The 281,902-nt window shown below is 43.1% G+C and overlaps 18 protein-coding genes, 2 non-coding genes and 1 pseudogene across 54 annotated transcripts; 9 read left to right on the top strand and 12 right to left on the bottom strand.

The window, feature by feature from the left end:
• Positions 1–2,585: 2,585 nt before the first annotated feature.
• LOC118100936 (palmitoyltransferase ZDHHC23-A-like) lies at positions 2,586–4,399 on the top strand. The gene is made up of 2 exons (XM_035146487.2): positions 2,586–2,704; positions 3,400–4,399. The coding sequence occupies exons 1-2, from the start codon at positions 2,586–2,588 to the stop codon at positions 4,067–4,069; spliced, it is 789 nt and encodes a 262-aa protein (XP_035002378.2). The 3' UTR covers positions 4,070–4,399.
• Positions 4,400–4,739: 340 nt separating this feature from the next.
• Positions 4,740–27,483, bottom strand: LOC118101074 (melanopsin-A). Of its 2 annotated transcripts, XM_035146722.2 has the most exons (11): positions 27,219–27,483; positions 19,966–20,102; positions 19,678–19,811; positions 16,835–17,038; positions 14,834–15,005; positions 14,258–14,419; positions 13,300–13,407; positions 12,426–12,594; positions 12,027–12,218; positions 9,148–9,219; positions 4,740–6,983 (listed from the first exon to the last, which is right to left on the bottom strand). In XM_035146722.2, exons 1-11 carry the CDS (start codon positions 27,339–27,341, stop codon positions 6,783–6,785), a joined length of 1,674 nt encoding a protein of 557 aa, XP_035002613.1. In that variant the 5' UTR covers positions 27,342–27,483; the 3' UTR covers positions 4,740–6,782. The 2 variants fall into 2 exon arrangements, with proteins under 2 accessions (XP_035002613.1, XP_035002614.1); XM_035146723.2 differs by lacking the exon at positions 9,148–9,219.
• A 6,268-nt stretch (positions 27,484–33,751) lies between these two features.
• LOC124851224 (GTPase IMAP family member 8-like) lies at positions 33,752–35,090 on the top strand. Its single transcript, XM_047338367.1, has 3 exons — positions 33,752–33,882; positions 33,973–34,656; positions 34,954–35,090. The coding sequence occupies exons 1-3, from the start codon at positions 33,858–33,860 to the stop codon at positions 35,079–35,081; spliced, it is 837 nt and encodes a 278-aa protein (XP_047194323.1). The 5' UTR covers positions 33,752–33,857; the 3' UTR covers positions 35,082–35,090.
• A 78-nt stretch (positions 35,091–35,168) lies between these two features.
• LOC118100935 (GTPase IMAP family member 4) lies at positions 35,169–36,435 on the top strand. Its single transcript, XM_035146486.2, has 3 exons — positions 35,169–35,709; positions 35,965–36,186; positions 36,275–36,435. The coding sequence occupies exons 1-3, from the start codon at positions 35,169–35,171 to the stop codon at positions 36,433–36,435; spliced, it is 924 nt and encodes a 307-aa protein (XP_035002377.2).
• Positions 36,436–44,102: 7,667 nt separating this feature from the next.
• LOC118100934 (homeodomain-interacting protein kinase 3-like) lies at positions 44,103–54,100 on the bottom strand. Its single transcript, XM_047338427.1, has 9 exons — positions 53,959–54,100; positions 46,510–46,703; positions 46,220–46,411; positions 45,946–46,127; positions 45,615–45,738; positions 44,998–45,066; positions 44,727–44,908; positions 44,383–44,616; positions 44,103–44,202 (listed from the first exon to the last, which is right to left on the bottom strand). The coding sequence occupies exons 1-9, from the start codon at positions 54,098–54,100 to the stop codon at positions 44,103–44,105; spliced, it is 1,419 nt and encodes a 472-aa protein (XP_047194383.1).
• Positions 53,638–104,887, bottom strand: LOC118100383 (inactive ubiquitin carboxyl-terminal hydrolase 54). Of its 6 annotated transcripts, XR_004694433.2 has the most exons (21): positions 103,215–104,887; positions 93,368–93,975; positions 85,689–85,781; positions 78,958–79,092; positions 76,739–76,852; positions 76,496–76,578; positions 74,340–74,445; positions 70,749–70,895; positions 68,290–68,439; positions 67,793–67,985; positions 67,390–67,572; positions 66,799–67,018; positions 65,950–66,336; positions 65,560–65,687; positions 65,313–65,465; positions 61,786–61,933; positions 58,860–59,680; positions 58,403–58,530; positions 58,181–58,312; positions 57,820–57,959; positions 53,638–56,014 (listed from the first exon to the last, which is right to left on the bottom strand). XR_004694433.2 is itself a non-coding variant. In XM_035145389.2 (20 exons), exons 2-20 carry the CDS (start codon positions 93,521–93,523, stop codon positions 55,928–55,930), a joined length of 3,564 nt encoding a protein of 1,187 aa, XP_035001280.1. In that variant the 5' UTR covers positions 93,524–93,975; positions 103,143–104,887; the 3' UTR covers positions 53,638–55,927. The 6 variants fall into 6 exon arrangements, 5 of the variants coding, with proteins under 5 accessions (XP_035001280.1, XP_035001279.1, XP_035001282.1 ...); XM_035145389.2 differs by lacking the exon at positions 57,820–57,959 and having other exon boundaries at positions 103,143–104,887; XM_035145388.2 differs by lacking the exon at positions 57,820–57,959.
• Positions 104,888–105,028: 141 nt separating this feature from the next.
• myoz1b (myozenin 1b) lies at positions 105,029–115,733 on the bottom strand. Of its 2 annotated transcripts, none has more exons than XM_035145394.2 (6): positions 115,562–115,733; positions 112,231–112,317; positions 108,475–108,641; positions 108,314–108,383; positions 108,027–108,213; positions 105,029–105,790 (listed from the first exon to the last, which is right to left on the bottom strand). In XM_035145394.2, the coding sequence occupies exons 2-6, from the start codon at positions 112,313–112,315 to the stop codon at positions 105,556–105,558; spliced, it is 744 nt and encodes a 247-aa protein (XP_035001285.1). In that variant the 5' UTR covers positions 112,316–112,317; positions 115,562–115,733; the 3' UTR covers positions 105,029–105,555. The 2 variants fall into 2 exon arrangements, with proteins under 2 accessions (XP_035001285.1, XP_035001286.1); XM_035145395.2 differs by having other exon boundaries at positions 108,314–108,380; positions 115,562–115,732.
• Positions 115,734–118,083: 2,350 nt separating this feature from the next.
• LOC118100172 (synaptopodin 2-like protein) lies at positions 118,084–130,948 on the bottom strand. The gene is made up of 5 exons (XM_035144951.2): positions 130,652–130,948; positions 127,304–127,455; positions 126,904–127,206; positions 125,945–126,333; positions 118,084–121,643 (listed from the first exon to the last, which is right to left on the bottom strand). Exons 1-5 carry the CDS (start codon positions 130,751–130,753, stop codon positions 118,879–118,881), a joined length of 3,711 nt encoding a protein of 1,236 aa, XP_035000842.2. The 5' UTR covers positions 130,754–130,948; the 3' UTR covers positions 118,084–118,878.
• A 1,583-nt stretch (positions 130,949–132,531) lies between these two features.
• Positions 132,532–148,345, top strand: sec24c (SEC24 homolog C, COPII coat complex component). Of its 4 annotated transcripts, XM_035144946.2 has the most exons (25): positions 132,532–132,735; positions 134,463–134,644; positions 135,416–135,496; positions 136,331–136,457; positions 136,594–136,760; positions 136,907–137,641; positions 137,731–137,873; positions 139,170–139,238; positions 140,057–140,165; positions 140,341–140,468; positions 141,247–141,385; positions 141,494–141,609; positions 142,440–142,564; positions 142,887–143,078; positions 143,172–143,265; positions 143,493–143,609; positions 143,726–143,896; positions 144,057–144,153; positions 144,249–144,394; positions 144,723–144,861; positions 145,293–145,411; positions 145,507–145,686; positions 145,786–145,971; positions 146,182–146,271; positions 146,388–148,345. In XM_035144946.2, exons 2-25 carry the CDS (start codon positions 134,485–134,487, stop codon positions 146,526–146,528), a joined length of 3,771 nt encoding a protein of 1,256 aa, XP_035000837.1. In that variant the 5' UTR covers positions 132,532–132,735; positions 134,463–134,484; the 3' UTR covers positions 146,529–148,345. The 4 variants fall into 4 exon arrangements, with proteins under 4 accessions (XP_035000837.1, XP_035000840.1, XP_035000839.1 ...); XM_035144949.2 differs by lacking the exon at positions 135,416–135,496; XM_035144948.2 differs by lacking the exon at positions 139,170–139,238 and having other exon boundaries at positions 132,535–132,735.
• Positions 148,342–154,877, bottom strand: LOC118100173 (NACHT, LRR and PYD domains-containing protein 3). The gene is made up of 10 exons (XM_035144952.2): positions 154,718–154,877; positions 154,466–154,641; positions 153,661–153,801; positions 153,503–153,556; positions 151,620–153,402; positions 150,699–150,860; positions 150,432–150,605; positions 150,118–150,285; positions 149,821–149,867; positions 148,342–149,712 (listed from the first exon to the last, which is right to left on the bottom strand). The coding sequence occupies exons 2-10, from the start codon at positions 154,566–154,568 to the stop codon at positions 149,189–149,191; spliced, it is 3,156 nt and encodes a 1,051-aa protein (XP_035000843.1). The 5' UTR covers positions 154,569–154,641; positions 154,718–154,877; the 3' UTR covers positions 148,342–149,188.
• A 4,356-nt stretch (positions 154,878–159,233) lies between these two features.
• LOC118100174 (calcium/calmodulin-dependent protein kinase type II subunit gamma) lies at positions 159,234–191,651 on the top strand. Of its 17 annotated transcripts, none has more exons than XM_035144954.2 (23): positions 159,234–159,542; positions 162,065–162,159; positions 167,803–167,862; positions 170,134–170,188; positions 170,376–170,441; positions 172,203–172,275; positions 173,476–173,578; positions 174,027–174,110; positions 174,584–174,678; positions 175,284–175,406; positions 175,535–175,618; positions 176,475–176,517; positions 177,318–177,380; positions 180,056–180,096; positions 181,384–181,467; positions 183,334–183,378; positions 183,474–183,528; positions 183,738–183,818; positions 186,015–186,155; positions 187,727–187,802; positions 187,900–187,994; positions 188,542–188,778; positions 188,949–191,651. In XM_035144954.2, exons 1-22 carry the CDS (start codon positions 159,478–159,480, stop codon positions 188,772–188,774), a joined length of 1,860 nt encoding a protein of 619 aa, XP_035000845.1. In that variant the 5' UTR covers positions 159,234–159,477; the 3' UTR covers positions 188,775–188,778; positions 188,949–191,651. The 17 variants fall into 17 exon arrangements, with proteins under 17 accessions (XP_035000845.1, XP_035000847.1, XP_035000848.1 ...); XM_035144955.2 differs by having other exon boundaries at positions 159,235–159,542; positions 183,474–183,519; XM_035144956.2 differs by lacking the exon at positions 177,318–177,380.
• A 4,505-nt stretch (positions 191,652–196,156) lies between these two features.
• LOC118100893 (neurotrypsin) lies at positions 196,157–224,737 on the bottom strand. Its single transcript, XM_035146420.2, has 14 exons — positions 224,459–224,737; positions 219,459–219,501; positions 207,986–208,228; positions 207,029–207,167; positions 206,534–206,712; positions 206,113–206,260; positions 205,581–205,759; positions 205,047–205,188; positions 203,158–203,378; positions 201,400–201,541; positions 201,032–201,310; positions 200,193–200,315; positions 199,812–200,080; positions 196,157–199,633 (listed from the first exon to the last, which is right to left on the bottom strand). Exons 1-14 carry the CDS (start codon positions 224,552–224,554, stop codon positions 199,062–199,064), a joined length of 2,775 nt encoding a protein of 924 aa, XP_035002311.1. The 5' UTR covers positions 224,555–224,737; the 3' UTR covers positions 196,157–199,061.
• On the top strand, positions 210,109–214,361 carry LOC118100894 (annotated as a pseudogene).
• Positions 215,248–218,620, top strand: LOC118100895 (zinc-binding protein A33-like). Its single transcript, XM_035146423.2, has 2 exons — positions 215,248–215,324; positions 216,103–218,620. Exon 2 carries the CDS (start codon positions 216,105–216,107, stop codon positions 217,773–217,775), a length of 1,671 nt encoding a protein of 556 aa, XP_035002314.2. The 5' UTR covers positions 215,248–215,324; positions 216,103–216,104; the 3' UTR covers positions 217,776–218,620.
• A 7,921-nt stretch (positions 224,738–232,658) lies between the features above and the next one.
• LOC118101053 (cerebellar degeneration-related protein 2) lies at positions 232,659–241,287 on the top strand. The gene is made up of 6 exons (XM_035146687.2): positions 232,659–232,954; positions 233,658–233,770; positions 235,781–235,929; positions 236,017–236,184; positions 238,545–238,764; positions 239,000–241,287. The coding sequence occupies exons 1-6, from the start codon at positions 232,873–232,875 to the stop codon at positions 239,609–239,611; spliced, it is 1,344 nt and encodes a 447-aa protein (XP_035002578.1). The 5' UTR covers positions 232,659–232,872; the 3' UTR covers positions 239,612–241,287.
• A 1,066-nt stretch (positions 241,288–242,353) lies between these two features.
• Positions 242,354–254,385, bottom strand: polr3e (polymerase (RNA) III (DNA directed) polypeptide E). 3 transcript variants are annotated; one of them, XM_035145010.2, is made up of 21 exons: positions 254,236–254,385; positions 253,317–253,423; positions 252,369–252,419; positions 252,161–252,238; positions 251,941–252,056; positions 251,145–251,227; positions 250,719–250,826; positions 250,354–250,403; positions 250,136–250,255; positions 249,473–249,558; positions 249,212–249,256; positions 249,013–249,104; positions 248,585–248,705; positions 248,334–248,415; positions 248,164–248,223; positions 247,058–247,215; positions 246,886–246,947; positions 246,332–246,783; positions 244,273–244,350; positions 243,805–243,927; positions 242,354–243,723 (listed from the first exon to the last, which is right to left on the bottom strand). In XM_035145010.2, exons 2-21 carry the CDS (start codon positions 253,353–253,355, stop codon positions 243,667–243,669), a joined length of 2,061 nt encoding a protein of 686 aa, XP_035000901.1. In that variant the 5' UTR covers positions 253,356–253,423; positions 254,236–254,385; the 3' UTR covers positions 242,354–243,666. The 3 variants fall into 3 exon arrangements, with proteins under 3 accessions (XP_035000901.1, XP_035000902.1, XP_035000903.1); XM_035145011.2 differs by having other exon boundaries at positions 254,223–254,377; XM_035145012.2 differs by lacking the exon at positions 254,236–254,385 and adding an exon at positions 254,019–254,158.
• A 176-nt stretch (positions 254,386–254,561) lies between these two features.
• trnal-aag lies at positions 254,562–254,643 on the bottom strand. Its single transcript has one exon. It is a non-coding gene; the product is annotated as a tRNA-Leu (tRNA).
• A 483-nt stretch (positions 254,644–255,126) lies between these two features.
• On the bottom strand, positions 255,127–266,143 carry eef2k (eukaryotic elongation factor 2 kinase). 7 transcript variants are annotated; one of them, XM_035145004.2, is made up of 20 exons: positions 265,956–266,143; positions 265,213–265,499; positions 264,751–264,810; positions 263,463–263,563; positions 261,811–261,871; positions 261,655–261,692; positions 260,724–260,895; positions 260,302–260,451; positions 260,082–260,214; positions 259,851–259,978; positions 259,227–259,434; positions 259,054–259,118; positions 258,704–258,781; positions 258,138–258,194; positions 257,877–257,942; positions 257,158–257,289; positions 256,781–256,969; positions 256,582–256,706; positions 256,252–256,430; positions 255,127–255,703 (listed from the first exon to the last, which is right to left on the bottom strand). In XM_035145004.2, exons 2-20 carry the CDS (start codon positions 265,456–265,458, stop codon positions 255,591–255,593), a joined length of 2,301 nt encoding a protein of 766 aa, XP_035000895.1. In that variant the 5' UTR covers positions 265,459–265,499; positions 265,956–266,143; the 3' UTR covers positions 255,127–255,590. The 7 variants fall into 7 exon arrangements, with proteins under 7 accessions (XP_035000895.1, XP_035000893.1, XP_035000894.1 ...); XM_035145002.2 differs by having other exon boundaries at positions 265,213–265,474; XM_035145003.2 differs by having other exon boundaries at positions 265,213–265,471.
• Positions 266,144–266,988: 845 nt separating this feature from the next.
• trnal-uag lies at positions 266,989–267,070 on the top strand. Its single transcript has one exon. It is a non-coding gene; the product is annotated as a tRNA-Leu (tRNA).
• A 942-nt stretch (positions 267,071–268,012) lies between these two features.
• On the bottom strand, positions 268,013–270,881 carry LOC118100598 (probable low-specificity L-threonine aldolase 2). The gene is made up of 7 exons (XM_035145886.2): positions 270,514–270,881; positions 269,593–269,676; positions 269,419–269,507; positions 269,151–269,336; positions 268,910–269,047; positions 268,591–268,783; positions 268,013–268,491 (listed from the first exon to the last, which is right to left on the bottom strand). The coding sequence occupies exons 1-7, from the start codon at positions 270,812–270,814 to the stop codon at positions 268,187–268,189; spliced, it is 1,296 nt and encodes a 431-aa protein (XP_035001777.1). The 5' UTR covers positions 270,815–270,881; the 3' UTR covers positions 268,013–268,186.
• Positions 270,882–272,123: 1,242 nt separating this feature from the next.
• On the bottom strand, positions 272,124–277,432 carry LOC118100727 (probable low-specificity L-threonine aldolase 2). Its single transcript, XM_035146086.1, has 7 exons — positions 277,114–277,432; positions 275,541–275,624; positions 275,366–275,454; positions 275,085–275,270; positions 273,421–273,558; positions 273,108–273,300; positions 272,124–273,001 (listed from the first exon to the last, which is right to left on the bottom strand). Exons 1-7 carry the CDS (start codon positions 277,364–277,366, stop codon positions 272,694–272,696), a joined length of 1,251 nt encoding a protein of 416 aa, XP_035001977.1. The 5' UTR covers positions 277,367–277,432; the 3' UTR covers positions 272,124–272,693.
• Between the last annotated feature and the right edge of the window lie 4,470 nt (positions 277,433–281,902).

The raw sequence follows: 281,902 nt of genomic DNA, 5'->3' as shown, positions 1-281,902 counted from the left end.
TTCTTGTCACGAGTTAGAGACGAAGATTGGTGGAAATAGTTTTGACCTATTTTTTTGTGTTTGGAATAAGTAGTGTGTTCTCTTTGGCAGCATCTTTGGCAGCATCCCCCCGGTGGCACACTAACAACACTTCAATACAACGCTCAGCCATGTCAACCCCCTGCACACACACAAACCCAGCATGTAGTTAGTGTTGCAACCCTTATAAAATAAAGTGTCACAGCCATTATCTATACACCCACAATGTCTGAATCAGCCTGAGCAGCCGTCGGAGACAGAACGAGATTAAATGGTATCACTACATATCTGTCGAGGCTTCGTAGATTTAGTATTTTTCGCCGGCTCTTAGAATAAAGGAGAGTCTGGTTTGTTGTTCTTACAACAGCCTGAAGGAAAGAGGTCAAACTGTGATCATAGAATCATCTGAGCGTGACTAACCATCCATCCATTATCATACCGCTTAGCCTTTAAAGGTCGTTGGGGGTGGAGCCATTGGTGGAGACTCGTGCTACACTCCAGACAGGTTGCCAGGGCAGACATACAGAGACAAACAACCATTCACTCCCACACTCACACCCAGGGACAAATTAGAGTCTAAAACTACCTGGAGAAAACCCACGCAAACACAGGGACAACAAGCAAACTCCATACAGATCTTGGCCAAACCAGGAATCTAACCGGAAACCTTCTTGCTGCGAGGCAAAAAGTGCCCCTACTGTCAACACTTTTACTGTAAACGTGCTGGAGTGGGTTTTGTTCCCTCCCGTCTGTATAACCCCCCAATAATAATTCCATATTGACTGTTATGAAACATGATAAAGTGGTTTTCTTGATTCAATGTTATTTGCAGCAACAATAAATAACTTCTTATTGTAGCTACTTTGGCTACAAGCTGCCTGGTGATATCTGGCAAATATGACATAGTGATTATTTCAAGTGGTTTGTTAATGGTAATGGTTTTTGTCCATTTGAACTCGATGGCCCCAATATTCAACCAAAAGTTATGTCGTTGACATTGGATGGAGGGAGCGAAGTGACCAAATAAAAACACAGCAACCACAAAAGCTTGTTATCAATGGTAATGTCTGAGTATTTGTCCTCTGGAACAGTTTCAACAAGAGTTTGTTCAGTGATTCTATCTTGGATCGTGGTGTAAATAATAAAGTCTCAAGTTTTTTTGGCACACTTTTATTGTGAGATAAAATCCCTTGTACCTACAAAATCAACAACAGCCGGATGATGTGGCTGTTTTTGAAAAATAAAATAAACTTAAACTTCCTCAGGCAGAGGGTTGCTCAGTGTAAACTGTTGCAATAAGAATGTATTCATATAACAGTCAAGCTTCTTAACACCCACAGCAGCAGCTGTTTTACAATATGTCCTCAATGGTGCTAGAGAATGTACTTGTGCTTAGGACAAGTGGACTGATGAGATCACTTTGTGTCGTGCGTCACAGGCCCATGAACCTATTTATTGTTTTTACTTGAGCTGTTTTACTGTATAATTAGAGCTGATCTACAGCACAATGAAGCTCACGTTTCCCCACTGGCACATCAAATGAATCTGAATGACACAATCACAGTCCTTTCTCTCATCAAAGACACACACCAAGAAAAGCACACACACACACACACGTGAGCGCACACAGTCGGAGCACCTTACCTGCTGAAAATGGTGTGAAGGATTACAAGCATGATTACACACTGGAGATGTCTCACACACACACACACACACACACACACACACACACACACACACACACACACACACACACACACACACACACACACACACACACACACACACACACACACACACACACACACACACACACACACACACACACACACACAGTGAAGGATGGCCAAAGAGCCAGCAGCCTCACTAATGTAATATTACCTCATCCTGGTCTCAGAGACATCGGACAAACTGCACTGGAGCACGTTGTTCACTATAATACAATTCTATCAGACCACAAAGAAATTCAATATTTACTTTGAGGGAAAAACAGAAACACATGTCAGATCTTTAAAATATATATATATTATTATTGAATGAAAACAAGAAAACCTGCCTCCTCTTTTTTTTCCTGTGGAATTACTATGCTTGCTCTGTGAACATATGTGAACACAACCTACTTTGGGAAATAATAAGAACTAGGGCTACATTGTAGCACTAACGGGCCCGAGCACAGGCATTTTGAAGCCTGTTGCGGTTAGAGTGGAGAGAGCGATCAATAGGGCCTCCCACCGTTCGGTGCTCGGGCCCTAATTAGTTGCTTTTAATTGATAAGTGGTTTTATATCATTATAGACAGTAAGATAGATGAAATATTGCTGCCAATTCAGATGTAAAGTAAACCCTCTATAATTACGATAATTGCTCCTATATATATGTTGATGTATATGTATATATGTGCTTTTTTCAAAGTTATAGATCGTGTGTGTGTGTTTGTGTTATAGATTCTGTCAGTACATTTCCATAGATATGTTCCCTGCACTAATATAATAGTTTGTTTTAATGGTGTAGTTCATTTGTGCATCGCTCCAGAGAACAAAGTTGCCCTGTGAACTTCAGGAAGCCATAATGAAATGGGAGAAGTTAAAGCCTCTGGAGCCAGATGATCCCATGTGCTGCTGCGAGTGTGATATCTACCAGTACGGATGCTGCTGTGACTGTGAAGATCTGGACGAGGCCTTTAACAGGTTAGAAGAAGTATGACCTTTAATGAGACACAAAAGGGTCACAAGGTGATTTACAGACATCAAATACAATTTAGATGCAATTCTCAATATCATATTTTAGCCATAATTGTTCCAAAAGCTAAAAAAAGTACTTGTTAGAATAAAACCATGTAAATAACCATGCATGGTGATTATGACAGATGAGTGACAGCATCAGTTGCAGCAGGTCAGTTTACAGCACCACAGGAAACATTGCACATGGGAGATTTTTTGTAAACAAGCTCAGCTAAAATATCCTTTGGGATAATGGGGGTCACATATCTCTGACTCGGTTATTTTGGGCATCAAGGACTCAAAGGTTTTGGAATCCCTGCTTTAGTACAATAAACTTCAGGCCGAGTGAAGGAATGTCCCAGGGCCCCAGATCCTTCTGAGACTTCATGACTTCATGTTGCAACGTATTTAATCATAAATTCATTTTTATTTTATCCATTTATTTATCTTTTTACAGTTTATTTAAAACCAAACACGTGTGACATCACACCAAAGCACAATATTAAAATTATAGGGTCTGACCCTTCTAATAAGAAAACAACATGTGATTTTTCCTCATATCATCTTATTAGTTTGATCAATGAAAGTGTATTAGCATCATTCCTAATTAAGTTTTTTTATTTTCAAGTGTTTGTAACTCTGCCTGAATGTGTGCGCTGCAGGTGGCTGAGACACAAACCCCCTCACAGCAGATGTCACTCTCCTGTTCTCGGGGCCCTGATTGACAACTTGGAGATCTCCATGATCCCGGCCCTGGTGCTGCTGCCTCTGCTGCTCCGGGCCGCAGCGCTGCACCACCTGCTGGGCATCATCATCCTGACAGCTCTGCCCAGCCTGGTCCTCTGGTACTACTACGCCACGCACCGCAAGAGGAGACGCACCCTCTTCTTCCTCACTCTGGCGCTGTTCTCTCTGGCCTACATGTATTACCTCTTCATCACAGAGATTCTACCGCGTGGGGACGTCAGCCATCTGCAGCTGTGCACTGTGACTGCTGGGATGATCCTCACCATCGGATCTCTCATTCACACCAAGAGAGGCCCAGGGTTTCACACCACCTCCTATCACAGCCAGAGTGAGGAGGTTAACAAGGACTCTACACATCTTAATGGATCCATCCAATCAGCGGCCTCCTCCTCCTCTCCTCCTGCCCTGACAGAAAAGTGGAGCAGATGCTCTGTGTGCAAAACAATGCGACCCCCGCAGGCCGGACACTGTCGAACCTGTGAATCCTGCGTCAAGCGTCTGGACCACCACTGTGTCTGGTGGGTTGGATTTGATATTATAACATCTTTATACTTCTTTGAATTGTACATTCACACCACATCATGAAAGTGAATATTGAATTATGACAGATTAGATAACTGCCCTGTAATTACACAACAACGTTCACGTCTTAATTCCCTGCAAACTGTGGTAACAATTTGAGCATGTCTAGGCCCTGAAAAAGCCCCAAAAGGGAAATACAAATCCTTCGAAATACAATAGGGCCTCCCACCGGAGGTGCTCGGGCCCTAACTAGTCACCAAAGCAACGTTGAATCTGAGAGTGAGAGAAAATGCAGATGTTAATGTGTAATGACAGATTACTCTCCCACCCACTTTACTCTCTCCGGTTGAGTTCCACTTCTCACCTCTGCAGGGCGCCACTGTTCCGCAGGGAGGCCTTTCCAAAGCCAAAGAGCATGTAGGGTTATTGCCCATCACATACAACATGTGACAGATGACATGTATCTGACATCAGGACGTTGCAGCTGTTATCTGCTGTGCTGATCGAGTCTGGAGGGATCTTATCCATTCAGGAAACTGAGCCAGTGATTTATGAAAGGACCGTTCAGCTGACACTGATGAACAGATGCTGCATTAGGAGCAGCAATCACCATCATAATGGGTCTGCAGCGCTCATGAATCAATGTCTGCCTGTGACTATACTTTATGTGTGAGGAGCAAGACGACAGTCTGAGTTCGAGGCGAAACCTTTTTGACGGAGAAACAACCAGTCGTTCAGATTTTAACCTTTTTATTTAGAAAAATAAATAAAAACACAAAACATTTTGTACAAAGAAAAAACAAAATCATCATGAAACCATCACTTCATTAAAGCAGAATTTACATTTCATATATATACTGTATACATATACATATTATATTAATTGTTTTTTCATAATGCCCACATTTTTACATTCACTGATGGAGACTGGAGGACAAATGAGCAACAGTAGAAACACTTACTAAGATTTGTAATATCTTTGATTAAATTGTCATTTGACAAACACAAATATGTTCGTGTGTGTCAGATTTGTTTCCACGTGTGAACGGTTGTTACAATCATAGTCAATGATGCAGCAATTCAAGGAGCCTCGAAGGGAGGTACAGTGCCCAGAAGTGGAGAAAAGAAAAGCTTTGCAAACACGATGTGTGAAGTGTTTCTGTACAACTGTGAGCGATGAGATCTGTGATAAGAGCCCTGAAACACACCTTTTGAATACATCGTAAAAATACAGTGAAGTCATTTCACACACTGTCTCCTTTGTATCTAATGGTAGATGTTATATGGCATCAAGAGAAATGTGTAGTTACAGTACTGAGTCCAGTTCTCTGGTGCGGACACACACACACTCACCCTAACACACTCGTGCTCACGCAGTAGTGGCTTGATGGAATGTGGTGTCGTGACACATTTGTGACCTGATCTGTGGAAGTCTGTGTCACCATGCAGGACTGGAAAAATCACTGCTAAAGAGCCGCAGGGAAAATGATATGTATCCTCCCGTGACCTGTTGAGTGTATGTGGGTCGGATTAACCGGTTCAGGAAGTGGCACATCTCACATTAAAGTGGTGTTAGGTGGGTTGTTTGACCACTAGGGGGCAGAGAGACTGAGTCACATACATTTGTTTGTTAGCACGATCACATAAAAACTACTCAACTGATTCACATAACATTTTGTGAAGGGGTGTGACATGACCCAAGGGGCAAATCCAGGATTTTTTCAAACTTCCTTTTTTCATTGCGAGGTAGGGCGCGTTGCAACATTTTGTTGATTCCTAAGAGAATAGTTCATGGATCTTGACACATTACTGATATTTATGTGTGTGAAATTTAGTACAGATCCAAATACAAATCTGGATGTAGTGAATTTAAATGTGGTGTCATAAGGGGACTGTTGGGTCTTGACAGATGTATCAACTCTCTGTGGTCCATTCAAGATTTAATTTAATCCCGTCTGTGGTCTGACTTCTGATCCGGAAGGTGAATTTTCCAATTTTTGCATTTATACGCAAGTGTATCACCCCCTGAAAGAAACATCCATCAATCTGAGCTTTTCCGCAGATTTCCGAGAAGAATTTTTCAACAAATATATACATAAGAAAGACAATCTACATGAGTGGGATGCCTGAATAACACGATCTATCAACTGTTAATTTGTCCACAATTATTTTCACTGGGCTATTCCACAAATATTCAGTTCCTTAAAGAAAAGTATCTGTCTGCATTGTTAGTTGCATATTCAAATATGTTTTTAAAAAATGGCCCAAAAGCGCTGGGTAAAAGGATTTCAGAATTTCTGATGTGTCCAGTTGTCCTCAAAAAACATTCTGTTAATCTATGGGAAGATAACGAAGACTTATATTTTACTTTCAAGAGAAAATGTTGGACAGTGTCTTGTCCTTGTTAAATATAATTTGGTTTCTTCAACTCATCCATAAAAAGAAAAATCTAAATAAAACCCATCCCTAGAGATGAAACTTTCCCATAGTGTTCATTAAGGCTAACTTGTTGCCTCCAGCTCAGAAATAAACCATCTTCAACCATCATGATATGTCGGAAAAAACCAAAACACATAAATCTATGCAAATACGGACCCACATATTTACATTAACAGGGCGTTCATGCTCACATTGCAAAAAAAATTTAAGAGAACATGCTCTGGTTTTATGCCATAACTAGCAAAAACAGCAGAAAAGGTCCCATGATGGGGAAATACTGTTTCACAAACACTCACACATTCAATTACACACTCCCATTGCACTTTTGTCCAACTGTTCATTGCAATACTGTCGTCTCCAGTCGAGCTACGTCAAGGGTCTCATTGACGGCCGGGCTGTACGTTTTGTTCAGTTTGTGGTTGCCATGAAAACCTGGGGGACTGTGCAATATAGACGGGCTGGATATAGAGGTGACGATGACCGATGATGTTGTTTTACAGGGATTCCTTGGCCCCGACGCCGCCATCACGTTATCCAGCTGTGCAGGCAGAGGGAGAGAGAGAGAGGTGTTCAGGTACTGTTACTGAGACTCGACACATGAGTGGATGGTTGGAGGTTTGACGTGAGGAGGCTGAGGGAGAGAATGAAGTTTTATCAAGTTTAGCAGTGAGTCGGCTCAGTGCAGCGCAGGACATGAAATAGATGCAGCCGATCAAAGGCATTGACTGGTTGGATTGATGAATAACCTTTCCACAGTTCTCTTGATGGAGTGAGACTCTATTACTCAGCTCAACCGCTCATCCACCTCCACCCTCAGGATGATAAGCTCCGCACTAGAGGAGCAAAATATTATAGTTTATAGCGTATATATATTTTTTTATAGGATAATTCTTCTATATTTAATCTTAACAAAAAGGTTATTTTAATCCTTGTCCATTTTTTTTGAAAAGCGAAATTACGCAAAAATGCCTAACCATTAAACTTTGTGGGTCAGGGAAGAACCCATTCAATTTCAATGGATTTGGATCAGGGTTTGGATTCAGGAATCACTTTCTTTAACACTGCAAGTTTGCGCATATTTTTTTACATTATTGATTTTCCAGAGAATATTACTTAATAATACTTGTGTGTGCAATTTGGTGCAGCATGATATCATTTAAGGGGACTGTTAGGCCTTGGCAGGGGTATTTTTTCTTATTCATCCTCTTATTTCTTAGTTTGGGGCCTTTCTTTATGTTAAAGGATTATATTGTGTATTCTTGCCGAGAGCCTCATGAGAGAATCAATACCGCCCTCATATCTGTCCATGAAGGCACAGTTAGCTGCTGATTACCTCATCTTAGCATAATGACTGTGCAGAGGTGGAAACAGTCAGCCTGCCACACTCAGTAATCACAGAAATGAATACAAAAGAAAGAATAATGATATAAAGAACTATATAAAAAGCCTCAACTTATAAAACCTGATATCCTTGATGTCTTAGTTTAATGCACACACATCAAAACGGACCATGTAGAGAAATGTTAAATAAAGAAAATCTGGATTTTGGCAATTTTCAGAATCAACATCAAATTGACAAATTTGTTGAGAAAGTAAGACTTTCTTTGACTGGAGGCTTATTTGAACTTGGTAATTAGAACAATTTCCTTTTCTCTAAAACTGTCAGTACGTGAGGCTTTTGTCATGAGGAAGTTGTCGCGTCGATCCCTCCACACTATTGTATTGATGTTGGATTATTCCAGAGGAGCTATCAAAATCACATGGTCGCAGAAGCAGGATTGGATGTGAAAGTAAGAGCGGAGGATGTCAGGTCGAAGCTGCTAAGCTTTTGATTTTCTGGTTTGATTAATATTGATGTCAGAGCAGCAGCACAAGAATGAAACAGGACAGGATGAAAAACACTGTTGGATCAACCTGAATGAACACGGGAAAAATGGAAATACTGAAGAGACATGCCAACCATTTCAAAGTACTTCACACGTACTTTAAAAACTGATTTATCAGCTGTACTATCCCGCCCCATGTTTATTTGTAGTAGAATCAGCAAGGTGAATGGGTGACATGCCTCTTTGTGAATACAACATCTGAGCAAGAAAGGTGGAAAATAATAAGACAAAGAATAAAGCTGCAGCAGTAATTCCTCTTCCTTATTGCTGACAAATCCCTTGAAATGACAAAAAAATAAAATAATTTATACCAATGAAACATATAAGACGACTGTACGGTTCAGATTGACTCTGACTGAGTGAAAAAAAGAAGCCACCTCATTAATCTGTCAGGATAATTACATTTCTTAATTTTCTAAAACACAAAGACTTAATTTAAAGTTAATACATAAGAGTACTATTGCCACATATGACAACGCAATTTGCTAACCAGAGACAATCTGGTTTTAATGAGATCCTTTGTATGTTATAATTATATATTTTATTAGTCACATATCAAATTATCCTATTTAAATACACACATTCTATTATATTCTATTACATTATATTATATACAATTACATTATATTATATACAATTATTTTTGTCACAGCATAGATGTATAAAATAAATCAGATTTTTTTAAGGGTAATACTTTTGTGAGTAGTGAATATTTGCTGTTGCTTTAATTTTTTCATGGGATTTGTCAATTTCCTTGATGTATAAAATTCTACATCTACTGCACAGAGCAGGAGGCAGACATTGGTGGACTCTTACAGTAGCAGGCAGATGACTGGTTGGCTGCAGACTGATGTCCGACATGGAGATGTCCTCAGGCTCTGTCAGAGTCTGAACAGTACGCACATAAACACAGTCATTTAGTGTTGGTCGTTCTCAAAAGAGGTTTTGTTGTATTCGGGCCTTTAGGTCACACGCTTACTAAATAAAGAGTGATTCAAATTGGGATGTGATCATGGACAAAGGAATACCTCTCTTGAAAAGCATTTCATGTTGTTTTCCCATCGTTTCGGAAGACAGTTTCAGTGTCAGTTGGTTCGTTGAGAGTCACATGAGAAGATCAATATTGCTCTTAGATCTATCTGGTAAACATTAAGAAGGAGCCAAGACACTAATAGCTTGACTTAGCAAAAACAGTGGAAATAGTGGATGACAGGGGCGGATCCAGAGGCGGATCCAGAGGCAGGGGACGGGGGACGGGGGACGGGGGCGGGGGCTTTATTCTAGATCTGCCACTGTGGGTACATCTACACTTTGTAAAACAATCCACCGATTTAACTTTTTCCCCTTGTTCCGGGTCTTTATGATAAGCGCTACCTAAAGCTGCTGGCTGTAGCTTCATGTTTAGCATATCTGAGTGTGGTATCGATCCTCTCATCTAACTCTCCGCAGATGAAGATGAGTGTTTTCCAAAATGTCAGTTTCTTTAAATCTAAATGTACAATAAATTATAAGTTCCTCAGATGTAACATAGAGGTTCAAAAATGAGCTTCAGCTGAAAAGTAAAATATAATTTTTGTTTTAAAAAAACTGAAAATCTGTCGAAATCAATACCAAATGGATTGAAACTTTATAGTGAAGTAAAAGGTAAACTAATCACAGTGGAAAATACATAAGTAAAAGTACATTTTGTGTAATTTCTGGATCAAAGTGATATTGTTTGCATGAATACAAGGAGGTAAACTGTGATTACAGATAAAAGTGTATTATAAATATATCCTCTGCTCTGAGATGGAAGCAGATGGAGGTCAGAGACTTCTAGAGAATCTGCCGTCTTCGTCTGCCAACAAGTGCAGCACATTGAACGTTGGTTCATTCCATGCAATCTGTGGATTAAGTCCGAAACTCACAGATTACTGGATTAGTTTTTGGACCCTCTGTAATGGAGTCCTCAATGAACCTGGCCTGCGTGGCAATGCGCTTGTATGTGTGTGTCTGCATATGTGCGTACATGTGGAATGTGAAATAAGATGATTACAGAGAGACGGAAATGCTCCATATACTGTATTGGATGCTCCAAATAAGGTGACCTCTGACTTTTCCTTGGCTTAACATCTTGATGCTTTTTATAGGAATCGCCGTCCACACAAACCATGTTGAAAATTGCAGTTGAGGTTTCAAGAATCCTCACATGGTGTAGCCTGCAGCACTTTCCCTGTTTATCAGTCACTGTTTTAACAAGACTATAATCATTCAAGTCAAACATTTTGGGTCATTTGATTTGCCTGGAACGCAACAAGGAAAACACTCTGGGCCTGCATCCTTTAGAGGCTGCATTTAAGACTCAGCTGTCCCATTTCTTCCAAAATGGCTAAGACCAACCAATCCTAGAGTTTATTGCATACCGGCAATAAAGCTAAAAAGCTGCCTAAACTGCAGAAAAAGCAGCCACTCGAAGTTGCTATGAGGGAGGGAGCATGACTAAGACTTTGAGTAATGAATGGCTCTTGCTTGAAAAGGAATATCAAACAATGCTGTAAGGATTCAATAGCCGTGAACAGGAGGACCAGCTCCTCAGGTCAAGGTGTAAATGAATAGGAAGATGGAATTATAGGTGGTGTCTTGAGTGCAGCTTGGGATACATTTCTCTGTCCAAACATGGTCAGGCCCGAAGACAAACTAAACAGGCCCAACCCAAACCTGACAGGAATTGTGTCTTAGTGTCGGAACCTGACCCGATGACTGACTAAGCTGTATTGAGTTTCTGTTCACAGATGGTTATTCCTTGTTTTCACTGACTACCGACATGACAACACGACTGACCCAAACCCGCTTATTATTTAAACACTTTTATCCAAACCTGGCCCCACTCTGGTCTTGTATCCACACTCTGGTGGTGTTCCAGACCATTTCCTTCATAGATGTTTGACACACGTGGCTTCCCACACTCCTCTTTGAAACCACTTGTCTCTGTCCATAGACATACACATGCATCACTGTCCTCAAAGTCATTAAGGGACTGTGCTGTACCGACAGCAGCTACGTGCATTGGCTCGAAGTTTTCCGGCTACTGAATAGTTGATGTGTAAAATGTAATTATAGGGCTACACTGTCGAAAGAGGAACCACATGGGACTCATAAGGCTGGTGAATTTGTCAAGAGTGAAGACGACATTAAGGAAGTTCAAGAAAGACTCATAAATGTAAACAGAGAGATGACATAGAATCGTGGAATTGCAAAGTCAACAACTTTGTGCAATCAGTGGTTTTTTACAGAGAAGTCGGCAGCGTGACCTCATTAGATTACACGCTGAAGTTACCTTTTCATAACCTTAAGGAGGCTGGATTCTACGAGGGCTCCAATCGACGTGACCTCACATAGTTTCTCGCCACGAGAAACCGAATATAAAGACGACGTCTATTGGCTTTAACAGGACACCAAAACAACATGACCTCACTTCTCGTGTTCGGGGATTTAGATTGGCCTTGACGTAATGACAAAACAGAGGCAGAACCACCATCAAAAACATAGGAAAACTATGGTGAGAAAATTTACTCTGAGCCTTAATTCTCAGTCTGACGACACAAAGAGCATTTAGGTTAGAAATGTATGACTTTCTGACAAAGCTTCAGTTTAATACAAGTCTATCTCAAAGATTTATATGTGAATGTTTGCATAAGCCAGGAATCTATACTCACAGTGATCTGTGAGAGGTGACATATGGCTGGGTCGGTGGGGTTGTGGGCGGCCGTTCTCTCAAACTCTCCTGCGCTGTGACCTCTCACCTTCAACCTCTGGCTCGCATGGCGCACCTGTTTGACATCAGCGGACAACTGACGAGTGACCGTCGTCCGAGAGGAGCAGTCTTCCTCTGTGTCTGAGAAATGGGCCTGAGACAACACACACACAGAAAAAAAATCACACACACACACACACACACACACACACACACACACACACACACACACACACACACACACACACACACACACACACACACACACACACACACAGCAATCAGCAACTCGGATTTCAAATCATTTGTCATGGGAAGTGTAAGACAGACACATACCATATTAGATATGGGGGACACTCACTGATTCGCTCTCGGACTGGGAGGAGTGGCGGGCCTTGCTGGGAGCTTTGCCCTCTGATTGGCTGGTCAGGGTTGAGCGGCGGGTGGACTGGAAGCTGCTGCTTAGACGGTCCCTGCCAGGAAGGCAAAGCAACGCCCCCAGGTAGGGGATGTACCTGCTGAGAGCTGACCTGGCAGAGGGAGAGGCCGAGAGTGGGGGAAGAATTCACACCGATGATCACATCAATTAGACGATAGTGGAGCTAAAAAAGCCAAATTTCGACTTTTAAGTAGAATCCAAAAAAGAGTAATTCAATTCTGTAAGCACAGATGCAAACTGTCCACAAGAACCACAATAAGCGTGACTGCTCATCAGAAAGCATGGAAACTGAGAACCACACTCTGACCTTGTAATGAACCCAGAGAAAACCATCAGCTCTGCCAGCAACTTATATGGGAACAGCAACACCAAGAATTCAACACAAACTCACACAAAAAAATAAAATGTCAGAGCCTGTATCAACCCTGTGGGAAAACAGAGGATCAACAAATAAAACTTTACTGAGCTTCTTCAATATCCGCCTCCTGTTTTTGATTTATATAAAAGCTTTTTTCTTTTTTTCCACAATCAACATTTTATCCCATGTCAATGTTAATGTCTCATTGTTTCTTGTTCATACATCTCGTTTATTTTCTTTATGTCATCTTCACACTCAAAAGTACTGTGTAGTATAGTAAAGTAATTGATTGGTGTTTATGGCATTGGCAATACCCTACTTTATTATGGTTATGGAAAATAAAGGGAACTTGGATTTAAATTACAGTGAGCATGTTTGAATCTCCAGTAACAGCCTGTGAAATGAAACTCAACACGTGTGTGCGTGGGAGCGTCCTACCTGTATTTTGGATGTGTAATAGCGTATATAATGGGGTTGTGGATGGCAGATGCTTTGGCGATCACAGCAGGAACAGAGTTCATGTAGGGAGTCAACATGTCAGCGTACCTGAGAGAGAGAAGGGAGAGCGGAGCAGGGATGGAGGTTGATGAGAGGAAGAAAAATGAGAGGAGGAAATGAAACATATTCATGTGACGAGGGCAGCGGTGGGTGTGTTGCCTTGTGCGAGATTACCAGAGAAGGAGTGGAATGCACAGTCATGCGCACATTCAACATTGGGTTTGTGTTTTTCTCTAAAGATCCCATAACATGTGCACATACAGGAACACAGTCAAATTAAGACTTGTAAAATGTGTAAAATGTCAGACGCTCAATAAGATGTGTGGGTGTGAAGACAGTCGATAAAATTATTAAAAATGTACCAACGATCCTATCAATTAAAAATGACTTTTCACTGGTTTACAAATTATGTCCTGACTCCAAAACTCTGCTTCCAAAAGACAGTCATTACTAAGTCAAAATAGACATTGGTGAATAAATAAAGTAAAATTGCAATACAGACAAATGTAAGGAAATGTAAAAACATATAAAAAACACAAATGGAATCAAAACTACTATATACGATGTGAGAATACATACAGTGAAATGGATTGCACATAAGCCACTGGCTTGCACAGACAGAATTGAACATTGCATGGTTGATTGTCTTTCTGGTGCAGGAAGGAACGACCTGTGACACCTCTCCTTCAGAGACTTAGGGTGGATCAGTCTATCACTGGGAGCTGATCCGTGTCTGGAGGAGAGGAATCGCAGGTCGTTCCTTCCTGCAGCTTATAACCCTTGAGTATCAGCACTACTTTATAATAAAGTTAAGAAACACACACACACACACACACACACACACACACACACACACACACACACACACACACACACACACACACACATACACACCTACCCAGCGAATGCAGTGAGGGCCACACAGGAGTAAGGGGCCCAGGAGATGACAAACAGCAGGATGACGATGAGCGCAATCTTCGCCATCTTCCATTCAGTCTTCATCTTGTTGAACCTCTTCGCTGAGTCTCTGTTTCCCACACAGTTGATCTTTTCTATCGCTCTATCAAACACAGACATGACAATATGAATTGTACTTTTAAATTAATTTTGCCATTGATATATTTTCCCTAAAAAGTAGTTTGTTATTAATTACTGTTTACTATTCATTTTTAAAATCGAGTTCTTTGATTTAGTATTACATACAATTTTTATCATCCCCTAGTGCACATTGCCAGCATCACCTCACAAGGCAGTATTCGTGTTCAGGTGGAAAGACACATCCGTTGAAATCAATAAAAAAGGCCAGACACATCGTTAATCAACAAGACATCAGTATCGACTCACACAAACCAATGTCTCACTCACCTATGTCTTCATCACGCCATGTGGGAGTGCGAGTATTTCAAGGCTCAACACATAAGTCGTATAGGAGCATGACCTTACATAAGCAGCGGGGGTGCGTTCAGGTACTGACCGTGTTGTGTGTCGGATGGCCCTGAAGATGCAGCAGTAGCAGAAGATGATGATGGAGAGAGGGATGAAGAAGACGAAGGTGAAGAGCAGCATCGTGTAGGAGCGGACAGAAGGGGTGAACGTCATGTAGTCCCAGGAGCAGGACGTCATCAGACCCTCCGGGACATAGGCACCTGTGAAAGAACAAATGTACTTAAGTACGCTGTGAAGTTTGTGAATTCTTATTTTTTATGTCTGTTTCTTCATTTTACTATGTCCTGTTTATCACCATCTGAAAGACATTGAAATGTTTTCATTTTTAATATGGACCCATCTGTCTTAACAGCTGTCCTCCAATAGTAGAGTCTCCTTAGAATGACCTGACAGAGCTGAACTGCCCATAGTACTTCATCGACAGTACAAAGGTTAAGCTTGAAGAAAGTAGTCCCAGACATAATCCCCTGTAAATAACTTGGATGACGCATTTTGAAGTTTATAGTCTTGGTAAAGCTATTCTGAGGTCCCTAAAGTACCTACAGACGCTTGTTTGACGAAAAAGGATGTTATTCAAATTCATGCAGTATTCTAGAATACGTAATAACACCAGTCAAGCTTGGGCTTTAATAAATGGGACCTAAGTGGCAAAGTGCAAAATCCATCTGAGGAAGTGGCTGGAGCTCTCTCTGGTTGTTTCTGCTGTGGAAATCATCACTCATAGTGTTTGGTATGCACACCACATCTCACACATATGAAAACACAAAACAATACACTGTCTTCACTTTAACATTATAGAAGACAACAAGCCATACATATACAAACGTAATGATTTTTGAAATATCATATAGCAGCAGGGTTTGAAAAAAACAAAAACAGTGTTATTTCTCCCTTTTCCAGACACGGAAGGAAGCCATATGTCACTTTTATTGCATGTTGTGTTAAGTTGTTGTGGAGGTAGCAGCCCTGAACCCTGCGGGAATTGCTAGTGGAAAACAGCCACTCAAGCAGAGCAGATGCAGGGTGGATGAATTTCGACAAGGGCTGCTGGTATAACACTAACCCTAACCCTGCAGGTATATGTACTTTGTGATTGAATACACTATTCAATATGTTCAACCTTCTAAACTTGTGAATATGGACAAACTGAAAACCTAAGATTAACTTGACTATGCACAAGGATATGACTATATTTATATAATATATTAGCATACAGTTATTATATTATTTTAATAAAATACAGAGACATGGCCTTCCCAATGGCTGAACAATGTTCACAAGGAAATCATAGTAATCCACACATTTTTGAAAATAACGTACAAAACACATGCAAGGAATACACTCATAAATGTATACATTTATATTTATTTGTAATTGTGCCTATTTTTGTACAGTGAGTTTGGCCTCTTGGGGTCAGATTTAAATTGATTTGATTCCGAATTGCCTTTGGAGTGCCCCAGGGCTCTGTACTTGGCTCATTTACTATTCTCTTTCTACAAGCTGCCATTCAGTGATGAACTTTTATGCAGTTGACACTTTCATGTGCATGGGAATTTTCTCCCCAGTTTCAAATACTGACAGTGTTTTGCTGCACTCATTGGTCCCTCCATAATTTAAATCCTGTCCAAACAAGAGTCTGAGTCTTTGACAATGAGGAGTTCCTGTTACTGAGTTTCAACCAATCAGGTAATTCCCATTTGGGAGTACACACTACACGGGAAACCTGAAAAGCTTGTATGGGAGTTAGACTCAATAACCTCTTCAAAGGCTGCAAGGCTGCTATAATGTCAGCTACATGTAAGCATGAGGTGATCTGAGTTATGTTAGCTGATTTTATATTAAATGTATTTGGCATGTTGAGAAAGGGCAAAGTGACATCGATAGTAGTACACCTTTCAGCAGGAATTTGAGAGGGTGACACAAATAAAAACAGTGAGAGAAGTATGACAGAGCTGAACAAATGAAATCCCTCAGAGGCTTCACACTAATCAGACTCGGTTTCCAGGTGTCTGAGTGTAATTGTACTCACTCCAGCCAAAGAAGGGGGGGAGGCTCCAGCCCATGGAGTAGACCCAGGCAACAGCCAAGATGCTAAGGGCTTTCCTGCGAGACATCACCCCCAGAGAGGCCAGAGGCCTGGTGATCACCACATACCGGTCCAGCGCAATCACCATCAGAGTCATCATACTACAGATACCAAACAGCGCTCCGCAGAAGGCATACAACTCACAACCTGTAGAAGGAGGAAGGAAGAAGCAGTGTGGTGTGAAATTGAAGCCAATGCAACACAGATTATCGGATTATAATTTACACCTGCTCTATTTTAGTTCCCATGAGAATCCTGTTGACACTTAATGATGCCTCAGAGTTTTCATCTAATGTCGGTTTTTGCACTTGTGGCTTCCTGTTGCCATCACCTGTATTTGGAGGCTAACCCGCTAGCATTAGATTGGCATGTTGACATGGTAGATGTCAAGATATCTAGAATTATTGTCATCTCAGAGTTGAATTTCTATGATTGAAAACAAAATCAGGCTTTTTTTGTATTCTTGGCTTTGGCACACAGTGACTTACTAGCAAAGACCATTTGAATTGAAAAAGAGAGTAGGTGAGGAAAAAGAGAAAGAAAAAATGGGAGCCTAAACATGTTGGGAGGGTGGGAAGGTAATAAATAGGAGAGAGTAGCCAAAAGGGAGAAAGACAGAGGAAACGGAAAAGGTGGAATAATTAATAGGAGGGAATGGAATGGAAATTAAGTAATTAATGAGGGAAAGGAGACCAAGGGGAAGTATGAGTTGCGGCTTCAAGTGAAATATATAGATAGAATAGATTGAAATAGATTGATGGATGATAGATCGCAAAAAAATATGTGTGTTAACAGGAGGTAGGATGGGAAAAGTGTGGAATCCACAAACAGCATGCAGTATTCATGTCTATTAAATATTGAATGCATATTGAACATATAGTAATGACGCAATTACGTGCTGGGCAAGGTTTTGATTCAGAGTGACTTCTAACATGGCTCTTTTCGGTGCTGTTCTCGATAGAGTCTATTATTACGGTAAATGTATCCATAATGTATGAAAAATCTGACACAGACACACTGTCTAAATGCAAACATTCAATCTTCACTTCATGTGCCGTTGTGCCTCGGGCCCCTGAGTGTATGATTACCATCGACCTGTCACACATCATCGAGCAACAGTGGTAAGTCATCACATCCAAGCACAAGACAAAATTTTAAGTGTGTCGCCTGTGTGAAGAAACTCAAACAAACACCACTCAGGCAATTAAATATTCATCACAATGACTTTGTGTGTGTGTCGTCCTGAGTGCGTGTGTGTTTGGCAGCCCCTTTTTAAAGTTACCAAAACTAATCAAGTCCAGATTGGCTCCCAAGGAACAGCAGATGTTCTCTGGAGATGAAGAACAATAATTTGAAGCCCTGGGGCATTTTTTTTTTAGTGACAGGCAAGTTCAATGCATCGTGGTCAGGTCGAGATCGTGAGTACATGTGAACCATATCAGACATGGCAAGGTTGCTTCATGAAGTCCTGGGATGAATTGTGTTTCTGTTCACCTGGTTTAATTCAAGTTTTCTATCTGTGCATTAAAAACCTGAGCGTAAGTGCAAAAAGTTGGAAAAAAAGACAATAAAGATATCACTTTTATGTTTGGCCGAGGTGGAAATCTATAAAAACAGAATCAACTTAGGGAATACATCATGACGTACATGCGGCACAGCTTTGGTACAGTTGATGTAGTTATGCATTTTATTGTGCATTTTAGTGAGTAAAACTTAAGTTATCCTGCTCAGGTTAGCACAAGGAGAGTAAATCTAAGCACAAGCAGGGGCTTTTTGAGTGTGAGCACATGGTTTTGAGTGAAAGCATTAGCATTAAATCCTGCTCTCAAACTGAAAGACCACGCTCTTGAAAAAAAAAACATTCTTCTTTACAGTTGTGTGCTTCGATATAATTTGGTATTACCAAAAGAGCTATTTAATGTTTTCCATGGCCTCCACCTCCTGAACTACTACAGGTTGTATTTGTGCTGTGGAATAACACATCAAATTTCAGAATGCTCTGATTGCCTGTTTTGTTTTTTTTCGGCACCGAATTTCTTTCCAAACATTTCCCAAGAAGTTCTCTCCAGCTTACTATTGACATCCCCACTGCTAAAACCTGTCATTAAAGAGTGCAGGGGAGTTATGACTTTTATGAATTCTGAAAATTATGATGTATACACACAAATAAAAGGAAAGTCTGAGTTGGCTTTTGCTTCGTGATTTCCATTTATCTCATGTATCTTTGACCTCTTTTATAATGTACATCTCTCTCTCTCTCTTTTTTAAAAGAAAAGAAAGAAATCCAAAAATTTCACAAGGACATTTTTTGAAAGTGAGGACATTTTGGCCGGTCCTCACTTCTTCAAAGGGCTGTTAGAGGGACAAGACTTGGTTTTAGGGTTAGGGTTAGAATTAGGTTTAGGTTGGGGTTAGGATACGGGTTAGGGTTAGGCATTAAGTTTGGATGGTTAGGGTAAGGGCCTAAGGAATACATTATGCCGATGAGTGTCCTCACTAAGACAGAAGTGCAAATGTGTGTGTGTGTGTGTGCAGAATCTTAATTGAACTGCAGGTCACACTCAAAAGGGAAGGGCAGCTATTCAGGTGCCAGTAGAATTCAAAGTGTGCGTGCATAAATGTTAATCACATCTGTGTGTGCAGGCACATGTGAGTGTATGAACTATCATGACTCTCTCTTTAGGATGGTGCATTAGATTAGATGTGCAGCATGTGCTCCTAAAACACAAGTGTAAAATTGTATGTAATGAAGCTTAAATGTCACAGTGGGGACGTGGACGTGTTACCTTTCTTCCCGAAGATCCATCGCTTGTGCATGCTGGTGAGGAAGAAGATGGGCGTCTGGGTGAAACACATGAGGAAGTCTGTGACTGCCAGGTTAATGATAAAGATGTTGGACGGTGTCCGCAAGCTCCGGCTCCTGCACATGCGCGCACACATGCAAACACACACACACACACACACACACACACACACACACACAGCTGTTGAAATAGTGTCATTATTGTTCATGAACTATTGTTACCTTGAGAAAAAGTCTCCTGAAGGATACTAAAGCCTAAAAACCACAGTACCTGCAGAAAGCATATATGACCAGGAAGTTTCCCAGCATGCCTGTGATGCCCACAGCCATGATGACAACACCAATGGTGTAGTGAGCATGGTTTGGGACGTCGACCGTCGGAAACACGTGGCTTGGAACTATGGAGCCCTAGCAAAAGTAAAACAACTAATTAATCATAAAGCAAGGGAAGTCAGGAATTGATAACAGTTTAATCCAAAAGAAAAATACCACAGATCCCATAGTCATTTGATCACTTGGAGCCTGAATGATATTGGAGAAGTCATTGGTTATGGTTGGGATGAAAATGAAATGGACAAATGGAAAATTGAAAAAGAAAGTGGCAAATAAATGATTACTCTTTCAGTATTCATGATAATCAACAGACAGTTAAATTCTATTTAAACCATAAAGGGAGAATAGGAACTGGATATTGAAATAATGAACAAAGCCACAACACCTCATTTACATATCAAATGTCTAAATTAAAATGATGAATACCAAATGTAAAAGGCCAAAGGATAATGAGTATAATTTATATCTTAATAATACTTTTCCATCATACAGGCTATTATTTAATTTTCCTTTTTAATTACACGTCTGTAGTTTAAGCTTTTGCGTTCAAGTATTTATATTTAAACTCTTCTATTCTCCCATTTCAGAATTTTCAATTTCACATGCACATTTTACTTTGGATTTGCTATTTCACAATATCAATTTGTCTTTACAATACTTCCTTTTCTTGTTTTACATTTCATTATGGGCACATTATCCTAAGCATTAAAATATGATAATAGTTTCTGTGCCAGCACCCTTTTTAAATTCCCAATATCACCTTCTAATTTTAACTCTGGGTGAAGCAACATGTAGAGGAAAGAAAATATTTTCAAATCAATTTTACAATTCACCCTGCATGTCTTCTGCCATTAACAGGGCTGCAGATGACAGATAAAGCCACAGCGAACTGATTCATGATGTGTATATTATATGGTGGGTGTACATCTGAAGGTTGTACTTACTGTAAGTACTGTAATAATCTGATGATCTACTGATTTTCAGTTGAACAATCAGGAAGACAATATTTGATTTGAAGTTGAATTTGAAGATTATAGGTGACTTCCGGTGTTCAGTACTCACTCTGCACAGCTCATCCTATTTAAAGAGCTGAGAGAAGATAAACACTCTATTCATTCTTTATGCACCCTTCCCTTTCTTTTTTTGAAGGTCATCAAGAGATCAACATCTATCGACCTCTGTCAGCAACAAAGAACTTCTACAAAGTCCCTGATACAGCTTTCACTGCCTCACAGTATCTGTCACTAACAAGGTCTTTAAAAGTCTTACTTAATAGAACAGTAAAATGAGAGTTACACCATAAAGCAGAGGTTGAAGATTGATTTATATTCTTCACTCACAGAGAGTTGACAAAATGTCATGGTGGAAAATTGCTAAGTTATGAATAGGCTACATCCTTTCCCTTGTGCAAGTACATCCTAAAGAGCTCAGAGTATTTTTCTTAATTATCCTAATAGATCAATTTGCCCCCAAAGTGGAGGATCACTTATGGTTTCTTGCTGTTTTCAGACAGGAACATCAGAAAATGTCAGGACAAATTGGTTCAGACTTTCTCTGGACTTTGTCTTTCACAACAGGTACATTTCCGGCACATTCAAGCAATTGGTGGCGTCTGGGTCTAGCATGCAGGAGCCTGGACATGACACATAAATTCTGCTGCAGGAATCACATCTTGTCAGCCCATATCACCAAAAGCTCTCGAATCTCGTTGTCTTTGTTGACGTCTTTGTCGCCGTCTTCTACGTATTTGACACCTCATTTTCATCCTGTGATATTTGTATTATGCAGAGTTCTGTGCATGTCTGAGAACCGCCTCAGAGTAGAATAAAAGATAGAGCATTGAGCTATCAGGGTCCTCTCCAATGGAACCAGCTCCCAGTTTGGGTTCAGGGGGTATAGGCCAAGACGGCTGGGGGAACTCCCATCATGCACTGAGCACTTATTTCTATGTCTCTGCCCCCCCCTCCCTCCCTTCCATGTATTTATATCATATCACTACATGAGACTAACTTTGTGTTTTCTCTCTCCTCTGAATGCAGAGCTGCAGGATCCAGATCTGACACTACTTGTCAACTGTTATTATTACTCTGTGATTAATCATCAGTATTATTATCTCTACGACTATTATTATTGGTGCTGCTGTTATTATTAATAATATTATTGCGTATATAAGTATCACTTTTAATATTTCCATTATAACAGTCTGACAGTGTTTTAAATATATCAGTTATGCTCCCGGTCTCTCTCTCTCCCTCTCTCTATTATATTGTAAGGTCTCGACCTTGCAATATAAAGTGCATCAAGAGAATATATGTTGAGAATTGGAGCTATATAAATAAAATTGAACTGAATGAATAATTAATTGCAGTGTTTTAATACTGCAGCTTGTCCAGTGTTGCTGAAGTCAAACGTGAAGGCATAAACATCTGTGGAGATTCATGACTCATCATAGCTGCCAACTGATATACTGTAAACTATTTTGCAAAAACATTGCAATGAAAATATATATGTATGTGGAATAGAGGTATAAAGTAGCACAAAATAAAATACTTTGCAGCACCCCAAAGTTGCTATGTCCCAAGTACTCTAAGGCACGTTGTGGAGTTTTTGGCCACAAGTTGTGCTATAAAGCAATGTTTATATAAATAAGGGACTCATTGTGTTTGTCGTAAGCTCCAGTGTGAGCATCCAGGTGTCACTACTCATATTGAGCAGTGGGCTGACAAAGGAGGTGGAGAAAAGACTTAAGAGGAGGTAACCTCGTATGGATATCAACAATGCAGGTTTTAAATGGGAATGGTCTTTGCAAATGTTTTTAAATCCATCGAGGATACACAGTGTGTTGATATGAGTGTGCATTTCCCCCTTGTGACCGCAAAATGTACTGGTGAGGCTTTAAGGACACGTTCCCTAAAAAACATTAAAGAGTCATACATCCAAAATAAGACAAGGTTATTCCTTCTGAATCGATAGGAAAAGATTTTTTGTGTCAAGGAAACACGTTCACTTAACAACATCATTGTGTGTCTAAGAAGCTGCTGCACCTCAGAACGACTCTGGAGGATTCGTGTCAGAAATCCTGACACACTCCTCTGCATTCAATCTTTCCTTTTGTCTCTTACTGTGTTTCTTTCAAACATCAGTGCTTAATAAGACACCCACACACATCTCTTATACTTCAGCCTTTGAGAGGACTCTCGTTGACAGAATGCATTCCCCAGCCTCTTACCCTAACGCATAACTCAATGCCAAACCTTACCCTAACCCATAACCTTATAACTAAGCCTTAATCCTCACTCAGCCCTTTAAATATGTGTCAGAAAGGACCAACAAACAAATCCTCACTCTCCCACAACGTCCTCCAAAGATTTAAAACTCAACCTGGTCCTCACAATGTCCACCAAACAAGCTCAATGCTCACATGCTCAATCTTCCTTGGCCGCCGTCCCAGTGCACAACTAGATGACACACATATACTTTCATTAATCTTGGCGTTCACATCCAAAGTGTGCATGCGTGTCTCTCTGCGTCTGCTTTTCCCTGCATACATGTCTGACATCTGTCTCAGCAGTCCTACTTGATTCCTGCGGAGTCACAAGCTCCCGTCAGTGAGAGGAGGTTATTTCAATAGTACAGTGAGAAGTGATGGAGTGGTTATGTAAGCAAATGAGTGAAAAGGTCGTGGGGATGTTTTGCTAAAAGAGGGGAATGTGTGTGGAATGTAAACGCACGTAGGTCCAGTCGGACGCTGTCATCGGTGATGGTGGTGGATCAAACTCAGGGTCTTCCTCCCTCCTTTGATCCATTTCTCCTCCAGTCGTGTTTCTCTTTTCTCTCCCTGCTGGATCTCTGTCTTACAATAACTCAACCCTGATCCCTGTTTATTCCCTCCTTCACGTCTGTTCCTTAAATCTCTCGATGACTCCTTTCCCTCCTCCTGCTTCCTCTCATCTCGTCTGTCTCCCGGCTTGAGCAGCCCTGGGCCAGATTACTGGCGATCCCACGGCAAGGTGGAAGGAGAGACACTGTGAGCAGTGTGGAACTCTCCTCAATGTGTAGTGCAGTGGAACGTAATGCATTTTAGACATTTTCACCAATTTTCCTGTGAGTAATTCATGGATCTCGATGAAAAAAATCGGACAAAATTAAAGAATTGATATAAATGTGCAGCTTGATTGAATTTAAGGGGACGGGGACAGGGTTGGGCCTTGGCCGAGGTACGTGCTCCACTGAATGCCATTCTAGTTGTAAGAGCCTTTGTTTATAGGCAACATATTAAACGAGTCTGCAACATCCTTGAAAAGTACATGTGGTGACAGCATCATTAAATATCAGTGCAATGGTTTATTTACAGTAGAGAAGTGTATTTTCATTATGAACAGGTCTTTTATCTGAATCAGTAGCCACTCAAATATCATGTTGCTTCATGAGACTCACTGTGACTCAGTGACTGAGCAGTTGCAGTAAAGGGCTGTAGATGATATTTCAGTACCAGATCTATTCTAGTTGGCAGGTTCGCAGGTGTCCACGAATGTCTAGCAACCACACAGGCAGTTTGACCGGACACCTCTGACAAAGATATTTCTGTTCGATGTCTCATTTCATGGCTCGTTGCCCTTTAATACAGTCATGAAATATAAATTCTATTATGTATGATCCCTGACTTAAAATATATTGTGTCTCAGTTGAACCGTCTCTTAATGATAAAGTGATAATGACTTATTGTTTATTTAAATTATGATGTCAAATACAGTTGGTCAATGACAGTTATAATTCATAATTTCAAAACCCAAATAACATAACGGGGTACATTCCAATAATACTTTTTTTTTTATGGCTCGCACAATTAAGACTTTGTGTCCTTAAAACGTACTGTTGTACTGTTTTAGGACTTAATTGACTTAACTTTGATCATGTTCTGTCACAGAATGCTAATGTCAAGTGGAGCATCCTGGGATGTGATCACACAAGCAGCCGCCTTCAGACCGATGAGTACTCATGTGGTTTTCACTCAGGAGTCACCACCATAAAGATGGACGACATGCCTGCTCCCCAAAGCATCTCGATTGCCACCTGGTGGCTGGCAGCAATATAGGTCATAAACCCTGTCTCCTCCATGCTAGCAGATGCATCATGGACCAAAATAAAATGTTAGTTTACGCCAAATACATGTTTTTCCTCAAAGATGGGTTGTTTTAGCACACTGATGTTACTTCAAATGTTAATTTTCCAATAAGTTTGGTTTTTGAATAGTTATTTGATGCTATAAAAAAAGGGTGAAATATCATGATTCATAGCTCATTTTTTTATCTAAATGTGCAAGATGGCAGAGTTCGTACGAAGGAAATTTTGTCTTCATTTGTGGATCGTGGGCCTGTCGCCCCAAAGTCAGCGGGGATCAGCTCAAGCTCCCCCGCAACCCACAAAGGATAAATGGTATAGATAATGGTGGGAAGGACAAGTGGAAGAGGAGACACATCGTCCACCTCTATATTCTAAAGTCTATTTTGACACTATCCTGTGGTGACAAAATGTGTCCCAAACAGAGAGTTAAACACCTGCCACAGGAGTTACTCAAAACCGCCTCTGTGGTAAGTTGCTGCTTCAGTAGACAGACACCATCAGGCACTGAACTGAACATCCGCCCGCTGAGTCTGCCACACTAGCAAGTAGTTAACAGTCTGAGCCGGCAAGCAAAAGACTATCTGCAATTTCAGAGGCCAACTCATTTCTTTATCCGCTAACACACTCTAATCAGTCAGAGAACAGGGGACACACACACACACACACACACACACACACACACACACACACACACACACACAGTCTCTGTCTTGCATTGTATTACTTATTGATATGTCCTTAAATACACACAAAATTACACAAGCAATCACAGAAACATGATTTGTATTCCACAGATGCTCCCCTGCACAAATGTGTGTTCACACGTACACACCTACACTAATGTATTCACAAATTGGACCCACATTTTTTATAATTTACGAAGGATTGTAGATGAGATCAAGGATTAAGTGAGACAGTGGAGGGAAACAAGTGCTCGGGAGTGAAATACAGAAAACCTGGAAAGTTTGTAAATGAAAACCACGCTCGTTCTGCAGTAGAAGATCCCATCTGTCTCAGCAGAAGCTGCCCTCAGGGAAACCGCTTCAGTATCAGCTTTCCCTGCACTCCCACCATAGAGTCCAGACCGCAAAAGCTGGAGAGACTGAAGCCTGGAGGTCTGCACTTCAAAGTCAGCATCCAAACTCAACCATTCACACTTGTTGAACTACATTTGCCATTTAGCGGTTAACCCACGTGTTTCTCAGTGTGCCTTTAAAACAGCTGTTACTCTCTCATAGCATGCACACTGTGTCTCCCTGGACTCCTGGGGGCGAATTTAAAGCAGCCTGTTTATATTTTTCACTTTTTCCTTTACTGGCAGTGCAGAGGTGGATTTATCGCCACACATCTGTACAAAATAATTTCCCCTGGAGGCTGTGCGTAAACGAATCCCACTCTCAGACAAAGAGGGAGAGAGATGAAGTCTGATTCATCCATGACACTTGGTCATGAAAACATTTTGCAGGTGAACACACATCTTAGACTTTCCAGGAGCCAGAAAGTGGGATAACATTGGAATCAACGCCGTTTGGTGCAACACTCGAAAGTCCTCTGAAATGTTGCAGGAAGACTGGGGATGAATTACGTGGAGTCATTAAAAACGATAATTAGGAGCAAAAATGAGAAGAAAATACATGACTGACACAGTTGCGCATCATCACCCAAAACATCTGTGTTTTAAGAGCATTTTATAAATGAACACGCGCTGAGGGAAACATCAGAGGATCGATTCGGTGCTGAATGAACGGAGCGCAGGGGATGCTGCTGTGACTCATTCATTCATGGAGTTAAGATCTCCTCCACACCTCCCTCGTACTGTACTGTTCAGGTTTTATTAAATGATGTGGCGAGGGTACGAAAAACAAAAGCAAAGAGCCGTAGTTCATTCTCCTTTTTTTGCCAGATGTGGCGAGTTGGCACCTCTAGACCCGGATCCTCCCGCGTTTACGCATCGCTGCGGCGCACAGACACGCTCCGGTGAGGGGCATTCCTCCCAGCCTCCACAATAAACCAAACAACAACAACAATGCAAAAGAAGAGGAGGAAGAACGAGGGCAATATACTCACAGTTGTGGCGACTGGGGACAGCTCCACGAGCCGCTGCGGACTGATGGAGCTGATGTTCCAGGGTGCCCGGGTGGTCGGGTCCGATGTAGGGATCCCCGGTCCAATCAGCAGCCTAGAATCCATCACCAGTCCACGGTGGTTGCTGGAAAAAAGGGGGTCCGGTGCGCGAGAGGTGAACGTGAGAGGTGTTGAGTCTGTGTGAGGTGGTGGAGGAGTCCAAGTGGCCAGTTGCTACCGCCTCCCTGCACTCACATCCCACTCTGGAAGGGACAACTGGTTGAATAGCAGCTATGGATGGGAGGGAAGGAAGGGCTCTCTCTCTCTCTCTCTCTCTCTCTCTCTCTCTCTCTCTCTCTCTCTCTCTCTCTCTCTCTCTCTCTCCTGTCTCGTCCAATCCCTAATCTGGGGATGCCTCTGAGTGTCAGTAGGTCTCTCTTTCTGAAATGCATTGATAAAAAAGACCAATTTTTCTTTTAGGAAACCAATGGAGCAGTGCTTGTGCCCATATCAGTGCCAATTGTGCATGACTTCTTCTGGGTTCCCTTCCTAAAGTTGTCTCCTCTGCAGACAGTCAAACATTAATAAGACTGCATAGCAAAGAAGGGTCCTCATAAGAAGGGTTCACCCATGGGTAAGGTTGCCTCTATTATCCATGAACCTACACAACAAAGTATTATCCATTATCTTCTTTTATTTTGTCTTCTTGGAATTAGCGGAATCCCCCATTTTCAGTTCTCGCTTCCTCTGTATTTACACAATGAAACACAACATCTATATCTATTGTGTTGCACAGAGCTGAAAAGGTCAGTGAGAAGGTAAGAATATAGACGAAATAATGGAGGGAGGTATTAATAGAAACAGGAAGACTTGAAGGGAAGTTCTGGCGTTCTTCAACCAGTTGTCTTCTCGTAGTCATGTCCATGATATCTGTGGGTGATGGTAACTTTGTTATTGTCCAAGTTAGCAGACGGGAAGTGGGCCTCTAAAAGAAGGTTCCTGTCATTTTAGCTCTTATCACACTTGTGCAAGATGGCCGCTTTCATATACTGGATATTTTGGCTTCATTTCAGGATAATTGGAGGAGATGGAGACACATTGTGCATCTTTAACAGAATTCTGTGTCAGACTTTGGAGCAAGCATCATTGCTTTCTGTATTCTTTTCCATTTATGAAAACATAAACTAGGTTTAGGGGACTGATATTTATGAGTGTGAAATTTGGTGCAGATCCAAATCAAAATATGGATCTAGTGATTTTGAATTGTTTCATCAGGGGACTGTTCGGCCTTGGCAGAGGTATGTGCCCCACTTGTACTCTACTAGTTTGTGTGTACCAGATTAAAGTAAGTGCAGCTTACACCCACTCCTTTCACCTCTTTGTTTGGTGTCTAACTCTCTCTTGAGTAAAGTATCTTGCTGGTGGGCAGGTAGAGATTTTTCACTGAAAACAGCTGCCTGCTGCAGATAGAAGGATGCTCAGAGAGTTCATACCTCTGCCAAGACTAATGTCCTTTCTTGCCAGTTTAAAGAAAGTGAAAAAAGAAAATCCTGGAGCAGCCTGGTTATCTGGATCCACTCCAAAATGTAATGGTTTCTTCATTGAGTCGGGCCCCACCCCTCCACAAAATTTCATGGAAATCAATTCGGTAGGTTTTGAGTAATCTTCCTGAAGGATAGATGGATAGAAACAGAAACAGGTTGAATTTTAAGATGTTTTATTGCTTATATAAAAAATAAATATGTTTCACTTCCTACAATCAAAATAATGTTTAATTTATTACAGTGGCGTCACAGGACAGAGTCGCAGACAGCACCGATCAGAGGTGATCTCATTTGTGCATAACTTCTTTCTCCATCTCATCATTTCTAGAGAGGGTACAATGAGGTAGCTGAGTTATACAGAGGAAGAGGGAGAGTACCAGGAGCCATCCCAGGAACATGTGTATATGTGATGCTAACTGCTCCTTGGTGAACAATAAAACAGGCCTTTTTTAATCTCCACTGATCCAAGATGGCATTTACCCAAGAGCGCTCTTCACCAAGGACAGACAGAACGACATGAAAGGCTGATGGATCAGGAATAATGGCCGACTGTCAACAGAAGAAGAAGAGGGATGCTGAAGAATTTGAGCGTGACCTTCTTCCAATATGTTTGGTGCGAGGTCTTATGATGCCTCTCTCATTAATAACATCTTCTATCTTTCTCTTTACCCGAGACTTCTCTCCTTTATTTTTTCACACCCATGCAAACCAACTCATGGCCCCATTCTACTGTTTATATAACTCCCTATTCTATAGTCCTCAGTTTTCAACAATAATATGGTCCTAATGCTCTTTAATGCTACACACTGCAGCATAAGCGCCTCCTCAGCGCCTTAAACCCAAACAGGTTTAACCACTTGTGGAATTCCAAGTCATGATATGAGGAAATGCCTGGTGGGAATTTGGTGTTTTTGTCCTGGAGAAAGGATTTGATTGGTTTTGGGAAAGGTGAGTCACAGAATCTTGTGTGCCAGAAGTATCCAGGCTGTTTGCAGGCTTAACCTCAGAGCACCTGAGATTACCAATGCGTCCTGCATGTCAGCACCGTACTAAATCATTACCTAACCCTAACCACGACCAATTCCTGCCTAACACTAACCTGACCTTAGTCACAAATCATATGTTATCTTTAACCCCAACCAGAAATTTTGCCCCATTTGGAGAATTCTTTGGTCCTGACAATGTCAATGTTTATGCTGGAAAACGTCCTAAAGAGGTAACGAATGAGCATGCGCACACACACACACAAACGCATGCATGCATGCACGCACACAGACTTTTCTGAGTTTAGGGTTGCAACATGTTTTAACGTTTAACTTCCATCCTCTTCCCAGCCTCTTCCCTTTTCATTGAACTCTCCAACAAACAAACACATCCTTCCTGCATGGATGTTGTGTATTTAGATTTTAGGTTTACAGCGTGTGTGTGTGTGTGTGTGTGTGTGTGTGTGTGTGTGTGTGTGTGTGTGTGTGTGTGTGTGTGCACTTGCAAGGCAACACGGCCGTCTGGCAGCTGCAAGACCCACCAAATACCTAGTCCCATGATGGGGAATTCTGGGTGATATTAAGAGGATCAGAATCTGGGTCTGGACTTACACAACAGCAGCATTATACAAAACAGCATAACTAATAGAAAAGCCAAGACAATACGACTCTGTGTTGAATGATCCCGTTCAAACTTCCTCCCTCCATCTTACTGATTCCTGTTCAGATTAAACAAGGTTATTCTTCATCCCGGGGTCCGACGGCGTCTGCGCTGCAGCTCAGAGTTGAGAGTTGCGATCATTAGCCTCAAATGACCCAATTTCAGGTCAGGTGCAGACATGTTTGTTTGTTGTATACGTCAATAAACAATGTACCTAGCCAAATCCGTCTATTAAGCAACATTCAGGGAAGGACTCTTGTAACACAGTGAATTGTACATAAACAGGCAGTATAAATATTTGAACTAACATACTAACAGCAAACTGAAGAGGCCAAAGTAGGTATCGTTTAATTCTCTTATGGTAAACCAGCTGCCTTGCTGTAATGGTAGCTCTCTGTGTGTGCATCCAATGGGACATACAGGCAATTCATTCATGAGCAATATATATTTATTTGTTCATTTTCCAAGAAATAACAAGAGCAAACCCTTTCTCCTTGAAAGGATCCCTTGAGCAACGTTTTCCGATGAAGAGGACAGAATGCTCTTTTTTTGTGGATAGGACAACTGCTTGGGGACAGTTTTGAGACGACTTAATCTTTTTTATTAAGAAAAAGACATACGCCAACACAAGTGGACTGAGTCTGTATTTTATTTCACGTAACGGCTGAGGTTAGTGTCATTTCAGACAGGAGACGTAACTGACATTTTGAAAATCTGTCTGGGTTTCGGGACATGGGGTCAGGCCGGACTATGATAGTGTCACAGACTTCCCAGAAACCACATGTGGGGTCAGTTAGGTCACAAGTCACCGCAAATAATGGATTAAGACACGGCAACCAGGCAGAAAGGCTGGAGGGAGCGAGGTAAATCAAACAAGTGAAAGGAAATGTAACTCAATTTGTTTCAGATGTTTTTCTTTACCAAGAAACAAAGATGTATAGACATATTAGCATGCTAATATAATGTTACAATGATTATACTGGAATGCTCATGTTTAGAAGGTATAAGGTTTACCATTTTAACCATCTTAGTCAGCATGTGAATTTATGCTTATATTTGTGTACATGTGTTACTAACATAGACTAGACTAGACATAGTATATAAAGATGCCTCCTCCATGTTAGAGGGAACATGGACTACATCAAAAGTGCAAAAGATGGTTCCTGTAATTTGAGACAGCCACACTGATCTATGTTCAAGTGTCTATGTTTCTGATAAGTTAGGTTTTATTTAGTTATTGGATGCTATTAAAATGGGCTGAGTCAAGCTGTGATTGACAAATACTGACTGTACATATCATGGCAAAAATATATGGTAAATCCAGAAAGGCGTCTGCAGATAATTACATGTGCAGCTACAGTCATGCAGGTGGAGACACTTCCCAGCGTCTCTGCTCTACCTGTAGTCCTGGAAAAACAACTTCAAGATGGGGGATGATGTAAATGCGGAGGCACACAAACATCAGCGTGCAGATGGTCCCAATAGTCGAACAAAGTGAAAACAATAGGAACTTCCCCTGTAAGGCTTCAGGAAGTACAAAGGCAATTCCCATAGGGGGTTTTCTTGTTAGTTTTGTGCAGCCAAACGCAATTTGTTCTCAGCTGTGGACATTTAGTCTCTTCCATACAAGTCAACAAAACACCTATCAAGATGTCAGGGACTCATTAGGCGTCTTATAATACCCTCGGGTGACCTATACACTTTGTTGTATATATTCGGCACTGGACTCTCCTCTTGTCCATTAACCTTTTCTGATGGTGAGATACTCTTTCCTGAAAATTAAGGCAAAAAAACCCCAATACACCCTCATTTGCATATCTCAAGAGTGACACACAGCTGTCAGACAAAGACAAAAGACGACATAAAGAACTGAAATTTCCACATTTATTAACTTGGAGCAAATAGACAAAAGTTAATTCAAATTAAATCGAGTCCCACCAGGATGAACACCGAGTGGTTGAATACAGATGTGATTTTTGCCCCTCAGGTTGATTCAATAATAAATATCCAAATAGAGTAAAAGCATATTTAAAATATTTTTCTTATCTTTAATTACTCATTTGATGCACTAAAGTAAACAAGTTTATACTAAAGTAATAGAAACTTTACTATGAATTGTAAATCTCCAGACTGACTCGTGAGTTGTTGAGCACATGTATTGATTGGACCTTGCACCCACAGCTCCATCCCTCAACCACTACTGCGCAGACTTACTCATTTCTGATAGTGGGGGGAAGTGGAGATGCGTCGTTATTATATTTTACATTTAAAGTTTATGAGCAGCAGCAACAGGCTGCAAGATAGAACCAAGAATGTTTTGACGCAGAAACCAGTCCAGCAGGTCCCAATTTGCAAAGTCATCCCACACGTACACTTGTTTGTGTGTGTGTGTAATAAATATACATCATGGAGGCCCTGAGTTAAATGAGAGTGTTACCTTTTTAAGTATCACCTTTCCTTCTGAGAGGTTAAGTGATGACAACAGCCCTCTGATTACACGTAAAGTGCTGTATGCCCATTTGTGACGGCTCGATTCCAACCATCATTGAGGAGGATTAGATTTCTAATACCACAAGGCGTTGTTTTGACGGTGCTGGATTAACGTGAATAATTCTTAGGACAGATGGAATGGACTAAGAAGGCCTCCTGGTCATGTTGGAAGGATCTACTGTACGTGCCCCCTTTTTCTCTGGCACACTGGTATTAGATGTAACGGCTATTGAATGCAGATCTCCTTCTGCTCACACACTGTTGATCAAGGCAAAACAGCAGAGTATTAATAGTGAATTTAAACTGCAGTTGTTGTTGTTGGTGTGTGTGTGTGTGTGTGTGTGTGTGTGTGTGTGTGTGTGTTGCTATTAATTTGATTATGCAAGCGACTTGGCAGGGGGAGCAGATAGAGCGTGACACTCAAAAGCTGCTTTGGAACCTGGAATGGCACCAGAACAAACCAGTTAAACAACATACATGCGCTAATGTCGGATTTTCTGGAAAACAGCAGCTGACATTCAAATGATTATCTCATGTCCCACACACATGCACAGGACCTCTCGATTTCAACCTCACATGGAAATATGTGTTATTCATGGCCGTCGTTGCAACACAATATGCAGCAGTGTGACAATGAAAACCTAACACAATCAAATCATGACAAAGAATTGATACCAGTAGTAGATTATACGCAAACAATTATATAATTATGTATAAATATGATTTATTTAATCTGAAACTACTACATGCCACAAACTGCTGATACTAATTCTAACCACAAGAAGGAGGAAGGAGCTCACAGGTGAAAATAAACAGGGCGCGGTTTACAGTGTTATCTGATATCTTATACATGGAAATGCTTTTAACCACTGAAGGCAGACAGTGTGAGGTGCAGTCACTGCTCGGCTCGCACAAAGGAAATCAAACCCCTCCGTAGGCATAGTAATTACCTTCTTCAGAAAACATGGAGAAAATTACACCAGCCAAAGGTGAGTCAAATAAAAAAAGTCAATGAATGAGAGATAATTGATCACACTTCCATCTTTGACACCATTCCTGTCTCCCTCTTTTTGTGTCAGAGCTGAACGCTGTTATTTTGGGATCAAAAAGCTCCCACAAATATCTCGTTGGGAACATCATCCTGGGAACAAGTGCGTTTGACGCAACGGATGCGACATTTGATGCTGAGAGGCGAGCGGGAGAGGTATGCGGGAAAAGCGTGACACTGGTAAGTGTCCCCGGGTGGCTGCGAGGATATACACTCTGTGATACGCCAGAACTTGTCCGGACGGAGGCGATTCTCAGCGTCACGCTCTGTCCACCTGAATTGCATGGATTTATCCTGGTGATTAATGTCGAGCAGCCATTCAGAAGGGTACACAAGAAGGCAACCAAGGAGCACTTGGAGCATTTTTTCGGTGAGAAGGTTTGGGATCACACTTTCGTGGTGTTCACCCACAGAGGCGAACTAGGCCACAAGAACATTGAGGATTACATCAGAGAGGAAGGGGCGCCGCTGAAGTCGCTCCTGGAGACCTGTGGTAACAGATACCATGTTCTTGTCGACGAAGGCGCAGACAACAGCGCGAAGGTCAAAGAGCTGTTTGAGAAGATTGACGCCATGGTGGCAGACAACCATTATGAAGTTGAGAGCGCACTGGTGCAAAGTGTGAAGGAGCGCAGGAAGGAAGTGGACGAAAAAGCAGAGAAGTTGTGTCAGCAGTCACAACAACGCAGGCAAACACTCAGAAGTCTCCTGTTAGGTCAGTTTGATTTGTTTTCATAAAGGTCGTAAGATAAAATCTATGCTTCTTGTTTTACTAGTTTTGGCCACAATCTCTATTGTTAATAATAACATTGTAGCAGCTTTGTAATGGCAACCAACCTTTACAAGCAGATGACCTTACACGTTAACAAGATTGGCACTCAGTAGAGCGCATTCCTCCACCAAGATCCAACAGTCCAATGGCCTCCTTGGCAGATCAGTAGAATCCTTACCTCTAGAGGTAAAGATTGTACTTTCATTTCACTAAATTTCTAATAGTTGTCTTCTCACACAGACCCAAAGCCCAACCTGAGGATATTGATGGTCGGCTGGGTGTTTTCCGGGAAGAGTGCCACTGGGAACAGGATTCTGGGAGCTCAAGTGTTTCAGTCTGGTGACCGGACCATGAAAGTCTTAAAGTAAATTGGAGAGGTGGCTGGAAGAGAGGTCCTCATCGTGGACACTCCTGGATGGTGGAAATTCTTCGCAGCTATATTCAACCCCACTGCCATGAAGTCTGAGATCTTAAGCGGCGTGTCACTGTGCTCGCCTGCACCGAATGTCATTTTGCTGGCGGTGCCACTCGACACGTCGTTCACCGAGGAACAAAGGCGAGTCACCGAGGAGAACATGAGGCTGCTCGGACACAGAGTGTGGAGACACGTAATCGTGCTGTTTACTTCCGGGGACGTTCAGGGGAAGAAAACAATCGAGCAGCACATTGAAAGTGAAGGAATGCCGCTCCGCTGGCTCATTGAGAAATGTGGACACAGGTATCACGTGCTGGACAACAGGAGCAGAGCTGATGATCAGGTTACAGAGCTGCTGAAGAGGATGGAGGAGATGGTTGCGGGAAACAGCAGTTTCTACCTGAGTGAGACACATGATGATCCACAAGCTGAGAGAGACGGAGGCGACAGATTTAGTGAGAAAAATGATGAGAACACAGCCAAAGAGATCAGAGAGCATCTCAACATCGAGTGGAATCGCAAGAACTGGGAAAAGTACCGCATCATGAAAGGAAACGAAAGTATGGAGATACCACTAACCTGTAAGCATTAACAGAACATTATTTGCTATCCAAATTAAATTAGACATAATGGCAGAATTTAGTATTATAAATTCTCCTCGCATAGGATACCAAAATGGATGTTAACTTTTTCAATTCAACTTTGAAATGTAAACTTTCCTATGCAGCGCTTTATCCGGGAGTAACTGCATCAAACAATAACGGTATTCAGCATATTCCGACAGAACCTTAAATGATTTCTATCCCTTAACCAGACTGTTGCATTTTTCTCACCAGTTAAAAAAGACACAGAGATGTCTGAGGATCCAGCGAGAGACAAAGGAGCGACAGGGCACCGACATGAAGATGACCAGCCGTCAGTAAAATCCGGCGCTGGTCTAGAAGTTGAAAGTGAAGATGATACATGTTCTGGCTCTCTGAAGAACATGAAGGAATTGCTGGAGAGAGAGTGGAGCAGAAAGGAGGCTTCGATGGAGTTTCACCATGAGCTCTGTGCAGGTGAATGAATAAAAAACCTACCCAAGGCACATATATCTTCCGTTTTGTTCTGTTTTGGACGACATTAACATTTTATTTCCTGCTGTAGACAAGGGAGACGATGAACCGGATACTGATCAGCTGCAGAAATCCAGAGATAAAGTGCTGGCATGGCTGAAAATCCACCATACAACATCAGGGTGCAAGGCAGAGAAAGAGAATAAAGGAACTAACTGGAGGGATGGCAACAAGGAAGAGGAAATCATCTAAAAAGTACTAATGAAATTTAATGATATCACCCCTCACTCAAGGTTACTGTGGTCACACCACTGGATAATACAAGTGGCGATAGATTGTTGTTACCTGAACAGCATAGAATATATTGATTTATAAATGTGCCTCCTGAGGATTGCAGCAAGTATTTCAATAGTATTGCAATGTAGTAGATCATATAACTATATTTTTATTATGTTTTATAATATACCAAAATGTTATAACATACCTAAATTTTATATTACATCGCAAATGGAAGTGTCAAGATTTACTTTGTATCAGAATGATTTAGTGACAGAAGAGGGATTGTGTTATTTATAATATATTTATTTTTATATTTACATGGAGGATGCGTTCCTGTATATAAACTGTATATAGGAGCTGCCATTTTGAACAAGTGATGTCATTAGGCACCAGAGTGGAGCCACAACCCACACACAAGTCAGAACTACCTGAAATTAAATGAAACCATCTTGAGGGGAAATCAAATTTTAAAAATACACGTAAAATGTAATCTTTTTGGTTTGGTCCAAAGTCGCATATTCGCTCACATGGAGGGGGTGAGGTTTATGGCCTATAGCTTCTTTTAAATCAAAGCTTAAAACATATTTACATCATCATATTCCTGGTTTCATTTGTTATTTTTAATATGAATATTTTTAATTTACTTTAATTTAATTGTTTTGTGAAGATATTGTGAATAAAGATTTTACTATTATTATGCTGCAGCCAGAGGGCGATCAAGATACATTGGTCAAAGGTCAAGGTTACTCTGTTGTCCTAAACATGTGTATTTAATCGTAAGGCAATAATTAATATGCTAATTAATTTCAGACAAATGTCAGATTTAATGAGGGTGACATTTTATATACAAAAAGGTCACAGGCCAACTTCACTGTGACATCTTGATGTGCTGCAAAAACACTTTTCTGGACATTATTCAGCACAGTAACTTGGGAACAGAAGGGGAGATTGTGACCATATTTGCTGCAACTTGATTGTTTTTTTGTCATAATGCGTGTGTGTGTGTGTGTGTGTACACTGTTTTGTCTTTAGTGAAATTAAGATACTTTTTCCAATCCTTATTAAACCTATCTCACAAACAGTATATCCGGATGTTGAAGTCCAATGTGGAAATGCTGTGATAAGACGAATAAAGCTGGATCCAATTTTCTGGTGCTGTGTTTCCCATTTTCTCACTTAAACTGGAAGCTACAGTTCAGCTGTGTGGTAGAACTACATTCTACATCTGACTGCTTTGGTTTAAACAAACCCAGGACTAACCATGTGACAGTTGAGCATGAATAATAAAAGACCTGCACCCAACCAATACTGGCACACACAGCCCAGTAAACTGTGGTGGGTGTGCACTAGTGTAACTACTCACATTACAGTTAACAGGTCTTTAATGAATCAAGCTTTTATGACTTATTTGAACTGAAATGAAAATACTATTATTAATATATCCTCAGGTTAGCACTACAAAGATGTCCATACAATCCCTAACTACTTAAAACTGCTAACTGAACTGTTCTGCGTGATGGGGATTATGTTTTATCCACCTCAAAGTTTGGTGTAATAAAACCATTAATATAAAAATACCACAGAACGGTTATAAACGTCCCAGTCGACAGCAGATGTCAGACATGTGGAGAGGAGCATCAGAAGTGGAGTGATGAAGATCTGGAAATGTGTACTTGAATCCTCCTGAGGTCCCTGAACTCATCGGCAGCCCCGGCAGAAGGGATTAGGGGGGAGTGTGGATTACCAGCGGAGAGGCGAGAGGATCTCTCGGTTTTATCAGAATGAACGTTAATCCTGAACTAAACCCTCCACATCTTTGTATTCACAGAGACACGGACAATGACATGAATACGCACACACTCGTAAGTAGTGATGTAGTGTCAGATAGCACAGTGGCATCAGTTTAACACCACTTACTATGGTTTATGTTTATACCCTTACTGGTATATACAGTACAATTGTGTCCTTAAACATCTGTCTCCTACACACTTTAAAAAAACAACAGGTGTGTTTTCAAAGAGACAGGAAGAAAGAAGAGTTTTGCAGTATTGCCACTAAGTCTTTTGAAGAAAAACACACTTTTGCTGTTATCTGTTTGGAGTTTGCATGTTGTCCCCTGTTCTGTGTGGGTTTTCTCCCGCTTCCTCCTACAGTCCAAACACATGCAGATTGGGTTAGGTTAATCAGAGACTCTAAATTATTCATAGTGAGTGTCAATGCACACAGACGTGCAATGAACCACAGATAATCTCTGATACTCCAGCCTCGTATTTGAGAAGGCAAATGTCCGAGTCGATTGCTCCGGACTCTCTCCAGAGTTTTTCCTGCCGGCGCCCTAGTAAAAACTCAATGAACTCTGAATGTCCGAGTGAGGCCATGTGAGGGAACAGCAGGACAACGTCCAGAGAATTCGCAGTAAAGGATTGTGTGAGTGTCGATGACATTTCTTACAGATGCAAAACTGGGGAGAAAAAAATAAATAAAAGAATACAAGAAATACAAGAATATGTCAAGATGTGGAAGAATCTCCTGCTGCATTTCTCATATGTAAAAGGCAGGAAAGTCCTGACCCAGTTGTCCAGACATTTGCCGGAGTTCATCTCTGAAAATGACTTATGTTGGCCCTGCAATACGCTGGCACCTGACTAGAATTTGCCTCCAGCCCCTGTGTGACCCTTAAAAGGATAACAGTATAGATAACGGGTGGATGGCTTCTGGGCCATGCCTCAGGTCACTGCTGACTGTTTAAACCAGTCCATGAACTTTTCCTGACCTTAAGTGCTTTGAGTATCTAAACACAACCTTAAAGAAGGTTATTCATTCTCAACTTGCTTCGGGCAGTTATAGATTATTGTGAAAGAGACGTCTATATAAAGAGGATTTTCATTATTAGTATATGCTTAAACAGCAAACACCCATTCACTAACTGATATAACAATGAAGGCACAACAAAGACTGCCTGAGGTTTTTTCAGTATAACCTGTTTCCATCAATACATCAACCGAATTCCCGGTGCAACATCCCACAAACTGATTTTTCAACATTTTCTCTCTCTAACGTTTATCTAAAGTTTTCAGTTCCCTGCAGGACGGAGCTGGAAGGTTCGTACACGATACAGGAAGGAGGCAAAGACAAAGAAGAAAGGCCTCCTTTTTTTGGTTCAGTCAGATGACAACAGGTCAGATAACAGTATTTCCTCTCAGTGGTGAGTCCGCCCATCTCATTCTCCTGGTCGTAAACCAAAACATGTGAGCCACAGGTCAGGGCAAGTCAGATTTATTATTTAAACCCAAATACCACAAATTAAAGGGGACCTATAATGTTAATTTTAGCTTTGTGTTTCTACTCTGGGACTCCACTGGAGTAAGTTTGCATGATTGACAGTTGGAAAACATTACGCAGCTGTTCAGGTCAGCATCTGATCGAAACAGGCAATATAAGGTCAGACTTCCTGAACCTACTTTCTCCTGATTGGCCAAACAGCAGGAAGTCTCCCGAGGGGCAGCACATTTGATCAGCGCTTCATCCTGGAGACAAAACTGAAAAACTTAGTAAAGTGACCGATTGGAAATGGCAACTTTTCATTTCCATCCCCACATGTCGCAGCCTGAAACTGAGACGGACAACGCTAACGTCTGCAAGAAAAAAAAGATTACAGCAGCAAGTTGTGGAAAATGTCTGCTGCTAACTTTGCTGATAAATGGAGTAATGCTTTGCGAGCTAGTTCAGGCGGCCAACTTGAGCTGCGCTGCTCCAATCAATCTCCACAACCCTCTATAATACACACCCTCCCAAATTGGCCGTCTATTTAAACTGCCAAAATTTCCCATCACACCCTTTGCTTGACCCCGCTGCGTCAGTATCGCTGCCTGAATGTCGATTCACAAAATATGAACTATGTTCTGCTGCTGCAATAAACATTTCCAACACGAGCTGTCTGACTGAAATGTTATTTAACGACACCATAATCCTGCATGGTTATTTGAGTACTGGGGGAACATTAAAGACCTATAATACTATAGTAGATGTAGAAAGATGGCACCAACAGCAGCCCTGCACAGGTGAAGAATGAAGTGTGAACCAAGGCTTTGCCGCTGTCAAATCTATACTTACACAGCAAAACATAAAAACTATTTATTTGCTCCATTAGAAACATGGATTCACATACAAGGGGAGAGATGTAACCCTTTGAATTTGAGCTCTGGAGGGGGAAACCTGATTAAACATGTCAGAATGGGCAGAGCACAGAATATCTGTAGGAAGTTTAATGTTTAAACAACGTGCAGCGTGCAGGAAAGATTTTGTAGAATGCAAGATTGCAATGCCGATGCAGGAGGTGATGACCTGCGTGTCAAGTCATTTTCGACACAGACGGGGAGAGTAGAAGATTGCACGGGCTGCTGCACGGCCGTCTTCATGCTCGTTTCTTTTGTGGAGACGCTAAGCAAGTGGTACGAGGTACTGACTGCAGTGAATGAAACGGCAGACACCACTTAATCACAACATGACGGCTGGTGTGTCTTCATTTGATGCAGTCACTGTAAAAAAAAACATCTGCCTGCCCTGTGCCCTCTTCACATAAAAGGCAAACAGATTAGATTAAAATGGCATCCAGCAGATTAAAACAGCACAGCGGGGGGAGCGATTTTCTGCAGCTGAGATGAACAAGGGCATGTCAAAACTGACAAACTGCAATTTGGGACGATTTCCCTGCATGTGTGCGCTTATAAAAAGAGGAGATTAGGTGAGACGGTCTGAATGAGAGAGAGAGAGAGAAACAGAAATTAATCAGGTTTTGGAAAGGGTAAGGGGTAAAGGCTGTGTGGGAGGGAGGAACGCAGATTTTTTAATTTGGGACAAGAATGAAAGCGGCACAGATAAAAATTACAGAATAAAATGACAACATGTCAAAGGGTACATTGATTCTCCAAAAAGAGGCCATGCTAGATAAGTCCTCCTGCTCCCGACTGACCCTTGAAGTGAAGACTTTTAAGGTAGAGAACAAAGGGAAGGCGTTATGGGTAGGAAGCAAGTTATAATCGCTGCAGCTCTGCTTGGAAAATCCCCTTTTGTGCTGCTCCAGGATCTCCCTGTTAGCCAATCAGATGGCTGATTTTACTGCGTAGAACTGTGGCATCAGTTCAAAATGCCAAAGATAAGACTGGGTTTAGCCAACAGGTGAAAAAGGGAGAGGAGACAATTGGTGAGATAGTGGAGTGGTTCATCTGTATGTAGATCAGGCAGAGGATTCATGTAAACGACACAAACCCCGTTTCATTTGTATGGCGGCTGTTGTACATTAAATGTTTTCAGTGAGTTTCATCAAACACAGTCACTTTGCTTTAGCCCAGTTGATTGTTCTAAGTTGAGTGCACGTGGTCAGTCAGTTTATTCTTACTACTTTCCTCTCAGTGTCCTGTGGTCCACCATCCTCCCAGCAACCTGGCAAAGACTGAACTGCTGCAACACAACTGCTTAAGTAGAGGAGGCTGGATGATTGGACTGCACCATTCTGCTGGAGACAGAGGGGCGTCCTCAGGAGCCACCTTCACCTGTGCCACAGTTGTTAAGAAGAGGATTGTCTTTTCTCCCCTGCAATAATCTATGGACCGGCCAGTATGGACTACATCAGTCAGAGGAGCAGTAAGTATGTTAAGCTCTGTTTATTAATTTTTCTATCACATTTGTTTGGTTTTGTTACCTATCTTAAAGTTTGTAAATACTTTGTGTGAATAAAATGAAACTCCCAGCTCTCCTAGTTTTTATGCTGTTCCTTCACAATCTGGATCACAGGATGCTGCACTGATTTTCTAATGTAAACAGACGCCTTTTAAGCTTTTAAGAAAAAAATCCACATAAAATTGGCCCAGTATGTGACACACACACACACACACACACACACACACACACACACACGAACACACACACACACACACACACACACACACACACACACACACACACACACACACACACACACACACACACACACACACACACACACACACACACACACACACACGAACACACTCAATCTGGATGGCGTTCTGCTGCTCATCCACGTTATGTGCCACAGGGGATAGGGATGAGGACGGTTAGGCTGGTCAGCAGTGATGAATGGCAGCACTAAGGAGGAGAGATAAATCTCTCTTGAGGAATAGGAAATGCAAACCAAGTTATGAGGTGTGAAAGAGTGTCAGTCGCTAAATATAGAGACAGCGTTTTTCAAGAGCACTAAGCCAAACGCAGCGTCATTTTGGATGACTCTGCTGGACACGATTTGCATCGGGCACCATTAGCATTCATTGTAAATGTAGTGAGTAGTGTTTTTTCTTTCTTTCAAGTGTAAAAATACATCCATTAAGAAGCAAAAACGTCCCCCTCTGATTTTCTCCGAGAAGCAGCGAATTCCTCCCTCGGATCACAGCAGAATGCCGACCAGGCTGAGTTCAACTAAATGAACTGTGGCCTTGAATAGGGGAGACGTTGAATGGTAACTGTTCACACATGGAATGGATTTTTGTGAAATGTAAAATATGTACACAGTGGGTTAATGGCTTCAAGGCTTGTAACCTTGACAATAGCGTGCCCTGGGTATGAGGCGACAGGATTGACGAGGGCCGAGCGAGAGAAACTGCATCTGCTGTCATTTACTGTACAGCTAGGAATACATACTTCAGATTAGCAAGTCAGTCTTGTGCGACATGGGTGACAAGGAACGGTTAAGCCACCAGGTCTGGAGGGATGAAGCCGGGAGATATGAGACGGTGCAGGAAAGAGACAGGGAGGATGATTGTAAGGGAGCGTGAACGGAGAGAGAGATGGAGACAAATAGGAAGAGTCTGAGGGAATGAGAGAAAGAATGATTTAAGAGGCAAAGGGTGTCGCACAAACAACTGAGGAATAAATGTGGAGAGGGATTCCTGGAATAAAGCAAAAAGCACACAAAGGTGAAATATTGATTAATAGCCGCACAATCACTACTGTCACCTCTGACCCGCAGTGTTTTCAATTAATATCGATGTGAGAGCTGGACAGGATGGAACAAGAAAGGTGAGTGGGAAATAAGGTGGAAGAAAAAAGTCGGAGATACATAGATGGTACACAAAAGGGATCCATTATGGTTGTAGAGAGTGAATGACCTTGGCAACAAGCATTACTGTGACGGAGGGATTCTTCCATCACACACACACACACACACACACACACACACACACACACACACACACACACACACACACACATACATAAACAAAAGCCACACAATTTCTTATTTGAATATAGAAAATCTCCAAAAGGACAAGGGGCTCACCAACCTCTCTCTACCAGGATGTTAATTTACACATTCAAGGTACACCTCAAAATAAAAATGTTCTCAAAAATAAAACATCATGATTGATAGTTGAGACTGAGTCCTGATTGGTCGGCGCTGCGGAGCACTAACTTTACGGACTTCCACATTTCATATGTTAACTCTTGATTTGACATGTTGATTTGATTTGAACAAATAAGACATACTTTAGTTGTTATGCTGGCGTGTCTCCCTTTTGTTGTGGCCACTTGAGCCGGGTCATGACAGCAGGTCCTAAAAAAAGTCTGACAAAAAAGTTATTTTATAAAACATGATTTTTTTTTATTATTTACAAGTCAATATGGTCTCTTCGTCTTCTGTATTGAGGAGTCATCCTCTTCCCCCGGGACACTTGCCTCAGTCTTCTCTTTGGTGTCGACTCATCTGGGCTGTGATGTCAATCAAAAAACAAAAGTTGAAATCTTATGGATCTTAAAGCAGTGATTTGACATTTTGAAAAATGCACTTGGCTCCAGCTCGTTACTAACTTCTCATTCAACTCTCGGCAAAAAATAAATGTTGAACTGTTCTTCTACAATATGAAATAATCAGATCTTTCAAACACCAACCTGTTGCCACACTCGTCCCTTTTCCTTTTCTTTGTCTTACTGGAGGTGGAGGCCTGTGAGGGAGACGGCTCCTCAGCACTCACACCAGCAGGGCGGTCCTCCTTGGCTGGGTTGACAGCGCTGGTAGAGGTCCCCTCATTGAGGGATGATTGGAGGGTGGTCTGTGCTGCATCTTCCCCACTGGGAGAGCTCTGATCCTGGCAGACGCTCATCATGTCCAAGCAGGACTTCACACTGGATGACCAACCAGTTGCTCAGCCAAACAATTTCATCTACAAATATCTCATATTTGTATGATTACCTGTGAGCACAGAAGAACACAGAGCATCTAAGCACACACTTACTAGGATCTGTTTTTGAATGCGCCCCGAAGGTGGCTCATTGTGATGAATGGATGCTCAAGGATTCCTCGGGGGGTGATTCTCTCAGAGGGATCCACCTTGAGCATCTGTGTCAACAGGCTGATGAAGTTGGCCAGGTCACACTCACCAGCATCGCCACCTTTGCCTGAGGTTCCATCAGACATCTTGGACAGGGTCAGTAAGAAAATCTGAACTCGTCCTCATGTTAGAATTTTAAAAACAAATGTTGAAAGACTCGAAGGATATGTGGTACCGTTATCAGCTCCTCCAGGCGGCTCATCCCTTTGGAGGGTTGATGAGAATTCCGCTGCTCATCCATTGGCTGAAATGAAAGAAAGACAGGTTAAAGTAACGACACAAATATTTAGACAGCTATAAACTTGAGGTATAGACGCTATATCGCCCAAGTTAACATACTATGATAACACAGCTGAGTGAAGGCCAAATAATGTCTTACTATAAATGTCCAATGTTTGGATCCCATCCAGAATGAGGGCCAGAAAAAGTTGATCGTGAACTTTCCAGCCGCCAGTAGCTCTTGGTTAGGCTCTCCGATCGTGTGCAAAATGCTTTCGATCTTTGAGCAGAACACAAGGTAAGAACCGGTTACCTCCAAGTTGGCAAAGCGGTCATTGGTCATCAGGCAATATCGGTAAATATGTTACCCAAACATATGGATGAATTGTCTCTAGTTCAAAAAGAGAGTCATTGTTTGTCACATTGAAAGATCTTGATAAAATACTAGAAATCTGTGACTTTGTACTGGAATTATCTGTCACTGTTCTATCCAGATGTGGATGGAAAAATACAAAAACATCATGACAGATATTGACATGTTTGTTGTGTTTTAAGTAGAAAACATGTACCGACCATATCGTACTTGTCCCAGGCGGAGAACAGCGGCGTGCCCAGAAACATTTCTGCAGCAATGCAGCCGAGAGACCACACATCTATGGCCTCGTTGAATGGAGCTCCCAGCAAGACCTCGGGAGATCTTAGAAGAAGACGAGAAACACAAACATATTACTGAGGTTATAAATACAAACTAAGAACTAAACTCCTCATTACTATCAACATTTTACTGCCAGTTTCTGAGACGGAAACCGGTAAACACCTGACCTGCCAGTGTACAGGGCTTGCTTGATTTAATACAGCAGACAACAGCTGTCAGAGATATACAGATGTGTTGTTGGTTGCTTACCTGTACGACAGGGTCTGGATGGTCGCACCAACACATTCTGCTGGATTGTTCAGGGCTAAGCCAAAGTCGATGACTTTCACCCTCAGCGGCTCAATGAGATGTTCCACCATCATGATATTTTGTGGCTTTAAATCTCCGTGCGTGATCCCTGTGCTCTTGAGAAAGTCCAAGGCTGTGGCAAGCTGAAAGCATGAAAAACAGGTTAATTCAACTCTACTGCAAAGTTCATGTCGTCATGGCAGCGAAAAAAACAAAAAGAGAAAAGATCACAAACCTGCTGCAGAATTGGGCGGATCTGCTTCAAATTCAGAGATCGAGTTGGGCTCATCTTGATGAATTCAAAAAGCTCAACATCCAGCTTCTCAAACTCGAGACAGTAACGTCCCTTATAGGTGAAGGACCCGTTCCACCTCACGATGTTGAACTGGTCTGCGTTGAGCTCTTTAAGTATTCGCAGGTTGGCCTCCTGAATGAGATCGTAGATGTTGGAGGTTTCATGTGATTGAAATGGGCTGTTGAGTTGTTACACAAGTCAAACATGGATGAACAGAAGTTGTACTGTACCTCGATCTTCGCTCCCCGAATTTGCTTCTTGCTTCTGGAGATTTTCAGAGCAATGGTTTCGTTGGTGGTCTCCTTCTTACATTCAGTAACGGTGCCAAAGGCGCCCCTCCCCAGGTACTTCTGCACCTTGTAAGATGTCGTGGGGGAGGAGATGCATTGTCCGAAGCCAAATTCACGTGTCATTCTTCTCCAGCCTGACAGGAGAGTAGAAAGGACAACGTTTAGACACAAAACCACGTCTCACAGAGCCTGACAGCCAGTTCCTATGCACGGAGCAGAACAGTTTATTGACATTTTCAAGCTTATTGAGTCATCTGTCAATTTAATCTTAAAATCCACCAAAAATACCAAAACTACGACTTGAATCCAAGAGAAATGACAGACCTATAAATACTGCTTTCTTCTATTACCACTAATATTACTTGTCTTAAAAAATGAGCAGAGACTACATACTAAGTGAAAAATATATGAAATTACAACTACTTAAAGTGTCAGATGGAAAATAAAACAATCAACTTACCAGAAGGGTAGTTGAGGGTTGAAAAGATCAAAGCATCAAATAAATGTTTGTCTCTGAAAAGAGTCGAGGTTTCGTCAATTTGATGCGACAGGTTAACTAAACCGACTGAAGTAATGAAGTGTAAGTGTGTGTATTTATGCCTAAGATGATGTCTTTGATCTCTCCTTTACATCAAACATTCATGTGTCACATTATTACTTTTGAAGTGACATTCATTATTTGATGTATTCATTTTTTTTTTCGTTCTATGTTTTTAATGTTTTCATTTGATATATATATTTATTTTTTCTAATCTTTATTAACAATCATTGTTACATTAAGGCAATAAGGCTTCAGATAAATTCATCCTTTGCTAAGAGTCTGATAAAACAGATTTTCAGTCAGTCTGGGAGGTCTGCTGAGCAAGTCTTTTTCTCTCTTCATATGATGAGAGCTGCAGCTCTGAAATAAACAGCGCACACACGTTGTTGCCAGTTTATTAGGTACACCTAGGTCAAACTAATGCAGGCTAATACAGCAGTCCTGCATCAAACCCATCCTTCGTGAGGGTTATAGTTGTTGATTAAACTAACTCAGTGAGCTTTTGAGTCACCTTTAAGATAGTTTTATAATTTGTGCTGCAGCTGAGTGGTATTTAATTTATTATTGTTCACCTCATTTATATCAGTGGACGTAATGAGCAGAAAACAGAACCTCCTCAGTGTAATAAAATGAGTCCTGTAGTTACTACATTAACATTACAACCTTATACAGTGGTATTCATTAGCCATGGGTTGGTCATTGTAAAACTCACGAATGTAACAATATCGCACTGAAAAAATAAGATACATAAACACACAAGACTGCCTCTGGTAGTTTCCACTACAGTACAGAACCTTAGTTTGTTACAATAATACACACACACATAGACAAGCATGCACTTAATATGACAGTGCGTCGACTTCCATTCACTGTGGACGGCCTAACCCAAACCTTATCCCTAACCTTGACCTAAGAAGAAAGTATGTTTTGTCTGATTAGGACTGAATTGGTCTCTATGGAGTGTACTGGTCCTCACACACACACACACACACACACACACACACACGCACACACGCACACACGCACACACACACACACACACACACACACACACACACACACACACACACACACACACACACACACACACACACAAGCATTCGTGCAGACATTACATTGACTTAGATTGATTTCCTGAAGACTTACTCAAACCCTAACCTAGAACAGCTTTAGGTCCCCACATCATGAGTAATCTCTGGAACACACACACACACACACACACACACACACACACACACACACACACACACACACACACACACACACACACACACACACACACACACACACACACACAGAGGAAACTGTGCTGCCGAGGGCTGAAATCAAAAGCCGGGATTCTGATAATAATAAGTGCAGTGATTACTGCTTATTTGCATATCTCCCGGCCATTATTCCCCCAACCCAAAAGTGTAGCCCACATTAAATCTCCTCAATCTCTAACTCTGTCAGCAAGCAAGGCTGAGGAAGGGATTTCACAAGGGGAAAAAAACACAACTGGAATCACAGTTGGACTCCTGCGGAAAATGTCATCAAAACCCTGAAAGAGTTTTGACTTTAATGCCGGGTTGATGGACTTGCGTGTGCGTCCGAGCCAACAAGCTTGTTTAACTACATCGCTGGGATTGGCAGAACAGTGTCGGGGAGATATTTTGGCAGAATCTCATCAACTGATTTATCATGGGAGCTTCGTACATATCACAATACACATCCAATTATACTTTTCGACTCATTTCAATTCATGCAGACACTGCTCTCTCTATTAGATGCACTGGTTTGACCAGTAACTGCAGGCAGCTTAAGCTTCCACACAATCTGTGTGCACTAAACAGAGAAGATTGCAATGTGTTGTTATTGCAATAAACACTACCTTGCATAAAATATTCAGTTTTTGTTGATGCTACTGCTGCTAAACTTTACTTTTGAGCAGGGAAGTTACTTGTTGTTGCTTGAAGGCATTGGCCCACTGAGCAGGTTTCAGGTGGACGTGTAACTTGTATGCGTTGACTCGCTAAACAGTGCCTGTGCCGGATGTTTGGTGCTGGTGCAATCATCCCTGTCACACAACAATCACAGTATCAAGCTCGCGACCACAGATGTATGGTTTTACATTTTATTAAAAAATGGACACCACATCTTCACTTCCTCTTACGATCCAGAAATGAAGCCAAAATGTCCTGGATACGAATGCTGCCATCTTGCGCATTTGTAGTCAGGGTCTGCGCAGTAGCAATTGGGTCCTTACGATACAAGCAGTCCACCAATTGTAAGTCAAATCTTCACCCCATTTTCTATAACATCAAATAAGTAATTAAACTCCACTACATTACAACTGCAGTATAACATGTTATAAACCAATTATTAATATAGGATATCATATATTTAATATACTGCTTATAAATGCTGGATTGGGGGACACTCTGGATTCATTGACACCTCTCTTACACTGTGTCACAGAGCTGGGATATTCTACAGGAACTACTTTTCACACTTTCATGACACTGCTGGTGATGTTTTCTTTTCTCTGTTCGCGTGGCGTCAGTGAATGCAACGCCTTCGCAAAACACAAGTGCACCACAACATTGATGAGCGAGGGAGACGGACAAATGAAAAATAAAGTATACGGTGTTGGAACTGAATGAATGAAGTGTTTAATGAATAGATGAATGAACGCGTGAGAATGAATGCCCCACTCTCTGCACCTGCGATAGACTGATGGGTGAGTTGCTATGGTAACAGCAAGTGCCGTGTGTCTGGGATGTACATGAAGTAGCCACATATTTTGCTTCCCTGCCAACAGTCATTCACAGGCACACCAGCTCTGCATGTTTCCAGGTTAAGTGTATTGATTTGTGCGTGAGAGTTGAACTCCTCCAGAACACGTCTGGGGAACGGTGATATGTGGGCGTCTTGGCGAGGAGCGCTGCACGCCACCGATGCACTTTGTAGCCCTGAGTCCTAACTTTGCTGGAACAACTGAACAAAGAGTTGTGAAGTGCGGGGAGGGCGCGTTTCGAGACCAAAATAGAATAATAAATAAAAAAGGGGAAGACGTCTTGCCTGCTTGGGATGCAGCAGAGGGAATTCATGCGGGTAAAAATAACCCCCATGTTTCTATTCCTCTCCGTTATAGACTTCTCCGGCTCCTCTCCCTCCTCCGCCGGTGCACTATTTTTAGCCCACCATGACTCTCCTGCAGGGAGCATGAGCGCCTGTCTGCCATGGTGCCGCACGTGAGGCCTCTGCACGTGTGCCTCCATCGTGCGCCACGACAGGCAGCCCGGGTGTCAGACACGACCTGCACCACCAACACCAGAGGAGAGAAGAGGAGGGAAGGGAAGGGGAAGATAAGGATGAGTATAGTTAGAGATAAAGCTGCTTGGTTGGTATATATAGTTTATTGGAATGCTTGCTATGTCATTAATGAATGTTTCTGAATAACCCATAAGGGATGGGGGAAATAACCAGAGAAAATTAAAACCATTCACTCATTCAGTCAGGAATCCACGAGTTTTTTATGGAAGATCACCTCTGTCGGAAAAAAGGGACGCTATCGAAAAACTAAAACAAAACAAAACATTGAAGGCAAAAAATAAAAACAGTCATTGACACACTATTCAGCTGTGTTTGAAAGGATAAGGTGCTGCCTGTTGCTTGTGACACATGAAGACTGGTAACATTTCCCTGAGCAACACTTGCATTTGGCACTAGTGTATCATCATGGATTGGAAAGTGCAATAAAAAAATGAATTAATGTGTTAATATTTCAATATTATGATCATTGCACCCAGCTTTAAAATGTCCACTCCAATTATTTCCTACGGCCTCGCTGGTCCACTTAAGTGCTTTTTTCTCCAGAATTATGACGTTCTGTAAAAGATCCGCTCGCTATTTCTCCTATTTCTTTGGAACATTAACCAAAAGCGATAGTTTTCTTCTACAGTTTTCAGGCCCAGGCACCATCAGGCACTTCCTGTCTTATTTGTTGTGGTACAATGACTCTGTCCTCTTTGCAGAGAAACGGATCACAGCTTGTTATCTCTGCTTCGTAACTCCAGGAGTCCAGAAGACTCCTACAGGAGCCTGGCTCATCTTCCCCCTGTTTAAGTTTCCTCAGTGCCGGCATGTTTTAATGAATTCTTAAACTGTTGGTGGACACAGGTTGTTCCTCCAGTTGTGTGAATATGTGTGTCTGGATTCTGTTTCGCTATTTGTGCTCATTCTAAATAATGACAAACATCTCTTTAATAGCGTTGTATTTTTCTGCTGTGGGCTTCATCGATTTAAACTTTGCTTCTGCCGTCCTTTGTCGTCTTCTATTGAGTTAAATGTCTGTTACACGCTAAAGCCTACTGCCACTTACCCCTACGCTAACAGTCCAAGTGAAATATAGTTTAGGCTTATCAAATATTTCTTGAGACAGTTATTTCAGCAAATGCCCAATAACAACATTTTATATGTGAAAATTCAAGTGAGAGGACAAACTAGAGGCCAAAATCATCCTGATGATTCTTGTTTCATCAGGAGCAGAAGTGGAAACACTGTGACTTTTAAACTCAGCAGGCAAAATGATGTGACATTTACCCACGGAAACGTGTCATATCTGAAATTAATTCTTTTCCGACTTCTGACATTTTCTCTCCGTTTGTTGTAACACTGTAAAGTGTTTATAGTCTCTTATTTAATCTTGGGTGTTTTTCGGTAAATTGGCCAAAAAGATAAGACAGTGCTATTTTCCATTCCATTTTAAAGCATGGTGAAAATTCCATCAGTGTGAAACTAGCAAATTTTGGTGCCGCTTTGTGCCGGGAGTAAGACAGGGCCTCACTAAATGTTTTTGTTGCTTATTATCTGTTATGTTTGTCTTTGGGCTTTGTGTTTTCCTCCAGCCACATGCTCGTGAGTGTCTGTTTGCGTTTTCCTTGATCCTTGATTTGTTTCAGTCGTGCTGCGGTGACAGACGAAGACGGCGTTGTCAAGAGAGACGTCTCTGCTCTTAGCAGCGTCTCGTTCTCTGAGGAATTATCACTATCCTGTCTCTAATTAGGGATGCTGCTGTAGCATCACCTTCACACAACGTCTCTGTGGACATACATGAAAATCGTCTCCCCATGTCCCCATGTGCAACAACGGCCTACACTGCACGCTTGGCATTTTTAATCCATGCACACTTTTAGCATCATTTTCAGTTTCCAGGTCATCTGCCGCTCTCTGTTGGAATCAGTTGCAGTTTTTGAAAATCTGTCCAACTGATAAACTTGTATTATGATCCCGATGATAAACTTGTATTTTAACAAGCCATTACCCAACATCAGCAAACTTCTGCAGTCTGCTAATCACCAGTTTTTCTCTGCTCGGCTCTGCAGAGGTTCCTTTGTTTCTTTTCTTAGATTTTTAGATTAAAAGTCAAACTTTTAATTGTCACCTTTGACAAAGTCTGTCTGGGTTGTGGCAAAGAGTTAGCAAGTGTTTTTGTGTGTGTGTGTGTTTAACACAGAAACATAAAAGGTCAGTGTTTTTTGTGAATGAGTGGGAGTGAATGAATGGGAGTGAATGAGTGGGAGTGAATGAATGCGCCATGTGACTATCAGGCCGGCGCATCACTGCTCACATCTAGTGGCAGCGGGACACACTGCAGCCTGGTGTGACAGGAGTTAAGAGCAGGATGAGGATAGACGACAACATATTAACAATCAACTTCAATTATAATGTTATTTTGAGCTAGAACAGAATGATGTCAAATTTTCTTTTATGAGCTATGTGTAAATGTGAAAATCACATTACTCATCATATTATGGCATATATGCTGCAGGGATTACACGGTTAAGGATTATCAATCACACCACTCTTCTCTCATTAATTTAATATAAAAATCTAAATCAACGAATGTCAAGTCAAATCAATTTTAAATCTTAATTCCTAGAATGTCTCTAGTTTATTGTCTCACCGCTTCAGGACCTATAAACATGAGTTATTCTAATTTGAAGTATTTTGTCTTGATATTTTGAGTTGATCAACGTATCACATCAGAAAAGCTATCAACATATTAGCACTTCTGATTTTCCTTTGCTTGTAAAATGGGGTTTAGAGGCAGTAATACATTTTTCTGGCATCATACTCTACATAATCTTTAAATACCCCAACTCATGGTAAAAGTCTAATGAAATGAAATTGTCCTTTTGTTTCAAGACAAAAAAGGAACAGCCAGTGAATTATGCTTCCTGGCTGGTTGATATCGATGATTATCACGATAAAAGTTATTTCTTTCAGGTTTAAAGACAGATTTTTGCTCCTGAGTGAAGGTTTTGGTTTTAAATGCCTCTCACGTGCAGAGAACGACAAACGCTTGACAAACAGCAAAACATTTTACAAATCTGAGGTAGAACAATTGTGTGTTATACCGCCTCACTTCGCAAAATGCATATTATATCTATATACAGTGACGATTATTGATATTTTTGACCATCCCTACATGCTTCTCTTCTCCTGATCTTCCCACAAGCGAATGATGACACAGACATGTTACGGTGGTTACGCCCCCTGTGGGAGTGCATTGGTAATAACTTTATTGCAAAAATACAGGTTCCCTCTTTCCCCGAGCAACAACACCCCAGAACTGACACACATAGTCTACACACACCCACAGACAAGAAACCATCATCAGCGGTTACTCTCCACCCTTCTCTGTCTCTGACCATCATGTCAGTCGCAAACAAAACACACTTTCATCCTTTAGTTTACATTCATTCGCTCTCGTGCTCCGTACGGCGCTCTCGCCACGCTTGTTGCTCTCTTTTTGCATTCCATTGGATGAAACGTAGACGTAGATGCAGAACAACAAAGTTCACCAGCAGCATTGAACATGAAGATTCTCGTCCTCCTCTCCAGGCCTCTACCAGAGTCCGTGAGAGCGCCCCCCGTGGGTGGGGTGGGTGTGTCTGCCTCCTGACTGTCTCTGATACAGGATTGTGAGGGAAGGTTGATTTGCATAGCGGACTCATGCGCTACAATTGGCTACATTCTCCCACATCCAGAACCCCCCCCAAATAACAAACAAAATAACATCGACAAAATCAGAAAGGGAAATGAAAAACTGATGTTAAATACGCTCTCTGAGTTAAGTGCCAACCTTTGGTTTAGTTACAACGATCAATCAACATCAGTAAATTCTTGAAGAACTTCACATTGGCTAGTTCTTGAATAGGGACTTTGTTATTTCATATGATATTTAATAGAATAAAGCATAATAATAAATCTACACATGTCAGAATGCTACTTAGTAAAGGGGGGAGTGAATGATATCATACCTGTTCATTACTGTGTAATAAGTGTTCATACAACTGAGGAATGGTTGACATCTCTAAAGAAGATAGCTCACTGGCTGAAAATATACCTCTAATACATACATATCATATAAAGTATATTCATTTTCGACATGTCACTGTCTCAGGCTGAAGATTTTTTTTGAAGACAAGCTTTTTTTCTGAGATCTCAAAAAACTTTCAGTGTTTTCAGTGGGTGAGAGAAATAATAAAGTGTGAATTCATAAGTGCCACTGAAGGTCACCTGAGGCCTTTAAGTAAAACAAACCACATCAATCGTTCTCGCTCAAACAGCCCTCGCAAAGTGCACTTCTTCTGCCAAGTCATCATCTCACAAAGCGCACTTGAGTAGTCTCCTCTTTTCATCGATAAAGCCGAAGAGGACGGGTTTACTAACCTACATCCTCTCGTTCCGTCTCGACTTTTCTCCCCTGCTGGCCTATTTCTGGTGCTACCGTTTCCTGTTCGGAAGGAAGAAAGCGCGCGAAGAATAAAAGAGTGCGAGAGAGGAAAGGAGTAGAGGAAAGAAGCAGAGAGAAAAAGGAAGCGCTTTTCTCGTTTAATCTCCCGGTAGAAACGGGAGAGCTGTCATTAAGATCGGCGAGAGGTTTAAGGGGGGGCGGAAACTCCAGCTAGACACTTGTGAAGTGCACTCCACTCGTATTTGAAATGCAGACATGAGGAAGTACCACTTTAAGTTTATCAATATTCGTTAATTATCATTATCAACATTCCATAAGGTCTTATTAATTAACATACAGGTTTCATACATGAGTTTTTCTGTACATGACTTTTAGTTATTAGAGAGTTCGGTCTCGGGCGGGTTTACTGTGCGCGCACACAGGAAGAAAAAGAACAATAAGACAAACCCTAAAAACAAAAGAGAGAAAAAATATGGCTGCCCATTTGAAACAGACCCAGTTCGGCTACGTGTGCGTCCAACAAGAAATGCCCGTGAAGAAAGAGGAAGAGGCGTGGCTACTTGGTAAGAGCCTCCCCCTGAGCTGAGGGCTCCTGTTGGGATGGAGGGCAAGTCCGCTGAGAGCTCAGGTCCTAGTCAGACCCAGCCGGTGCCCCGCCGACGTCAAACTGACAAGGCTACTTAAAGCGGCGATGCTCGCCAGGTTGCCTGCACTGGGGATCCCTCGGAAAACCCAGGGGGAGACAAGAAAGAACAGTCCCGGGAAGAAAGGGGGAAGCTTGAGGTTGTAGTTGGGGTCAGAGTGACTGCATAGACAGAATAGTAGGTAAAAGTAGGGGAAGGAGGGAGGGAGGGGGCTAAGCAGGGTGCTGCAGGCGCTGAGGGAGGCTGTACGTCAGTGCAGATGTGCATGTGTGCGTGCATGTGTCTGCGTGTGCATGTCGTTAGAGGGAGAAGGGGGAAAGAATGGGATCGCAGCTGAGGTCGATCCTCCTGAGCCAGGTCCGTCAAGGCGAGGCGGTCGATGACCCGAAGCCGCCGCCCCCCCCCGTGTGGAAGTGGACACGCGAGACGTTAGTGAAGCAGAGCGGGACTCTGGTCAGACGACAGCTTGACCCCCGTCAGACACAGCCAGAAACTCCCTGCATTGCTCGACAGCTCCTGGACGAGGCGTGACGGGAGAGGAGAGAATGAAGGAAAGGTCAGATCAACAAGAGGGCACACGATAAATATTCATCAATTTAATTGAAAGGTTGAACAACTAGATATGAAAAACAAATGGATCTGAAATGGACTCCAAATAGTGATTTCATTTACAGGGAGATGTGATGCAGTAAACTGTTGATTTGCTGCAGATAACCACAAATTTAGGTTTAAAGAGGTTTAAAGTTGTTTATTTATTAAAAAGATTCAACCTAATGAATGGGATGTTGTTTTGTATGTGGTGTTTATATTTCTCTTGTCTAGTCTCCTCTCTTCATACATATAATTGTTTAAGTGTATAAAGAAATCATAAACAATCTAAAAATGCTAAAATGCATATATATATATATATATATATATATACATGCACACCTCATCTGGCCCGCCCCCTAACAACGCCAGGTAAAGGAGGTTGACATTTCCCACATGCGCCGACCAATCATAACAGAGTGGGTTAGCTGGCCAATCAGAGTAGACTGGGCTTTATTAAAGAGAGAGGAGCTAAAACCAGGAGTTTCAGACAGAGGCTGAAAAGAGGAGCTGCAGTTATGAACAGTATGATGAAAGTTATGTGTTTTCTAAACATTAGAGCTATGAACATATAAACCCTTTCAAGTAATAACTCAAATTAAACTATTATGTCATAAAATTGTAATATGTCTCCTTTAAAGGGTCGGTGTTTCTAGTTGCTTTGTAATAATATTGTTTTCTAATTTGCTTATTCTAAAGATGGGCATTAGAAATTGGCAGTTGTAACAATGACATTATTGCTTTGCAATTCTCTGTGCATTGTACCAGTCCTTATCAAATATTATATCATATTAACCTTGAGGTGGAAACATCTCAGGCACTTAGCCCCACAAATCTTTTTTTAAATGAAGGCGTAGCTCACAAGCACAGTGAGTGTCAGTTTGATATATTTATATGTATCCTGAAGCTGAAGAGAGCTGTCATGTTCAGTGATTTTCAGTTGTTTTTAAGGGGGAGAAGCAGTGGTTCAGTATGTATTTAACAGTGAATCTCTGCTATAGAGAAGACTGGCACATAACACGTGTAACAACATCTTGTAGAGACGCTTCAGATCGATGCACATTAGCCTCGGTTGACGCAGCGAGGTGAGATTTGTGTATTCTGGAAGTGAAGAGGTGTAAAAACCTGAGCTGACACCTCTGCCTGTCAGACTATTTGTTACCTTTTAAGGTTAACAAAAGAGAGACGTTAATGGAAACTGACAAAACAGGCAGTTCGACAGTTTCTCTGTCATTTGGGCACAAATCCTCCATGTGAATTCAAGTGCACTTGCTCGGATTCTGTTGGTTGCTCTGGTTTAAATTACCCTAAATTCCCAAAAGAAGAATGAAAGATGTCCTTATCTGAGTATGATTTCTATGTCAACTGTGGCATAGCTGCAGTTGGGTTAAAAATGATTACCTCTGGAAATTAAAAAAACATTTGACACATGACAGATTTGCACAGGGATGAAAATGTGGACAGTTTTTACAAATCAGTGCACGCCTGCTATGTGCAAATAGGGGCTTAGCCTACTTTGGAGCCAGATGAGTCTGATACGCCAGAAAATAAAATGCTCACCAGAAACTTGAAATGAAATATCAGGAAAAGACTTTTAGTTTGCTATTCTGACCCGATTTGAACAAACCCATCTGGGACACAAAGTATCTCAACCAAAGAAAGTTTCTCCAGACTTTAGCAGATGGCTGTAGTGTGTGGAGTATATCGTCACATGAGCTTAGCGCGGTGTTTACCTGTAAAGCAGTGGAGGGAGGTGGTCATGAGAAGGTGTTGGTGATGAGGATGATGGAGGAGATGACAGTGGTGAAATAGCAACAGGGACTCAGAAGAGAGGAAGTAAGCAAGGAGAGGCACTGACATCAGTCTGCTTCACCTTCGAGAGAGAAAGAGGAAAAAACGACAGAGGAGATGCAAAGAGCAAGAGGACAGATTGGAAATCGAAAAGCAGGACAACAGGAAGAAACAGGACAAACAGCGTGGGAACAAGAGCACTGGGGAAAGCAATGTGTAAAGTGCAGCGACGGTGTTATCAGGCAGATGTAGTTCAACAGCACTGCCATAGGGAGGCGGCAGAGCAGAGGAGATGACACTCACAAAGCTGCGGGTTGCAGTCAGGCGGCTGCGGCGAGAGGTCACTACAGTGCCGCTGAGGCTGCGTCCCATTTGCCTCAGATTTTCCCCATCATCCGGCTCTGCCCCAAAACGCAGATCCCGCAACATCGTCGGCTGCGGAGGGAGAAAAGCAATATGTCTGACAGATGTTTGAAAACTGATCCAAATGATGGTAAGTGAACATGTGAGGCAACAAGGTGTTACCTTGTTGAGGTAGGTGGGGGGGCTGGTGCAGTCTGCCCCGTACACACTCCTCTCCATGTCTGCGTTGGGGGTCTTAGAGCGAGCCTGTCCTCCCACCCTGGATATGAGCCTCTCTGATGGGCTGCAGCCTGAAAAATGACATGTGCTGTTTGATTGAAGCTTATTGAAAACTTTTACTTGTATTCCCAGTGTTCTTACAGTTACCATTTAGGAGCTTCAAAGATAAAACATCTTGTCGCAGCCAATTTGAGAGCATGATTTATATATTCAATTTGAATTTTAACTTTCGGCCCCTCACATATCTCACTTATTGAGTAAATGATTTTTATGGTTGTACCATTAAGCAAATTAAAAATTGAGTTTGTGTGTGTGTGTGTGTGTGTGTGTGTGTGTGTGTGTGTGTGTGTGTGTGTGTGTGTGTGTGTGTGTGTGTGTGAACGTGCGTCTGTGTGTGTACCTGTCTTTCCGGCCTGCAGACTGGCTTGGTAAAGGGAGTCAAACTCAGACAGCTCAGCCTCTTCGCGGTCACTGTGTTGCCCTGGGGCATGCTGGGAGCTGTAGTGCCCTGGAGAGGACTGGCCACTGTAGCTGTAGTTCTGGCTGGACGCCTGTGGCCTGAATGGAACGCAGCAGTCCGGGGGCGTGCTGTATGGCGTTACCACGGCGTCAGGGCGGTCCAAGCTCCAGGAGGACCAATGGCGCGTGCCGCTGGCGGAGGCGGCTCCGTGCCTCAGCCAGTGCTGAGAGGCGACAGTGGGGGACTGGGGCCGGGGGGGCTGCCACAGCGGCGCGGGAGCTCTCCTTTGCCCAGAGGCTTCCAGAGGGGAGGACGGGGGAGGAGTGGAGGGCAGAGGGGTAGGGGGTGTGTGTGTGGGTTCAAGGTGCGTGGAGTGTGCGGTGTGTGTGGCGTGTGTATCCCAGAGACGCAGAGGAAGCGAGGGCAAAGAGATGGCTAGGTGCTTCCCCAGAGGTCTGACACTCACCCCCCCTGCCTGCAGCAACTCACACAGCCTCACCCCTGTGCCCTCCATCCCATCCTCCTCTTTCTCCCTTCTCCTGCCCACGCATCCGCCGACCTCCTCCTCCTCCCCCCCTTGGCCGGAAGGGGCGCAAGGGTGAGCGATGCTGAGGGTGAACGGGGGTCGAGGGGGAGCAGGTAGCCGATAGGGTGGAGGGGGTGGGTCCGGGCCCAGAGCAGCATCCTGGTTGGGCACTGCCGGGTCCTCTTCCTCCTCCTGATTGGGCGTCAGCAGTACTTGGACCGGGCCAGGCTGTTCACTGGAGAGCACAGAGGACAGGGAGGGTGTCAGTCAGCCGGTGGCACGAAAATAAAGAAGAAGAAAAAATAAATAAAAAACAGACACTGCTCTGACGTCAGGTGAGTTACTGCATCGAGGGAAGGTCACAACAGCATACCAGCATAAACAAGCAGACACACACACACACGCACACGCACTCACTTACACACAAAACAAACAGCCACAAACACACAATGATGCAGCCCTGTGCATGCATCGCTCTGTGCGTGGGATCTCACAGCCATGCTGTTTATGAATCAGCCACAAGCTTAACTTCCTGATCTGAACATATCCGGCTCAAACGACAAAAGATCCCACCGTAATCTGATTTTCAAAAACAGCAATCTGCCCTCTGCTGCACCGAGCACTGGTGCAGTATATCAACACGGAAAATAAATGTGGCACCGACACTACAAAGTCAGTCAGCCTCACCGGGCCACGATATTGCTTTATTGATTTACATACATTGATATGTGGAGGGTATGATATATGTTGAACATTAGCGGATCCTCTCTGTGGAGTCAATCAGCGTGTGGTAAACTATTGTGTGTGCGTGTTGGTATGTGTGAACAGCAAGTCTGTAAATTTGTGTGTGTCTATTTTGATGGGAGTGCGCGCAGACCTGTGTGTGTCTACGCGCGAGCCGGCCCCCATCCCCCACATTAACTCTCCCGTCTCTTTTCAGCCTTAGTAATTACCCAGCAGGCTTTGCAGCAGCGAGCCATAAATCAGAGGCTTGTGTTGATCAATAGAGGAGAGGAGGAAGGTAATAAAAGAGACTCTGAGCTCTACCTCCTCTTCCTTCCCTTTCAGGCCTGATGTTCGCAGTTTGGATTTGCAGTTTATTAATTTTTTAACAAATTTCCCTTCAGTTGAAACTGTTTGGAAACTGAGTCTATGCTTATCACCACTGAGTCAGAACTTCCAATCTAATCTAATCTCTAGATCATCTGCTGGCTCATAGTGCAGCTCCCATACAACTTCTAACAGGAGAATATGTTTTAGATTAGATTGTAAGATTACAATACCAACTTTAATGCACATATGAGATTAACTGATATGCGCAGTGATGCTTCATTGAGAATTTGCAGCTAAAAACCTCAAAGCCAGAGGACTAGACTACACAACAACAGTTTCAAAATACCAGGAAATAGTAAATAAATGTCACAGTCCATCCCCTAAAGTCCAAGTTGACATTAATGCCTGCATTATTGGACAACAAAGTTTTGAATCTTCGAATCTCTGATTAATCAACTGATCAAATACTAATACAAACTAAATCAAATACCAATATCACTGAGTATTTGGTTTCAAAATCTATGAAGTGCTAGAACTCTGCTATAGTTGTTTATCTAGTTATCATCATTATTTAATAAAAAATAAATGTGTTCAATTAACTTGCACTAACTTGCAATCTCACTCTTTTCAAATATAAAATTAACGTGTCACTTCTTGTACATTAAGTCCCCTGCACAACTCACACATACACAACACTCTGCGACACACAAACACAGCAGCAAAAAGCACAGTGACGGACAGCAGCTTCACGGTGCACGGACGGATAGATCAGCAGCACACAACGAGCAGAGGGAAGCCTTGGCGGCCCACACAACTACAAAGAGCGGCACGACAACAATGACGGGGAAGCAGTGAAGCACGAAAAAAAGCAGAGAGCAACACAGCCACTCTCTTATTCTTCTCAGTGGCACTGCAACAAACACACAAACACAGGAGGGTGAGACGTTTCTGTGTATAGTCAAGTGTGCGAGCTTAAGAACACACACACAAACACACACACACACATACACAGACATACAGCAGGATGTGAGGGTGCAGTGCTAGGGGTGACAAAAAAAAAGGGGTTTCTGGGATTTTTGGGCAGCCAGAACTGAAGGCACACACATGAGGGTGTTGAGGTGTATTTTTAGACAGCCAACACCCAGAGGACACACACACACGGGGTCCTGAGGTGGGTTTGAGGACACACACGAACTGAGGGAGGGGGGAGGCGGGAGGATAGGAGTCGGAGGTGAAACTGATACAGGCACCGTTGCGGACACATAAGGTGGGGGACAGTGGTGGTACCTGTGAGGCCCCTGTGGACGGGCCCTTCCTGCCTCCAGTTCCATTTCCTGTTCCTGCCTGCGTTTGATTGGGCCCCCAGTGCTCCTCATGCACGCAGCTACAGCCAATCCGCTATGAGCGTTAGCCTCATGCAGGGGTCTGAGCACAGCTGAAGATGTTAACAACAGAGTGGGAGATAAAAGAAAGGAGAAAAGACAGAGATACACATCGACAGGGTGGGCAGATAGAGAAAGAAAAGAAAGGAGAATGGAACAAGGGATGAGAGAAAAAGAAGATGTAAACAGGTGAAAGAGAAGAGAGAAGCAGAGCAGAAGGAGTGGTTATGAGGGGGCCGGCATGCATTACGCTCCTCTACTGTAAGTTAACATGTGTTTTAAACAGGTGCAGAGTTGAGAAGTGGGAGGATTTGTTTTACAAGAGTCCTCTTTCATCATAACCGTACGACGGTTGGAGGAATAGTTTGGATTAAATCGTTCATAAAAATGTTGGATACGTTTACAAATCAACTGTGAGCGCGGCTAACAGTGAGCTACAGCAAAAATTTACACTTAAATTCCCTTCATGTTTAGATTGTTTTTTGATTGATTGCTTTTATGATTGGGAAGTACATAACTCTAAAGATGAAATTGCACATTTATTCTCTTACAAAATAATGGTTGAAGTCATAAGAAATCGAATTTATCTATCCTCACTGACGCCTATATTTGTTTGATATGATGATTTGTGTTGTGTTAGCAAAACCATACATGACCCGTCTCCACTTCCTCTCACTATATCAAGAAACGAAGCCAAAATATCCTGATTACTAGCACTGCCTTCGTGCTCCAATGACGTGAAACGGAGTCAGAGTCTGTGCGTTAGCGATCGGGGAGTTGAGCCGCAGTTGCTAGGTCCCATCGATTAATGTGGGTCAGTCTCAGCTGTCAATCATGATGTTTCACCCCATTTTTATCCAATTAAAAACAAATATCGAATTAAAATGAAACTAAGACCAACATAAAACAACAGAAACCATCTTTGAGAAAAATCGATTTAACATGTACGTTGACGTTTTAGTTTGGTCCATGTCCCATCCGCTAATATGGAGGAGGCAAGATTTATGACCTATTCTGTAGCCAGCCACCAGGAGGTGATCAAGGCGCTTTGGCATCACTTTAAGGGAGCAGTCATGTCGTCCATCTCTGTATATATAGCTAACTTCACATTTCTATATAAAGGCTAAAAGATATTAGTTAGTCAGTTCTGTCGCTGTACGGTCACAGTGTGTTAAACTCTATCCTGTAGTTTCATCATTTCCCACTTCACAACTCTTGTGTTAATGCATCAACATGTAAATTTGCACTGAGTCAACATTAGAAAAGTGAGGAGCAAAGTTGAGGCTACGTTCATCGAGCTACAGACACCAGACAGGGGGGAAGAAGAAGGGAGAGATCAAAAGATTGGTTTTCGGAGGAAGCTCTCTTTAGTGCGTAGCCTTGTGAACGCACCCTGGATGGTGTTAGTTTGCTGTTAAAAAGATGCAGAAAAGGACAACAAAGGAGCAGCCGTCACCCACCTTGGCTTGTTTTTGCATACTTTTGATTGCGAGAGCCAGAATAACGGTGGGCTGACGGCTGCTCTGTTGTTGTTAGCTGTTACGACCTCTAACACACCGAGGCAGATTGTCTGGAGTCTGCCTGAAACCATTGATACGGACGTGGAAACCCAAGTTCAGTTATGTAATTGTGCCGATAGTGATGCCATCTGCTTTGTTCGCGAGGCGTCCTTTCACTTCATCAAGGTTGTGTGTACTCGCAGGGAGGTGTGTGTGTGTGTGTGTGTGTGTGTCCATGTGTGTGTCAGGTACATGAGGCTGAAAACACTGAGGCACACACAGTAGGACAGACAGGACACAGCCTAATAATCCCTGATAGAGATTTAGTTAGTGCTGAGCTGGAGGGGAAAACCTGCACACCTGCAATTCATACATGGCTCTCTCTCTCTTTTCCTCTCTCTCTCTCTCTCTCTCTCTCTCTCTCTCTCTCTCTCTCTCTCTCTCTCTCTCTCTCTCTCTCTCTCTCTCTCACACACACACACAACTATAGAAACACGCACAACATTTGAGGATGCATGGACCAATGCATGAAAATACACACACACACAAACAATATGGGCAAACATATTGGGAACACACTGTCTTTCAAGCTCAGTGTCAATGTCAGAGTCTCTATGGAGAGAAAGAAGTCTCACATATGTGTGTGCTTCCTGTGAAGAGCATTTAACGTGTGTGCGCACGGATCCCCTGACACAAAGGTTATATCTGAATGTGTAGTTTTGAGTCTTCTAATTCTCCAGCTTCACAAGGATCCAAACATGTTGCAGCATTTAAGTGGAAAGCTTTGCACAGTTTCAAAGTGGGAAACTGTACACACTATACACTCTCTATACCCTCTCTCTCTCCCTCTCACTCTCTATCTCTCTCTCTCTCTCTCTCCCTCTCTCAGAAATATTATGCCAGAAATCAACAAAACTGTGACTAGTTAATTGACTTTAACATGTAAAATTGGCAGAGTGCTCCTTTAAGTGTGACTTCAGTCCAAGTTGCACGTCTGTAGCTATGAAAAACCACATCTCCCTCACACACACACGCACGCACGCACGCACGCACGCACGCACGCACGCACGCACGCACGCACGCACGCACGCACGCACACACACACACACACACACACACACACACAAACATACTGTGAATGAAGAAGAAGACACACAAGAGTACACACACACAGAATCTTTGTGTGAATTAAATTGTCAACTCCCTAGAGTTTTGCCGGGACATCAGAGCTCATAACTTTAGAAAACTCAGATGAGACTGTTAGACACACACACAAGCACACACACTTATTCTGACATAAAACGCTCCTCGATGACACACACAGAAACCCAATATTTACAGCTTAAGTTTAAGTAGCACACGCTGAACTATTAAAACAATACAGACGGAGGGAGACAGATGGAGAGACAGATGAACAGATGGGAGAAAGGACAAAGAGGAGGTCAGACACAGACACAGACACACAAGTCACTGTCACCGCTAAACAACACAACAGGTGATAATGTGACCTTAAAGTTGCACCAGGCGAGATTTTAACAGAGAAACACTTTTGACAAATTGAAGAGTCAGCAGCGATTCTTTTTTATCTGGGTTTTTTACGATGTCGCCTCTGTGCAGCTTTAAATGCAGGTATGTTGTTGACATTCCTCCAGTTCACACAAATTTACAAAAGAAAACATATGCTCTCGCTTCTCACTTGTAAGTATCCAGCTGTGCAGATAGTGATGTTTGGAGCTCGATGAAAGAAAAGGTTCCTGTAAACTGCCGCTAGCAGTTCACAGGTGATGAGAAAATATGTTTTTCATAATTTTTGTGAACCAACTCTACGACTCTTCCTCTTCCCAAAACATCTACACTTTCATGAACTTCTTCCTTCTCCTCCACCACCCGCTCCTACCCTCTGTTTCTCTTTTCATCCTTCTTTCATCCGTACCCTGGTGTTGGAGCTGGTCCAGGTCCATGAATTTGCTGGGTTTGGGGTTGAATCCCATGGCGGCCTCCCGCTCGGCCTCCCTCCGCTTCTGCTGCTCCTGCTGGCGGGCTCTCCTCGCCACCTCCTCCTGCAGCTCGTCCAGCTCGCTGCGCCCTGAGCCGGAACACACAAAGCAGACGTACAGTACAGGAGCTGAACAATATAGGAGGGAATTAAATGCAAATTACATACATGCACAGATACATACCTGTGCTGGTGACTCTACCCCAGCTGGGCGAGGGCAGCTCCTGCAGGATGGCACTGCTGCTCTTTGACTTGGGCACCGAACGCCATGAAGGTCCTGACATTAGCACCCGTTTCTGTTGCCCCACCTCCCTGTGGAGAGAAACAAAAAGAAAACACACAGAGAGAAAGAGACAAAAAGGTTGAGCAGACAGACCAATGTGTGCATTGATTGATTTGTTGTTCTGACCCACTCTTGTTGGACAATTTGTGTTAGTGTCACGCTTGTATTTGATGCTGATAGAGTGAAATTGAACGGAAAAACGAGCGTGACAAAGAAACCAAGAGAGGGAAAGATGATAAATGACAGAGAGACAAAGGTAGAGACAGAAATCGTTATTTGTTCCTTTCATACCTGTCCGGACTGCTGCTGTTCCTCTCGCTGCTCTCGTAGCCACTCTCCATCCTCTGGATCAGACGCGGCTGGTGCTCCACCCCTCTCAGAGGTGGAGGAGCAGGGGGACCCATCGTCCGCCCGCTGGCCAGAGACCTGGGCTGCCCGACCAGCCCAAACCCCACCTCCAACTCCCTGATGTCCCTCCCTTCTACGTCTTGCAGCCCTGGCTGTGTGGGTGGAGCGGGTCCGGCCAAAGGGAGGGAGTCGTGGGGCTCTGGAGGGAGAGAGGGACCAGGCAGCGTGTTGTAGCCCAGAGAGGAGCCTCGCTGGCGGGTGAAGATGCTGTCGATGTTCAGGGCCTCTCTCCTGGGCCTCCAGGTTGGCCTGTAGCGGCCTCCAGAAGAACTAGAGAGGAAGGGACAAAGATGTTACACAGGATGTTACATGATTTCAGGAGAGGTAAGAATACTGTCACATGCCATTAAAATAAAAGTTACATTACTTTTAAAACTCCTGCTGAGTTCTTCATATGTGAAAGAGTTCATGTCTGAAGACGACTTCAGTAAAAACTTAATTCACTCAAGGACAAGACTTTATTTCAGTAGTTGCATCCTATATTACTTAAATTTTCTTGTAAAAGTTATAGTAAAATTATCCAATATTTCACTCTTTTTACCTTGTGACCCTTTGGCGTGCGCCTGACCTCCAGGGTTCACTCAGACTAATTGAGTGTATGTTACATATCTGAGAATAGCTCTAACAGTGATGGTGCATCAATATATGAATCTAATAATGTGCATGTTTACATGGTTTGAATGTGAATTCACAGGCAGGATGTCTGAAGTCAATGTGTTAGTGCTGTAGTACCTGGACTTGCTCTCACTGCTGGTGCTTTCATCCTCCCAGTGGGGGCCGCCTGCCCCACTCTCACAGCCCCCTACTCCTGACGAGGAGGAGGAGGACAGGGGACGAGAGGACGAGGAGGAGGAGGTCAGGGGCCGGCGGGAGGAGAGGAGGAAGACAGCCGTCTCCTTGTACTCCGGCAGGGGAGGAGAGGGAGGGCGGGGAGGACCCTCCACCGCTGACTCTAAACATGGGAGAAGAGGAGGAGGAGAAAAAAAGAGAGAGTAAATCCAATAACAATTTTATTTATCCCACAGGGAATAATTATGTAGGCAGCAGTCCAAGTAAATATGAGAATAGCCACTAACGAGGTGCATAACGAGTCTGCAGTGATGAAGCACGGGGACAAAACACATCGTTTCCGCTGAAATTCTAAAACTGACCTTTGCTTGCTCTTAGTTGTTCCTACAACAAATACTGCAGCTCTGCACTTTCCCTGACTCTGGAAACACTGTGGTCACTTGTGTATTTGCAGTTGTGTTGGAGCTTCAGAAGTGTGGTGATTTGCTGCACTTTGTGAGTCTAGATAACTTTGCTTCTGGACATCAGCATTACCTCTGGCGTCAGCACTGTGTGGTGGTGTGCCAATGTCGTTATTACAGACCACTGTGGTCTGGGATTCACTGGAGAGGTGGCTGCCCGTCGACTGGTGGAGAGATCGGCTGCGGGAGGCGCGGTGACTGGTGCTGTCCGTCGAAGAGTCAGTGCGAGTGTCGCTGGATATGGACGGCTCCCGACCTAAGAGAGAACAAGAGAAAAAGAGAGACGACCTTTTAGTTAATCCTGCATCTCAATATGTTTATTTAAGTTCAGTCTCTGCAGCGTATAGAGGCAGAGGCACAGAGGCCGGATTATAGGGTTGAAGGTCGGAGCTCTAAAGCCGTAACCTTGCATGGCCCCCGAATGACACACACAAAGTAAATCTGATCTGTGGCAGAGTGTGTTATCTTTACTGTACCGGAGTCTTCGCTGTCGTAACCAGCCTTGCTGCTGCAGTGCTGGAGCTCCAGCTGCGGGTTGGAGCTGGTACAGGGGTTGGGGCTCTCCTGCAGTATCACCGGCGTCCCACGGGGGTCAGCGTAGAGCAGCAGCAGGGGCTGATAGTGGCCTTTGATACAGCGAGACACCACGTCCTTCCACTTCGGGCCAATCTGGAGGTGCAGCAGGGGAACACACACTCACATAGACACACACGCTTTGCAGCTTTATGGAACATGCTCAAATATAGTAACACAACAGAAAACCAGATTTAGCTCTGAAACCTGCAGAAAGATTTAAACAGTGGTGGAGATTAAACCTTGAACACAGAACAGACCGTGCAGCACTCAGACTAACATACAGCATAGTTCCAGTTGTCCCTGCTCTCCCGGCCCAGCTGGAGCTGCAGCAGAAACAGTACTGTACAGTGCACCCTCCCCGATGCTGCAGCATGCAGACTCCAAAACTGTGTCTCACCTCTTTGACGTGGGCGTCGTCGAAGTACATCCACTTGCGTATCTTGGTCTGGAAGAAGAAGGTGGAGTAGTGCTTGCCGTAGTAGCACACCATGCCCACCAAATAAAGCTCCGCCTGGCGAGCCCTCTCCTCTGTCACACGGTAGAACAACTACAGAGAGAGAGAGAGAGGAGAGAGAGGAGAGGAGGGGGAGGAGACCGGGAGGGAGGAAGGGAGGGAGGGAGAGATGCAGGGAAGAGAGGGAGAGGTGTGCGGTAGGCGAGGAGATGGAGACAGAGGAGTTAATGTGAATACAGGCACATTTTTGCTCACCTAGTGTATATGCTGTATGCAGTAATCCTTCACATCCTTCCTTCTCACAAACTCTTCACCTTCCCCTGCTTGCACACTGCTCACACTGAACACTGCTGCGTATGTGCTGCAGCTTGTCATGCAGAAATAATCCACACATCTCACACTGATCTCTCAGGTCAGCTGCTGCAGACAGTGCTGATGCTTTTTGCACGTTTTATGCAACTGCCACTGTGATATTGGTGCGGAATTAGGGATGAAACCGGTTTGACAGTAAACCGTGTTAGTTGTACCGCTTCAATCTTGAATTACCGTAGTGGCCGCGGCTATTTTGGTTGATACTGTGACAGCAGGAGAGCTGCTGGTGCTCTGGCCATTTGATTTTTATTGTGTTCATTTAAACCTGCATTATGTGAAGTTTTAATTGTAAAAAAAGGAAAACGCCTGTATCAAGCTAAAACTTGTATCAAGCTAAAACTTCTTCAATGTTAATGTTGTGCATTATATATGGTGCTATATGATTTTTTCTTTATATTATTTTTCTAGATAATATTAATAGTAAATATATTGCTTAAATATAAAATTTGGGAAATGACTTCAGTTTGTGTATCAGAACTTTTAAGCACATTTTATACAATAATGTGAAAACACTGATAACCGTGATAATTGGGATCAAAAAGTTCATACATTTCATCTCTATACTGAAGTGTGTTTCTGACACTTAGTGTTGAGACCCCTTGGGGTGTTTCTGGTACCGTTATTTTGGGGGTCAGGGCCTGAAAAGTTTGGGAACCCCTGCGTTAACATGACCTGATCTATATCTCTTTTTATCCAAACGATCATCTTAACCTACTGGTGGACGACAATCAGACCATCATGTATCAAAAGCTAACAATAACAAATAATCAATATTTCCAAAGCCCAAGTTGACGTTTTAAATTAGCTTCTTTTCTCCAACCAACAGTAAAACACACACAACAGCCATAACAAAAGATAGAAACACAAAGACAAGCCATTATCAATAATAATAAACAAGGAACTTAAACAGCAAATCCTCACATTTAAGGTGCTGGTACAAGTGCGTATTCAGCATTTTTGTCTGATAAATAAAAAGATTTATGCATTAAAATGGTTATTTATTGTGGCAGACTAATTGTTTTAGCGAAACAATGAACTAATCTAAGGAGAGAAAAGACATAAGTGAGAAGCAGGGAAGCAGACAAGAGAAACAGCAGGTGCAGAAGACAAAAGAGAAAGTGACAACAGGACAAACTGCAGATGGATTCACTTTTTCTCATCTAAGAAACCGAATGGAATCAGAAAATTCAGTTTCTCATTCCTCCGATTCTTATCTAACAACGAGCTTCCCCTCACGACAGCGGGATAAAAATCAGAGAAACGTCGGCAGACGGAGACACAAGACAGAAGATATAGGAGAGAACTTGACTAACTACAACACATATTCATATTCACTGATCCATTATTCATAGATATCACTTCAGAATCCGGCTGGAGATGTTACAGTTGCATTAAAATGCATCAATATTAGCAATCGGGGATGGAGCTGCAGTATTGTGGTCCCGCTGAGACACACACAGATGTTTAACCTGATGTTTCACACCATTACTATAGCATCAAATAACTAATTAGAACCAAAGTTACAAGAAGAATGAACACTTGAAAATACATCAGTGTGATACGGACTACCTAAAAACGAGGAGCCCATGTCCCATCCACTAACATGGAGGAGGCAGGGTTTATGGTTTATGCAGCCAGCCAGCCAACATTTACAGTACCGGCCTCGCACCAACTGATGGCATTTCTGAGTGGCCACTGTTCAATTATTTTAATGATTTTATTATTGTCAGTCAATAATTACAGTGTCTGTGAAAGAAATCAGTAAGAGAAGCTTGTAACTGCTCTTCAACAAACAACGAGAAAGTGAACTTTCCTCAGATAGAATAATTATTTTTTGTGATTTTTACATTGTTATAGTTGACATTGGCAGTTACAGTGAGAATAATGGAGTTATCTTATAATCTAGCTGTCTCTTATAATCAAATTTTCCAAATTCTAACAAATTTGTTAGTGTTGTGCATTGTGTTTGTGTATTCGTACCTGCTTGGCTGCTGTGATAATGAGTGTGTGTGTGTGTGAGATCCCCTTACATCTCCCAAACGAAGGCAAGTCCCCAGGCTGTGTATGACGTCCTCCGCCAGGTCAGAGTGGTCTGAATCCCACACCAACCCGATGGACACAATCTCCGGTGAGTTCATCAGCACCCGACGGATACGCAGCACCTCCCCACAGTTACTCTGAGATGGGGGGAGAGAGAGAGAGAGAGAGATAGAGGAGCTTTAGTATAAAAGGAGAGCATGTGATCAAACAGGTTGATTCTTCCTGTGTTAGGGAGCTCAGAGTGTGACAGTGGCGCAAACCATCCCTTTATTTGTCAGGGATGAAAACACACATGCATGAAGATACGTTCACGGATGAGAGAACAGTGGGACAATGAGGGGCAGAGATAAAACGCAGGAGAAAAGAGATGAGGGAGCATAAGAGAGAACGACAGAGGAGGAAGCACTGTGCTGAGTCGTATTTGTCCCTTGGGCCTTCTGCTGAGTTCAGAACCGTGTGTTCTGAATCCTTCCTTTGAGTCATGACCCACCGCAGAGCTGGTACACACACACACACACACACACACACACACACACACACACACACACACACACACACACACACACACACACACACACACACACACTAACACACTAAAGTTAACACACAAGCACACACACGAGCATGCACGCAGTGCTGGCGAAGCGGGCTCGGAAACAGCCTGAGAACACCCTGGCAACCAGACACTTTGCCAAACCGAACACAACAACACACACATATGCACAAACACATACACAGTACTGACACTTTGTGGGCGGCGGGCTGTCTCTCGCTGGCACCAGACATGGCAGGAAGGTATTTTGCCAGGGTCTGCTTCTCAGATCTCAGAAAGGGACGAGAACACGAGCCAGCGAGCGGCAGCCAAACGCACCGAGACACAGGCTATCTGTTCGCTCAGGACGCACTGATGGGACACGTTGTCTCACTGTGCTGTCTCACTGCTGAGAACAGCCGCTGACAACATCATTCATCCGATGAGTTTACAAACAGATTCACTCTGCTTCATAATACAACATTGATCGGTGCGGTCTAATCTCTGGGTTATAAATGCAAAGATTTCTTTTTTCCCCCCCCTTTTTTTTTCTGCTGTGGCGATGCAGACCTTTCCAAGAGAGTGCGAGTTACATAACAGTGCTGCTGGTCAAAGCAAACTGTAGGTTTGCAGAATGCTGATAGTGGCATTCTTCACAGCAAAATGAAACAACTTTAGGAAAATGTTTGCGCTTATGCGTCTGCACGACTCATGCAGAAGCAAAATAAAGAGACAATCTGACGGTGTAAAGACAGCTGAGGAGGCAGAGTGATCATTCAGGACTAATCAACAGTAAAACCAGTGATTATTCAGATATATTTTAACTTGTGCCTTATTTTCGTGGTTTGGACGTCAATTCTTTACCCAAGATATTGTTGCCATCTCGTTACAGCAAAGTCAGATTGGGCAAAAAAACACAAGTGAAGCCAAAGTTGATGCAGTTTTATTGATAATTTTATCAGTCTCCTTTATTTTGAGAACCCTGTGATCTCTTACACGTTCATGTCTGGCAGCTGTGTGGAAATGAGCTGAAAGGCCATTTTCTCACAGTTTGCACGACTCAGATTTAGTGAACAGGCCCCAGGTTATGAAATAAATCAAATTAATTTTCAAGTGCAATTTTGAGTTACTTGTACTAGCAGTGAATACATTGACAGGTTAAATACTGGCTTGTTTATGTTGAATGAATCTTGAATGTAGCATCATCCAATATATTTGACACTACAAGTACACCTTGCTGCTATTACACTTACACCTGAAATCATGACAATTAATGTTAGAACTAGATTTAATCTCTATACATTTTAGATTTAGTCTCTATACATTTTTCGTCCTCTGACCTGCTGCAGTTTCACTATTAAATCGAACATATTTTTGTGACCATCACCACAATATCATTGATCACCACATAATGATCGATTCTTTCCTTAAATTGATTAAATCCTTCTTCACAGCGCCGCGGCGAAAGATTTATTCAGACTCTCCTGACTTGTCTCTCTACCTCTCTTTTGTTCGCTCATGCCGACACGGATGCAGACATTTTAATGCCAGGTGTGAACACACTCACTCAGAGCTGTCCAGTTGGGATCGGATCACAAAAACCACCTGACACCACATGTTTTGTGAGGCCAGAGTGACCTTGACCTTTGACCTCTGACCACCAAAATCTAAGCAGTTCATTCTTGACTCCAAGTGAACATTTGTACCAAATTGGAAGAAAGTCCCTCAAGGTGGTTTTGTGATATCTTGTTAAATCACAGCGGGACAGATGGAAGTACCACCCGTAAACAATATGCCTCCGTCCACTGGGTGTTGCCAGCGCTGAAAATGAGCCAATTTTGGCAGAAAACCTTCTTGTACCGCGGATCCTATTACTTGGGGCAAGATGCTGCCTGGAAAAATCTTCATGGCCTAAATATTTAGATTGGATATACTTGTACATTTTGGTATTGCTTCTTTAAAAGTGCTCGAAGATCAGAAAACTCCATCCACCGTGGCATTATGTAATATATTCAACTTATTAAATTCATTTTCGCTTTTACCGGAGCATATTTCAAGTACCCAAACATCCATTACTTCTCTGACTCTCTCTCCTATCTCCAATCTGGCACCTCCCGTATCTTCCAGCCGCTTCACTCTCGTCCAAATACCACCACTTTGTCTGAGCAAAGCCCAAGGCGGTAATAACAAAAGATCAGCGCCGCGAGTGATGGAAGATAAACAGAGGCAGGTTATGTGACTCCCGCAGGACTGTGACACAATGTCAGCGTTTGGACCGTGAATAAACTAACGGTGTTCATTAGTGTGTTTGCTGTGGTGCTGCTGCTTCTGTGTGGAGAGAGGGGCAGCTGCTTGACTATTCCCACAGAGGAGGGTCTTTGTGCGGACACTTTGGCAGAGAGGGCCGGGGGAGAGGGATCTATTCAGCGGCAGCACTTTCCCATGTGGCAACAACAACAACAACAACACAAACCTCCTGAACAAAGGAGTCACACATGTTCCTCTATCCACCACCTCCCTCTGTCTCTTTCTCCATCACTTCCATCTGTCTTTCTCTTACCATGAACTTTTCTCTTTTTGTATTTTAGTTTGGAAAAAAATTGCCGTCTACACCTTTGCACTTTGTTTTCCTGCTGCAAGGGGACAACGATCAGCATGCTTTACAGCACAGGAGGTCAATGAGGACAACTCGGAATTTTTTTTTTCTGGCAACAGAAAGTGAAAAAAGGAAAAATAGAAAGAAAATGCAAATAAGCTGATGATTATGTAACAGGAAAAAAGAAGGGTTGAAACAAACAGAACATGACGAAACTACCAAACTGGTTATGCTGCAAATTATATTTATAAAATCTGATTTTCAGCATCATTTTTGCATCTTAATATTAGGGGGAGACAAAAGAGCTAAAGCATTTTGGATTGTACAAAATGTATGGACACAAGTTGCTGAATGTCCTCTGAAAATTGAAAAGTGTGTGCATTTGCTGTGTGATTGTCGATTGTTACGTGTGTGTGTGTGTGTGTGTGTGTGTGTGAGTGTGTGTATTCTCACAGGGCAATTGCGCAGGTCTCCCATGTTGCTGGCATTGCGGAGCAGTTCTCCAAACATGTCCGGTGTGGCCTTCTCTCTGCACTCCAGCATCCTCACCGCCTGGTTACTGCAGCATTAGAGACACACACACACACACACACACACACACACACACACACACACACACACACACACACACACACACACACACACACACACACACACACACACACACACACACACACACACACACACACACACACACACACACACACACACACACACACGTTAAATGATTTCTGCCCACAACCATGCAAGAGCTTCTGTGAACAGAACTAAACATTTATTTTAAAGGCAGCTGGATTGTTTCCATTCTTTAAACTTGTTAGATTTTTTGGGGGGGTTTCTCAGCCCATCTTTAGACGCTTCTGATGAACAACACTAAGTACAATTCAACGATTTCTTCGGCAGATGTTCAGCCAGAAATACGACAAGAATTAAAACAATTGTCTTGCAAATTCTGTCTGGCCCTGAGTATTGCTTAGGCAGCCATCCACACACACATTGATGCTGACTCTGAGCCAGGCCCACAGGCTCATCTGCTTTTATTAAGAAAAGGAAATGAAGAAAAATGAAGGCAGGGAAATAAAATGTAAGAACAAATCTAGATTACAGTCCTTCTAAGAAATGTCTAAATCCTCTCTGATCATAATCTTTGACCTCTCTGAAGTGGTTAGGCCACAAGACAAGCAGTAACCGTAGAGGGACATTCTTGTTGTGAACGGTTAAGGAGAAGTTCATAATTGAACCAAATTATTTTTGAGACAATCTCCTCCAGGGAAGTTTAAAGCAGTGATGCTCTGATCCTGAGCTGCGTTTATCCCTTTTTTAGTAGGATTGTCCTCTGAAGGACAAAATCAAATGTGTGTTATTATTATCTGTGAATACAGAATGAGCTTGTCTGCAGTTGGTTACCATGTATGGGATTATGTGTGCAATGAATCAGCATTGTTTTTCCTAGTTAAGTATTCCTTTTAGAATGATTTTTTTTTTAAATATCCAAAGCTCTCCTCCCTCCATCCTCTCCTTTCCCTCTTTTTTAGTTCCATCACATTTCCTTTCCTTTCTTTTTCTCCCCTCCCCTCTCCTCTCCTCCTTTCCGTCTCCTTTCCTTTCCTTTCCTTTCCTTTCCCTCTCATTTCTCCTTTCCTCTCCTCTCCTCTCCTCCTCCATTAGCCTGAAATGAACTGAACCTCTTCACCAACCTCTCTTCCCCAATTTCCGCACCCTCTCATCTTCAGATGCCCGGGCAGAAGAAAGACTCAGAGAGCAGAAAGAGAGCAGCAACAACACACAGCAGAAACATGTTTGTGCCTCTGTTTACTTCTGTATGAAAAAACTTGAACCAGGCATTTGTTTTGTATTTTGTTGTTGCCCTTTGATTATCTTACTCATGTTGACTTAAGCAGATTTGGCATATCACGACTGTAAACAACAGGCTCCACTTAGGGGTAAAAATAGCTTGGCAGTGCTAACAGGCACAAACACGGAGCGGCGGCACCGCTGTGCCCCACAACTACCTTGACACAGTGTGTTTATTTGTACTTTAGCCCCCTCCCTGCCCATTCATCCCTCTCTTTCCTCCTCCACTGTGTTCCGTTTTCCAAAAAGGGATATGGAGTGATATATCCTCTTATTTCCCTCCCGTTCAGTCTTTCCAACCCACTGTTCCACTTATAGATTTATGTCGCCCCCCTGGGTCCACTGAATCAAACAGCTGATTGATTACTTCCCCTGTTCCTTATTTCATTGACTCGGAGAATGTGCGATTTTTTTTATGTAACGGCTCCGAGGATGCGCACATGCCTCTGCTGTGTGTGGATTTAGCAAGCATGTGTGTCTGCAGACTCCCGGACCCTGGAACGACATTATGCACAAGCTCACCTGCTCTAGAACATACACGTGTGTGTGCATAATGTGTGTGTAAGCGCATGTGTCTATGTGTTATTGTGCTCACAGTTCAGTGTTCAGTAGGGATCCGTGCCTGAGAGAAGAGAACACGCTGTACCTTCCTTTACTGCCACCCAGCCTCAGCTTGCTGCCAGATTTACTGCATTGTGTGTGTGCCTGTGGATGTGCGAGTGTGTGTGTGAATGTAGGTGTGTGTCTGGTCTTACCAGAGGGATGTAGTGGAGATGTAATGAACCATCTGAATGAAGGGCAGGGGGTCTGATGTGGCTCCACAGCTGTTACACACACACTGCCAACACAGAGACAACCTCAGAATCATCACAGGACATTGTGTTTTTAAAAAATCTTTGCAAGCGGAAGATTTTTTGGGGTTTTGATGAAAGTTCCATTTTACAGTGAACCATGCATTGGCATCATCGTAGCGACAGAGGGACTGATCCAGCTCCTACCTGTTCAAACAGAGTCATGGCAAACTTCTGGTGTGGTATGCAGTGTTTGGCGGTGCAGATGTCCTCTCGACTCTCCGCGCTGATGTGGAAGTGGATACGCATCAGGAGATTCTCCTGAAAAACACATGAGCACCAATGTGTTGGTATTGTTCTAATCTGCGTCACTGTGGGCTTGAGTCTGTGTGGCATGTGTGTTTGTTTATAGTGTATCATGTACAGTGTGTGTTTGTGTGCTCGATGTGTGTGTTTGATCGTTCCTCTCTGTTGGTGCTCTTGTTAATCTGACCGTGGGAGCAGCATCTATATTTCATAAGAGGCCGACGGATTCCCTGACTGAACACATTTACTACCAATCGATCAGACAGCGGCTCTCAGGTACACACATAAAACACACACAGACACACACACACACACACACACAATGTGGAGGTCTGCAAGGCAGAAAGAAAGAAAGAGGCAGAGGAAGAGACTGAAAGAGAGAGAAAGCAACAGGAAGCGCTTTGAGGAAGGAACACAAGAAAGCATAGAGAGATTTCAAGAGTAGAATCTGTGACTAATGACATTTTATCTCCTTTATTTTCCTCTTCAATTCATTCATTCATTCAATCATTCGTTCATTCATTCATTCAATCATTCATTAGCTATACCACTCATCCTTTGCGGGTCACATGTGGGGCTGAAGCCAATCTCGTCTGACATCGGGCGAGAGGTGGGGCTCACCCCAGACAGGCAGCCAGCCTATCACAGAGCCAACATACCGAGACGAACAACCATTCACGTGGCAACGGGCAATTTAGAGTCTCCATTTAACCTAATCTGCCTTTGTACCGTGGTAGGAAGCTGGAGTGAATGGAAGTGATTCATGTTTGAGAATGATGTGGCAACCCACTGTGACGTCTCCCATCGGTTTGGGAACTGACGTTTTGAAACCTCGAGTTTGGAATTTTATCCAGGGCCATCTTGTTTTATTGAAACTAGACGAAACCATATTTGAAGGAGCATGGGGTGAGTCTGACTGAGAGCTTAACAGCAATGCATGCTCACCTACACCTGCGACCTGCACCCATTGGTACTAGCTGTCAATCACATGGTATCCATGCCCCAATGCATAAGGTGCTTTATCGTCAATTTGACTCTAAATGGGACCATGATTTACAAATTTACAAAATGCTGTATAGAAGACTTGAAACTAGCGATTGAAATAAAGAACTCCTCAGGGAAAAATGTTTACTGACGTTATAAATCAAGTGAAATTCAAGTCATTTTCTCATAGACTTCTACAGTAACTGACTTCTTTTTGCAACCAATGGAGTCGCCCCCCTGCTGGTCAATTGAGATACTCCAGGTGTCAGGAACTTCTACATAGGCTTCACTATCCACATTCAGAGTCCATGTCCATTTTTATTCACAGTCTATGTAGAGAATATGCAAACTCTACACAGAGAACCAGTTCCAACCACCAGGCTTAGCACTGCACCACCTTGATGATAAGGTTTATTTCAAAATAAAACACAGAACATTTGAAAAACACAACACCCTTCGTCTTGAATTGTGGAGATGTTTGAGGAAGTAGATTGCAAATATGATATAATAAAAGAGACTTAACAGTAGGGCTGGGGAATTGATTCTTGTTAATTTTATTATTACTTGGCCAATTTTAAATTTTAATTTCTTTTAGACAATTATTAAGATTATATGCCAAACATTTTTGGTGAGGTCAAAATCAAGGTCTCACATGGTTTATACAGACTCTTGTGGTTCAGCACATCAACTTAGGTATTCATCACAGTTTTAATTCAACTTTACATAAATCATCTTCAACGACAAATTGGATAGTCCGGTTTGTTTGTCACACTGCTCATTACAGTCCCTTGTGGTTAAAATAGGGTCTGCACTTTCTACCAGTTTAAAGGAACAGAGATAACAAGGAATATCCTACAACACACTGCAGTGAGTGTAGAATAGCAGCGAACACCAACTGCGGCCTCACAAGTAGAGTCAAAACAATAACTTTAATAACATAAAACATATTTCTTGAGGCTGCTGTACTGGATATCCCCTGTCCCCTTAAGATTTCTGACTGCAGTAAAGATCTGGGAGTTCCTCAAAAAAGCCTTTAGGCAACTGCTCACCTATCCCATGTGTGTCTGTGTGTGTGTGTGTGTGTGTGTGTGTGTGTGTGTGTGTGTTTGTCTGGCCATGTGATGTCGCAGACTTACGAAGCACTCAGCAGCATCGTCCATGATACCCAGCTGAAAGCGTTGTTCGTCCTGGAAAGTCTTGGCCAGAGCGCTCCGCAGTGCATCTGATGGCAGCACACGCTCACTGCTGAACTGGAACTGAGCAAAGATACTCTGCAGACACACACACACACACACACACACACACACACACACACACACACACACACACACACACACACACATATAGAAATCCATTAATACTTTATTTCGCTGCTACAAATATACACTGTACCATAAATGCTTTTCCTGAAAGACCCATGCATTGTTGCAGTGTGTCCTTGCACACAGGTGTATAGTACATTAAGTGCATTTGTGTGTTTTATTTTTATTCCCACTCAGAGTGAAACAAACCCCTTCGAACACATTTACTCTTTAAATGGGCACCGTGTTCTGTCAACTGACCCATAAAAGAGAACAAGTGGAACTCGTCGTCAGCTTGTCAGGACCAACGCGCCGCACAACAAAACCCCAGACCGGGCTAAAACAAACGCCTTGCAGCACAGCTGGCCTCAATATCAGCCCATATCAATAATAAATGGCATTTGTAGTGCACTTTTCTCCCGACAAAAACAGCTCTCAGAGTGCTTTGTAGCAGTAAAATAGAAGCCGAATCAAACTGTTGCGGGGGGCTCGCAGAGAAAGCTGGGCCACTTAAAGTGTGTTTTGAGGGCAGCGTTCAGTGACCACAGAGGAGGATCGGGTCGTTGGGAGAGGAAGAGTTGTTTACATGCAGGTCCAGACAAGTGCCAGACCAGAGTTATGAGCCCATACACAACCATTCAAAGTTTTTCCGGGAGGTTATGGGTTTGCCTTTGACTTTTGTTTGAAAACAAAAACAAGGAGGTTGTTAAAGAGAGTTTGGCCAAGATTGAACATCTATAAATGTGGTGTTTCAGCTTAAGATCCACTATTAAACTTCTCGGATTGTTTCATTTGAATAAGTGGTCAAAAGGGGTAAAACTATTCACTAGAAGATTTAATTATTACATCAAATATAAGGGACTTTGTTATTCTTCTTTGGAGGGGTCCCTCCCCCAGTGTGGGAAACACTGTCCTCAACTGTGAGGCACAGAATACATTTTTTTTTTATTAATTCTGTCAATAAGTCCTGCAGCGCTTTAGAAATTAGATTTCGATAGCCGCAAGCTAGGCATGTCGTGCATTGACAGCTGCCGGTGCACAGGTGCTTTTCCAAGAACACAACTCAACCAACAAAACAGGAGCACAAGTGGGCCATGGCCCAGTTGATGTGAGTGACTGTGTATATGTGTTTAATCACGGTTGACCAGTTAAAGGTCCAGGCGGGTCAACATTAGATTTGGAGATGATAGCGGGTAACGGGTTAGGTCCAGTACGGAGCTTTGTGGTTGTGGGGGCAGGTGCCAGTTTGCAAAAAATGCACCTGTGCAGGACTCTGCTAAAAATACATATTTGACTTTTTGAAGCTTACAAATTGTATTCATCCATCAGCAAGTTGATACAAAAATATTTGGATGACCTGAGAAAATAGTTTAAACTTGTTTATCGATATCCAGTTTATCCAAATTCTTAGATGGGTACATTTGCTGTTAATGCATCTTTTAATCACAGATGAATGAAGTCGACAATTCAACACTGTACCAAATTTTAAGATTTCTCAGATATTCTCTTGGATACTATCAAACGGCAGCACATTCACTATGTGCACTTCTATCTGCAACAATAATTACTAAACATGTTGTTATAAAAATGACACATTTAATGCACCGTGCAGCCCCAAGGCAGATGCTTTCATTCTAGTTATTATTAATGTCATAAATAGAGGCAGTCGTTGTAGAAACAGTGGCAGTAACTTTAGTTTTAGTAGCAGATAACACGGCCAGTTACTGTGTGGCTCATGTGGGATGAAATTGCATAAATCCAGATGTATCAGTACCTAAATGTAGAGATTTATGTCGGAACATAAGAACTGAAACTAGCGGAGGCAGCGAGACGACAACATTTGACTGGGGCTGAACTGACGGCGTCTTCAGTGGGAGAGATAAAAGCACGGATGCCTTTCTCCAGATTGCCAACGGATAAAAGTGACCTAATTTTTTTGATGGTGAGAATTCTCTGTTGGAGAACAAAACACAAGAAGCAAAACTAAGCAACTATTCTCTGACCGACACTAAAACAGCCCCCCAAAAAACCCCCAGAAATAAACAGGAGTCAGTGTGACGTGTCAGAGCAGCACCTGGTCTTCCGTCCCAGCAGTAATTCAATCACTGATTAGATGGCTGGGCTGCAACCAGCAGGCGCTCTGTGTCCCGAGGACACACACACACACACTGTACCAAATGACAGAAAGATATTCTAACACATGACTCATCTGTTTGGTTCCATTTTAGCTGCTCACAACTGTAGCAAACACGAACATCTCTGATATGTGCCAGCATTCCTGTTTGGTATATTTTTTGTATTGAGTAATGGATGTATTATCTATTTGGAACCTTGATGTGTGATAAACTTGGTTAATTAAAGATTAAACTATTTCAGTGAGAGTCACCGAACAGTTACACCACAGGAATCTAATCAGAAGTTAAAGTGATAATGACACAAAAAGACATTTATGTTTGTCTTGTTAATTTTTATGGAACAAGCAGTGACAGAAAAACAGAACATCTGCAAGTGGAGAAGCAGGTCACGATGCAGGGGTGATTTGAGAAAACTAAATGGATGCTTAATAATGAATTAAATATAGTAACTACAATTTATCATTTCCCAGCATGAAGATATTTCAGTTTTGCCATCAATTGTCAGTGATTTAACATTTAACAGTTAAGGGAGCAAATGTTTGATGCTTAAACGGGCCACTTTAAGTAAATAAGAGTCCAAAAACTTAATTCACTGATCAACCAATAAGTAATTTAATAAACTACTTAGATAATGAATATCTTAAGGTTTGAGAAAGAAAAACTGTGACGTTACCATTTGAGGCTTAAAGAGATTTAGAAAAATCAAGTTTTCTGAGTTTTCTGACTAAACAATTAACAGTATTGAGAATAATAAGGGCAGATGAATAGCTAATTAAAGTAATTAGCACTTTTCTAGTCCCTGTATCCAGTAACTAAACAGACTCAGTTTCAGTCTGTCATTAAAACAATCTAAAACCACAGATTTTTTTAAAGGGTTAAAAAGTTGTGAAATTAGAAAACAAATAAATCATAGAAAATATTAAAACAATAAGCACAAAAACCTGAAACAGGTCAGACGCTGCAATGTGACTGAGCTGAAGGAGAGAGTGAGTTAGACAAAAACCCTGATGGAAAATCACAGCTCACTCACTTCTGGTGTCTGCTGGGATTCACTCATTATTGTAGGACAGTGGTACTGTGGTGAGTCAGTGCTTTAGAAAGAGGCAACTGCAAAATGTGTAGGACACTTCAAACGTTCAATGCCAGAGCAAAATCTTGAAATTGATCATATGTGCGAAACATCCTCAAAAACAGTAGTTCAGTTATTTTCCAACAGTCCTGGCAGCTAAAGCATTATCATAGCTTTTCTGGTCATATTTGTAGATTCAAATGTGTCCCTGTAATGTTGTTAATTTGGTTCAGGTCAACTATGGTCTCAGTTAAATATTGAAAACTTCAACACTGAGTACTATTGCTATTTAATATTATATTTGTAATTAAGATTAAAGAGCTTTTGAAAATAGTTGCTTTTTGTTGGAAAGTGGACATTGTCAGAATCAAGTAATTCATACAATTTGCCTTTCAACCCAAACTTCAGCCTGTGGCTTCTGTGCAATAAAATGATGTCACACTTTCAGAAAATAATACAAATTTTGCCAGACACCATATGCCCAGATCCTCCAAAACCTATTCGGCAAAGCAAATATAAAGTAAACATGCATATTTTGAAGGAGACAGGTTTGAAATATCTGCTGCAGCAACTTCACCTCTTCATACGATTACTAAAAAACATTAACTAAAGCTTTTCTTAACTATAACTTTACCTACAAACTCTACAAAGTTTTACTCCCCAAACACTAAAGTTGACCTGAGTTAACAAACTAATACAAGATCTACCATCAAGGCATTCACTTCACAGATCCAGGATCAGGGCTATTCAGATGGGAGTTGTTCCCTGGTCACAGTTACATAGTTTTTATTTCCCATTTTTATGTTATTGCTTGTCAGAAGTCATATTTTTTCACAGTTTAGAAGTTAAAGCTTGTTGTTGTGATCAAATGGAGTAAAAGTGTTATAAAACAATAGGCTCCAGTCTGTGAGTGAGGCTGAGTGTGTGCAGGCTGAGGGTTGGCAATGGGAAAGGTATAATGCAGTCGTGCTGACGGGGAGCACAGTGTGTGGGTGTGTGTGTGTGTGTGAGAAAGAGAGAAAGAGAGAGAGAGAGAGAGAGAGAGAGAAAGGGAAACAGAGAAAGACGAAAAAGGCAATGTGTGAGCAATAGGGTACGTGTGCGCATGTGTGTGTGTGTGTGCGTGTGTGTGTGCGTGTGCGTGTGCTGTGCGCGTGTGCGTGTGTGTGTGTGCGTGTGTGCGTGTGCGTGTGTGTGTGTGTGTGTGTGTTATGGTGGCTGTGCTGACTGCAGCAATGCGCCAAGGAGAATGGGGGGGGAATATACCCTACAGAGAGTGGGAGGGAGGGAGGGAGGAGGGGAGGAGGAAGGGGGGAGGAGAATAGGAAGGGATGAGGCTGAGTGAGTAAGAGTGAGGTGTGCGTGTGTGTGTGTGTGTGTGTGTGTGTGTGTGTGTGTGTGTGTGTGTGTGTGTGTGTGTGTGTGTGTGTGTGTGTGCGTGTGGTCTAAGTGTGATGAGAAGAGCAATCTACACCAACTACGACATTCATTCATCTTTCTCCTTCCTTCTCCAAATTTGTCCTCTTCTTCTCCCTTCCTACTCTTTACAGCCTTTGTGTGTGTGTCTGTGTGTGTGTCTGTGTGTGTACAGGTATCTGCATCTACGTGTGTGCGAGTGTGTTGCTGTTGAGAGAGATAAAGTGTTGCAGTGATTTCTTGAGGGACAGCCACAGGCAGCCTCTGAACTTAGGTTTACTACAACAGCGGCCTCTTTATCTGCCGCAGATAAACTGGAATCCACACACAATCCCTTCAAAATAAAAGAACCTACAATGATCACTTATCTCTTTGATTCTGGAAAAGGGATGTCTGGAAAAGAAACATGCCATTAAAGTTTCTTTTTTGGCTCGTGTCTCGTCGGGTTATTGAAATACTTAAATCTCTGTTGCTGTGGTAACGACAGCTACGAACAGACTTTAAGAACGTTATGTCTGTTCGTTTTTCTGACTGAGGCCGGGTAATAAAAGCTGAAAATATGAACACTGAACATGGCGAGGGTATCTTTGATTTGTACACCCACGGCTGAGTCATGCAATACGCCCACGAACTTTAGTGTAGGTGTGTGTGTGTGTGTGTGTGTGTGTGTGTGTGTGTGTGTGTGTGTGTGTGTGTGTGTATGTGTGTGTGTGTGTGTGTGTGTATGTGTAGCATCCCAGCATGGCAGAGATTTGTGAGAATATCATGGTGCGCGTGTATAGTGGTGTAACGTGTGCAGCATGCAAGTAAGATTTGTGTGCATGCATAGGTGTGTATTCTTGTGTGTGCACCATTCCAGCGTGGGCTCTGCTAGCTCAGCGCTTTCAGTCAGCCAATTAATTACAGCGAAGCGCTTGAGACAGAACAGCGTGTAGAACGCACACATCGACACTGCTACACACACGTACGCGCACACTACACATTACACACACACACAACTCTTCCCCTTCACTCAGACAAGCATTTGTCATCACTAATGCAACAAATGGCTGAAGCAGAGCTGCATAAGGCTTGTTCATTATGAGGGTTTCATGATGTTACACGTCTTCATCTTCTGTTGGGCAAAAGCAGCAACGGCTGGAACACAACAGTGATTCAACCTGTAACTGTGTTAGAGAAGCTTTTACACTGACTGTTTCCAAGCAGCTCTTTACTGGTAAAAAACTGTTTGATTCATAGTACGTGATGCTTTTCGACATAATGGTGGAAGAAGAGGAATCAACAACAAAGTGTTTAAAAATGAACTAGTATATAGAATAAACGTAGTAATTTTAAGGAAGACTAGAGTTTGGTTAAATGTGGTTTTCAGACATTATGTAGGAAGACCGCAGATAGAGATACGATCCTTGTGTACTATTAGGATGAATATAATTTCGTCAAGTGCTGTTTTCTTTTGCATTATGTTCTTTATGTGTTGAAAAGGTGAATAAATGAGAAGTTGAATTACACAAAAAAAGGACAGAAGGAAAAGGAATAAACATTTTGGAGATGACTTGTGAGTTGATCTAAGTCTTTGAGTGTCATGTTACTCAAGTTACTCAGATGCAGTGGGGTAGATGATACAGTGTCTCCTCATGAAATGTGAGTAAATGTAGAAATTCTACCAAGCAAGAAAGCCTTGTGCAAAACAGTACTTCCGCATAGCACACGGCAAATACCGATCTGTTGGTGTATTAAATAGAGGGAATAAAAAGGACAATAAACGAAGAGGAGTTTGGCACAACCTCCAAAAACTTTAACTCACTCAGCAGCAAATCCAAGACAAACCAGGTCACTGTGCTGTAAGATGGATGAGTAATCTTCGAGAAGTGTGGCAGACTAACACCGGAGTAATGTCCGCAGCTTTAGGTTTTGCAGTTAAGAGGACAAAGTGGGAGCGTCTTTACCTTTAAAGCGCAGAAGATGCACGAGTCCTCCATGCACTTGTGCGTTGTCAGCTGTCGAAAGCTTCGGCGAAAGATGTCGAGATGCCACAGAACCTGGGAGACGAAACACCCACAGAAAAAGACAATAAACCCAAAGGTTCCACATCTGAAATTCACCATTTCCACATTACAATGTGATTTGTATTTAAATCTGAGGTGGGTCGCTGACCTCTTCTATAGACCTTGTTATCAATTTTTGCGTTTATACTGTTTTGCATTTATTTCAACCCAGGTTTTTCATTTAGAACTCCTGTTTCCTCAAACTATTTTTCAGAATAACTTCCCAAAAAAGTTGTATTCCTTTTAAACATAAATACACTATAGTAGCTGCTTATTAAAAAAACTCCTTTAAACCCACAGATGAAACCTCAGCAAAGACTGATGGCATGACAGCTTGGGTGTTTCCCAGGTGAACAGCAGCGACTGACAGAGCAAGTGATGGATGAAGGGAGATGTTATGATGATGAGCCGAGTTTGAAAAACGTTTGAGAACTGCTGAAAACTACTTGAAAAGGTTTACATGCTCCGAAGTTCAGAAAACACATCACTCTCCTCATAATGTCCATTGCTGCAGCTCCTCTTTTCAGCCTCTGTCTGCAACCCTTGGTTTTAGGTCCTGTCTCTTGAAGGCCCCACTCCCTATTAACCCTCTGCAGTGATTGGTCAACAAACAACAAGCTGACAAACAACATCTCGATTTGTAAATGTAGGTCACTTTAACATGAGTCTCATACTTTACAATTAACAAACATTTCACCACAGTTTAAAGCTCTTTTCTATTTTCATAGGTGAGTGATGCGGTGTTACAACCATCGTCTCCTTCCACTCGGCAACCTGCAGTATACAACCAATCAGACAAACAATCAATCAATATTCTCTCACTAAAATCACATGTGTGTCAATTTAATGTGCACCAAAGTATCATATACAAACTCAAGTGGTATATAAAGTGACGATGAGCCCATCGTGACATGATGATCGTGAACCAGGATTCTGGTATTACTATCGCCTCAGCCACATTCAGATACGTGTGGATTGTTTTTAATGTTTATAAGATGAATGATGCTACAATCCTGGTGTCTGCATTAAAGTGAACTATTTAATTTGATGTTTTTTTTTACTTTTGTCCTATAGGTTAGAGTTTCCTGTCCCTTTAAAATTAATTGAGCGATACTCGCTGTCCTAAAAACTGAATCAAATGACTTCCAGTAACGTGAGAGCGTTGCAGAGAATCCACACCCCCCGGCCTGCAGCTCTGTGTGACTTTTGGCCATTTTCAGCTAATTGCTCTTCCCAACATCCAATGTGCTTTCTACTTTGTATATGTACAGCAGCAAAATACAGGCTGAGGTGGATGTTCGGGCAGAAAAGAACCATCACAAACCCCAAAGACACAAGGAAGAACACATGAAAACTAGTGGAGAAGTGGTCTACATGAGGTAGACATCTTTCTGTCCTTCTCTCTCTCCTGTACATAATGAGAGGAAAGAGCTATGAGTAAATTCATTCAGCAAGCTGTAAGATAATATTGACATAACACTGTCCCTTAGGCTTCGGCTGGACTATGCAGCACTTATTCACAGGAACACACACACACACACACACACACACACACACACACACACACACACACACACACACACACACACACACACAACATGCATGTGCAGTTTACAAGCCATATCGCAAGCAGACCACTTTTTACACACAAAAACCCAACATATATGGCAACCTAAGCAATGACTGGTGTGCACTTTGTGTGTGTGTGTGTGTGTGTGTGTGTGTGTGTGTGTGTGTGTGTGTGTGTTAAGGACAGAGTGATAGGTGGAGGATAGAGGGGGTGGAGGATGACAGACTACATGCTGACGCCAGTGTATGCGTTCTATCTCTCCCCCTCCCCTCTCTCTGTTGCCCCTCCTCTCTCTGTAGTTTATTTGGTCGTGATGAATCGGCTCGCTGCACAGCACTGCAGCAGCCACAGGGAGGGCACACTCTCCCCATGCCCATCTCTCTGTATTACCAGGTATCTGTCCGTCTATCTATCTATCTATCTATCTATCCAACTCTTTTCCTCATCCTATAAGTATTTCTCTCCTCTTCTACCATTTTTATCATTTGTTTCTCTCTGTTTTCGTACTTTCTTTCTCTGGCATGGAAGTTGTGGAACAACTGCAGGAGCTTCTTGAAGAAACTAAAGTATAAAAAACTAAAACGACTGAGAAAAAAAGACGGACACATACACAGATCAGAAACTGACGTCATGATCTTGAGTATTTAGGAAGCCACCATCATTACTTCAGTAACAGATTAATGTAATCAAAGACGCTGGTTATTGATTGGTTGTTGTGTCATGGCTGAGGTGGTCCTGTCTCCTTGTTTGTGATGTCAAATAGAGTAAAATTAATGTTAGCATTCTTGTTAAAATTAGCTCTTACTGCCACAGATCGAAACCATTTAACTGGTGAAACACGGGATGGCTTTTATTGTGAAGCAGCCACAGGAAACACCTCAGTAAACTCTGAGTATAAATTGTAACGGCTCAATGAGAGTTTACTGTATTATTACACCTTTCTTGCTGTTTCCATGGTAACGGCAGGCGTCAAAACACCCTGGCCTGACATTTTAAGGATTATAAGGTGTTATACACCTCGCCACTGGAATGAACCACGACATAAAGTGAAATTAAGAACTCTCCCTCCTCTGAGGGACTTTAAAGTCCTGATTAACGGCAACTGCGGCCACAAGTCACAATAATTTAATAATGGTAAAAGGTAAAAGTAGAGAAGAGCCATGAAGTCATTAAACACTAAGACTTAGCCACCAAGAACTACTGCTCACACAGACCATGTAAAGGTGCAGTAAGGATATAATGATTATGAATTCAGCTTTGAATTTGAAAGAGATGGCCTGATGTTCAACCAAAAGAGTTACTGATCAGAGTGACTGAGTGGTCTTGTTTTTAAGTTGCTTGGTGTAGGAGTAGGTTTCCTCCCCCAGGGGACGGCCACACAGTTTCGGAGGAGGATCAAATGTAAGTCAAAATATTACATTAGTTATCAGAATGACATCAGGTAAAACAGACTAGATTTGTGATAAGGTTGAAGAGAAAGTTAAGAGAGATACAGTCGTTTTGGGTGATTTTACTGTTTTACCCATTTTCCCTGAGTCAGAAACGAATAAATGCTGCAGAACAGCTGAACTCAGAAGACCTTGTTGAGTATTTGGTGCAGTACGAAGTGAAATAACAATATAAGGCTACCTTTGCTCAGGTATTAAGTGTGTATGGGATGACACAACATAATCATGGGCCTCCTGAAAATAATCAAGAGACCTAAGGTGAGGTGGGGATGAAGGCCCACAGAGTCAGACTTACATCTCCTCGACTGCAGGATACGTAATTTGTTTTCTTGAAAAACGATCTTGATCGTAATTAGACTTCCTGAACAGGTAAAGTTTAACTCAAATACAGTAAAAGCCTGTTTGTTTTGTTTGTTTCCAAATGCACATATTATAACAGTTTTATTGGATATAATGTTATAAACTCTGTTCCTTATACTTTTCTATTCTTTTCATTGAAGTAAAGGGTCTCACTGACAAAGTAAAATAACATTGACTAGATTTTAATTTATGACTTAATAGTGCACTGAAAGCCAAGATAAGTAGGTTTTTACACGTAATTAAACCTGTTATTTATTACTTATAAACCCTTATTATATAGCTTTGTAATACAGTGATAACGATTAATTTAATATGCATCACAGGATTCATCAAAGAAGATGAAATATTTCATGCTTTAATCATTCAAACATCAAGAGAATTAGAGACACAGACTGACGATGACGTGTTGTGATTTGTGTCTGATCACGGAGGCTACGTGTTTCAACTGATCATCGTCCAACGACTCTTATAAGAACCCTTGACACATTCTGACAAGACAACATTTGTATTAATGTAGAGGCTAAAGGGATCGGATCTATTTAATCTGACAAGCTCTCACTCTCAGTCATGATCTGATCTATATGACTGATGTTACTGTTGGTTGGTTTCTAACCTCTAAGACCACAACTCCTACTGTTCTACTCTTCTGCTACCACACGACACTGTGGCATCTCTGTCCCTGTGAGTGTTGAGTATCAGATGAGGCTGTTTCTGCACTTCTGGCCTCAGTGATCTGTCAGTCAACAGACCCTCTTCATAACAGACAATTTAACTTGTCACCGTTGTTTATGATTACAATAATGATGGCTGTGTTGTATTCAAGTGTCCCCGGTAGCCACGAGTGTGACAGTGAGCCAGCACGCCTTTTTCTACTGTGACATCTCAAATAGCCTCAGTAAAAATAGCCTTTATATTTGCCACTCTTGAAAATGATGAAGCTCAGCGTTTCCTGACCTCCACAACGACCTTCATACCTGCTCCTGATTCTTTTATCAAGCCCTGAGTATTTGTAGAGAGCATTCCGGTTTACTTTTAAACTCCTTGATCTATTGTTGAGTTTTACTTTTGTGTACAAACACAAACATCCTAGGATGATGTTGAGTTCTGCAGGTTTCATGGCCTGCTCCCTGCAAAATCCTGCATTGCAGCTTATCTATACGGTTTATCCTTTGAGGGGTCACTGGAGCAAATCCCAGCTGCCACTGGACGGGGGCACAACCTGGACAGGTCCCTATAGAGCGTCAACATACAACAAACATTCATTCAAACTCCCATTCACATCTACCGTCAAAAGAATTTCCAGTTATCCTAAGGAGTATGTCTTTGGACTGTGGGAGGAATCCAGAAGAAAGACAATGCAGAAACAAGTGGAACATGCAAACGCCACATAGACAGGCCCTGGCCAGCCATCATGTTCCCAACCACTGCACCGCTGTTCCACCCAGGACACACACCTTCAAACAAGCAATGTAAGCAGCAAAAGATCCTGTATTCTTTAACATCTATGGTTGTCTGAAGGAGCTGTTTATGCAGACGATCGCACCGGCAAAGGTACTAACAGGATATTTGGCTAGAACATGTCAATCGTAGTGGGTGACTCATTGTATATGGCTGTGGCCAGGTTAAGACAAAAAATTTGAAATTATATTTGGGCTAAATTTTGGTTTGATCACGTTGCTGTTCATTTTTTAACAGCTCGTGCCAGTAATCGCCGAGAACATCTGGCTCGGACTGGTTTCAGGCACAGGCTTAGTTTAGTTTTCTCTAGGGCTCGGTCGGGTTCGGGCAAAAAAACTGCAGCCCGAGCCACACTCTGCTGCAGAGCCACAGCTGAACACATGTAAATACTGTATAATGAATATTGTTGGGTGTTATTGCACTTAGTATCCGGCCCCAAAAACCACTACCAAAGCATCAAAGTTAGCACTTAACAGTAACGCATGCTTACACACTCATGCTTCAGTATTAATGTCATATATACAAACTCTGACTTTAAGTTATTTACCACACACACACATGCTGCTGCCTGATGACAGAGTACATGTGTTTGTGCTTCATCAAAGCCAGCGGATTCTATAACTCCTTTTTATTTTTACCTGCGTTTACGGTAAAAAAGTTGCTGAGCACGTATATATAAACACTTTTGCTCGCTGCACCTTCCTTTCCTCACATTAAATTACACACAACAACTGCTGCTGACGTTGGCGCCACCCAGCAGCTCCACTGCAGCAGCGGGGGGTTAAGTGCCTTGCTCAGAGGGGCCCTCAGGGGCGAGGAGGCAGGACAGTGTATTTCACTTAATTTTAGTGCGATGTACTATTAGAACATTAATCTTTACAGTGAAGAAACAAGTTTTAAGGCAGTTTTAATAATCAATTATTCATCAGAAAGTTTTCCGCTCCACCAAGGTGAAGATTTGATCCTTTTTGCGTCATTGCAAATGTAATGTCTTAATTTCCATTTTACACTGTTTAGCATTTATACATTTATACACATCACAGACCAAACGAAGAAATGAATCAAGAAAATAAATCATCTTAAGTTGCAGCCCCACTGCTATTAGGAAGAGTCTGTCCTAAACCTGAACTTTGACCTCTAACTTATTATCTCGATAATAGAAGCACACATGAACACATGCACATACACGCACTGAGAGAAACACACTGTGAAACACACTGTGAAACAGCCTCAAAGCATCTCAGTGCTTTAACATTCTCTCAGTTCCTCCTCAGTCTTCTTTGTCCTCTCTCCTTGGTGTGTGCGTACATGTGTATGTCCTTGAATTGGCCCACTTTTCTCTCCTTTTCTCAGACATTCTTCATTTCACAAATAAACTTCATGTCCTTCACTTTGTCTTTTCATGTCTCTCCCTTCTTCTCTCCGTCCCCACCCTCTTTCGCTCCCTGTCTTCATCTCTATCTCCTGCTTTCACAACAAATACACATTTCCCCTCCTTACCTTATTTGCCTCTTTAATTCCACTCTTTCTCCGAGCAATAGCTCTTTCAGTCCTCTCATCAGCTTTTTCATACTGTATACTCCTCATCCCTCTTTCTTCTCTTCTCCTCCTATGGCAACTTTTCCTCCTCTCATCTGCTCTCTTCAACTCCCCCTAAGCTTCTGCCCCATCACCTTCCTCCCTCTCCAGCTTACTCCAACCCCTCTCTCTTCTTTCCTCTCTCTCTCGCTCTCGCTCTCTCTTTTTCAAGCCAGTAGTCAAGAGGCATGTGTGTGTGTGTGTGTGTGTGTGTGGGTACGATTGTGCCAGCTGGAAGTCTTGAGAGGAGTGAAGAGAGTGTGTGTGTGTGTGCGCAGAGAGGAGATGCAGCAGCAGCGGCGCAGTGTAAGCATCTCCACACACAGACTTGGATGTCTACACTGAAGCCAGACCGGCAGCGGTGCCAAAACCCACCGAAACACGCAAACACCCGTTAATATGGTGCTAATCTCATCCCTGTCGCATTCAAGTACTGCAGTGGGAGGGGAGGAGAACTGCGAGTGCACAGATTTGTGTGTTAGCATTGTGCATTTAGTGAAGATAACCAAAAGTATTCCTTATTAGAAAGTAGTGGCTGTTGTTTCAGCCAATCATGCGAAAAACATTCATGACATTTCACAGGAAACTTAATTGAAAACTCATTTTTTAAATGCAGTCTGCACATTTTCTTCACACTGATCTTTTTTCATTGTATTGGCTCTTTACTCTAAAACAGTGGATTTTTAAAGAAAACAATTATGATCAGTTGCATCTTTTATGTAATGATATTTACACCAAGACCAGATCATCAGTCCAGGAACCGTGTGTTTTAGGGAATAGTGTGTATCTGGACGTTATAATGACGTAAAATCAATCATATTGATGTCAATCAACCCTTTTCGGCTTTGACCTGATCTTCAGCAAGTTTGCACTGATACTCATGTGTCCCAAAAGCTTCCAAATACAGTAGATTTGTCACTTATTGCTTAAAAAAAGAATCACTAATAATAAATGCCAGACGTATTTGGAGTCTTTGGACCAGTGGCACACTTTTCTTCAACTGGTTTTGTTGAAACATTTGACATCAGACTGTGGATTGAGGTCAAGTCACTGACTTGGCCTGTCAAGACCACTACACGGTTCTAAATGTGTCCATGAAAAACATGTCACTCTCCAAATACTTTCCGACTGCCCTGAATTTGTGTGCGAGTGTTTATCCGACTGACCTGCAGAGCGCTGTTGAGGAAGCAGCTGTTCTGTCCCGGCTCGTTGCTCAGGCCTTTGCTGGGTGCAATAGAGGTCATGGTTCTCGGGGTCACCAGCCCCTGCGCCGCACCTACTGCTCCGCCGCCCGACGCAAAATAGTTCCTCTTCCACGACATCCCTACCTGGACGCCCCCGTTTCCAAGGTGAGGCGGGGAAGGGGCGGGGCAGCAGACCAAGCGCCGGCCTCTATGTCACACCCATGAGAGAGAACGAGGGAGAATGAGAGAAAAGCGGAGGCGAAGGAAATGGAGGGAGGAAGACGAAGGAGGTGGCGGCGGTGGATCAAGGAGATGTGGTGTGTCTTGAACGGGGATTTGGCACCCATACACCCCTCCCCCTCTCCAGCCGTGTTTTCACTTTAAAATCTGTCCACTTGCTGGCGCCAGCAGTCGGCTTTTTTTAAATTTTTTTTTAGCTCCTTGGATTTAGCGGTTCGTGTTTGAGGACATGAGAGCGTGTCCAAGGCGTCCTTGGGCAGGTTCTGTCAGATATTGATGAGATGTTGATGAAGCAGCACTGTTGCTCCCATGTGGAGACTCCTTCAATACTTTCTTCTCGTTTACTTTGCCTGTAAGACACAAACACCAAGCTGTTAGGACTCATCTGCACCTTTAACAGATTTACACCACACATCATAATTTTTAACGTGAAACAGCTTTAGTCAGTGTTTTTAACAGATGTCATCTTTGGGTCTATTTGTTTTGGATAGGAGCAGACCTCAGCACATCATTAGATCCCTGTAAAAACCTCCTGAAACTAAATATCGGAGACACAAGCTAAGCTAGCAACAGCTCTGATATGTCCACTGAACAGCGAAGGAGGAAAACAACGTCACCGAACCTTTTGCATTGTTTTGATTGAGCTGCAAAAGTTACATATTGTGCATTTAAACACTTGAACACTAAACACTAAAATTGAACACTAATTTTGACCTGCTTACCATACTGCGCAAAGTTCCCCAAGTAGCTTTAACATTCTTAGCAATGCAATTGAAAACTGGAGTTAAAGTTTGACACCATCTTTTGCGCTAAAAGATTTACCCACTGCTGCTGAGAGTACTATCTCGCTCTGATCGATGACGACATACTAAAGATTCTTCCGCTATATACAATTTTTTTGCCTATAAAGCTGGTTGGGTGTTAGCTAGCTAACACTGCTAAACTAGCTAAATTCAGTTGTATGTAGCAGATGGGAAACAATGAGGATTGCAGCAACTGACTTTTAAAGTGTTATAAAAGTTATAGCACCAAAGTAGCAATTTGTAAGCTAACTTTACAGCTCTACAGTTTTAAAATTGTTTAGCCCATCGTTTTGGTTCTAATACACATTTTCCACACAGTCTAGTCTCACTAGCCCTTGATTACACTAACAAACCCCACTGTTCACACAGTTAGCAAAACAGTTAGCAGCTATAGCCGGTAAACACAGTTGAAAAGAGCCGCTAAAGAGCTAATGTTGCAGAATGTCTTCAAAAGCTAAATGTTTACTCACCGCCCCAGTGTCATTGATTAATGCAGCTTTTACTGTTTGATTGCTTTTGCACTTTGAATTATATTTCATCTGGTATCATCTTATTCGTCAGGGTAACATTACATCAGTGCTATGGCACAGGGACGGCTAGCAGAAATCTGTTGTGTCATTTTATAATCGGTACTTAGGGACTTTATCTGGAGCTTATGCTGGTTCAGCATCGCTATGGACAGTTTCAGAACAAGTGTGTGTGTGTGTGTGTGTGTGTGTGTGTGTGAGAGAGCGCAATGAAAAAGAAGAGAGGCAGTCGGTGTGTGTTTGCCACAGTATGGGTGCGTGGGTGTGTGTACATGAAGTTGCATAACACCATAGGGCAGAAACGAACAAATCCGCAGTGCCTCCCTCCGTCCTCCCTGCCCTCCTTCCCCTATAGCTTACCCACTTTTGGCAAAGCTCCCTCGCCTGGTTGTCAGGTTGCGTTGCCGCCAAAGCATCCCCCCCCACCCCGAAAGGCGCAGGGATGCTGCGGCGAGCAGGCAAGCCGCGTGGGCTGTTGCCACGGCGATGGACGCATGGATCTGGGGTGCGTGGTGAGGTGATATGGGCGTGGGATGGAGGTAGAGGGGTCATCGAGACAAATGAAGTGCATCAGAGCAAATATGGAAGGTAACATTATACTGTGAGACAGCAACTTTGCAATGTCAGTTCATCCACTTGTCACATGGCCTATCTATCTGTCTGTCTATCTGTCTGTCTGTCTGTCTGTCTGTCTGTCTATCTGTCTGTCTGTCTGTCTGTCTGTCTGTCTGTCTGTCTGTCTGTCTGTCTGTCTGTCTGTCTGTCTGTCTGTCTGTCTGTCTGTCTGTCTGTCTATCTATCTATCTACATTAAAAAAACAGAAACATTCAATACATTCATCCATAAACAAACAAATCCAAATTGCCAGAGGACTTATAAAAAGATTTGGCTGGCATGCCCTGTATGTGTGTGTGCTTGTGTGTGTGTCTCCTGCTGAGCCTGTGTAGAGTGTGTGATCACACATCCTCTCTGACTGCATCCTACAGCCACACACAACTGAGATTGCTCTGGCAAGCCCTAGCACAAGCGCTGTTTATGTGGTCTGTAAGTGTGCGTTTGTGTTTGTGTGGATGTGTGTGTGTGTGTGTGTGTGTGTGTGTGTGTGTGTGTGTGTGTGTGTGTGTGCGTGTGTGTCCCCACATCTTCGGCTAGTTACCATGGAAATAGGCCAAGCAGCAGGCACGCGGGGAAAAGCCGAACCATGTGATTTAACAGAGAAACACACTGTGCTGCACTGGTTGTGATACAACACACACACACACACACACACACACACACACACACACACACACACACACACACACACACACACAGACACACACAGACACACACTCCACACAGAGACACACGCACTGGCACACACAAGGCTGGCAAGTGATGATGATGTGTATTGATGGTGGAGAGTTCCTGGAAGCCAGAGTGAGTCAAGGCACAAGTCAGTCAAACTCCCTGACCCTGCCCTGGCAGGCATAAGGAGACCGGGACCTGTGGTCGCAGCCCAGACCACACATGGGAGACATTTCCACGTACGATGTCAAGGTGAGGATAATAGTGGTGCATCCAGACACACAGTGTGCTTGGTGAGTATGTGTGTGTGTGTGTGTGTGCCTGTGTGTGTATAGTCTGTGTTATGTGGCTCCATCTTCTAACCCTGTGGAAATCAGACCCAGTTTGACTTTGAAATGTCATGAAGAAATATGGAAAAAAATGAGGTCCTGACTTCTTCAGTGGTCAGGATGGAGATGTACGGTTATATTAAAATGTTGGACCAAGTGCAGATTAGACTCAATGTGCAACTACTACTTCAACTACTGATACTATACAAGTACTAATAGTATTCTAACTTCTATATATCTGATACCATTTCTTCTTCTGTGTCTAATCTTGCAACTGCCACCATCAGTGGTCTTTCAAGGGGCCCCAGGCAAAAAGGACCTGGTGGGCCCAACACAATTTTGGTTGCAAGGCCCCTGGCCACCATGACATTTACTCATAGACTTCAAATAAAGATGGACGAAATGACAGCTCTCAAAAGTGAAGCCCAAAGCATCTTGTCATAAGTCATTAAGTCATAAAGTCATAAACCCCACCTCCTCCATGTTACTGGATGGGACATGGGCCAAACTAAACAGTTCATGTCTAAGAAATTCGTATACGGGACATTTTGACTTCATTTCCGGACAGATAAGGGATCCATCTTTATCTACAGTATATGTATTTACGACACACAATACTACATTAATTAGTTTTACTCCTTTCTCTTGTTTCTTCACTTGCTTTCCCTTTCCTCTGTCATCTCTTAGCCTCCTTCTATCTGCCTCACTCCAACCTAATGATGGTGTTTTCTCCACCTACCTCACTTCCTTATATTTCCCGGTCGTTGTATCATTTCTCACACGGCCCTTCCACTATGGAACCCACAGCTCTCCTCTTGCCCTCTGTCCTTTCCCTTACTCTTTCCTCTCCTTCCTTCCTCTTTTATTCCTCAACATTTCCTGAGCTCATCAAGTGACATGCAGAACTTCAGAGGACTGTGGGAACTTATCCGATGACAGAATCTGGAGGATGGCTCAGCGCCTATTTGATCCAGGGCGCACTGTGACACCTCTCTGCTCCACATTGCTGCGATTAATGTAAACATGCTGCAAAAACATCCCTCCACATCCATCTGCCGCGCCATCAGATCAACATTTGGGAGGAGTGGCACGACATATGACACACGGATCAAGCTTTCTTTCCACTTTCCTCTCCTAATCTGACTTCCATTGCTTGCTGTTGTTTACTCTCCTCCTCCCTCTGTCATTCCTTTCCATCTCTCTGTGCTTTGGAAAGATCATGAGACTTGCGTTTCGATGATAAATCATTACGTAAATTTGAGGTCATTTATTTCTTGGGATTTGGATTTATCATGAGGCTGTTTAGCTGGTTATGCAAAAAAAGCTTAATGGAAATAATGAAATTCCCAAGTCTCTCTACTATGTCTTTTTTATACCCCCTAAACAGAGAATATTTCAATGAAGACTAAAATTGACTCAATAAGTATACTGAAATACCAATATTTGTCTACAACAGTGGGTCCCAAGCTTGTGACCCATTTCATGAAGCCATTTGTTCTTTCATCCACAAATGTTGCATATGTCTATTAGTTGTTAACAGCTACACCAAAGAATAATGCTCGACTTGGATGGATTTAAGAGGCTTAAATATGTTAAACTATTCATTGCATCATATAAAAAGAGCAGTGATAAGAGCGATTATGGACTAAAGTATATGGACACTAAAAAAAAACATCCAAGCATTACACCAATCTGTCATTGTTCAACATCTCATTCAAAAAATAGTAATATGCTGCCATAACAGCCTCCACACTTATAGTTTCTGTTTTTGTGGAACCTGGCTGCAGGGATACTTGACCACAAGTGCATTACTCTAGTCACTGATGTGAGGTGAATTGTTGGCTCGCAACCATCTCAAATGTTTTCTACGGGGTCGAAGTCAGGGCTCTGTGTCGGCGGCTCCACATCTTTCTCACAAACTGGGAAAACCATCTCCTAATAAACCTCACTTCCTGCACAGGGGTATTGCCATGTTGAAACAAGGGCCTCAGTCAAACTTTTGCAGCAAAGTCTGAAGTACACTATTGTCTCTAAACAATCTCCCAGACAGGTCTATTCAGTAGCTTTTCTGGACCTTTTCATCACATCACACAGTGTCCCTCAGCAGATGGAGTTGCCATATTGTCATTGATCCATATATGTTGAAATTTCCATTTAGCTGAGCTTTTTGAAGATTAGGACTTCAAGGCTGGAAACTTTGGCGGAACAATCCTACCACACGGTGCATTAGTCACTGGGCTTCATCATGTGCTTTTCAGCCAACATGATGAGAAACGCCTTTAAATGCTTGAAATGATGATTGGGTGATACAGTGAAATATTCCAGAGACGCTGCTAGATGGACCTTGTGGGCAAATTGTTCAACCGACCGCAGTTTCCAACGAGTACATCTGAGGTCATTGTCCCAAATCATTCTACCTTGTAAAGATCCGATATGCTTGACTGATTGAGTTGCTTGTGCCAACTGTGACGTCGGCACAATGCCTCCCTCATACTTAGGCTCGAGGTCTTTTGCTAATTGTTAGGTGTCACGGCTGAAATAAATACAAACACACTGTCAGAAAACGGCAAAGAAGAAGAAGAAAGACAAGTCAAGAGAGTTGGAGGACCAGCCAAAACAAAATCCCAGTGGAAATGACATCATTGCTGGCTCACGCTGCTACGCTCAAGGACAGGAATTGCGAGCATAACCTAAGCTTTACTTTACATTTGCCTTGATTAGAACTGCGTTGAGGCTTAAAGTCCCAACATATGGAAAAATGTCTCCGCATACTTTTGACTTTAAAGTCCAATATGTGTAACATCTATCTAGAATGTGACCCCATCCAAAGGTCAAGTGTATGACTATAATCCTTAAACAAAAATCTGCATCTTGTTGAAATATTGTCTGTTTTTCCATTTTTATCCTTCCATTTATTACACTCAGCTGTGTGGAAAACATTTGACCTCAGAGGCGGATGGGAATACAAATGCTGTTGATGACACTGTTTTGGACTTTGGATTTACTGTCACTGTTTCTCTCTCTCTCTCTCTCTCTCTCTCTCTCTCTCTCTCTCTGGCTGCTGCTGGTTGGTGTGGCTTGGTGACAGTGACACCGGTGTCAAGCAAGCAGAACAAAGAGCTGATGCTGTCCCTGAGGACAATAGCCTGTCTCATACACTGTCTCCCTCCCACTCAAGCAAACCTAAAGACAAGAAGGGTGTTTATATATCACTTTAAAGGAAAGGGGTCTTGGTCTTTACTCTCACAACCCCTGCCCTCCTCCCTCCATCCCATTCACTACTTTTTTGCTCACTGTCTCTCACTCTCAGGGGTCCACTGACCTCCACCTTCAATTCTCATTCACTCTCTCCACCTTTTCCCCCGGTTTATCTCTGATTCTTCACATGCATGTGCCCATAACATGCACACAAACACACACACGCAGTGGCTTTCCTGTAACTGGGTTATGTGTAACTTCAAATAGCCCTAGTTGACAATGGGGAGAGCCCAGAGTTCATCCTTCCCTCTGTGCATCACGTTATCCCCCCTCAATCTCTGTGAAGTTTTATATTATATATGTGCGTGTGTGTGTGTGTGGTTGTGTGTCTACTGTGAGTGTGAACTTTGTGAACATACAGTAGACCCACGTGCAGCTGCATGTGTGAGCATATTACCAAGACTGAGACTTTTTTCTTTTTTTGCAAGAGTCAAGGTCATTTTCCTGCTCAGACTCTGTAACATTCAAGTAAACGTATGAGAACTCACACATAGTCACATGCACGCAGACCAAGACACAAACACACGTGCACACTATAACCTAGATGCAACCCATTATCACTGTGGCACACGTGCACTACCCAATCCTATTAGTAGAAAATATAGAGAGGGGTGAATATTTGCTTAATATTTAGGCAATTATATAACCATCCATATTTACAATGCACGGTGGGAATAATGTGAGGTTTTTAAAGTTTAGGTTAGGAGGAGGGGAGGAGAGGAGAGGAAAGGAAAGGAAAGACAACTAGGAGGAGAAAGGAGAGGAACAGGATGAGAGGAGAACAAGGGAATGGGGAAGAAGAAGGAGGGGAGAAATAAGTGGGACATTAGGTTGAATAACCAGCCACACGTCAAAGATAGAAAAAGAGAGACTCCAGCGGATGATAAAGGTCAAAGGAGACATACAGTGTGAGCGTGCCTTTCTTTTCCTCTCCTCCTTCTTCATCCTCGGGGATGACTTAATCTGCTCTTCCTTATACCTCAACCCTCACATAATCCCACACATGTGGACCCAACCACATCAAGGACACTTTAACGGAAATGTCAGCGATAGACGAAGCCCCTGGGAAGCTGAGACACAAGCTGGGCTCAGTCACACATGAGAAAGAAATACTCTGAGGATTTAAACCAATTAAATTGGGGGAATTTAAGGGAATTACATATGCTCTCAATTGTTTCAACACATGGCTGTTTGTCTGCAAATACGCGCGAGAAGTCGAGGAGACCTTGAAAATCGAGCAGCACTTGGCAACACGTGGAGGATGATGGTGGTTGTGGATTATGGTGGTGCTGTTTCCATAAATCAACATGAAAGGCTATAGCAGTTTTCAGACATGAACTTCGGGAAATGTCCGGAGAATTGGTTTGGGATATTATTCGGGGTTTACCTTTTACATATGAAGAACGCAGCAGGAGAATGTACGATTCTGACACGGAGAAGTTCCAGGGAATATCCCAGGCAACTGACTCGGACATGTGCGTTCTCACATAAAGCCCCTCAGGATAATTTCAGGAGAATATGCAGAGTTCAGTGCATGTCTGAAAGCAGCTTATGAAAGATGTTAAATACAAACAACAGTCAGGGAACTGATAAGAAAAAAAGGAAATATATTCAAGACCCAAAGTCAAATGATGTTTATGTCACGTGTCTCTTCGCCCGTTCACCAGAGCGACACACAACATCACATAAGGCATCCTGATTGGTTTGATCATTTAGATAACGCCGGTGGAAACACCCCTGAGGAGAGTTATCCGGAGAGGGACGAGGGAAGCCAGGCTTTTCTTTTTTGGCAGTGTGGACCGAGGCTGAGAATGAGCTATTTTGTAGATAAAGGTAATGAGAGTTTATAGCTTCCGGGAAAATCCCGCTCCTCCTACAGAATGAAAGGTTACACGGCCTGGGACGAGACTGTAAGAGGAGGCTACAGCGACGGCTCGTAAATATGTGGATACAGCTGTGAATACAAGGACATGTAATGTTAAATAAAGAGCTGAAATTGGCTCTGACCTGGTGTTTTTAAGCTAAAACAAGATGAGACGGTAATGTGCAGACAGCAGATTAACACACACATTGTGCATACACCCTTAACAACTGTATTTCATCTCCAAAAACTGCAAGTGATGATAAGTGCAACTTAAAAGTCATGGCAACATTTCAACTCAGCTGGGAGGGTGTGTGTGTGTTTGTACTTTTTTTTTCTTAAGGACCTTTTTCTCAGCATAAACACTAAAGCTTGTCAGTACCAGTAGACCTCATGGGGATGATGGGATCAGTGCAAACAAAGATAGCAGTTCAAACTTTCTATATAAACATCTTTGTGTGTTCCAGTGTGTGTGTGTGTGTGTGTGTGTGTGTGTGTGTGTGTGTGTGTGTGTGTGTGTGTGTGTTTGATTTGTATTTACTGACATAGGACATTTAACCCTATAATAAAGGTTAATCCTTTATCATAGGGTTAAGCCTTGGTTTTAGGGTAAACCCAGGCTAAGTTTAATAAGGTTAACTTTAGGCTTAAGGAGTTGCTGTAAGTCAATGCACTATCCTCACAAGTAGCCGAACACAAATGTGTGTGTTTCACAAGTATTGTAAGTACGTAGTTGTAAGTACGTGTGCGCGCAGCAGAGGACCATAAGCCCCGCCATACTGTCCAGGCGGGCGGGTGACGTCTGGGGCCCGGTGAGGGGCCAGAGTGATCAATCACGCGGATTGAAACCGCAACGTTAAATCAATGGCGGCCCCCGGGAGCGATGACAGCCGAGCGTGGATCCGCCATGGTGAAAACAGGCTGCGGTCCCTGTGCCATCCATCAACAAGTCCACACAGAGCTGGAGAGTCCGAAACACGCACGCAGAGGAGAGGACCGGAGCCACGCGCACAGCACAGCTATATGTATAGGGATGGATGCAAGCATGGGATGGGATGGGACAGCGTGGATGATAATAACACTTGTGACATGCGAGAAAACCCGAAACCCCCCCACAATAATGTGTGATGCGACCGGGACGAACTTGATGGGGGGGGGGGAGATGCCTGGAGGGGGAACCACCGACTCACGCGCAACCTGATGAAATAATAACGTGGACATGATACAGAGCAACAGAGCGGCACGAGGGAGAGTGGTGCTGATGAGAGTCATGATGGAGGTGACGATGATGAGGATGAGGATGATGATGGAGGGGATGACATCTTCAGAGACTGTCGCACATCTGGGGGATCACATCTGGCCGACACGTTGACTATATAGTCCCTCACACCCACTCCCTAAACCACACACGCGTCCCCCCTCACACACACACACACCTTCCCATCCCCTTACCTCACCCATGCTCCCCTTCTATCCCATGATGCGTTTGCGTGCTGTGCAGGTTTTGGGGATTTTTTAACTCACCCCGGGTGCTGTCGCCGCCAGTCTCCGTCCGATCGCGTGTCCCTCCGTGTGATTTAACCGAGAGAGAGCGAGAGAGGGAGGGAGAGAGGAAGCGAGAGGGAGGGCGAGCCGTGGGCGCATCATCCAGCCCCCACCGCCACCGCCACCACCAGCGCCATCCAGCGCTCCGGTCGCGGCACGGCGCTCTCGCGATACCGTGCCATCTTTACAGCCAGTGTGTGTGTGCGTGTATGTGCGTGTGTGTGACGTAGCGGTTTTCATCAGGGAAAGGATTGCCTGGCCCGATGGCGCCGCCTACCGGGCACAAGGAGAAAAAGAGGATGTGGCCCTTACCTGTTACACCTCCACTAACATGATGTCAGGACGATCCACTGTCAGACAAGATGCAGACAGAGTAACTAAGTACATTTTCCTGAGTAATTCCACTGCTGTCAGACTCTACAACACCATCAGAGATGAAAAATAAAATACTGCACTGTTTTTCACTGTACTCATACTATTTACTATTTACATACATTGTACTTTACAACATTTCTATAAAAAACACTACAGTGAAAGGTAAAGGTATATTATGCGCATACTCTGCATTATTTATTTATTTATTTTATTCTTATGCCTTTTTTTTTTACATTTTTATTCTCTTGTCTACCTCATTCGGACCTGCCTGCTGCTGAAAGAGTTGAATTTTGTGTGGATCAATACAGTTTTATCTTATCTCTGCTATGATTACATGAGTATTCCCATTTTTATGATACTCTAACTTCTACTCCACTACTTACAAGAGGGAAAAGTTTTACTCCACTGTATTTCACAGCTTTACCGACTAATTACTCCCCAGATTAACATTTTTCCGTCACACACAAGAGCTCTATGTGAGATACGACCACGCAGATTAAACTGTAAATAATTTACACGAGTAGAGAATTCATTAGAGACGACGTCGATCATCATTTTTCATCTACAAATGTCATGTTGATATGCTGAGCACTTCTTCCGCCACAGCATGCAGAAGACATCTGTTTAATAGGTGTCATTGGAGACCTGCCAGCTCCGGTTTACAGTCACAGCCTGAGTGTGCTGACTATTCATAGTGCAAGTGAGAGGTCATGGCGACAGCGTTTAGTTTGGTAATGAAGGTGTGCAAGAGAGGTCTAACAAGTTGAGCGCATCAAACCTTTTAGGAGTATTTTTGGTCTCCTGGTTGCATCGGAAAAGACAATTTCACAATTTCTAAATACATTTGGGGGCTCCAGTTTTTTTATGATGATGATCAAACTCTCAGCAAGAAAATAAAAAAGCACTTTTCCTAAAATGCCAAAAAAAGCTATAAGGAGTGCTGATAAAGATATCGCTTTTTAAAGTTTTTACTTAATTTTTTTGTATTTTTGCCTTTATTTGATTCTACGTCTGTCCAAAGAGATTAGAAAGAAGACATTGGTACCAAATGGAATCAGTAGTGTTGCTGTCATAGTGCCTGTGTCTCCCACTCAGCCACCACAATCAATCAAATTCTATTAAAAAACCTGTTTTCTTTTTATGAAAATGAATGTGTCCCTCTATAGATTTGCACTTTGCTTGTTGGGGGCAGAGGAAAGATCAAGTTCGAAACATTTAACCACATCCTCAGCAGTGGGTGGAGTTTGCTGTCATGGAGATGTCTTAAGTGTCCTCATGTGACTTAAGTGTAAAACTCTGGGTGGTAACAGGTGGTTGCATTTGAGTGAGATACTGTTTGGCAACTGAGCAAAATCCACCCACTGTAGACGGTGGTTTGAAAGCTCCAGAAAGAGCCAGAAAGTCGACGATTCCAAAAAATAAGTACATTTTTTTATTTTGTAACTTGTAATGAAAGATCTCCAGGAGCAGCATATGCAGCGTTGACATGAGAAGCAGTCAGACGTTCTGTAAAGGGGAACTTTATTGCATAAATAAAACATTTTAAGAGTGCAAGGTGCTTATCTGTTTCTGTTCACACAGGTGTCACATTAACTTACCACAGTTTGCACACACATAGTAAGAAAGAACGCAAGAGACCGAGGAGACTCTTTGTCCTCTTCCATCAAGTCAGTTTTGAATAGCTTTAGCTTATTTTCGATTTTTTTTCCATGCAATTAAAATACATTTCAACATGTGTTCATGGGAGCTTCAGCAACTCTACCAGTGCTCATGTTGTCAGTGTGTGGGTCAAGAATTATGATCTGCCCAATGCTCTAATACACATATGTGAGGATGTGATCTTCATGTAAGTATGTGTTTGTGGGTCCTATAGTGCATGTGTACTTCAGGTAATGTGTGTTTCAGGCTACATGTACTGTAATCATGCTTCTGTCTGCACGCGTGTTCACAGGTCATCTGTCTCTCCGTCGAAGGCGATGTTGTCCACGTCCATGTGGATGTTTGAGTTGTCCTCGTTGCACACCCAGCCGATGGGCGTGCGGTTGAACGAGGGTCGTGAGCGGATGTCAGCCTGCAGGGAGGCCAGTGACTCTGGCTCATCGGTGGCAACGCTGATCTCCGGGTGCTCGAAGGCCAGGATCTTGCACGCCTTGTCGTTGCCACCAAATGGCAACGCCGTCCTGGCAGAGAAAAAGGGACAAAGTAGGAGGGTGAGAGATCAGGATGAGCATCATGGGCATCTCACACAACAACAAAGTGACACAAAATAAACACAAAGAGACACAAAACAACCGCAAAGAGTCACAAAACAACCTCAAAAGGACACAAAATAACCACTAAGATACACAATACAAGCACAAAGATATACAAAACAACCACAAAAACACCCAACCCACCACAAAGACATGCAAAATGTCCACAACGTGATACAAAACAACCACAAAAATGTACAAACAACCAGATATGCACAAAACATAACCATAAACACACACAAAACAACCACAAATACACATATAATGACCACAAACAGACACAAAACAACCACAAAGAGACACAAAACAACCACAGATACACACAAAATAACCACAAAAACACACAAAACAACCAAAAAGAAACACAAAATAACCACAAACAGCAAATTGACTACCATTAAAAATGTGTATGTGTCAGTGTGAGTCTGAGCGCTCTGTGTCGTTGTCAGTGTGTTTCCCTCCTATGTAGGAGTGGTGGGTGGGCTTTTACATATCTGTGCCCAGGGACCTGTTGTCTCATAATGTTTCCCCCTCGGCTGGTTATTTATTGCTGACTCAGACCCATTAGTAATTATAAAGGCTACAGCTACATGTTCTGGGGTCCATAGCAACCATCAGCACTATCACCACGGACAGAGTTCAAACGAGATTAAAATAACGACATGTGGAATGAGATGGGAGCGACGTGGTAGAGTATGTGTGATTTGTATCACTGCTGAGTGACGCCATAGAAACAGACGAGAAGGAAGTCGCTTTTTATTTTTGTTAATGAAACAGCAAGTTGCTGGTTGTCATAGAGACGTTGGTTCTATATGAGTAGCTGAGACTGGTGCTGCAGTTATAACTATAATTACATTGAGTAATTCCAGTTTTATCGGAACACAGTTATGATGTCACTCTTGTGCCATTAAGACTGCTCCCCAAAAGTGAAGCCAAAGCATCTTGGTCACCACCTGGTGGATGGCTGCACTATAAGTCCAAATTCCTGTCTCCTATGGACCAAACTAAAAAAATCAAAGTAAATGTTAAATAATTTTTTCTCAAAGATGGTTGCGGCCATATTAGGTATCACACTGATGTATGTTCAAGTGATAATTATTCCTGTATCGGCAGGACCTTACTACCCTGGCTCCATCTTTTGACCGGAACTGGCTCCAAATGCTTAAGATGGCAGTGTTTGAATCAGGGATATATTTGCTTCATTTCTCAAAAAGTTGGAGGAGGTGGAGACGCGTTGTCCATCTTTACATAAAGTCTATGGTCCTAGTTAATGTCAAGGCATATTCATAATTTTAGAGCTTGGCCCATTCAATAATAATAAGTGTTGCCTCTGATATATTAATTCTGAATGTTTCAGAAATGTATATTTTGAGTCCCACAGTTTGTGAAATTTCAGTTGAATATTAAAGGTGGCAACAAGTTGAAGCAAACTATTCATTCGAAATCATTCGGACACATCTAAAGGAAAACTGTTCCGCACTTGAAGGTGAGATGAAAAGCCTCCAATTGTGGAGGGGGGCAGATGTGGTATTGTTGAAGACGCCACTGCAGAGTTTCAGGAAGCCAGTCACAGTTTCTCACTCATTTGTTCTCAGTAAAGTGCCAGAAGTAAGTGTTTGAGGAAAGAGAGCCTGAGGGCCCAGCTGCTCACTTTCTCACCTCCACACATCTGGCCCGTCGCCGTGTGAAGTGGGCACTATTGTCAGAGCGTCAGAAAGATACAGGAAATGAATGTTCCTTGAAGACAAGTGAAGAAGTCTTCCAGGAGGATGAAAATAAATTCCACTTTCCTGTGTTGGTTCACTATGAGTGATTATTGGATTTTACAGAATCCTCTCTAAAGTCACTCAATTCGTTTAAACTGCTCAGTAGAAGGTATTTGACTCATTTAGAATTTTATTTTTGGGATCAAAATTACAACTACAAATGGAGAATATTGAAAAAAGACTGTTTATAATTTTACATGTATCTACAAGTGAGAGCTTAAATAATTGCTACTTTTATCTGCTTAATATTCAACATGTTCATGATACTTGCAGACATGAAAATATGCTCTTATGCAATCTGTGTGTGTGTGTGTGTGTGTGTGTGTGTGTGTGTGTGTGTGTGTGTGTGTGTGTGTGTGTGTGTGTGTGTGTGTGTGTGTGTGTGTGTGTGTGTGTACCTGTTGAAGCTCTTGTACAGGGTCAGGTCTGGGTGGATCTGGATGGGTCCCGGCATGCTGGCCTTCATGGTGGCTGTCAGCTCCATGTTGCCCTTCATGGCCCGTTCCCATGGTGATACGTAGGTGCGTATATACTCCTTCCTCTTCGCCTCCTTATCCGCCTCCTCATCCACCATCTCCTCCACCACTGAGACACCCAGGGACAGGGTGGGAAGAGCACATAGATGAAGTGCAAAATCATAAAAGAAATAATGAAAATCAACAAAAGTGCATGGATGACCCCATACCTTCTACTTTTGGCATCTCAGGTTTTGGTGCGACAGGGGGAGGAAGCATCAGCAGGTTCTCGAGGTTCTGCTGGAAGACATGAAATAAAGATACAGCCCGAACAGTATCCGCATACATATACAGCATACATGTAAACTCTCCTTCAGTTCCTCACTCTCACCATGTTCTGGTTGGTCACGATGAACTTGTCCACCCTTTGCTGCCTCATCCTGAACATCTTGGAGCCCTTGTTTGAGAGCAGGGAGAGCTCCTCCAGCATCAAGTCCTTGGGCGTCTTGATCTTGGTGCCCAGGTCGAACTCGGAGGCCTCTGGGTCGGTTTCATCGTCTGCCAGGGAGACGAAGGAGGAAGAGGAGGAAGAAGAGGAGGACAAAATAAAGGGGTTAGGGTTAGGGTTACACCATGAATTTAAGGCAGACACACGACTTTTGTTATTTATGTCATCCAGAAGTTTTTGTCCCTTTCTCTTTTTCAAATATGGTTCATGGTTACTTTTATGACAATGTTTCATTCTTGTTTTATCAAATATGTGATTATTTTCTCTTTCATCTGCTTGTACAGGTCACTTACCCTCAAAAATAAGAATATGTTGCACAGTATTGTTAACAAAATTAACATCGAATTTAAGGCAAGATCAGAGTCATGTTGAATGGACAGAAATGAGAGTGGTATTGATTTTAACAGTTAACAGGTTGTCGAAGATATTTTTAACATTTTCTCTTGAACTACTGCTCTTACTTGAATGAATAAACCTGGCTCCTGGACCTAACGATGATTTATCACTGCTCAGATGAACAATTTCTACGCATTTTTTGTTATTAAGATTCAGAGGATTGTTTCAGTTTTTGGCATAGCTACTGCATACGCTTGTCAACTAAACCCATTTGGCAAATTAAAAGGTGGGTTTAACCTCCAATTTAGGTCTGATATTGAATCAGGGATGTGACTGTAAAGGGCAAATACTTTTATCCTCTGGCTTTCACACCATACTTGTTGTGATGAATTACAGTTAAAACCTGTTGTGTTAGAGGGCGTGAGTGTGTATGAAGCCAGGGGGGTTGTAGGAATTACTGGGCCAAAGCAATATAGAAGAAAAGGGGCACTGGGGAATGACACAACAGGGAGAACTGTTTATGGAGGGAAATCCTCATAACATACTGTTGCTCTCTCTCTCTCTCTCTCTCTCTCTCTCTCTCACCTCTCTCTCTTCTTCTCTCTCTCCACCTCTCTCTCTCTCTCTCTCTCTCCTTCGCTGCAGTGATGGAGAGATCTGATGGATTTTACTGCTCCACCGAGCTCCTCATAAAACACTCTTCTCATCCACCACATCCACTCTGATATCATTCATAACACCTGGAGTCCAGCCATAAAACCACACACACACACACACACACAGACACACACACACACACACACACACTTGTACACACACTCACACGGACACATCTATAAAGCAGGGAGTTGGCATTGCAATGCTGCTGTTAGCAGTATATCGTAAATCAGACTTGTGCAAGTGGGTGGGTGTATGTGTGTGTGTGTGTGTGTGTGTGTGTGTGTCTGTGTGTATGAGAGAGAAAGAGATGGAGAGAGAAAGAGTGAGAGAATAATTGAGGCTGCTGAGCAGAGCGAACTCTCCCGTGGGGATATTGATTAGAGTGTTAATTCAGAAGAATTTGAAAGTGGAGCTGGCTGCTGACTAGGAGGAAACGGGACAGACTGACAGAGGCAGGGGCGGACAGACGCAAGCAGACGACATGCAGAGGGGACGGGGGCATGGGACAAACTGTCAGAACGACAGAGCGCAGAGAGGATGATGGATGGATGACTGGGCATTAACTGGAGCAAAAAGGGGGATAAGCAGGATAAGCTCCTGAATGACTGACTGACTGACTGTCTGTCTGACTGACTGAGAACAAACCGGTTGAAAGGCTCAGATGTGGCTACAGATGTGACAGCAGAAGGAGAAGCAGAGGACGGAAATGGGGGGGAGAAACCAACAGATTGTTGAATGACAGATAGAAGCATGTGCAGACACTCAGAAAGCAGATTGTACGCGCAAAGATTTGGTTCATTGTTGGTGTTTATAAATATAATATGTTATGCAAGAAGTAAAGGCCAGTTTTTATTCTGTGATAGAAAATAATCCCTATTAAATGAAGAGTCAATGCTAGCAGCTCTGTGAGGCTGCAGTAAAGCATTGTGCTTTTGAGCTGAATGATAATGCACCATGCTGATCTCATTCAAATTAAAGAACAGCAGGGGCTGATGGGAATGACAGTGGTTTTGTAGTCATTTAATTACAATGCCAGAAAGTATTGGACAAATTGTAAGTCGGACCTGATTGTGGCGTAAGATGAAAAGTCGGATTTAAAAAAAAAAGAAGAAATTCCTCTTTGGGGGACATGAACTTTTGTACCAAATTTCATGGCAATCCAACCAATAGTTGTCAGCGAATTTCACAATAAAACAACAGTATTATGGGTGAGGAAATATCAGGGTGAAAATTCCTCCTCTGGGGACCAAGACTGCTGCCATACCACTGGATTAACTATAAATTCTTACATTTAAGATTTTAATAAGTTAAAGAGCCAGTTAAGACTTCTACTTTGACATTTATATTTAGCTACAAGTTAGTATTAACATATTGTTTGTAAAGTGTCAAAAATAAAACCACTAAGTATTGAGTAAAGGTTCCTTCAGAGTGTTACACTATACTGTATATTATTTCATCATCATATTTTAATAAATTTGTATCATAATGTGTGGGTAGTATGGTGCAGTTTTGGTGGAGTTTTTCACCAAATAATTGACTCGTATACCAATACTACATCATGTACATTCCCACAATGAACAAACACTTGCTGACAATAGTTGGGTAAATGAATTTACTTTTAAAGCTGCACCATCTCATTTATTGGAAATGCTGCACATGCCATCTGTAGCAGCTTTTACATTTTTTCCTCACATTCAGCCTGACACATCAATTTTTAATGTTTATTCATTTATTTTTGAAAGTGGGATTTTCCACTAAAAGTAAAAATAACAGCATGTGCGTCTGAAGCGTGTCCAGCTTCACAGCGAGAGTTGAACAGATGGACCTACTGGTGGGTCTGGCAGAGGGAAATGTTTTAAACACTCGGCTTCTGGTGGGTCTTTTCCTGCAGTAAGTCTCTGGACACTCTCTGGTGCCCAGGCAGGGATTTTTAGAAAAATATATAGAGGAAGAATTAAATGTTTGTTATTGGCCAACATAGCTTAACAAGGAAAAGAGCACCATTATATACACTACAGCAATAACCACCAGTGTTCAAATAAGTATATATACTGTGAAATACATAGATTTTCACAGTATTTCACAGTACAGTTGTGGGTTAAAGACGTTAAAACTATTTGCCACGTTTGTACATGTTGTAATGACTCCACACACAATAAACACACAAACTAAAACAAATATGGAGCAGAACCACTGTCTGGTATTTTGTGTTGCCTCTAATGGTATAAGGTCTGTAGCTCCTCTGCCATTTGATAATGAGCCACATAACCCCACAGAAGACTTTAGATATTGTGTTACTGCTTGGAATGTGTGTGTGTGTACAAGTGTGTGTGTGTATCACAAATCCACATAAGACCACATGCAATGATTCAATTTACAGACACAGATTGTGCAGATAGTGGACACCAGAGAGCAAAGCTCACAATCGGACTTGACATTTGCTGGGCTGGATAATCAGATCACAGGGGAGATACAGGGAGGTCTTTGAGGAATGAGGGGGCGGAGGGGTTCGGCAAAATGTTTCCAGTTGCTGTGTGTGAATGTGGGATGCTGTTTGTGTGTGTGTGTGTGTGTGTGTGTGTGTGTGTGTGTGTGTGTGTGTGTGTGTGTGTGTGTGTGTGTGCGTGTGCGTGCGCGTTTTACCATTCTGGCTGATGTTGGACAGGTCAGTGATGATCTTGTCGCCCTTCTTCCTTTTGTTAGAATGGACAGGACTAGCGAGAGGCATGGCTGTAGAACAGAACAAGAATAATAATCATCATTATAACCAGCCATTCGTCTCGTATTAGAAATGCAGGAAAAAACAGCTCCAACAGTTGACTGAGTATGATGCTGAGACAACTCCATCCCAGTCAAGAATATATTTGTCAAATCACTACAATAGGCGACTTAAAGGGTCACAACCTCAAGATTAAAAATAAATACTTCTGCATTTATAATGGATGTGGATGGTATGTTTCATGTGGAAATATCAGAGAGTTTAAATGAGTGGAAATGTAGCTGAAGAATCCATCTTTCATAGAACTAAGATAAACATTATGTTTGCTAGCATGAGGCTCCTTGATGTCTGGTTGTCCATGGTTAATGATGTTTTCTTTTCTTTAACCGAATGTTTTCTTTCACTCTGGCATCATCTATGGCTTCTGCTCAGGTACTACAGAGGAAAATTAGTTTCATGCCATATCTTGTAAATGGTAAATGGTTTGTATTTATATAGCGTTTTTCTAGCCTTGATGACCACTCAAAGCGCTTTACAGTACAGTTTGCCTATGATGGGCAATTCGGGGGTTCAGCATCTTTCCCAAGGACACTTCGGCATGCAGATGGGGAAGACTAGGATCGAACTGCCGACCTTCTGGTTGGAGGACGAACGCTCTACCCCTCAGCCACAGCCGCCCCCAACATTTATTGTGCATTGTCCTTGTTAAGCAAACAACAAGTGTCGTTCTTGGTGATAAACCCACAGAAGATTGTCACCCGACTCTACGGTGTCCCTTCAGCTCTACAAAACATTTTTGCATTGTTCAACTCAGTGTGTTGGTTTTACACACTTTCATTAACCTTCCCGATGCAGCAGGCAGCTGTTTTCAGCTCTGATGAGCCCACAGTACACGACCAGCACCAAATAGACCAAACAGACAACCATACAAACAAGTTGTTCCCAAATGAGCATTCAGCAACAACAACAAAAAAAGCTGGTGGAGACCAAAAACAAAGCAAGAAGCAGTACTGGATTTACTCTAATCAGATGACCAGAAACATGACACATTCACCACAACATGTTTTTTATAATATCGTGACGTCTAATATTAAATTATAACGAGATAAACTGTGTGATGAGGCTGTGTGTAGGAGAAAAGACGTTATTAAAGAGCAACAAAGTCTGCACAGGGAGGAGGCAGCAGTGATGGATGAGACTACAAAACACACAACGTTTCCCGTTTTCTAACAATGACCAGGATCAATTACCAACCTTAACTCATTTCATCCCATCGATGAACTCACAAAGTCGTTATTGTACCTATTGTGTTATTATGCCTAAACCTAACCAAAACGTAACCATATCATGAACATTGATTTCGGAAGGCAGAGAACAATTAAGTCATCCTGCCTGGAGGGACGTCAGATCATAAAGTGAGTTGCTCTAATGGGCCGTTACAACCACCAAGGTATTTTGTCATTTAATTTGGAGCTCTTGTTTGTGTACAGCTTGTTGTATTGTCCCCGAGTGACCAAAAGGAAATCTATTAATGCAGCTTCAAAAATTGAGCAGACGTATACATAATAAATCAGCGGTGGGCCAGTGATAATAGATTGGAGGGGATCTTGTTTTAGCTTATCCATGCAGTTGCTGTCCTGAGATCCAGAGGGAGACTATTAAAAAAAGTAAGAGTCCAGGAGGCAGCTTCACTGTGAGATGTTTGGTACAAATAAATACACCATAACCACGACTCTATTTGTGACATAAAAGGCATTTACATTTTTTTTGCGCAACACTTGTCTTTAAATGTGATCTTTGATCTAAATCGACTTTAATTGATCACATAGTGTAAAAGTGGTTTAATTAGATATAAAGAATCACTGCCTCAAAACTAATTTGGTCTGTCTGGCGTCCAGCGAGGAGCATGACAAATTTAGCAACAAGACACTGACAGGCAGTGAAACCTGATACAACAAAAGTGTTAAACCTGCCCATAGATATTACAGGAGAAGGAATAAAATGTTTTCTAAGATGTATCTATGTGTGAGGATGTTGCACATCAGGTCCCAAATGCGCGCAAGCTTGAGGACATCCATCCCAGAGTTCTCTAATTAAGTTAAGAACACTTTATAGTGTGGTCTATAGCCTCCACGTGCCCTAGAGGACACAAATTCCCAGTGGCAGCTTGTGTCTCTCTTGACTAACCACTCCAGGGGCCGGCAGTATGTCGCTGTCTATTGCACAGGTCAAAAGCAATTATATAAGGCTGGAGGTGAGTCCCTGTACAAGAGAAAAAGCTGCAGAGCTCGTCTACAGGGAGACAGTTAATGTAATTGCTTTTCATCTGCTGTAATTGAAGCTCATTCCTAGCTGGGGATTCAGTCCTGTGTGTGCTATTTTTGGGAACCTATGTTCCATACCTCCGTAATGAGTGGGGGTGTCATGCATGTGCACAAGACCACACACACAGACACACACTGACACACACACACACACACGGTAAGAGAGATTTGGACTTTTATCTGATTAATGTGACTCCATGACGTTACAGGTGTTTTCAGATGTTCGTGGAAATGCAAGATGGAGGGAAACAGCCGCGCTGGTCGCAAACTACAGGAGCTTAGAGCAAAGGGGCCTGGGTCCTGTTACCGCATCTCTGAGTAAAGAGGCGCTCCTGTCCCCCACGACCAGCCTGTTTTAGCTCTAGATAAATCTTGAGGGGACAGCTGGGGAGGAAGGGCATCAGTCAGCACATTCCCAGATACACACATACATGCATCCCGTGGACTAAAAACTCCACCGCAGAGGGCCACATTCCTCACCTAGCACGGTGTTTGGTAAGAAGTGGTGGAAGAAGAGGAAATTTGGTTTGATTCATAATTAAATTAGCTATTTAGTCATTAAATTTCATTCTACAATGTAACTGTCAAACTATGTGCGATATAGTGTGAATTTAAAAATTTTCTCGACCAATTACTGGGACTTCAAACATAATCAACAGTGCAATCTGCCAAATTAAGTAGAGCATCTGCTTCTGATTCCCTCATTCATTAATTAATCTATTGCAAAGGCCTCTGCAGGCAACATACAGAGGCTTCTCCTCCAAAATCTTCCGACCATGGGGCTCAAATTAACTTGACCAGAAATAGCGCCTTGTACAGAATTATTACCATCAATGTGTTATAATCCACAAACACTCAAGGCATCTCAGAGAGAGATTTCTTTGAGTTTTATCACTGCAATCGCCCACATTTCACTTCTCAGACGTCTTACCTAAGGCCCAGGTGTCAGCAGGAAGACACAGGTCCCAGAGGTTCACTGAAAAAGGTGTGTGTTGAAGGAAGAGGAATATAGATTCCCAGGTAGATCTGTGTCCTGCGGTTTGTATTGTACTGCCTGCCCTCTTCTTCAGCCTAGAGAGAGTGAAACCCTATCAGCAGGGCTGCAGCAGGGCTATGGACTGGGCCCGGAGGGTGGGAGGGGTGGCGGGGTGTAAAGGGTAAAGTGGGAGGTGGGTGTGGGGTTTAGAGAAGATGTCATGAGTGACAATAACAAACCTGATAGTAGCTTAACTTTATTCATCACTTTAGCATGGAAAAGCTCATCTAAAAAATAAAAAGATGATGCAAAGATGCATTTACTTGTAGAATTAAAATATAAATTCATATCCCATTTTCGTCACAATAATGAGGATTATTTGATGTGAATATAAGAGTTACAATGTGTTACATACCGTACATGTATGTAGAATTTAAGCTCAACTGGAAAATTACCGTCATGAAGGAATCATCGCAGAATACTAAATCCATTATTATCAACTCTGCGAAGGTTTTGTTGCAACTATGGGCAAACACCAACTTCACTTCTCCATTGTTGGCTAAATCTAAAAACTGACCCTGAAAGACATCTGTTGCCAGTGGAATGATACAAGGATTGGCCTCATAGGTGAAGTGGATTCTTCCGGCCCCCTATAATCACCTGTCCCATAATATGCAAATACAGGGTAAAAAGGTTTTTTTTCATAACACGACTAACACCGCAAGAAAAGAAGAACATTTCTCTCCAGCAGTTATTTTCTTCCCTGTTACTTGTTGTATCAGCTGTAAGGCATCTATGCTTTTGTCGGTGTGTTTTCCTCCTCCTCTCACTTTGCTCGCAGCATCCTGCAAACCTTTTGGGCATGAATGATTGGCAGCTTCACGACCGGCTTGTGTCTGGCAGCATACCTGTATCATCATGTCAGTCGGTTCATCATCTGTTCAGTGCCTTAACGTTTCAGCCAGTTTGTCAGGTATTTGATCATAAACAATCGCTGGACAAATAAAGTTTCAATTTGGATAAAGATCACCAGGGATTTTATCATTCATCCTGTTGAACATATAAATTTCTTTATTAAATTTCATGAAGAAAATCGAATGGTTGTTAAGGCATTTCTGTTAAAACCACGTTGTCATTATGACACAAGAGGAAAAAGTGCTTAATCTAAATCCCAGGGTTGGTTATTACCTTCTCCTTTCAAAAAAATAAGTCTCAAGTGATGGGATGAATTGAGAATGAAGATTAAGCATTATTTGTTGACCTGCCCCTAAACCCCGACCCCATGTGACTCGGACTGTGTTGACCCAGAAACATGGTGTGGGGGAAAGAGCCTCTTTGGCGGAGCAGAGAGAGGAGGACGGAAGTATGAGGGAGCGCTTCCCCTCTCCGCTCGCAATCACATTGTAAAAAAAGCCATCAGAATTAAGGGTTTAGCACCGCGCCAAATAGCCGGAGATTAACGACTCCAAATATCGGTTGGATGAGCTGTGTGTGTGTGTGTGTGTGTGTGTGTGTGTGTGTGTGTTTGTGCGCCTGCAGTTGAGTGAGAGAGACATTACCAGAAACGAGGAGAGAGACCAAAAGAAGAGAATCGTAGAATTCATTTATTAATATGGCCGAGGGTTAAAGGAGCCACTTCAGTCATTACTATAAGTGCAGTTACAGCTTTTATGTGTTTCTACAATCCAGTGACCTAGTTTGTGGAAAAACGATTGTGCCGCAACAATGGAAGGATTTTTTATTATTATATTTTGTGTTCTACCTTCCACTAGCAGAGCAGCGGCGGAACTGAACAGGACTAAAGTTAGCTGCTAAAGTTAGCCCCGTCTGTCACCTGATCCCAGTCAAGGGTCATAGGTTAGATCCCTTTCTGTGGCCGTGGTTGGGTTTCACAGCTCCAAGGCCGTCGCTCTGCTCTGGAATGTAGGCCAACAGTCCCACAAGGACAAATTCAACCACATCGATAAGATATTGAAAAACATAATCATTATTAAAGGGGGTGTGTGTATTTGAAATGATTTTTAACTCTTCTCATGTAGCTGGATTACCAAATATACTGTGTGTTTGACAATAAAAATATAGAAAAACTGATATAAGGTAAGAAAAGATTGGATATAAAGTATATTTGTGTATTTGTATATTTTCCATGACAGGTGTGTATGATTGATATATTAGATGAAACTAATATTTTACTGATGTAAATCTGTGATAAGGCGAGGGAAGAGACTTCAAACTGAGTTGGTGCAACATGTCTGCCAGGCAAATCCTACAGTGCCTCCATGTGGTGGAATTTAAAAGAAGTTTCTCTTGATCCCTCAACTATCCCTTTTGAAAATTGTGTATTTAACCTCTTAACTGGCTAAATCCTCAAAAAAATGATTAAGGTGTTATGCTAGTCGGTAAATGTCTGAATGGGCTATGAGATACTCGAGCCTGGTGACACGTGTGACAGAGGAAGAAACAGAGTGACAGCTGAGGTGAGTCATGTCTATTTTTATTCAGCCGCATGTCTCCTTGTAAAAGAATCACAGCTAAACAGACACGTTATACTTTTCTTGTTCCACATCAGCAGATCAGAAATCAAATCTACTTCGCTCTATGAAAAAACTACAGAAAACAAAGCTCTCACCGCTGCACTCTGCAACTAGAAAAAAACTATACACTCAGTCATCAAACACACATACTTAGAATATATATTACAGTGAGGGGATTACACAAGTTATGTCAAATTTATCATATGATACTGTACTGCAGGATGTTTACAGATAAATCAAATCTGTACTTTTTACACCTCATCAGGCATTAATGTTTCTATAATATCACTTCATCAGTGCCTTTTCATTATTTTCCCATCCTCGACTATACCTCTCTTCTATCAGTCTTGTCTTTTCACATCCGCTGTTCTTCTTTTTTATGCTAAAACACAATTCTTTAATCATTCAATACAATATTTACAAAACTCTCTCGAGCATCTCTTCCTGGCCTTTCAATCTGTACTAACCATTTTTTTTTTTTTTAACCTTTCTCACGTTTCCTTTTTCATAACACATTGTTCCCTTTATATGTAACCAAATGCATTGGATAAAGGAGCCAGATCAAATTCATTAAAAGAGTAAATGTCAGTGACAATATGTGCTACATGTGTGGCCAATCCAAACAGATCTTGAGATAAAAGGTGGCTGATAAAACCCATGAATAAAAATATGGCACTACTAAAAACACTTCTGGCTCCCTATAGAGCCCTGGTTTCTTGTGTCCAGACCAGAATCAGGTCAGTGCATGGTGGATCCAGGGCGCCAGACGCTGGGCTGCAGGCCCAGGTTGGAAGTGCTGAACCTTGGCCTCGGTACCCTGGCAGGCAGAGCGCTGCTGAGGGCTGGCTGAGATGCACCAGTGGGACTCAGGGGACTAAGATCTGGGGCGCTCTTGAACTCCCTGCTGGCCTGGGCAGTGTTGGATGACTGGAGGTGGGAGAAATTGCGGGACTGAACCGGGTTTGGAGCTGGAGAAGAGGAGAAGGTGGGAAGATGAGGGAGTGGGGCGGTAGGGGTAGGAGGCGGTGGGGGAGACAGAGGGCTGGTGGCCCACTGAGGTTGGTAAGGATTGGGATGAGGCTGATAGGGTTGGTAGGAGGCGGGACCAACTGTGGGTGGAGACGTGACATCAGAACGCCACAGTGGTTCTCCGAGTGTCGTAGCAGATCGAGGGACGATAACTTTGAGGGCAGGCCCTGTGGATGTCGGTGGGGGCGTGGAGAAGCGCTTCACCTCGTACACTCGTGCTGTTTTCTGAGGAACACCTGACATTCCTCGCTGCTGCTGATAGGTTGATGTGTCCTGGGGAACCCCATTCCCATAGCTGAACAGGGAGGAGTTGAGCTGGTAGGGCTGGTAGCCCATGATGTCCACAGGCTTGATGCCTGCTTTCTTCCCTTTCGACCCAGCTGGCCCAGACTTTTTCACCTCAGGCTTCTTCTGGGCTTTCAGAGGGCAGGAGGGTGAGAGGAGGGGGTTGTAGCTGATGGGAGGTGGAGCACGGATGCTGGATGAGTACTTCCAGGTGGCAGGGAGAGAAGGCGTGGGTGAGGGCTCCCTTGTCTGGGCAGGAGAGTAAGGTGCTGCAGCAACAGAGGGAGATCGATCCACAACATATCGATCCATCCTGCTTTGTCTGCGGGCAAATAGCTGCCCTCCCTTCCCTGCCAGCTGTGGCATCTGAGGAGCTTGCGGTTTTGGGGCCACAGGGGGTGGCCTGGGTCCTCGCTGAGCCTGCATGAAGTTGCAGGCCTCTGCCCCTAGTCTCAACCAGTCCTCCTCAGGCCCTGACTCATGCCCAGTCTCCCCACTGGGTGGAACTCCAGATTCAGCAGCCGGGGCTCTCACGAAGCGGTCATCCATGTTCTGGACCATCGACAGCAAATCCGGGTTGGGAGAAACATCTTTGTTCTGGACTGCACAAAACATCGGCTTGTTGTTGCTACGACGACGGGCATCATGCAGGATGCCGGTGCGAGCGGCAGGGACAGAGATGCGCTGCTCACGTGTTGCAAGTGAATCAGAGGCAGGAGCTTGGGGAGGCGATGCAGTTGACATGGCAGCATGGGGGTTAGGAGTCATTGCAGCTGACATGTTTAGGTAAGGGTGAACAGATGGAGATGGACAAGGCTGGATGGGAGGAGGGAGATGGGTGTTCTGGGCATTGAAAGAGATTTGAGGTGGGTCAGGCGCATATTGTGGGGAGATGGGAAGAGCAGGAAGACAAGCAGAGGGAGGTGTGTAAGTCTGAGCAGGAAGACAAGCAGAGGCAGGTGTGTAAGTCTGAGCAGGAGTAGATGGATGTAGAAGTGGAGCTGGAGGGGAGAAGGTTTGAGCAGGTGATGGACCGACTGGGCTTCCTTGAGCTACAGGTGGAGACAGAGGGGTGGCAGGAGAAGCATGCACTGCAGGCTGAGGAGAAAACATTTGTGCGTTTGCTAGAGGCGGGGAGAAAGGTGCAGAAGAAAGAGAGTAGGGAGGCGAGAGAGCTGAGGGAGGGGAGTGAACAGAGGGGTGAGTGTTGTTATTCCTTGGAGGGATGTACAGAGAGGTGCTAGACACCGCTCTCCTCGCATCTGGCCCTGATGGATGGTGAGTAGGCGGTATTGTCACCATGGAGACGGCCGCCACAGGTTTGGTTTCCATGGACACAATCATGGGTTTGGCTTGGGGAGGGCGAAACATGACAGAGGTTACAGATGCACGAGAAGAGGTCGGGCCAGGGGTGAAAGGTCGTGCGGTGCGGTTCAGAACACTTGGATTAGAACCAAGGTTGTTCAGGTGATGGTCTGAGTCTGTGACGGGGCTCGGACTAAGGTTTGGGGTCGAACCATGTGGACCATTTTGACTTTGAAGAGGAGTCTGAGAGGGTGCGCTCAGAACAACGCTCGCCCGACTAACAGCTACTGACCCACCATTGGTGTGAACCACAGCGGGAGGAGACATGTGTGCAGGGTGGTTGCTAGTTGGGGGCTTTGTGATGCTGCTCTCCAGCCTTGAACCCTGATAGGGTGAGCTCTCCAGCCCTGAGCCCTCCAACCCTGGGGTTTGATTGACAGGGGTCAGAAGTCCTGGACTCTGATAGGCTGAGATGTCCAACCCTAGGCTGTGATTGGCTTTTGGTGTTGCTGGAGTAGTTGGTGCGCTTGACGGGCAGGCAGAGCTTCTCCTGTCCAGCAGATCCAGATAACCCGAGTCCCACGTGGCGTCAAATGATGATGAGAATCCCTCTTCATCCACTTCCGAGCCACTTAGGATGGAACTTCCTCCTTCCTCCTCGGTCTCCCCTCCTGTCTCTCCCTCGGTCTCCCCTCCTCTATCTCCCTCAGCTTTGCCAAAGCAGGTCAGCGTGTACTTCTTTGCCCTCTGTCGGCGCTTCTTGAACATAAGAACCCCTTTTGAGTTGGGGTTGGGAGCGTCAGTCAGCAAAGAGGCAATAGAGCGGCATTTGGTACGAGCTTCTTTCACCTGCTTCTCCACCACACTCTCCCCACGCTGCAGCTCTGCAAGACAGGAAGAGGAGAGACGGAGAAGGTGAATGTGTTGAAAGAGAAGCAGTAATTACATTTTTTTTTTGATGATTGCATTACAAGGCACATGCGAAAATGACTGGAAACAAAGCAATGTGGCAACCGATGCTGATTTGTACAGTATCATCCCAGTGAGGAGCTGCAATGAGGATTACCGCTGACAGACAGGAGTGTGTGTTGTGGATTTAGAACAAAGAATTCCTGCTGTCACCGGCGCTGCCTGTCTGTGTTTGTGTGTGTGTGTGTGTTCGCTTAGTCCAAGGCTATTTGTGTCTTTTTGGTATTTTGGCTCACCTCGCATGAATATCATCACTAAATAATTGTAGTCTGACGCTGTCATGCCAACCAAGGCATAATAAACTACAACAGTACTCAGTAGAGTGCCAAGTCCCCTTAAATATCAGTCCCCTGAATATTTCTGATTGACTTTTCTTTCCCATCAAAATCCATAAATTATTCTCTGACAAATAAACGAAAATGCTGATAAATTCCCTATCTCACAACGTTAAAGAAAGTGATAAAAAATGTCCTGGATCCGCCCCCTGATTTAGAGCTGCACCAAATTTCAATGTGTTCTTTTCCTGACTCATACAGTATCCCCCCCCACCAAGTTTGTTTGTTATCCGTTGGGTAGTTTTTGCGTAATCCTGGTAACCAACAAGCAAACCAACGGACAAGGCAAAAAACAACCTTATTGACGAAAAGTAATCATCCCAACATCAAACTGCCTACTTCTGTTGCGATATTCAGGAATTTCTATTTCCATCAATTTATACCACAAGAGTCAATGTAATAAGGCTAAAAGGAGAAAAATGACCCTGCTAATATTATCGGTGCCTAAATACTAATACACCTTTAGCACCAAACACAGCTGAGCCTGGTAAGAATGGCTCTAGTTTTGTTGGTTAGATTAAAGGGATCTCCAAAGTTATTACAACTCATCCTGAGGGGGACATTGATGTCTGCACCAAATCTTTTTGGGGCGATCCATCCAATAGCTGTCATGTCAACACAAAAACGACAAAGGTCAGCCTGCTGGTAGCAGTGGAGGAAAAGTCAGGGGGATCACCAACGTCATTAGGATTTATCCTCTGGGGGGTACGAATGTCTGTACAAAATTTTTACTTAATCCATCCAATAGCTGTTGAGATATTTCAGTCTGAACCGAAGCGGCGACTAACATCACCACTGGAGCCATATAGTTAAAAATAACTATGAATATTTTGTAACTCATCATTTAGCATCATGTGTCTGACCCAGAAACACAACAGCATAGACTCATTGGCCCATGTATGCAATTTCTCTTAGAAGCATAAAAACACAAAATGAGATCCTGAATCACAGGTGAGTCTCCTCACGTCTAAATCTCTTCAACGTCAGGATCGTTTGTTACATCCATCAAGTGCAAACAATGACAAAAAAACATTAATTGCATAGAAATTGATTGATTCCTCTAAATCTGAAGAAGACACCAGAGCTGTGTGTAAATCTTACCTGCGTACACAGTGTGTGGGACGGTGTGTCCACGCACGTCTGAACCTGACAGAGATGTGAAGTCCCTCATCTCACAAGTGTTTTCTTTACACCCTCCCACACACACGCAGACACACACACACACAGACACACACCCTTGTTAGCGTCCACTTCTGCTCTGAGCGCGGAAAACGTTCGCTCCTTGTCGCCCACCTCTTCTCTTGGAGCAGAGCCCTTGTAAAGACCTTTGTTTCTGTCCAGCAACCCAAACCAACACATGATGTCAACCCACTATTCCTGTCTGTCTGACAGGCATCAAACACCTGTCCAGTCTCTGCCCCCACACACACACACACACACACACACACACACACACACACACACACACAGGACAGGAAGACCCCGTCACCAGCGAATATCTTCACAGCAGTGTCATTGAGTGTGTGCGCATATGTTTGTTTGTATCTGTGTATGAGTTCATAAAGCCAATTATAGACTATAAGGAAGTGTGGTCGTAACCCTTTGCCAATGTGCTGTTCCCTGCTGCTGACCCAACAACCACTGCACACACAGACACACAAATCCACAGCAGCAGAGCTTACAATCTCAGATCCAAAGCCGAAGGCGATGTGTGTTTGTAATGTGAGAAAGGGCAGACCCCCGGACGCCTCGGTCATTCATCCTATAGTAAAACCCCCAACGCGAGTCGTTTAGGCCTTTGGCTTCTCGTAGCAGAGGACAGATCACTCATTCCAGCACAATCACTCATATGAAGTCACAACTCAGTCAGTGCATAGTTATTCGCTGCCATCAGCTATGATCCCTATTACCTTGTTGGGATGAGGTCAATAAAACTTTAGAGTTTAAAGAAATGGGTCACCATTTTTAGATGAGGCAATTGATTTCACTTTTACAAATTGTTTGGAAAAATATTGCCCGGCTCATAACCCGAACAAATAGGTGTTTTTACAGACTAAGTAATCAAGTTATTCTATGGTTATTATTGAGCTTAAAAAGTGCTGGTACATGGATTTGTTACCTTTAGGGCAAAGCCAGGCCACCTGTTTACCCCGTTTTCAATCTTTATGCTAAAACTGCTAAAATCCTCCAGCGTGTATTTTCATACTTGCATTATTATTACAATAATAGTATCTGAGGGCCATATGGCATCAACGATCTGCCTCCATCTGGGCCTGTCATGGGCGATGTGTTTGACCTCTCTCCATGTCAGACCGTTCTCTTTCAGTCCTGCCATCGCAGTTCACTGCAATGTTGTTTTGGGCCGACCTTGTTTGCAATTTCTAGTTGGTGTCCAGCGTAGGACGGTCTTTGGTATGTGGTTCTGGTCCATTCTGAGGACATGCCCAAACCATTGTATCCTCATTTTGGCTTGATACAAAGCAGTGAATACCTGCAATCCCTTGCTGGTATTTAATTGTATTTGACAATTTCATTAGAATACTTTTTAGGCCTGCAAGGCAATACTTCAAAAGTAATAAGCAGCTAGAATTGTACTCAGTAGAGCACATACCTCCACCAAGGGAAAATGTTGAATATTATCTCACAATCTTAAAGAAAAGTTCCATGATCAACTACATCATTTAATAGATTTTTCCCTGACTTAAACTGCATCCTACCATCAAGTTATTGTGGTTATCCACCCTCTAGTTTTTGCGTAATCCTTTTAACTAACAAACAAACAAACGCAGATCAAAACATGACCTTGGAGGAACTTACTTTTATGGTTAGTTTCAGTATTTCTGTCCTAGTAATTCATTCATGACCCTTTAAACACATCTCACAATCCTTTGTTTATTTTTATTTATTTATTTAAATATTCAGAAAGGATTACAATTGTCCAGCACAACTTTCGGAGCCCACAGGGGAAGACTTCAAAATTACTGTTTTGTTTGCCCCGAACCCAAAAATATTCATTTTGTATTGAGATAAGAGAGATAAGAGCATTAAATCTTCACATTAGAGAAGCTGAAACACAGTAAGACGCTAATACACAACATATTCAGGCCGAGGTCAGTGTGTGTCCAGTCTGTCAATCAGAAGCTCCAGTGTCTATAAATACAGCCGCTGAGGCAAATACCCAGAATACTGACATGGGAAATAGACTTCTGCTTCAAGGGACAGAGTGTGTGTGTAGGTATCTGGTATATCTCACCTATCACCACCAGCCTGTAAATGTAAGGGGGGGGTGCTCCAGTTACAGAAAAGAGCCACTAGAGGGGGATCTAGCTAAAGACTTGAGTTGAACTAAGCGGGGACACTGGGGGAATCAATGGAATTTAAATTAAAAAGCAAAACACAACTGTGAAGTAGAAATAGCTGCATTGTCGTGGGAAACTACAGATGTTCCTGTGCAGCTGTTTTTCACATTGTCAAACCCATGAGCAAACACATAACACACACTAACTCTATTTAGTGAAGTGATGGGTGGGATTGACAAACACACCCATGGTATGTTGTAATTGACTATAATTAGTTTTAGAACATCAATTACTCATAATTTTTTTATGTTTGGGTATAATTACCTCACACAAGATCATGGTAGCTTGGTAGTAGCTATGGAAACCCAGTCTTCAAGCAGGATTAAATTGTTTTCATCAATCTCTGCTGTTACATGATGTGTGTTTGTTTTGTCTTTTGTTTTTTACATAATCTTTTTACTTATTCCCTTACTTTAATTACTTTAAAAACGTGTCACGTGTGTGCTAGTATGCATGAATTCAAATCTTAATGGTTTATGTGAATTCTTTCTTTTTTCCCTGTTATTATTGAGACATACTCACTGGCTTGCCGTGCTTTGTCCTTGTAGGTGGTGGAGAGCTCATCACTGATGGGGGTGTGCTGCATCCCCACCATGGGCACCAGCTGTTTGCTGGAGCCCAACATCCGAGCCTCTTTCGCCCGCTCAGGTGACACCAGGGGCACGCAGCTGAGCCCGATGCAGCCCCCTGCCTCCTGGAAGCCACTGTCACCCTCACCCTCCGCTTCCACCAGCCCCTGATCCGGGGTCGGGGCGAGTGTGCGAGGGGTCAGGGTGTGCGGGGTGTGTGCCGGAGTGGTCCACTCTGTCTGGGGGGGCTGGTAGATCAGCTCTCTGCGAGGGACGCCAACCAGACACTGACTATCCCATTGCACCTGCAGGGAAACCCCCGCATCTGTGGCACTCTCATACCTTTGAATAATAAGAGAATGCGGCAAAGATAATTATTTTTTACATTCAAGCTTGTCAAGGTGGATTGTGGACCATATACAAGTTAAATGTGCATTCTGGATTTAAATCTGACCTGAAACTTGCTCTTTTTCTTTTTTTTTTTTAAAGTAGCAACAATTTATAATTGGCAATTAAATCCCCAAACTCCTGTGTATCAGTAGTCATTTTTCTTATTTGCTTGGTCCAAATAGGATAAGAAGAGTCGCCAAGTTAGTTCCACCGGCCTCATCCGGACAATATATTATCTTTTTTATTCATCATCACTGGGAAATGAAACATTATACTTCAGTTTTCTGTCCATATAAATTAAATTGATATATATATATATTCTCTACTGGGTGATTTCACAGATAAAATCATTTTGATAGGGCTTGTTGTTGAATTCAAACAAAATAACTTTAAATACTTTTTTAACTTTCTTGATTTATTTATATTTGCCTGTTGAATGTGGACAAAAACTCCAGAATGTAGAATGAATGTAGAAATAAAATGCAATATGAATTGAACAAAAAGTGGGCAAGGACTTCTTACCCGCTCATCTCTGAGGTCTCCTCCTCTTCTTGGTTGTCATAGCGCGCAGGTGAGCGAGCATGAGGTGGCGTGCGGCGTTGGCGGCGGTGAGTGAGGGCCTGCGTGTCTGCATCGCTGTCTGTTTCTCCGTAGTAGGCCTCGCTGTCTGGAGGGGAAGTTATGCCCTTGGGTATCCCGGTGGGGGAGAGGACTGAGGGGCGGTGGGAGGACAAGGGGGGCACAGGGGGAGACAGGACCCTCACAGAGGAGCGGGGTGATGCCGTGTGAGCAGAGTAAGATGAGGAGTGGAATCCAGAGGGGGACCTGGAAACATACACACACATGCATCAGTTTGTCTGACATGGCGTCATATAACATGGTGCGTGCTGTACAGTTTGTCTGTGTGAGTCCTTGCTCTGACCTTTTCACCCTCAGGCTGAGTGTAGCGCTCTGTGAATCTATGAGGTTCATGGCCTGAGCATGACTGAGCTCTGCACACACATGGTCGTCAATGGCAACCAGCTCATCTTGCTCTTTCAGTCCAGCTCTGCAGGCTTTGCTGCGTCTGCGTACCTGCAGAGAGCAAAGAAGGATACACATTAATCATTATTAAATTTAAGACCAAGGGTCCTCAATCTTCTGGGCCCGTGACCTCATATGACAACACCCTTCTTGAGCTCAAGTCCAGCTTTCACCAAAGTTTTAAAGTTTAAAACCCAAATCTTTAGAATATGAATTGTAATTTATCCCACAACATTTTATCCAACCAGGGAATGAATGGACTGAAGCCACACAGTTATACAATCAAAAACATTTTCCATCAGTGGCAAACAAGTCAAGCAGTTCTCAGCCTGTTAAATCTAAAAATAGTCCTCAATTAGACGATACGTAAGTGGAAGCGATATCTCTCCTTATGTCTGATCCCAAAACAGTGCTGTGTCTCATAAAGGATCTGATGTTGCCCGTTTGCATTCATTTTTAATTTACGGCATCATATTTAATGAAAACACATTCTTTCAATCTGATTCTCACTGTGAAGGATGGGGTCCTGCATGAAACTCTATTATCAATTAGATCTGATCAAACTACACCCACAAAGTCATGATTAATAAAAAGTCAAGTTTATCTATAAAGCACAATTGAAACAACCAGAGTTGATCAAAGTTCTGAACAATAAATAAAATCAATATTTAACATAGTGGGGAAATACTTTAGATGTGACCAAGTTTTCACGGGTTTTAAACTCTATAGATTATATTTTATTATATGGTTTATATAGCATATTTTTGTATTTGTATATTTCCATTATAAATCTATATAAAAAACACTATTATTTTGAGGATGACACATCATAATACATCAATAAACACAACAAACAATGAAGAGCTTCAATCTTGAATAGGTATGGCACTGTTTATAAGTGTATGCTGTTAGTCAGTGAGAGCATGTATTTGCTAAATGGCCGATAAAGTTCTGCGACTTGTAGAACAGTGCTCAGGCATCTCTCCTCTACTGGCAACTGTTCCGGTATCAGAATAAGTCATGAAGTCATGCGGCTGTTGCTGGAGGTCGCTGAGAGATGATGTCATAGGATCCTTTAAGAAGTAAGTCTGTGGGGGGTGGGTGGTAGATGTGAAGGCGGGTATTCTTGTCCATCAAACTTCAGCTTCCTCTAAAAGAAGAAGATAAGAACCTCCCCTCCGTCTCCTAACACATACGAGCACCTTATCCCTGCTGACGGTAGAAATGTTGAGTGTGTTCCAGCACCTACTTGGACTCTAAAGAGGACACTGAGTTTCTCTTTATCAGTGTCTCTTGACCCAATAATCCTGCTCCACCATCGCTCCAACACACGCACGGACAAGCTTCTCTGCCACTCAGGCGAACGCACACACACACGTACACATACACTCGAGCGGCACAAGAGGACATCATGAAAGAGGAGGTTTGAACAGCTGCATCACCAGTCTGGTCCAAGGGGCATCAATGTCATTCACCATATGTTCCCCACACACCCAAAATAAAAACCCTTGCAGGAAATATCAACCACATTCCTGGACGGATGAAGAAGGACAGGAACCGGTGGGATGTGAAACTGACACAATATAAACAGAATTACAGGGGACAGCGAAATAAATGTGTGCTGTGTGTGTGTGTGTGTGTGTGTGTGTGTGTGTGTGTGTGTGTGTGTGTGTGTATCAAGAGGCCTTTTTCCATGCTTGGCTTCCAGCTCCTCTTAAATGAGCTATTCTGATCCTCCATTCCCAACCAGGCTTATCTGAGGTATGTCCAACCAACCACACACACACACACACACACACACACACGCACACGCACACGCACACGCACACGCACACGCACACACACACACACACGCACACGCACACGCACACACACAATATATTTCCATCTTAGTGAGCACACTCATTGGCATAATGCATTACCCAGCCGCTTGACCTAACCTTATCCATCACAACTAAATACTTCCACCTATTTCAAATGCTAACACAAAAACCTATAGTCTTAACCATAGACTCTTAACCCTCGAACAGTCCATTGAAAGTGAGGACGGGCCGAAATGTCCTCACTCCATAAGGTCTATGCTCAAAATTGTCCTCACAATATGATCAAATTGTCATTAACGATAACCTTATCTGCTTGAAAATCGTAAATAAAGAAAGATCTTTTTGTCTTTGCCTGAGCCCCCCACGCCTCCATCATGAATCAGACGTTATGACAGCTCATGAGTGACCGGCCAACTTTTAACGTCAGTGTGAGCGAGGTCACATTCCTCCTCTCCAGAATAGCTTTTCTTATTAGAGGCAACATTCTGATCTGTCAACAAATTTAAACACAGACACGAGAAGATTTTGAAAAAGCCAAACTGGCAAAAGAAAAGAATAATCCTGGTCTTAAAGGTGGCTTATTGTGTCTCAGAAATATGTGATGATGACAAATCTTAAACAAGTCTGTTACCGGTCATATGTGTTTACAGCAGACGGAGTCATGCAAACACAATATCAGTGTAATAAAGAATGTACAGGTGTGATCACACATGTATTGTGCTTTAAAGTACTTGAAAACCATATATTGGCTACATATGATCTCCGTCAGGATACAGTAATGAAACCTAAGATACAGTCAAACCCCAAACATGTGTTCACACTGTTCTCTGACCCACAAACCAGACTCAAACATAACAAGGAACGGTAATATTGAATTGAGGATATGGACAATTGAGGATAAAGAAATTCAACTCCTTGACGGACTGTTACATGAAACTATGGTGAGATTGTCAAAGCTTCTCAAGCAGAAAAGTGACACTTAAAGACAGATGTTTACTGTGAAAACACGTCCAGATAAAAATCATATAAACGACTTTGCTCATCAAACTTATCCCTCTCCAGTTTAGTGGTGCTCTCCAAAGAAAGACCAGTCACCCCTTTCTAAAACTAGAGAACAATCAATAAATTACTCAATATATACTCACAAACGTACAAGGTTGCAAAAAACTCTGAAAAGTATTTGTATTTAGTTGTTTTTACAACCAGACATGCCTTCTTTATGTCTACTAAATAAATAAATGAAAATATTTCTAGCTCGGATTGCAGACAGCAAACCACAAGTCTGACCATCAAGGCCTCAATTAACAGCTGCAATCTCTGTTAAACCTACTCGTGTTACCACCTTGGCAGTAAGTCCTCTCTGCAACATACTGAATGCACGCACATATTCTCACGCACATGCACACACACGGGCTTTACTATACCTTGGCCACCTGTAGAGGGTTTTGCTGCTCCACTCCTCCCTGCAGCCTGAAGCCCCACGGAGCGCCTCCTGAGAGGGAGACCACAATCTCCTCCGCCACCATCCCAGCTCACAGCCCGCTGTGTGTATGAGGGTGTGTGTGTCGCTCTACCCTTCTTCGGTTCCTCAAAGTCTGCGAGTATCAATGAGTTAGGCTTCTGTCTCCCTGTGACCAAGGAGAATCACTCCACCCATGAGCAGACGCAGGGGGGTGGCTGGCTTTCACCTGGAATGCTGTGTTGGAGGGTGGGCACTCAGAAGGGCCAGAAGGGGCAAAAGTGTGTGTGTGTGTGTGTGTGTGTGTAGTGAACACTTGCCATGTCACTCTACAGGAGGGGATACTTGCTGATATCCCCTCCCGAAATAACCACCAGCACCACTCCCTCTTTGACCCTCAGCTCAGCGAGCCAGGACAGCAGTCAGGACTCACAGATTTGTCTTTGTCTACCCACAATACCCCCCAACCTTAGAGCACAGAGAGCGGGGCGCTGCAAGGAAGTATTTTAAAAATTTCAGATGGTTTACTGTCTGTGCATTTTAACAGCTTTAGAGAAGGAGATGTGCTCCACTGGCCGAGGAAGAAATCATTTCTGAGCAGGCCTTTCTGCAAGATGACAAAAACTGACTCTGCTGTGCATCAGCTTTCACACCTCTGACTTTGCAGAAAAAAGGCTAACAGACTTGGTATGGGTATGGGTGTGACTTGGCCCAGTGTCAGAGTCATGCCAGATTTGTGATGCATAGCACATTGGAAAAATTTCCAATTTGAGCAAAGAGATTTTGGCTCAAGGTCGCATGAGTCTTGGCCCCACTCGCCTCAGTTTTGACCCTAACAAATGTAAACAGATCTGGCAGCTGTGGACTGGCACGAGCTGATTTACATATGGTGGCGAGGACTCTGGCACAATTGACCAAATTCCAATGGCTACCTCCTTGATCGACGACTTGGATAATCGACAGAATCCAAAGCTCTCAGCCCAAGGGACACTTGAAAGGTCTTGGGTGCTGCGCCAAAACAAACATATAATCAAGTTCACAACTGTGAAAGCCTTAGGAAATTACATTTAGACTGTCAACCTGTTTTTACTTCGTATTATACTTAAAAAATCACTTTCTAAAAATCTGAAGAAAAAAGTGCAAATCTTATATTTTCTTTTTCAACTTGTTACATCACTGCCATCTACTATGCTTGAGTGTGGACCATGGTTACCTCCTCTAAGGAGGGGATGTTTTCATCTCCATATGTTTGTTTGTTTGTTTATATGTCAGAAGCATTGAACAAAAACCCCTGGACGGATTACCATGGAATTTTGTGAAAGGATGCGGTACTGGTCCAGGAAGACACAGTTACATTTTGGTATGGATCCAGATCAGAGGGCAGTGCCAGGATTTGTTTCCCCTCCACTTTCTTTAACATTCAGAGATAGTTTCATAAGGATAATCATTATTATTATTATTATTATTGTTATTGTTATTGTTGTTGTTGTTGTTATAATTATTATTATTACTACATTTGTTCTTCCTTCTCAAGTGCTTTTAATATATGTATATGTATATATGAGAGCATATATGTATATGTATATATGAGAGCATATATGTATATGTTTAAGTGTGTGTGTGTGTGTGTGTACAGACTAATTCATTACTTTTGTTTTTATCCTCTCTTCCACTCCTTTGGATTAACTCCTGTTCCCTGATGACAGTCTATTAAGTGATTTGTGATCCAGGATCTTTATCTGAATCAACTTAACAATAGATAAATAATCGATATAATATAATGATATTACATGACCCTGTGGTTGCGGTGCAGTTGACAGCAGCCGGTGTTTGGCTCCGGTGCAGCAGAGGAGGTGAACGCGGAGGAAGTCCCCCTACGGTGTCCGGATGTGGACGTGGCACAGCGCTGCAGCAGTTCCGCTGAATGTCCGCTCCTGACACCGAGGAGAAACGGGATTAGTGACAAACAGCCCGGGACGACGTCGGCCGCCGGGTTTCTCAGCTCGCCCCGGACAGAGGATAGCCTTTACTATTCACAACACTTCGGGGGTAGGTTTCGGTTCGAGGCCGGTTAATGAGGCTCATACCCCCGTCCGGCTCTGACCACTGACGGCGGAGCTTGGGATTCTGTTTCGGTTAGCTCATGCTAATGGACGGCTAGCATCGCCCCTCAGAGTACCTGGAGCTTTACTAGCTTAGCTGCTAGGCTAACGGATGCTAGGTCCGGTTGTGGCTATCCCCGGCCACAGCTGATTCAGCCGCTCGCTGCTGTCATCGTGTTTCAGGTTGACCGGCTGCCAGCGTCAGCCAGCGAACCAAACCCTCACCACCTTAAAGTGTATTAAACGAAAGCTGTTTTTACACCAGCGCCTGTGAGCCGCACCGCGCGTCACACCGGGTTGTGTTTAGGGTTTATTGCTTGACATGTTGTGTTGCTAAATGTCGGCTAGCCAGCGAGCTAATGCTAATGCGGCACTGAACTTGGCTCCTGTTAGCTTGTAGCTAGGCTCTCTAGCTTTCATTATTGTTGTCACACTTCACTCCTACTAAGCTTGTGTTCTTTATTTGTTAATCTTGGATGTGTTTGTGTCCCTTCGGGATTTCCAAACCAGCCAGCCGAGTTCCGTGATGGTGCAACCCCGGCCAGTGAGAGCAGATGTGGGTCACTCAACAGGCCCTACGTACTAAATAGCTGTGGGGCTCCAGCGATTGTATTTCTCGTTGTGGCACCTGCACTGCTGAATTATTCAAAGGCCCCGCTCGTTTAGCCTGTGTTTGTCTGTTAGCTGATACTCATCACTCTGTCATACAGGTGAGGCCACTCTCCACCGGCCTCAGTGAATACATAACTCCACTCTTGTGTGTCTGTTAGCGAGGCTCACACTTGACATGTGATGTGGAAGGACTGACTGAGCCTGTAAGTCGAGCCACTCACCTGGGGCCTTGTCATAACTCCACTGTTAAACATTTATCTCAGGCACATGCATGAGTCCAGGAGAGTGTCACCATCATATCAGGCTTTTGATTTCTCTGAGAAAGTATCACAAGTCTAGTGGATTTGTTTGCCGTACATGTTTGGGGGAAGTGACTTGTGTCAACAGTCAGTTTGGTCAGTTTGTGTGTTAAGTGAATTGTTAAGTGGCCAAGGAGCGATCTGTGGGTGTGGCACAAAAAGCCAATAAAGGTGTTGTCACTCAACCAGGAAATAGTAACGTCATAACAAAGTGTGATGTGTTACTGACTGGAGACCTTGAGAGCTAAGAGCTGTGTAGCTGTCCATTTTGTTGTTTGTTAGTTCAGGTGTGTGATGAACTGCTCAGTGTGCGACTGTCCCGTCTTCTCACAACTGCCTCCAAATCTTTCCTCACAGAGATCTGACAATAGCACAGCTCAAGGACCATTTAACTAAACTAGACAACACAACACTTGAATGAGAGACTTTGCAGTTAAAAATAGATGCATTTAAGTACATTCCTATTTGAGTTTTCTTTGCATTTTGTGACATTGACACACAGCAGTTACCAACCACTTGATGAGGCATGCCCCTGGGTTGTGTAATGTATTATGTACTGGATGTATGTATGTATGAGTCATAATCTGACTCTGCCCTGTAACATGTGAATGGAATATTCTATGAGCAAATCATGAAAACATCATGATCTACTTTCACAGTAGTCTCAGCAGTGAAATCTCAGTTTCCATCTTGGAAACAGGTTAAGTGAGTTTATCTCATAGTGGTGACAAGTCTTTTTACAACTGTTTCACAATCTTTCCAGATTTAGGGATGAACTGAGGAGGATGAATGTAAACCAGCACACTCCAATGGCCTCTCCGTATGGCCAGCCCCAGCCTGGCTACAGCCATCCTGGCTACGCTCCCCTGGATGCGGGATATCCTGTCCCGTACGCACCCTACAACGGCCCTGCTTCAGCCTACCAGCCTGGGGCTCAACCACAAGGTAAAATGCAGCTTCTGAGCAAGTGTGCATCTGAGTGAGTGAAAGAGATTGACACCAGAGCTGCTTTCAGACATGCACTGGACTCCGCACTTCGTATTTTCTGCGGATGAGGTGCATGTGTGAGCGCAAATGTTCGAGTTAGATGCTCACTTGCAGTTTCTAAGGACTTTATCTGCCTGACCTCCTGGTATAACGTCCGTAGAAATCCAGGTGAAGTTGAAGGGAAACAAAAGTCTTCCGGTGAAAAGGCAGAGTCAGACACCTAGAAGACACCGACAAAGATGTTAAGAGAGTTTGTGGTGATAAGAGCAGATGAGGTGTCGGATTGCTGTAAACATAGTCCAGTGATCTCCGCAGCAGACTCAATACGTCACTTCCTGCCTCAGCCTGCTGCATCAGGCTGCTTTACCTCTCACCTGAATAATGCCGAGGATTTATTGCAATTGTGAACACGACTGTGCAGAGAACCTCCCGCTGTGTTGTGCATGTGTGAAAGGCAAACTCTGGGTAAACACCGTAGCCAATTCTCCGGATTTTACCTTGAGGTCACGTCTGAAAACGGCTCGGGTAAACTGTGATGCTCTGCAAGCATCCTCAGAGCCAATTACCTTGCTTCCCGCCATCTGGATGACCATGTATGTGTGAGAAAAGCACTGACGCTGTGCATACTAATCTAAATATCAAATGCCCTCTCATTCCTTACTGTTGCTTTACGCTTTTCCCTACATCTCTGTGTGTGTGCCCTCTTCCCCCTATTTTCTTCTATTTCAGATTATTCTCCTTTCACAAGCTTTCCCTCTAAGGCTGTGGCAGCCACCCCAGTCTCTGACCTCTCCTCTCCTCTTGACTTAGGTAACTGCCTCCTGTGTTTTTCTTGCTCATTTCACACTCCACATGGTCTGCAATCATCAAGTCCTCCCTGCAGCTACAGGCATTATTCTTGCCAGCATGTCCTGAGACTATTATAATTAATGGCTGACTAGTTACTAAACTTTTTATTACTTAAGTTTTGAAGTAACGATAAACATTTTCCCATGTGAGAGAGATGTTCCAATTCAAAAACAGTCTCTGCTTACAGCCCCCTAGTAAAAACTGAGAATACAGTAGAGGATGCTGTGAGCGATTGGGCGTGTGAATGATGTGTCTAACATGCGACAGACGCAATACTGAAAAAAAACCCAATAAGAATACAAATATCTCCAAATGAAAAAGAGGAGCCATACACGTAGAAGGCACAAAGATGTCAACTTGGAAAGACAAGATTCAAGCTTTTGGTGATACAGGCCAACGCAGGGGTTGCTGTGCTGTAAACAAAAACAAGTGATCTCCGCATTGGAATTTATACATTACGTCCTGCCTCCTGCATGTTGGACAATCCTCACATGAATGCTCCTGAGATCTACCTGACTAACCAGAAACATCCCTGTAAATGTCAGGTGTGGCTTTCATTCCCAGTCTTGATTGGTCCCATTAAACCGACTGACCCTCTCAGCACAGTCCTTGTATCAGTATGTTGTCTGTGCTCCTAACTGTTGGAAAAATGTGGAATATAATAATTGTAGTTTCCTATAGCCACTAATCTCGTCACAACAGAAAGATTGAAATCAGAACGGATCCACAATTGTTTGCAACAGGTTTTAGCTTTTTGAAGGTCTTTGTGTGTAATGTCTTGTCTCTGCTGTTCAGGTCCTGCCAGGGGTCCTCCCACATCTGGAGCCCCGCCAGTCTCAGCGCCTCAACAATATAATCAGTACAGTCACAGTCAAGGGGAAATGCCGAATGGACCCCCACCTATGACACAAGCACCAAACAGGTAGTTACATGTTTATAGATTGTTCTTGTCACTAAAATGTTCCCACACGTTACGTTTTTTATATAAGATTCTTGGGCCTAAAGGTTTTGGGTACTGTTGGGTGGAAATGCGACTTCAATGAATTTTGTTTTTCTAGGCCTCCTGTATCTCAGCCGTACAGCCAGGGAGCTGTGAACATGACAGGGTCGCAATCCAGCTATCCTCAACACCATGGGCCTCCACCCACAATGCATCAGGTCACCAACCAGATGACTGGGATGCAGATCAACTCTGGACCCCCAACCCCAGCAGGGCCAGGATATGGTAAATTTGGGTGGCTTTATACTTGACTGGAATGATGATTTAAATATGAGATGGCCTTCGCTGTGGACATACCTCAACAGAAACCTGAATATTATGTAAATACATGTAGTCCCTCACAAACGCTCTCTTTTGCTCTCTTTCCCCAGTTCCACCTCACTCCTCCCAGCTTCCCATCAGTACCGCCTACTCTGCCGCACCTTCGCCCGCCTACACACAAGCCCCTCCACCGGCATCCTCGGCTCCCACCCAGCCACCAACTCCCAGCGGCCCTGCAACTTCTCAGCAATACTACGGAGGCCCACTGCCTCCTTCTCAACAGCCATTCAACTCTTCTGTTCCCCCTACCTCTCAACAGCCGTTCACCTCCTCTGCACAGCCCCCTCCTTCCTCTCAACAAAACTTCCCTCCCTCTTCCTTCTCAGGTCCCATGCCTCCACCAAACCAAGCTCCTGCTCCTCCAGTGTCCCCACCACAGCAGTCCTTCCCCCCAAACCAGCCCCCCTTCTCCTCAGCACCTCCACCCTCCAGCCAGCCTGCCTTCATCTCTGGTCCGCCTCCCCCTGCCCAGGGCTCCTTCCAACCCAGGGCACCCCCTCCTTCCTCTCAACCTGGACCTTTTCCTCCCCCTGGTCCCCCTCCCACCTCCACTCCCCCCGGCCAATACCCAGGCCCCATGCCTCCTCAACAGCAACCCCCTCCATCCCAGCCATCACCTTATCACTCAGGACCGTCTCCTCCCAGAGCTCAGATGCCTCCAACTTCCATGGCTCAAAGCAACCACCTGCCTCCAGGACCACAGGGCCCACCGTGCCCTCCTGGGCCCCTGCAGCAGCCTCCATCTCAGCCTGGTATGCAGGGTGGATACCCTCCTCAGCAGAATGGTGAGGAGACTGCAGCTTACTATAAGCTATTACTTGTTACCGTCACCTTTTTTTTCCCATTGCTAAGCAGTTTTCTTTTTCTTCTTAAGGTGCTTTTGGGCAGGTGAGAGGCCCTCAGCCTGGCTATGCAGGCCCTTATCCTGGGCAACCAAACTATGGAGCCCCTGCACCAGCACCAGCTCCTGCTCCAGCTGCACAGAAAAGACTTGACCCAGATGCCATTCCTAGCCCGGTGAGCAGACAAACACATTTACCGAGTTCTTCATTTATGACACATACCGACTTGTTGTAGTATTTCTATTTGTTTATCACACAATATTTTGAGACAGAGTCGTTGTGAGGAATGACGACTTTGCAGCACGACATGTACACTCAGTGATCATGTTTTTAGATACACCTATAAAGTCCAACGCAATCGAATGTGTCATAGAGTCCTTTTATGATGCGTTTCATGTTCAGGGTTTGACTCCGTCATCCAGGTGTTGATTAAAATTAACAATGAGGTCAGTGGTGGTGTTTTGCTGTAATGCATCATATTCAGAGGATCTATTTATAATATTCTGCCTCCCTCATGTGTCTAAAGAGATAAAAATAGAAACACATCTGTCTAATGTTGTCCAGTAAGACCACACAACCAGCTATGATCTTAGTAATTAACATATAATTGAATTAACACATTTCTGACAGTATAATCAAAAGCCAAACTCTATAAACTTAATCAAGAGACGCCCATAAGATTCATACACATACGCAGAAGCTTGACCACAAGTGGATCATCTCAGGCGACTACAACAGAGCCCGAACACAGCGTTGACGCCTGCTGTTGACATTTTGGGTTCGACTGTACAGGTGTACCTAACAAAGTGTCCACTGTGTGTATATGACTTTGCAGTAACCATGGAGGGCTGGGCAGTAATTGTTATTAGTATTATTATTATTATGTCATCCTTTCATTGAACAGGATTTGTAATTATTATTATGTCATATAACAAGTTACTAAAATGCAATATGTTGTGAATGTCACTATCATATCTATCATAGTTCAATACCAAAAATAATAAATCTAATAAATAAAAATGTGTTCACCCAACCCAGGAAGTCACATTCTCCTCTAACTATCACAGTATATATATATAATTATATATATATATATATATATATTTTTTTCCCCTTTGCTCTGAGTACTGCCCAGCTGTAGTAGCACAGAGTCTAACAGTAGTATTGTCTCTTTGTTTGTGATCTTCTGTAGTCTTCTTACCTGTAGAGCTGCTCAGCATGTGTGGCTACTGGTATATTAACTTATATCTACATGCACTTGCCTGTCATGAAGCCAATACAATACCACTAATCTATAATCAACACTACTGACCAGTATCTGTTTGAATAACCACAGTGCTGCTTGCTGCTCAGTGCAGTATCACTGAGATTTCTCTTCTCAAATCTTTTTTTTAAACTTTTCACTCTGTATTTATTTTTTTATTTTGTCCTGTTTTCGCACAATTTGCTGGACAAACTTTTGAATGTAAAGCAAGCGTCTGACATGCCGGCTGTGCAGAAATCAAGACATAGAATAGATCCAGACGCTATCCCCAGCCCAGTAAGTTTCCTGTGTGTGTGCCTGCCTTTTACCGCTGCTGCATCCCTGTCGCCTCTTCTCGCTTGCACTAACCTGCATCTCTCACCTCTTATTCTTTCCTTCCAAACCCCTCAGTCAGAGATGGCTACTGTCAGAAATAAGAACGATATAGACTTGTTGTTTGTTAATTCTTCGGTGAACCCTGCTTATTTTTGTCCAGTAGAACTGGAAATATACTCCATAAAATAGTTACTGTAAATTAAACTTAATTTTTTGTGGAAATTAAATTATTTCCTTTCTTTAACCGAGAGTTAGACGATACGGTTGACACTCTCTTGTAATCTTAACTTTGACATATTATTTCTACTTTAGTTTTTTGCAGTTTGTCATTTATGCAGCTCAGCCTGCCACCCACCCCCACCCCCCTTAATCTGTTTCCATGCCTTGCATGCTGGCCTGTAGTCTTTTGACTTACCCACAATTCCTTGGATTATGGCATGCCTTGATAAATCCTGCCCTTTTTTCCCTAGGGGATGTCATTTAGATCTGTTTTTATCATACTTGTTGGTCTACACAAGCGGCTTCAGCATGAATCTGTACCACCGTCATCTTTGTCTTGGCTTGACTATGAATATTTTGTCCACAGATGTTGACTTATTTCATTGTGTGCTTAGTAGCTGTGTGTGTGTCGGGGTTGTGTGAAAGTCCTCTCCTGCGTGGTTAAGTGTTCCTCTTTTAAACTTTGTTAGTCCCGGGGACAGTGTTATGTGAACATACATGTTTTTATGGTGTGAACGATTATGTATTAAGAAACCTTGTTTCCTCTCTCTCCCTTTCAGATCCAGGTAATAGAGGATGACAGGGCTAAGAGCAACGAGCCATTCACTACAGGGGTCAGAGGTCAGGCCCCACCGCTGGTCACCACCAACTTTCAGGTCAAAGACCAAGGTAGCTTCTACTTTCTTTTAAGACATACTAACTAACCCCTTTCATATTTCCAATTCTTGAGGAAGTGTTATTCATTCACACAGGTCATCTCATTTCTTCACTTAGTTACAAGTCAAAAAAGGATGTTGCCATGTATTTATTGTGATATTGATTGAAGAATTGTGTCTGTGTCCAGGGAATGCCAGTCCCAGGTTTATTCGCTGTACAGCGTACAATATGCCTTGCACAGCCGACATGGCCAAGCAGTCTCAAGTGCCACTGGCCGCCGTCATCAAGCCCCTCGCCACACTGCCACCAGATGAGGTGAGACCCTTCTTCCTTCCACTCTCTCGTCTCTCTGGTATTGTAGATGAAGTCCTGTTAAATAGGACTTTATTTGAAATGTGGCTACATGTTATTGCATGATAAGAGAAGAAGTGAGTCCATTGGAACGCTATCAGAAAGCAAAAAAGGAAAATACATTATTTAAAGTCAAGCAAGGTGCAGAATATATAGGACTTTGTTGACAAATGTGAAATATTGTAATATTATGAATAATTCTGTTCGCCACCTAAAGATTTCCCTTGTCACAAAATCCTTTGAGTATGGAGGATAGATTGTAGTTTTAATCTGATTGATCAGTGAACTTCCTCTGTATTTCACCCTGTGTATTCCACACTGCAACTCTATCTTCTACTGAGATTTTCGTACCAGTTATACAGCTTTTACTCTGAGCTTATTTTGAAAAAAGATTAGTTTTCAGGGCAATGCCCGATATGTAATTATTATCACGACACGCCTGTGATGTCAGTGGGATAATCCGTCTCAAAATCATAGAGCTGGGAGTGGCTGCATGACCTTGTTTCATGACCTTGTTTCATGCATTTGTCGTCAGTATCTAGACTGGAGTAGTTTAATATTACGTCATTTTGGCAGGAAAAACATCTGTAGGGAAGAGAGGTTGTAGATCTTAAGTCATAAGGGTGTGGCACACATAACCTCCTGTTTCAGTAATTCTGTCCATAAAAGGTTTTAGATGAAATCACTCTCTTTGCTTTATAATGATTCTCTGACTCTTTTTCAATGAACCTCTTTGGCACAGACCCCACCGTACCTGGTGGACCATGGCGAGGGTGGTCCAATCCGCTGCAACCGCTGCAAGGCCTACATGTGTCCATACATGCAGTTCATAGAGGGCGGGCGCCGCTTCCAGTGTGGGTTTTGTAGCTGTGTCACAGAGGGTGAGTTTGTGTTCATTTAATTGGGCAGTGAATAAATAAGAAATACATGTTTTCATAAATGGAAGAGTATTTATATGCTTTGTTTATCCTTCCGCTGTTTGCCCATAGTGCCTCAACATTACTTCCAGCATCTGGACCACACTGGTAAGAGGGTGGACTGCTATGACAGGCCGGAGCTTTCGCTGGGCAGCTACGAGTTCTTGGCCACTGTCGACTACTGTAAGGTAAGACCTGGTACCAAGGTATAGCATCCACAATGGGTTGTTTACTCCTGAGTTTCCTCAAGGATCTGCAGGAGTAAATCTTTGCAATAGAAGCTTGTTTCAGAAATGGGTATGAATGAAACTATAATGAACGAAGACATCAGGAATAACAATAACCACCAAGGAAATATCAGCATAGACTGGTCTACATTAATTAGCAGTGTAGTCAGTCCTTATCCAATTATTTGATATAAGCAACGCCTGTAGGCTCAATTGGGTCTCAGTGAAATTGGCTCGGTGTCTGTTTTATTTAATGGGCGTCAGTTTGGAAATGATTCTATGCAGCTAACAAAACGGTGTGTTATCTTGATGGGTAAGGAATCGATATTGGTATTGATGAGATGGTGCACTCACAAAAGTCCAAGGCTGATCTGCAACTGATATTAAATGTTCTGTTTAAATATTGTCGTAGCTAAATATAGCCATGAGAATATTTAAAGGCTTTGTAATATACTTATTATATATTTGCATCACTTAGTCTTCTTTATTTTAATCCCACTACAAGTCCAGGTATGGTGGAAAGTTTTTATTAATATTGTAATGCTGTGTTCTCTGTGGTTTTGACCAAAATTAGACGTGATTTAGGATTCAGATTAACATAGAATTGCTTCTGCGACACCAACTCAGTGACTGGTTTTATTCTGGGATTGAATCAGTGATTACTTTTTATTGATTGGATAGAAAAGTAACTTTCAGGCAGCACATTGAACTGAACACGCAATGAAGTTCCTCTGTGATTAATATTTTACTGTAATTTACACGCATCTTCATACTTTGTCTTGTCCCAACAGAACAATAAGCTCCCTCAGCCTCCAGCCTACATCTTCCTCATCGATGTGTCCTACAACGCTGTGAAGAGCGGCATGGTCAACATCGTCTGCCAGGAACTGAAGACCCTTCTCGACTACCTGCCCAGGTAACACACGAGAAGAGGGAAGAATCATTTGCTAGAAACAGGGAAAGAATAATGGAAGAAAATAGGGGGGGAAATGATCCAGTGAAGAAAAGGCTGATGGAAGAAATTACAAGGATGGAATGAGGAAATTAGAGCAAGGATGAAAGACTCAAAATAGAATGAATGAATCAAAAAATATAAGGGGGGAAAAAAAGGAAAAGTTTTGAGAAAGGAAAAATATTAATTAAGCATATTAGATAATTCAGTTAGTCTATACAGTCATTTCTAGCCCATGACCAAATGTTGACCTTTTTCCCATCTCCTCCTTTGTGTCTGCGTCCAGGGAGAACCCAGAAACGGATTCTGTGGTGCGGGTGGGTTTCGTCACCTACAACAAGGTTTTGCACTTCTACAATGTCAAGTCGAGCCTGGCCCAGCCACAGATGTTGGTGGTGTCGGATGTGTCGGACATGTTTGTGCCCCTGCTCGATGGTTTCCTGGTCAACGTAAACGAAAGCCGGCTAGTTATCGAGAGGTGGGCTGACGCGAAGCACTGCAACAAATCCTCAAGGTTTCGATGGAAAGTCAAATTGATCCGATTTCATCACACGCTGTTTGTGTTTTCCAGTTTACTGGACCAGATCCCAGAGATGTTTGCAGACACCAGGGAGACGGAGACGGTCTTTGGACCTGTAATCCAGGCAGGACTGGAGGCACTGAAGGTAAGCACTACGGAAAGTCGGGAAAGTCTTTTAACGGCTTGATAAATTAATTCACAGTTTGAGGATTAAAAAAGCTAAAATTATAAAACCAACCATCAAACAGACAGGGGTGAAAACATAACCTTCCTTATCAGAGGTTATTACTTGGGTAGCTTTTAATACGTCTGTATACATGATACTTGGCTTGTAAAGAGAATGATTTCTATGTTGCTGTGTCATTTTCTCAGGCTGCAGATTGTGCTGGGAAGCTGTTTGTGTTCCACACCTCTCTGCCAATCGCAGAGGCTCCTGGAAAATTAAAGAACAGAGAAGACAAGAAGCTGATTGGGACAGATAAGGAGAAGGTAAACACGAGTGAAGCAAGTTGTGCTTTAACTCAACGTAACAAGGCATTTTGAATAATGTTTTGTTTATGTATCACTCATTCACTTCCTTCACGCTGACTCTCCTTCCTCTTCAGTCTCTGTTTCAGCCCCAGGCCGGCTTCTACAACACCCTCGCTAAGGAGTGTGTGGCCCAGGGCTGCTGCGTAGATCTCTTCCTCTTCCCGAACCAGTTTGTGGATGTTGCCACGTTAGCAGTGGTTCCCGTCTCCACCGGAGGTTCAGTCTACAAATACACTTACTTCCAGGTGAGAAGAAATCACTCTCTTCCTTCCTTCAGTCTCACCCTGAAGCTGCAGCAGGTGTTTCATCCATGATTTTGAGTGTTGCCTGCTGTTCATGATATACTGAGTTTTGATAAATTAAAGGCTTTCGTTTCTCATTGTGTTTTTGTTTCCTTTATCCCAGGCTCCATCTGATCAAGAACGATTCCTGAATGACCTCAGACGAGATGTTCAGAAACTAGTAGGGTTTGATGCCGTCATGAGGGTGCGAACCAGCACAGGTAAGTCACTCCCTAGCTGAAAACCAAACGAAAAAACATAGTCAGATTGAAAGAAATGTGACAATCTCCTCACCTGTTTTACTCCCGTCCCTCAGGTATCAGAGCGACAGACTTCTACGGCTCCTTCTTCATGAGTAATACCACAGATGTGGAGCTGGCAGGCCTGGACTGTGACAAGGCCGTCACTGTCGAGTTCAAACACGATGACAAGCTCAGCGAGGAGACAGGGGCACTCATGCAGGTGGGCACATTTGTCTTTGTGACAAAAACACATTTTATTTTGAGTTTTAAATCAAATATTTTAAAACAACAATGATCAATTATCAGATGATGGTAAATCGTAGCCATCTGACATTCTTGTTATTATCAAATAACCTGGCATCAAACGTAGGCTATATTAGAGCGCTAGAGCTGTCAGAACATAGAGGACCAGTAATTTAAGAGTAGACCCTCAGTGTTTTTAAGCAGCGACTTTCTTGACTTCACTGAATGACTAAAATATCCTAGAAACAACAAATACAAAGTCTTTTCGTGTGTAAGAAACCTCTGCCTCATCTGTTTGCCCGCAGTGTGCCGTGCTGTACACCAGCTGCAGCGGACAGAGGCGCCTCCGCGTCCACAACATGGCTGTCAACTGTTGCTCTCAGCTGGCTGACCTCTACCGCAACTGTGAGACAGACACAATCATCAACTTCTTCTCCAAATATGGTGAGGACGGCTCACAGAGCTCAACAGGGAGGAGGAGGAGAGCGTACAGTAGAATTTTACACACTCAGCATTTTACTCTGAAAGTCTGAACAAGGCGTAAGTGGAGAAATACATGAGAAACATTTGTTCTTAAAGCCAAGTAAGAGCTTCTCCCGTGGAGCTGCAAGTTAGCACCAGTAGAACACTGTGGCTGTTCTTCACAGATATGCAGCCTTGTAAATATGAATCCGGACATTGCTAAATCACCAGGATAAAGACGAGTGGAAGATGTTACACTGCATATGTCTGATTCTCCAATTATAATCAGCTTTATGAATAAATTAGTTTGTTGTTTTTAAGAGATCATTGTAATACAGTAATCCATTTATTTTATACTTTTCTTTCTTTGTGGCTGTTTCGGTTAATGTTTGCACTGTGTATGTGTTCGACAGCTTTCCGGGGCGTCCTGACCAACCAAACTAAGGCGGTGAGAGACACTCTGGTCAATCAGTGTGCTCAGATTCTGGCCTGCTACCGGAAGAACTGTGCAAGCCCGTCATCGGCTGGTCAGGTACGGAAAACATCAGCACTTTCACTTTCCGCTGACATCATATTCACTCCTTTGCTCCCCTGCTTTAAAGTTTTATGTATGTGTGTATTTTCCAGCTGATCCTCCCAGAGTGCATGAAGCTGTTACCCGTCTATCTGAACTGCGTGCTGAAGAGCGACGTGCTGCTGCCGGGAGCCGACGTCTCGTTGGACGACCGAGCTTACCTGAGGCAGCTGATCAGCGGCATGGACGTCTCAGAGACCCACGTCTTTTTCTACCCCCGCCTACTGCCACTGGTGAGATCTCACACACACACACACACACACACACACACAAACAGAGCAGTTTGATCAGCAGATGGCATCTAATAGTGTTATATCTCTTTGTTTTTCCAGATTAAGCTTGAAAGCGGGTCGTTGCCGATGGCAGTGAGGGACTCGGAGGAGAGGCTGTCGAAAGGAGGAGTATACATCCTGGAGACGGGGCTCCACCTCTTCCTGTGGGTGGGAGCCAGCGTTCAGCAGGAGCTGCTGCTCAACATCTTTGGCACGCCGAGCTTCAGCCAGATCGACCCGAGCATGGTGAGAATCATATCAGAGAGACATATTGTTGTTGTTTTGATTCCACACAAATTGTAATTAAAAGCTAACATCAATTATTATTGATTTTTCATTAATGAGGACATTTATCGTCAATTATTGGAAGATTATTAGCACTGCTGTGATATTGATTCAACCCTGTTAGTTAAAGTGTGCTCTGACGTCTCTGAATGTCTGTCCTCCGACTCTCAGGCAAATCTACCAGAGCTGGACAACCCGTTCTCTCAGAGACTCCGAGAAATTGTTGACTCCTTCAGAGCACAGCGACCACGATACATGAAGGCAAGTTCTCTCTTTTTCTCTCCCTCAGTCAAATGTTTGACCCCCAGCCCTCCTCCTGCCTGCTCTGTTCTTCTTCCCTTCCTTACACTTCTCATCTTCTCATCTCTCCCTCTCAGCTGATGGTGGTGAAACAGGAAGACAAAGCCGAGCTGATATTCAGGCACTTCCTGGTCGAGGACAAGAGCGCCAGCGGGGGAGCGTCATACGTGGACTTCTTGTGTCACATGCACAAGGAGATCCGCCAGCTTCTCAGCTAGGCGCCCCCTCCCCCCACTCAGAGTTTCCCTTTGTTCACCCGTATGACCCCCGACCACCGCTGACCCAACCCACCTGGTTCACCACTCCTCATGAAAGAAAGAAAGCGCTTTATCATCTTTTTTTTTTTTAAGCCTAACAAACTAAAGCTCTCGTTGCTGTTTGCCACAGACCAGCTGGCGGATCTCATCATGTGAGGGTGTGTGTGAGTGTGTGTGTGTGTGTGTGTGTGTGCGTGCGCGTGTGGGGGAAGAGAGAGAGAGAGAGAGAGAGGAGTGGATGTGATGTCAATAGAGGTTTTCTCTGCCTGTAATCTACTGCCCTATCACAGCAGGAGCAGAATAAGTGAGGAGGGAGGGTAATGTATATACACAAGTGAACAATTACATGTATGCAACAGATTAAATGAGCGATGGAGGGGGCTGATGTTGACGTAGTCGGTGTACTGTCTTATTATTAGCACTGAAAGGCTGTTTTGGGTGCATAAATGACCCTTAGATAGCAAACACTTTTTATATGATTGAATCCAAATAGAGTGAAGGACATCTACATACAAGACATAAATGGAATTACATATTAAATGCTGTTCTTTCTGTCTCTTCTCCCATTTAATCATGGCCTTAGTACCCCCTTCCCATGCTCCTCCAATCATGTTTGTTTGTTTCCAGATGTGAGGATTAGTTGACCGCTGCCCGATTCTTATTTCCCGATGTGGCTCTAGGTTCAAGTGTGAATTTAAGCACCTAGATGAACAGCTGGCAAGTTTTCACCTGCATTTAGAATATAATCTGCTCTGTGTCGACAGATCTACTGAAAAATATGGTGCGCTGAAAACACAGTCATTACGGTAATTCGTATCATGCAGATTTGTTTGATATCGGCCTCAGTTGAGTTTTCTTTGTCGGCATGAACATCTGCCCCCTGTTTACTCACGGGCAAACCAGATGTGTATTTCAAATCACTGTCATGATTCTGTTGGGGGAGTTTTAAGTCTATGCAGCACTGGGAAAGGTCAGAGATGGAATAAAGGACAAAAGACTAAATGAGAGGGAAAAAAATGAGGATGTGAAGTTTTGATCTCAGCATGACGGCGATGGAGAATCCTCTGACTGAGGATAATACTGTCTGTTGATGGTATGTAGTGCGGCAGACTCTATATTAATGAAGAGTTTTGATGTCCTAAAATGTATAGAAATGCATTTTCAAGCCGACAGAAATAAACAGAGGGAAGGCTGATAAACAGACATGAGTTCATGTTTGCAAACTTTGAGTTGTCTCCGCACTGACTGAGTTCAGTGTGTAAATAAAATATATAATCTGTACAGAATTAATAAGAAAATAACAATTTTAAAGACCTGCCTGAGCAGCTGTGGTTTGTTGATGGTTGGTTTCTCTGTCACAAAAATGGCCTAAATTTAAAATCATGGCTTTTACCGGAGAAATAAAGACTGGCTTTGTGATCTGTGTGTGTGTGTGTGAGGGAGAGAGAGTGTGTGTGAGTGAGTGAATGCAGGGTCGGTCCTGGTGAATTTCTTCTGAGGAACAGAGGGATCAGCCAACACACACACACATTCTACCCATGAGATTTATTTCAGTGTTCTTCATTTATCACTTTCCGTTCTAATTTTTTTTCTTTTACTTTGACTTTCGTGTTCATTTGGTGTGTGTGTGTCGCCCTCTGTTCCATCTTTACGTTCACGGAGTTCGACCCATTGTCTCGACTGTAATCTTAATTTCTTCTCCTTTTCTTTTTTCTTTGATTTGTTTTTTTCATTGCCTCTTGGGACTGCTAATAAAATGAGGTTAAAACGAAACTCCACACGTTGCTTCTCTCGTTTTTTCTTTGTCTCCCCGAGAGAAAGCCTTTATTAGAAAATAATAAATGTACATATATTAGCTTCACATTGTTCTAATAATGACATTTGCATTATTGTACAATTTTCCCTTAGTTTTTTTCCCGACAAAACATTTTCCACTACCTCTCAAGTGGCTGTGTTGATATCAAATACAGTTTTTTGTTATTTCCACAGTTACAGAGGTGAAAACATGTTTTTGACTCCACACTTGGGACAGCCAGTGGTTGGAGGCAATATGTTTTCGTGTTGTTCGTCCGTCCCATCCTTGAGGGAATTTGTTTCAAATTTGATGTAAATTTAACTTGGATTCGAGATCAACAGATTTATGTGGTCAAAGGTCAAGGTTGCTGTGACCTCTTTTCAAGCAATCAAATTTTATTTGTATAGCCCATATTCACAAGTCACAATTTGCTCCACACTGCTTAACAGGGTGCAACATCCTCTGTCCTTAACCCCCAATAAGGGTAAGGAAATACTACCAAAAAAGAAAAGTTGTAATTAGAAATAAAAGGGTTGAAACCTCATAGATAGTCACATGTGACGGATGAATGTGATATATCAATTGTGCCTTAAGTGAATTCCTCCAAATTTTGTCCAGTTAATTGGACTCTCAGATGATTTCAGTGGTCAAAGGTCACAGTGAAAACTTTAGTGCTCTAAAACTGCACTGGTTGTTGGTGGATGATAACCACAGTGCAATAATTCAACTTTTTTATTTGCATGCACTGAACCTTTAAGTGTAGAGAGCAAGGGGAAATCATGAGGTCAGGAGGAATATGAAGCATTGCTTTATGTCCTGGTGATTTTTAGCACAGGTTGATTGTGGCGCCCACCCAGGCAAGCTGAAACCCTGGGTAGACGGCCTCAGTGAAGGAAGTGTGGAAGGTGTGGAGGAGGGTCAGTGAGGCACAGGAGGAGACCAGGTAGAACGACAGTGTCCCCGCTGACCAGTCCAGAAGGACTCCTACTCTGTAGGAGCTGGGTGTGATGGTCAGAGCGGTGTTTGTGGTGCTGTGCACGGCCCTGAAGCCATCGTTTGTACAGCTCAGGCCCCAGGAGGAGTCATTCCTGCCCAACCAGCTGTCGTCTTCCTCTCCCTTCCTGCACATACGTCTGTAGGCTACTCCTATGAAAGTTCTCCCGCTCCATTCTGTCTCCCAGTAGCACCGGCCGCTCAGTCCCTCTTGACACAACACCTGTCTCCAGAAATCAAACCTCTCGGGATGGTCGGGATACGGCTGCTTAGTCCAACGCTCCGCTTTCGTGTTCTCCTCGGACAGAGCCATGTCTTCGTGAGCTGTGTTTGGGTCCAGGCTGAGTTTGGTGATATCTGATTCAATTCAACAGAAATGTTTGTCAGTGTTAAATGTTACCCGGAGCTGTTTTATGAGATTAGACGGAAACAAAGAAGTAGAAGTACAAAGTGCTGGTTACTCACATTTCTTTGGACCTGGCTGAATCCTGGATTCACCACACTCTTCCACACTAAAACATAATAGATGAACAGAGATTTTTCATTTGGTGCCTTTAATTATTACAGGTGATATAGGAGATGTTTTTTTACTGATATCAGGCTAAAAACAATCTATATTTTGGCCAACATTCACGTTTACTGTAAAGTCATGAAATAAACATTATTTTATTAAAAATAAAAACAGTTTGGTATCATCAATACAGGGCTCTGTGGCTGTGTTTAATGACATATTCCTCGTTCCGGCTCTGTAGTGGACTCTACCTGAGTTTCTGCAGGCTGCATTGTGGGTCGTCCAGCAGAGCAGACAGCAGCTGCAGGCCCAGGTCTCCTGGGTGGTTGTAGCTCAGGTTGAGCTCCCTCAGACGGGATGAGTTCAGAGCAGATGCCAGGTAAGTGCAGCCTTCTTCTGTCACTCTGCACAGGGACAAACTTCGAGAGAAGACACCAAGACATTTTATCCGTCTTGATCGCCATCACAAATGACAGCAGCGAGCAGAGTCTGCATGTTTGGCTCTGCACTGTACGCTCCTTTTAAATTATTCATCTGGAATGGAATTTCACTCGAGGGCACTCACATGAGTATTTCCAGTTTGCAATGAGGACTCCCCAGTCCACCGGCGAGCACTGAGATTCCTGTGTCCTGAAAGTCGTTGTCAGTGAGGTCCAGGACTTTGAGCTGGCAGGATGCTGAGCTGAGAAATGAGGCCAGGGCGCCACAGCATTGATCAGTCAAGCTGCAGCTCCTCAGTCTAAAAGAACAGAGAATAAAGAGAAAGTCTAAAACCATTCACTCACAGATAAAAAACCTTGGAGAAAAAAAGAAAGAAACATCGGGTTTTGACCTCAGTGTCTCCAGTTTGATTTTCTTCAGTCCAGCAGAGAGCAGTATAATCCCTGAGTCTGTCAGGTTGTTGTTGCTCAGGTCCAGCTCTCTAATTCTCGACGAGCCGATGCAGTTTGCCAGGATTTCACAGCAGGTCACAGTGAGATTACATGATTTTAGACTGGAATAGAAAAGGCGAGAGGAGAGGTCAATAATGTAATAAAGAAATGATACCCAGGTTGCAAAATTGTTTTGACCTTGATATGGCCCGGACATTCCACATCCGGCTCACATACAGCATGGAGTGATGGCGCTTTGGTTGCCCATTCCTGTTTGCCATGTCTGGGTGAGCTATAGGTCAAAGGTAGGGATTTGTGCCATTTGGGTCATATTTACCATTTACCATATGTGCCACTTTAGGTTCACATCCGGATTACAACTTGCCTAGAGCACCATATGTTTGCCAAAATGCTCACCTTAGTGTTGGGATATTTGGGCCACATTTGCTGTTTTACCAGTGGGCAACTTTAGGCTCACATCCAATCTGTCTGGGCCACAAAAAGGCCAGAAGGCAGCATCATTTCCTGAAGTGGCTCCTCATCCATATGCTGTTGGTTAGACAGACTCTGTATTATCCCCCCCTGCTCAGAATAGGGTGAGCAGGTGTCCCTACTACACCTAAAATGACAGAAAACCGCTTTGAAATGTTTTTATTTGACACAAACTTTAATTATTTGAGTTTGCTCAAGGGTCCTATGCACTAACATGGAGGAGGTAAGCCACCAGGGGGCAAGCGAGATGCTTTGGCTTCACTTTCGTCCATCTTTTTTTCTACAGTCTGTAGTGCAGCGTGGTTGAATTTTAAAGGACTGCTGGGCCTTGGCAAAGGTATGTGCTCTACCAAGTGCCATTGAATTTAGAATTTCATCAAAACACTTACTTTGCCACTTGAGCTGTTTTGACAATGGGCAGCAGCCTCACAAGCCCCTCCTCAGACCTGGTGTAGTTGCTCAGCTCAAACACACTCAGTTCTTCCTCTGACGTCAACAGGACAAAGACCAGAGTGGCCCACTGTGCAGGGGACAGTTTGGCTGTGTTCAGACTGCCCGAGCTGAGGCAGCTCTGAATCTCCTCCACAAGCGATTGGTCGTTCAGCTCGTAGAGGCAGTGGAAGAGATTGAGGCACCTGTCTGTGGACGGACTCGACCTGATCCTCTCCTTGATGTGTTTGATGATCTCTGCTCTGGTCCGTTCGTTTGTTCTGTTGCTGGTCATTAGATGTTTCAACAGGGTCTGACTGGAATCCAGAGACAAGCCCAACAGGAAGCGCAGAAAGATGTCGAAATGGCCATTCTCACACTGCAGAGTCTTTTCCACGGCCTCCTTATAGAGGATGACCTCTGAAGAGTTTCGGGACTGGAAGAGTCTCGAGGCAGACGACTTCTTCACCAGGACGTTGTCGTTGTTGTTGTGGAACATGAGGAAGACGTACAATGCGGCGAAGAATTCCTGCACGCTCAGGTGCACAAAGCAGAACATCTTCTCCTCGCCGAGTGACAGCTCCTCGCTGAAGATCTGTGTGTAGACTCCTGAAAACATGGAGGCCTGCGAAACGTTTATTTCGTATTTGATGAGATCTTTCTCATAGAAGATCAAGTGGCCCTTCTCAAGCTCTTTAAAGGCCAGTTTGCCCAGCGAGATGAGGTTATCTCTGACATCAGCGTTTGACTCTCGTCTTCCAGGCAACCTCTTCTGCACGTACAAAGACAGGAAGTGTATGTACATTTTAGTGAGAGTCTTTGGCGTGTCTTTACTGTCGGTCATCGCCAACTGTTTCCCGAGAACACTCGCCGCCATCCAGCAGAAGACTGGTATGTGGCACATGATGTGAAGACTCCTGCAGGATTTCACATGGGCGATCACCCGGTTTGCCAAGCTCTCATCTGCAATTTTCCTCCGGAAGTAGTCGTCTTTCTGCTGGTTGTTGAACCCTCGGACCTCGGTCACCAGGTCAACATACTCCATGGGTATCTGACTGGAAGCCACTGGGCGAGATGTGATCCAAACAAGACTCTGGGGGAGCAGTGTCCCCCTGATGAGATTGGTCACAAGCACGGCGATTTTGGTCGACTGCTTCACATCGGAGACGATTTCATTCTTGTTGAAGTCCAAGCGCAGGCGGCTCTCGTCCAGACCGTCCAGGATGAAGAGCATTTTACTTTTACTATTAGTGAAGATTCCTGTGTCTTTCGTATCAGGGAAAAAGACGCAGAGAAGCTCCTCTAGACTGAAGGTTTTTTTTGTCATCAGATTCAGCTCTCGGAAAGCGAGGGGGAACACAAACTCCAGGTCGGTGTTAGCTATCTCATCAGCCCAGTCTAGAGTGAATTTATTGGCAGATACCGTTTTTCCGATGCCGGCCACTCCCCTCGTGATCACCGTTCTGACATGGTGGTGGTGTCGTCCTGGTGGAGGAGCAAAGATTTCATTGCAGTGGATTGATTTCTCCTGGGCCACAGGCATCCTGGATGTCGTCTCAATCTGCCTCACCTCATGCTCCTTATTGACTTCGGCACTTCCTCCCTCGGTGATGTAGAGCTCCGTGTAGATGTTATTGAGGGGTATTTTGTTTTCCTTGTGGGTTGTGAGCCCTTCAAGCAGGTGGCTGAACTTCCTCTTTAGTGTCTCTCGCAGTTTCCGTTGACATTCGGCTACTTTGTTGCCTGTGAAAATGCGTATGAAGTTCAGTCAGGATTCAAACTTTTCTGTCAATATGTCAAATTCCTAAACGTTTGAAGGTGATGGGTTGTATGAACTACTCACTTTGGAGCTGCAGAGACCCACAGCTGTCTTGGTTCAGTGCTTCAACGATACTACCTGCCGAGGAAGAAAATAAAAGATCAGCAGAGCCCGAACCTCGTCTTTTACATTCACTGTTTATACTGTGTCCACATGAATCTTGAATCTTGAATCTTGAATACCTTGGCTGACTGAGGAGATAGTGATGTTTAAGTTGCCGATGTTAGAATTGTAGATGGAGGGAGCGACCACGCTGCTTCCACTCTGAGCACAGATGCTGGGAGGTAAATGATGAACCAGATCCTGGATAGACTCAAGTGACCCTGAGAGAAACAACAAAACTCGGCTTCAACAGGTTGAGATGGAAAAATGTATAGTAGTAGTAGTAAAACTGAGTTCTAAAACAAGAGAATACATGTCATTGTTAATGACAAATCTTATCTCAGCACTGGATCCACTTCCTTGCAGTGTTTGGTATTTTTACCCCAGGTTATGTTTTCATCTGCGTTTAGGCAGCAGGATTACGGAAAAACTACTCAACAGAGTTCCATGAAATCTTGTGGAGGGTTGTGGCACAAGCCAAGGAAGAAGCCATAACATTTTTGGTGCAGAGCCAATCAGGGGCTGATCAAGATGTTGTTGTTTTTTACATTACATTTTTTTTAATTTCTCAAGAAATAATCCACAGATCTTTATGAAAAAAACATCCATAGAGTGCTAGTATTTATGAACAGGTGACATTTTGTGCAGATCTGGATAATGATCCAGATTTTAAAAATCAAAATAAGTAATTTCAGCAAGGTGATCTTTATTCATTTCAATATAGAGGACAGTTATTTTCCCTGTGTTTAATAACACCCTAACCCTAACAGTTTGCAGAAACCTGTACATTATGTAAATGCAATATGGCAATAAAGTGGTCAATCTGCCTTGGGGATGTATGTGTTTACCGAGTGCCCTTCTAGTTCTAAAATTTGACCTTCTCACCTTGTAAAACCTCATCGGTTCTATCAGCAGCCCTCTTTTCCTCCATGTTTTTCACATCCTCTCCTTGATCTGTGCATTGATGCTCCTCATCAGCGGTCTTCATCTGAGAGGTAAACTTCCCAGCACACTTTCAGTCGATTACTTCCAGAGGATCAGATCAGATCGGGTTGGGCAAACTGTAAAAACAAACAACATTCTTTCACATACAGGATCAGTCAAAGCTACAGAACAATACATTAGGAAACCGCTTACCTGCTTCAGCAGTGGTTTGGGTAACGGCTGTCATTTCCGCAGCTGCTCGTGATAAGTATTTGCAACAGATCCTGTACAAAAAAGAAACCATCAACCTCCATGTGATGGTGACAAAAACGGAAGGTGGTGTTTCCTGTCTGCACAGTCCTTGTGTGAACTGCAACTCTTAGTTTTTTTCTGAAGTGTAACCTTCAGTTTCATTTAAAAAAAACAAAAAAACAGCCTGTGTAGATTTTCTGCCTTTTGTGTTGGAGAATAATACATTGATATTATTTATTTAAAAACACACATTTGGTGCACAATAAGAAGATCTCATTTTAAATTTAGAGGGTATTTATTATATTTCTTTTAAATAAAATTACTTGTTGGCATGCTTAGTATACAGACTTTTAGTAATAAGGCTCATTTATCTATCTATCTATCTATCTATCTATCTATCTATCTATCTATCTATCTATCTATCTAATACCAAATAGCACATGAATCATTAATGTTTTCTTTTTTTCTTTTTCTCTTATAAGAGTTAGACGTGTAGGATTGTTTGGCCTTGGCAGGGGTCTGCACTCTACTAAGTGCTATTCTAGTTATTTTTCAATGCCAAACACTTCTTGTAAGTGTGTGGATCAATGATTTTAAGAAAGCAGTGAACAGCTGCATTCTTAGAGGGGCGAAAGTTGCTGTTTTTCCTTTTCCAGTCTCACATGCTGCAGCTTTACCTGCTGTGAACAGACGGTGGAGGCAGAGTCCACTTTTACTACATTTGCAAAACAATGGGGGCAGATGAAGACTCTTTAGTAACTTGTAATAACTTGTAATAACTTTTTTACCCACAACTTTCTGTTTTATTACAGAGCCACTAACTCCCTCTGTTCCGTTATCTTCCAACCATCACCTATTAGTTTCTAGTTGAGGGCCCTGAGGTTCTGGAATATCTGTTTTTAAATCATTACTTCAAACATATTTTAAGCCTATTTAACACCTGGTTTTTAACTGGTTTGTAATGGATGGTTTTTATTGTTGTTCATCTTTTTTCTTACTTTTATTTTCTTACTTATTTGAATTTTTTTCTTGCTCCGTTTTGTGTTGTTTCATGCCCATGTATTTTGTAAAGCACTTTGTAACTTTGATAAGTGCATAGTTTCATAATTTACTCATAGAAATGGTCATCCAGGTTTTGCTTTGTAATCGCCCCTCTTGTTCCTACTCCAAATTAAAAGATCCCTTTTTATGCAGTTTTACATCAATCGGTTGTCAAATATAGTTGCAGATTATTTCAATATTAATTGATTATTCAACCACTAATCGAGCTATGGGGAGTTGTTTCATTGTTAAATCCTTTAGCAGATGCTGCTGAAAATAATAATAGTACAACTTACAGCCAATATCTTCACTTGACTGACCTCTTGTGGAGACAGCCATGCACTGAATCACATCACCCCTGCACCTCTAAAAGTCAAGATTTCAAACTCTGTCACTAGTAGACTACTTTTTGTTATGTTATTAAAGTTTTTATTATTATGTATGTTTTTTATTTACTATGTTTCATTTTGTAGATTTATTATGATATTTATTATCATTCAACTATACTTACATATATATATTTCTTTACATCATAGTTCCTTAGTTGCGGTGCCCTTAAGTAAAGTAAGAGTGTGATATTCAGAAATTTACCATCACTTATTTATCCTGGCCAAGATGAGTGAGCGCACTGGCATTTCATCTGCAGCACCAACCACTTTTCACTCACTCACACTCACACACTAATGCCCTGGATGGATGCTGCTGCCAAAAAAGAAACCGAGAATGACTGACTTCCTGAGCAGTTGGGGGAGGGGGGCATCACAACAGTATCTGCTGAAGCAACAAGGAGCGTTACTCATTCACTTCTCCCCTCTCCCTCCCCATTCAGAGTATTTCTCCAAAACAGTGATGAGGGAACAGGACAGTCATGACTCAGCTCTGGGCCCCGTGCACCCTCTCGGTTGTGATGATGTAACAGATGGCGTATTCACCCTCATTAGTCAGTAGCAATGAAAAGTCATTTCTAAATGTACGACAGCGAGTGAAGCGCTGATTGCACTATTCTGCCTACAGAGAGTTTGCCACAGAGGTCATGCCTCCAAAAGGCACGGAGTTATAAACAACTAGCGCAGGACGCGTTCTAAACCTGCCTGTTTGCTCGGCCTGTAGTCGTGTTCCAGAGCTACTTTGTCTTGTGCTTCCTCCTCAAACTGTTCTACAACATACTGTCACGTTTTCATTGTTTGCATGCTGGACGTTGTGTGCACAGCTTTTTATAAACAGTCTATGGTGCAGAGTGAAGTAAGAACAATTTGCGTTCATCCTACCTGGTTTCTCTGCAATTAAGATTTTTTTTTGTTATCGTCAATGTTGTTCTTGAAATAAAACTGAATTCGCTTTATTACTGTTCGCGTGTTTGGCTTATATGTTTAAGTTTGAAAGATTGACTCAACTGGTTTTCTATTATTTTCATTTCAATGGTGATAAGCAACTGACACAACAACTTTCCAAAAATAAAAGCTCTGTAATTCAGCTTGATATAAAGCATCGCAGGACGAAAATAGCTTAAATTCACCTGCAAGCTTCAACTGACACCACGCAAAAAGACAAAGGCTATAAAGATTTTGCTATTCAACCTATTAAATATCTAATAATATCCTAAAAAATTAACTGTGCCCAAATTGATCTATTAGCTTTTCTGAACTGAAGTTTCTCTGAGCCTGGGTAGCGTGAGAGTATCAACATCTTTTTGCCATTTTTAGAAGTGCTGAGTGTGTTATTCACAGCAAGGTGGCATAGGAACATGTGAATGGCTGCTATCTTCATGTGCGTTTTCCATTGCAAATGTGTCTCTGGCCTTCTTTCTCATGTCACTGCTAAGTTATAATCTGGAGAGGAGAGTCAGAGTCTAATTTGTAGCACACAGTTGAAAGATGAATGGTGTGTAACGGCCCTAAGGCCCAACCAACAAGTCCGGCTGTACACAACGATGATACTACAATATGGGAGAATCGCTGTCTTTCTTTTCTGCGCCGATTTCTGCTGAAACCATCCCACTGTCTCTTCCCTCGGCCTCCTGTGCTCTCACTCCTCTTCCCTCCTCTGCTTCGCTGTCTCTCATCGGGCGGGCAAGGCGCAGTGTGTGGTTGGTGTGAGATAACAAAGGGCTGAGGAGTTCACCATTATATAACTTCTGTGGAGGCTGAGGAGGTGGAGGAAGAGGAGGCGAGGCAGCAGGGTTAGCGCGTAGCAAAAGGAGGGCAGGAGAGGGCGAGTAGCCTACGTTGCACGGTGCTCGTTTGTCTTCCGCGGAACACACACACACACACGCACACACCAACATGCACGAACACACACACACACGCGCCTGCCTCCCTTTCGCTGCTCTCCCATCACATATTCAGCTGGCTCGCACACCGCAGATATAGCGCGGCCTCATAATATTTGAACTTCTCAGCGCTTCGGCTTTGTGTTCCCACGCCGACAACCACGCATAAAGATTTTCGAGTGAAATCACCATTTCGCTCCTCTTTGACGGTGTCTATGTGCTGTTTCGCCGTGCCACCTCTGAGGCAGGCAGCCACAGACACACACACACGGGGCCTCTAACTCTCAAGCTCCGAGGGCTCCCTCCAGCCCCACCCGCCTGTCCTCTGATGGCCTCCCACTCATGCCACATTAAACATTTAGCGAGGCACTCTGGATCCGTGTGACACCATCTTTTAGCGCCACCAAGCCAACGGCCCTCACACTGTGGAAAATAACTAAACCAAAACATATATATATATATACACATAGGTGCACGCTGGTCGGCGGGAACCCGATACAGCGAGTCACACTATTCCCCTCTTAATCATCCCTGCTTCTCTCAGGCAGGCACACACACGCACGCGCGCGCGCGCACACACACACGCGTGCATGCTCCTGAATGCAAACGCAAAATCAGTGGTTCAGAAAAGGCCTATACTCTGCTGAGAGTAAGAGCTGCATTAATCAATATTGATCTGTGCAGCCTGTGTGTGTGTGTGTGTATTTGCATTTGCGTGGACTTGTGCAGCCTGAGTGAGTGAGTGAGTGTGTGTGTGTGTGCGTGTGCGTGCGTGCGTGTCACAGTTTCCCTCTCTGCTGCAGTGAGGTGTGACCCAGGGTTGGGTGTATCCCAAACAGTGCAGTAAAAAATGCCGCTGTGATGTTTTCCTGCATTTCTTTTGTTCTTGCAGATACGAGGGGAAACAGGAACTGGATGTCACCGCCACAGTTTTTTAAGACGGGAAACATGCAGGGCGGCAGGATCGTGCACGTGAGCGTCAGTGTGTGGCATCATGATGCTGCACCCCCCACCCCCCTCCACCAGAGGGTTCGTACGCTCTAAACAAGGCAAAGAATTCAGCACCTTCTCCCCACATTTGCAGTGACTTCACCGAACCACAGTCTCATGCTGAAGGAGCCGGATCTCGCGAGGATTCCTCCCCTTTGCACACACACACACACACCATCACTCCTCCTCCTCCTCTCCCCAGCCCCTCCCTTTCCGTCCCCTGCTCGCCTCTCTCCTCTCCAGTCTTGCCTGCCTGTCAGATCGGTGCTCCAGTGTCGGAGGCTAGGCTACCCTCCTCCTTCTGCTTCTTCTTCTTCTTCTCTTCTTCTCCTCCTCCTTCTCCCCGGACCCCGTTACGAGAGAGCCAGCCGCCGTCGTACCCCAAGGCTCGGGCTCCGCCGCCTCTCTCACAGCCACGACCATGGCGACCCCCGTGACTTCCACCAGGTTCACCGACGAGTACCAGCTGTACGAGGAGCTCGGGAAGTAAGCAGCCAGCCCAGTGTGCATCGTGTCTGCCTTGTCGTTTTGTGTGTGTGTCCCCCTCCCCACCGCCCACCCCCGCAACCTCGCCTCACTCACTGTATTCCTCGCTAGCCGCTTAGCACGGCGCTAGCTAGCCGAACTAGCCCAGTCGCGTCGCAGCGCTTTGAATGATGTGTGTCAGCGGGCGTGAAGCGGCGTGTGTTGTTGGTGCAGTCCGGCTAAATTAACCGCTGCTAACGGCTAACTAGCTCCCCGCCGCATTAACGGAGAGCGACTAGCCACCTAGCTACCACGCTGATATTGATAAACTAGCTGCGTTAGCCCAGCAGCGTTGCGTCTTTTTTTCTTCTTCTCCCCCTCCCTCAGTCGCTAATGGTGACGAATGTAAAAATATCGATGCATGCAGCGGCACTCTGGTGTTCGCCAGCCGAGTCCGGTGGAGCCGTCAGCGGGGCCCGCGGGAGACGCAGGGGACGCAGGAGACGCAGCCCCGTTGACATTTCACCGGCCCCCGGGGTTCTGACAGCTCCGTGCGGGCTCAGACCAGAGGCTGTGGTCGGCAGCGAACTAGGCCGATCACCCTTCTTTTTTTTTTCTCTTCCCCCACCCCCCCGAGCAGCTGCAGATGATTTGTGTAACCGTGTTGAGTAACGTTACGTACCCCTGGATCGTTTCATGAGGAAGTTATTGGCTGCGTTGTGTTTGCGCCGTAATACGCACTGAAAGGCTCCGCACAGCCGCCGGCCCCCGATCGCGACGTTATCAATAAATGCATAGAAGCGGTGGCTGCTGATCGAAAAGCTCATGCAGTTTTAATCCAAAGGCACATTTGGTGATTTACCGTGCAGGACGCAGTGACGTGTTTTCTCGGTATTTTGATGACGGCAAGAAAACCGGGCCACTGCCTCCTCTGTTTCATCATCATAATCATCAGCAGCAGCAGCAGCGGCAGCATCTGTTGTTCTTGGCCGGCGAAGCGCCCCCGCCCCCGGGTTGTGCCCAAAGCAGCGGTGGCAGGGCGACTCCATAAAGATGCACCAGCCTCAATTTCCAGCTGCCATCTTCACTATCTGCCTAATAATCCACAGCGCTGATTGCACAGCCAGTGCACTTGCACTTGCACACGCATACATGCAGATACACCCACACGATCGCAGTGTATCTGGGCTCCACTGCTCTTGATTCTCTCCTCCACGCTGACAGCTCGCCTCAGCTTATGTTCCTCTGGCCGCTTGTTAATGCATTTTGCTCTGTCATAGGTTATTAACGTCAGAGCACTGACTTGCACTTCTGTCACCTCTCATTTACTGGTAAATAATTGAAACCGCGAGCAGAGTGGTCGGAGTGCAGCAGTAAGAAGCAACCCTCCGTGTGTGATTAGGACTAGTGCATTGGAAAAAAGCAGCCTTCCCTTTTCAGGAAAGCTGTGAAGAGGGCCAGATACTGCAGCTTGTACAGGCTCTGATTTCGGCACCCCAAAAAAAATCTTGCACAGCTAGAATTGCATGACTCTGCCAAGGCCCAACAGTCCACTCAAATTGAAACAAGCCGTATTGCTGAGGCGACGTTGCGTTTCTCACCTACTCATTGGTAGCTGAAAAAAACCATTTAAATCCACTTGATCCAGATATTTATTTTGATCTGCACAGAATTGCACATGCTCATCTGAATCTTTTAATCAAGATTCACATGTAATTCTCTGAAAATCAATGAAAATGTTGAAAAATCTGGCAATGATAAAGAAAAGTGAAAACATGCACATGGATTAGCTTCCCTGATCCATTCTGCACCCTTCCACCAAGTTCCATGGTAATCCATCCAGTAGGTTTTGTGTAATTCTGCTTTATAACAGATAAACACATAACCTCCTTTGCAGAGGTAATGACTTTTCCTCTGATGCTCAAAATTGAACCATCACCATAGAAGCAAGCAGGTGAAAATGTGGAGCATTTGGGTCAATATGAAACTCTTCTGAACGTAGGAGTTGTTTTATAATGTGTTAAGCACTTTCCTTTCAGCTTGAGCTGATTTATAACGGAACATTGCTACCTTATGAATGCATTAAATGTTGCCTATTGTTGTGCGTGATGCTGCCCATTCATTCTTGGAGATGGCTGGTAGAAATTGAATTTCCGTCAGAGCAATAGGTTGCATTGTATTGAGTGTCTATCAGAGATTAACAAAAGTGCGTGGTCATTCATTCAACCCATGGCTACCAGCACTCGTGCTAGGGAAGAAGTCATTTTAAGTGATTGTTGCTCAGGTTTTGTGTGTGTGTGTGTGTGTGTGTGTGTGTGTGTGTGTGTGTGTGTGTGTGTGTGTGTGTGTGTGTGTGTGTGTGTGTGTGTGTGTGTGTGTGTGTGTGTGTGTGTGTGTGTGTGTCGAAGATTGTTAGCATACACAAACAAACTACTGCCACACGCATGGATGCGGTTTCAAATGTCATAGTGTGTCTGTGTTTGTGAGAGAGAGAGCATGTGAAATGGAATTGATTTTTGGATCTTGATGTTCTTTCTTCTTAGGGGAGCTTTTTCAGTGGTGCGTAGGTGTGTAAAGAAGTCATCAGGACAGGAGTATGCTGCAAAAATCATCAACACTAAGAAGCTGTCTGCCAGAGGTATGGTAGCACACCACGCACGCTCACACACACACACGCAGTTATGTGCTTGTTCTTTGTTCATGATGCATATTGCGAAGGAGCTCTGTACATTTTCAAATTGCAACATTGCTCTTTCTTGGTATTCAATAAAGGTTCTGGAAATTTATTGAGAAACATTCCGTGGATGACATAAGTGCGTTGGGAATAATCCAATGAACTAGATCAAGGTGCCTCATCCTATTAATACAGAAATCCTATAATTTCAATACCGCTATGAAGCAGTTCATCTCACTGATCGCTCAGACCTATTGGTAAAGTATACATATAAACAAGAATTCCATAATTTCAATAGCAGGTAAAACATTGTATTCAATCATTGTCTGTTGGGAGTTTAAATCAGCAACTTCTTGGTGGTTTAATGACCGTCTATAAACACTGTATTGAATAACTCTCAATCACTCCTCTGTGGTATCATTATGCAGAGGCTGGACAACTAATTGATCCAAAGTCCTGAGAAGCACCTCATGACTTGGACACACACACACACACACACACACACACACACAGGACTGAAATAAAGCAATAAGAATTGGCAGCACATGAATGATCTCTCGATACTGTTATCTTGTTAATTGTTGCCTTGGTGTATTCACATAACCCTGCGCAACCCTGCGTAGATTCATGCCCACGTGCACTCGCCCGGTGTGGCGTGCCATGTCGTATCAATGATGAAAGCTCATTTCAGTGTGTCAGAACCTCCCCTGTCTCCAGACTCGGATGCTTAATTGCTTTCTCCTTTTTTTTTTTATCTGACAAATAAGAGCTACACACCTTCCTGACATTCACACACATACCTGGATTGATTTGTTCTCCTTACCTGCACACTATCTCATTACCTCTGTGCCTCTCGCCCTCACTGCCTTTCTTTTGTCTTTCTGCGATGGGGGATTGGTTCGTATTGAGGCTAATCCACTTATGCTAAATGTATCTCATCAACCACTAAGACCTCATGGATTCCATAGGCGCCTCCCTTTTTGCTCTGTTTTTGTCCGGTGTGTGTGTGTGTGTGAGAGAAAACTAATAGTAAACTAATAGAGCATGTCAGTGAGGCGTTTGTGAGTGTGTTGTAATGCCGTTATTGTTCTATCCCTGCCATCCAAGTGTGCACATAGGGCAGATCCTGGTATTAATGTCCCACCAAGGAAAAGTAAGGGCTTAGCAGAAAACTGTTGGCTCTTTACTGAGGTACGGAGCACAATGTAGGCCTGTGTATATGTGTGTTTGCTAGGGTAGAAGAAAAGCCCGGCCAGGATAGGAAGAGGAGGAGGAGATTTTTAACAGTATAGTCTTGCAAGGAGGTCAGTGACACTCTGCACCAAGGAAGAAAGGTGAAGTGAGAGAGAGCGAGACACTATAGGCCGAGAGGAGGAAACAAGGGGGATTTTGTGCGAAGAGAAGAATTGCTGTGGGCCGTGCGTCTGACGCAAACATGCACCTACACGCACACAAAACACAACATTGTCCACACATGGAGGCATCCAGTGCGTGAGCAGGCAGCTTGCCCGGTAGGATTTGGGTGGGTTTTTTTTAGCCCGATGGGGCGAGTCTGACCTCACGCGTGGCCTGGTGGGTAAGTCTCTCAAAGCTCTGGTAAACACTGCAGTAATCTGAGGAGGGGGGAGGAGGAGGGGGTGTAGGGAGGGAGGGTGAGGAAAGAAGGAAGGACATGAAAGAAGGAAGGAAGCGAGAGAGGAAGAAAGGGAGGTCAGGGATGGATGTAGGCAGTTGGCGCTGGGATAGTCCAGCCTACAAGCAGTTGGAGGTGGATGCGAGTGGGCAGCCGTGTACACAATACACTCCCACGCTCACAAAAAACATGCACCTGACTTTCACCCAGAGAATCAAGGGTCTTGATTATAATGGTTTTTGTCTCTATATATATTTTAGTTCATATTCTATAAAACTCCACATGCTATTAGTTTCATACGACAGTGAAGATATTGCTGCGGTGGGTGTGTTACGACTTTCACTGCGTAGAAGGGCGCTGTGTTTTATTTTGTTGTAGATTTAAGTGACTGTGGAAAGTAGATGGCTGCTGCATTGTCTGCTGCAAGTGTGTGTGTGTGTGTCAGAGTGAGACAGACTATCCACTTTGATGTGCTACCCTTGTACTTTTCCTCCTCAACATTGTTGTAGTGTCCTACATTCAGTGTCCTGGGGCGGTATGATTGTCCCAGTGAAAATAATTTAAGTTGTGCTACTCGACTAATATTATTTATTGTTCAGCAGTTTCCCCAAATCCTGCCTGTTAGGTCTAAGCTCACCTCCCGCAGCTAAACTCTGTTTCATAATTACTGTTGCCAAATCACGAAGACTCAGCCGTCATCTCCCCTGAGTGATGCCAGGGTTCAGACCTCTGACTCACTGCCCGTGTCTCTGATTTGTGCAGTGATTTAAGATTTGGTGGTGGATTTTTCCCTGAATGCAAAAACTTTTAGACCTTTGACGTCCAGATTAGGATGGGGGGGTGTCCCTTTTTAACGTAGCTAGCTAACGAGACATATACATGAAAAACAATGAAAAAACGATAGTTGTAAGTCAACCTTAAGAGATATCAACATTAAGGCAACTCCTTCTAACAACAGATACCACCTTCCCACTGCGACTGATATCAGCCAACATGAGTAAGATTGTCAGTCTGAGTAATGAAGTGAAACAGAATTGCGCTTCAGTCTAATTGTCACACTACCCTCTGTGTGTTTCCTGCCATTGATCAGAAAAGGGGGGCTTTGGGCTTTGTCTGGATTGGTGGTGTGTCGCGGTCACCATGGTGACCATAATGGCGGTTGATTTTTTGCATTTGAAGGATACCAGTTGTCGTCCTGTTTTATACAATGTGAAGCACTGGAAGTTTACAAGTATAATTTAGATGAGCTTTTTTTTTTTGCTCTAGAGAGCCAAAGTAAAACCAGTTCAACCAGACCTTCTGGGTTCTGTTACAGAAGCAAGAATACCTCATTCAGTTATTAAAATTCAATTCCTGTATTGTAATTGTATACATCCTTGGGACAGAGCTTTTGACAGTTTAGATCACATATGTCTGTATAAGTATGGTATTTAGGAAAATCATTTAATGTTATTGTTTTTTGTTGGGTTTTTTCTTCAACATTTTTAGCAGCCTTTAATTAACCCAATTTCTTACAAGCCCTTGATGTTCATGGCCTAAAGGTCATGACTTTACAAAAGAGCCAGTGGGGGGGATGTTGATGGCTCAGCATGTCTGTAATAACAGCTGGATTGAGAAGAGAGAGGCAGAGATTACTTACTTATTGATTGGTTAGATATTTCATGATTTTTATGAAGGTTGTTTTGTATTAAGACAAAATAGAACCTTTATGTGTTGACAATACGAATTTGAGCTTATTTTGTTTAATCAAGGCATTTTGGAAGCATTTTATTCCACAATCTGAATACGTATAATTTAGTATTTGTGCCAAACAATACCCAGTGAAAATAATACTGAGTGAAAGCAGCTACCTCCTGGCAACCGCAAAACAATAAAAACATATTCGTTCAATAGGTATCTTAGGCAAAGTGCATATGAACGGTTTTACAATAGCTATTACAAAGGTAAAACAAGGTATTGCATCCCTATATTTAGTGCTCTTTATCAGGTAATAAAATGTTATATCGTACATATTTTTTAAATGCCCACTGAAAATGTACAAACCCCCCAAAATACTGGCACGGTATCAATTCAGTATATCCCAGTTTGGATGTAAACTTGCCTGAAACGGATTGAATGGGATCCTCTGAGAAATTTACGACTTTTTATGTGTGGCAGAGAGATGGGCACGTGTGTTGGGTCCACTCCATCCTCTTCAGCTGATGTAAGATGGCTGTAGGCCCGCCCCACGGCAAGGCAGATGGCCAATTAGAGAGCAGCAGGAAGTGCCAGTAATTACCCTCCAGCCCTCTCTTTCCTGTCTTCTTCTACCACACACTCTCGCACCAACAAATAAGGAGATTGAATGAATTAGTGAGTGCTGCAGTGACACTGCACCAGGGTAGTCAGCTATTCACAAACACACATACACACACAGGGGAGCTGTTATCCTCTTCCAGCAAATGGACGTTCCATGTAATCCTCCCTCCTTTTGCTCTGTCTGTCCGTGCGTTCTGTGTCACTGGTGTAACTAGGAGGTTCAGGTCTCTCTCTCAGATGAGGCAAATCTATAGCTGCAGAGAGACGACAGGGACGGTGGAGGAAGGTAGATGTGGAGAGTGTAGCACCATGCTATAGTGCAGACGACAGATCCTCAAAACAGCTGACGTCAGCTTCAAAACGCATCAAAGTAGGAAACAAGTTTGGGGAAATTATGCAAAGAAAGTGTAGACATGACAAACTGAAACTGTTGCAGAAAGCGACACTGCTTCCTTTAACAGCGTGCTCTTATATTATGTCTGTACATACTTTATTGTATCTGTAGGGGAACAGTTGGTCGAGGTGGTATTTGATTGCTCAGCAACAGCATGTGAAATATATCTGAGGCTGTTGCTGCACTCGGGAAATGAATGCAAATCTTAGCAAGGCTGCCTCATTGTTTGCGCCTGTCACAGTTTGTGTGCTGCACTCACCGTTGAGCTATGGGGTTTAGTTAGTTTTACTACAGTCATCACACACACACACACACACACACACACACACACACACACACACACACACACACACACACACACACACACACACACACACACACACATCTGGATCTTCACTAGTTACCTCAAGCGACCTCTGACCTCAACAGCACGGTTGTGGCTACTGTGGGAGGGAGGAGCGTCACACTGTCATGTGGTTTACGTGCTTACATCTCACACAAACACATGCATGTGCACATTCACAGCTACAGGATTCAGTCAAATCTTCAAACACGGATGTTGGTTTAGACTCGCGGCGTGTGTTCTTAGCTAGCATCGCCTCCCAACCAGGAGTGCAAACACTGCAACGCTCAATAACCGACCTGGTCTTCACACAAACACCTTTACACACATGCAAACGTATGCTCCCATTACCACACAGCCTCATTAATTTGACCTCCGTGTTTAATAACCTTAACTAAAACCACACATGAGATTAGCAGAGCTCTGCTTGTGACTGTTACAGTTCAGGAGCAAATGCAGCTGCTCAGCTTCAACGAACTGTATCTCTGAAAGGTTAGCGCCATGGTGTAAAATATTTGCATTGATGTACACCAAAAAATCCCTATTTAAATACTTGCACTACAAGTATTTGAATACAAAGGTTTTCTTTGTTTGTGACTGATACTCAAGTAAATAACAAGTTCAAAGAAAATTACACAAGTTAGTCATGGTAAGTTAAATACCAGTTAGGAAGGGAAAATGGCATCGGGACATCTTTAGAAATCCTGACACCAATCAAATGAAATCTAAATGTTAATAGATAAATTAATGAATGAAATGGCATCATTGCATAGATATTTTATTTTTGCAAGACAAACTTTTTTTTAAGTTATTTTGTCTGCCCGCCTATAGCAGCAATCCCAACTAATGCATCAAAAATCTTGTTTGACCATGTAACAGTAAGAAATGCTTTCTTGCTCTGATTGCAACTCGTCTAAACGGTGACTTTTCTCTCCTCAGACCATCAGAAGCTTGAGAGAGAGGCTCGTATCTGCCGTCTCCTGAAGCACCCCAACATCGGTGAGTCTTTGTTCACAAGGCTAAATGTGCAACGTGGGATTTTGTATTCACAGTGTTGCTCATGCTTAAAGAATAAGTACTGTACCTGTATTGGTCCATACCGTTGTTCTGATCCTCTGAAGTAAACCTGTTAGCTGTGCAGGATAATGCTGATGCAAAAGTGATGTCTGGCATCATCTTGGTAGAACAGCTCAAGACTACTAGCTTTGGTTAGAATTTTGTGAGTTATCATGATAAAGAGATGTGACATCACCTATACCGCCTTGAAATGCAAAATAAGTGAGTGACTGGTTTAGCTTGAAGCTTGCTGAATGTGCTGAGATCAGATTTCTGCTCAGATGTTTATGAGGAATGCCCAATGCTTTCTTCACTTCCTGGTTAAATTACTCTTTCGGATTACTCGGCCTACAAGTGTCCTAATTGATATTACAATGATGATAATTAAAAATTAAAAAGCATTTTCCAGCTCTAATGGAGTTGTCCTGAGGAGATGGGGATCAAAGGTCCCTAAAGGAAACTGACCAAATCCATGACACCTTTCCCGCTGCACTTATTTCTCTTTTCCTCCTGTCCTAGTTTTCCATCCGTCCCCCCAGGCACACATTTGCCTCTTGCCTAGTTTCCCTATTCTCTTCCCCCCCTCCCTATAGATTTTTCTCTCTTTCTTGTCCTTTCCCCTCTTTTTTTTTTTGACATATTTTGGCATCATATGCATTCAAAGTTTGGACAAAAGAGGGCACAAAAAAGAGACAGATGGAGAGAAGAACGCAGGAGGAGTGGGAGACAGATGGAGGGAGAGTGAAAAGATGGGAGGAGGAGGAAAGAGCAGTCGCTCTTGTTTCTTGCTGCAGGGCCATCCTACTTCATCTTATTATACAACTGATATTCATTTTACATAACGATAACTGTGGCTCCCCTGACACTAAACCTAAGCTGTATCTCAGCCCCATCTTCTAACGCCTGGATCCTGCTGTCTGGTTTCTGCTTCGTCATTCTGCTGCTGTTGAGTTACATTGACAGGAGGGCTGGGATAGTAACCGTCTAACTAGAAATGTGAGCTCATCCCTGTAATCACCATTTAATTTTTTCGGTCCTTGGCCAAGAACTTGCTTGTCTCCTTTAGTAATTAGTAGATAATTCTGGTAACAAACTCTCGTTGATCTCCACCGCCCTCATCTACAGTTTTTCATGTGCGATTTGCATAGGTTTTTGTTGGCCTCTTTCACGACTAGCTCCCAGGTAGCCAATCAGAGCCTTGTTACACAGGAATAGAGCTGTGGAAGTAAAAATCCCATTCATTTTCTGAATAGAGATTTTGATTATCAGCCATAATATTGTAACCATCCATAATAGAGTTCCCATACGTGATCGTGAAACAATGTTATATGCTCATGTAGGAACCACAAATCCGAATAATATCAACTGTGCTTTAAGAAAAATGTGTTTTATTTGCAATGTCAAGGAGAAGTATTACAATTCCCACATTCTTCAAGTGAAATAGCGATGCCCTTGATTGGTGGAGCTCGCTGTTGCTGTGGAAATGTTTACCACAACTGTGAAAATCACGTCAGCTATGATTGCTTACACTGGTTACCAAATTATTGGTAATATTTATACTTAAAAGACACAAACTCTAAAATATGCAACACTTGATTAACAACAAGATTCAAATTTCCCAGTTTTTTCCTGCTCTAAATCAAATGTGAGGACTGGTAAAAGAAGGAACAGTCATACTTAGTTGATCATGGTGAATATGAGCATGTGACAGACAGGTACTACAGTTTGAAGAGCATCAAACACATCACTTGTGTTTTAAATACCACTCCTTTGTGAAATGACCGGCTACAATTACTGTTGCTAATTTTTGGCTGTCAGACATACATCCCTATGGTATAGAAATTTGACGTATGACGGATGTTTTATTGTTTTTTTTGGTGTTTTTACTGTTAATCTTGCCCCAAACAAAATGTTTTCATCACTTAATGACAGTAATCAGATTGTGGCGTTTTAATTAATTGGTGGTTATTCCCCTGGCCACTGAAGGCAACATTAAATCACAGCGGTGAGGGGGAAGAAAATCAATATGTCACATCTGTAGTTAACTGTAATTTATTTTCCTGGTCCATTCATCTCTTCAAATAATTTAGATTTTGCTTTTTCTCTTAAGGTTCATGAGGAGGTTTAACAGTCAAACAATACAGCAATTCTTCATTTATTTTTGCCTGAGTCCTGTCTTTCTTTCTGTCTAACTGCCCCCCCTCTCTGTTGCAGTGAGACTCCATGACAGCATTTCAGAGGAAGGCTTTCATTACCTAGTCTTTGACCTGTGAGTATATTCTGCACACACACACAAACGCACAGTGACATTTTGTCCACGCATGGGACAGCGTTTTTGTTTGTGTATGCTAACAACTTCTCTCTCTCTTGCCTCCCCATCTGTCTTTCTCTCTCTCTTTCTCTTTTCCCCTAACCTTGTTTTCTTTAACCTTTCCTTTCCTTCCCTCCCCTCCCAGGGTGACAGGAGGAGAGCTTTTTGAAGACATTGTAGCCAGGGAGTACTATAGCGAGGCTGACGCCAGGTGAGCGTCTCATATGGAAGCTGCTGCTCACATTTACATGCACACACACTCTCTGCGGCAAACATGCAGCTTGATCCTGTTAAATGTATGAATTCTCACTCGATTTATGAATGTGAACACACAGACACACGCTGGTGGATGTAATTGGTTTTCTTGTATTCTTGTCAGCAAATGCGCTTGTCAACAGGTGCATCAATATACTTGTCTCGCTTTTCTATTTGGCCTCATGCGTCACTCCTCCTACATTTATTATCAGGCATAGGCACCACAAAATGTCTGGTTCTAAATAGTTTTTTATGACATATTAAATATTTATTGGGATTTGTTCTATTGAATGGACAAAATATTTCGAAGACGACACCTTGGCTCATGTAAAAATCATCCTGGACATTTTTTTTTTCCATTTTCTGACATTTTGTTGACATTGACATTTATGCTTTTTCTCCTCCCTCTCTACTTCCTCCTCCTCTGTGGTATCCTTCTTTCTTCCCTATGGCTCTGTGGTCTGCAGCTTATAAAGTCTGTTGTACAATTGGATTAGGGGGTCTTCATTTGTTCCTAGTCACAGGGGGCTTTTGGAGACACACGCACACAAACCAAAGCTTAAAATCCATGTGGCCACAATTTCTCAAGCTGGGCGTTACCTTTGACCCATTAACCTTTTGTAGAGACATGAACACAAGCCCCATGTACTGGGATTGTTGAGCCTCACGCCACAGTAATAAGCTGGTCAACTCATCAAAAGGCCCATCGTGAGCTAACACACACTGGTGTGAAAACACGCTCGCTATTCAGAATTGAGAAATCATGGCAATGGTATTAGTGGCAGCTGAATTGACGCCCACATTACTTAAATTGCTACTGGGATAGAGATTTATTGACTGTGTGGTGAAAGGCTTCCCACACAAGTTTCTTTGTATTGATTGTTTAAACTACAGAACCTGGATAATGTTTTGAAAAATATAATAGTTTGTATAATATATGTTTGTTGTGCAATTTAACATTGACTTCCTCTTGTTTAGAATGTAACAGGTGATTTATAGTTTTATATTGTTATGCATCCTTCTTTCTTTGTAAATTGATCAAATGATTGCAATGTGTTCTCACTCAATAGTTACAGATACAACATTTTACAAGCCTATCACAATTTCCTAGAGCCACTGTAGCGTTTTATAATGCTTTTGTTGTGCAACCCACATTTAACAACCCAAAGATATTGAATTTACAAGTGTATAAACTGAGAAATGACCATATCCTCACATTGAAGAAGCTGTGACGAGGTACAGAAGGTACAAAACAGTAAGCTCCAGATATCCGCTGTCGACATTGGAAGTCCCAAAATATTGGTCGTTGCCCTCAGAGGCTAATTCGTCGTCAGAATAGTCTGAAGTTAATTCCCTAATTGTTTCAGTTCTACATCCCACATCTAAAGGTTTATTTGTTCACACATTATTTGTCTAAAAAGTTCAAATTTCAGTCTGTGAAATAAGATTGAAAAAGCATTTGCTCAGACCAACCTTAAAATGTACAGCAGCTCTCATTTCCCGCTATCAGTTGATCAAGAGTGACGTTGTTTTTTTTATCTTACTAGCGATTCCTTTTAAAAGTGTTGCACTGAAATGCATCAGTTTTAAAACCAGACCATAATCCACCAGGCTTCAATAAAATTCATGACGGACAAATCATGTGCATGTTTTTTTTGTAATGATGGCCAGTGAGTGACATGTCTTTCTCTGTTTGTCCCCTCTTCTCTCAACATAGTCATTGCATTAGTCAGATCTTGGAGAGTGTCAATCATATCCACCAGCATGATATTGTGCACAGAGACCTCAAGGTGAGTGGCTGCCCGTTACCGTGACAACCACACACTCACATGCGCACACACACCTCTGTTCGTGGCCATGGCAACACACAGATGGCTCTCTGTAGCTCTCTCTCTGCATTTCTGCTTCCATCCCTTTTATTTTTCCCTCGCGTCTCTCCCTCTCCCATCTAGTGTTTGTACCGTCTATTCCTCTTATCTGTGCCCAGATCTGTCAGCCTGTCTGTCCTTGACCGCAACTCTGTGTGTCTATGTGTACATGCGTGCTTGCGTGTTCATGCGGAGCACAGAGATGGTGAGTCATGGTCACGTGGAGGGGTTTGTCTCTCACCAATGGCAAGGAAACGACAAGGACTTGGAACAGCGCATACGTGCATGCACACACATGCACACTTTGTACTTTTATGAAGGGGGGGGGGTCTATTATCAGAGAGGAGGTGAAGGCATAGGTGAACCTCAGGAGTTGCCACGACAACCCATGTGACATCACACCACCCATGGAGCAGTGGGGGAGGGGCTTGCGGTATCCCAACTTGCTGATAGGCTCAAATGCGAAGAGTAGAGGTAGTGAGTCATTTTCTCCATAACCCACTTTAAAGTGATGATGATAATGTTAGTATTAAGGACAGTAATAATAATATGTATCGAAATGTACCTTTTCATGGAAAGACTGCAAAGTGTGAAAAGAAATCAGTCTCAAGGGATGTCTCAGACGTGTGGGCGGGTTTCGTGTGTGTTTGCGCGCTTTGTGTGAGAGAATAACGTTATTTCCTCGAGCGCTGCCTGTCTGATTTGTTGGCCTTTTATCCTGAGTGGGCTTTTACTGCGGCCCTTTATGTCCTGCTGCCCAAACAACGGCCATTTAGAACGCTGCCACACACGCTGCCTCTCGCTAAGTACACTTTCCATTTAGCATGCAGTCTGCAGTGCTGCCTAAATGACTCCCGAGTGGTTTCTATGGCTACGAACCCATGCCCATATAAGGCATTGTGGAGATTCTCAACCACCCATCCTTTCCCTTCCTCCTCCGTCTCTCCATCGCTTTCTCACACCTTTACGCCACCCCCGCACGAGCTGTTTCGAACACATCAAATATAAATATTTCCAAGAACCTCTGCTGAAGACTGCCTGTCACTATCTGTCTGTCTGTCACTGTCTCGATCCCTTGTCCTACATTCTGCTTCACCATGTGTGTCTGTGTCTCCCTCTCAGCCTGAGAACCTGTTGTTGGCCAGTAAGATGAAGGGAGCTGCAGTGAAGCTGGCAGACTTTGGCCTAGCTATTGAAGTGCAGGGAGACCAGCAGGCTTGGTTTGGTAAGAAAACACAAACAGTGACACACGCACACATCAACTGTGTTGGATCTGTTAATGTGTCTCTGTGATTAGCACTGGATCGTTTTGACTCTTGAGCATAGTGCTGAGCAGGTCCTCTTTCATACACATTGGGTTTATATACGTCTGCCCGCTTGAAAGCCAAAGAATATTTGTGCAAACATTACTTAAGAGGCTCACAGACATTTTACAGTTCATACTAAGGTCATTGTCTCTTGGCTAACAGCCGAGCTGCCAGCATTTGGCCGACTCTCTAGCGGGGACGAGATGATTAATGGGCATTTGCTTGTGACTCTACATAATCTGGTCTTGCATTAGAGTCCAGCAGGTCACTATAAACTGAGCCATTCACATAACCACACAAAAATAGCCTATACCAGAGATTTAATAAGAGGAATCTGCTGTTAATTGTAATTTTTTCGTCGGGCAGGGTTTGCGGGCACCCCTGGTTATCTCTCGCCTGAAGTCCTGAGGAAGGACCCCTATGGCAAACCTGTGGACATATGGGCTTGTGGTAAGTCGAGAGCCTCAACTTTGGGTAAATGTAACCTGTTGCAGTGGTGGGAAACAAACACCTGACATGTTTGTCTTTAGTCACATTAACCAGTTCAGCAGCCGTACAAAGTTTCATCTACAGGTAAGATTGTTGCTAAAGGTGGAAGCATGATCATCTTTAAACCCTGCAAACTATGTCAGAGAGAACTCACAGCGACTACAAGACTCCCGATCACAAGACAATTGTGTAGTGGGAACTGCGCAGCGATCCGACAACTTTGAAAGTCGTGTAGTGTGGACTTGGCTTAAAAAAGTGCTTGCATCTTAATGTATTTAATTTACTATATTATACTATTAATGTTGCGTTCTATGTGCTTAAGATTGTTATGAAATGTACAATAGAAACAATAACATTTCCTAATTCAAACGAAAAATGATTTAAGTGTTGTACCATGATCTCTCACATTCACTTGCTCTCTTGTTTTCTGTCAGGTGTTATTCTCTATATCTTGTTAGTGGGATATCCTCCATTCTGGGATGAAGATCAGCACAAACTTTATCAGCAGATCAAAGCTGGGGCCTATGATGTAAGTGTGTGTGCATGTGAGTGTGTGCGTTCGTTCACGAGGTGAATATTTGTAAAGGGTGCAGTGCAGGACTTTGCTAAGCAGTTTTTGAATGTTTAGTAGTGTCCAATTGAGAGTTGGTCTAAAAGTATTGATCCTATCAGGGCCTCCCTGACGCATTGCAGAGGTGTGTATATGTGTATCTATGTGTCTGTGTGCGTGTCCGTGCATGTGTGTGAGAGAGAGGGAGGGAGGGAGAAGGAGACAGAATCAGAGAAGGGGTATCCTCCTCTCTGTCTCCAGAAAAGCAAGTCACGTTGCAGTTGCCTGAGAGTTGGGTGGGGGGAGAGTCTGAGGCAGCCTGTTTGAAGGGAATTTACTTTCAATTTTAATGATTTAAAGACCTGGAACAGAAGCATGTGTTCTGTTGATCCAAAAAGTAATTCTGCAGTTCTGTTGTCATATCGGCATAATTTTGACGAATTAAATTGACACCCGGAGCCCAGATGGTGTGGATTAGCAATGAAACATGCCGATGCGAGCTGTTAACCAGGAAAACGTGTGCTGTTTCCAATCTTCTCTCCTTCCATTCTCTCCAACTGTTGCTGTTTCTCCTGTTTCCTCAGTTCCCCTCCCCAGAGTGGGACACAGTGACTCCAGAGGCAAAGAACCTGATCAACCAGATGTTGACCATCAACCCAGCCAAGAGAATCACTGCCGAACAGGCCCTCAAACACCCATGGGTCTGCGTAAGTGTTCGCTCACTCACCAAACCCACCCAAGACGATTATTGGAATTACACAAGAAGGTGTTGGCGGGTGCATAAATGAATCTGGACATAAAACACACAATAATTATTTTTCTTTTCTTCCTACAGCACCGTTCTACAGTGGCATCCATGATGCATAGACAGGAAACTGTGGAGTGTCTCCGCAAATTCAATGCTCGCCGAAAACTCAAGGTACTCAGTAAATCTGTTTTGTGACCTTCCTTCCTCCGCCTCGATTATTTTACTGGTTCCCCTCAACTCTTCTCCAAAGCCAGTTTTAGAGTCAGATTTAAGCCTCATTCAATCACAGCGCATTCTGTGTCTTTTGCAGGTAGCAAAATGGGAGTCAGACCACACTGCACTAGTGCACTTTAAAGTCATGACAACAACTCACCTGAAATCTCAATTGCCTCCAGAACTGCTGTTGTCTGTCTCAATGATTGTTGTTTCCAAGTAACTGCTAACTTTGTCATCACCACCAAAGAACACCCTCCTATCAATTAATCCAATTGGACAATGAGGAAAAAATCCAAATCCTGTTTGATGCGTTTCTGCTCGGAGGTTAAGTTTCAGAGAGCTGCAAAATGAAAGGTGTCCAGCCATTAGCAGTGTGTAAAACGCTTACTGACTCTAACTGGGGGAGAAACCCATCTCACTGCAAACTCTGCTTCAGTCCGATCAGGGCCTTATTCAGACTAGTTCTTAAGTGGCTGCTCATAATCAGGAAACTTGAATTTGAAGCATGAGAAGCATGGCTTCTTTAGAGAAATGCACAGAGGAATACATTAAGGGACTCTTGTGCATCTCTCCAGTAATTTGTTACATAAGTAATTTTATATTGTTTGACAAAGAACACTCAGATTTGACTGGATCTAGCTGTTGAAAACATCTGCTCGCTGGTGCTGCTGTAAAAACAGCGATTAAAGATGTTACTGTCCCATTAGAAATGAATAGTGAGGGAAAACTAAAATCCTGTTAAAATAAACCATAGTCCTGGCTCTGATTATACTTCCCTCACTTCTTTCTCCTCCTCCATCTCATCCTCCAGGGAGCCATTCTCACCACCATGCTGGTGTCCAGAAACTTCTCAGGTGGGTGTGCCCTTAGCCCTCAGCCTCCCACGCAGCACATGCTGAGGGAGAGGAGGAAGGAGAGTGGATAGAGTCCTCTGCACCTATTTTAACCCCCTCACCACACACGCACACACACATGCACTCACCCACTCATCCTCAAAATAACATTATGTGTTTGTGTGTGCTCAGTAATTTACTTGCTTACAACATTTTACTGAATCGAAACATGAAGTTCCTGCAAATCATGGTAGAAATAATGTGTTAACAATGATGGATTATGATGAGTGCCTTGATTCCTGATGTATGTGATATTCTGTCATGTTCCAGATTATATGTGAGTGCCAGTTTTGTCCTTGTCCATGCTAATGTATCTCTCCTTGTGTGTTTGTGTGTGGGAGAGTGCGTGTGTGTGTATGTGTCCTTTTTCTTCTGCTGCCTGTGGAGCATTTGCATGAGAGAGGGAAACGTAGACTTTAATGAGAATTTTATGTTGGGTGCAGGTGTAGTGTTATAAAAACAGATGACAGCCAATATTCTATGTTTTTAATCTCAATTTGCAGAGGGGGACTTGTTTTCGTTGAAACCTTGTTCTCAGCTCCTCAGTAATTGGTCAGTCAATGGCTAAAAGGTTTCAAGCCTGGGCCTAGGAAACTACAGGCGTGCCCATTTATGCTCCAGCGTTTATCTATCAAAGTGTATGATACATCTGCGCTGCAACCCGCACAGCCTGTAGCTTTCTAGGCCCCTGATTGAACAGCATGAGATAGACCTGCCTAATTTGCATAGCTCCTCCCAACTGTAGCATTTCTGTCCAATAGTGGGCCGGCAGCATACCAACTCTGCTGCTGCCGCCTCCTCCACGGCCTCACTGGCTCAGGAAGGTACGTCCCAGAGACACGCCCATCCACTTCCTCTCCACACACAACCACTTCTTTGATTCATAGTACAGGGTGGGCCCTCATTACCCCCTCATAACTCCTGCATGCAGCCTCTGCCAGCATCCCCATCGACATTCACACACACACATGCATGCATAGTCCCACAAATTTGTTAATTTAAGTAATTCTGAGTCTTTGCTGTAATGCAAAGACATCAGATTTTATGCACACAGTCGTTAACATCACCATCACTTAATGGTAATTCATTTAGTTTAACATGCACTTCAAAGTGCTTTTTACATTCACACCTCACCACCACTCAACCTTGTAACCCCTCAACCTCATCCCCCAAATTACTCATGTCATCACTCCTAGCAAGCTCCATCCTGACTTCCAGCTGACCCCGTTTGCTCTGTGCTCTCTCCCCTGCCGGGGCTGCGACGGCACAGGGCGGACTGGGGCAGGGGATGAGGAGAGGCATGTATCCTGGGGGCGGGAACTGACACTGCAGGGGGCCGGCAAGAGCTGGGTTGGCGTGCTGCCATCGTCAGACCTGGGTCTGGTGGGAGGGAAGGGGAAATGCGGATGTTGAGGAGCTGTGGGAGAGGTTCAGACTGAGACGTAGGATGGGAGGGCTGCATTTGTTGCTGTTAGCGGAGCCAACTGTTTAAACCATCACTGTTGTGCAGCCTTCCTGTTCAATCCCTTGAGCTTAAAGGCATCCCACGTCTCATCTACCCCTCCTGAGGTCTGTTTTAGTACTTTCATAAATGTCTCAAAGGTAAGCCAACATGGCGGTAGATATGCCGCCACCTTTGTCATGTTCTAGGTGACAGATTCCATCAGTTCTTTCACCAGAGAGGGATGGATATCTCTGTTTTGAAAGTACTAAAACAGGGCTAAGCTCCCAAGCTGCTGGGTGGGAACAGGTGGTGAAGGTCGACGATTCCGATGGTGGCTCCATGGATTGAGTAACTTTAGAAACAGTGCAGAGCACACGAGATTCTTGGTCACTTTTCCAGACAAGAGGATCTTCTTTGCTCTGCAGTGGATCTCTAAATAGGTAACTAGGATCTATGTGTAGGCAGGATAAAGGTAAAATGTGGTTGCTCATGCAGTGTGTGATTGGTGCGCTGAGAATCAGGGTGTTTGTGGTGGTTTGACTGTCAGCTGGAGCCCTCCAAATGCGGGCTTCTTCAGTGACACTGGACCAAGTTGGCCGTTTGTAAGTTTCTGTGAATATCGTGTTTGACCATCATCACTCCAAACTGGACTCCTCAGCTCGACTCCTTCCTAATCGTCCAGCTTTTGTTCGTTTTGTTTTTAATTTATTTTTTTAATCTTCTGATGATGTCGCTCATCCCTGCAAAAATCCTGGCACTTTTTAATATAACTGCTTCCCTGCACTTTATCTGTATAGAGTATGGCTGGGGCAAGGCTTGGCAGTGTGCTCATGATGTTCCCTTTTTAATGACATTATAGCTAAATGTGACAGAAGTGTGCATTTGAAGCATTCCTGTATGTCCCCAGAAAGGTGTTTGCCTTGCTGTGCCTCGCATGTGGGTGTCCTGTGTGGTTATATCCTATATAAAAATATTCTCGGGAGATGCACCTTCAGTTGCTGTCTAACACATCCTTCCCAGATCATTGTCGAGCTGTCACATTGCTTGAGCGGTACATCCCTCCCTGCTGTGGGTCATCTTGACTTTATCCGCCCTGTCATGTGACACTGATGATCATTCTCTCTAATGGAGGGGGGAGGGTGATGTTTAGAGAGCATATGAACGTGGTGGTCCCATGCTGTCACGATTAGCACCCTGATGACTGTTTGGGATAAGATTAAGCCAAATGAAACAATCAGCTCTCCTTTCCCTGGTTTTGGAATGAAATATTTTTTATCTTATCATCCCCCCCCCCCCTGCTGGATGCTGCATGGCCAGGCCAAGATAGAAGCTGCATATCGACACAACAACTGAGATTAAGGAGCATGAGTTGTTTCTTGATATTGTTTGCTGCTGTAAATGCTGTGCCCCTCTTCTCCACTCTCTTATACTGTAATACAGAGCTGCCTCTTTCAACCCTCCCCTCTCCCTCTCTCTCCCCCTCTCCTATGTCTTATTGGAAGGTAAGAAACACAAGATCCGATTTTTGGAACATGCGTGTCAGTAGAAAATTAACCGAAAAGGAAGCAACGGAGAGTTGAAAGCTCTAGGCCGAGAGGAAAGTGACTGGGGCCCTTAAAGGAAATCAATGATTTACATTAACCTAGCTCATCACTGTCAGTCCTGGCGGCAGTTTGAGTCTGACCATCACTCTCTTTTTTACATCTGCTGGGGTCCTCCAGACAGGAAATGGATTGAGGAAGTTAACTTTGCTCTCAGGTTTCTCTTTTGTCCCCAGATGGCAATGAATTGATTATGATGTGAATGGGTTCTGCAGAGTGTAGCAACCTTTACGGCCAAGGAAAATAAATCCATTAAATGCATGTTATTCTCAACTAGCATCTAGACTTGTCTCAGAGGTTCAGCTATTGGGGTTTCATAGATTTGACAAAATGTCGATGCAGATTTTTCCTCATCTTTCTGGGTTTCTATAAGAACCGGGTGAAATTCTGTCATCAGCACTAACACTCAATTGTCTACCGATTTCTCTCCTTTCTATCATCTCTTTCTTTTCAGCATGCAAGAGTTTACTGAACAAGAAGTCAGATTCTGCTAAGGTAAGGTTGTCTCTTTACCTCTCTGCCCTCATTTGTTCTGACACATTATGTCCTCTGTCTCCTTTGTTAGCTGACCCCCTTTTTCTACCTTCTGTTCTTTCTCTCCGTCTCTCTCACTTCTCTTTGTATTATTTATTCTGTGCAACATAGAGCTGAGCGATAAAACAATCAGTAATTATTGCAATATCATTTTAATCAATAGTAATATAATAGAAGTCCAATATATATGGCTTTATTGCTTATGCATTGCGGAAACTGAGGGAGTGTTGCACATAATTCTTCTACCTCAGATTTGTAAAATTGTTTACTGTTTATCTAGTGAGGCTTTAAACTTAAATGAAACGATATCAATTATCATTGATTATCTATATTGACTGATATGAACATTATCCGATATGAGCAGTATCATGTTCGTACAGTACTGCCGCTTTTTATTTTTGTTTAGTTTGATAAAAACTGTTAATTTTTGCTTCAAATTTCCTGTTCATTCCATTACCTCAGGGCTTTTGTGGCATCTTCTTAGATCCCACAATTCTTGTAGTCCCAACCGCAACTTTGAAAACCCTATTTGCTGTCATTTTGTGTGTGTTACTAGAATGTATCATCTCTAGACTGTCCCCTTATGAAACCATATTTAAATTCTAGCATTTTATTTGGATCTGCACCAAATTTTACACACTAGATGTCAGTCCCTTAAACATACCTGACCAATACCATCCAGATCCTCCACTGATCCAGATCAGCACCAACATTTAATGGGTAGTTCTTTGGATCATTTGTGCCACAAAATTTCATATAAATTGGTTTATTCATTTTTGTTTAATCTTGCTGACAATCAAACAAATACACAGGAAAACATTACCTCCTCTGTGGAGGTAATTATCAGTAATGTTTTGCCTATATTTGTTTTATTCTCTCACCCTTAGAGGGTCAGAGGTTTGCTGCCCTCCTTTCCGAGCAGGCTCCATCACTCTCTGCTACTATTAAGCATCTCTCTCCCCTCCCCTCCTCCCTGCCCCCTGCCTCCCTCTCTTTCTCCCCTGCCCCAGGGGTCTCTCTGTGCAGTTAAGTGGCGGAGGCATAGAGGGTTAGTGAGGCAGTAAAAAGGATGATCTAGAGGCCATTCTCTGGCACTCACCCTCTCATTTACCCCGTTAGCTCTAAACAGCCTGCGAGCCTCGACCAACATTAGCTGACAGTCCCTAAAAGGCGTATAATGCTCATCTTTGTGTGTGTGCATGAGGGCGTGTGTGTAACGTATGTGTTCACTTTGCGTTCTCGTCCCAGCCTTCTACCAACAACAGTAAGAACAGTATAGTGAGCGCCATCAATGCCCTGAAAGACTCCAACATGGCAACCAACGCTACAATGGTACAGTAGGCCGCCTCAGAGTCGGCTTCCCGCCGTTTCACCTCACTCCCCACCCAGTAGTTTCATAGTAGCCCGTTGTGCCGCATCCTCATTTGTCATAGTCGCTGCTTGTCATCCTTCATCTACCATCCAGGAGGTGTTGCACCATGACATCCCAGTAGTACCCAGCCTCTGCCTGTTATACCCCCCGCCAAGGTGCACATGTGGTCCTGAATTTTAAATCAAGCAGAAAAGACACTTATTGGGGAATTATTCTAAATGCTTGTTATTAGGTTTTATCTTCACATGTGCACCTTTCAGATTTCCAAGGAGCATGACCTGTAGTGTGGCAGCGCAGAGAACTGTAGAGTCCTGGATCAGAGAGTGACGGCTGATATCGTCGTAGAATTTAGTCTCATTGTTTAACAGCTTCTTTGCTATTATCTGTATATAATCTCTACCTACCCTGATTAACCAGCTATCCTTTAACTTTCTCACTGAAGTCACCACCGCTTTGCAACCCCCCATCCTAACACCTTGCTTTGTCATCCAGTTTCTTTAGTCCACTTACTCACCCTCACCGGTTTTATCTTGCCATCATTAACAAACTTATCATACCGCCAAATCTTTATCATTGTTCTCACATCCAGTTCCAGCATGTTGTGGTTTTAAGATGTTTTACTAGCATGTGTAATGTATGACATCTCGTAGTGATGTGGTTGGGTAACACACAGTTCTGGTTTCGTTTGCCTCTCAGCGGGTGGTGCTGGACCCCCAAAGTAGGCCATGGTTAGAGCTGGTGGAGGAGGGATAATTTGGACTGGAGACGTCACATTGGTGTCTGAGAAACTAGGACTGTGAATTTGCACTATATGAAATAATTGTGTAATTATTAAACAGTCCGTAGAATAGTTGATGATTAAAATACCTGTTTGGTCCAGCCCAGGATAAAAACGTAGCTGAAAAGTAACTGAACTTAATTATATTTTCCTTAAAGGTCGGGTTGGTAATTTGCATCTGAAACACCTTTTTATTTTTTGAAATTCTCTTCACGTACCGATAGCCATCAATAGATAATCACCTGATAAAAAAGCCATTGTCAGGCCGTCGCAGGCCTGTTAAGTTTGGGTCAAATGAAATGATTGGCTTGTGTACCCGTCTGTGACTAACTGACCTGCCTGCTTGCGCACACCCCACCTGTGTGTCTCACTGCACATGACCGGTCTATTAAACCAGGGAGACGATTGACAAATGTTAGGGAGCGAGATACGGAAAAGTCGACTTCTCGCGGTTGTTAGGCACGTTCATGAGTTTTGGTGGCCTGGCATTGATGAGAGGGCTGATGGTATTCCAAGATAACCAATCCTGTAATTTAGCTAAAACAATTATGTAAAACAATTATACCGTTATGATCCTGATTCCAGTGAGACAATCAAATCAATCAACAGAAAAGTCATCCGCCCCAATCTTGGTAAGCAATTAATTATAATCCGCTTCTTGAATGTAAATATCTGCCAGTTATCTTTCTCCTCTTTTGGGGCTTCTAATCAATAAAGATGCGCAAATTTATTATATCAACTTTAGCTTTAGAAATTTTATATTTTCACTATTTTCTGGCATTTTCTAGACTAAACAATAAATATATTCATTGAGAAAATAACTGTAGCTGAAATAATCAGTTGCAGCCATAAATTATGATATCGATTCCATTCTCAGCCCTAGCCTTGACAGTGCTTTGTGTTTAATGGCCAAATCTACTAGTAGGTAGCAGTGTTGGGTTGTGATGCCATTGCTGAGGTAAGATCAGGGGCCCAGGTTGAAGCCAGTTGAGAGGCACTCGTTCCAGCTTCTAATGTGTCGGACTAACTGTTCTGTTCTGCATCACAGGAATCGCAGAGCACAGTGGTGCACAACCCTCCCGATGGAGTTAAGGTGAGATATGTGCTCTGTGTGCATGAAACACAACAGTGTCACCCAGCTGTATGATTTTCAATTTCACTAACTTTGTGTTCATCTCTGCTCTTCAGGGATCAACAGAGAGCAACGCCACCAACGACGAGGAGGAAATGAAAGGTAGGAAAGGTACTCAAGTGTTTTAGTTCCCTTTCCCTGTTCTTATCCGCTCTCTCTTTCTCTGTCTCCCATCTATTGAAGTGTGTGTATTTGACTGTAGTGACTGGCAGGTGTGCAGAGATGCAACGCGTGTCTCTCACAGTCTTGACCGTGTGCTTGTGGTGTGTGTATGTGTGTATTTACCGTGTGTCTGGCTGCGTTCTGTGTGTGTGTTCTAGCGGACAGTTCGGCGCTGAGTCAGAGCAGCGCCACAGAGGAGATGCCCCCACTTCTGCCCTCACCTCAAAGCTCACCTGCCAGTAAGTTAATCCATGGCAACCAGAAGCTGTGTGGTTGCCCCTGGCAAGGACCTAACACCCCCCACTCCCCCCCTTGGCTTTGTGTACTGGCAATAACGTCTCACATCTCTGAACTTCCTCACTCTGATCCACCAAGCTTTTTTTGAGGGTTCCCACGGGTTTTGTAATATTGTTGATTATTTTTTGATTTTATATTTTATTTACTTCACTAAGAGTAATCCAGTAAATTATTTTGATAGAATTTGATTTCTGTGTTGATTTATTTAAAGGATAATTCTGGTTTATTACAACTTAGATTTATATATATATATTTATGATTTTTCTTTTTTATATATATATCATTCCTATTATAACAATAACATTTTATTCACTTTGTTAATTGATCAGATCGTCAGACACGTTTTAAACAAGCCCCCAATCCCCTGTTTTTGTGAGCCGATAACTATTCATTTCTTCAGAGCTGGCTTTAATTTATTTTTGCAGTTAGATGGTTTTCAAGGGTAAAGGTGCATATTTGAACCCATTTTAAGATACATATGACTTTTTTTTGTTGAGGTAGGATGATATTCGAGTTATTAAGAAATCATGACCATTTGTTGTACATGTTTAAGTGTGAACATCACAATGATACTTAGAACACCTATAACACACAGCTACATTTACATAGAATGGGGACCCTTCACAAAAGAAGAGCTCAATTAAACTAAATATAATTTTCCTGTCTTAACGATCAGAAAGGTTTTGTAATTTTAACACTGACATTTATGAATTATTTTTGCATCATAACCACACAAAGTATTTACTGTGAATTTCAACATTTAATTCTGAGTAAGTTTAGAAAATAGAAGTAAATGATGTAAATAAAATATGTATACAGAACACTCTTTTAAAACTCTAGTGTCAATAAATCTTAAATTCATAATATATGTTTATCTGCCATGTTTCCAGATGTCAGCACTTTCTTTTACTGCAGTGTTATCACACCTAATCGTCCTACTAGTTTTAATGAACCAGAATGTTCCTTTACCGGGGATGTATTGCTGGAATACATTTGACGACTGGGTGAAGTTATTTCCTGCTGTGTTTGTCCATTGTTCTGTACGTTGTCTGCTCTCTTCTGCAGCACAAGACTGCACGTTCAATGTCTCATTTCTCTGTGCTCAGAACAAAACTTTAAAAAGACAGAAGGGACTTTCAGGTCACAGTCACTCTGACCTAACTTTAGAAAGTCATACAAAAACTCCTGATTCTCTCCCCCCACTGTGGGAACCCTGAAATTATATGCAAGTGTGTGAGTGTGTGTGTGAGTGTATCTTGGTGATTATGGCATCTTTCCCCTTGTCCTCCTAATGAGACAGCTCCAGCTGGTGAAAGCCTTGCGTACCTTGCAGCTGTCTGTCCTAAACTGGCCTCTTGACACGGCCCTGGAACCATGCACACCATAGAGCGCCATGTTTCTCTCTTTATCCTCACGTTTCTCCACCATTCTCCTCCTCCAACCCTTTATTCTCCGTCACGTTCTTTAATCCTCTCTCTGTTTTATTCTCCGTTTCCCTCTTGATCACACTTCTCTCGCCCTTATGTCTCCCCTCACAGATCTTCCTCCCTCTACTCTCTAATCTTTTCCTCTCGTCTCTTGACCTCTTGTCTCCGCGCTGCCGCTCTCCTCAGACACACCTGTGCTAAAGGACAGTCTGATCTCTTTTTTCCTAATCTCCACTCTCCCTCCTTCCTTCCCGAACATGCTAAGTTCCCTCACTGGCATAACATGAGCTAATAACAAGCAATGGCTTCGATCCATTTCGTTGCCGGGTGCCGCAGTTTGTCAGAGGAGGCTTTGTTAATGTATTTGAGCATTAAGAGTTGGGTAGACGTGAGCAGAGCAGGCAGTTAAATGACTTCCACATCACACAGCATCACGATCAGAGCTGCACTGATCTCGCTTCCGGCTGTCATCCCGTCCTCATCTTACCCATCTGCATGTCTGTCATAACTCCAACTCTGCGTGTTTATTTTTCACTCATTTAACTTACGACTAACCACACGTCAGCATGGTCTCCTCTTCAGCTTCTGTTTAGCTGCATGAGCTGTGTGCATGTTCCCGTGCGCAGATGATCACATGTGCATTTCTGACTTCTTGTCCATCCATCCATCCATGTTGTTTTGTGTTTGTTGACCATCCATTGTGTGTTTCAGTTCCACCGCATGACGTAAAGCGCATGGCATGGAACAGCACAGGCAACAGCTCCTGCCCCGAGTCTGAGCTCTCACAGTCCTCCATGCCTGCTGCTCCAATAAGGAGCATGACTGTCGCTGCTAAAAGCAACAATAAGCAGAGTAAGAGCACATCTGAACTAACCGACCTCAGCTTTCCCTGCCCTCTACTCGCTGTAGCTGTTGCACGCCAAAAACTCACATTTCTCAAATGGCAATTTTCTCAGTGATGAAGAAAGCAGGCAGTGGCAACGACGGCGATCTTTAAATGTCATCTAGTCAGGTGAAGGATCTTCTGAGGAAGAAAGAACTGAGACGCTTAGTTTCAGCTCGTGTTCTCCGGCTTAATTAGAGATGAAGCAGATCACGTCATGTATCACACAGTGGGGTTCACACCATAGACTGTATAAAAGATGGGCGACATGACGGCTCCCTAAAAGTGAAGCCAAAGCATCTCGATCACCACTTGGTGGCTGGCTGCAGTTTCCCATTAGTTATCTAGACTCCTAATGAAGTAAAAAATGTTTTTACACTTCTCATGATAATGTAGAGATCTCTTAAGCACTATTTACCGCACTATTTACTGATGTGCTTTTGCTATCATCCATAAAGTTGTTACCATCCAAACATAGTTTCATAGCTGCAGTTGTGCGCCTACCCTCAAGTAGCAAAGGATGCATTTCTCTCTATCGTGAATATCTCTCATGTCTGTTTTTAGTTTATGTACCTGTCACTCAGAATCAGTTGGGCTTTAGAGAGACGTTTGTGTCAAATAAATTTCAAATGAATGAAGATTTGTCATGTTAGGTATTTCTTATTACACTGGCGTATGCCCAGGTATTCATTTTTCCGGTACCTTTGGTTTAAATTATTAAATGTCACAAAAACATCCAACGAAACACCCGAGACTGACTCCTGATTGGTCGAGCGTGTGTTTCAGCTGCACTTCGATACCGCGCCACCGTCCTCTGATCGCTACTGACCAGCCTCAGGCTCCAAATGCACAATATGGCAGTGTTTGTGTCCAGGATATTTCAGATTCATTTCTGGAGGAAGTGGTGCTGGGTCGTCCATCTTTAGTTACAGCCTATGGTTCATACACGTTCAGGTCTTGAAACGGTTAATTTAAACTTGCAGCAAGACATTAACAAGCTTTCTATCGCGTCTTGTGGTCTTCCTCAGTGGACAAAATAAGACATGTTTGCTCATGAAAATAAGCCCATTGTCAATATGTATGAAACTTTCGTCATGTGCTAACACTTGGTCAAAACAGGAGATGAGGTTGAAATTTCTGGATAAAGCTTGAAGGTCGACCTTGATTTACAAGGTTGTTTTTGCTCAAACTGAGCCGAGGGTCCAAATGAGAGGAGTTCTTGTTTTTGTTTTGGAGGCAGTGTGTGTGTTCACACAACAGAGTGCAGTGTTCTGTCAGTTTCTGTGTCGATCAGAAGGTGAGAAGCTCAGTGACAGACGAGGTCAAGTCGCAGTGAGGGAGCTGTTATGGTTCCACTGATGAGGTTAAACACGAGTGTGGAGCCGTAGCCACAGAGGGAGAGAGAGCCCGAGGGAAGGCGGTCGCTGAAGTGATGAGAGAAAATGTCATCAAGCAAAACCACCACATAGTTAATTGTTCTTTCACCTTCGAAGCGGCTCCTCGTCGTTCACCATCTGTCTCCTCCCTGTTCTGTCTGTAGCCCGTAAACAGGAGATCATCAAGATAACCGAGCAGCTGATTGAAGCGATCAACAATGGAGATTTCGACGCCTACACGTCAGTACAACTGCAACATGTTTTGCTCATAATGTATTTTACTGCTTCCTCTTTTCTGCTCTTGCACTTTCTCATCCTCTTTTCGTTTGTTTCTCAGGAGGATCTGTGACCCTGGACTCACCTCTTTTGAACCTGAGGCCCTGGGGAACCTGGTGGAAGGGATGGACTTTCACAAGTTCTATTTTGAAAACTGTGAGTCTGTTGCACACAAACAGTTCAGCTGCATGAACACATTTTAATGAGGATGAAATAACTGCAGGGTTAGATTTGCTCTCAGGTGAAAAGAAGAGCACCAGAAAATGGATTCACTTTTCTGGAAACATCAAGTGTATTTGTCATTTGTATATTTGGTTGGAAATATCCCAGTTTGGTAAATTTATATGGTTATGTTTTAGAAAAAGCTAGTGAGGCTACAAATGATTATTTTCATTATTGATTAATCTTTGTTGAGTCATTGTTTCATCTCTGAAATATCAGAAGTTTGCGAAGAACATCTTGTAGCTCCAAACCCAAAGATATTCAGTTATCACAAATGTCTCTCTTTGGCAGCCATTGCAGGAGTAGTTAGCAATCGAAATAAAAACCAAGAATGATGATAACAATAAAGAACAGATGACTGTAGTGTCTGTTAACAATATTCACACTAGCTAATTATTCCCAAAATCCGTTGCTGCGTGTCTTTAAGGACGACTGAACAGATTTTTTTCTCTCCATCCATCCGTCTGTTTGTTGTCTCCAGTGCTGAGCAAGAACAGCAAGCCCGTGCACACCACCCTGCTCAACCCGCACGTGCACCTGATCGGCGAGGACGCGGCGTGCATCGCCTACATCCGGCTCACACAGTTTGTGGACACCACGGGCCACCCCCGCTCCAGCCAATCAGAGGAGACCCGGGTGTGGCACCGTCGCGAGGGCAAGTGGCTCAATGTTCACTTCCACTGCTCAGGAGCACCTGCTGCACCACTCCAGTGATCAGGTACACACACACTCACACTCACACACACACATACATACACATACAAGCAAAACCCTTTTTCTATCAGATTCATATTAAATGGTTTCAAAGAATTTCAGTGACATTGTCTTGCCAAAAAATAACAACTAATTTAATCCTCTTCTTCACCCCCACCTCCCCCCCACCCCCAGTGGTCCTGAGCCTCCAGTCTACTGGAGTGTGTGTTTTGGGGGGCAGTTTTTTTCAGCGAGCGTGTTTATGAGGCACGTCCTCTGCGTGGATTGGCTTGTGCCAGGAGCCCGGCCGGGCGAGAACGCACCCCTCTCCACGATACCAACCAATCCTGTCCCTCCTTTGACCTGCTGGGGGCCGGCTGAACACAAGACACCGCCCCCATGGGATGATGCATGCATCTGGCGCCTGATTGGAGGGCGCGTCTTTGCCCTCTATCCCTCCCCTGGCAGCCATCTTTTTTCTGCCCGCGCGAGATGAGACGTCCCGGGGGAGGAGAGGATTTACAGTTGAACTTGTGACAGTTTATGAGTATGAGTTATGAATATACTGTGTAAATTATGACTAGATGTACCAGAAACCACCAAAACCCAACCAAGCATTTATATTCACTATCTAATAAGGGAGGAACAGAGAGGCGTGTGAAGTTAGCAGCTGAGATTTTGGACACATTTTTTGGCATTCTAGGGATAACCGGGTAGAAAGTGTTGTGCTCGTCACCCGGACGTTGATGTAAAGATGTAGGGAGATTTTCCCCAACTGAATTAAAGAGGGGGGAAAAGAATCAAGTCGTCTCAGTCAGAGAACTTGATGACGAGAGAAACTTGATATCAAAAACAAGAAGCACCAAAGTGTAGAACTTTAGGCTTTTTATGTGTTTTCGTTTTTTGTGTGATTGTTTTCTTCCCGACAGAACGGGGAAAAAAAACGTGTTGTCGTGGGGCGGGGGCGTCTGATTTGAGGTTCCGTGTTTTGTTGTGTTTTTAACGTCTTGTTCTCTTTTCGTTCCTGTGAATAACCAGAGCCTTTTTTTTGTTTTTTGTTTTGTTGTCCTGGTCTTGATTGATCTGACACTCGAGGCTCCTTTTTTAAAGCAGCTGTTTTTAAAAAGAGGGATTTTACTGTGCAAGTTTAAAGCTAACCTGTGCGTTCTGTTGTGTCCGTTTGCATCGTGGAGGGAGAGCGTGGGCCAGCGAAGGCGTCTGCGTTTTGCACATTTGCCGCCTCTCCCTCGCTCCCCCCCTCCTGCTCTCTCCCCCTTTTCCTCGCTCTTAAACCACCTTCCCGCCTGCTCTTTTTCTCTGCTTTCTGCAAGGGCCTGGTGTGTTTATATTCACTGTGTAAATACAGTGTATGTATAGATATATGTAGAAAAGTGTAATATATGTACATGTATCTATGAGACACTCATCCTGTGCATCTGGGTGTAGGAATCACTCACGACCTCTGTGACCCCCGAGCTCCCTTTTACTCACAGATTTCAAATCGCTGTTATTTTTCTTCCTTAAAATACTTCCTTAAGAAATCAGTAGCTCTGGATGTTTTTAACGATAAACATGAAACACACACACTCCTTTAAGTGACCGGCTCGAGTCCCACGGCGCTGAGACTGTTTTTAACGATGGGGAATAAAAGAAGGATGAGATTAGTTTGACCCCCCCTCTGCCCAAAAAGTTTTAAATATGAAAACCTGAATCATAGCTTTCTTAACTCCCTGATCCCACAATGCTGTGAGCCGTCTCTTCATATCATATGCACACACACACACACACACACACTTAGACACTCACACTCGCCTGGTGGTGTGTCTAGGCTTTGTAACATATCTGCACCACTACTGTGCGACCAGGGCACCACCCTTGCTGTGCTGCTTTATTGTCTCCATCCATCAGCGACACTTGTATCTTAAACCCCCCCTCTCCCTCTCCTTTCTCCTCCCCCTGATATCTCTAACCCCGGTGTACCCACAATTCCCTGCTCTTGAGATGTTTAGTTGTACCTCTCTGTTGTTTCTCTGTTTCCCGTGTTACTGGTTTGACTTTTCTTTTCAAAATTTTTATTTTATTACTATGATTATGTCGTTGTCGTCGCTGTTGCTGTTGACTTGTCGTTTTGGTAATTTGCCGATCTGCCAAGCTGGAGTTCTGCACTCTCCCTCAAACACCGGAATTTCAGAAAATAGAAAAAAACTAAACATTTTCGAAAAAGGGAAAAGAGGGAGAAAACATAGACAACACAAAATTTTACAGATTTGAATGATCCTAGATTGATCAGGACTAAATTATTTATTAATGTAATCTACCCTCGGTGGTTTTAAATCGTGCCTGCTCAGTTGAGAGGAGTGTTGAAAGCCAGAGAGAGAGAGAAAGCGTTGGTGTGGGTGTGCAGGTTTCTGTGACCTCCACTGTCGAACCGGAGCGGGAGACCTAGTTATATGCATGTTTCAGTTACGCATTTCTACCATGTACCTACCTGAATAAGGATGGAGAGCTAGTGTTAATATATGATATTTGCATCTTTTGAAATAAGAATTTCCTCCATCCAGAATGTTGAATAGGTGACATGAAAAACAACAAAAAAAAAGCAAAATTACAAAAAAAAAGATTAAAACAAACGGATTCAGGAGCCGTAGCTTGGTATGAGGCCCTTGATGTTAGCGTTTTCCCTGCGTTGTAATGATATACTATTGGGCTGCGCTTTCTCCCCCAGCCTTCACATGGATGCTGGAGTTTTTTTGCATGATCATGATGTACAATGAAATACAACCATGAATTGACGACTATCAAGTGTTTGTCTGAGTGTTAGTTGGTCTTCATCATAGCTTTGTTATTCTTCGAACTTGGATCTTGAAAGTATTTAATAAAAATACTATTTCAGCACTGCTTTGTCTCCTTCGACTCTTTCATTTCTTTAAAATACAGCTCCCCACTTGTTGTTGTCACGCGGAAACATTTGTGTTCCATCCCCAGACCAAACATCCTGCCAGAACAGATCTCTGCTTACCCAAGGTGCTTTTTCACACCACGGCCTCTGAACCAATGGTCTTTCACACTTGTCTGCAGCCTCATACCTTCTGTCGAGAAAAATTACACCGTTGAGGGCTTTTTAAAATGTATTTTTTATTGGTTTGATCCTAAACTTTCTCAGCCTGGATTATTGAGCGTGCTTCTTCAGCAGTCTCGCCCTGAAATCGCCAAATTTGGAGCCGGTAGAGACGTGACAGATTATGTAACACTGCAACATTGATTAGTCATGCTGAATATCCGCTCAATGTCCAATTTTAGGAGAGGAAACTATTCTGCGTTGGGTGACGTTCAGAAGGAAGAAGTTAAAATGAAACCAAAACGTGTCTGTGTGGTTGGCCCCGGACGTTGCGGACACCACCCAGCACTGCAGCTGTCGTAATTTGCCCTCCGCACTCATCTGTCCTCACACAACCACGTCACATTAACCCCGATGGACAAACTGCAGAGGAAAAACCATCACTGCTGTGCAACGTTCCCTCTCTCCACCTCGGACTCCACTGTCTTCCACTGCTCTTGTTGTAGCCGCAGTGCACACAGCCAAATGTTGAGTAATGCCACAGCCTTATTTAAAAAGGTTTTCTGCTGTTATTTATGATGGTCCCAGTTATTTTAAGGAATGTGTGTGTGTGTGTCCCTGAGATGTAGGACAGCTCCCCCCTGGTTGCTCTGCTCTCTGTGTGATTAATGAGAGCACAGCAGCACACGCTCATTTACTTTCTCAAAGACGCAGGGAAAAGGGGGAAACTCTTGAGGGAGCGCGTCTCGCTCTCTCTGACCTCCGACTCTTTAGTGTCAATAAAATAAGGAGGGAGAGTTTGACCCCTAACGAGACTCTCAGTCTAAATTACTTTGGACTTTGTAGAAGGGCGATGAACCTGTTTTCTTCTCAGAGTTTATACAGATGCTTTCGATCATTCATGATAATGTATAACAGCTTTCCTCTAACATGACCATTTAGAGAATATGAAAATATATTTTTGGCAACGAAGAATCAGTTTTTTAGATTTATGTTAAAACTTTATCAATAGTGCTTTATTATATTACTTTCTCAACGTTGGTGACACAATACAATTGCAAACTAGAATCTCGTTAAGTAGAGTGCATACCTCCCCCAAGGCCTAACTGTCCCCTAATAAAACCACATTAAAATTCACTGGATCCAGATTTTTATTGGGACACATTGATTTATTTATTTCATCAAGACCCATGAATTATCTTCTGAGAAATCAACGAAAATTTTGATAAAACAGCCAAAAACATCTAAAATGTTAAGTATAGTGAAGAAATATTCCTGGTTCTACCCACTGATCTGGATCCACACCAAAGGTTAATGGGTTCTTCTCTGATCTAAACCAAATCATTCTGGTTTCCTGGTAATCTGTTCATGCGTAGGTCAAAATAAACTATTTTTAAGGCCCAATTGCCCCATTAACTCCAGTTAGAGTTTGGTGATAAGCTGCAAATGTTTCTTTTTAAACACAAGCTTAATAATTGTATTATGTTCTCGACACAATTGCAAATAATAGAAATGTTTCATAGTCAAGCGTTTTATAATTATATTTATTTGATATCTCTGCCTAACGATCAAATTGAACCCAATGTTTGTTTTCATGGCCCCTCGTGATGAATCATTGACAGACCTCATCATCGCCAAAGTGTGAGAGCTCCACAAATCTGCACCCTCCCACCGATGAACCCTGGGAACCCGTTCTTGGGCCTCACCTCCATCCCGTCATCGAAGAGAGTGCTGTTCCAAACTTACATCCACAGCATGTTCCCCAGTCCACTTCAATCTCTGATCTTCCACTTTCCCATTTCTTTGAATTTAAGTTCTTCTTCTCTTTCATGCTCGTCTGGATGTCAAACTCCTGAAGGCCAGTGAGAGAGAAGTTGATCTCAGACGGTCACAGAAACGGTCGCAGTTATCTGAGCGCTGCTGCAGCTCTGTGCCCTTTTTTTTAAATTTTATTCTTCTCAAGAGCTGTAATGACTCCTCCGGTTCTCCTCTTGATTGCCCCCTGCTTCTTCTTAATCACACTAATGAGCTCTGATTGGCTCCTCTCAATCGAGGTCACGAGGGTGGTGAACACCTGCATGCTCTGTCCTTGTGGGCGAGACGTTTGACATCTTGGACCTTCAGCGGCTTCTCCTGCATCATCTGAGGCTTTAACTTGACGAGGACAACGTTAGGACTCTCGTTTATTTAACTCCCTGTGTTTTTTTTGTTATTTTATTTATTCTTATTTCCCTCTATTGTGATCTTTGCTGATGCAGAACCGGTCAAACGCACTCTGTCCATCCTGCACAACGTTTTACTTCTTGCTCTTTATGATACTCTGCGTAATTTCAATCAGGAAAACGTTCTCTATGTCCCATTCATTCACTGTTTCTCTCTCTCTCTCTCTCCCCACCTTTTCTAATCAGCTAACTGTCAAGTGTTTACGGTAATCCAATCAGATTTTGCCATGATCTCAATCAGCCAATCGTATGTCGCTGCCAAACTTTAAATCTGTCTCTCCTCTCTGCTGCTGTCAGCTTGTCAGTTCAGTCTCTACATCCCATCAACCACCACCAGTGTCTAGACCCCGGGGTGGGGGTTGGGGGGGGGTTTCTATACCTCACATCCTCACCCTCTTTCAACCCCTGATGACATCACAAGGGGTCTAAGCGCCAAATGGACCCTCACTTATCTCACGTGGCTTTTCTTCTCTTCTTCCCAAGACAATACGTTGTGTTCATTTTTCATTTTCAACATCATTTCCACATCAGGGTTGAGCAGAGTGTGTCTGTTCAGGCTTGTGATGAGGCTCCAGGTGAATTCTGCAGAACGGATACCAAACATCCGAGCTTCACAACCTTGGTCTCTGTCGTCTGCAGCAGATCCATCGACGCTTCTTCTGCGACTGGTTTTTAGTGATTGGTGAATATCTCCTCGCAGTATGAGGCGACACAGAACCTCATAGACGTTGTGGACACAGACAGGAAGCCTCGCCTGCAGCGTTACGTAAAACCACAATGTTACTTCCTGGAAAACATCGGCTTGTGTTTTTCATCTCAAGCCAATGAGCTTGTTTTTTTCTTTCCTCGGCTACTGCAGCGTGTGGAACGAGTCCGATTAACTGTATAACTTTAATCGGTCACTTTGGACTCCAGACTTTGGGGTGAAGGTGTCCAGACACTTTCTCCCTGTCATCATGCTGAAGTACCACATACTGGGGGGTGTGAATACAGTTCAAACTAGTGCACTGCATCTTAAATGAGTGAATGACACAGCTCTTCTCCGTGTACAAATCTAATTATGTCTGTTTGTAGTCCATCATCTTACCTCTCTTGCTCTTACGGCAGTCCCGCCACCCCTTATGTTGCTATGCTGCACATCCAGTTTGAGACAGATGTGACTTAGCCCTTTGAAGCACTGACTCTTTGTTTCCTAAATGTTTCTATAATTAACATAATCATTTATAATTATTCAATAATGTTGATAACACATCCAGAATCTAACACACATACATATATAAATAAGAGTTTATGGTAGGCTGAGTATCTTTGTTCATTATCACCCAGATCCTTGTACTTTGTTTTTGGAGTGTTTCCAATTTCTTTCCCATTTTTCCACTAAATATTACAGAGGAATCTTGTACTTTTCTAAATCTGGATCTAGTGAATTTAAATGCGGATTCATCAGGGGACTGTTGAGCCTCGGTGGAGTTCTGTGCCCTCTGAGTGCCACTCTAGTTTCACTATTAAATACACGAGTGGCTACTTGTCCAGACGAGAAGTCTCTGCCCCAACAGCCACGCTTCTTTTTATTCCAGTAAATGAAACTCGTCATAGAGAAAACTTCACATTTTCAATAATATTTCACATATTCAGCTGTTTCCCAGCTGCCGACTCATTAGTGCTTATTATCAATCAGTTTTTCTACAGTTTTGAATAAATATTATTAAATCCACAGCAACAAGGGCTTCCTCTGATGTCCCCCCCCCCCACACCCCCCTTTTATTCATAGAGAAACCGTCAGAACAAAGGAAAGATTACCAGGGCTCACGAGTGACTGAGGGCAGCAGCTAAGGAGATTTACTTTTCAATTACACACAAGCAATACATGTTTTGTCAGGATTTGTTTTCCTTATTAATAAGATCCATGTGTATTTGGGATGGGTAAATGTCCAGTAATCTCTGCAGGGCCTTGACAATTTCGATTTGATCAAAGGCAATATGCAACTCATAAAGACCAGAAAGCAATGGAGCTTTGCATTTTGCATCATCGCTGTTCTTCGGCATCTTTTGCAAATAACAAACTTTTGAGGATGTGCTTGTGAGAAGAAAGAGGAAACAACACAACCACCGACGCAGACTTCTTCCTTTGCAGGTATATGTTTTAATACTCAACCATGATTCAGCACATAACACTGAGGAACAGCTGATGGGTGTAACACAATTAAAAGTAGGCCTCCATCTTTAACACTTCCTCTCTGCTCCCACTCCGTCCAGCCGCAGACGAACAGTATTTACACGAACCCACAGGAGCTGCAGGGCCACACGTCGAGTCCCCGGGAGCAGGGTGTATGTACAGGGGTCATAACAACAGGCATGGGAGGAGGGGGTCAATGTTCGCAGGTTACAAGATGCTTCACGACACAATGGTTCACAGTACAACAAAGCACAAGTCTGCACACTTACAGCGAGAGTATAAAAAAGAGATCCACCAGGGCCTAAGCTTTACCCAGCGACCCCGTGAAAATAGAGCAACGTCGCCCTCTTCTGGACAGATCACACGTCTGCTCAGCCAACAACTGAGCAGACAACATTACACGTCCACAGTTCAGCTATCTAAAAATGCAGAACACACACTATCTAATCTCTGGTAGTAGCAGCAGCTATCTACCCGTCTATCTGCCTACTCGTTTATCTAACTAGAGCCAGTCGTGACGCGACACTCGGCTTCCGATGGCTTCGAGAGGAGAGAATTGTCCTGTACAAGTTTAAAGGACCACACCAGTGTTTTTGTTTTTTTTATGTTTCTGCTGTAAAAAACACATTTGCAGTGTTTCAGGGTTTTTTATTATTATTGTGTGCAGTATATTTTTCCTGATTTCCAGGCAGCCACTGTTTCCTTTCTTTCCCCTTTAGAATAGAAATCAATCAGATCCTGCAAGAGGATTTTCAAAAAAAAAGTCCATTACTGTCGAGGTAATGCAGTTTAATTGATCTGCGCTGCATCGCCTCTCAACAATTATGGAACTTTGGCAAAAAATAAATTTTTTTGATGTTTCAGGAGTCTGCTCATTGATTTTCATAATGCAGCAAGAAAATCAACGGCAGCCAACAGCTACTGGGAAAGTGGTGAATATACTTTTGAGAAGATTGTTGCACTTACAATCTGAAGCGAAAGTGCAAGGAAAAGATACAAATCTTTCTCACAGAAAACACGACTAACGAGTTTCCTGTAAGTGATGACTTTTTTTTGAATGGTTAATACGATTATTTGCTGATTTTAGGTTTTGCAGAGAGGTGAGAACTTTCCTTTCTCCAGTCTGCTTTTATAAACGTTAACGCGTCATTAACATTCACAAGTCACAAGGTCTCTTTCGAAAAGTTGGTGAGTCATCTGTGATTATGAAATGTAACACAAAAGTTGTGTAATGCGCTTAAATGGTTCATAAAGTGGAAGTAAATTATTTACTAACCACAAATAAAGCCATTAAATACAATTATATAAACCCTTAACAATAGGGGCCTTATAAGAAAGTGGTACCCATTTTACACTATTATAAAACTAGTTTACTGTGTGTTTGAGGGCAGAAGGTACAACTACTAATACTAATACGACTACTAATACTACTAATAATAATAATCATAATCATAATCATAATCATAATAATGACAATAATTAAGAGTGCTTTTTTCTTTTAGATTTTTGTCATTTATTATCTACTGTGTAATTCGTCTTAAAAAGTACCCTCCAATTATTATTCTTTTTATTAGTAGTAGTTGTACTGCTATTAATCATAATAATAATAATAATAATTTGAGTGTGTGTTTTAAGATAAATGTACAGAAAATATATAAGAAAATCTGAAATAAAAAGTAAATATTTAAATATTAAAGCAAATATTAAAATCAGTTGTAACAAGGTGAGTTTTGAGTTGTTCGTTGACTTGTGACTTTTTTAAATACTTTTCTTCTTCGTTATCGTGACTTTGCAGGAATATCTGGCACAAGAATTAACTTTGCATATTAACTATCTCACCTCAAAGTTTCCTTTCCTTCTATTACCTCTGAAATGTGTTTTCATTATTTTTGATCTCCCAGTTGCTTCCTGTATTGATTTAACCTCAGGTTTTTAATTTCCAGTAATAATTGGAATTGGGAACAACAGTTTTCCAAATAAAAACTAGAGGACTGAGCCATTTGATGTCACTATAATCTGCAGCTTGGCGTTCAGGACAGTCAGCATCAGTGATAAATCTAAATCACTGATAATAAAAACACACAAACCTGCCAAATCACTGGTGTGGTCCCTGGTTAAATACAGTAGCTTAGTCGTGGGTCTAAATGAACAACAGCACTTGCACCAGTAAAGGTAAAAGACATCAGCCTGAAGAGAGGAGCCCTGTTTAAAATACACAAAATCACCCACGCCGGATTTTTTTTCTCCTTCAGGACAATCCTCCGCTGCTGCAGGAGTTTATCTACATGAATAATCTCAGAGGGACACTGGTGATATGCAGTCAGCCTTTTATGCTATAGATGCTCTGATGGTTAGTTAGTCTGTGGAAATCAGTTCACACATGAAGACGCACATTAAGAGGTTAATTTTAGCATAGATTCTTGTGTGACCATCTCAGAAATGTCCCTCGGACGTTCTTATGCGAGCGCTATAGTCCTTAAAATACATGCCATGCTGATTTTTTGATTTTCAGTATCAGTGTAAGGCCTTCATCAGCATGCTGCCGGCAGAACGGCCGCTGTTCTGATGGTGTAAAACAACAGACGTCACCCACACACTCTGCCGTCATCATTTTTTGTCTGTCCACATTGAAAGGCAAGAAAATGTAAAGCGCTTTGAGAGGTCGCTGTGCTCGTCTGACGATAAGCAGCCGCGAACACTGAGATCAGATCTGAAATTAGCACAGACACGGCCGTTTTTTTACTTTTTAAGTTAAGAGCATCTTTCTATTTCATCTTCCTTTAACCCTCCTCCTCCTCCTCCTCCTCAGGCGGTCACATGGCACAGATGGTAAGCCAATGGCGTGGCCTCAATCAGACCAGGATTTGTGTGTTTGTGTCTGCTTCATGGTGGGCGTGGGAGCTCTTGGTGTGTGTGTTACCGTGCTGATTGGTGTGCGAATGAGTGTGTGTGTGTTTCTGTTTGATCTCACCGATTTCATTTGTCTGTTGTTGATCGTGCATGTGTAGGTATATATCTTCGCCCTCGCCGTGTGTGTGTCCTTCATGTGTTGTGTGCGTTACATCGTTGTGCGTCAGATCTTCTTGTGTCTGCGTGTGCGTCTGCGGCTCCTCCGGACGCTCCGTCACGTTGATGACCTCGTCGATCCAGCCCCTGAAGCGGCTGACTCGAGTGTAGAGCGCAGGGGAGGAAGGGTCAGCACAGCTGAAACCCCCGGCAACGACCCCGGTGAGGACCCATCGACCAGTCTCGCGTTGACACACCAGCCCGCCTCCGGAGTTACCCTGACAACTGTTGCCATGGAGGAGGCTGGTGTCTGGAGGACTGCCAGCACACAGCGTGCCGTGGCTGGAGAAACTGTCGCCATAGCGCTTCTTACATTGCCATGACGACATCAGAGGGACCCAGGATGCAAGAACGGAGTCTGGGGGAGACGACAGAGAAGATGATTAAAGAGGAACAATTAGTAAATGAATCATGCTAACATGCTAATGCTTAGCAGCAGCGATCACCATGTTCATCATTTTACTTTATGTAATAACTAGCATATAAAAAGAAAAAAGAAAAGAAAAATACACTGAAGACGGAGAAAAAACACAAACCTGGTCCTGTCCATCCAGCAGTAACCATGACGACACAAGAGGATGGACTACTTCCCCCTGATCCCATATCAGCAGTAGGAAGGCACGCCGCGTTCGTGTCAGGGTCAAAGGTCAGACAGTGACCCTTGGCGCTGGGCAGCTTCAACAAAGCCAGGTCATGACCCCCGCTCTGACCCTTGTACTTCCGGTGAACGACGACCTGCTCCGGCGTGAGGGTCTGCGCCGACGCCCCGACACGCACCACGTACTGGGAGGGGTCGCCGCCAAACCTGGAGGAGAGAGAGAGCGGGAGAGAAGGAACTTTAGCTGGATACTTGTTAGGGATTTTGCTGAAGATGTCTCCAGCGTAGGAAGCGATTCACAGCTCAGGGTCAGATTCACCTGCTGACACAGTGAGCGGAGGTCAGCGCCCAGCAGGGGCTGATCAGAGTGCCGCTGCAGAGAGGACCGCCATCTTTCTCTTGGGATTGAAGCCACACGGACACCTGCCATGGCCACGTGGTCCTGAGAGAGAGAGACAAACAAAATTCCTTCATTCTTCTGTGGTTGAATCTCTGAAGCTTGTGCACAAAATATTGTTCAAAACTGAATTGTGACTCAGTCAAAGCAGAAGACTTTTTATTTCATTATAAATAAATGGGATGTTTTATAAAAATATAAATATGGATTCTGAAAAAGAAAAAAAAAATTGTAACTGAACTGAAAAAGGATCTTTGAAATTAGTTCTTTGAATGGACAGATGGTGGCAGTATCGAACCATAAAAATTTGTTCAAATATTCATTTATTTCACTTGCATGTAAAAATTGATTTGAATAAAATATCCCATAAAAGCCATAGACTGTATATAAAGATGGCCGACATGAAGTAAAGCCAAAGTGTCCTGATTGCCCCCTGGTGGCCTGCTGCAGTATAGGTCATAAATCCTGCCTCTTCCATGCTATGGGACATGGACCGAATTAAAAAGTCTAAGTACATTTTTCGGTAAGATAGTTTCTGACATTGTAGGTAATTCTCATCACATTGATATTGGTTTAAATGTTCATTTTATGATAAGTTTGGTTTTAATTCATTATTTGATGATATAAAAATGGGGTGAAACGTTATGATCGACTGGACTTCGCCACCGCGGCTACATCCACGGATCGCTACTCCACAGACTCTGTGTGTACAGTATTTCCACACATGACAAAGCCACACATTTGGACGTGTTCTGTCTTACGTGAGCATGTTCTCCTCTCCTCGGCTCCTCCTCTTGCTCTCCTCCTCCACCAGCTTCCTCAGCCCACAGCTCTGCTCCTGAGGCTTGGCCTGCGCTGGCGACTCCCGCGGTGCAACGTCACAACTCACCCCGGCGTCGTCCCTGCGTCTGCAGCCCTGGAAGCTCTGACCCAGGGAGGGACACTCTCCCAGGAACTCCTCCTTCCCCGTGCACCTCACCTGGTCCAGGTGAATGGGGCCTTTCCCCTGACCGAACCCTCCGGTTGCTACGGCTCCACCACTGAGCAGAATAAGGGAGAGAATATGAATATGCTCCTTTTTTATTTGATGGTATCACACTGTTCTTCTTTCATGGACATTAACATTCACCTGTGTCCGAGCTGTCTGCACACCACAGCTGCGTTCAGGTCATTCCAGCCCGAGTCGCAGATACTCCCCCAGTCACCATGGAGATACACCTCCACTCGACCCTCCTTTCTGCTGCTGCCCCCCACAAGACGCACCAGGGGACCTGACAGACAGGAAAGAAACAAACAACAACACAAAACTCTCATTGTTATTCAGGTCTGTGCATCTACACACTCCAGCCTCAAGATATATGCCTCCTGACAGAATTAAATGTCACCCGCACCCTGGTGTGTTTTTTATTCTGCCTCTATTCTCATGCTAATGGCCCGTGTGTGGACAGGAGGCGCAGCACCTCTGGAGCGCTGAGACGGTAAACAGCGCATTATCCTCTCTGCTGTCAGCGTGTGGCATTTAAACTCTTTTGGACAGACACATACCTGCGTTTTCACAATGAGGGGACGATGCAGTGACACAAAAGGAGACAGGTTTTATTCTTTCTTGGACGGAATCGATCGATGTTTGCATCTTGTGTAGATCGTCGATACAAAGTTAATTCTGATGCCTTATCTGCAGGGGGTTCACTGAAGTGAAGTGATAGCCCAGAGCCTGGCGTTAGACCAGCCCTCTGCAGGGACTGATTGCCCTTTAGGTGGAAAAATTAATTGCAGTTGCACAGTCACCGAACTTCTGCAGTGCAGTGCGGTGTTGGCCAGTATTGTTCTTTTCCTTTCTTCCTCCCTTCCCTTGCTCTCATTACCAATGTGGAGCATTTTGTCACTAGCATTGTCTGAAACTCCCCCTTCTCTGAAAAGTAATTAAGAATGAGTTATAGACAACACAAGCCCCCAATTCATCTCTGTCAGACATTGGTCTCCATTTATGTTAAAAACTGGATTTTGATGTGATTGTTTTGTTGATATGCTCTGCTCGGCATTCCCCTGTTAAAAGCTTGTTTTTGGTAGTTTTTCCTCACTCTAAGATGTTAAGGTCAGAGGATGCTGCACCTTGTTGACGCAAATTGTGATTTGTGGAAATATAATTTTGATTGATTGATTTATTAAGCAGAACCCGTTTTTATCAAAAGCTGTCAAATTAAACACTAAAATTCTTCAATCAATTAAATTCTGAAGAAATAACTTTGATTTACAATATTATTTTCAGTGCAGGATAATTATTTTGATCCACACACTGGGGGCAGCAGTGGTCTGAATGTTGGGGCAGACAGATCTGGACTTAGGCTCCGTTCAGACCTGCGATTAACATCCATCCTGTGATCCGATTTCACTCCCTTGCTCGATGTGGAAATGCAAACGTACATCATTGCTTTTGGCGAAGACCAAAAGATGTTGTTTTTATCCAGTCTGAGTTTCTGTGTCTGATGACAACGTGTGTGTGTGTGTGTGTTGGCACGATCGAGAGAGAGGCAGAGGTAGAGAGAGGCCAGGAGGGGCTGAATGTATGAATGTGGCGGGTGGGAGGATGTCAGCTGTCCTGATCCTCCAGATGTGGTCCACGACAGATCTGACCCCAGATCCCCTCGACAGATGGGGTCAAGTCTGAACGTAATCTACAGAGTCACCAGGGAAACACATCTGAAACACCTGCTACAACTGCAGCCTGAGGTTGTACTCAGCAGCTTCGAGGTGCGAATGTGTTCAGACACTGAATGAATTAGGTTTAATAAATACAAATAATAATAATAATAATTGAGTCGCTCGAGACAGGTTTCAGAAACTATCAAAACATGCAAACAAGCTTCATTCATCTCTCATCTCATACCTGTGGAAGGTGAGATAACCGGCACCTCGTTGGTCTCAAGGCCGAATCGGCCCCGGCAGCGAACCCCGACGTCCTCGCCGTGAGAGCAGTCGGTCCGCCCCCAGATCCCATGCGGGCAGTCCAGCAGGGAGGTCTCCGATCCCTCACAGTGCACGTCGTCCAGCAGGATCAGACCGACACCCTCCCCGAAGGTGCCGTCTGACACGACCTCCGCGTGACCCCTGCGGGGGCGGAGAAGACGTTACTGTCTGCTCTCGTAAAGCGGGATTAGTTACTGTGGTCGACACGTTGTCCTTTCACTTTCACATCATGCAGATTGTGCAGGACAGTTTGGGTCCAAATGCTCTGAAAGTGGAACAGTTCAGACGACTGCAGCAGAAGTGATGTTATTGATGTGAATTTTCCTCCGTAACTCTGAATACTTGATGTTTAATATAACACAGACACTCCGGGGAAATAAGCAGGCGACAGTGCCCCTGAAAAAAACACAGACCTTAACCAATAGCAGCAGAGCAAGACAAAAACCAAGCAGCTCTCTGTCCCAACTGTGCACCATACGTACCAGCATGTAGAAAACAAAATGACGCTGCACTTATATTACTGTGATTACAATGTAAACATAATGAAATGATATCAGCCGGGGCAATAATAAAACTTCCCCCTGCAAGAGTCCAAATATAATAATGTGAAATTACTCCAAGTTTAAATACGTAATGTAACACAGAACATATATGAGTTCATTAAATATTAATATTGTAACTTGTACATTTGAGTTGTTTTTATTCGATGATAGTTTTGATGATTATTTAAAGTTAAATTAAGTAAAGTTTTTCTTTTATTATGAAACTCTACGTTATACTGTAAAGCTACTTTAAAGCTGCCAGGTTGGAGCCATAGATTGTGTATAAAGGTCAAGGTTACACTCTCTGCCTTTAAATATATCCATTTAGAGTTGAACCCCCTGAAACTTAAAGCCTGCGGGTTAAAAATATACGTTTTTTTTTTTTTTTTATCCCCTTAAATACACCCTTTATCATGGAGGTCAAAAAATACGAAATGTTAAGAGTGTTAGGTTTATTTTTAAATAGATTCCTCCAGAGTTTCACACGTTCAGCTCGTCGGCCTCAGGTCTGTGTGGCTGTGCTCAAATAAAGTGTAATTACATTAGAAACCAGCTTCAGGCCTTAAACTCTAATTTCCCCTGTTCCCCACTTCATCCAAACTTCCTCCATTTTACCTGTTGTCTTAATAAATTCCGCACAGCGTTCATTTGCACAGCACTAATAGCATCAGTGCAGTTAGAGGCGTGCCAGATGTTCCATTCTGCACCCCCCCCCCGAACAACGTTAATGTGCCGTGAATGAAACTCAACACGCTCTCAAGCATCTGCACATTTAATTACGTGCAGCGAACATTTTTAAGACTTGAGTTTAACGCAGAAAAAAACCCCAGAATGCAGTGGAAAAAGTGTTTAGCTTTTTTTCTTAAGGCAAAGAAAAAAACTGTAATTTACTTTTAAAACAGAGACGTAGATCTGCAGAGGGATGAGTGCAGCACGACTCTGCCGCAGTAATGACGGGATTAGTGCTGTGTAAATGTGCTTTATATTTAATTCATCATGTGAGCGGCTGTATGAGGCGACAAGTAATTTCACTCTCCTGCGTTTTCTCTGTGTACCCGACATTTATTAGTGGCTGGGCTTTATTTGCTCTTGCTGGCCACACCTCAGGTAATCATAGCAGAATAATGATGAACAAACAGACCTGTCGTCAGATGTTGGTGAAGAGAGTGTCTGACGGAACCAAAATCTGTTAGAGCTTTAGAATAGAAAGTAGAAGTGGGTTTCCAGGGGCTTTAACTCCACAGGATCACAGTGTCGTTTTCGGTACCTGTAGCCCAGCTGTCTGCAGACCACCTCCGCGTGCTGCTGGCTCCAGTGGTCGTCGCACACCGTCCCCCAGTCGCCGTTGTGTAAAACTTCGACTCGACCCTCCCAGGGACTGTCTCCTCCCACCAGACGCACCACGCCGTCTGAAACAGTTTCGTATTGATTATTAAATCCTTCTGGAGACGTAAAAGTGATTAAAGGCAGATACACTTCACTTGACTCTGCAACCACGAGCCAAGATGTCATTTTACAAACGGCATTAACATTAAGCTTAATGCATCGTTTTCAGATTAATTAATCATCTTCGATTAGTCAGATGAACGACAGCAGCTGTTTCGTGCCGGTCGATACTTTTATGTGTTACGTCTTACTTCCCATTAATCCTGTTTCTACTTGTCACACAGAGGATGTTGCTGCTTCATGTGGTAATGATTTATTGATGCTCCGGGGCTATGAATAGCAGCTTTATAAGCCTATCTGTGTGTGTGTGTGTGTGTGTGTGTGTGTGTGTGTGTGTGTGTGTGTGTGTGCGTACCAGTGTAAGGGCTGCAGGAGACCCCAGCATCCTCCATGTGGTCGCAGTTGTGTTGCTCCCAGTCGCCATGGGGACACTGATCCAGGAAGAGCTCGTTTCCTGTGCACTTCACGGCGTCAAGCAGGATTGGGCCTGAGCCCTGACCGAAGTGAGCCCACGACCAGGCCTTCGCTACGCCCCTGCAAACACACACAACACACACACACACACACACACACACACACACACACACACACACACACACACACACACACACACACACACACACACACAGGTTTGGTTTGGTTTTTGATCAAGAAAATAGGCAGATTCGTTGATACTTGGTTTTTTTGCGGTCTTTTTGTTTAACTTGTTGAAGGTAAGAAAATTATAACACCGGTTTTATCCTTCAATGCACAGACACACACATTGAAGTATGATTTAACATGTTAACCTTGCATTTAAGGGTCAGGACAGACGAGAAAAGGACTAAATCTATTTGCACATGCTGTGTATTAACTTGGCGTAGAGAAAAAAAAACAACTCAACATACCCAAAACCCAGCTGCCTGCACACCACCTCAGCATCTCTGTCGTCCCACTGGTCATCGCAGACCGAGCCCCACCTTCCAGTGTGAAACACCTCCACTCGACCTTCAAAGTCTTCCTCGCCTCCGACCAAACGCAGCGGAGGACCACTGCCTACAAAACACAGTCAATGTAGGAATTCACCTGGAATCCAGCAGCATCTTCATATCTGCCTCATAAAGTCTCTGTCTCCTTCAAATCCAGTTTATTTGGAATTAAAATTTTCCTTTATTAGTATGATTGTAGCTGACAAAGGAAGGATGCATTGAATATTACCACAAAGTATTTTATAACAGAAAAACGATGTTTGTCATGAATCTGTCTTTCTCAGGTTCGCGGAGGAGGGACATATCCAGGTTGCCATGACACTGTAGAAGTCACACTGACCTTCTGGTGGCGCGCACAGCACAGCCGCCTCGTTTCCATGGCTACAGTCACCGGTGACGAACGTCCTGCTCCGGCACCTGCTCAGGGTGTCTTCATCCCCGCGGCAACCCAGACGCTCGTAGTGAAAGAGGCCGGAGCCCGAGCCGAACTGCGAGTGCTGCAATGCTGTGCCGATGTCACTGTTAAAATACATTTAAAAAATAAAAAACAAACAAATTTACTCAAGAAATCTACTTTTACATTTCTTTTTATTTCTTATTTATACTACTACTATATTTCAAATAATGTTGAAATAGCTTGACCAGGTGGTGCAGTAAAATGCTGCTTTAAAGTAACAATGATCTACTTATATAATAAATAATTGTAAAATATTTTTTGCTTTCTTTACAGTATTATATAGTTTACTAACATACTTTTTTTTCAATAACATTTTCAATGCAGGACTCAAGTACTTTTACTCTCTTAGTTTTTGTTAGTACTATAATATTCGCCTACCCCAGACCCAGCTGCTTGCAGATCACGCTGGCGTCTCGGTCCGACCAGTGAGAGTCACACACTGCCCCCCACTGGCCGTTCAGGTACACCTCAACCCGCCCGGTGCCAGAGAACAAGCTGCCAACCAAACGAGCGGCGCCTAAAAGACCAGAGGACAGAGATGAGGAGGTTTAATGCTCAGAAAACACGTCAATACTCAGCAAGAACAGTCAGATGTTTGTGGTACATGGTGTTATTTTAATACGCAAAATCCTAACAAATAAGATCATTATTCACTCTCTTTTGGCTCAGTTTTGTTCTCCACCAGCTGCTGAAAGAAAATACTCTGCTGTGTAGCTGCTAAACGCTGCACCACATTCATCAGCTAGATGCTAACTGTGGCTGTTTGGTACAGAAAAGAAGAGAGAGTAGTACAAATAATTGTTTTACTAGTGCAGCTTTAAGTCATTAAGCATAAATACCACTGTAAATTGTCACCGTACAAACAGTCACTGTAAATCAAATTTCTCCTTGTGTTTTGTATCACTGCAAAACATTTGAGGGCATCACCTGGAATCAACTGTGATGAGCCAGAATTTACTGACATTTTATAGACAAAACATCTTTGACCCCATTAAAAGATTTTACTTTTATGAGCAGCTGAACAAAAGAGTGATTTTCCTTTCTTATGTCTTTTTTCATTATTCCTCTGTTCATCTCACGACACTTCGGATTTACTGTGCCCTATTAATTGATTTTAAAAAGTGCACATATTACTTAATAATAGCTGTAGGTAGGTTTTTACCTGTGTTATGCTGTTATAACCAAAAAGCCCAATATTGGAAGAACTTGATGGTACTTGATTTAATATACTGTAACCTTCTCTTCTTCATTTTAACTCTGTTTTAAGTAAGTGTTATAATAAATAAAGTTTAGGATTTTAACAAATGGTCAGGTTCTGGTAATGTGTGGCCGCACCCTGGTGGCAGTCGCAGTACGCCCATCCAATGGCTCCAGAGTTCTGTCTGAAGAAACACCAGGGGTTGGACTCTCGGTCCGGGTTCCTGCAGTAGCTGTGGTCGCCCAGCCCTCGGCCCGGGTACTGCATAACGTAGTCCGGAAACTCGGTCCATTTCAGACAGGGGGCGCCAGAGTCCGTCTGGGACACTGTGCCGTTGTAGTACCCCAACTCTGTGAATCCCTCAGAGCAGGACAGAGGCACTGCACAGAGACAGACGGAGGGAGAGAGTGAGGGAACGTGAAGGAGAGAAGGGAGAATAAGATGTTCTGGATGAAAGCAGGACGAGGAGGAGGAGGATTTGGGTCAGAGACGACAATGGGAATAAAAAGAAGTGAAATGGGGAAAGTTTGGAGGCGGATAGACGAGTGGAATAGCTCTTATTGAAATAACATTATCCCCATGACTGTATTCTATCTGAACATAAACGCTTACATGGATGATTTTCATGAGCTGTCCGCTGCCACGGCAGGATCCTTCCTAATGCACCCTCACCCTCACTGATCCATGCTGGACCGGAAACATGCCCTCCACTTTAAACCTTAAAGCGGCCTTATTTAACACGGTGGTGACCATGGGGCTCTGCAGTGATCGTGTGTGAGTGGAGCTCGGACAGACCGAGAGGGAGACTGCTCACATCAAAGTGTCGTAAAATGAGGCCACAGAACAGAGGAGCTCACACACTGTGGCCTGAAAACGTACATCACACATTAATGAGCAGGAATCACACTGCAGATCAGAACAGGCACAGCAGAGTGCCTTCAAACTAAAGGTGGACTAATACAGTCCCAGGTGCTTTGTAAATGTAAAGGTGCAAAGTGGTGGGACCTTAATAGGGAGGTTTTTATGGAAGGAGCACGGCAGATAAGATGAAATACTCCCGACGGCTTGGGATATACATCATCAGCTCTTATGTACGGTGGCCCTGAAGTGCAAAGTCACAATATCAACGTACTGAACACAACAGCAAATCACAAAAACAATGGCATTGACTTATAATGGAAAAAGCTTAAAGTAGGCTATATCTAAAAGGCTATTTGCTGATAGGAATGATGCACTCTCCATCCTTTTAAACAGGAAGGAAAAGACTATTATGATTTGTAGTGGTGTTTCCTTATTTGCTGTTTTGTTTTCCTATTTGTCACTGCAACCCAGCAATGAATAAGAAAATATTCTTTATTTATTGCTTGTATTTTATTTGATTTGATTTGCACTTCAGGGCCACTGTAGTTAGACACTGAACACTACATTTACATGAAAACGTGAAATACATTCCCAGGGAATATCCCAAATATCCTCTTTTGGTGCTCCGGTCTTATTTCCCTGCATCATGTGCTCTGGGAGCATGGGAATCACAGGAGAACTACACAGTGTTTTTAAAAATCTTTTTAAGTTTAACAAAATGTCACTCAGCAGAGCTCATCCCTCCACCAAGGCCCAACAGTCTCCTTCTGAAATCATGTTTAAATCCTCTAGATCTTGATTCTAGACCCTTCTAGACTCCTTATTTGGATCTGCACCAAATTGCACACACTCTAAATATGCCTAATTTTCTTCATCAAGATCTGTGAATCATTCTCTGAGAAATTAACAAACGCCTCATCTCTTAGTGTTAGAAAAAAGTCCTGGATCTGCCCCCTGATTCGAATCCACAGCAAAATTGTATAACTTCATCTCTGACATATTCGGCATCCTTCTACCAAGTTTCATGGAAATAGGTTATGTAATTTTTGCTCAATATTAAACAAACAAACAGCAATGAAAACTTAACCTTGGCGGAGGTAATAATTTCTTTAAGGGTTTCTGAGGCCAAGTGGCTGCTGAACTATGATTAATGATGGAGCTGCTTCAGTAGCCAGCAACTCTCTTATCTCCTCCACACACACACACACACGCACACACACAAACACGCACACACACACACACACACACACACACACACACACACACACACACACACACACACACACACACACACACACACACACACACACACACACACTGGGTCCAGTTTGGAGGAAGATAAGAGAAAGAGCAGGAGTGCTGAAAGCCCCGGGAAACTCTGAGATACAGGAAATCAATCAGGCAGAAATGTACTGAACTAAAACAGAAATCTATCCTGAGACCATGAATAATGCAGAACACACTCAGACTTTGGACCCAAAATAATAATAAAACAAAAAACGTCACTGGAAACGTATCTTTACGAGCCAAAAAAAAAAGAAATAGCTTCCGGCTACAGAAACATGTCTATCTCTTTAAGTAACATGACACACTCGGAAAGTGAAAGTTGAATTCTTTGGTGGGAAACTACCTCGACACAGTTTTTGTTTCTGCTTCACAGATCCACACCAACACACAGTAAGTAGTCCTTTCTGATTTTTTGAGCAAAAATATTCTCACAGACCAGAAGTGGAATCTGTGTTAGTGTGTAGGTTGTGTTTCCCCCCCACTATCTGCTGTTTTTTGTTGAAGAACCCTGTAGCTCACTGACAGTTACAAATGTGTTTTTCTCTTCCTCAAAATAAAAGCTGCATTTCGTGAGCTTCTATATCACATGATCATCAGCAGACAGAGTTTGCTCAGTTGTTGTGAAATTGTATTTTTCCTTTGAATGCACTTTAAGGACTCCTCACTCATGTCTCAACTGTCCTCATGAAGCCAATTCCTCACATTGTGATGTATTCAGGTTTTTTAAACAAAAAAATCTTTTACTGTAATATGATGTTAAAGCCCTCGAAGATTCAGTTCCTTGATTCAACTTCCTTGTTCTGACTGAACCTGTGTTTTTATGTCAGTTTGCTCATTTGCCTCTTTACCAAACGCAGGTCAACAATTCTTTTGGTATAATTTTGTATCAAAATCCTTCTATTTCTTTTTGATGACTCATCCTGATTTCAGAGCCACAAGCATGAACTTAAAGGGGACATATCATGAAAATTCCACTTTGTTAGTGCTTCTACACGTTAATGTGGGTATCTGGCATGTCTACCAACCCCAAAACTCTGGAAAAAAAACACTCACGCGTTTTGTTATGGTTCCTCTAAGTCAGAAACGTCATGCTTGAGTGACTGGAATGAGCTTCCTGTGTACTGTCTGTCACTCTGTGGAGGGCTGTTTTATACAGGGTAAAAAGGGTGCTGTTTTAAATGATCCTTGTGGTATTTTGACCAAAGTATGTTACAGACATTTCATTAAGACCCCAAGGAACCATATCAACTTGTGGTAAAATGGGCATACAATGTCCCCTTTAACTTAAAATCAGATTTTTAAAGGTGCCCTATATGGAGACCTGACCACTGGGGGTGCTGTGGAGCAATTTACTTCAATGATCAGATCCCTGAAGAACACACACCAGTAAATGTGCTGTTGGTGTTGATGTAAACAGAGACTTTCTTTCTTTGGTAGGAACACCAAGGGGGATTTACACTCTACTCTGAATCACTGAAGTCGCTAGTAAAATTAGAATAAAATATATAGTTTTTTCCCTTAATTTAACAGTTTCTTTGTTTTATGTTTTATCAGAAATGGCATCCAACTTCAGCCTCTTATCTGAGGATCAGCTTCTGTGTCCGATCTGCCTGGACACGTTCACTCAACCAGTCTCCACACCATGTGGACACAACTTCTGCCTATCCTGTCTCTCATCCTACTGGAACAACGAACGTGTCTATCAGTGCCCGGTCTGTAAGGAGACGTTTGAGAGGAGACCCGATCTCAAGGTCAACACCTTCATCTCAGGGCTTGCGTCGCAGTTCACGTTGCTTCAAGTCACAAATGCTCACACCTGGAGCCCGGGCCCATTGAAGGATAGCGCAGAATGTGCGGTGCTGTGCGATGTTTGTCCTGACGCCCAGCAACAGGCTGTCAAATCCTGCTTTGAGTGTCTGACTTCATACTGCAGTGTTCATCTGGAGCCTCATCACAGAGCTGCCGGACTGAAGCGACACACACTGGTCGACCCTCTGGCGAACCTGCAGGACAGGATCTGCAAGGAGCATAACCACATTCTTGCATTGTTTTGTTTAAGCGATAAAGTGTTGCTGTGTGACATCTGCTTTCGTTGTCAGCACATGAACCATGATGTTGTTCCTGTGCAGCAAGCATACGGAAAGATGAGGGATCTGCTGGGAGACACAGAGGCCAGAGTGCAGCAGATGATCCAGGAAAGGCAACAGAAGCTGGAAGCAATGAAGGAGTCGGTGAAAGAAAGCAAGAGAGAAACCAGTGATGTGATAGCTGAGAGCGTGCAGGAGTTAACAGTGCTGGTGTCTGAGGTTCAGAGGAGCCAGATGGAGCTCGTGAAAGTGATGGAGGAGAAGCAGAAAGCAGCAGAAGAACAAGCGGGTGTTTTTATTGTCGTTTTGGAGCAGGAGGTCACTGAGCTGCAGAGGACGAAGATGAAGCTGATGGACATAAAACAGACTGAAGACCAGCTCAGTTTCCTCCACACCTTCCCAGACCCATCCGTCCTCCTACCACACATACGGACCTGTCCTTGTTCAGCTTCAACAGACACGCAGAGATACGGCACGTGCAGAAATGTCTGAGCAGCTCCGTGTCTCAACTGCAAGCGTTGCTGAAGAAAATGACGCGGAAATCACTGCGCTCTCGCTGGCCGAACGATGTCACACTGAGGAACCTGCAGCAGTATGAAGTGAACGTTCTGCTCGACCCTGACACAGCTCACCCTCGGGTCGTTTTGTCCGACGATGGCAAACAGGTGAGATACGGCGAGGCCACACGTTGGCAGGACTTGCTGGACCTGGGGCCGAACACGTTCACGATGCATTTCGCAGTTCTGGGACAAAGAGGCCTTTTGTCTCAAAGGTTTTACTTCGAGGTGCTTGTGAGTCAGAAGACCGAGTGGTGTCTGGGTGTGGCCACGGCTTCGGTCCAGAGGAGAGGGGTACTCACTCGGGGTCCTGACTGCGGACTGTGGGCCATCAAGTTTCGGGTAAAAAGTTTTGAAGCCATCGGTTCTCCAGGTGTGACGGTATACCGGGGGAAAGTAGAGAGGGTCGGCGTGTTCGTGGATTACGACAAAGGTCAAATATCGTTCTATGACGTACAGACCGCAACACTTATCTACTCATTTAGTGACTGTCTCTTCACCGAGGAGCTTTATCCATATTTAAACCCCTGTGATAATGAATATGGTTCAAACTTGGATCCGATGGTCATCATCCCTGTCACTCGTACGGAGGCTTCACTGACACCACAATTTGTGGGTTAATTTTTCAAAAGATTTCAAAAGCACTTTGTATGAAATTAAGACATTTTGTCTTGTCAAGCATTGATGGAGATGAACCATCTTTAAATTTCTGTTTGCGCTTGGTTTGGATCCTGAAATCTTTTACATTTTCTTATTGTGTGTGTGTGTATGTGTGTATGTGTGCTTAGTGAATTGATCTTTTTTACAACCTTTAATCCAATCAAGCAGCACCAAATTACACACTAGTAGATATCTAGAAATACCTAGATGCGCTTGTTTTTTATTTTATCTAGATCTATGACATGTTTCAAAGGAAAACTGTGAAAATGTCAATATCTCACAATGTTAAAGAAAGATTACTGGTTCCATCCCTGATTCAGATCCGTACCAAAATTTGACGGGTTCTTCCCTGATGCACACCACATCATTCTATGATTCATCAACTAATTGAATCAGTTTAGATGAGTGATGAAGAAACAACAATAAGAGATAAAATATAAAATCCAAACCTGAATCTAAATGAGTTTTCTAGCTTTAACAGCCTAATATGTAAAAAAACCAAAAAAACACTACCATATCTTTGCAGCTAAGTTCAAGGTGAAGTCGTATTCAGGCAAATATCTATAGTGATACACGACACTAACATATCCATGTTATTTAAATCACACAAGTTTCATGTTTCAGTTTATATTTATTTTAGATGGTTTAGTGCTGAATCCCTGCGAGGTCACTGGGCGGTTCTGTGTAGTTTCCTGCTGTCGTCCCTCTCACAGGGGATTTCTGCTGCCATTATACAGGTGTAAGGGGGCGGGGCTTAGTAGAACAAAGAGGTGAATTGTTTGGTGGAGACGGGAGTTTTCTTAGCGAGGGGGAATGGGGAAAATAATTTTTATGGTGATACCTCGCCCACGAGGAATTAGAGAATACAGTGTGAGTGAAAGACCAAAACCACTGAGCAGAAGTTTTTTTCTTGTTGGACTCATATACCCCTGTTCCTCGAGTTCGATTCTTTTTTGGGGGTTTTGTTTTTGCAATGCATTGCGTTTTAAGTGGACATTCATTATTTTCTGTGACCTTAAGTTTTGGGAAGTGTTCTTAATAAATTGGTGTGTTGGCATACATTTGAGTTTCTGTTTATTATTTTGCAGTTATCTGGGTTTAAAGTCCCCTGACACCAACATTTTCTCACTTAACCAGGCCTTGATAAATAGTGTCACAATAGCTCCTGAATCGTTATAGTAATGATAAATCAATCAGGCAGAAATGTACTGAACTAAAACAGAAATCTATCCTGAGACCATGAATAATGCAGAACACACTCAGACTTTGGACCCAAAATAAAAATAAAGCAAAAAACTTCACTGGAAACGTATCTTCATTATTATTATTACATTTCATTTAGCTGACGCTTTTATCCAAAGCGACTTGCAATAAGTGCATTCAACCATGAGGGTACAAGCCCAGAACAACAAGAATCAAGAAAGTACAATTCCTTCAAGAAAACCAAAGTACAAAGTGCTATAAGTAAGTGCCATTTAAGTGCTACTAAATTGTTAGGTTAAACTTTTATTCAAGGTATCGTCGGAAGAGGTGTGTTTTTAGTTTGCGGCGGAAGATGTGTAGACAAACAGATGTGATTTTGTTGAGTGGTTAGCTCGCAGTGAGGGAGCAACAAGCCGATTGGCAGATGCAGAGCGGAGTGAACGGGCTGGGGTGTAACGTTTGACCATGTCCTGGATGTAGACTGGACCCGATCCGTTCGCAGCACGGTACGCAAGTACTAATGTTTTGAAACGGATACGGGCAGCCACCGGTAACCAGTGAAGGGAGCGGAGGAGCGGAGTAGTGTGAGTGAATTTAGGTTAAAGATCAGTCGAGCTGCTGCATTCTGGATGAGCTGCAGAGGTCGGATGGCGCTAGCAGGTAGACCTGCCAGTAGGGAGCTATTCAAGAAAGAAAAAAAGAAAAGCTTCCGGTCTCTTTAAGTAACATGACACCCTCGGAAAGTGAAAGTTAAATTCTTTCTTGGGAAACTACCTCGACACAGTTTTTGTTCCTGCTTCACAGATCCACACCAACAGACAGTAAGTAGTCCTTTCTGATTTTTTGAGCAAAATATTCTCACAGACCAGAAGTGGAATCTGTGTTAGTGTGTAGGTTGTGTTTCCCCCCCCACTCTCTGCTGTTCTTTGTTGAAGAACCCTGTAGCTCACTGACGTAGATGCACAGTTTGCTCAGTTGTTGTGAAATTGTATTTTTTCCTCTTAATGCACTTTAAGGACTCCTCGCTCATGTCAGAGGTTTTTCTGGAGCTTTGTTACACTGTCCTCATGAAGCCAATTCCTCACATTGTGGTGTATTCAGGTTTTTTAAACTGCTGAACTTCAGCTTTTACTGTAATATGATGTTAAAGCCCTCGAAGATTCAGTTCCTTGATTCAACTTCCTTGTTCTGATTGAACCTGTGTTTTTATGTCAGTTTCCTCATTTGCCTCTTTGCCAAACGCAGGTCAACAATTCTTTTGGTATAATTTTGTATCAAAATCCTTCTATTTCTTTTTGATGACTCATCCTGATTTCAGAGCCACAAGCATGAATTTAACTTAAAATCAGATATTTAAAGGTGCCCTATATGGAGACTTGACCACTGGGGGTGCTGTGGAGCAATTTACTTCAATGATCAGATCCCTGAAGAACACACACCAGTAAATGTGCTGTTGGTGAGACTTTCTTTCTTTGGTAGGAACACCAAGGGGGGATTTACACACTCTACTCTGAATCACTGAAGTCGCTAGTAAAATTATAATAAAATATATAGTTTTTTTCCTTAATTTAACAGTTTCTTTGTTTTATGTTTTTTCAGAAATGGCGTCCAACTTCAGCCTCTTATCTGAGGATCAGCTTCTGTGTCCGATCTGCCTGGACACGTTCAATAAACCATGCTCCACACCATGTGGACACAACTTCTGCCTATCCTGTCTCTCATCCTACTGGAACAACGAACGTGTCTATCGGTGCCCGGTCTGTAAGGAGACGTTCGAGAGGAGACCCGATCTCAAGGTCAACACCTTCATCTCAGGGCTTGCATCGCAGTTCAGGTTGCTTCAAGTCACAAATGCTCACACCTGGAGCCCGGGCCCATTGAAGGATAGCGCAGAATGTGCTGTGCTGTGCGATGTTTGTACTGACGCCCAGCAACAGGCTGTCAAATCCTGCTTTGAGTGTCTGACTTCATACTGCAGCGTTCATCTGGAGCCTCATCAAAGAGCTGCCGGACTGAAGCGACACACACTGGTCAACCCTCTGGCGAACCTGCAGGACAGGATCTGCAAGGAGCATAACCACATTCTTACTTTGTTTTGTTTAAGCGATAAAGTGTTGCTGTGTGACATCTGCGTCCGTTCTCAGCACATGAACCATGATGTTGTTCCTGTGCAGCAAGCATACGGAAAGATGAGGGATCTGCTGGGAGACACAGAGGCCAGAGTGCAGCAGATGATCCAGGAAAGGCAACAGAAGCTGGAAGCAATGAAGGAGTCGGTGAAAGAAAGCAGGAGAGAAACCAGTGATGTGATAGCTGAGAGCGTGCGGGAGTTAACAGCGCTGGTGTCTGAGGTTCAGAGGAGCCAGATGGAGCTCGTGAAAGTGATGGAGGAGAAGCAGAAAGCAGCAGAAGAACAAGCGGCTGTTTTTATTGTCGTTTTGGAGCAGGAGGTCACTGAGCTGCAGAGGACGAAGATGAAGCTGATGGACATAAAACAGACTGAAGACCAGCTCAGTTTCCTCCACACCTTCCCAGACCCATCCGTCCTCCTACCACACATTACGGACCTGTCCTCGTTCAGCTTCAACAGACACGCGGAGATACGGCACGTGCAGAAATGTCTGAGCAGCTCCGTGTCTCAACTGCAAACGTTGCTGAAGAAAATGACGACGGAAATCACAACGCTCTCTGCGTCGAACGATGTCACACTGAGGAACCTGCAGCAGTATGAAGTGAACGTTCTGCTCGACCCTGACACAGCTCACTGTCGGCTTGTTTTGTCCGACGATGGCAAACAGGTGAGATGCACCGAGGGCTCTGGTCGTAAGGACATAAAGAGGCCAAACGCGTTCAAGAAGAATTTCGCAGTTCTGGGACAAAGAGGTCTTTTGTCTCAAAGGTTTTACTTCGAGGTGCTTGTGAGTCAGAAGACCGAGTGGAGAGGGGAACTCACTCGGGGTCCTGACTGCGGACTGTGGGCCATCTGGTTTCTGGAAAAAAGGTTTGAAGCCTTCAGTTCTCCAGGTGTGGCGGTATACCGGGGGAAAGTAGAGAGGGTCGGCGTGTTCGTGGATTACGACAAAGGTCAAATATCGTTCTATGACGTGCAGACCGCAACACTTATCTACTCATTTAGTGACTGTCTCTTCACCGAGGAGCTTTATCCATATTTAAACCCCTGTGATAATGAATGTGGTTCAAACTTGAATCCGATGGTCATCGTCCCTGTCACTCGTACGGAGGCTTCACTGACACCACAATTTGCGGGTTAAATTTTCAAAAGATTTCAAAAGCACTTTGTATGAAATTAAGACATTTTGTCTGGTCAAGCATTGATGGAGATGAACCATCTTTAAATTTCTGTTTGTGCTTGGTTTGGATCCTGAAATCTTTTACATTTTCTTATTGTGTGTGTGTGTGTGTGTGTGTGTGTGTGTGTGTGTGTGTGGGTGTGTGTGTGTGTGTGTGTACAATGCTTTGCGTTTCCTGAGTTATATTTTTGCATTTTGAAGGGGGGACCTTTACTGATTTTTCTTTCATTTTGTGGACATTTTCCATGGCCTGAGCCAGCTGCCTAAGGAGTTTTTTTTCTCTTGTTGGATTTACCTTATGGACATTTAAGTGGACATTTATTATTTTCTGTGACCTTAAGTTTGGGGGAGTGTTCTTAATAAATTGGTGTGTTGGCATACATTTGAGTTTCTGTTTATTATTTTGCAGTTATCTGGGTTTAAAGTCCCCTGACACCAACATTTTCTCACTTAACCAGGCCTTGATAAATAGTGTCACAATAGCTCCTGAATCGTTATAGTAACTAGACTTAAAACTTAAACAGATTTTTACAATTTTGTTTTCATGATATTACACAACATGAAAATCTTTCTGTTGTTGTCTGTGATGTGTTTTAAGCTTTATAGCTGCGTAATGGTGATAAAACTTTTATATCGGCTTGATGAAATTTTAATAAAGTAAAAGAGCATTATGTAACTAAGCCGGGCAACATTTTCAATGTATCATTTCAGGGCCTCCTGAAACAAGCATTTCAATTTTTTTGTTTTGATTTCAGTTTCAAATCAGCACGTCTGATTTTCATCACCTTTAAATTTCTCCTCCCTCATCCGCCTCCTGTATGTCTCATTCAAGCTCTTTAATTCATCTTAACACCCGCAGCGCACGCACACACACACACACACACCCATAGACACAAAAAACACTCGCTGCCGCTAACACCCTCCTCATTGCCACGACAACGGTACTCTAGCCCATCGCCATGGGAACGCTCAGTCTCCCTGCTACCATAATCCATTTCCCAGCCACAATGAGTATTTGACACGGTTCACACTCGGAGGCTGGCAGTATGGGGGGTGGATGTGTGCCAGCGGCGTCTTCTACACAAAACACACATGTTAATATAAATAAGGGACATCAGGGAAAATTTCTAAATTCTAGATTTTGATGCAATTCTCTGCAACAAAGGATGAACCGTAGACATCTCGTGCAACATTTGCTGGATTGTTATTATGATCGTCCCCGTGCTCATTGCTTTAAAAAGTGCCTCGAGGTTGTTTCTCGTGATAACACAAGCTGTTTTTGCTGATAGGTGAGAGGTGTGTTTGTAATTGCACGTAAATTGCACTTGTGTTGGTGTGTGGCTGTGAAAACAGATATTCCAGCTCCAGAAAGAGGAGTCCCTCACCCCAACCCCCCATCATCATCATCATCATCATTATCGTCATGGTCTCCAAGAAAGAGGAGGAAGATGAAAAGCAGGGGGGGTGCAGGCTGGAGGGAAGAAGAGAGGTGGGGTGGGGGTTTCATGAGTGTCTGAATCAGAATGTGGGTTAAACTGGAGTGGGGGGAAACTCAAGAGAGGAGGGGAGGGATGGTGTGGGAGGAGAAGACAGATGGAGGGAGGAAGCGAGAGTGCTGTGTTCGGAGTATCACCTCCCACCTACCTGAGTTCTGCACCTCGTTTAAGTAACTGTCCTCAGCCACCACCTGCAGGCAAAGACACACCGAGTTAGACAAGTTGTAGCAAAATATCTGTTGTCACGGCTACAGAAGAAGGTTGCCTTATCTGATCCTTTTGCTAATTGGCAGAATCCTACAGCAGACTTCATAGAGATTCAGCAGCGGGCACGGACCATGAGCCGGTCTCTGATGCAGACAGCAGCAACATTAAGCCATCTGTCAGAGGGTGGAAATCACCAATCGCTTTGCCGATTCGAGCCATTTCGTTCTGTGTGGTTTGTTCCCTTTTGTTCTGAAGCAGTGAGGTCGAGTCACTCTCCACAGGCTCTTCAGTAGGTGAGGACATCACATCCCATCCGGTTTCCGCCTAGATTCAGTCGGTTTCTGGACGAAGCGGCTACATTCAGTTCAGTACACTTTACATTAGGTTAATAGCACAGTGGGGCTAAACCATCGACCATATGTAAAGATGGACAACATGACAGCCAGTGTGTCGATTGCCCCCTGGTGGCTGGCTGCAGAATAGATAATCATAAACCCTGCCTTCTCCGTGTTAGCAGATAGGACATGGACCAAACAAAAAGGTCTCAAATAAGATTTTCTCAAAGATGGTTTCAGGTCGTTCTCATCACACTGATTTATGTCCGAGAGTTCATTCTTCTCATAAGTTTGGTTTTAATGATGAACAAAAGTGGGCTGAAACATCATGATTGACATTCGTTATTCGTCACTTTCTGGGTGGCGTCGTCGGTCTTTATTTACACTCTATGGGCTAAACTGAGGCCAAAATAACCTTCATTCAAACAGGAAATATACTTACACCAGCAACATGTCAGTAATTCAGTTTGATTATCAGGCTCGTACTGTAACTCCTGACCTGTGATTGGTTTAAGATCTGTCTTTTAACACCTGTATAGGCTGTGCCCGTTTCTGTTATAATCCATCGTTACATTTCTAAAAACATTTTTTCACACGAGCCCAGGAAATGTCACCTGTTGTTGAACAGTTTTTCTGAAACTGCTGTCGCTGTTTGACACAAGCTGCCACAAATCAAATCCTCCACACTGAATGATAAAAAAACATTGTTTGTCATTTTCCTCCCAAAATAACCCATGTGAGTGTTTCCTGATATGAGGCCCCCCTCAGCAGGACATCACTTGTCAGTTATGGATATGAATTATTCATGTGACTGTATTCTTCTCTGACACCTCTATGGTTAATGCCACAGTCATGTCAAGTAATTCTGAGTTTCCACCTCAAAACGTGGCATTCATGTCAATACCCAAGTCATAATTAAGACTGGGAAACTCGAGCTTTTCTCCAAGAAAACAAATCAAATGGATGTGTTGTTATTTAGTCAATGCACAACATTTTAATTAAATTGTCACGATGCGTGATCCTTTGTGACATGAATGAGACATTACAGTGGTTTCAGACAATATTCAGATCCCTGAAAATTTTGCACATAGTATTGTTCCTGTAGATTTCATTTAAATGGATAAACCAATCAATCTACAGCAATCCACAACCTTTCCTGTGACACTCCGCATCGTGGTCATCGTGGTCAGTTGCATCCGTTTTGCTTTAATTATACTTGAGACGTGTCTAGAGCTTGACTCAAGTGTCCTTGTTGCAAACTGAATTGATTCGACGTGGTTTCGAAATAACCTCTGCTGAAATCAGGGCAAGGTTATAAAACCGTTTCCAAGTGTTCCCAGGGAACAGTGGCCTGAATAAATGTGAAATGGAAGAAGTGTGGGAACCACCAGGACCATTGACTCCTGTTTGGACAAACTGGATTAACTGGAGAGTTTCAGAGGTCCTATCCAGAGGACGACTATCTCAGTAGCACTCCATCGGTCAGGCCTTTACGGCTGAGTAGGTAGACAGAAGCCACTTTGACTAAAAGGCATGTGACAGCCTGCTTGGAGTTTGCCTATCTGCATTTCAACTCTAAAAGCATGAGGGGAAGGATTCTCTGGTCTGATGTGACAAACATTAACTGTGTGGACAGAAGTGGAAGCACTGGCAAACACCAGGTACTGAATCACCCGGCTAACACCATCGTGCTCTGGGGTTGGGACAGGGAGACTGGTCAGGAATGAGGTGAGTGTGAAATCAGAGGAATCCTTCAAGAGCAATTGCTCCACAGTAAAGTGACTTGAGACTGGAGCATCGATTCTCCTTTAAGATTCACCTGAAGCATTCAGCAAAGTCAATGCCAGAGTGGCTTTGGGACAAGTCTCTCTAGCTGCTTTCATCTCCTGACATTCTCCACAAGGGCTGTGTGTGAGAATGTCCAAGTGAGAGGCTCCTGAGTTTCTCCTGCTAACATCCTGGTAGAAAATCTGGATAATGTCGAATGAGCCAATGTGAGAAAACAGCACAAGATCCTCCAGATTTACAATTTACTCACATTTTGAATGAGTTCATCCATTGATGGCAGGGATCACCAATCAGAGGGAAGGGAAATTACAAGTATGAGCCAGCCAGGTACGAAGTGTACAGTAAACACACACACACACACACACACACACACACACACACACACACACACACACACACACACACACACACACACACACACACACACACACACACACACAAATAAATAGTACTAGACAGCATCAGATGATATCTGACAGAGGAATGTTTGTTTCAATTTCAGAAATCAGGTCACACCTCTACACAGCGAGGCACCTGACAGAAGAGGAGAGGAAACAAACTCTCACCTGACACACACACACACACACACACACACACACACACACACACACACACACACACACACACACACACACACACACACACACACACGTTCAGCTGCAACTGTGGAATAACTGTAGTGAGGGCAATGAAATACAACACTTTTCACCTTGATACAAGCGAGCCTGGTTGTTTCTCGCCAACTACACACACACACACACACACACACACACACACACACACACACACACACACACACACACACACACATCCCAGAAGGCACTGCACTGCTCAACCTAATGATATTATGATATTAGAGCAGGGTCAGGTGACCTGTGGTGGTCAACATGAGTCCTGATATCTCCAGTCATATCAATCACACACCTCCATTACGGCACTAATCACTCATGATGCTCGCACACCTGCCTCCAGTGCATCGCTATGCAAACACATCCAAACACACACACACACACACACACACACACACACACACACAGAAATGTTGATGATTTGCACTGGATAAAGAAACATGGAAGATTCTCCAAAGTGATCCTCAAAAATAAGAATTTGATCAAACTGGCTGTCACTGGTAAGGTTTTGGGAAAAGATCACATTTTCCTCTCTGTACAATTTGTGACAAGTAAAATGCTTTTCGTCAACATTTCCAATCTTCTATCATTTCGTGGAAGCTCCACAACCAATAAAAAACGCTTCCTGTGTATATGCATGACATAGTGGGACGGAAACTCAAAGAAATCAGTTCCCTAAAAGGTTCTTCAATTATTCCCTGGGAAAATGGTGAAATTAGTGGATCCAGAAACCACACCAACGTTTATTTGGTTCTTTCTTTGCCCATGTCCCATCCATCCACCACGTTTTGTGCTCCATCCATTCATTAGTCTTTGCACAATCCTGCTCACCAACCAACTAACCAATGAAGGTGAAGCTAACAATTATTAATTTAGGGAAATTTAGGTATATGTATTAACAGCACGTTTTGTCATTTAACCTGGTTGGTATATTCCTATTTATGCCATATTACTTAGATTTTCCCTTGCACATGGTGCCTGTGTTGGCCTCCCAGTAATCTCAGCCATGTTGGCAGCTTCATCTCAGAGAACTAACTAATTCTGCATGTGATTCTGGTAAAGCAGGTAATGGAGGATTGCTGCTCACAGTTTTGCTCCTTCCTGTTTACCTACTGTACACGTTTGTTCCGACAACACGCAGAGCCGCTGCAATCAGGATGCTCCCAATGAAAAGATTTGTCTAATGAAGTTGAAATGAAAAAAGCAGAAACTCATATCTGCCTGGTGCTATTTGTGCTGCATGCACGGCTGCTCCCAGTGTTAGTGGCTCTAATTAAATCCTGCACACTGTTCTCGACTAATGATTTCTACACAGGCTCATCTGCTGCACATTAACTCAACACACACTGCATCAAAGGAGGATATGAAAAGTGGACAGGAATGAGTCTAAGGATTGATTGATTGTGGATTGATTGGTTTGCTGTAACCCAGCAGCAGGTCTGACATGCAGAGTCAGCAGGAGCATGTGATCATTGTGTGAAGCTGCCTCAAGGCTGCATGTTTCTGACAACAACGCCTGCTCCGCTGCTTTTCACTCTCACCACAGTGTGAGCCGGGGTGACAAGTTTCATCCGCCCGTGCAGGGTTCATTTCCCCACAGCACCCGCGGGGGCACAGCCTCCGACGGGCTCCTCTCATGATACCCAGCAGAAGGAGGGGTCGAGGAGGGGGTTGAGGGGTTGTGATTGAATCCGTGCCCGACTGTGTACATGCACGCGTGTGTGCGTGCGAGACAATGGTTTCCAAAGTGGATAATGCGCAATGATGGCACCATTGATTGGCTAAAAGAGCCATTACAGGTGTTTGATACCCCCACACACACACACACACACACCCCGAGCTGCACCTGCTTTTTACAAATGCGTTCCTGGATAAAGAAGGGATCACAGTCAAGAGACATGGCTGCAGATGGTCGTGCATTTACAACATAGGCTAGAGGTCCACATCCTTTAAACGTGTTTGACAGATTTGGCTGTAGATTTATTGTAACGCATAAAAGCGCACAGTCCATAAAGCTTGGCTGCATCGCCTTGAATTCCTGCCTAATCATCAAATTTAATTATTTTTAACCGGAATTAATTTATTTTTTTTGGTAAAAATGCAGCCCAGCACATGTCAGCACGGGAGAACGCATTAAATCAAGAGAATAAATCAGGTTGCATTTCAGGACAGGCTCCAGGACTACGTACCTCCGCCAGCAGCGGCAGCCAGAGGCAGGTTCCGATCAAGCACAACATTTCCCGGCCGCGCAGAGCCATCCTTCCTGCCCGGTGTGTCCGTGTCATAGCCCCGCTCCCATCTCTGTCTCCAGACTGTCCGAGGGAAGGTGAAGCGGTTTATCCGGCTGCTGATGCTCCTGCTGCTGCTGCTGCTGCTGCTGGAGGAGGAGGAGGAGGAGGAGGAGGAGGGAGAAACGTGGTGTGTGATGATGATGGTGTATACGCACAGGATGATAAAGGGTGGGGCTGTGAACGCCTCACACGGGATTGAAAACACACAGAGAGAGAGAGAGAGAGAGAGAGAGAGAGAGAGAGAGAGAGAGAGAGAGAGAGAGAGAAAAATAGTGTTGATCTCTGCAAAAACCTGATGCCACAAGGACCTCTCTCCCTGTCACACACACGCACACACCCACACACTCCCACACACATTCTTATACGGACGAGTACACACACATTGATATAATGCATGCATTCCCTAGCCCCTTGCCCTTATTTTAAGCATCATCCATAAAGTCCAGGCTCAAAATGGTCCTCAATACAAGTATACAAGTACACACACACATACATACTTGTCTCTGTAGTTGTGAGGACACTCATTGGCATAATGCATTCCCTAGCCCCTTACCCCAACCTTAACCATCACATCTAAATGCCTCACTCTGCGAAATGTTGTCCTCACCTTTCACCACTGTCCTCAGCCTGATGACAGCGGATGGATGATACAGCAACGGGATTGCAACATACGAGTCCATGGCTCAAATCCCATCTAAGGCATCATGTAATATATTGTGGATTGTGTCTTTATACCTAAAATATGAATTTTGGGAGCTGGAATTCTTTACATACCTGAGAGGTCCCCTGCCCCCCACCCTAACCATCCCGAACCTTTACCATCCCTAACCCTAACCCTAACCATCTGTATAAGGGGACACCTCTTTCCACGTATAGGCTACAAGTACAAAGTGAATAAATACAACACAAATTTCATTTCAAAGATTGAACTGGCTAAACACAGTACAGCACACAGAAACGTCAGTACAGTGCAGGGTCACACAGGATTTAGAAAATGGAAATGACAGATGAATGAATAGGACAATGAGTTTTACAGGAGCCATGTATTGTAAATCTATCTGTGAGCAAACTCCTTTGTTAATGTAAGGTGTCTGCAGCGCTCTCGTCCTGTTCTGGACGCTCTGCGGTTCAGTCAGGTGTTCATGCTCCAGGTGGACAGCAGCCAGGTGGGAGCAGGCGCCATCTTGCTTTAGGCGGATGAGAGGTGGAGGTGCAGTCGTCTTCTATTTATAAAAATGTCACCAGTTTCATTACCTTGTTTTAGAAAAAAATTGAGCTTTAGGTCAGAACAAGCAGGACTGTGTGTGTGCTAACCCCGTGATTTTCCACCACATAACCCTGAAGTTTGTGTTTGCTGTTGTCTTACTCCCTCACGTATTTCAACAGACACGTTTGAGGGTCAATCTCAGCTTCAGTTTTCATGAGACTCAGTGGATCACCGGCCAGCGTTCACTCTCCGTACACACCCACCACGGGACCCACTGGATTCCACCAGTTACAAACACCCCACACGACCGTTTTGGAGTTTAACCATCACAATTTGGCCTTAGTCAGAGTCGCACACGTCCCTACACTCGCCCAATTTACCTGCTTCCAACACTTCAGCTGATTATTGACTTGCTGCCTAATGTCTGCGTCTGATCCCCTGACTGGTGCCATTGTGACAAGATAATCAATGTTGTTCACTTCCCCCCGTCAGTGGTTTTATCGTTGAGTCACACCTCATTGTGTTGATCGTAGATGTTATAACGTTGATTTTTTAAAAGATCTGCTTTACAAAAATTTGAAATGGAATCAAATCTTTAAATCTTAAATCACAAAGGTCCGACTTCTGACTTGTAAAATCCAGTGTTTCAACAAACTGAGCTACAAGAGGTTGTCCAAACGACAGTGTGAACGTTTTTTTTCCTAATATTGCTGCAGCTCATGTTTGTAAAACTGATAAAACATAATCAGCTTTGTGAGGAAACGTCCAAAACAGAATTTGGCTGAGAAATAATATCTGCACAGCAAAGATTTTGGCTGACGATGAAAAAGACCCTTCCAATAAATACACATTTTGATTATAGTTGTTGACAAAGTTGCGTGCGCGTGTGAGTGTGTGTGTGTGTGTGTGTGTGTGCCGTATTTGAGGCTGATCCAGGAGGAAGCATTTGAGCTCATTCGAGACAAAACCAGAGGCAGCTGCCAGGACGTGTTGTCTCTACTCAGCAGTTGGACTGAACTTCTGGTGAGAAGTCGTTAGCTCAGCTTTTTTTCCCTCCAGCTTTACCAGATGTCCAGAAATGCAGCCACACTGAGGTGCAGTGCGGCTGCGTCCCTCAGAAAACACATACAGGAAATTAACCGGATTGTGGCTGCTAGCTAGCAAGTATTTCCATTATTGATTCAAATAATAATGATCTCATACGACTTACTAGTTGATCTTAGTCAGTATTTCAAGTCCGTTACGTTGATTGTCATAATCAGTGTCACTTGTTTGATGCTCAGCTCATTCTCTGTTTTCATCCAATCACAGCCTAATATGCTCGCCTTGAGCCAATCGCCTGCGAGCTGTCAACGTTTGAAATGTTCTCCCTCCTGTCATTCAGCTGTGAGGTCAGGACAGGAATCAATGAGTGACCCACCTCCACCCGTTCATCACCTCAACTCTGGATGCTGGGTCATCGCTTCATGAGACGTCCCAGCTCTGTGCTCCATTCGTCATCCGGCAGACGAGGGAGACTGCAGGCATCCCAACATGCAACAGCTCACCGAGCAGAGGGCATCACAACACCCTGCTGACAGAACAGGTGACCCACAGGAGGAAGCGGCATCTTACAACACCGATGCCCGTGTTTTCTCTGGGTACTCCGGCCTCCTTGAACAGTCCAAGGACATGCGGATTAGATTAATACGATACTTAGAAACTGGCCAATACGTTTGAATGTTAGTGTAAATGTTTGTTTCTGTTTGTCGGCTCATTGATGCACCGGCAACGAATGTCAGCAGGGATTGTCTCCAGCTCCCCCTGTGACCCTAAAACAAGCAGATGTATGTATGGATGGATGTATGGATGTATGGGTGGATAGATGGATGGATAGATGGATAGATGGATAGATGGATAGATGGATAGATGGATAGATGGATAGATGGATAGATGGATAGATGGATAGATGTTTGGATGGATGATGGATGTACATAGTGTCCATCTCTCAGACTTCCCCCACCCATGTACAATGTATATAAAGCATCCACTCACCATCCATCACCTCTCCTGCCTGCTGTATCAGCAGTGTGTGTATTTTGATGCAACATCAGCCACATCCCTTCTCATCCACACACAACAGACAGCATCTGAACAGCGGACACCTGTCAGTCTGTCAGTCTGTCAGTCTGTCAGTTTCTCTTCACAACCTGTGGATGCAGAAGCCTGTCATCCTCTCAGACTCATTTCCTCTTGGATCCTGATTAGAAGTGTGTTTTTCTTCCTCTTGTGTTTACGAGCGGGGACAAACCATCGTTCTTGCTCAGTATATCTGCTCCGTTGAATAAAATGTTAGCACCAGACTCGGAACGAGAGTGATTTTCTATCCCTGTGCCTGTGATTCCCTGAAGCTGTTCAACAGAGATTATCTAAAATTTATACTTTGCACAGTTTTGTTTTACCCACGAGCCCCAAGGGCTGGAGATTACTTGTGAAATTAAACTTTCTTCTTTTTTTTTAATCCTCATAGTTTATAAAGCCAGTCAAGTCTTTGATGTTGCAGTTCAGAGATAACAGTTTATTATTTGGAACTCATCTTCATCATCACCATCATCATTATCGTCATCATTGTCATTGTCATCCTCTTCCTCATCCTCATCCTCATCCTCATCCTCATCTTTCTCTTCATCCTTATCCTGAGCATCATTTTCATTCCAATCCTTATACTCATCCTCACTGGCATTATAATCCTCATCCGCACCCACACCCCCATTCTTACGTTCATTCTGAACCTCATCCTCACCATGATCCTGATCATCATCATCATCATCATCATCATCATCATCATCATCATCATCATCATCATCATCATCATCATCCTCTCTGTCGCTGTGTCTGGGTTTTTTGGGGATTTCTTTTATTTCTAATTTCACATTTATTGCTTTCAGTGTGTGTAAACAACAAGGACAAACTGGTGCAATATTAAAGTAATATCTTCTCTATACACACACGATATACAGTATGTGTGCTTGCTTCCCTCCCCCCCCACATACACAAACACAAAAGCAAGACACACATGTGATACTGGATCAGAGTTGGCATCACGCTCATTTTGGCAAAGGCCTGGTTGTCATGGCAACCCAGCATCAGCAGCACCAACCACCGCCATCTCTCAATGCAAGCACATCGCCCATCCTTGTGTACGTGTCCAGAACAATAGGCACCGGAAAACAATAAACGAGTGGGGGGGAAAATAAAAACATGGGAGAGGACAGGAGTCCGTCTGAAAGATTCACAAAAATTTGAAATCACTGCAGACTCGCTGCTCTCTCTGCCTGTCATGGTGGATTTCTGCGGAAAGGGAAGAGCTTTGAAGATTAACTTAAAACAACCACTCAGACACGCACACATACACACACACACGCACACACACACACACACACACAGTCATATGCATTGTGTGTGCATTTGGGTTAAGTTTCTACCCAGAAGCGCTTCCTTAAATCCCATTACATCCCCCCCCTCCCCACAGCAAAGACAGTTGGTATGGAAACGGATCAGTAAAGCTTCAAATGTCTCTTTTAACGAGTCATTACGGAGTTGCTGACGCCCATTAATGTTTCTGCCTCCCCACTATGGCAGCGAGAAACCCCATCACTAACCCAGATTGCTGCAGGGATGACTGGGAATATGTGAATCGTGGTAATCATCCCGCTCGCCCGCACTCTCTCTCGTAATATTTCAATTTCCCTCCTTCCTGTATCTGACTTGCCTTCATTTGCAAACCAATCATTGTGCCTCATGAAGGTGCCTCCGCCGCCACAGAGAAAACATGATTGGAAAGATTTGCAACACACCTTTAATCATCCTCTGACAGGGGAGATAAAATAGAAGAGGGTGGGCTAGAGGACTCCATGGGGTCTCATTCTGTCGGTCTGGCATTTCACACGCTGTGAAGTCCAAAATGAGAAGAGCAATACAGCGTCAATAAAAGCAAAAATGCCACGGGTCTGGGCAGAGAGAGGAGGGAGTGTGGATTCTGCAGAAAAGAGATCACAGCTATTTTATCACTCTGAGAAGCCCAGTCCCCGCAGAGAGCTCTGTGCTTCCTGCTCTGCCCGTTCTCTCATCTCGCTGACAGGATACAAAACAGAGATGCAGAAAAGGGGAGGATGATAAAGGATGGATGGAAGGAAAAAGAGGGAGCATGGAAAAGGGGGAGAGCACATGCGACAGGAAAGAACGGGATCTAAGGGGCCTTGAAGGAAAAGGCCTGTGATGTTACAGCATCTAATCCTCTGTCTGGCTGATTTATGTGGCCTGCAGGTTAAGTGATTTAGTTCTGTCCCAGCTGCTGACTCAGCTTCCCGGGTTAGAGCGACGCTTAATGATCTGGATTTTTTTATTCACGGAACGTAACGAATGAAAGGAATTTAGTCATAAACCAAAGTATTGGAGATGACAAGTGAATGGACGTCCTGATGTTATCATGAATCACGCTGCTAGTGTGGTTAAGAATGTGATCAGGCCAAGTGGAGGCCAGAAATCTCAAGTTCCTACTGAGTAATCACTAAGTTATTGAGAGTGATCAATAACAATATACATGAGGGTAATTAATCAATAATAGATAACAAATTACACTCAAATCAAAGACGACTACCACTCAGAACAATGGATTATACCCAGTTCAAGAAGAAGACAAACAGGACAGAAGTAGTTTTTTAATTGATCATAAATTAGACCATATTTAATATTATATATTATATTATATTATAACGTTTATCTTACAAATTTATATATTTTTTATTTTGCAACATATAATGACATAAGCACGGAGAGAATTCTGGAGTTTGGGTGAGCAGGGTTACGGTCGGGGTTAGCGAGTCCAGACACAGAGAGAATCCTTCTATCCTGTATAATTTGAGATTTTCTACGTTATGAATTAAATGTTTTGAAATGTGCCCAATGGTTTTGTTCTGGTGTCAATATACTTAAAAAGTCCACATATTATGACCTTATGATGCATCTCGGAAATTGTTTTACGTTACATAATTGACAGTTATGTTGCTGTAATGGATTAAACACAATGTGATTACAGACAGAGTCAAATGTTAATGAAGTTATTTTCTTCTCTGTGACACAGCAATCATTCTTTAAGCGTTTAAAAATAACCAAGGATAAAACAGAGGTAGGTTTTGATTTATTTGACAAAAAGGAAGAGGATGAAAGAAGACAGAGATGAAGATGTGCCCATCATCATCCTCAGGGTCCAGTGCAGCACAATAATTCATCGTCAGCTGGCAGGATGTTTCTCAGAGAAAACATCCACCATGGAGAATGTTTTCATCCATCATCCATAATGAAACTGTAATCTGACTGTGCTGCTAATCTCTTTGATTGTGTTCATTTATTTTCATGTATTCGAATGAATAATTTACTGTAAATCTGTGTGTGTGTGTGTGTGTGTGTGTGTGTGTGTGTGTGTGTGTGTGTGTGTGTGTGTGTGTGTGTGTGTGTGTGTGTGTTGAACATGGTGTCTTTGTCTGGTTTAAATGGTGACTTCTGTGATAGGTCTATTGTGCTGAGTGAGGACATTTAGAGCAAAATGTGAGCTTACACTGCCACCTACTGGACAGCTCATACATTAGCCAAGGCCAAACAATCCTACTCATGATTCTCTAGTATTTAAAGCAGAAATATAAAATAAAAAAAGAAGTGTTCTAATAACTTAAATAATCTCTTTGTGATAGTGCAGCAACATTTTAATGGATTCTTCCCAGACCTGTTTCCTCCTTAAAGTTCAGTTGAAATCAGTTTTGTAGATTTAGCGTAATCCAACAAATGAGCAAATAAACAAACAAACAAACAAACACTTTTGAAAACATCAAATTCTGGGCCTACATAACAAATTATGACCATATGTTACAGCAGATATAAATCATACATGCACCACTATACTAGTACAAATCACTGTGTAAAATCTTAATCTCAACAGAAATAACCAACAGCCTACCTCCAGCAGCCAGACCAATTTAATGTGGTAAATACATGAGACAGTATAAAGTGCTGCAGTACAGTGGCTCTGTTATGTCGCTGCAGCGCCCTCGTGTGGTCACTAGGACTCTGTGGGCTGCGGTTTCCAATGGAGGAGCAGGTGATGTGTAACTTCACACGGAGACAGGTTTATCCCGGAAACTACTTGGTGTACTTTTCAAATTAAAAACAACAACCTGAACCTTCATTCTTGTACTACATGTTGGGTTATTTGTAAATAGAATATTTCAATGGATCATTTTAATTGCTTGTAATCTAAATCAGCACAAGTTAAGATCATGGTTTTACCGGTTGTGCATCTCCTTGTGAACATTTTGTGTCTCTCAATTTGAGGCCTATTTTGTGTCGCTTGTGACTGGTTTGCATTTGTGGTCTTTGTTGTCGTTCTGCGTGTCGTGTCTCTTTGTGGTCAGTTTGTGTCTCTTGGTGGTTGTTGTGCATCTCCTCGTGGACTTTGTATCTCTGAATTTGTGGTCTTATTGGTCTCTCTTGTGATTGGTGTGTATTTGTGGTTGTTGTGTGTCTCTTTGTGGACGTTCTGTGTGTTTCGTGTCTCTGTGTAGTTTGTTTGTGTCTCTCTGTAGTTTGTTGTATTGTGACCTTTTTGTGTTTGTTGTGGTTGTTTCAATTCTCTGTGGTCAGTTTGTGTCTCTATATTTGTGATCTTATTGGGTGTCTTTGTAATTCTTTTGTATTTGTGGTTGTGCATCTGTCTCCTCGTGTTCCTTTATCATTTTGTATTTCACCTCAGGTCCAGAACCCTGTACCTGTGTTCAGTAAACCCTCCTTGGCAACACATTTCTCCCAACGCTGCTTTTATTTTGAAATGTAATAGCCGGAAGCTCACCAGCATGGCAGCAGAGGTGGAGCAGCTATATATGGTATGTGGCTCCAATCAGGCAGTGTGTGTCTGTGTGTGTGTGTCTGTGGTGATGAATGCACACCGGTGCCGGCTGCGGGCGGGCGCACAGGACTCATACGGGACGCGGCCTGATCCTTTGAATCAAAGGCAACGGTGTCATGTTTAAAACGCGCGTTTGCAGTATGTGTGTGTGGTGATTTAGTGGAGACGATGCTGACTGACACGACCGTGGAGGAGGAATTCGAGATCAAGGAGGAGGAACCGTGGTACGACAAGCAGGACCTTGAACATGGTACAGTCTCCTCTCACTCTTTGTCTCTCACCCTTCCAGATAAAGAAGCTTATCGACACTTTATTTAACAGGCAAATGAGAAGCAGGCACATCACAGCTGCTGCACAGAGAGATATCATTTATTTAACACGGTCCATAATATATGTAAACCATGCAGGTGCACGCGAGGTTAAATGTTGTACGTTTATTTGTGATGATCTGAAACTGTGATTATTGGTTATTTGTAATCGGGATATTTGATTGGTTTAGCGGATGTGAAACAGCTTGACAGGCTGCTGAGAAAAAGCAGAAGTCAGCAGGACACTCATGCGGCAGAGAAGGAAAAACCAAATGATTTGACTTCATTCATCCCCTTTGTCTTTATTTCATACCTTTACACCAACGCTTATAGGATTATCTGAGAAATATCCCCCTCCGATGTTTCATATTTTCATCCCAATTGTGCTATTGTCCTATTTACTCCGGATTTGGCTGGATAGGCCTGTCACATGTGCAAAGAATGCGAATAATTCGTAGGTGCAGGAGAAATCACCTTAAGAAATGACCTCAAATCCACGTGCACACGCTGTCAGTTTGGATAAGTGGTTTGCCAGCAACAACAAACCCTCTCAAATCCGCTCGTGTATCAACATCCTGTCTCTAAACTGACTTACAACCCATGAGCACTGAAGCACTGTGTGGATCCTCTCTTTCTCTCCTGCAGACCTGCAGCTGGCGGCCGAGCTGGGGAAGACCCTCCTGGAGAGGAACAGGGAGCTGGAGCAGGGGCTGCAGCAGATGTACTCCACCAACCAGGAGCAGCTGCAGGAGATCGAGGTACAGACAGAGCTCTCTGATGTCTCTCTCTCTCTCTCTCACAATCTCTCCCCTGACCTCTGACTTGTTGTGTCTTCACCTGAAACCCAGGGTTGCTTCAGAGCCTCAGTTCACCGTGAGTGAAGCTGCTTCCTGTAAGAGGCACCGATTTCACCATCAGAGTTTTTTTTTTATTCTATTAGAAATGCTTCAGTTTAGTTTCAACACTTTTATTGATGCGGGTGCAGAGTACAAGCGGTATCACAAGTTGTATTGCAGGAGATCACACAGCATCAGGAGTTTTTCTAATTACTAATGTTGGAGGAGCTGTTAGTGTTTACAGATCCCAATAAGTCGTCAGTCCTAGCACATTAAAATAACACATCTCTTTGCAGTAAAGATATAAATAAAACCTTATCCACTGAGTTTAAAGATTGATTGTTAAAATGGGCAATGTCTTTTTTTTTTTTACATGAAATAATAACAATATTTATCAATAACTATCAGTTCAGTTCACCATGAAGTCTGTTGTATGTTGTTATTATTATCCGTTATAGTAGTAGTAGTATTTTGCAGCTTTGTTAGTATTAAAAGTATGTTAAATCATTTATTTAGAGTTGTTGGAACATTAGATGATAAAGATTTATATAAACTTAAAAAATAACATTTGTATTACTTCTATATACACACACACACACACACACACACACACACACACACACACACACACACACACACACACACACACACACGTCCCTCCTGTTGTCATATCATCTCTCTCTTCTCATATTCAAATGAAGAAATGTACGGGATCATTCCATCATTCATTACCTCACATGTTATCTCAACCTAAAACAACACAAGTTCAACATTAACTTTCGCTCTCACACAAATCCAGAATATATAATGAAGGCCCAATTGAGAGCGTGAGGTGTCTTGTCAGTAAATCCCTTCTCTACATGTCACTGCTGGCACTCAGGATTAATCTCTTTAAGACCTGTTGTTGGATACTTGTGACGTCCCCGGGTCTCATTCAAGCTCCTGACCTGTGTTGCATTTAATTACCGTCTCTCCCGTTTGTGGCCACTGTCGCTCTTCAACTTTAACAACTGTAACTAAGGGAGACGCAGCGAAGAATGAAAGCTGACCTCTCTGACATCCTGTACGTTCACATTATTCATTGACTTCTGTTTGTTTGCGTCCCCTGTATCTGTGCAGTGGGAGGTTGAGCTGTTGAAGCAGGTCTGTTGTCAGCGAGAAGTTGATGTTTAGTGTGTTTGTGGGTTTTCAGCAGGTTGTGAGACGAAAGGTTCAAGGTGTTCTGGCTGCAGCAGCTGATAAGATAACCCCGTATCCCTTGATAAAGAAACTGATGAAGCTTTAAGACTTTTAGGTGTTGGTGGAAAATAAAAAGGTTTGCACTTAAATTACGTGGCTGTTATGCTGAAGGAAAAATGCACAGTTATCACCTATAACACCTGATAAATAAAAATAACAAGTTTAAAAGGGGTTTTGATTATTAGAAAACTTTAACTTTGCTGTTATTTTAACCCACTTATTGATTTTTATGAATTTCTCACATATTTCAAAAATGGTAGTGAAACTATTGCATTGAGCCTTTCAGATTAAACCAATCCCAGAAATCATTCCATTCTCTGACATAGTTGGAAAGAATATTTGTTATCGTACAGTAACATAATGAAAATCGCCTCCCTAAAAATACAAATTTTAATTTAAAAAATGTGGATCAAATTTGGCCTGTTCATTGATATTGACATTCTACAGATGTCTGATTCTTTTCATAAAGATCTCTGCATTGTTTCTTGAGAAATTTGCAAAAATGTAGAAAAATTAGATGTCGCAATGTCTCACAAAAACATAGATTCCTTTTTAAAGAGGTAATAATGATGACAATAGTAGACTGTATGTCTCATTATAGACATCTCAGCACATGATGTTCTATAGACCGTCCTCTCTCTCATGCCTCCACCTCCGTCCCTCTCACTCTCATCTCTTGCGTCTCTCCTGCAGTACCTGACGAAGCAGGTGGACCTCCTCAGGCAGGTCAATGATCAGCACGCCAAAGTGTACGAGCAGCTGGATGTGTCGGCCAGAGAGCTGGAGCACAGCAACCACAAACTGGTGGTGGACAACAGGACGGCGCAGCAGAGGATCCAGGGGTAAGACAGGAGATTGGTGAAAATGGACAGATGTGCAAAGTGTCCTCTTTTATACAAACTAACGGTGTTGTGGTTTCCTCTGTGCAGGCTGGCAGAAACCGTGGAGCTGCTGCAGACGCAGGTGGAGGAGCTGCAGCATCAGGTGGAAGAGCTGAAGCTGAGTCCTCAGCCTCAGAAGCCTCCGCACAGGGAGGGGTGGTCAACTCGCAGCAGTCAGAGTGTGTCCTGTCTGAAAGAGCTGCAGAACACACTCAGGTGAGCGCACGCACACACACACACTTTTATTTGAAAATTAGCACAAGTGAATGCATTAAAAAAAGCACCATCGTGACAGAAAACAGATATGTGTTGCCATGCTGGAAATTAATCAACAAAAATGTTATTTGTCATTTGTTTTATTTATAGCTCTTATCACGTATGTATGTTCAAGTGCTCATGTTTGGTTTTCATTAGTTATTTGATGCTATAGAAAACGGTGGTGGGGCCATCCCCCGATCCCTCCTGCGCAGACTCTGGCTCCAAACGTGCAAGATGGCGGCGTTCGTATGCGGTTTATTTATATCACAAAACTCCTCAGCAGATTAACTGATTTGTTAGTTACATTATACATCGACACACACTGTTGGCAGCCTGGTCGACAGAATTAATAACATTTAATGCAGCCTAATGGTCGCTGGAAAAGATTCCTCAACCTGGTTTAAAAAAGATAATCCTAAAGCTCTTTGTTAGCATCAAGAAGGGAAACAGTAAATCCTCCTTCAGCTGCAGCTCCCCTCTGTGTGTGCCAATCCTGCTCACTGGACATTGGCCCACGAATAACTCAACGATTCATGCTGTGGTCACTTCGTCTTATTCATAGAGTTTTGTGTGTGTGTGTGTGTGTGTGTGTGTGTGTGTGTTGTGTAATCCTGTTTGGGCCGCTCCGTCGTAAACATCCAGGTTCAGGTGGATGAATGAAATCTCGCTGATGACAGAGGAAGTCGGAGTGCAGGTCGGTGGAGGACGTTGGAGGGAAAGAGGTCAAAGTCTGAGCTGGGCGGGGGCGGGGGTGTGAACATGTCTCAGTATCTCAGAATTGAGTCGTCAGCGGATTTCTAATCACTTTGTTTCTTCTGATAAGTTCCATTTCTTCACCCCGTGTGCTTTTATCTGCTGGGTTTTAAATTTTACGTCACCTGTGCTGCGCATTGGTTTGACCCAACAGTCTCCTTACATTCAATCAATCTGCACCTTTTTCCGCCCATGTTCCGGATTTCATGGGTTCTTCTCTCATCAATACCACATTGCGTAATCCTGCTAACTTACAAAAAAGAAAAATAAACTAATGCCAGTAAAAACATAACTTCCTCAGCAGGATGTAAAAAAACTGTATACACAACATACACCTAAAAATATACACAATTAAACACATTAAAGGATATTTAGAGGTTCAAATACAAATTAAAATGTATTTAAATCCCTGACATTATTTGGTTGTCATTTGCCAAATATTGATAGATTGATTTGCATATTCGTTTACCTATCACATGTGCAGCCAAGTTTCCTATCAGACTGAACCTGGATTGTGACCTTTGGTACATGTTGCCATCATCTCTGTCCTCTGTGCGTTTCCTTTCATCACCTTTCACTTTGTTTTGGGCTCATAAAGTGTTTGATAAAATTATGACAAACTATCAGCAATTAAAATAAAAGCGGTTGTTAAAAAATGTCCTAATCAAAGGTCTCTTATTGTTCTGCTGTGGAGCTTTTGACTGGAGCGCCTGGGCTGCAGTTGAAAAGTTGAAAAAAAAATACTTTATTCACAGCACATTGTTGTGAAGCACCTTGAAGAAAATGAGTCTGGTTTCCTGTTGAAAACAGAACCACAGCTCCTGTAGAGAGAACCTTCAGTCACTCGGCAACAAGCAACAACAAATGATGATAGATATTGATGAAGATAAAACAAAATTAACAGGATTGCTAAATACTATAAGAACAAAAAAAAGGAATATACGAGTAGATCAGTCAAACTTTATTCATATAGCACCTTTCAAACAAACAATTGCTGTTCAAAGTGCTTTATAAGAGATTGGCGAATTGTTCAAAAAGGATTCATTAATTCAAAAACCAATATGCACTCATCCATTGTAAAAGATTACAAAGTAAATGATAATAAAACTCTAAAATCTTAATATAAACAAGACAGAATAAATAATAAGAAGAATGAAATGATAAAATACCACAGAAAATGGAGTATATTAATACTAAAATATGCTTTCATAATAAATAAAACCAGTTTCAATTCTAAAAAGCCTATTTGTTGTTATTTGGTTTTGGTAGACTTGTGAAAGAGTGCGTCTCTGTAAAACCAGCTCCTGTTGTGTTTGCATGGATTAAACAAACAAGATGTAACATGTTCTTATTATGGGCTTCAGTGGAAGTGATGGGTGGATGTTGTGGCATTGGACAAAACCTGTTTCTCCATGTCTGTATTAAGATCAACTAAACGCCTGCTGGCTCTCGCTTCATGTTTACATTGGTTGGTTGGTTGATTTTTCAGAAATCAAGATCTGCAAGAGAAGTATGAGAGTGTGAATTGCAGATACGGGGTTTATAGCGTCTGTGTGTCTGTGCAGGTACGACTGTGACCCCGATGAACCCTCCGACGACCTCGAGTCCTCCGACATGTCGTGGCACGAGGAGGAGCAGGAGTCACTGCGTCAGTCCCTCCGCGCCCTCCAGACGCAGTTTGCCGTTGAGCGCGCCCGCAGGGAGGAGACGGTGCGGGAGGCCGAGCTGCTCGCCGGCGAGAACGCGACGCTGGAGCAACAGCTGACCAGGATGGAGGGGTGTCAGGTGTGTGTTTGACAAATTGTGTTTGCAGGACATTTCTGAACAGACACAATTACATAGAAATACACATTAAAGGGATAGTTCACCCAGAAATCAAAATTCTCTCTTTATCCACTCATCACTATGCCAATGGAGGAGTGGGTGAAGTGTTTAAGGCCACAGAACACTTTGGGAGTTTCAGGGGTAAACAGTGTTGCAGCAAAATCTCATCTCTTCTCTCTCATTTTTCTCTCTTCAGGTCCGAGTGCACGAGCTGGAGCGTGAGGCCGAAGAGCTCCGTCAGCTCTGGAAATCACAGTCCTCCACCAGAGCCTCCAGGCCGGACTCGGCCATCCACAACCTGCTGCCGGAATCGCTGCTCCTCCACCCAGAAGAGGAGGAGAGCGAGGGTGATGCAGCCGCAGCTAGAGGCCCCTGGGTGCTGAAGCGCTGGGGCCAGGAGAGGCCGACAAGGGCACCGCAGCTGCCCGACTGCCCCGACAGGATCTACGACCACGAGTGCTCCTGCGTGCGCCGAGCAGAGGTGGTCAAGTACCGCGGCATCTCGCTGCTCAACGAGGTGGACGCCCAGTACAGTGCCTTGCAGGTGAAGTACGACGAGCTGCTGCAGCGCTGCCACCCGGGGCCGCAGGAGGCCGATCAGGACGGGCAGAGCCATAAATCGGTCCAGACGCCGTCCCTCGTTTGTCCTGCTCTGAAAGACATGGAGGACTTTGAGGATGACTTTCACCAGCCTGAGTACAAGGAACTTTTTAGGGAAATTTTCTCCCGCATTCGTAAAACCAAAGAGGACCTGATTGAAAACAGGGGGGGAACCTCTAACGGTGGCGCGCTGCCTATTTCGCATTAGCTGCTTCCAGAGAAAAGAGAGAAAAGAACCTGGTGCGAGATTAATGATCGTCTTCCAGTTACTCTGCGATTTAAACTTGAGACTTAAACAACAGCACATGCAGCTAAGTCGACACTTTGATGTGTGTGATTTGCCCAGAAAATGTCCAACAAAGACACAAGAGTGATGCAGAAAACAGGACGACCAAACACCACCAGCTCAGGTCTCAGATGTGGCTCATTTTGCACAGAAACACCAGTGCCTAAAGCCGCCGTCTCCACCGTGCGCTCACTCTACCTCACTTTGCAAAGACCTGTTCTTAAAACCTGAGGAAACCGTTTCTGGGGAATAATCTGTCGTGTCTTCATACACTGTGTCTGTAACGCTCTGTTCTACAGGTCCTGTAGTTTCCTTTTATAAATGAATGTAAATTCACTGAAAGGTTCCTGGAAAAGACCTAAAGAAGAAGTTTGGTAATAATTACAGAGAAATTGGAGAAACCAGTGAATATATTTGAATTAACTGCTGGTGTGAGGTGGGAAGCTTATTATTTAGTGCAAAACATGCAAAAAAACTGTACATTAAATATGGAAAATCAGGTTTTGGATTAAATTTAATAAAATCCTCATGTAGTGTCAATGCAACATACATTACAAATTAATCTATTGATTTATTTTTATTTTTTATTAATCACTTTGGTCAATGAATATTCAGGAAATACCAAAAAGCTTGATTATTGCTTTTGTATTCATTTTACAATGATACAAAACAAATAGGAAAAAAAAAAGTCCTCACATTTCAGTCAATGGAGCCAGATAATTTTTTGGGCATTCCTGGAAAAAATGGCATTAAACAGATGTTCAACAAATAGTTTGAGCTCTTAACTCCACAAAAGTGAACTAAACTCTCAGAACTTTACTCTTTTTTCCTTGTAACTTCGTACCTTTTTTCTAGGAAACATTATTTGGGAAGTCACAGATCTGTAAAACAAATTGCTCCACTTGAATCTGTTTTGTTTACGGATCTGTGGTCTAACGTCTAATCTTAATTTAATTTACTTCCTTGCTACTATTGGGGGGAAAAAAGAAAAATGTAGGCGTATTGGTGATAGTTGTGCCTGCGAGGATGATCAGTATATAATCTGATGTTAAATTGATGAAGAAGAGGTTAAAGTTGGTTATTGAGGGTGTTGGAATAAATTCGTGGTTTTTGTAATTGTAACATTGCTCTGAAACTTGATTATTGTATATTAGGTTAGATGATGTGAGTGGATGTTATATTAAAGGGACGTTCTGCGGTTCATAATGAAATCACTTGATAATGTAGCAGCCTCCTGATGTTTTTGCCTCAGGACGCCGGTGTATGATTGGAAGCTTCTTTTCCCAGCAGCACCTCTGTTGCGTTCGCTGCCTGACGTTTCCATCGTCCTTGTTTTAAGCTTAAAGTCTGTGCACATGTATGTAAACATCCTGTTAAGTCCCATTTAGATGCACTTTAGAATTGCACAGGCTCTTCTGACACTTTATATCTCATGTGTAGTTAATGCAAAGCGTGATGTGCTACTGTTCCGATCATATTCTAGACCTGAGTAACCTGCAGAATGTTTGTGTGTCTGTACGATGCGCTTTTGACCTGCTTCATGACTGGACCTCTTTGTTGCTGTTATTGCTCTGAGCCATAAAACATGAAGCAAGATGCGACGGCAGCCGTGTGTCTTTTTTCTTTCTCCCATTCATTGTTAAATACGTTTTAAACCAGGGGTGGATCCTGGGGTGGGGCCAGGGAGTCAGTGGCCCCAGCTGAAATCTGATTGGCCCCTGATGTGTCCCTGTCCTGCCTATAGTCTTAAAAAAAGTCACTTACTAATAACAAATATGATTAATAGATATTTTTTAGCTTTTTTGTAGTACACAATGAACACTTTTCTAAATATAATCTGTGTGGCTTTACTCAAGCTATAGAGCTAACAGTAAACCAGGAATAACCTAAACGTGCACCTTACTGGATCAGGAGTTGTGCACGGATGTTGGACATTTAATTTGTTCCTTTGTGGATTCAGAAAAAAGCTAAGATCTGATTCAAAGCTTATTTATAGAACTGGTGTCACAGTTAAACTTGGATCATTCTTTTTGAATGTCATCTGATGTTAAGAGAACATTCAAATGTCAGATGTTGGATTTTAAATAATCAAAACACATGAAGCTGAAAATATAATTCACCAAAGAATGAATCATTAACGATCAAATTAGATACATAACACCCCCGAGCGGGTTTTCAATTTGCATATAACTGCTCTAATATAAAAATACTACATTTAACACCCTGTGGTTAAATCCCTCCAGGTCTTCCTGATTTATTACATTCACAATAATATGAAGTCGCGTTTTACCACTGAACTCTAATCAGTTCATCTTTGACTCCAAGGTACAACTGGTCAAAATTTCAGGCGAGAAATTTTGCAAGAAATTCCCTAAAGGCAAAATGAGATATATTCAAGAAGCCAAAACCCTGTTTTTTGAGGCAACCAGGATCTCGACTTTCGACCAAACTTCGAAGAAATTCCCTCCCGCTGTTCTTGAGATGTTGTACCCACAAGACCAAAAACGTTTTCTGATGTGTGACCTTTAACCACCAAAACCAAATCAGTTCATCCTTGGCATTCTTGAGATATTGTGTTCACCAGAGAGGGACTGGCGGTTGTCACTGGCGTGGAAGCTGATTTTTTTTTAGTGTATAAATGCTATAATTACGACAAAACAACACTTGCAACTTGACATGTTTATTGAGCAAAGTAACAAACCAATGCAGAGAAAATAATACAACTGTCGTTTGCTGAAGTAGGAAATCCTAACCGTAGCCTGACATGAACACTTGAGAATCAGATTTACTGTTTAATGTCTCCAGTCAGACTAAAAACATTCTGGTTCCTCTAATTCGTCACGTGAACAAGTGGGAGTTTGTCCTGATCACTTTGAGGTAGAGGCACTTCAGATGGAGGCTCGAGATAGCAGCGCATGTCAATATACCAGCGTTTCCATAGCAACAACTCTTCCACCGCCCAAACAAAGCTCCAAAGACATCCATTCTTTTTTTTTAGCACGTACCAAAATTAAATCCCAAACAGATTTATGAAAAAACTTTCGTCCAAATTGCATCTTTATTGGCTCTCATCAAAATCAGTCTCTTGATTGCCTCTCACAAAGAAAACGCATCTTTACATTCAACCGAGAAAAAAAACCCCTCAACATCAAGCATTTTATCCACTTCTTCTCAAATTTAAGATTTGACTAAATAATATACAAACGTGGGAAGAGCTACATCTGCTGCAGCAGTTTCCAGGTTCGTAAGTGCCCAAAAAGAATGAAGTGATTTCAGTTTAATAATACGAGAAGAAGGATTTCAGGGACTTTTTGCACCCTTTTTTTTCCCCAGTCCCTTTTGTTGACTCTCGGCAACGTTTCCCTAATTTTTTGCTTTTCACACAATTTAATTACATCACATCATCCACGCTTAAAGCTCACTTCTGACACGTGTGTATTGAGGGAGACAAAGATCCATCAAAAAGGAGTGAATTTAATGGATAAAAAATATGTCAGATTCAATGTTTTCTACCTAGAAGGCCTTAAATAATGTTTGCTTTGTTGACAATTTTTTCCATGGTGACGTTTAATCAAAGTAAAATGAAAATATATTGAGCTGTGGTTTGTTTTCATGGTTAACACCCCCATGATCTGGTAAAAGTTTATAAATCTACAGATAAACCGTATACGCATCTGTCTGTTTCTTCATCTTTGTATATTTAGAAGTTGCCCCCAGTTTCTCCAGCTGTCTGTGTGGTTATGGGAGGAGCTTCAGTTCACCATCAGAGTGCTCAGGCTAACGTTTCAGATGAAACGAGAAAAGCTTTGAGTTCTGAGCAGAGCCGACAGCTGAAATCTTTTTCCTCCAGTCAGCCGCCCGGCTTCAGAGCTGGGCAAGCTGTGATTGGCTCTCGTCCCTTTGACTGCCCTCCCACTGGACACCCGGGAGAGGATTTCATTGGTTGTCGGTGAACCGCAGGGGGCAGGATGTCAGTGTCAAGACTGAATCGTTCCCTTGAGGTACCACATCCCTGCGTGGCTGATGCAGCACTCCTGGAACCAGAGGATGAGTTACAGGTGAAAAAAGTATCCATTAAAAAGGGGGCGAGCATTAACTCTCATCACTGATCTCACCTTGAGCACCCGGTCGACGTCCGTCTTAGGTACGTCTTCAAAGTCCTGTGCCAGTCGCGCTTGTATCATGTTCCTCCTGATGCGGTAATTCTTCGTGAACAGTTCGTACAGCAGCCGGCGGTGCTACAGAAAAAAACAGAATCAATAAAAAAATAGGTTTGGTATTTTGGCAAATTAGCTGATTCATTTGCAGTCTAGAAGATCTGCTTTCCATGCGTTTACTTGTGCAAATGTTGCCAGCTGAACTATTTCCCTACTGAAATTTTAAACTGAAAAAGAAACTCAAGGTGAAAATCCCCACACTCTGAGGTGGAAAATTTCCTCAGGCAATGTTGCGATACAACCAGCCCATTGGGGGGGGTTGCTGCTAACCTGCTGCATGTGCTTTCTGAAATTCAAGTGAAAATCAGCAATCATTGAAAGACGAGAAGGATGTTAGGATAAGGGGGATGTTAGGAGGGAGTTTACCTTGTCGAAGTCTTCACCAGTTTCCCACAAACCAAACACCTTCTGTTCATCGGCTGCTGCTGTGGTCTGAGCAGGAAACTACAGTTAGAAGAAAAGAGCAAAGTGACAAAAGCTGTTACCCAGGACGTTCAAATCTCTAAAGCTGCTTTCAAAACGTGCTCTGAACTCCGGCTAATCTCCTGAAATTATCCGGCGGAGCCGTATGGGACAACATCAATGCCAGTGTGGATGTGCTTTCCCCAGCCGAATTTATATGCAACTTCCTGCCTCTTGCTACAACCCTCGTCTGAAAGCTCCGGAGATTTCTGTTGTTGTTGTGAACATGTGTGACCGGAGAATCTCCTGCTGCCTTCTTCATACGTGAAAGGGAAACTCTAGAGAAACTCAGGACCTAATTGTGCAGACATGTTCCGGAGGTCATTTCTGAAAATGGCTTAAACCTGCTCAGACACAAGCTTAGTCTTGCTCCATCCTCTGTCATCATGCACATGGAAATAAAGCATTCATAGCATTCATGTTCACTAAAACTCTGATTTAGGCATGCAAGTAACTAAGTACTCAATTGACATTAAAGTTGTCTTTGACTTTTTAAACAAAAAGGTACAAATTGGTAAACATCTTTAACATTTCCCTCAGACGTGTAATTAGACTATATGATTTGTCGTCAACAAGAGCAGGTCGACCACCAGACGACTCAACACTAAGCGCATTAAACCAGGATTTACCCTCCAGACATGACCCAGCGACTCAAAACTGATCTTTAAACCGTCATACATCCAGACAATATTGTTCACCGTGACATAGAAGAGAAGTTATCTGACTCCAGATCTGCCTGCGTTTGCAAGCAGCGTCGCAGATTAACCCCCTCCTTCAGCAGTAATGAGCTTTGCTTGGAGGCCAATAATCTGTTGCATAATAAAGATGGCACCCGGCCATTCCCTGCCCTACGGCGGCTGAAATCCTCTCATGTCAAGGATATAGATGGGATAAGAGCTTAGCCAGGACAGGGCTGGGCTGGTCCTGGCAGGAGACCTGGCTGCTAAAGGAAACATGTTGATGGGGCACAGACCAACCTGCTCTCTGCCCTATGAGCAAACACCAAGCCAAGAAAACACAAGTAGACTAATAACGGACCACAACTAACTAAATAAAGCCTACAAACAGCCACCTTAGTGCAAACCCAGAGGGAACAGCCGGTATCAGGTGGCTGCGGGGACTTCAGTGCAACTTGAGAACCACTTTGCTTCAGTGCACCTTTACAAGCAGCAAAGCGATCCTGAGAAAATCGACCGTTAAAGTCGTTATTTCTAGGGAGAAAACTGATAGCTGCTTTCAAGCTAATGGGGAGGGAAAAAAACGTTACTCTGCACACGTTAGAACCCGACAAGCAGGTAAAACAGGTGACCATTTCATTCTGCTCCCTCCCGGGTCTTTGATCTGAGCTTGTCTGAACAAAATTAAACCGAACCATGCACGTTTGAGAAGTTCCAGCTCAACAGGACATGATGAGACATCGTCATTCACTCTTTCAGCATCACAGTCTGCTCAGTAACATTCTGTTGCTCCACTTTTCAGTGCACTGCTTCATGTACAAACAGCGGATGTGGTCACTGCACTGACTTCCTGTTGTTCTGTGTTCTTGTGTATTGTGCTTTCCTGGGTTTGTAAATCTTAATCTGTCATTCATGAAAATAACCCATTTGGCTTTCACTACCACATTTTAAAAAAGTTGTTCAGTTTGGCTTTGGATTTTCCGTCGGAACCCATCCAAGCTCAAGAGAAAACTAACAGAGCCCGATCCGACTGCATAACAAGCTCTACGTTTTCCTCCATTACAGGAACAAACAGAGAAAAAAAAATCAAGTAGATAGCCCATCCAACATGATTAAACCTGACCAGAACCAGAATATCATTTCAAACTTGTTGTCTGAACCTGACCCACACACACACACAGAGACTGAGACAGAAAGGAAAACAGGAGCACCCGGTGTGATTTTGAGTTTAACATCCAAAAAGCTTGTGAATCCTTCACTTTTTTTCCCCCTGCCTGGATACTCACAGGCACCATTATCTGTTTGCAGCGGCAGAGCAGCATGGCGTCCTGCAGCACGTGGTCCGAGACGGATTGGAAGACACTCCATCCCGCTGGCATGGAGGCCAGGTGGAGGTTAAACAGCCTCTTTAGCTCGTTCAGCGTCAGTACAAAATGCTTCCTGAAAGTCTTTGTCACAAAGTCCTGCAGCTCTGGGGACGGCGTGTTGCCGTTAGTGTGATCGAAGTTGGGGGAGGTGGTGCTGGGGTAACCATTTACAGAACCGTTGGGGATGGAAGAGGAGGGCGGGGAGGTGGTGTCCATCGGCTCGTCGTCCTTGTCGCTGACAGGTTCCTGTTTGATGTGGACGGAGCTTCCTGCCCGTTTGGTGTCCAGGTCCTTCTGGAGGGACGAAATGTTTTCATGCGCTCGCTCCTGTGCCATCTTCAGCCGCTCCTCCCCAGTGACATTAACAGGCTCTGGAAACACACATCAGCTCATGTTAAATTAATCTCTTCTGAATATTTTAAGTGCTATCCAATGTAATAAGTTGACTGTTACAAATACAAGTGGGTACCCACCTGGTTGAGGAGCATTCTTTGGCATAAAGTCTTCTTTAGAGAAGTTAAAGACCTTTTCCAATCTTGAAAAAAAAAAGAAGAAAAGAGATTGGTACGAATTAGTCTCGATAAAGAATCAATTACCCTCCAAGAGAAATGTTTTACTAGCCTGCTGCCTCTGAGTGTAGCCTACTTGCTCTGGATGCCAAGCCACAGCATGTGTTGCCTGTGGGCCACATCTGGGTGTTTCTTAATGAACTCGCCGTCAGTAGGCAGCAGGAACTCCCAGCCCCGGTTGATCCGAGGTATTGCCACATGCTCCAGGAACTCTTTCACATCCTCCGGAGGAAGCTGACACCGACGGAAAGGAGGAAGGATGTGTTAGTTCTGTTTACCTGAGTGAACTGAAACATTTGCTGCCTCAGGGAGACAGATGCAAACTGGAGCCAGTGTTCCAAGAGGATTCCAGCTCTGCATCTAAGCAACTGTGAAAGACGGTGGTGTTACTGAGCATCTCAGCTGAAGTTTGTTTTCGTTAATGTCAAACTCTCACCAAGAATTTTATGTTGACAGTTCTGTAAACAAGATGGCTGCCGACTTTATTCTGTACCTTCACACATAAAACCTCTTCTGCAAATTCTGCATGATATGTGCATAACACCCTATGAGACTAAAACCTGCTGCACAATACAGGATTTTAAAATCTTAACAAATTTTTAACAAGGGAGGCCAGACATCCCAAAAGATGTAACTGTTTTTTAATCTTATAATCATGAGAACACACACACACACACGCACGATCCAGTTACAGGACCACACACTCAACTAAAGAATTTCAAGTAGCAATTCCAGAGACTTGGGTACTCACAGAAACTTGCGTGATTAAATGTGACTTCAGAATAAAAACAAACATGCAGGCAGACTGCTGGTGGTTTTTGTTTGTCTAATGTTTTGCACACTCAGCATGAAACATTAAACAAGCACTTGTATTGCTGCCACAATTCTCTTTCTACTGTCAACCTGGTACAGGAGACAGAAGTATTATTTATGAAGTAGGCAGCCTTGTTTCGGTTCTAAACACAAGTACGCAACTTCCAGTTGGCGGCGCTTCCCGGTCAGCTCGCTCTCATATGATATTGCAACTGCTAACTCACCCAAGACCAAGACCTGATACAATTTTAATCCTTCTGGTCAAAATAACCCTGAGATGTTGTGATGCTTCTTGGTTAAGAAGATTCTCTCTATCTTTATTTATTGCCACTCGGGTAAATTTGCTATTTTGTTCATGCTGCTTCTTACTTTGATGGTGGATGCAATTTCCTTCCTCATCACAGAGCGCTCCAGAGTGAACCTCCACATCTACAACGAAAGGAACAGACTCAAATCAAAAACTGACAACACAAAACAATCTACCTGGTCTTACACTGTCACTGGATTAATTTTGAGAAGTTCAGTTGTTGACAGCTCACCACAAAGTCTCTGCCCCGACAGAGCACCTCAGCAGGGACGCCACTGTGAGGACTGCACGTGTTTTTAGGATACAGAACATCACTGAGGAAAAAAAGCAGGGTAGTTAGGTGTAATTTTAAATTGTCATTTTGAAATCTAAATTTAATCTGTGCATCAGTCTGCAGAAGAAAAATTGGATACACTCTTCTTCATATCTAATTTCCCCGTAGACGAGGGTGGATTCTGTTTCACTGAAGCTGCTTGGTCTCACCTCTTGACAACCCAGTTCCCCTGAACCAGCAGCGCCACCTGTTGGATGCAGCGCAACACCGCGGTTGAGTCTGTGCCAGAGGCGAGGAGGCCCATGAGGTTAGCAAACGGCATCATCTTGACTGGAGATGAGAGAAGATGTCAGAGGAAAGGAAACAAACCTTTAAATTAAATTGTGTACATCTGATGCAGTGTGTGTGGATCAATATAGTGAGTCAAAGAACTCTGCTTTTGGTAACTCTGTAGCTGAGGAAGATAATTGGATGTTTTAAACTGTTTCACACCTAATCTGGGACAAACCTAAACAACTCAGTGACCAATGAACAGTTTTGTTACTGATCTGCTGTTCAAATAACCAATCACAAGGCAAATGTCCCATTTCTTTGCTGCCCCCAAAACCTTTTCCCTTTTATGACTAGTTTAACTTACCATTCTTCATCAAGGTCTTGACTTGCTCTCCCAGCGGCAGAGTACGCAGCTGAGCCATGGAGAGCACATTACTGGGACCAACAGGCTTCACACTAACGCACAGAAAAAAGAGAAGGAGACGTCAGTGATGATTCATTTCTGGACCAGTCAAGCAGATATAAATCTATTCTCTTTCTTCAGAAGACCGAGGAATACTTACATTTTTTCCTCAGCGAGAGGGGGCATCAGCATGGCCAGGTACTCCCTGAGGAAAGAGGAGATGTTAGTCAGGGAGACGTGAGCAGAACTAGAACAACTGAACATGGACATTCGCTCCAAACCACACAAGTAACATTATCAATCAGAACAAACAAGCAGTGTGGTGGTGAAAATACATCTGTTGTGTTACCAACATAAAATGAATATGGTACAGACTATAAATAATTCTCCTGGTCACAGAAATTAAATCCATTATACTCACTTGGGAGTTTTGACCAGTTCCGAGTTCTCAGAGGCGTCCACTGACTGACAGAAGAGGTACTGCCTTTCATGCTCTGACCGACTATCCTGAATTCAAATAACAAGACAGAGACAAAAGTGATGAGAAAGGAGATTCATGATCAGATCTCCTGACAACAACAAAAAGCAGATTTCAGACATGCACATGATCGCGAAATTCTGTTTGCCTTTCTCATATGAAAGAAAGTAGCAGGAGGTTGTTTGGGTCAGACGTACTCACAACAGGAAAATGTGTGAACATTAAGGTGAGGGGTGGTGACTGAGTAGAACACGCAGGAGGCATCAAATGCTGATAAATTCGGCTCCAGAAAGCAAGGTTTTTGTTTACAGGACATCGACAAGTTGTCTGTCCATGTTTTCTATGTGAGATATTTGTTTTCCTCCAGTTTTGTCGTGTGTTAGAAGCGTCATCGACACACCCACCAGCTGTACATTGTCCAGACATGTTCCTGCTGTATTCTGAAATGGGCTCCCAGACATTGTCCGTACATTTTACTCGGGGTTTGACAAGAAAAGTAAAAAAAAAAAGTCCAGAGCAACTGACTTGGAAATTTGCGTTCTCACATACATCAGCTGAGAGTAAAACTGAGAACTGTGGTACCCTAACAGTAAGTGCACCCCCTACCTTGACACCATGGTAGTGCAGGTGAACCCAGGGCTCCTCCGCCTGCTTCTTCTGAAGGAACTCGTAGGAGTGGATCCTCCTCTGCCGAGCCTGCTCTGACTCAGGGCGAGCAAACCTCACCTGGAAGGGAACACGTGCATGAAAACTTTATTTATGGCCATTCATGGGCAAATGAAGTGTGAGTGATTGTGTGTTTACGTGTGTGAAAAAGTTCTCACTGTGACGGCCTTGACATCTTCCTCAGCTTCATCCTGTGAGGAGTCTCCACCTGCAGACAGAAGACAGAAAACAGTCGTCATGACCGATTTTAATCCGGTAACGCAAGGTTCTAAGATAATTTTCGCTGCTGACAAAAGGCTTTAAACTCTAAAAATCAAGTAAAATATATATTTTTTAAATAGATCAACGAGCCAAAACACAAATTGTGAGCTGTACTGTCGTGTATTTTGATTTACTTATATTAGGACAAGAGAGTTCATTAATCACAGTTTTAAAGACACAAAATACAATCTTGAATATTATTAGAAGCAACAATCTACACTCGTCTCACATATTTATTAGATTTTGGAGAGAAGATACACACCTTCATTGGCTGCCTCCCTCTCCCTGGTTTTGTTATCAGCCTTGTCCAGGTAAGAGAAGCTGGGTCTCATCTGGAGGATTCCTGTCAGAGGTGTGATGTGAAGCTCACCTATTGACATAAACAATAAAATAAGTCACAAACCACATCCTGGTATTGCTCAGTAATTATTTGATTCATTTCGTTCTCATGTTAATACGTCAGGAAGTCGGTCATGTTGACACATTTTGTTATCTTGAACCTAAACACACAACAGACACGTGTAGAGTAACTCAGCACGTAAGGATAAGAAAGGTAACAGTGATAACGTTTCACATGGACTCTCTGAACATATGAGTGACCTTTGTGTATTTGCAAGACGCAGCACTGAAGTCAGACCAAGCAAAACACAAGCACAGCGCTACAGAAACACTGGTTATTAGATCCGACCTTTGCGAAACACGGCAGCAGCGTATCGGGAGGTGTTGGTGGTGGCTTGAATGGAGGAGAAGGTCTGTTTGTCCATCATCTTCCTGGAGAGGAAAATTAAACCGATTCATTATTCAGCTTCACTTCTCAAGAAAAGTAAATCAAAACTTCACTTAGATGAAATTCTGCCAGTGTGAAGCTGTTTCAGGGAAAAGTTTGACGTTTTGGAAATTTCACTTTGAGATTCTCTAGTTGAGAATGGGGGGGGAGAGAGAGAGAGAGAGAGTTCATCATCAAACTGTAATGGCCTGTTTGAATTAAAAATATTTAGTCAAAATGTGCATCAGACCATGATCCAGCAGGGGGCGCTCACTATTAGCTTGAACAAATTGCATGCCCTCTTGACTAAAGAGTAAAAGCAAGCGAGTAATGTTGCATTGTCAAATTTGTTCAAACTTGATTTTCAGAGAAAGTGACAGCCCTAATCTACAGCCAGAAGATGGTTAGCTTAGCTTAGCATAAAGACTGGAAATAAAAAGAAGCAGCTAGCCTGGCTCAGTCCAACAAACAATAATTTTGCCTCCGACGATGACGAGGTTGTTGGTCTCAGCCAAGAATTAATTTCCCATTTCCGGTCTTAATTCTAAGCTAAACAGCTGCTTCATATTTAACAGACAGACATTAGCCAGTTAATGTTTTCATCCAACTCTCTGCCACAAAGTGAACAACTGTAGATTTCAAACTATTCCTGAACACGGGCAGCGAACAAACAGGCAGTAACACACAGAGCTAACTAGAGGTTTAACAATAGACCTACACTGAATACGTGTTGGTTTCATCGAAGGTTGTTCCATCCACGTTCAGAGCTATTTGTTCTCCCTTGCTGCGACAGTAGTTTGGACTCATTGCGTTGATGGCCATTTCCAACTCCACCTGTACAGTGATTAGTGCAACAAAACACATGTTACAGTCACTTTCAGATGAATAAAGATTCTCTACACTGATGAGGTGTAAAGTAAGAAAAGAGCCTCTCGTACCCTTTGCTGCTTGGGTTTGATCTTAGCCATCAGGTGGTTGACATCGTCATAGGTCATGGTGGATGGTCGGACAGGGTACTGTGTCAGAGGAACAATGAAGGTGATTAGTAAGTCGTGACATCATTTATCAACCACAGTGTAGATTAGAGGAGTCAAGATTAAGGGAGTCGCACTCGAAAGCATTAATGGCAACAAAGAAAAGACTTACCTGGAAAAGATACAGCTTGTCTGCGAGGCTTTTGGCGAGGTACACATCAATCTAAGAGAAACAGAAAGGTTGATCAAAGCTATTCTGGCTTCACAAACTGATGTGAGGAACTAGCAGATGCTACCAGCAAGGAGCCTTTATGACAAAGCCACTTTTAATTTTGGAACTTTTTTAGCTGTACTGTCATATTTCTGATGTTTCTTCTGCTGTGGTCAAAGCTCTCTTCCAAAAGAGAATTTTGATCTCATTAAACTTGATTAAATAAAGCTTATGAATAGATGTCAAAATTAAAATCTGTGTTTTATCTATCTTATACATTAATTTACTCAGTTTGCAGCATAATGCAACCCTACATTAAAATGATCGCAGCGTAGTATGTACATTTTAAATTAGGGATTACGAGAACACAAGTATGATGGTGAATCCAACAATAGCGCAAGTCGAGCTTCGGAGGACAAAGTAAGATCAGTGCATCTCTACCCTAACACCCTGCAGCACTGACACACAAAAATAAAGAAATGATATTGTGTATTTTTGTTAATTATCAACAAATTGCCCACCAACACACTGAATGATCCAATCTGGGCATTCAAGCCTCATGATATCATCCATGGTGAAGTTTAACTTTCTTAAAATGCTGTAGTTAATTGCAAATGTTACTTATACAGGATTTAGTAGAGTATTTGCTAGGAACTATTTTTAGATGTGGAATAATACATATTTTCGTGAGTGTTTCTGCTCCACTGTGCTTTTGCTCACATTGATGAAAATCCAGTGAAATATTGTGCAGTTTTAAATAGTTTTTGGACAATGACGGAGGAATACAGCACAGGGGAATAAGCTTCGTCACACTTCAGATACAAGGCCTGCAGTTATTAGCAGGACAAACTCAATGTGGATTAGAACGCGACATCAGCTTTATCCTTTAACATCAGCCTGCGGACGTACCTCTTCTATAATGGGGTCATCATCATCCGTGCTCGCCATATTGAAGTGAGCAGAGCGAGGAGGAGATGAAACAGGAGGGGAGCGGCAGCAGATCTACAACATCCAACCTGGAAATAGACAAATTGTTTAATAAGATGATTTATTCTGCGCGCACACACACACACACACACACACACAGTGGATGGTAACAAAGGAAACAGGTGAAAAGCAGCTGGACCAGTAACAAGAACAATGTGATTCCACCCAGGCAAAGTTACATCAGATTTCCTCAGATTTATCAGGGAGTTTCAGGATGTCAGTCTCCAGGAGATCTTGCAGTAAAACGGTTATTTCAAATAAACCCTTTCCAGAGAGTAAATCACTACAGGGATCTGACAGAAAGACCAGAGTCATGCAGCCTGTCAGGAGGTGCCACCACTGACAGCCAGGTACAACTCACATGATGCAACACAATGTAAACCACATTGAACAACTACTCCTCTTATAAACACTTGCTAATACACGTTTTAAAAGCTCAAACAGCAACATCAGACTCCATTAAAGTTATTAAACGCTGATATTCCTAAAGAGAAGCAGCTGATCCTGGCTAACTTGGCTTCATTAGCATGCTAGCATCTAAAACCCTCCAGCCACTTGTCCAGGGCCTGGCGCTACACTGCGGGTTGAATTCACATTTCTGTACATAAGATTAAAGACACCCACGTGTGTGTCTGTGTAAAAGAAAGCAGGACAAACAGCGACCACACTTCCGGTAAACAAACGTGCAGCGAACGAAGCAAGCTAACAGGCTACAAACTAGGCTAGCTAACTTTAACCGTGCATTAGCATAGGGCTAGCTGGTGGAAATAACACACAGCCAGTCAGTCGCTGGGTCTGGCTCAACCGACGCGTTCTCATACGCCCCACCTGAAAGCCCCACCTGCTCGCTTCACCGTGGAGGTGCCGCTATCTCATCCGTGTGAGGGCCCGGAGCTGGGGGAGGTCTAGCTCGGGCGGAGGAGGCGAGCTGGTGGTGTCGGTGCCATGATTGACTGAGCTCCACACGCAGACACGTGGGGAGGAGCCCGGGCCCATGATGCACAGCGACTCCACAGTGCGGTTGTCTCTGCTGCTCTTTGTTTGTGTTCACAGGTGTAAGGTTGTGTTAAAAATGACACAGTGTGGGGGGGGGTTGTGTGTGTGGATGTGTACGGAGAGGAGGTAAAGTACAATCTAAACCATGACGGAGGCAAAAGACGTCACGTATGGCAGCGGTGGGATTCGAACCCACGCCCCCGAAGAGACTGGAGCCTTAATCCAGCGCCTTAGACCGCTCGGCCACGCTACCTGTTTTGCGCAAGAAGCCAACTTTAAATAAATAGCGAATATTGTATGTATTGTTGTTTTGAACATGATTTTATAGTTATATTGTGTCTCTTTTTGGTTATTTTTCTCCTTGTGCATCTGTTTTTGTCGTGATTTTTGTGTCTCTTTTGCCCACGAGCCTGGATCTATTAAAGCCCACTTTGTCATTCGGGTTGACGTTCACGCAGACGGAATCTACGGTGGCCGAGAGAGCTCAACGCACTGCAAAGTAAGAAAACACATGCAGATAGAAAAACCACGTGCAAATCCAGTAACTTCACAAAGCATTGAACTTTTTGGGGTTCCCCTGGAAAACAGTTCCTTTTGATTCCATTTCAATTTACAGCAGTTATTTCTGTATTTGCATATTACTGGACTAGAGTTGGAGCATTAATGTAATACTGTACCGTATTTGGTCTTAAATGCCACCAAGCTCCACAGGGAACAATAATGACACATTTTCATGTACAAAGCGATGCAAACTTTATTTTACAGTTTTATACTGCAAACATTTTTACATACATTCATCCAAGCATTCATTAGCATTTTGGGGGCAGCGAAAGTAAACCATTTCCCTTCTTTGTTTTTTTTTTTATTCCTCAGTTTTTCTCTTTCATACAGACGGTCAGAAGCCAGAAGGAAGCAGACACAGGAAATGAGAGAAAACAGGAATCAGCATTACTAGCTTCACAAACAGAGAGAAGGAAGGACAGGAACCCGGAGATACGAGCCTGATCCTGGAAGATACACACACACACACACACACACCTAAGGCATCAATAGAAAAAATCCATTCACTACTCTGTAATAAAAAATATGTAAACTGCAACCATCCAAATTGTGTCCTGAATGTGTAAAGGGTCAGACTAGCTGTCTGTCAGACACATGATCTCCTGTAGCATTCCTCGCGATGGGAGCGTGTATCCCGAATTACTCCTCCTCTATCAGCGCCCAGGCCTCTTCAGCTTTCATGTAATACTGGTTCGCCAACCTGCCTTTCATGGCGGCCATGGCAGCTTCTGCTGCTTCTGTAAACAGATCACCTGCAGGGAGAGATGATGACGAGGATGAGATGATGTGAGAGGCGATTACGGAGGCAGTGATAATATTTGCATCAGATAATAGTTTTTCGTGAGGTACACAGAAGAAACACTTAACAGATACAATTAGAATGAGGATGGTGATAATTTATATGTTTCCTGCTGTTAACCAATCCCTTGAACAGACAAAAAACAACAATGACTTAAAGCCAATGCTATAAAGTCTGATATATCTTATTCCTCTATGCCGGAGAGCTCCATCGTTGTCCATATTGGGACTTTATTCTTGTAATATTACTACACAAAATCAAATTTTCCCCTTTAAGTGGCTCTAATACTCCGTCGTAAAAGAGAGCATTTAGCCATGTTGGGGAGAAATAATGAACTGTATCTGTTGTGATTCCATCTGTCTACAGCCACCACGCTCATTTCTAGACAACACAGGGCGAGTGTTCAATAATATGGATTTCAGTATAATATTCCTTTAAAACATAAGGGTATACTCTGTATATTAACACAGTGAGGTCTGTCGAGCCAGCGTGGAGTCCAACCTGCTCTCTGTGGGTCTGCGGTGAGGTTGTGGCCTCCCTCGTGGTACATCTCTCCGACTCTGGCCAGCATCAGGTAGCGAGGCTCATCCTGTGTCCCATCAAACTCTCCCCCCTCGTCACAGTCCGTCGTCTTCAATGCACTGTCATACCAGCGAATCGCTTCACCCCAATCCTGCTTTCTGAAATTTAGAGAAAGAGATTAAACAAAACAGAAACATCAAAAATCTAAAAAAGTCCCACCAGGGGGCAGCATAATCATGACTGTAGGACAAGGACTTCTCATATTTCTAACTCAAACTGGTTCATCTGCTGAAAACAAGCTTCACTGACCTGTCAGCGGACAGATTGACTCCTGAATCAAAGGCTCTGGCCACAATAATCATTGCGGATCTGTCACCAGCCTCAGCCGCCAGCAGGAGATACTTGAAACCTTTCATCCTGTTTCCTGCGCTATCCTGCCAACAGCACAACAATGTTAGAACACGCAGGAGCACACAAAACCACAGTCAAATCAGCTGGAGAATTGTACCTCCAGCTCCATGTCTGGCAGTATGTGATGGGGCAGCTGCAGATAGCACAGGCCCAGGGCAATGATGGCCTCCAGCTCTCCACACAGGGAGGCTCTGTCCAGGTGGAACATGGCCGAGTCCTGATCCCACTGCTCGTCCTTCTCACAGAAGCGACCGGCTTCGTGGTACCGCACCATGCCCAGGTGGACCTGTGCAGGAGGAAAGAGATCCAGTATATGTTAGACGTATGAAACTGCTAAAAAAGCACAACCTTTAATAAGCTACGGTACGGTGACCATCAAGAATAAAAACACCTGTTAATGCAAGACATAGTCCTGCTCGTATCTGTCATCTTTATTAAAATCTAAATCATCCAATGTGATGGTTTATTTCTCACCTTTCCAAGAATTGACTGGCCGATCGTTTTCTGCAGCAGAGTGTTGAGTCGCTCCACCTCAGTGGAAACGCACGACGGTCGGTGGACGTGAGCACGAGACGAATGGTAGACGCTCCACTTCTCCTCTGTCAGCTGGGCACAGCCACACAGCAGAGATATGAGAAGGAGAAAATAAAGGGAGAGGGTAACCATCTGTTCTCCACCACAGTAATCTGAAAACTAATTATATGATGCCAGGTAGATTAAGTGCAAATTGAAAAGATTCAATAAGTACAAAAATCACACTCCACTCTCAGGGGTGTACCCATCCAGAAAAAAGTGCTTTAATTCTACATGGGATAGATCAGCTTTTTGCCCAGAGCTGGAAGAGTGCACCCCTGCAGGCCTGTCAATCAGCAAATGCAAAAATCATGTGAAGCATGAGAACACACACACACAGACACACACACAAAGTTATTATGGCGTGAATCATGAGCAAAGCTGGTGAAACAGAGGTAGATGGTGTTTCGGTTCCAAATCTCATTTTTTATTTCCCTCTATTTTGCTTCTTGTGTTTGTTCACTAAATCGAATAAAGAGCAGAGGGAACATGGCTCGCATCTGAATTTTGAGAATCATGCTTGATAAGTTTTTGGCAAAGATAGCTCTTGATAGCAATAACAATGCACAGGGCTGCAAGACGAACCACCCGAGCTTTCGAATCTCCATGCAAGTAATCACCCATTCGTTGTCAGGGTTGAATGAATTTAGGTATGCGGAGGCTCTTGGAGGAGCTACCACCTTCCACTGGTGAGGGAGGACACAGAGCAGGAGGAGGTCGATTAGTGGGAAGATGAGGAACGAATTTCATTGTTAAAAAAAGAAGGGATGAGGGAAGAAAGGTGGGATGGCAAAGTGAGGAAAAGATGAGGAAAATTCAAGGCGGTTTACGATTGAGGCGGGGATGAGGTTTTAGACACTGATGACTCTACGTTTGTTTACCCGTCTGACACTGTCCTCGTCCGACTCGGAATAATATCTGTTGTATCGATGATGAGCCTACGTGGTGATACAACATGCATTACAGAGGCTACTGTCAGAAGATCCAACAGTTATCTGAACTTAATGTGGACAAGAAGAAAAGGTTAACAGCTGCTCAGACGACCGAACGACAACGAAGACTGAGCTATGTACAGCAACAAGAAAAGTCCTACATGTCAGTCAGTGTAAATAAGTGTTAAAATGGAGACGTCAGGACAGTATGTGCAAAAATGTCTCTACAGATAGGAAAACAATGTATTTCTATTTCTTAATACAATGTAGACACTAAAAATGTATTAGTCAAATTAGTTTAATACCTATTTAAACCATATTTACCATATCTAAAATATATTTCCTGACTTATTATGTTAACTTGATAACACATGTTTGTCTTTGTCAACTGAAGAGAAGCCGTTTATGTCAATAAAATAAGAGATTCCATTACTTGAAAATATCCTGCAAACAAATCCTGGAAGTTGTCTGACTGGTCCAGTAAAAACACAGTGAGGTCAAATGAAAGTCTTTACCCCGTCTACGTGGTCACTTGGATCGCCTTCACTCCTCCTCTCGCTGGGGTATCCGCTGTCACCGCCGCTATCCGATTCCTACAGACGGAAAAAAATATAAATAAAGTCGGTGCAGTGACTCGTGTGGGTGCAGCCCAGAGCTGCCTACCTTCAAAAAAAGAGGATGAGGTAAGTTATTGTGCACACGGTGCCTCGCAATAAAAGTGTTGCTGCTGTATTTGAACTTTAAATCCAAACCCTAACCCTTCAGATTTGAGTCCTAAACTACAGCAATTTGGTCATAGGAGAATGTTTGTCAAAATGTGGCACAGTGTTATTTGTGCTTGTCCCATTCACCTTATGTTACTCACCTTATGTTCTCCTGTGTTGTTGTTACCGAATCTTTCATGTTCATTCATTCCAGTAAAAGATAAACCTGTTAGAACGCAGATATTTGCATATTTACAGCGTGAACACCACTCTTCACTACATGAAACATACTATAACAAATGCACATTATGTATTGACGACGTTACGCCCGTACCAACAGGCGACTTGCCCATTGTTCCAGATACAGCTATCGGAGATGAGAGGATGAGAGGCGAGCAGGGGACCGAGTCCACGTCACTCGTGCTGTCGTCTGCAGATGACGTCTCAGAGAGGCGGGACAACAGCTGAGTTCCTGACATGGTGCGAACACGGGGGGAACCGCAAGGCTCCTCGCAGCCTCTCAGCACCGTCTGGGCTGACCGCTGGAGGAAAACAAGATGAAACTGCTCTTGAGGAGATTAAAGCAAGCAGGTGATAATGAAGATAACGCGAAGTAGTTATAATATTCTTATGAGAGTGAGCGTGTGCAGGAGAGCTGTGCAGAAGAGCTGCAGTACATTTTCTAATTTCATTTAATTTATTCATGAGGACAAAGCACATTAATCATCATTTTTGTAAAGGTGCCAGTGTTACCAAGCTGGTTAATTCTAATTATAATCCTTTTGAGATAATAATGCATATTTAACATATGGTAAATTTAACAAATACAATAAAATTCACTCCTATTTCCCCCCATTTTTGTCACTATAACTATATGTTTTTCGTTATCTACCCTGATGTAATGCTGACTTCTGGCCCTGTCTGTCTTTCTTTAGGGTTATAAACATGTTCAATTTACGAGCAGTTTGTTGGTGCAGTCCAGCTGGGATTTCTCTGCAGGTGAGAGGTCAAAGGGCATCAGGCCCATGCTCTTGCAGATCTTGTTACACAGGTGGGAGTGGAAGAACAGCGCCATGCCTCGCACACCTGGAACACAGGTACATTATGATCGAGATGCGATATCTCTTTCAGCATCTGTCAAAACGCTTATTTAATCGTTCACACGACAGAAAAACTGACAGAACCAAACCTAGATTTCCATCTCCGAAGTCAGTCCCCTTCTCGGTGTGAATCTGAGGGTCAGTGTAGAGATCCCCGACACCCTGGATGTCCACCACGATCAGCTGGTGTCCCGACCGCTCGAAGCTGAAGTGACTAAAAGCCTGGTGGATACAGAAGGGAACGAAGGATTGAGATTAAGTGATTGTTAGTTGAACATGTATCAAGATCCGAGGGGTGACGTCACTCACCTGCGGGGTGAGTCTGATGTTGTCGTCCCTCACGAAGCCAGAGTTGGAGTTGTATTTGATGTATTTGCCCTCAATGTAGTGTTCCAGGTGGAACACAGGTTTGCCTGGTCTGTCCGTCATCTCCACCGCACACATCTGCATGATGTCCACCTGAGGTTTACAAGGAGATCAACAGTCACTCACTCACACATGGACCTTCGAATCAAGGGCTGAAAGATCAATGGTTAAAATAAAATAATCTATGATCATCTGTTGCATAACTAAATCTCAGATTAAAGTATTTTCCGTTATCAAATGAAAGATAAAGGATTGTGCAGCCATGCGCTCTGAATGCTTTCAAAGGATCATAGCAGATTTTATCCATATTGTCTCGTCCCATTAACGAGTCAGCATCAGCATAACAGCAAACGTTTGTCCTGCACCTGTTTGGGAGGTCGGTGTCGGTTGTACTCCTCCCCCCAGAGTTTGGCCTCCATCTGCAGCCTGACGTCCTCAAAGTAAACCTTTCTGTCCACCGCCTCCATGTAACTCTTGGCCACGTAGTTCGATGCCGACTTCCAGTTGCTGCTATGCGAGAAATTAGACAATTTTTTCCTGGAGGGAAATGAAATAAAAGTTAGAATTCACAGTAGAGAGCAGCTTTTAAATTAACCCTTCATTTATTCACAGTAGGCAGCTGAAATTGCACATAGGGGTGGAATATATTTTTTTTCCATCAACTGGATCTAAACTCAGATCTGCCCAACATGACCCCAGATAAAAACAGCTGCAAACGCACGTGTTCAAATCCTTCAGGGAAAACAAACCACATTTCACATGTGAAGATTTATTTTTTTAAGGGACCTAACTTGTTTGGGCTTGTTGGGGCTCGGGGTCTTTTGCCAGTCAGATTTTTCCGTGGGATACCGCAAATAGCAAACAGCTGAAATGAGGGAGATGTTGACGGATGCCTCTCATCTACATTTCCCACATAACTGAGGATTAAACATTGACAATTACACTATTATTCCTTTTTCTCGTTCGTTCTGCGACGTCATGCAGAAGCCAAAACAGGCTCAAATTCGATTCAAAACAATAAGCATCCCAACGTCTAAATTGAAGCCCTCCTGCCATCATGGACGAGTTTATGAGCTGCTTCATACTCTCTGCTCCATCTTGGGCTCATAAACTGTGGAGTCCTTCAGCGGCTCTCCTCCTGAGTCTGAGCCAGAAATGGGAGGAATGTGGACCTCCACCACTTGTAGGCCACAATCTAAGAGCTCCACACTCCTCTGCTTTGCTTACACTGACAGCCTCTGTGACTAGAACACGAGGGCAATAACCGCTGGATGAGAACTGATGAGTAGGACTTACGTTCTGAAGCACTCCCTCATCGCCCCTTTCCCGAACGGCTGCAAAAAAACAAGAGAGATAAATGAGACCAGAGACAACAGGCTGAAAGACTTTCTTGTGTACATGTGAGTTTTAAATATCGGCCTTACAGGCGTATTTCAAGAGGAAAAGTCGTACCTGAGTAGCCATCTTGATGTGGATCTGGTCCTGAGCCCACTCCCCTGTGATGGCATTGTACCTGTGAAGAGGAAAAGTAAATTAAGTCAAAATAAGATGAACAGTTATACTGAATAGGCTCAGTCAAATATCTTGTGCTAAAAATTATGAATTCTCTTTTTCAGCGTAAATTGTGTTTTGACTTGTCGGCTGGACAACCGGTCTTGGTCATGTTTGCCATGTTCCTGTTTGTCTTATGGGCGTTTGATTGTCACCAGCCCATAATCAGTTCTTATCATGGTGGCACTGCCGACATCAAGTTTCCTCTTTATACAGAAACAAGGAGAGAAGAGTGAAAAAGTGTGTGAGTTTTCCAGAGTGTGTTGTTTGTCTCCTTTTCGTTTTGGACTGCTGGTTAAGGGAGTGAACATGACTCATAAAATCCTATTAGGTGCACACACTGTAGATGTGCACTGGGTCAGTGTGTCTGTTTGTCTTGTTAGGGTGTGTGGCCTGAGTTAATGAATAATGCAGGAACTGTAGCTGCAGCTGCAAGTTTTCACATCTGAAACCTGAGGGCCTTTAAACAAGATTAAAATATAGTCACTCTTCTAAAGCCTGGGAACGCCGTGTACCATGACTTTCATTCCATCTAGTTCATACTGGGCCATCAGAGAGGGGAAGGGGGCTGAGGTTTCATGTGGGCAAAATTAGCACAAGAAAAAAAGAGTGTGACGGTAGATCCCAGCTCCTGACAATTCCTCCTCTCTCTGCAGTGAAGTCCCGGCTCTGTGTGTTATGTAACAAGCCTCAAACACACACACACACACACACACACACACACACTCGGCCAAAGGAATCCATTTCCCTGCTGTTTTGCACAAACCCATTCCATTGTTTGTCGCTGCCTTGATGCAACGTGTCAGAACTCTGCAAGGCGTGTTTGGGTTTTTGTAAGCGGTCGCACTGACAATATAAATATCTGAGCAGCTGTTAATCCTGCCAACAATATGAGCTGATTAAAAATAGCCATCTGTGCTTCATTTCCCAATTGAAGGGGCCCGTAATGTTTGTCAACAGACAAGAGATTAGCACCACTGACCGAGATACGCGCCAACTAGGAAGTCTAAAGTCCCTTCAGTGAAAGCTCAGGGCTAATACCAATCAGGGAATCTCTCATTCTCACCTAATGCTGAACTATGTTGCTTCCTAAACTACCCCGATACATTAAAGCTGCTCTTATCAACATTTTAATCTTAAAAATAGGTCAGATGACAAAGCGTGATGTTGGACTCTGCAGTTCCCCCATTCTCTAAGATGTTTTTTTGTGTTTTTTAGTTCATGGTGCACACTTAGCTAAAACTAGTTTTTCTTTTTTGTGAAAATAAGCAATTGTTTGCCAACACGGACCAACTTTATGAGGTGGTTCTCCCAATTGGCTCAAACATCAACAAACACAACTTTTTCAACTTTTGAAACGGATAAAAAGAATCCAATTAAATAAAAAGTTCAATATTATTTGAGGATTTTTCAATATGTGGTATTAAAAACATTCGCACCCAAACTGTACCTCTCATACAACAAAAAGGGCTTTTTTCAAAGTACAAAGAAGCACATGAGTAAATAAGTTCCATCACTGCTGTTGATTTACAGCAACACAGAGTTATTCTTACCTGTAACGAATGCAGCGTTCTGTCTCAATTTCCTCCAGATGAAACTGAGCCCAGGGGTCGGGCATGGCTTTGGCCTTTTCAATTGCATGTTTCCATGCATCCTGTCATGGTAAGGAAACTCGCAGTATTAGTATCATGTAAAAATAAGGCGAGAGTCGGTTTCCACAACAGGTTAGCCAGAATACTCAGGGGGGAAAAACACAGGGAAGCTGTTTAATGCAAAAACTGTGAAATATTGTTTGTATGACAGAGTCCATTTTGTGCTTTTTCTGCACAACATCTGTCATTTTCAGCCTTTAAGTGATGACACTATGGTCACAAATGGGACAAATTTAAATGTCACTGTTTCTCACTGAACAGCTTCCCTCAATCGGCTACAATGCAAATGATTTATCAACAAAACTCAGGGACGAACTAACGGCAACTTAAGGATGAAACAGTTTATAACAGGAAATACATCAGGAAGGCAGGAAAATGGAGGAAGGAGGAAGCAAGAAAAAAATAATGATTTTAAAAGTACAAAGCACAAAGGAAGCACACATTGATTAAAATAAAAAATCTAACTGATTAATGAGCTTATCATAAAATGATACATCACACTTTAGTACAAGGCAGGAGTCTCCTATATATTCATAATACCTTAAATATTTTACTGCCACCTTAAAATGAATGTTGTCACCATTGCATATTCCATGGCCATCTGCAGGTCTGCCATTTAAAATAAATAACTTTCTTAGTAGGACCCTAAGAAGTGTTACTAGGAATCTAAACCTGCTGCAGTAACCCAAGCCATGCCCCCCCCCCATCCCCTTATACTGCACAGCCGCACGTCTTCCTCGTGTACTGGTCTCTGTCCCGCAGGCATTCGAGACATGTTTATATTTAGAGCAAAGGATATACAGTACATAAAGAGAAACATGGAGGGTGTGGTGTGGTGTTTTTGACTGGGAGGGTGTCACGTCTGTTTGTGAGGAAAAGCAAAACAAAAACAAATCCTAATTTTTGTTTGTCAACAAAAATATCACATCCCCGATGTTGGTTAGTGATGATTTATGAACTGTTAAGTGTTGAAAAAAGGAGAATGCATTGATTAGGATACACACAACACCAGCATGAAACGAGTCATGGGAAGAGAGAAAAAGTGAAAAGTATGTTGCTGTAAAAATAAATAAATAATAATAAAAGTAGGAAAAGGATGTTAATTGCAGAGTGGAGAAGGAGAAGGGAGGTGTGGATGGTCACTGGTGAGGAGGGAGAGAAGAAAGATATAATTTAATCCGTAACGTACCCGTGCGCTCTGAGACAAAACCTTGTACGAGCGAGGTTCTGCCACTGTTTCTGTTTCATTCTAAGTAGAAAAATGGAGAAAATGTGCGGCTTTAGACGCTGTAAACAACAACACCAAACAAAAGACGTGTTTCGATGACACATAATCACATGAGGTAAGATACACTCTGTGATACTTCCTGTTCTCGTCACAGTAAAATGATGAGGTGGACATTCACACACATAGCATACACATTGGTTTGTGTGCAGATATCATGTCTCCTTATAAGGCAAAGAGCTGTTCTTGCAGCATATTGCAGAACAAGAGTCTGTGATGGAGCCGAACCACAACACACTAACAGCAAATTGTTTAACTTCATATTGAGCGACAATAAAATAATTATCCAGTGCTCGATTTTTAACTGTCGCCTGACTTTACAGGTGAGCATCATCTCGCATCCCGTTGCCGGGGGCAACAGCTCACCTTGTACATGAAGCTGTTCTTAGGAAGAGAGTTTGACAGCTGCCGGCTGTACACCAGGTTCTTCAAGTAGTGACAGATTTCCACGGCGGAGTCGGCCAGGATGGGGCTGATGATCTCGTCGTCGTCATCGCTGGCGTTGGGGTCGCTCAGGGAGGATGTCCGCTGGCTGGGGGCCCCTCGTTGGACGGGGGGTCTCTTGGCGCTGCCCTCGTCCTCCATGGTGAACATCAGGTCGTCGTCCTCCATGATGTCTGCTGTCCTGCTGATGAAAGGAGGCAGGGGAGTGACTGGAAAGCGGTGCCACACAAAGAGACATTGAGGAGTTCATCTATAGCAGCCATGATGGGACTGTGTACACAACAAGCCTGCATCATGGCTGCACAACAACTTATACAATAACATAAAAAGTAATATAAATGCTGATTCAAGCAGTAAATATGAGCATCAGCATGAAAAAAAACAATTTAGCTCATAACATTGATGGTATGCATCTGTAAGCACCTTTCTGTTCTGCTGCATTGTGTTTACAGATGGTTGAAATACTATCACAACACATAACAGTCCTGTGCTGCTGCAGCCATGGATCATGTTGAGCTATGCTGCAATACAACCTCCCGCTAAAGGATTAGCTTTCCTTTGGTCTGTATGTGTGTGTTAGATACATGTTTTTACAGATCAGACAGTGTATCACCATGAGGCCCAGCTTTACCCACTGTATCAGAATGTGAAACTCTCCCACTCACCTCTTCCGTCTCTCGGTTATAAACACAGGGCGTCAGTAGCTGCAGGTTCAAGTCTCCTCCCGGGACAAACCACAACACACAACACTCGGTCGGTTCTGGAGCGCCAGAGTCCACCGTCGGTCCGGGGAACGAGTGTGTGTGATCGGGACGTGGATCCACCACAGCGACCGGAGCCCGATGCACGTAGCACCTCTGACAGACACGCCCCCACCCACCGCTGCTGCTTTCAGGGCTGTCGGAAATTATGAACGAACAACATGGGACAGGAAAAACTTCCAGTGATCGAATGCAACTAGTGCATTTAATCAAGTAGTTCTCCGACACTAATATTTCACATTGAATTTGAAATAAACTCACTCAATTTAGTTTGATTGGCATCGCATCAAATAATTGATCTGATTCTGATGTTTTGATTTGTTATGTTATGTTATGTTATGTTATGTTATGTTATGTTATGTTATGTTATGTTATGCTGTGCTATGCTATGCTATGTTTCGTTTAGCTATGCTATGATATGTCATGCTCTGTTATGATGTGTGAAATTCTCTTCCAAGTATTTGTCTAATTTGGGGGACAAAAAACTAGCAGATGTGGTTTCTGCTCTGAAACCGAAACCACATCTTTTACTATATTATTTTTTTATTTATATTATTTACATTATGCATGTATACATGCATAATGTAAATAATATAGTAAAAGATGTGGTTTCGGTTTCAGAGCAGAAACGCTTGATATTGACGGTAACGGAAGAGCATTTGAAAGCAGCACTGGCTACAGTTAGCATGTGTTAGCTAGCCTAGCGTCACATGACAAGACACCTGGTTCAAATGGAGAGCGTTAACACACGTACCGGCTACAGTACAGTTATATCTAGCAGGTTCACTATGTTGAGATCAGTCAGTGTTTGGTGGAATAACTCCTCTCGATAAGTAAACTGTTAATTCGTCGATGCTACACGTGCAGCAACAAAACAGCCAATGATACAACATACAGGATCTTTAAATTACATTGTTGGTGTCACCTGTGACAACGTGGTAGCGTGGCCGAGTGGTCTAAGGCGCTGGATTTAGGCTCCAGTCATTTCGATGGCGTGGGTTCGAATCCCACCGCTGCCAATTCCTTTTGATTATTATTTATTTTTAATTCCACTCATGGACCATTAATAAGTTTATCTCTCGTGGTTCCTGCTGCACTGCCCACGCTGCGGAAACACACCATTTAATCATAGTCTTTGGATTCTGCAGGAAGGAGCAAACCGGTCTTATGTAAATGAGTCATGCACCTGTATTGTTCTTTCTACAAAAGTACAGCGTGTTTACTGATGAATTGTTTTGCATATGATCCTGCGCCAATATTATGTGGGACTGAAATAGTAAGAGGAATTACCTCATTTAGGGCTGGGTAGCAGAGTCTGGTATTAAACAGGCCCCTACGCTCCAGCCTTACATGGCCCTATATCAGAAATGTCACACAAAGTTCCAACCTCCTATTGGACCTACGTCATGGACCCAGATATTGTTTTGGGCCTTGGCATGATACGTCTGTCGAAGTGATTTCATAAATCTCAGTAAAACGTACTGCAGGAGGCTGGAGACGAATTTTGCAACACCCAAATGCCAAACAACCCCAAATGACACACATTTTAGGCCTTTTGAAGTGTGTGTCAAATGTGTTGAGTTGCCAAGCAGTTGTGATTTTCATAACTCTTGCAGGGCACGATTGAGCCCTTTTGCCAATCCCATGGACTACAGGCATTAAATATTATATTCCTATAATTTCGAGCCCGTTAGATGCACAGAATTGCATGGAATGACAAAACCATCCCAAAGAGCGGATGCAGCAGTGCCATCTTGTGTCAACACATAACACAGAAACGTTTTCCAACACCACATGTTCCATGTCACTCACACTGACAGGTTGAGAAAACAGGTTTTCAGGGTTTTAAATAACATTTTCACTTATTTCAAATTCATGAAGAAACACAAATAAATTCATAGAGTGGTTTGGCCGATCTCTTATAATAACTATTACTAATAAAACAAACTCTGACAAAAGACACGGGTTTGTTAAATTTAATGCAGAGCAATTAGAAAATCCCTATAAATAACTATGGATATAAAGAGGTCCATGATCCAAAGTGACTTCAGTAGTTTTTATGTCCTCAAGTCTTTTTCTAGATAACATTTCTATGATCAGTCTTATTAATTAGACCTTAAATCAAACATCAGGTTTCACTGGTCCCTGAGTTTCTCCTTCAAATGCTGAGACGCAACAAATTGCATTTTCTGGATGGCCAGCTGGGTATCTTCAGGGGAGATCCCTAGATGCCACACAGCCCGGACCGAGTTTCCAAAATGAGGGTACATGAGAACTTGCACCCCTTGTCCCAGTGCAGCCTCCTCTCCCTCGCCGACCTGGACCATGCGGGCGCAGAACTCAGCGGGACTCAAACTGGGCTCCTTCAAATAGAAACGCAGGATGTTTGTCTCCACCGCCGCCATGTCAACGGCAAATAGAGGGTCAAAGTCGAGGAGAGCTGAGCGAGGAGAAGACACAATGAAGAATTATGAGCGGGGAGCATGACGGCAGCCAGTCAATGATTACACTTTCATGAAGAAAGACATCAGCTGCTCACCCTGAGCGAAGGTTCTTGCGTTGCGGTGATCCTCCTCCAGTCGTCCCACCAAATCCAGTAAAGACACTTTTCCAGCTGCTGCTAGTACACCGGCCTGCCGCATCCCCCCACCCAGAGCTTTACGGCACCGCAACGCTCGGGCGATGAAGTCTTTGGGTCCGGCCAGCATGGTACCCACAGGGGCACCCAAACCCTGACACACACAGCAAAGAGAATGTTTTATTTTGTTTTTGTGCAAATGCTTTGTCGGTTTTTAACACATATGAATTCTCTAAAATAGAAGTATAAATTCTAGAGTCTTTGTGTTTTTCAGTCGCACCTTGGAGAGGCACACACTGACAGTGTGTGTGTGCTGCAGTATGGTGTGTGGATGCACCCCCTGGGCCACAGCGGCGTTCATCACCCTGGCTCCGTCCATGTGAACCGACAGACCGTATCTGTCCGCTAAAGCACGAACCTTGGTGATGGAAACAAAGCATCGGAAGGTGATCAAACTTGTGATGCTAAGTTATCCACTATGTGTTATTAAGGCAGGTATCTCAGAAAACAAACTCTCCCACCTCCTTCAAGAAGGTCAGAGGCAGCACACGTCCCCCCTGGATGTTGTGCGTGTTCTCCACACATATGAGGCGTGTGCGAGGGTAGTGGGGGTCAGGGTAACCGTGGCGGATCTTCGATTCCAGCTGCATCAAATCAAATGATCCATCGGGGAGCGTGGTCACCGTGGTGGCGTGGACGCCAGCCAGCTGCGTCAACACAAACATGCACGTTTAGTTCCTGCAGACGAGGGGCCCAAACTACAGAAGTGTGCTGCTCCGACAAGCTCACCTGTGCACTTCCTCCTTGCTCATAGATGTGTATGTGCGACACATCGCCCACAATCATCTCGTCGCCTCGCTCCCGACAGTGCACCATCACTGCATAATGAAAGGGTGCACATGTATGACCATTCTGAACTCATATAAAGGGTTATACACTCTTGCCAATAAAAGCTGGGATCACCTGCGATGAGGTTACTCATGGTTCCAGTGGGGACGAAGAGCGCGGCCTCCATCCCAAACATATCCGCTGCGATTTTTTGTAGCTCTGCAGAAATAAATCAAAAACTGTTAATGATGCCATTTCAAGTCGAATATGAATGTCGGGGGTTACAGACCCTTAGATGACACCACAGGAGCAGTATGGAGGCATGTTTATGGTTTTTCTGTTGTTTTTTTTTACTTTTGAAGAATCTGTCACCTTTAGCTTCAATTGTATTGGATTCGGCTGCAACACTGTTTAGGCCTGAGACTCCAAAAGTGTTTTGTGGACTCAAACACTTCACCCACCCCTCCATCGGCCTAGTGGTGAGTAGATAATGAGTGGATTTTCATTTTTCAGTGACCTATCCCTTTAATATGTTATGCAATTGAGGAGGAGTGTATAGTAGTTTATGCAGAGTTAATAAATCCTTTCAAAAGATGCACATGAAGTGTGACAAACTGTAAGTAATACCGTATATTGAAAGTTGTATACAAATAATAAAACATTTAGTAGTTAATAATAACAAGTTGAAAAACCGTTACTATTATATGCATATATAATTTTTTTAAATTTGTATTGTTATTGTTATTATACAGAAGTGCCATCTTGTGGCAGTACAGTTAACACATTTTAAAGACTTTCAAATGTATTTTCTTATTTTGATAATTAGTAAAACAAGAATTCAACAGATTCAAAATGTTCTAAATTCTAAACATATAGAGACATCAATCTTTTCCAGAGGTTCATGAACCATATCAGCCATAGTGACTGTTTAAAATCAAGGAAAAATGGTTTTCAATATTTATCTAGTCTAATTAAAGCACTTAAAAGTCGCAGTAAAGTATATTTGAATATTTATAAATAAGTTCTTTCAGTTAGTTACACATGAAACTCTCTTACCATTAACTGTGGGATCCTCTCCCATCACATCATCTCCGACCTCGGCCTCCGCCATGGCCTGCCGCATCGCGAGCCCGGGCTTGGTCACCGTGTCGCTCCGGAGGTCCACCACCCGGACGTGGGGCGCTCCGCCCGGCCCGGGGTACCTGGGCTTCGCGGTGTTGTAGTACCCCCGGGTGGAGGAGCTCCGTCCCGGCAGAGCAGCTGCAGCATGTCGGGCCCGCTGGTTTTTACCTGAAGCGACGATCGTGCATTTTAACGAACGAAACAAGAGTCTGCAGGTGAGTGTTTTCACAGACATGATGCCGCAGGTGTCATTGAGCCTATTTGTGTCGTTCTCACATCGAACTTTGTATCGACGGCGTTGAGTCGATAACTGCAAGGACAGTTAATGGATTACCTATCAGCTGATGGACATGCACACACCAGTAAGGACCTCAAGGTGGCGCTATTATCCCAACAAAGCCAACTATACACATGCAGCAGTATCGAAATATTCCACTATGAATTTAATTATACTCCTGTCATTAGATACTTGATCATAACGGTCTCATAACAATATCATAATACATCATCATCATCATCATTATTAGTAGTAGCAGTAGTATTGTTGTTGTAGTATTATTGTTGTAGTAGTAGTAGTTTTCATATAGAGGGAGCAGCTCAAAGTAACCATTCATAATAATTGATTATTACTATTATCATTTTTTTGTTGTTTTTGTTGTGGTTGCAGATTTCATAGAGGGGGTGTGGCTCCAAGTGAAGAAACAAGAGCATGAAACCTGCAGGCAAATCAGATAAAAGTCCAAATAAGATAAGATAAGATAAGATAAGATAAGATAATCCTTTATTAGTCCCACAATGGGGAACTTTGCAGTATTACAGCAGCAAGAGTTAAAAAAGGCATCAGCAAGTAATAAGTAACACTTAAGTTTGAGAAATAGAAAAAATATTGAAATATAGAAAAATATATATGTTACCAAACTAATATTCACAGTGTAAAGACAGGAAAGAAATCCTGTGCAATGATTCAAAAGAAGTTTTAAATATCAATGGCTGAGTACAAGTGAATATGTGGAAGGTAGAAGTAACATAAGAAATATATAATAACAATAAAATAGGTGAAGGTTAGTTAAAATGGTCACATAGCCTGCATCTCTTATCTTGTGTGTGGAATTACATGGTTTTGGTGAATGGTTTAAAAAAGGCAGAGCTGCTGCCGATTTTCCTGATTGTGTAATTGTTTGCATCTTATAAACAAGTAAAACACACAGTGACGATTGACAGAAACTCATGGGATATGCTACTTCAGTATTTTAATCTACTTACATGTATGAACACATCTGGGAGAAAACAAGCAATACATTTAAATGATTTCTGCGATGAAAAAAAGCTGCTGAAGTTTCCTTTTTCATGCGAGCTTTTAAAATCTGAATGCTGGATAATAGATTCAACCTTCGTGGGTGAAACTGCCATGTTCTGCAACAATTCTGTTTGTGGACCAACTGATACAAATTGTGAAATAACTGGTTTACTGCAGCCTAACCAGCAGTTAACTTTGGTCCAAAGTCAATAAACAGCATGACCCCCACACACGTGACTTTGCCACATATAAATTTGGACTTTTTGAAATGTCTATCCTTCGATACAAATCTTTGTGCAGAACACAGCAGAAGTCAAAGAAAGCAAACTGTAGACACCCAACCTTCAAATATCCACAAATAACAGGTGAATGACCCTCGCAGTTTTTAAGATAAAGAAAGTATTGCTCAAACTACAGTTGATCTTCATTTACTGGTATTGTTTCTTATTGATGAATAGTTGTTACTGATTTAGTCAAAGGTGTGAACATGTCTAAGAAAAAAAAGTATTGAAAAATCGAAACATTCAAATGAACTTGTATAACTAAGAGACAAAAATGACTTGGAGCTGTTGTAAACATGACGGAATGTATCTACAGTGTTTGTGTTAATAGTGATTAATAGGGGAATTGTTATCTCCTTTTGATATTGATTATTAAAGTGTGTTTATTGTATAGTTTGTTTTATTACAAGATATTTAAAAGCAATTCATTTGATTGTGATGGTCATGTTAGTGAAACGTTTGTTGATACTGTGCAGCACCTCTCCCCTAAAATACTGTATGTTCCTGTGGATTAGACACTTGCCGAACATCAGGTTTCACTGGGCCTTGAGTTTCTCCTTTGAGTACTGAGACACAACATATTGCATTTTCTGGATGGCCAGCTGGGTATCTTCAGGGGAGATCCCGAGATGCCACACAGCCCGGACTGAGTTTCCAAAGAAAGGAATCATCGCGACCTGTACTATTTGTCCCAGTGCAGCCTCCTCTCCCTCCCCGACCTGAACCATGTGGGCGCAGAACTCAGACGGACTCAAACTGGGCTCCCTGAGATGGAAAACCACGATGTTTGTCTCCACAGACGCCATGTCCACACCAAATAGAGGAGGGTCACAGTCGAGCAGAGCTGGGTAATGAGACGAAATATTTAAAAAATAAGTCATGAGCAGGAACATAACGGCAGCTGGTTAATGATTACATTTTATAGATAATAAAATGTATAAGCTACTCACCTTGAGCAAAGGTTTTTGCGTTGCGGTGATCCTCCTCCAGTCGTCCCACCATATCCAGTAAAGACACTTTTCCAGCTGCTGCTAGTACACTAACCTGGCCCATCCGCCCACCCAGGGCATATCTCATCCGTTCCGCTTGGTTGATGAAGTCTTGGGATCCAGCCAGCACGGAACCCACAGGGGCACCCAAACCCTGTTGCACACCTAATTGTCAACTTGGCTTTGTCGGCTTAACATGACTTCTCTAAAATACATATATACAAAATTTGTATTTTCATATCTATTCTGGTCTGTCTGTGTTTTGAAGACCCACCTTGTTAAGGCACATAGAGACGGAGTGTGTGTGCTGCAGTATGGTGTGTGGATGCACCCCCTGGGCCACGGCAGCGTTCAATAGCCTGGCTCCGTCCATGTGAACCGACAGCCCGTATCTGTCTGCTAAAGCACGAACCTTTCAGATGGAAACATAGCATCGGAAGATAATCAAACCTGTGATGCTGCAATCTGCTTTGATATGGCAGAAATCAGAGCTACTGTCATATGTGTGCAACAGAGCGGCACAAACCAAGGAAACGACCCAAATGCTGATAACCCGGCAGAGTAGACAGTTTTAGTAGTTTAGTAAAGGGGCTTGTAAGATTAAGTTAAACAAAAATCAGAGAGAAGTCCAAACAGGCAACCAGAACCAAAAGGGATAGGGCAGAAATCCAGAGGGCGAACACAGAACAAACAAAACATCCAAGCAACTAAAAGTTTAATTGTGCATTCGTGTTATAATAATCTGAAAAATTTGTTCCCAACTGGCGCCACCTCAAGTCGGAGCAAATCGGACGTTATCACAAACCCTCACCCTAACCCTAGCCAATTAACATCATTGTACAACCACATCTCTTGTGGGTCCCATTTATCGAGTTGTGAAGTGGTTGTTCTGACTTTGCTGTGTTAATTTGCTTTAAGATCATAAACTAGAAAAAACATGGACAATGTAAACATAATATGCTGCACTTATTAGTTTAGAGCCTTTAAACAACACTTTGACACATCTTTCCAATATTCATATACAAAGGGTTAGGGTTAGAGTAAAGAAAAAGATGTTAAAGGTTCAGTGTGTCAGATTTAGGTGAAAGGGATCTTTGAGCAGAAATAATAAATAAATAAATAATCCTAGTGATGATTTCACTTGTGTGTTTCATCTAAATTGTATGAATTGTAGTTTTCTTTACTCTAGAATGGGCCCTTTATATTAAAATACTTTATATTTACATCGGGAGCGGGTCCTCTCTACAGAGGCGGCCATGTTTTTTTTACAGTAGCCCAGACTGGACAAACTAAACACCTTTTGAGTTTTGAGGCTACCACAGGTTCTTTTTAATGTTTGGAAGAGGAGGGTGAGGTGAGGGGTATTCAGCTGCAACATGACACTTCACCACTAGATGTCTGTAAATTCTACACACTGACCCTAAAGAGATGAACATGCAGTTTTAAAGTGACAAAAGTGAAACATTAAAAGCCGCTCTTTAGAGCTGATTGTAAAATTATGTTAATTGGTTTTAAATTGATGACGTCAGCAACCCAGCAACTCGTGTACGATCTTTTAACCAACGAGTTGTTGTTCCGACTTTAAGTGGCATTCACTTGAATTTTTGCGGTCGGGAAAACCACCAAATTCGGAACGACGACGATTCCACAACTCAAGAAAGAGGAACTTCCGAGGAGCATGTGAATGCACAGTCGAGAACTGATTGACTAACAAGACAGGGGTGCTCCAGAAAAGTAGAAGGAAACACACAGAGACCGAGAGTAAAATCACAATTGACACACAAGTGATTTCAAAATAAAACAGGAGGTCCAGGCAGAAGGATCACACAGGGAATTAGATCATGACAATGTTGAAATGTAAAAAAAAAAGAAGCTCAGCATGAAACAAGACGTAGCGTTCTCCACCACACGTATGTTAAAAAAACGAATCACTCCCACCTCCTGCAAGAAGGTCAGAGGCAACACACGTCCTCCCTTTATGTTGTGTGTGTTCTCCAAACATATGAGCCGTGAGCGGGGCTGCGATGGGTGAGGGTAATTGTGGCGGATCTTTGATTCCAGCTCGTCCAAGTCAAATGTTCCATTAGGGAGCGTGGTCACTGTGTTGGTGTGAACACCAGCCACCTGTGTCAGCACAAAAATACACTCATTAGTTCCTACAGGTACAAACTGACATGTAGATGAGGCCCAGCTACAGGTGTTTGACGCTCTGCTCTCACCTGTGCACTTGATCCCTGCTCATATATGTGCATATGGGACTGGTCGCCCACAATCATCTCGTTGCCTCGCTCCAAGCAGTGCGACATCACTGCATAATGAAAAGCGTGCACATTTATGACCATTCTGAACTCATAAAAAGTGGATTTAGACTCTGCCAGTTGAAGGTCAGCTCACCTGCAACAAGGTTTGCCATGGTTCCAGTGGGTATAAAGAGCGCGCCCTCCATTCCAAACATATCCGCTGCAATTTTCTGTAGCTCTGCAGAAATTAGTCAAACACTGTGACATTTTTGCAACAAGAAGGACAAAAAGCAGCTTTGCATGCACTAATTATTATTATCTTACTTTGTTACTACTGTTGCTGCCACTGCTGCTATTGTTACCTTCAGTTTCCTCATTGCTATTTATCTGTTTGACAGTGGATCTGTATAAACAGGCAGATCCAGCACCTTTCAAACTAATATTTAAATTTTTGTCGTATCTTATCTGCAAATATCACATGTTACACAGATAGCCTATGGCCTAAAGTGGTAAATATGGTAAATAGTGATTATGGCCCACATAGCACAAAACTAACACTGCATGAAAAGAAGAATTTGTGTCAGCTAGTGCCCCTGCAAATTTTGCTGGAATTTCAGGTTAACGACTGTTCAGATTAATCTGCAGGCAGCAAAGAAAACTGCCAGGAACTGCCGGGAATTGACGTGGGGTTCCAGTTTTGGGCAGTTTTACAAGCCTGAGAAGCTTGGCAGTTGACCCTCCTGCTCCTAGGCCTAGGGGAGGCTTTCACATGTAAATGACAAAACTGTGAACTTTACAAATTCAAATCAGGATAGTTTCACCCAGTGGTGCAGAGGTTACACCTTTTTCTAAAAGGTACTAACTCCCTGGTAACTTAACACCAGAAAGAATAAACTGGTCCTCAGTCCCATACTCATCCCATATAAATGTAAAGTACAATTTAAAAACTGTTATAACCGCTGCTTCAAAAGCGAAAAGGTCATTTGTGAAGTTTTACCCTGAAAACGTCACACTTTATAATGCGAGCAACATTTGGCACCTCTGCTTGACATGTAGTATTGCTATGGTTACTTGTAGCCCAGATCTGGCGAACGGGAGCGGACCACCCAACTACCATCATTCCCTGCCGTATTTGCAGTGTAGTTTGGGCCAAATCTGGGCCAAAACAATTTTGCTATGTGGGAGGGAAAAGGGATTAAATACACGCTAATCCCACATCTTCCTTCTTCCTCATTTCTATCCTCTGAACCCAACATGTTGAGACAGACTGATGCCAATCAGATTATTGGTTCTGCCGTTCTTCCTGTTTCTCTCCGTTCTGTAAGGGTTTGCTCATTGTGAAATGTGGTTTCTTTCTATGATTACTAACGTTTGGGTTGTATAAATAATTATATAATTCATTCATGGTAATTCATGATAAAAATATAATAAAATACAACCAGTAGGATACCTAATATGTGTATTAACGTGTCACGTAACAAAGAGTTGATCATTATTGCCCAATATGTATGTGTGTGAGTGTGTGTGTGTCCTCAGTAAAATGAACATTAACACATTAGGATGAACAAAAGTGATACAAACTAAATTTCTGAACCGAAAAACTGAACTGTTTATCACAGAGCAATGAGCAACAAACACTTGTGCTCTACTTTTTAGCCATTCATTCAAAGTTATTTTAATTAGTTACATATAAAAGTACAATTTTACCATCACTCTTCGGTTCTTACCGTCAACTATCGGGTCCTCTGAAATCAGCTCAGCTCTGATCGCGGCCGCCGCCATGGCCTGGAGCATCGCAGGCCCGGGCTTGGTCACTGTGTCTGTGCGGAGGTCCACCACCCGGACGTGGGCCGCGGGGTGCCTGGTCTTGGGGATGATGTTGAGGTAGCCCCGCGTGGGGCCCCATCCCAGCAGAGCCGCCCCTGCTGCTGCTGCTCCATGTCTTTTACCTGACACCGCTCCTCTCATCAAGACTGACATTGTTGAAAACTAACAAACTGATCTAAGACAGTTACCTCCCAGTTGACAGTACACCATGTGAGTGTACTTTACTTCAGAGCAATACTTGATATACCTGAAAATGCACTGAGTTCCAGGTGGTTGGGGGTGGAGTTATGTTGAAGTTAGGCAAATAAAAGTAAAGTTGCTTCAGGGAGGCATTCTTAGGAGAAAACACATGCAAAGTACGAAAACATCTTCATCAATTTAACAACACAACGCAACACATTACAGTTGTTCAATTTTGCAGTTATGGATATCAAACTGCAATGCATAATACGAGCAGACTCTGAGTAGCTGCTGCAAACCAGCACTCAGGAGACAGAATGACTAAATCATCAGCATATAAAAGATGGTTGACAAGCCTGTTCCCCACCACACATCCAGTCTTACACTCCTATAACTTTTTGGAAAGATCATCCATATAAAAGAAAACAGGTGACAGTATTCCAACCTGTCGGTCAAATGCTTTAGATGCTTCCAAAAAACACATCAATATTATGGTGTTATGTCTCCTATACTTACTAACAATTTCCTCCAGTTCAAATATATACACAAATCTGTGCCGGTGTAACAGGCCAAATTAACCCCCGCCCAGATTAAACCCGGGTATAGTTTGGCCCAGGCCAGAGTATACCCCGGGGATAAACTGCCTTAGGCCAAACTATACCCGGGGGTGTAAAATAGCCCAGGCCATACTAACACTACTGAGAAGTGTTGTAGTAATCTTTGATCTTTGTAGATGTTTTGATGTTATCAGTGTTTAACTTTGAACATTTATATTGTAGCGAGGACTTGCTAGTCTTAGAAGTTGAAGTTTCAGGACGTAGTAATCTTTGATCTTTGTGGAAGTCTAATAGTTTTTCTGGTTGAAGTAATAAAAGTCTATGTTTTAGAGTTTTAAGATTTAAGTCAGTTAGCTTTCTCACTTAACTTACCTGACAAAGCTGAACCCCCAATAAAATGTTGAAAAATTAAGTAATTCTTGTGTATATCACTCAACACTACTGATATCATGGGGGTATAATCTGGCCTGAGGGGTATGAATGGGCCTAGGCCAATTTATACCCCGGAGTATAAATTGGCCTAGGCCATAATATACCCGGGGTATAATCTAGCCTAGGCCCCTTTAACCCCAGGTATAGTCCGGACTGGGGGTATACTATGGCCTGTTACACCGTGTTTGTTTGTAAAACCAAACTGATTGTCAGTAGTTAAATTATATATTCTTGAAGTCTTTCCAAGAGAAGTTGCTCTTCCTTTCTTTGGAAAGTGCACTAGCCAGAGCAATTGGTCTGTAATTTGTCCATGCTGGACACTTTTCCAGTTTTGTTCTTAACAACTGACACTAATACGACAGACAACATAGAGCCAGGCACTGTGCCACGCATTAGCGGACCAGGAAAACAAACAGCGCTGAGATCCAGTGGCTGGCATGTTTCAGATGTTCTGCCGTCACGTGGTCGAGGCCACATGTTTGTTCACTGCTGATTCCTCAATGCTATAGCACACTTCACCAGGTCTGACCAACACTGATAAAACATCACCTACATTTAATTCTTCACTCTCAACACAATTAAAAATATCCCTGCATTGGTTTCTATATAATTCAGCTATATTTTCAGAACCAGTCCCCCCATCAATACTGGAAGGCAAGGGCATCTTGCGGTTATTGATAACCTTAACGTCTTCACAAAGTTAAAAGACATAATCTTGCTGAAGCTTTTTGGAACGTAGAAGTCTCCCTCATGGCCTCCTCGTGTCTTCGAAGGAAACGTATGTTTGAACCCTAGCATTCGCAAGTGTTCAAAGTCTGGGCCATGTCTAAATGCTTTTCCTGATAAAACCCAGTTTTTACAAGCTTCTTTGGCCTCTGACACATATTCATTCCATCCAGGTCTTTCATTACGTTGTTTCACTCCTTTTTGGCAGAAAGCTCTACTGGTGTTATTCACTATTTCACCAAACATAATACATACTTCTCAGTCAGTGATTTATAATACCAGAGATCCTCCTCTAATCTTTTAAATGATTTTTTAACCCCGTGTTTAAGACGTTCAGATCATCGTTTGTTTATGGTACATATTGACTCTCCCATTGACGTGCGTGAACCCCCTCCAGTGTGTGAAGCATAATGCATCTGTGTGTGTCTGTCTGTATGATCTGTTTACACCACGCGGCAGTCACAGATGCTTCAGGTGTCACCAACCTGCTTTTGGCCTGACCTTTATCCCTGCCCTGAGCTGGAAAGCTAATTCTGACTGGAGCCCACCCATCATTCATTTATCTGTGGAGAGCGAGAGAGGAGGTGTAAAATGTGCTGGGACTGTAACCTCCCACCACCTCTAACACATAACATGATGGGGCAGGGGGCTCAGGCCCTAACTAAAGTGGTCATATGCAGGACTGCCCTCTATTTTTATCAGCAATGAAACCGCAGTTCCCTCATGACTCAGGAACTAAGTCAATATTTGGAGGTGAAGGCTTGTGGGAATTTATCTGCTCCATACGAAGGAGGTGAAGTCTTTATGAAACTGCTCCCTCCTCACTTTCTCCCTCTGACCTACAACTGCTATGACTGCATCCACATCACAAGCGCCATCCCCCCCCTCTCCCTCCCTTGGCTGCACACATTTCCCACTCGCATGCATACTCATGGTGTCTTGTCTCATTGTAATCACTTCATAAAAGTCCCAGGGTGTGTTATCAGGACCGCACTGTGCTGCAGTTACAGTTGATCTTGCCAGTAACAGAGCCGTTTTTTTTTATGAACCATAACAAGTCATCATAAAAAGTCATTAGCAAACATCAGGGTCGTAAAAAAGGCCACAGTCGGTCTCGAGAGCCCCACAAGGGCCGTGAACGGAGAGAGATAAAGATGCATCTGTAAGCAGGAAAGAGGAGCGATGGGTAGCTGGGATAAGTGGGAGACGTCCTGAGCAGGAGTTCTTTTTCAGGGATCACTGCAACCTCACACTTTTGTATATTTGTGTGTGTGTGTGTGTGTGTCTGTGTGTGTGTGTGTGTGTGTGTGTGTGTGTGTGTCTGTGTCTGTGTGTGTGTGTGTGTGTGTGTGTGTGTGTGTGTGTGTGTGTGTGTGTGTGTGTGTGTGTGTGTGTGTGTGTGTGTGTCTGTGCTTGTGTGCTCTGTTTCCCTCAAATGCCTCCCAGCATTCCTTGCTGGTGCGCATGGAGGGGAGAGTGGTGTTTTGGAGAAAATATTGGATTAGAGAAAAAGGGGCAGAGAGGGAGAAATGAAGGAGAGGGAGAAATATTGACTCCTTCTGGGAAGGAGCGAGACGGCAACGCCTTTCCAATAACCATAAACCCTCTGGGCTGAAAATAGACGGGCCGAATGAATAAACGAATGTGTTCATCCCACATGAGCTCTTCTCTTTCACAGACGGAGGGGAATGGAGGTGACCCCGCCTCCTTCTTTTCTCACCCCCTCCCCTCCTCTCTCTCTCTCTCTCTCTCTCTCTCTCTCTCTCTCTCTCCTCTTTCACTGAGGCCATCATTTCTTCACTATGACGAGAGATATTAACCGGAACAAAACAGGTGTTTATGGGAAACCTTCCCTCAAATGAGGTTTCATACTCACACACACACACACACACGCACACACACACACACACACACACACACACACACACACACACACACACACACACACACACACACACACACACACACACACACACACACACACACGCTTCCCTGGGCAATGCAAAGGTGTTGACATCAGTGCCTGTGAAAAAAGAGTAACATCTGTTTCACATTTCACACTACCTCCCCCCCACTCCACACCAACACCACCCCATATGTAATGGACCATTCACGCACACACACACACACACACACTGCAGATGCATTGCTCTTAAGGTTTCTTGTCCCTGGTTTCTCAGCTTTTTAAAGGGTCAGTTCACTGGAATGACCCTCAGCAGTGTGCATACCACCACCAAGGAACAGTCCCCTTATGAAACCACATTTAAATTCTCTAGATTCAGACTGTCACACAATCATAAATATCAATACCCTAAACATGCCAGATTTTTTACATCGTCTTCCATGAATTATTCTCTGAAAAATCTAGGAAAATGTTGAAAAACGTCCTGACTCGCAATGTTAAAGAAGATGAAAAACAAAATCCTGGATCCACCCCCTGATTCGCACCAAGAGTTATTTTCTGGCCCATGAGACAAACTTCCACCAGGTTCCATGGAAATTGGTTCAGTAGTCTTTGCGTAATCCTGCAAACTAACAAACAATGAAGATGCCACAACCTCCTCGGTGATGGTGAAACCCCCCCCCTCCTCCCTCTTTCTCTCTCTGGTTGCTGATGCATGATTTGGCCAGAAGTATGTGTACAACCAAACATTACACCAATGTGTGATTCAATCACTTTTCCTAAACCATGAACGTTAATCTGCTGCTGTAACGGCCTCCCCTCTTCTGGGAAGGCTTTCCCAGAAGACTCTGGAACCTGGTTGCAGGGATTTTCGCCCATTCAGCCACAATA

The sequence above is a fragment of the Hippoglossus stenolepis genome, chromosome 21 (genome assembly GCF_022539355.2).
Source record: "Hippoglossus stenolepis isolate QCI-W04-F060 chromosome 21, HSTE1.2, whole genome shotgun sequence".
NCBI lineage: Eukaryota > Metazoa > Chordata > Actinopteri > Pleuronectiformes > Pleuronectidae > Hippoglossus > Hippoglossus stenolepis.
This window is presented reverse-complemented; position numbering and strand designations above follow the sequence as displayed.

What these genes read in the sequence shown, in the direction of transcription:
- LOC118100936 (XM_035146487.2), top strand. Translation starts at nt 2,586, where the DNA reads ATGAAATGGGAGAAGTTAAAGCCTCTGGAGCCAGATGATCCCATGTGC. An exon ending in CTGGACGAGGCCTTTAACAG is followed by an intron (nt 2,705 to 3,399) that starts GTTAGAAGAAGT and finishes TGTGCGCTGCAG; the next exon opens with GTGGCTGAGACACAAACCCC.
- LOC118101074 (XM_035146722.2), bottom strand. Translation starts at nt 27,341, where the DNA reads ATGGATTCTAGGCTGCTGATTGGACCGGGGATCCCTACATCGGACCCG. An exon ending in TGTCCCCAGTCGCCACAACT is followed by an intron (nt 20,103 to 27,218) that starts GTGAGTATATTG and finishes TACTTTTGCTAG; the next exon opens with GGCTCCATAGTTCCAAGCCA. An exon ending in CCAGTCATCTGCCTGCTACT is followed by an intron (nt 6,984 to 9,147) that starts GTAAGAGTCCAC and finishes CTGCCTGCACAG; the next exon opens with CTGGATAACGTGATGGCGGC.
- LOC124851224 (XM_047338367.1), top strand. Translation starts at nt 33,858, where the DNA reads ATGGAGAAAATTACACCAGCCAAAG. An exon ending in GAAAATTACACCAGCCAAAG is followed by an intron (nt 33,883 to 33,972) that starts GTGAGTCAAATA and finishes TTTTTGTGTCAG; the next exon opens with AGCTGAACGCTGTTATTTTG. An exon ending in ACTCAGAAGTCTCCTGTTAG is followed by an intron (nt 34,657 to 34,953) that starts GTCAGTTTGATT and finishes CTTCTCACACAG; the next exon opens with ACCCAAAGCCCAACCTGAGG.
- LOC118100935 (XM_035146486.2), top strand. Translation starts at nt 35,169, where the DNA reads ATGAAGTCTGAGATCTTAAGCGGCGTGTCACTGTGCTCGCCTGCACCG. An exon ending in TATGGAGATACCACTAACCT is followed by an intron (nt 35,710 to 35,964) that starts GTAAGCATTAAC and finishes TTTTCTCACCAG; the next exon opens with TTAAAAAAGACACAGAGATG. An exon ending in TCACCATGAGCTCTGTGCAG is followed by an intron (nt 36,187 to 36,274) that starts GTGAATGAATAA and finishes TTCCTGCTGTAG; the next exon opens with ACAAGGGAGACGATGAACCG.
- LOC118100934 (XM_047338427.1), bottom strand. Translation starts at nt 54,100, where the DNA reads ATGCAAATCAACCTTCCCTCACAATCCTGTATCAGAGACAGTCAGGAG. An exon ending in CTTCATGTTCAATGCTGCTG is followed by an intron (nt 46,704 to 53,958) that starts GTGAACTTTGTT and finishes CTCTCCTGTCAG; the next exon opens with GCTGGAGAAGAATGACACGT. An exon ending in GCATTCAAAAACAGATCCTA is followed by an intron (nt 44,617 to 44,726) that starts GTAAGTGTGTGC and finishes TTGGTCATCCAG; the next exon opens with TGTGAAGTCCTGCTTGGACA.
- LOC118100383 (XM_035145389.2), bottom strand. Translation starts at nt 93,523, where the DNA reads ATGTCGTGGAAGAGGAACTATTTTGCGTCGGGCGGCGGAGCAGTAGGT. An exon ending in TTACGACAGCGAAGACTCCG is followed by an intron (nt 67,573 to 67,792) that starts GTACAGTAAAGA and finishes GTTCTCTCTTAG; the next exon opens with GTCGGGAGCCGTCCATATCC. An exon ending in TGACTGCAACCCGCAGCTTT is followed by an intron (nt 56,015 to 58,180) that starts GTGAGTGTCATC and finishes CGCCTCGTCCAG; the next exon opens with GAGCTGTCGAGCAATGCAGG.
- myoz1b (XM_035145394.2), bottom strand. Translation starts at nt 112,315, where the DNA reads ATGCCTCTCGCTAGTCCTGTCCATTCTAACAAAAGGAAGAAGGGCGAC. An exon ending in GTCCAACATCAGCCAGAATG is followed by an intron (nt 108,642 to 112,230) that starts GTAAAACGCGCA and finishes TCTCCCTGGCAG; the next exon opens with ACGATGAAACCGACCCAGAG. An exon ending in TCGTGACCAACCAGAACATG is followed by an intron (nt 108,384 to 108,474) that starts GTGAGAGTGAGG and finishes CATGTCTTCCAG; the next exon opens with CAGAACCTCGAGAACCTGCT.
- LOC118100172 (XM_035144951.2), bottom strand. Translation starts at nt 130,753, where the DNA reads ATGGTGGCGGAGGAGATTGTGGTCTCCCTCTCAGGAGGCGCTCCGTGG. An exon ending in ACCCTCTACAGGTGGCCAAG is followed by an intron (nt 127,456 to 130,651) that starts GTATAGTAAAGC and finishes TGCTCTCTGCAG; the next exon opens with GTACGCAGACGCAGCAAAGC. An exon ending in CTCAGCCTGAGGGTGAAAAG is followed by an intron (nt 127,207 to 127,303) that starts GTCAGAGCAAGG and finishes GTATGTTTCCAG; the next exon opens with GTCCCCCTCTGGATTCCACT.
- sec24c (XM_035144946.2), top strand. Translation starts at nt 134,485, where the DNA reads ATGAATGTAAACCAGCACACTCCAATGGCCTCTCCGTATGGCCAGCCC. An exon ending in CCACTGTCGACTACTGTAAG is followed by an intron (nt 141,610 to 142,439) that starts GTAAGACCTGGT and finishes TTGTCCCAACAG; the next exon opens with AACAATAAGCTCCCTCAGCC. An exon ending in TTGGGACAGATAAGGAGAAG is followed by an intron (nt 143,610 to 143,725) that starts GTAAACACGAGT and finishes CTTCCTCTTCAG; the next exon opens with TCTCTGTTTCAGCCCCAGGC.
- LOC118100173 (XM_035144952.2), bottom strand. Translation starts at nt 154,568, where the DNA reads ATGAAGACCGCTGATGAGGAGCATCAATGCACAGATCAAGGAGAGGAT. An exon ending in AAAACAGCTCAAGTGGCAAA is followed by an intron (nt 150,861 to 151,619) that starts GTAAGTGTTTTG and finishes TTTCTATTCCAG; the next exon opens with TCTAAAATCATGTAATCTCA. An exon ending in TGCAAACTGGAAATACTCAT is followed by an intron (nt 150,286 to 150,431) that starts GTGAGTGCCCTC and finishes CTTCTCTCGAAG; the next exon opens with TTTGTCCCTGTGCAGAGTGA.
- LOC118100174 (XM_035144954.2), top strand. Translation starts at nt 159,478, where the DNA reads ATGGCGACCCCCGTGACTTCCACCAGGTTCACCGACGAGTACCAGCTG. An exon ending in AGACCAGCAGGCTTGGTTTG is followed by an intron (nt 173,579 to 174,026) that starts GTAAGAAAACAC and finishes TTCGTCGGGCAG; the next exon opens with GGTTTGCGGGCACCCCTGGT. An exon ending in TGTGGACATATGGGCTTGTG is followed by an intron (nt 174,111 to 174,583) that starts GTAAGTCGAGAG and finishes GTTTTCTGTCAG; the next exon opens with GTGTTATTCTCTATATCTTG.
- LOC118100895 (XM_035146423.2), top strand. Translation starts at nt 216,105, where the DNA reads ATGGCGTCCAACTTCAGCCTCTTATCTGAGGATCAGCTTCTGTGTCCG.
- LOC118100893 (XM_035146420.2), bottom strand. Translation starts at nt 224,554, where the DNA reads ATGACACGGACACACCGGGCAGGAAGGATGGCTCTGCGCGGCCGGGAA. An exon ending in TGCAAGCAGCTGGGTCTGGG is followed by an intron (nt 206,713 to 207,028) that starts GTAGGCGAATAT and finishes GTATTTTAACAG; the next exon opens with TGACATCGGCACAGCATTGC. An exon ending in GGAGAGGAGAACATGCTCAC is followed by an intron (nt 200,316 to 201,031) that starts GTAAGACAGAAC and finishes TCTCTCTCTCAG; the next exon opens with GACCACGTGGCCATGGCAGG.
- LOC118101053 (XM_035146687.2), top strand. Translation starts at nt 232,873, where the DNA reads ATGCTGACTGACACGACCGTGGAGGAGGAATTCGAGATCAAGGAGGAG. An exon ending in AGCAGCTGCAGGAGATCGAG is followed by an intron (nt 233,771 to 235,780) that starts GTACAGACAGAG and finishes TCTCTCCTGCAG; the next exon opens with TACCTGACGAAGCAGGTGGA. An exon ending in GCGCAGCAGAGGATCCAGGG is followed by an intron (nt 235,930 to 236,016) that starts GTAAGACAGGAG and finishes TCCTCTGTGCAG; the next exon opens with GCTGGCAGAAACCGTGGAGC.
- polr3e (XM_035145010.2), bottom strand. Translation starts at nt 253,355, where the DNA reads ATGGCGAGCACGGATGATGATGACCCCATTATAGAAGAG. An exon ending in TCAAACCCAAGCAGCAAAGG is followed by an intron (nt 252,057 to 252,160) that starts GTACGAGAGGCT and finishes ATCACTGTACAG; the next exon opens with GTGGAGTTGGAAATGGCCAT. An exon ending in TGGCTTGGCATCCAGAGCAA is followed by an intron (nt 246,948 to 247,057) that starts GTAGGCTACACT and finishes TTTTTTTTCAAG; the next exon opens with ATTGGAAAAGGTCTTTAACT.
- eef2k (XM_035145004.2), bottom strand. Translation starts at nt 265,458, where the DNA reads ATGGAGGACGACGACCTGATGTTCACCATGGAGGACGAGGGCAGCGCC. An exon ending in CAAGTGACCACGTAGACGGG is followed by an intron (nt 258,195 to 258,703) that starts GTAAAGACTTTC and finishes ATCACCACGTAG; the next exon opens with GCTCATCATCGATACAACAG. An exon ending in TCAACCCTGACAACGAATGG is followed by an intron (nt 257,290 to 257,876) that starts GTGATTACTTGC and finishes GGCTGTGCCCAG; the next exon opens with CTGACAGAGGAGAAGTGGAG.
- LOC118100598 (XM_035145886.2), bottom strand. Translation starts at nt 270,814, where the DNA reads ATGTCTGTGAAAACACTCACCTGCAGACTCTTGTTTCGTTCGTTAAAA. An exon ending in TCAGTGTGTGCCTCTCCAAG is followed by an intron (nt 268,784 to 268,909) that starts GTGCGACTGAAA and finishes TGTGTGTGTCAG; the next exon opens with GGTTTGGGTGCCCCTGTGGG. An exon ending in CGCAAGAACCTTCGCTCAGG is followed by an intron (nt 268,492 to 268,590) that starts GTGAGCAGCTGA and finishes CTCCTCGCTCAG; the next exon opens with CTCTCCTCGACTTTGACCCT.
- LOC118100727 (XM_035146086.1), bottom strand. Translation starts at nt 277,366, where the DNA reads ATGTCAGTCTTGATGAGAGGAGCGGTGTCAGGTAAAAGACATGGAGCA. An exon ending in AGCAGGGATCAAGTGCACAG is followed by an intron (nt 275,271 to 275,365) that starts GTGAGAGCAGAG and finishes GTGCTGACACAG; the next exon opens with GTGGCTGGTGTTCACACCAA. An exon ending in TCTCTATGTGCCTTAACAAG is followed by an intron (nt 273,301 to 273,420) that starts GTGGGTCTTCAA and finishes GGTGTGCAACAG; the next exon opens with GGTTTGGGTGCCCCTGTGGG.